We start from the raw sequence: 263,317 nt of genomic DNA on the forward strand, positions 1-263,317 counted from the left end.
CACACACACACACACACACACACACACACACGCACACACGCACGCACACACACACGCACACACACACACACACACACACACACACACACACACACACACACACACACACACACACACACACACACACACACACACACACACACACACACACACACACACACACACACACACACACACACACACACACACACACACATTTATTTAAATATATCTTCCCATCCAATGTATGGGTAAGTTTGAGTAGCCAGATTCCCCGCTACTTTAATTGCTTCCATGTTTATTTCAGTGGATGAGGTAATGCCATCTATTTAGTGAAGATTGAGTAGAAATTGCAGTCTGTGAAGCCATTATGTGTGATTATGAGTGTTTGCAGTAGTGATTTCTACTGAGGATCTTGTGAATTGTCAGATTAGAGACATGCACTGGGAATAGGTGGCAATTCCTATTTTTTTCCACACTAAAAATACAAATCTCTCAGTATAGATTTTTATGATTTGGTAACCAAATATGAACATCAATCATCTGATAATCCACTAAAGAAAATTGTAGTACACTGAACAAAAATATAAACAACATGTAAAGTGTTTGTCCCATGTTTCATGAGCTGAAATAAAAGGTCCCAGAAATTTTCCATACGCACAAAAAGGTTATTTCTATCAAATTTTGTGGACAAATTTGTTTACATGTCTGTTATTGAGCATTTCTCCTTTGCCAAGATAATCCATCCACCTGACAGGTGTGGCATATCAAAAAGCTGATTAAACAGCATGATCATTATACAGGTGCACCTTGTGCTGGGGACAATAAAAGGCCACTAAAAGGTACATTTTTGTCACACACACAATGCCACAGATGTCTCAAGTTTTGAGGGAGCATGCAATTGGCATTTCTGACTGCAGGAACGTCCACCAGAGCTGTTTCCAGAGTGAATGTTCATTTCTCTACCATAAGCCGCCTTCAACGTCGTTCTAGAGAATTTGGCTGTACGTCCAACCGGCCTCACAACCGCTGACCACATGTAACCACTTCAGCCCAGGACCTCCACATATGGCTTCTTCACCTGCAGGATTGTCTGAGGGGGGTACTGAGGAGTATTTCTATCTGTAATAAAGCCCTTTTGTGGGGAAAAACTTATTCTGATTGGCTGGACCTCACTCCCCAGTGGGTGGGCCTATGCCCTCCCAGACCCACCCATGGCTACACCCTTGCTCTGTCATGTGAAATCCATAGACTAGGGCCTAATGAATGATTTCCTTATATGAACTGTAACTCAGTAAAATCTTTGAAATGGTTGCATGTTGCGTTTATATTTTTAGTTAGTATATGTCTCGTGAAGGTGCTGAAATCATCAATTTTCTATGACTCTGAAGTTTGTGGTAGAATGAAGTGGCCCTTAGGCACAGATCTAGGATCCGTTTACTCAGCCTACATCCTAGTGGAAATTCACAGGCCACTATAACATACCTGTGTCTGATGTGACTCTGATTTACTGGGCCATATTGAAAGTGTTTGGAAATGAAACCCAAATAAAGTGGTGAAGCTAGATGCACACCAAGCAGCTAGCAGACACACTCTCATTACTTTGCTCGCTGCCCTCAAAATGGCCCAAGATTAAAATCTTGTTAGGGTCCAACCAAACACTGGCTCCTTGTCTACTGAAGGCAGATCCTTTAAGCTGCCCTAAAAGAGAGGTGCCTATGATCGCACAGCAACCCCCTCTGTTTTCTGAGTCTGAACACTGCAATGAATTGGCCAATGTAACAAAAATTCATTTTTTCCTCTGGTGAGAATGCCCTTAAAGAAAAACAACGAGTTCACATTTGGAAAACACATCAACTTCACATAAGATCACGTGTTCACTTGAAAACATTTGTTTTTGGAAGACTTCACACCGTGCAATTCATGTGTTTTTTCCTGTAAGGTTGGGTATGTATAATGTGCAACATGATATGTAATGCAGGAGTATTTGTCTTTATTTCGGAGGATAACAGGCCTAGATGACGAATGCGGTGCACCATCTTAATTTGGCCCTATATGTTATTCTAGAGAGGGTCTGTGTTTGCTGAGGCGGGGGAGGGGGGGGGGGGGGGGGGGTTACTGTGTAGTGCTGGGTGTGGAACAGAGGATACTGAAGAGAGACGGGGGAGGGGATGGTACAGGCCAGAGTGCTTAAGGGGAGATGGTGAGATGAAATCAGGGTCTTCCTTCTGAGTGTGTCTCTTTGTTTCCACCCCCAGTCCTTGGCTGATTAGACTTTACCAACCCTCTCTGTTCTATGCTCCTATAATACCCAGCTACTCAGTGCCCCCAGGGAGGCATGGAAGCCATTTTGGGCTCGACCTCTCATTAGAATAAGCAAATATTTCCCTCATTTTGGATCAACCTCTCATTACGACAAGCAAATATTTCCCCCCAAACGGTCATGCCCATAACCCACCATCAGTGTCTAATCATCCTGAGGCGCAAGAGGTCTGGATTCTGCTTGCCTTCCCTGACCCCCCCCCCATGCAGCCTCTTGTCTCCACCCTGCCCTGAACGTTATCTGCCCCGATCATGGCCTGAATGTTTCCTGCCCCTTCTAAATAGTACGTCCTAATATTTACTTCCCTTTTCCAGGCCAGGCAGAGTAGGAGCTGGCCTGGTGAAGTCAGTCTGTTGCGGGGAGCAATTGATGTTCTCATTAATTTTGCTGACGGAAACAAACATCTGTCTTTTCAAAGCCTGTGTGACTTTGATGAGGGGAAGGGAGGGAAGGGAGGAGGAGAAGGGAGAAGCTGTGGATTAACAGCGGCAGGCTTATTGGCCAGGTTTTTGTTGATGTTATGAAGCACAGTGCGTGATTGAGTACCCTCAGCTCTGTGTTTACAAAGAGATAGCTGTAACGCCAGTGGTGGGAGACCAACCTCAATATTATATATATATATATATATATTTTTTTTTATATATATATTTTTATTTAGCCTTGATTTAACTAGGCATGTCAGTTAAGAACAAATTATTATTTACAATGAAGACCTACCAAAAGGCAAAAGGGTTCCTGCGGGGACGGGGGCCTGGGACAATTTTTTTTCTCCAAAATACAATATAAGGACAAAACACATATCACAACAAGAGACACAACACAACACAACATAAAGAGAGACCTAAAGACAACAACATAGCAAGGCAGCAACACATGGAAACACAGCATGGTAGCAACACAACATAACAACAACATGGTAGATACACAACATGGTAGCAGCACAAAACATTGTAAAAACATTACTGGGCACAGAGAACAGCACAAAGGTCAAGAAGGTAGAGACAACAATACATCATACAAAGCAGCCACAACTGTCAGTAAGAGTGTCCATGATTGAGTCTTTGAATGAATAGATTGAGATCAAACTGTCCAGTTGGAGTGTTTGTTGCAGCTCGTTCCAGTCGCTAGCTGCAGAGAACTGAAAAGAGGAGCAACTTAGGGATGTGTGTGCTTTGGGGACCTTTAAAAGAATGTGACTGGTAGAACGGGTGTTGTATGTGCAGGATGACGGCTGCAGTAGAGGGTTTTATAAATAAGCATCAACCAATGGGTCTTGTGACGGGTATACAGAGATGACCAGTTTACATAGGAGTATAGAGTGCAGTGATGTGTCCTATAAGGAGCATTGGTGGCAAATCTGATGACCGAATGGTAAAGAACATCTAGCCGCTCGAGAGCACCCTTACCTGCCGATCTATAAATTATGCCTCCGTAATCCAGCATAGGTAGGATGGTCATCTGAATCAGGGTTAGTTTGGAAGCTGGGGTGATAAAGGAGCGATTATGATAGAGGAAACCAAGTCTAGATTTAACTTTAGCCTGCAGCTTTGATATGTACTGAGAGAAGGACAGTGCACCATCTAGCCATACTCCCAAGTACTTGTATGAGGTGACTACCTCAAGCTCTAAACCCTCAGAGGGAGTAAAAACACCTGTTGGAAGAGGGGCATTCTTCTTACCAAACCACATTACCTTTGTTTAGGAGGTGTCCAGAACAAGGTTAATGGCAGAGAAAGCTTGTTGGACACTAAGAAAGCTTTGTTGTAGAGCATTTAACACAAAATCCGGGGAGTGGCCAGCTGAGTATAAGACTGTATCATCTGCATACAAATGGATGAGAGAGCTTCCTACTGCCTGAGCTATACTGTTGACGTAAATTGAGAAGAGTGTGGGGCCTAGGATTGAGCCTTGGGGTACTCCCTTGGTGACAGGCAGTGGCTGAGACAGCAGATTGTATGACTTTATACACTGAACTCTTTGAGAGAGGTAGTTAGCAAACCAGACCAAAGACCCCTTAGAGACACCAATACTCCTTAGCTGGCCCACAAGAATGGCATCAAGAAAGCCAGTCAGTTGATTATTGACAAGTTTTTCCAACACTTTTGATAATCAGGGCAAAACAGAAATAGGCCTATAACAGTTAGGATCAGCTTGATCTCCCCTTTAAATAAAGAACGAACTATGGCTGCCTTCCAAGCAATGGGAACCTCCCAGAACGGAGATACAGGTTAAAAGGTTGGAGATAGGCTTGGCGATTATGGGGCAGAAAACTTAAAGAAGAAAGGGTCTAAACCATCTGACCCAGATTGTTTTTTGAGGTCAAGTTTAAGGAGCTCCTTTAGCACCTCGAACTCAGTGACTGCCTGCATGGAGAAACGTTGTAGCGGGGCAGAGGAAAAAGAGGGAGAAGCACCAGGGATAGTTGCATTAGAAGGGGTGGGAGATGGGAGGCATGGCTGAGTCAAATAGGAATCCTGACTTAACGAAGTGGTGATTAAAGAGCTGAGCCATGTGCTTCTTGTCAGTAACAACCACATCATCAACATTAAGGGACATGGGTAGCTGTGAGGAGGAGGGATTATTCTCCAGGTCTTTAATAATTTTCCAGAACTTCTTGGGGTTAGACCCAAAGAGAGAGAACTTCTCCTTAAAGTTACTAAATTTGGCCTACCAGATAGACTGAGTGCACTTATTTCTCATTTGCCTGAACGATAGCCAGTCAACCTGAATATGCGCGTGCCGAGCCTTTCGCCAAATGCAATTCTTGAGGTGGAGTAACTCTGCAAGATCACGGTCGAACCAGGGGCTGAACCTGTTTATAATTCAAATGTTCTTTATGGGGGCCTGTTTGTCTTCAACAGAGGGGATCAAGCAGATTCTATACCATTTTACAGAGGCCAGTTCATGAAGGTTTTTTAGCAATAGTCTATGACAAATCAGTACAGGTCGTTTCACTGAGCAGCCATTACGAACACAGGCTGGAAAACAGTGATCACTAAGGTCATTACAGAAAACACCAGACTGATACCTATCACAATTATTTGTGAGGATAACATCGAGGAGAGTAGCCTTTTCTGGGTGTTTGGAGTCATACCTTGTGGGATTGGTGATAATCTGAGAAAGATTTAGGGAGTCCCATTGCTTTAGAACTTGGTAAGGGGGTTTAAGCATGTCCCAGTTTAGATCACCTAGCAGGACAAATTCAGACTTAATGTAAGGGGCCAGGAGAGAGCTTAAGGCAGGTAGGATACAGGCCGGTGCTGATGGAGGATGATAGTACCCAGCAACAGTCAACAAAGAGCTATTTGAAAGTTTAATGCTTATTAACACCAGCAAATCAAATTGTTTGGGGACAGACATGGTGGAGACAACCAAGCACTGAAGGTGATCCTTGGTAAAGATTGCCACTCCCCCACCTTTGGAAGATCTGTCTTGCCGAAAAAGGTTATAACCAGAAAGGTTAACATCAGTATTCAAAACACTCTTCCTTAACCAGGTCTCAGTAATGACCAACACGTCTGGATAGGAGCTGTGAACCCACCCTTTCAATTGATCCATTTTAGGTAATAAGCTTCTAGCGTTAACGTGCAGAAAAAAACAGGCTTTTACGAGACCAGAAATCAGTGAAGCAGATATCCGAGCACAAGTCAGAATTGGGGCTAGCAACAGTAGGTGGGCCAGGGTGTACATACACATTTCCAGATGTCATCAACAGTAATACAATCAAGGCATGGCATAGGACAGGGAGAGCTCTGCAGTGCTGATTTATGACATCTGAATGTGCATCAGATGGCAACAAGATCATATTGTACTGCAATTACATCACGTAACATGAATACAAAGCAGGTGAGAGGTGGTTAGAATAGGATGGGAGGCCAAAAGTATGTTTAACCAATAGAGTCCCAATTGTGGGAACAAACATAGTCTGTCCCACGGTTGGGTAAAGAAAGTTTGTAGTCAACAAAGTATGCAGGAGTCATGAGGCAAATAGAAAAAAAAAATATATATATAACGACTTGGGGCTAGCCATTGTAAGTTCAGAGCCACTAGCCCCAACAGAGCGAAAGCTTGGGAGAGAGGGGTGAGTGTGGTGGAGGTACCTGTACCAGACATGTGGAGACAGGACAGGGCAGACAGTGAACAGATCACCAGGTGGAATCCAAGCAGCAGTGCAGCAGGCAACGGGAGTAGATGGCATACCCACTTGGGAGAAGCTTATATTTCTGGAGGCAGATTTCTTGTATAAAATGTCAGTGAATGGTCTTTGAACAGCAGTGGGGGGTTCAGAGGACGCTTCAAAGACTCCTGACACTTGTTGGGCCCAAAGGCCTTTTAGTGCTAATTGCATTTGTATCTGGTCTGTCCTTGTAAGCCTGGGAGCCTTAACTCAGCATTCAGACCCCATAAAGTAAAATATATCATTGTAATGTACTTTATTTATTTCATTTATTTTTTCTTCTTGGCTTTCAAAATAGCATCAGACCAAACACTACTCACTCAGTTTCAGGTTGGAACGGTGTCCTCAAATCTCTGCTGTTTGTTGGCTAGAGTATCCTCCGTATAGCTTGGAAACCCTCCGTATAGCTTGGCATGCATGCATAGAATACTTCTTAGCAGCACATGTACAGATATGTGCATGTTTGTGAATACTGATCACATACTTTACATGTATGTGTGAGTACTGCTGTTGATGGTATTGATATGTCTGAGTGGAAGCCCTCTAAATAATTTGGATCTGATCCTAACAGCAACAACCAAATCAAATCACATGTTATTTGTCACATACACATGGTTAGCAGATGTTAATGCGAGTGAAGTGAAATGCTCGTGCTTCTAGTTCCGACAATGCAGTAATAACCAACAAGTAACCTAACCTAACAATTCCACAACTACTACCTTACACACACAAGTGTAAAGGGTTAAAGAATATGTACATAAGGATATATGAATGAGTGATGGTCCAGAACGGCATAGGTAAGATGCAGTAGATGGTATGGAGTACAGTATATACATATGAGGTGAGTAATGTAGGGTATGTAAACATAAAAGTAGCATAGTTTAAAGTGACTAGTGATACATGGGGCGGCAGGGTAGCCTAGTGGTTAGAGCGTTGGACTAGTAACCAAAAGGTTGCAAGTTGAGTCCCTGGGCTGACAAGGTACAAATCTGTCGTTCTACCCCTGAACAGGCAGTTAACCTGTTCCTGGGCTGTCATTGAAAATAAGAATTTGTTCTTAACTGACTTTCCTAGTAAAATAAATACATGTATTACATAAAGATGGCAAGATGCAGTAGATGATATGGAGTACAGTATATGAGATGAGTAGGGTATGTAAACATTATATTAAGTGGCTAGTGATACATTTTTACATCAATTTCCATTATTAAAGTGGCTGGAGTTGAGTCAGTATGTTGGCAGCAGCCACTCGATGTTAGTGGTGGCTGTTTAAAGGTCTGATGGCCTTGAGATTGAAAAACAGCTTCAGTCTCTCGGTCCCTGCTTTGATGCACCTGTACTGACCTCGCCTCCTGGATGATAGCGGGGTGAACAGGCAGTGGCTCGGGTGGTTGTTGTCCTTGATGATCTTTATGGCCTTCCTGTGACATCGGGTGGTGTAGGTGTCCTGGAGGACAGGTGGTTTGCCCCCGGTGATGTGTTGTGCAGACCTCACTACCCTCTGGAGATCCTTACAGTTGTGGGCGGAGCAGTTGCCGTACCAGGCGGGGATACAGCCTGACAGGATTCTCTCGATTGTGCATCTGTAGAAGTTTGTGAGTGCTTTTGGTGACAAGCCGAATTTCTTCAGCCTCCTGAGGTTGAAGAGGCGCTGCTGCGCCTTCTTCACAACGCTATCTGTGTGGGTGGACCAATTCAGTTTGTCCGTGATGTGTACACCGAGGAACTTAAAACGTACTACCCTCTCCACCATTGTCCCGTCGATGTGGATAGGGGGGTGCTCCCTCTGCTGTTTCCTGAGGTCCACAATCATCTCCTTTGTTTTGTTGACCATTTACCCAGTTTGTGTGTGTGGCATTTGGTCACACACAAGCTTTGTTTAATTAAAGACAGTCAATGATTAAAGAAAGCTCTAGTCCCCTGTCAGCTGCAGCCAAGGCTGTTTGACTGTGTCCAATGGCTATTAAATAAACACAGGCAATACAAAATACATTTGCTTTGTTCCAAAGGTCAGAGTAGTCTGATCGATGGTAAAGCAGCAGAAGGCCACTCTCTACAGAGGCTGTTAGATTGGATTGGACTTCATATTGGGTAAAAAAGAATTCATACATCAAGAAGATATTTGATCTAAGATGATAACACATTAAACACTTCTTTCCAAAGTGGTCCTCAGTGGTAAAAGCTGCATGGAGGATCCAGGTACGGTCCTGACGGGGCAGGGTGAGGGAGTTGTGTTGTGTGTATTACCATGCTCTGAGACACTGCTCTTTTTTCCCTTGACTGCAGTTAAGTTAGACAGATGAAGATTTGAACAGATGATTAATCACTTTAGACCAAGGACTGCTTTTCGTTCCCTCTATTTTTCCTTCGCATCCCTCCGTCTTTTCTTTCCCACTTTCTCTTCCTTATCTTTCCTCTTCTGTGGTGGAACCAGATTTTTGCAAGCTGTTGTAGCCCATTGACAATGAGTTTTGATCCTGGTGCACAGCACATTCCAACATGAACTCCTTTCCCCTTTGGAATTTACATGGATACTCACAGAATCATTAGTGTCATGTTCGATATAAGATTCATAGCTTTGCTGCATGCAGAGAGACTCAAGAAATGAACTGCATTCCCACAGGCCAGAGAAGTGTCTTGACTTGTGTACGAAGATCTGAAACAACAGCTTTATGATATGATTCATGCTTACTAGAATATTATTTTTGGCATTGTTACTGATAAAGAAATAACTCAGTTTTAGTGTTTTGACTTCATCACTGCCAACCTCTAAAATTATATTCAAGCAAGGACTGGTATCAAGTGCATGGTTCTCCTCTTTGGAGGACAGCTTCCATTAAAACGAACACTTAGGGAAAAAATGGTGTCAGTTATCTGAGGAACGGGTCAGCAACATCAAAGGGGCAATAGTTGAGGTAGCATGCTCGGTTTGGAGGGAGGATGGGGGAGAGAGGGTTGGCGTGGTATCAGTGGTTTGGAGGGTGATAAACTAGCTCAACCATAAAGTGCTCGTTAAATATCCTTGAGACTGGAACCAAGGTTCCATGGCCCTTTGACATGAGTTTGACAGAGCAGACCCATACCACTTCAGCCTGTGATGGAAGGCCTCAGAACGTAGTCACTCACATCTCTTCAGCCTGCCAATTGGGGATTACCACTACAGCTTCGGCTTCTGCCCCCAACCCCCCCCCCCCCCCCCCCCCCCCAATCACCCTCCAAACCACTGATACCACGCCAACCCTCTCTCCCCCATCCTCCCTCCAAACCGAGCATGCTACCTCAGCCTACAACAATCCGCTCTGCATCCCATGCCTCCCAGCCCCTCTGATGGTTCTGTTCTGGGCAGAGGGATTCGGGGCCCCCGTGGCTGGTGCCTGTCGGACGTTTTGTTGGAGGGATTTCCTGAAGACTTTCATGCCAGCGTGGCACTTGTGATCCGCAATCACTGCTGCTCTGCCTCTGTAATCACTACCTATGACAGGTGGAAAAGACCAGGGGAATTACAGTAATGGACCCCGCAAACAATAGCTGTTCTAACCTGGCTTTCAGATACCACTCCACTTGTCCGCTACGTCTTCTTGGCAAACCTTTGGTTAAATTATTTATGTTGGATACATTTTGGCCCTATCAAGTAGTAAGGGATAGCAGTTAAAGATCTCAGTGATTTAGCTACAATGGTATTGAATATGTTTTATGTTTGATTGGTATTATTACACTGTTGGAGCTAGAAACACAACCATTTCTCAGCACCTGCAAATCTGTGTACGTGACCAATAAACTTTGATTTGAACATTCGGAGGGACAAGAACAGACTTAATTGACTAGACAGGATGCTTAGGATCAGGACTCCCGTTGGCCCAGTTCACTCTAGTCTATATAACAAATTGAGATCACGGCTATCAATCAATTACATTAAGCAACACTTGGAGATGTCTTTGTCCACCCTGTTAGGTACGTCGGGGCCAAAGCTTTGAGATAAGTATGATCGTCTGAAACAAGGGCCTCATTAGGAAATGAGTTAATGTTTAGAACAGTCTACATCAACTCCACAATGAAGTGTAGCTGCGTGTCCAGGCCTTTAACCTGGCTGGGAATCAGACTGGGTTATCTGAGAGGACAGGGAGACAGCTCTGGTAATGACCGGCTGCTGCTCAGGTCAGGATGATCTATGAGGGAGATGTAGTGCTGCTTCTACAAGGGACCTGTTTAAGGGAAGGCAACATAGACTGACAGAGAATATCCAGGGTAGGATTCTATCCAAATATTGAGGACAGATTCCTAAGAAAGACTTCAATGCCCCATCTATTTTTTTAGCGAAGTAATGTGTGATCAGAAATAATGAAACTACAGCAGAAATAGGTTTCAGATATGTTATTATCAGCCAAACAAAGATAAGAGCTCTCTGCCAGACATCTCAAATGGTTTGCTTGTGTTATTGACCTCTATGGCATTTTGGAGGAGGAGGGTGGAATGTGCTATGTACACTCACACACTTCTCTCTATCCCCTCTCTCTCTCTATTCTGTCACCTGGTTTGCATTGGATGGGTGTCAGAGCACAGATGCCAGTTAAATGGCCTTAAGAAAGCCTGATTAGCAGCGAACAAAAAAGGGGTCTGGAGATGATTTGGACCCTGTTGATAGAACGAGGGGGAGAATCCTGGGCTGCATTCATGCCTACATTTCCAAGCCTTTTCAATGGTACCGTCTTCCATATGAGATAGCTAATGGATTTGTAGTTGCTCTGTTGTTCTTGGAATATATCCACACTCGACTCTTAGCTCGTGCTGTGTCAATGTGCATTTTGTTTTACATTTTAAGAATCAGAGATTATTCAGATTTGGTAAATGTGTGACTACGGTTCATTTTGTTTAGCAATGCCAGAGAAATCAAGACCTTCAGCCTGGAGGCAAATAAAATCAAGCCAAACTAATGTCCTCCCTGTTAATAGTACTGTTAGCGTCACAGAATGTTTTCTCTCCCCAACCTCCCAGAGGAGTGCAAGCAGGTTATTGAGCGCACTGCGAGAGACTGATGGCACATGGCTACATCAATGGGGCCGCAGTGGAGAGGGTAAAAAGCTTCAAGTTCCTAGGTGCACACATCACCGAGGACATGAAATCTTCTCACCACACCACACCAACACCGTGGTGAAGAAGACGCACAAACTTCTACAGATACACCATTGAGAACATTCTGTCAGCCTGCATCCCTGCCTGGTACGGCAACTGCACCGCCCATCGACCGCTTGGCTCTCCAGAGGGTGGTACGGTCAGCCCAACGCATCACCGGGGGCACGCTGCCTGCCCTTCAGGACATTTGCAGCATCTGGTGTCGAAGGTAGGCCAAGAAGGTCATTAAGGGCCTAAGTCACCCAAGCCACGGTCTGTTCACTCTGCTACCATCTATCAGACAGAGGTGCATCAGAGCCAGGACCAAGAGAGTGAGAGGCCATCAGACTGTTGAACAGCCATCACTAGCCGGCTACCTGCCCGGTACTCTGCCCTGCACCTTGAGACTAATGCCCAATGTATATAAAGACATTGAACACTGGTCATTTCATATACTGTTAATATACTGTTGTTTACTCACTGCATATGTACAGTGGGGTCGGAAATGATTGACACCCTTGATAAAGATGAGCAAAAATTACTATATAAAATAAATCATTTAAATACTGAGCTATTTGTTCGATCAAATACATTCTGAATTTATATTATTTTATACTAATACAATTGCTCAGAGAAATATGTTTTTAACAAGTAATATATTTATTTCTCAAAAAGTAGGGGTCAAAATGATTGACACCCCTGTTTCAATACCTAACCTTGCAAGGATAGCGGCACTGAGCATTTTCCTGGAGAACACATTGGGAGGGATGAAGGACAATTCCTCCATACAGAATGCTTCCAGATCCTTAATATCCTTCATCTGCGCATATGGACTGCCCTCTTCAATTCAAACCATAGATTTTCAATGGGTTTCAAGTCGAAACTGAGATGGCCATTGCAAAATGTTGATTTTTGTGGCCAATTAACAATTAATTTAGATTTTTTTCTTGGGGTTATTGTCTTGCTGGAAGATCAAGTATCAGCCTCCTGGTAGAGGCAACCCGGTTCCTGGCTAAAATGTCCTAGGTACTGGGTAAAGTTCATTAAGCTGTTGACCTTAACAAGGGCCCCAGGACCAATGGAAGCAAAATAGCCACATAGCATCAATGATCCACCACTATATTTTACAGAAGGTATGGGATTCTTTTCTGCTTATGCATTCTAATTTTGACGCCAAACCCACCACTGGTGTGTGTGGCCAAAGATATCTATTTTCATGAAATCTGACCAAAGCACTATTTCTAATCCAAGTGCCAACGCCATTTAGCCAACGGTAGGCGTTTGAATTCGTTTGATGACATGAAAATAGAGCTCTTTGGCGACGCACACCAGTGGAAAGAAAGGGAAGAGCATTGGGCATTTGATCCTCTGCCATCAGAGAGAGAGAGAGAGAGAAAGCTGCAGAGGGCACATGATGGTCCTTGTCCCACATGAAAGGATCTAGTTGTTCTATCATCGTCAGCTCTTTCTGAATATCACTTTTGAAGCCCTTTTGATTTGCCGTGTTTGTTTGTTTGGCTTGAGTTTGCTTGTGGCTGTTATTTCTCATCTCTCCTCCGACATGCATGACGTGCTTGAATGGAGTGTTTAGATTGGAGTATATGAAGAAGAAAATACAGGAATACTGGAGTCTCTTACGATCTCTATTATTGGAGTGGCACTGATCCTTTTCATAACATTATCAGGTAAGTATTACTGATGGTCAGCAAGCACTGGCAGACTCCATTTGTTTTGGTTCAAAGCTTGGTCTAATTGTGAGGCAAATCTCTTCTGCCAGAACCAATTACCAGACTTATGATTGTTGTTGCTAATAGAAAGAGCAATGACTCAGAAAACACCTTTTTAAAACTGACTTCACAGGACGGGCCTCATCGCCAAACTGCCGCATTTCCTCCAACACATGCCTGAGCAATGTCTTTCCTCCACCAGCACATATTGCTAAGAACCATTCATGCGCAGCTCCCCTCCACCCACCAAATGCCCCCACCTCCTGCCTGCCAAACACAGCCAAGAGGAAATGTCTGACAGACATCAAATCCACAGGCATTCCAAGTCTCTCAATGAAAATACCCTAGAGGGAAGACAACTGAGCTTGGTCATTCAAAAGGTACAGTAGGGAACAAGGAAGCAATCCATTAATTATTTTCAAATATATATATTTTACCTAGAGCAGTTGTTTCCCTTCCTCTCCATGTGATGGCCTCTGCTAGATCTTTTTCTATTGTTCCTTTGTGCTCTCACTAACGCTCTACTGACCTTGCACTTTCCTTTTTTCCCCCAGTGCTGGGTTGGTATTGGAGCTGGACTCGCTGCACTGCCTCCTGCCTTTATGCACATAGATCATTTCCTGTGGACCTCTCGGCCCTTTGTCTGACAGTGCCTCTAATCCCCTTGGCTACATACTGCAGCTCACTGCAGCTCCAGTGCCGGCCCTATCACTCTGCCCCAGCCCCAACCCCCTTTGCCAGGTATCCACATTTATTTCCAGCTGGAAATAACCACTGCCTACACCCGGACCCAGCCAACCCAACTGTTATGTGGAGTGGAACAGGGAAACCCAAGAGCAGACTCAGACGAGGGGACTGGGATGAAGTAATCAAGACATTTATTGAAACACAGGGGGAAGATGGAGTGCAGGCCAGGGGAAGCTCGGGCGGGTTGCAGGAAACCAGGTGCGGAGGCTGAGGCTGGAGTGAGAGGGGTTGGGACAACAGGGTAAGCAGGTCCGGAGAGGAATCCAAGGGAGCAGTAGAGTGGGGAATCCAGGGCAGAGTAGCAGGATGAGAAGACGTGGGACTGGAGACAGGGACCAGAGTCAGAGCAGGCAGAACTGTAGCAGAGAGGAAAACCGTGTCAGGCAAGGAAAACAGGCACAATAGGATCTAATAGTAACAAACGGCTAGAAATGTAGACTGACTGAGCAGAGATTACGATCTGGCAGTGTGGAAGTGGCAGGACTGAGTATTTGTAGAGGTCTTGATTATGGACAGGTTGTAGCTGGTGGGGATCTGCTCTGACTGAGCACACCTGTCTCCGCCCACACAATCAGAGAGAGGGAGAGAGCACTGGGGGAGTGGCAGCAGGTCAAGGAGACACAGGATGAGCAGTTGAGGGCATGACAGGAGCAGATGTAACAGTAACCCCCTTCTACCGGTGCCACTTGACTTATCTGGGTGTGAGGTATAGAAATCACGTAAGAGGGAGGGGTCCAGAACGTGACGGTGGAGCACCCAGCAGCGCTCCTCCGGTCCGTATCCTTCCCAGTCCAACAGGTACTGCCAGCCACGACCCCGATGGCGCACATCCAAAATCCGCTGAATGGTATAGGCAGGATGGTCATCAATGAGCTGAGGGGGTGGAGGAGCTGCTGCAGGATGAGACAGGGGACTGGAGCAGACAGGTTTAATCAGGGATACATGAAAGGTAGGATGGATCCTGAGAGAGGCTGGGAGTTTCAGGCGCACAGCAGAGGGGTTAATGACACTTTCAAAGGGACCAATGAAATTGGAGGGAAGGTTTCTTCGATGCCACCTTCAATGGCAGGTCCTTTAATGAGGGCCATACCTTTTGACCTGGGGTGTAGACTGGGGCTGAGACCCGGCAACAGTTGGGACTGGGTCCTGCCGGAGGCGCAAAGGGCAGCCCGAGCCTTCCTCCAGGTACGATGACAACGGCGCAGATGGCCCTGGACAGAGGGAACCGCAACCTATTTGGCAGGGAACAAGAGGGGTAGGTAACTCAGAGCACACTCGAAGGGTGACATACCTGACGAGGCATTGGTGAGGGTGTTGTGGGCATATTCAACCCAGGGTAGCTGAGCGCTCCAGGAGGAAGGGTTAGCAGAAGTCACGCAGCGTAGGGCAGTCTCCATCTCTTGGTTGGCCCGTTTGGTCTGGCCGTTGGTCTGGGAGTGATATCCAGAAGAAAGACTGACATTGATACCAAGAGCTGAACAGAAGGATCTCCTTACCTGGGGTCCCCTGTCGGAAACGATATCAGTGGGAATGCCATGCCGACGAAACACATGGCATACTAGCAGGTCCGCAGTCTCCCTGGAGGACGGGAGCTTGGAGAGGGGAATGAAGTGAGACACTTTGGAAAACCTGTCAATAATGGTGAGGATTACAGAGTTACCGTTAGATGGGGAAGGCCTGTGACGAAGTCCAGAGCTATGTGTGGCCAGGGGCGACTGGTTATGGGAAGAGGGCACAGCAGTCCGGAAGTGGGTTTAGTAGAGGTTTTGTTCCGAGAACAAACCAAGCAGGCTGAGACAAACTCCAGGACATCCCTCTATGGTGGACCACCAGTGGCGCTGATGCAGGAAGGTGAGGGTCCGGTTCATACCAGTGTGACAGGTGAGGTGAGTAGAATGGCCCCACTGAAGAACCTCAGAGACAACACAATCTGGAACAAACAGAGCATTCCTAGGACAGTTACACAGGTCAGGCTGGTTCTGCTGAGCCTGGAGGATACAGGAATTGATCTCCCAGGCGATGGCGGCAATGATGCAGGTGGATGGCACAATGGTTTCTGGCTTGGTTCCCGTGTTGTCGGTGGTGAACTGGCAGGAGAGGGCATCAGGCTTGGGATTCTTAGAACCGGGGCGATAAGTGAGTGTTAAATTGAATCTACCGAAGAACAAGACCCACCTGGCTCGCTGGGAGTTCAGATGTTTGGTGGTCTGGATGTAGGACAGGTTTTTATGGTCAGTCAACACAATGAATGGAGGAGGGGGGGGGGCAGAGCCCTCCAGCCAGTGACGCCATTCCTCAAGAGCCAGCTTAACTGCCAGGAGTTCCCGGTTTCCGATGTCAAAATTCCTCTCTGCAGGTGAGCGCTTACGGGAAAAGAATGTACATGGGTGGACCTTCTGATCAGAGGGGGAATGTTGAGACAGAACAGCACCTACCCCGGTGTCAGAGGCATCCACCTCCACGGTGAACTGGAGTCCTGGGTTGGGCTGATTAAGGACCGGAGCGGAGGTGAAGCTTGACACTTGAGTTCCAGGAATGCTGCCTCTGCCTCAGGAGTCCAGTGGAACGGAGGTGGAGGTGACAGTGGTGAGAGGTGTAGCCAGACGGTTGTAGTTGTGGATGAAACGTCTGTAAAAATGTGCAAACCCCAGGAAACTCTGTAGCTGCTTGAGGTTGGAGGGCGCAGGCCACTCTGTGACTGCCATGACCTTGGCGGGGTCCATATGTAACTGTCCCTGTGCAATAATATAACCCAGGAAAGACAGTGGCAGCATGGAACTCACACTTTTCAGCTTTAAAAAAAGCTTTTTCTCCAACAGCAGTTAGAGAACTTGGTGAACGTGTTGCTGATGAGCCTCAGGGTCCTTGGAAAAAAATCTAAATAGACAAAGCAAGGGGTACTTGTTCTTTACTGTGATATTAGTCAGCGCACGGAAGTCTATGCACGGCCTCAGTGACCCATCCTTTTTCTTCACAAAGAAAAACCCAGCACCCACCGAGGAGGAAGATGGCTTGATAAGTCCTGCAGCCAGAGAATCCTGGATGTACCTCTCCATAGCCTCTTGCGCGGGGATAGAGAGGTTTAATAACCGGCTACTGGGAAAAGGAGCTCCAGGCTGGAGGTCAATGGTGCAGTCGTACGGCTGATGAGGTGGCAGCGATGGGGCGCGGTGCTTGCTGAACACAGGAGCTAGATCGTGATACTCAGGAGGAACTGATGACAGGTCCGGAGACTCTGGAATGAACTGGGGACCAAACAAGGCAGGGGCAGTCCAGTCAATCTGTGGGTTGTGTAGCTTTAACCAGGTCTTGATTATGCAACAGGTTACAGCTGGTGGGGGATCTGCTCTAACTCAGCACACCTGTCTCCGCCCACACAGTCACACACACACACACACACACACAGAGAGGGAGAGGGAGAGAGCACTGGGGGAGTGGCGGCAGGTCAAGGAGACACAGGATGAGCAGTAGAGGGCGTGGCAGAAGCAGATGTAACACCAACAGTGGGTGAGCAGGAAAAATGTACCCATTAGGGTGTGGTTCTGTCATCTGTGTATGTGTATGTATGTGTGGGTGAAAGAGAGAGAAAGAGAGAGAGGGTTAAACTAAAGAGAATCAGGGTCTGCACATTCCATTGTACTGTCGTCTCTGTACAGCCCTCTTTGCCTCTTCAGTCACTTAGGTTCAACTGAAAAAGTGTATGGATCTGCTAAAGAACATGGAATCCTCCTGTTTTCTAGGTGAGCAAGACATGACATCTCCCAGAGGGAGATCTCCTCTCTTAGCCCATGAACACCACCCCTAAAAGATTTGATCTGATTCACAGTTAACTAGTATACGCAAACAGTATAACCTGGTCCAGAAACACATGAACTCTGTATAGGCTAATCTACAGTGACATGTTAATGCTACAGCAGCTCCCTTCCCTCTCAGTGAGAGAGGGTTTCCCCAGCATGGGGCGGCAGGGTGCGGTACAATGCCTGATTTACTGCCACCCTAATGTGGAGCAGAGCTCAAAGAGAGACTCAAGGGGGGCCTGGGATGCACCCTAACCCCATTCTCCTTTCTTCTTCTTCTCCTCACTCTCTCTCTTCATCTGAGAGAACACTGACACTGGTCAGCAGTGGCAGAGTTCCCCTACTGTAATGCATTAGGCTGGTGTCAGGTGCCTAGAGCCAACACATGGCTATTCTAGATCAGCTTGTTTGTTTACTTTGGGTAGTTGATCAATGAAATAAGGACGTTGGACCTCTGAACGCTGACAGACGGCAAGGTCAAAGAAATGTGTTTGTTTGTGTTCGAAATACAACAATGAATTATTGAAGTACACACGCAGGATCTTAATTTGAGCCAGTTTGCTACAGCAGGAAAATAATCCTGCAGTAACAGGAAATGTTAATTATTATGTGGATTATAATTAATCAACATTTTTTGTAGGAGTTGATAGATTTTATGTTAGGGCAAATCACGACTGACATTTTAAAGTGGAAATTGCTAACTTTAGAGGCCTTTTTAAACCTTGAATAAACTACAAGTTTGCATTTCCTGCTGTGCTCAGCAACAAAAGAGTGATCAAATTAAGATCCTACATCTGTATCCATGTTTTAATGTAAACCTTGTCCTTTTTTCTAATAGCATCCACGTAATGTACACAGAGAGATTCGATAGAGGCCTTGATAAAGCCTATGCTGTAAACATTTAAACCGCCAATTAAAACCATACTTCACTTCACACACAATTTGTTTATGGTGGGTAATGCTGGAGTCACACACCAATCCATGCAATCTTCCCCGTCTCTTCATCCATCTGCTGTGACAGCTAAACTCAGCGCCGCAAAAAGATGGACCAAATATTTACTCTCCTTATTGTTCCTTGTGGTGGCCTCCTCCTCCTCTCCTCTGACTCTCTCTCAGCAGGAGGGAATCATAGGTTTATTTCGGGAATCATCAGCAAGAGTGCTTTGCTCGACTCCTTTCCTTGTGTTTTTATTCACTTTACATCATAACACCTCTTATAACTGTACTTCCAGTTCAATGGTGTTGATGTTAAAACTGTGTATTGCTGTTGTTATCCAGTTCAAAATATTAATACATTCATACATAGATACCACTATGTTTGAGATAGTTGGCATAATAGAAGAACAGCTTAACCGAGAGGAGAAATGTTATAGCATAATTTATCTTCACTAAACTAATTATTCTCCAGTTTCCAAGTATCAAATCTGTTTCCAAGTATTGCAGAAATGCTAATTGGAAGGGTTTTCCGAAAAGAGACATAGAATTGATAGAAAAACCCAGACTGTTGGTAAGGACGTATAAAACATGTCATCTCCATGGCAACATTTCAAGATGGCCATTCAGTAAGGAGAATTCATGATTACATGACCTGCCATGACCACATCTCCTCAAAGACCCTCATCCTGAAGAGTGCTCTGAAAGCTGGGCACATCAGAGGACATTACTGCCACCAAATATTGCAGCGAACACAGGAAATACACAGACTATTCTGGCATTTTCAGATGTGTCAATTGCTCGAGAAACATTTACATGAACCCTATTCTAAAATGCCTGCACTCAATTCTGGACTCAACTCAAGTCAAATCTAGAAGAATTTGGTTTCTATTTTTTCTTTGCGATTGCATCAATGATTGTAAAGAGTGCAATGGGATCATTAAATGCCAGGAAGAATTATACTGGTGGGACCATTCTGAACAAAACAAACAGAGATCTCATCTACTTCTGAACAAAACATAACACTTCGACTCCATAACACTTCTTCTTCTAAATAGTTTCCTTTCAAGTGTTTGTACACTTCACTGGAATAAAGGATAAGGCCTCATTTCATAGGGAGTTCACAAAATCATTTTAAATCGACTAAGTATTTCCCAATTTGTCTCGCCCATTTCCTCTTTTCTTTCCTAACAGCAATTGGAGGACAGCCAGCCACAGGGGGGATTGTTTCCCTGTGACCCAGAGTCATAGCCTTTAATGTTGGCCTGAGATGTAGCCTTAGCCTAGTGGTCAACTCCCCTCACAACAAAGAGGCTTTATTGGAGTCACCTCCCTGCAGGGAGTTTCTCCTTTTATATTGGGAGAGCTGAGATTAGCTGGTCTGGCCACTGTCCTTTTGTCCTGTTGTAGTTACAAGGTGAGGGCTGCTCTGCTAACCTAACCCTAACCCAACAGGCTCTGAGAGGTCAGCCCTACCCAGCAGGGTGGCACAGTGGTAGGCCAACACATTCCTCTTAGTTGGGTTCTATAGGCTGGGGTTGTGGCTGAGAGTAACCATCTCTGGTTACTGATCAAAGTCAGGTCTGGTCCCCAGTCAGGCCTGTCCATAGCACACAGCATGAGAGAGGCAGCAGAGTCACACTGAGACGCTCAGAAAAACCCAGGTGTGAGTTTGTCAGCTGACTACAGATTTACTTGAAACAAACACAGCATATGTGTATGTCAGGGTTTGAGTGTGTGTATATATGTACAGTTCCTTGCGAAAGTATTCGGCCCCCTTGAACTTTGCGACCTTTTGCCACATTTCAGGCTTCAAACATAAAGATATTAAACTGTATTTTTTTGTGAAGAATCAACAACAAGTGGGACACAATCATGAAGTGGAATGACATTTATTGGATATTTCTTACTTTTTTACCAAATCAAAAACTGAAAAATTGGGTGTGCAAAATGATTCAGCCCCCTTAAGTTAATACTTTGTAGCGCCACCTTTTGCTGCGATTACAGCTGTAAGTCGCTTGGGGTATGTCTCTATCAGTTTTGCACATCGAGAGACCGACATTTTTTCCCATTCCTCCTTGCAAAACAGCTCGAGCTCAGTGAGGTTGGATGGAGAGCATTTGTGAACAGCAGTTTTCAGTTCTTTCCACAGATTCTCGATTGGATTCAGGTCTGGACTTTGACTTGGCCATTCTAACACCTGGATATGTTTATTTTTTAACCATTCCATTGTAGATTTTGCTTTATGTTTTGGATCATTGTCTTGTTGGAAGACAAATCTCTGTCCCAGTCTCAGGTCTTTTGCAGACTCCATCAGGTTTTCTTCCAGAATGGTCCTGTATTTGGCTCCATCCATCTTCCCATCAATTTTACCCATCTTCCCTGTCCCTGCTGAAGAAAAGCAGGCCCAAACCATGATGCTGCCACCACCATGTTTGACAGTGGGGATGGTGTGTTCATGGTGATGGGCTGTGCTGCTTTTACGCCAAACATAACGTTTTGCATTGTTGCCAAAAAGTTCAATTTTGGTTTCATCTGACCAGAGCACCTTCTTCCACATGTTTGGTGTGTCTCCCAGGTGGCTTGTGGCAAACTTTAAACAACACTTTTTATGGATATCTTTAAGAAATGGCTTTCTTCTTGCCACTCTTCCATAAAGGCCAGATTTGTGCAATATACGACTGATTGTTGTCCTATGGACAGAGTCTCCCACCTCAGCTGTAGATCTCTGCAGTTCATCCAGAGTGATCATGGGCCTCTTGGCTGCATCTCTGATCAGTCTTCTCCTTGTATGAGCTGAAAGTTTAGAGGGACGGCCAGGTCTTGGTAGATTTGCAGTGGTCTGATACTCCTTCCATTTCAACATTATCGCTTGCACAGTGCTCCTTGGGATGTTTAAAGCTTGGGAAATCTTTTTGTATCCAAATCCGGCTTTAAACTTCTTCACAACAGTATCTCGGACCTGCCTGGTGTGTTCCTTGTTCTTCATGATGCTCTCTGCGCTTTTAACGGACCTCTGAGACTATCACAGTGCAGGTGCATTTATGCGGAGACTTGATTACACACAGGTGGATTGTATTTATCATCATTAGTCATTTAGGTCAACATTGGATCATTCAGAGATCCTCACTGAACTTCTGGAGAGAGTTTGCTGCACTGAAAGTAAAGGGGCTGAATAATTTTGCACGCCCAATTTTTCAGTTTTTCATTTGTTAAGAAAATTGAAATATCCAATAAATGTCGTTCCACTTCATGATTGTGTCCCACTTGTTGTTGATTCTTCACAAAAAAATACAGTTTTATATCTTTATGTTTGAAGCCTGAAATGTGGCAAAAGGTCGCAAAGTTCAAGGGGGCCGAATACTTTCGCAAGGCACTGTATGTGCGCGAGAGAGAGAGAGACTCTGCCACACAATGGAACAAGCAACATATCAGCAACTCCTCAACATTTTGGTCAATGGCATTAAGAAAATCATTCATTTAAGCCCCATTCCTACCTGGTTCTAACTTGCGTCCTTTGTCCTGATCTTGTACACATTCTGATTGTGTCCACGTTTTTAGACCGGTGTAAACAATCAAAAGATACATTGTGATCTGATTGTAATCAGATTATCCTGCCCACCTCTGGAGGTAGTCAGACACGCATTGTGTTTGGATATCTTACAAGTGTAAATCATAATTATTCCATTCTCTAAAATAATTGACAGGTGGCACCATTGACTGATTACATCAATATGTGTTTTACAATAATTAAATATTATTTTGAAAGAATTGCTGTGATATAACATACATAAGGGAGGTAAACAATGCAGACACAGTGGATGGTTAACAGACACATTTTAATACCATGTGTAGACACATTTCTGAAAATGTGGGCACATTCTGAATGTGCCCACAAGATCAGAACAAAGGACTTATGTTAGCACCAAGTATAAACGGGGCTAGAATTTCAGTCTCTCTGGCAGCACTTGACTGCACTGTTACATCATGCACGGTGAATTAGTGACTTATTTTTACTTACAAAGGGAGGTGACCCGGTGTCAGAGTCAGACAGACAGCCACATTCAGCCCTGAAATTTAGCTGTAGCCTCTGTGGTTAACTCTGATCACAGAAGGTCACATCAAGGCCATCCCACATACACAATACATTGAAACACGGAAGTACCCACATGTGGTATTCAGTAGTAAGAACAGGTGTTTTAACTATATCTCTTCTAGAATGAACAGCGGTCATCTGCTTGTGAAGGTGGTTACAAACACAAACATTTCAAGGATTTTTTTGTGGGTCTTTGAACAGAGCCCCAGCCCAAGGCCAGAGGCAGCCAGTCAGGATGGTTGCTGAAGGCCCATCCCCTCTGCAGCCCTGTTCTGTGGGGAGGATGCCCAAACCACACCAGAGTTCTGTTTTCTATCAGTCACTTTGAATTACCTCTCTCAACATCAACAGGCCAGGGGATGAGGGCTGTGTGTCCATCCACAGGGCCTGGGAAAACTCAGCAGACCCTTGGTGTCTGGGCACAGAGGCTAGGTTGCTAGGTTGACCTAATGATCAGATGGAGAGCCAGTGGGGCTGAATAGTTGCATTTCAATAGTTCTAGCCTCCTGTGGTAGCACACAGATACTGGCAAACCTATAATCAACATGAACAGCCAAAATACTATCAGATCATTTGTTATACTCAAATTTCCCTTTGGCTGTGCTAGCTAGGTTGGCTAAAACTGCACCAAGGGTAAATTCCCTGTAAACTCCCCTAGGTTGACCCTTCCCACCGCCCGCAACCGTAGGGCTGTTCAAAGGGTGGTGGGATCAGCCTAACGCCTCATTGGGGGCATACTGCCTACCTTCCAGGACATCTACAGATACCGTTGTCACAAGAAGGCCAAGAATATCATCATGGACCTCCGCCACTCAAGCCACGGCCTGTTCATCCTCCTACCGGGCGGAGACAGTGCAGGTGCATCAAAGCTGGGACTGGGAGACTGATAAACAGAGTCTATCTCCAGACCATCACACTGTTAAACAGTCATCACTAGCAGGCTTCCACTCAGTACTCTACCCTGCACCTTAGAGACTGCTGTCCAATGTACATAGAGCCATTAAAACACTGGTCACTTTAATAATGGTTACCCACTTAATATGTTTAAACTGTATTCTATTCATGGCTCATCCTATGTACAGTGCCTTAAGAAAGTATTCATGAACTAAGACTTATTCCATACTTCGTTGAGTACAGCCTAAATTCAAAATGGACTAAATATATATATTTTTTCTCACAAACAATTCCCTATAATGACAAGGTGAAAACATATTTTTAGAAATGTTTGCTAATCGATTGAAAATTCAATACAGAAAGTACGTAACTATTCACACCACTGAGTCAATACTTTGTAGAAGCACCTTTGGCTGTGATTATAACATCTTGGGTATGTCTGTATAAACTTTACACATCTGGATTTGGGGATTATGGGGAGTGGCAGGGAACAGCAATCTTCAAGTCTTTCCAAAGATTTTTTATGGGATTCAAGTCTGGGCTTTGGCTGGGCCACACAGGGACATTTTAGTTCTGAAGTCATTTCAGCGTTGGTTTGGCTGTAAATGTAAATCTTCGCCCCCAGTCCAAGGTCTTTTGCACTTTGAAGCATGTTCTTATCAAGTATGTGCCTATATTTGGCTCCACTCATTGTTCAATCTATCAAATCAAATGTTATTTGTCACATGCGCCGAATACAACAGGTGTAGACCTTAAAGTGAAAGGCTTACTTACAAGCCCTTAACCAGCAATGGAGTTTTAAGAAAAACCTAAAAAAGTAAGAAATGAAAGTAACAAATAATTAAAGACCAGCAGTAAAATAACAATAGTGAGGCTATATACAGAGGGTTACCGGTACAGAGTCAATGTGTGGGGGAACCGGTATGGATCCTTACCTGTCTCCCAGTCCCTGCCGCTGAAAAGCATCCCCATAGCATGATGTTGCTATAGGCAGAAACTCAAACAGGAAGCACCCATAGTAAGCACTATTCTACGTTGGTCTGACCAATCGGAATCCACACTTCAAGATTGTTTTGATCATGCGGACTGGGATATGTTCAGAGTAGCTTCAGAAAATAATATCTACACATATACCGATAGGGCGAATTAGTTTATCAGGAAGTGCATAGGGGTTGATGTACCCACTGTGACTATTAAAACCTACCCCAACCAGATAGATGGATAGATGGGAGCATTCAAGCGAAACTGAAAGTGTGAACCATCACATTTAACCAGGGCAAAAAGACTGGGAATATGGAAGAATACAAATACAAACACCTTTTTCACTCGCTTTGAGGATAATACAGTGCCACCGACGTGGCCTGCTATCAAGGTCTGTGGGCTCTCCTTCTCCGTGGCCGACGTGAGTAAGACATTTAAGTGTGTTAACCCTCGCAAGGCTGCCGGCCTAGATGGTATCCCTAGCCGCATCCTAGGGATACTATCTAGGCCAGCTGGCTGGTGTGTTTACAGATATATTTCAATCTCTCCCTATCTCAGTCTGTTGTCCCCACATGCTTCAAGATGGCCACCATTGTCCCTGTACCTAAGAAAGCAAAGGTAATTGAACTAAAATACTACCGCCCTGTAGCACTCACCTCTGTCATCATGAAGTGCTTTGAGAAACTAGTCAAAGGTCATATCACCTCCACCTTACCTGCCACCTTAGACCCACTTCAATTTTCTTACTGCCCCAATAGATCCACAGATGATGTAATCGCCACCACACTGCACACTGCCCTGTCCGATCTGGAGACATACCCATGTAAGAATGCTGTTCATTGACTATAGCTCAGCATTCAACACCATAGTATCCTCCAAGCTCATCATCAAGAACGAGGCCCTGAGTCTGACCCCCGCCCTGTGTAACTGGGTCCTGCACTTCCTGACGGGTCGCCCCCAGGTGGTGATGGTAGGAAACAACACGTCCTCTTTGCTGACCATCAACTCTGGGGCCCAACAAGGGTGCGTGTTCGGCCCCCTCCTGTACTCCCTGTTCACCCATGGCTGCGTGGCCAAGCACGCCACAAACTCAATTATCAAGTTTGCAGATGACACAACAGTAGTAGACTTGATTACCAACAACGATGAGACAACCTACAGGGAGGAAGTGAGGGCTCTGGGAGTGTGGTGTCAGGAAAATAACCTCTCACTCAACATCAACAAAACTAAGGAGATGATCGTGGACTTCAGGAAACAGCAGAGGGAGCACCCGCCTATCCACATCGATGGGACCGCAGTGGAAAAGGTGGAAAGCTTCAAGTTCCTCGGCATACACATCACTGACAAACTGAAATGGTCCACCCACACAGACAGTGTGGTGAAGAATGCGCAACAGCGCCTCTTCAACCTCAGAACGCTAAAGAAATTTCTAAAACCCTCACAAACTCAAACTTTTACAGATGCACAATTGAGAGCATCCTGTCGGGCTGTATCGCCGCCTGATAAAGCAACTGCACCGCTCACAACCAAAAAGCTCAGAAGATAGCCCTATTTGGTAAAAGACCAAGTCCATATTATGGCAAGAACAGCTCAAATAAGTAAAGAGAAACGACAGTCCATCATTACTTCAAGACAGTCAATTCGGAAAATGTCAAGAACTTTGAAAGTTTCTTCAAGTGCAGTTGCAAAAACCATCAAGCCAAAATAAATGCTTCACAGAGATCAAGTAACATACACATCTCAACATCAACTGTTCAGAGGAGACTGCGTGAATCAGGCCTTGATGGTCGAAATGCTGCAAAGACACCACTACTAAAGGATACCAATAAGAGGAAGAGACTTTCTTGGGCCATGAAACAAGAGCAATGGACATTAGACTGGTGGAAATTTGTGCTTTGGTCTGATGAGTCCAAAATTTGAGAGTAGGTGAATGGATGATCTCTGCATGTGTGGTTCCCACCATGAAGCATGGAGGAGGAGGTGTGATGGTGTGGAGGTGCTTTGCTGATGACCCTGTCAGTGATTTATTTACAATTCAAAGCCCACTTAAACAGCATGGCTACCACATCATTCTGCAGCAATATACAATCCCATCTGGTTTGCGCTTAGTGTGACTATCATTTGTTTTTCAACAACAATGATGCAACACACCTGCAGAATGTGTAAGGACTATTTGACCAAAAAGGAGAGTGATGGGTTGCTGCATCAGATGACCTGGCCTCCACAATCAACCAACCTCAACCCAATTGAGATGGTTTGGGATGAGTTGGACCGCAGAGTGAAGGTAAAGCAGCCAACAAGTGCTCAGCATATGCGGTAACTCCTTCAAGACTGTTGGAAAAGCATTCCAGGTGAAGCTGATTGAGAGAATGCCAAGAGTGTAGCTTGTAAATAAGAATTGGTTCTTAACTGACTTGCCTAGCTAAATAAAAACATTGCTATTTGAGTTGTGAACTGGATTCGTTCTGACATTCCTGGATAATTTTGTATTATTTGTGTACTTGTTTGACATTACATTGCATTGTTATGAGCTAGTAACATAAGCATTTCGCTGCACCCGCTATAACTGCTGCCTGGGGCCTGTTGTGTTGCTAAAGACACAGCTAATTGGTGTCATCAAACCAAATGTATGGGCCCTAATGGTCTGGTAGGAATTATGCCTTGTAAATCAGGCAGGGTGGGAGGAGAAGAATGTTATCCCTGCATGACATGGCAGGCGTTCAGAATATTCAGAAGGTTTTCGATTGAAACGTTGGAAACCGCAACCTGAATGACATAATTCTGCTGTAAAACTGGATCGACATTTGTTTGAGTTGAGTGTGCATGTACGATTCACAAGAAGCCCTTTTTGGGGATATGTGTTTCTTTTCTGAACACTGTCATGGAAAGAGTTTACTTCCTTGTGGCTAGAGTCAGTGTGATTGTGTCGCTGTGTGGTTCTAGCCAGATGGCTAAGTCAGTGTGTCTGTTTGAGGGGTGACTTCTCTGAGTCTATTGGTGGGTAAAAGGCGTATGTTAAGTACATTACAGTATATACAGTGCCTCCAGAAAGTATTCACACTCCTTGACATTTTCCACATTTTGTTTTACAGCCTGAATTTAAAATGGATTAAATTGAGATTGTGTCACTGATCTACACACAATACCCCATAATGTCGAAGTTGAAAGAATTCAATCGTTTTGTTATGGCAAGCCTAAATCAGCTCAGGAGTACAAATTTGCTTAAGTCACATAATAAGTTGCATGGGCTCACTCTCTGTACAATAATAGTGTTTTACAGGATTTGACTAACCCATCTCTGTACCCCACACATACAATTATCTGTAAGGTCCGTAAGTCGAATAGTGAATATCAAGCACAGATTCAACCACAAAGACCAGGGATGTTTTCCTATGGTATGCAAAGAAGAGCACCTATTGGTAGATGGGTAAAAAAAAGCAAACATTGAATATCCCTTTGAGCAATGTGCAATTAGTCATTTTACACTTTGGATGGTGTATCGATACACCCCGTCACTACAAAGATACAAGAGCACTTCCTAAATCAGTTGCTGGATGGATGGATCAACAACATTTAAGTTACTCCACAATACTAACATAAATGACAGAGTGAAAAGAAGGAAGCCTGTACAGAATAAAAATAAAACATGCATCTTGTTTACAATAAGGCAGTAAAGTAATACTATGATTCTTATGTTTGGGGCAAATCCAACACAACCAACACAAAATATGAAGAGTATCACTCTTCTTATTTTCAAGAATGGTGGTGGCTGCATCATGTTATGGGTATTTTTGTAATCGGCAAGGATTAAGGTGTTTTTTAGGATAAAAATAATTAAATAGAGCTAAGCACAGGCAAAATCCTAGAGGAAAACCTGTTTCAGTCTGCTTTCCTACAGACACTGGGAGAAAAATTTACCTTTCAGAAGGACAATAACCTTAAACACAAGGCCAAATATGCACTGGAGTTGCTTACCAAGTCGACATTGACTCAGGGAGTTGAATACTTACAGTGCATTTGGAAAGTATCCAGACCCCTGGGAAAGTTTATTTCTGGAGCTCACCGTAAGTTGTGTTTTGGGAGCTGCTTACCGCCTGCATTCGGGCTCTGTATATGTGGATCGTCCATCTGTTGGATCCGCATGGGTTGATTGACACATCCAGCAGAATTTTATTCTGACATATGCTATAGGCTAGGGCATCTCGAAGATATTCCCTAGTCCTATACTGGACTAATTGCAGATTTTTACAAAAAGGATATGGACACCAGAGTTTTCAAGGTGGTAATTCAGCCATTCTGTGGCTCTGGGTGAGTTTTCTATACGGCCTGCTGATTGCGAGCTAAACGGAAATGCGGCGCATTGGCCATGGAGCTGGCAGATATGTTTACATTTGGTTAGATTTACCAGTGTTATTTAGATGGAAGACGTGAGCTAAATGCGGTAGATCTATAGCTAGCTAGCGTTAGCATAGAGGTAGTAAGCTAGTATTTCAGTTACCCGGTTCACTGCCATGCCAGTGATAATGCTGGTACTGCTGGCTGTTTGAGATGCTTTAGAAGTCACGTTAACGGTAGGGACAGCATACACTTTGAGAAACAACTTCTTGCTGAAGTCCTCCTTTCATTGTTGTTAGCTGTGGAAGTTCTCACGGTTGAAATGTACCCCGCAGATTGAAGAGTAGACACCCAATTTGCCTGCCTCCATCTCACAAATGTATCCCGCTTTTTACAACGTTTTTCATTCACCATGTGACGCTGACGCCTGTGCGTTGTTAGAGCTGATTTTGAGAAAAACGATAGTTTGAAGACATGTTTATGACAGAAAGAGTATCTGGTTAACATGGAGACAGCGTGATTCACTTACTAAACGTCTCGTCAAAGAGATCACATTTATTTTGTGAGATAGCAATCAAGCCAGGATAACCAAATTGCGTCAGAAGATAATAAACCATGTTTCTTATTACTATTACTTTCTAGCATGTCAATCTAGTTTACAGAGTAGCTAGCTGGCTAACTAGCCAGCTAGCTTTGTAGCCATGGATTGTGCACCTTCCTGTTTAGCTAGATAAGTAGCTGGTGGATGTTTACGTTTTGAAACCAACTTTCACCTTCACAAATGATGTTTACATTGATATCTATACTGACTGAAGCAGTTAAGGGACCTCATAGGCACCCTTAACTCTTTCAGTTAATTTAAAGGAGGAAATTCATCATTAAATGTTTTGTGTGACTGACAAAGTTAAGGAAACTTTTTAAGCGAAAAGATAAGGGGGGAATTAACTTAAGGGGTTTTATGCAACCGGCCCAGACACTCAAGTATGCAGCTGGTTATATTGTTTTAACTACTCCTATAGAAATGGTAGTCTGTCAGGTACTCAGCCGGAAGGTCTGATTTCTCTATTATTAAAACAAGACCCAGATGGCAAATATAAAGACCCAGTCTTTCTAAAAAACTGGAGGCCTCTTACACTTCAATGTTGTTATGCAAAAATACTAGCAAAATGCATTGCACTCAGAATTAAAAGGGTTTTACCGGTTATTGTTCATCCTGATCAGACAGGTTTGTTACATAGACGATACATTAGAGATAATATACGACAACTACTAGAAATAATAGAACATCATGAAATGTATAAGAAGCCAGGAATGGTATTTATAGCAGATTTTTGAAAAGGCATTTGATAAAGTAAGACTGGATATTATTTATAAATGCCTGGATTCTTTTTCAATTTCGGGAATTCTCTTATAAAATGGGTAAAAAATAATGTATAGCAACCCCAGGTGTAAAATAGTAAATAACAGCTACTTCTCAGAGAGTTTTGAGTTGTCAAGAGGAGTTAAACTAGGGTGTCCGCTGTCACCATATGTATTCGTTATGGCCATCGAAATGCTAGCTATTAAAACGTGATCCAATAACAACATTAGAGGATTAGAAGTACAAGGCTTAAAAATAAAGGTTTCCAGGTATGCCGATGACTCATGTTTTATATTAAGTCCGCAAGCCAGATCCCTGCAATCTCTCATTAAAGATCTAGATAACTTTTCTGTACTCTCTGGACTCAAACCTAATTATGATAAGTGTACAATATTACGTATTGGATCCTTAAAAAATACAACTTGGTGAAGTGAAGTAGACATAGTCGGTATTCATATCACAAAAGATATAAATAAGCTCTCCACAATGAATTTCAATAGAAAAGACAAGATCCTTAACTCTACATTGGGTGCTGCCTACTCCTGATGATTCGTTTTTCAAATCATATGAGCAAAAAATGTTTCGCTTTATCTGGGAGGCTAAACCAGACAAAATAAAATGAGCCTATCTATATAATGAATATGAATTGGATGGGTTGAGATGATTAAATATAAAAGCATTAAACCTCTCTAAAAGTTTCACTCATTCAAAAGTTTAATTTGAACCCTAAATGGTTCTCAAGTAGATTAATAAGAAAAGCTCATCTATTGTTTAAAAATAGCCTTTTTGCCTTTATGCAGATTGCCATGTCTCATTTTCGATTAATTGAAAAGGATACTTTTTTCAAAGTATCTGTCTTTTTCAAACAAGCATTGCAGAACTGGCTACAATTTCAATTTCATCCCCCTGAAAAAATAAAACAAATATTATGGCTGAACTCAAATGTGCTGGTTGATAAAATACCTGTATTTATGGGAAAGATGTTTGAAAAGGGTATTTTGTTCTTAAATTATATTGTAATTTGTAATGGTAGAGTTATGTCCTTCATGGAGTTATCAGAATTGTACAGGAAGGTCTGCTCAATCCAAGAGTACAACGAATTGATTATTGCCTGAGCATTGCCCCAAAAATGGAGGAGACGGGTGGCAGCGGGAGGAGGTAGGGAACTGGTCTGTCTGCCCAATATAAAGGATCAAAACTGACAGAGGAATAAAAATAGCATAAATAGGAAAGTACCCAGTCTCATTTGAGGACCAGGATGTTGACAACTGTGCCATACAGATTGCAAAATAGTTGTGAAGAGATGTTTGATGTACCGATTCCATGGTACAGGATGTATGAGTTGATATATAAAACAACGCAAGATTCAAGACTTCGTGCTTTTCAGCTAAAATTATTATATAGAATTCTTGCCACCAACAAAATGTTGAATATTTGGGGCATAAAATCATCGAAGCTCTGCAGATTTTGTTGTGAGGATACAGAATCAATAGACCATTTATTTTGGTATTGCTCTCAGGTAGCCTGTTTCTGGTCTCAGGTTCAAGAATGCATAGCAGGCTGAAAATGCATAGCATTGATCTAAAATTGACCCTAGAAATAGTACTGTTAGGAGATCTGGAGAGACCAGGTCAGTCAATTACTAATATACTCGTAAAAGTATTTATCTTCAACACGCAATCTGTAGATTCTATTCGATTAGATAAATTTAAATTGTACATTAAACATCATAGCATAGCTGAAAGATATGTGTTGCGTAGAAATACGAAGTGGGTGGCCAGCAGAGATAGATGGATGGGCTGAGGGAAGCTGAGGGTTGGGATGGGCTGAGGGAAGCTGGTATGTGGAATTGGAGACAAGTGGGAGTGGAGTTGCTGTGCGTGAGAGAGAATGATGGTCAAAAGATAAAGGGGGAAAAAAGTCCAAATAAAACATAATAAAAAGTACATTTGAATGACACTAAGTGGCAGTGTTTTTACAACTAATGCCGGTTTGCCTGAGGCTGATGCTGTGCAGGTGTTTGTACACATGCATATACACACACTCTCATTCAAATAAACCCATACAAGAACACACACATACATGTAATAGTGCCAGACATGCACACAAACATATACAGTTGGCATTGCTGTTATGATTTCAGTTGACCTTGATGTCCTTTGTTTAAAAAAAAGAAGAATTTGCATTGTTGTTTGCTGTTTTCTTCTGTCTTTTCTCTTTAGTTCATTCTCTTGGTTGTTGGTGCATTGCGGGGTTCTTGGGGGTTCTTGGGAATGGGGAATGGAATTAATTAATTTTTTATTATTCCGTGAGGGGTCTCGAATGGTTGAGGGACAGCTATTGTGGTGGGATCTTAAGGGTTCTGGTTTCACAAGATTGTGATCATGAAAAAGGAAACTATGAGATGTATTTTATATCACTGTCATGCACACGCACCCTCACACATAAGGATGGCTCTGTTGCGGAAAGACTGATACATGTTTGATAGTGTCTTGTATTGTTTGTCCTTCATGTTCTAATACTTTAATGTTACCCCTTCCTTGTGTTTTTTTGTAATACTTAAAAAAAAAAGGATTATAAAGTAAGTAGCTGGTACCACTCAACCTAGGATCCGAGTTAGGGTTGTGTGTTGACATAAAATAAGCCTGGTATAATGCTGCTTGGACATTTCTCAAGAAATGTATGTCCTACAGTCAGTTGCAACAGTTGGGCATTAAGAAATTGGTCTTAAATGCTAGGTTGGGTGCAGCTACTGTACGTCTGACTTTGGGATAAGAATTTACACCTGTTGCACTAACCAAAGTTAGTGCAACAGGCGTAAGCAATGAGTCCGGCGTAAGCAATGAGCGTTCATGAGATTTGATGCTTCATAATGATGATTGCTAGGCAGCACCCATTGCTCGGCTGTTACCATCCTCGTGGCAGTTCTAAACTTTGAGGCATGTCCCATCACGTCGCAAAGCCTACCACTATGCATGCACGTTTGTTTTACCACAACTGGACAATCAGTATATCACTGAATTACCTAAATATTTAAAAAAAAGTAGGCTAATGCCATTGAAGGAAAATATTGTAACGACCCTGGGTTTATAAGCGCGGAAATCGACCTCCACACGAGCATGCTTTTGCGGCACAGTCGATAGCGCGCCGGACCTCGGGCTAGAAGGTCGAGGGTTCGAGACCTGCTCCTTGCCTGTTTTATTACAATATCATATTGTTGCTTACTGAAACTGCCAAAGTCATTCAACCGTTTTAATAACTTTAAAGCAATAGCCTTGTGTGGTCAGGTATAATTGCATGATGATAATCTTTAGTGTAGTTTGCTCGCCTAGCAGTGCTTTCAGAACCTATATAACAAGTGGATTCTTTTGCTCTTCACTCGTGTAGTAGCCTAGGCTATATACCGACTAAAACCCTTTGACTTGTCTGATAATCAATCAATGTGATTTCTTTTCACTGAATCTCCATCCTTATATTTGACTCTTGTCTGGACAAATGAGTGGAGGTGGCAGCTCATCTAATTCTTTTACTAATTAATGTCTGATCAGACACATTTAGTATGATATAATGTAGCATAAATTAAGTGGATTATTTTTGCTATTCTCGAAAAGCCTGCTTGTGAAATATGAAAAGGAGACATCATTTAAAAAATACAGATTGCTATTATTTTCTCAGCATGAAAGAAGATAGTCCCAATTTAACACCCTATGCTTGCTCCCTACTAGGCATAGCCCAGGCGTAGCTCATAGAAGGGCTTACACCCAGGTGGTGCAACAGGTATAATTCATAGGTCCGGCGTAGAGAAATTTAATGTTGAGCTAAATGTAAAAAAAAGAAATACAAATAATTTCAGACTTTTTAAAAGGAACAGAAAGGAACGACATAAACCAGTACTTTTTGGGGTTCGAACCAATTCAGATCTTTATTTTGCTGGTCTGAACAGTGGAACAGAACAAAAAAATACATCGAAAAATGGTTCTGTTCATAACTAAACGATTGGAAAATAATTTTGGTTCCAACCCCTGGACTGTATGCCATTACAGGTCTTTGGTTTCAGGCCCTGAATGGTCAACATGCTGCAGGGGGCTGAGTGGCTCCCCGCCCTCCTCCAGAGCCCAGAGGTCAATCAGATCAATGCTGTCATGTGACCTCCCCTCCTTGAACCACCTCACTTCACTAACCCATATCTCTGGCATCTAGGCCCAGTCACACCAAACAAGGAGCTCCGCCTGGTACAGTACTTGGACCCAGAGATACTAACATGCAGGGAATGGATGCAGTTTGGAACACTGAACTGTTTGGAACTGACATCTACTTAAAAAATCCATCAATCCTTCAAAACATATATGCAAAATATTGAAAACACACAAGCAATACTGCTCATTCAGTCCATAATTATGGGGTTTGTATGTTTACGGATGTACTGTACTTCTATCTGCAGACAGACTGCCAGGGGAGACAGGCTCCATGCTCTCAGTCAGCCTCTCAGTGGCTGTGACCCTCAGCTAGCAGGGGCCTGGTAGGGACTGGCAGGGGCTCCTTTGAAGCCCCTGGGCCACAGCCGTGGAAGTAGTTTGGGGGTGGGGGTGCTGCAGAAAAATATATATATTGGTCTGCTAATAAAGAACTAGGAAAGGCCCAGTGCACTACATTTGGGATTTCTTTTTAAACTAAATGTATTTGAGTGTTTACCAGCATTTGTAACTTGAGTCTGATAATAAATCTGTACAAAACAGTTAATCTGATAATAGTTGTGGAATATATAGATACTTGCTTGAACTGTGTTTCTTGAAATACTTTGCAAATGCAACTTCTTTCTACGTGAAAACCAAAATGGTCTATTCATTCCTTTTTAGTAGACACTTATCTAGAGCAACTTTTTGCATACTTTTCATTATTTTTCGTACTGGTCCCCCATGGGAATCAACCTCACCACCCTTGTCACGTTCTGACCATAGTTCTGTTATTTTATTCTTAGTTTTAGTATGGTCAGGGCGTGAGTTGGGGTGGGCAGTCTATGTTGGTTTTTCTATGTTGGTTTTTGAGTTCGGCCTAGTATGGTTCTCATTCAGAGGCAGCTGCCAATTGTTGTCCCTGATTGAGAATCATACTTGTTGTCCCTGATTGAGAATCAACTGTAAATTCAGTTTTAATTAAAAATCATCATGTACACTTACCACGCTGCGCTTTGGTCTGATCCTTACTCCTCCTCAGATGAAGAGGAGGAAATCCGTTACAGAAACACCCACCACAAGAGGACCAAGCAGCGTGGTAACGGGCAGCAGCAGCAGTGGCCGAAAACACAAGACTCCTGGACTTGGGAGGAGATTTTGGATGGCAAGGGACCCTGGTCACAAGCAGGGGAATATCGCCGCCCTAAAGCAGAGCTGGAGGCAACGAAAGCGGAGAGGCGCCGGTATGAGGAGGCAGCACGGTAGCGCGGCTGGAAGACCGAGAGGCAGCCCCAAAAATGTATTGGGGGTTGGCACACGGGAGTGTGGCTAAGTCAGGTAGGAGACCTGAGCCAACTCCTCGTGCTTACCGGAGAGCGAGAGGGACCGGGCAGGCACCGTGTTATGCGGTGGAGTGCACGGTGTCCCCGGTGTGTGTGCATAGCCCGGTGCGGTACATTCCAGCTCCTCGTATCGGCCGGGCTAGAGTGGGCATCGAGCCAGGTGCCATGAAGCCAGCTCTACACATCTGGTCTCCAGTGCGTCTCCTCGGGCCGGCATACATGGCACCAGCCTTACGCATGGTGTCCCCGGTTCGCCAGCACAACCCAGTGCGGGCTATTCCACCTCACCGCACTGGCCTGGCTACAGGGACCATTCAACCAGGTAAGGTTGGGCAGGCTCGGTGCTCAAGAGTCAGAGTCTCCCGTCTGCCCTGAGCCGCCAGAGTCTCCCGTCTGCCCTGAGCCGCCAGAGTCTCCCGTCTGCCCTGAGCCGCCAGAGTCTCCCGTCTGCCCTGAGCCGCCAGTCTCCCGTCTGCCCTGAGCCGCCAGAGCCTCCCGTCTGCCCTGAGCCGCCAGAGCCGCCCGTCTGCCCTGAGCCGCCAGAGCCGCCCGTCTGCCCTGAGCCGCCAGAGCCGCCCGTCTGCCCTGAGCCGCCAGAGCCGCCAGTCTGCCCAGAGCCGCCAGTCTGCCCAGAGCCGCCAGCCAGCCAGGAGCCGCCAGTCAGCCAGGAGCCGCCAGAGCCGTCAGCCAGCCAGGAGCCGCCAGCTCACTCCGGAGCTGCCGAAGTCTCCCGTCAGTCCGGCGCTGCCGGAGTCTCCCGCCTGTCCGGCGCTGCCGGAATCTCCCGTCCATTCGGGACCGGTGGCGAGGGTCCACAGTCCGAGGTCGGCTCATAAGAGGCCAAGGGGGCGGTTGAGGAGGCGGACAAAAACTATGGTGAAGTGGGGTCCACGTCCCGCGCCAGAGCCGCCACTGCGGAGAGACGCCCACCCAGACCCTCCCCTATAGGTTCAGGTTTTGCGGCCAGAGTCCGCACCTTTGGGAGGGGGGGGGGGGGGGGGGGGGGTACTGTCACGTTCTGACCATAGTTCTGTTATTTTATTCTTTGTTTTAGTATGGTCAGAGCGTGAGTTGGGGTGTCAATTGTTGTCCCTGATTGAGAATCATACTTAGGTATCCTGGGTTTCACTTTTTGTTTGTGGGTGTTTGTATCGTGTGAGTGTTTGGGCCACGGTACTGTTTTCGGTTTTGTAAATTCACGTTGTTATTTTGTGTTTAGTGTTCTGAGTTTGAATTAAAAATCATCATGAACACTTACCACGCTGTGCTTTGGTCCGATCCTTACTCCTCCTCAGACGAAGAGGAGGAAATCCGTTACAACTCTAGCATTGCAAGCACCATGCTCTACCACCTGAGCCACATCATCACATCATCACAAATCACTTGATGTCTCAATGTACTCAATTACTGTATCGTGCATTGTTTTTCTTCATCTATGATGGAAAGTCTACAGGTACAAATTTAGATGACCAGTCATGTACAATACAGTAATGTACATTTACATAAAGTGGTTTGTAAGAATGGTAAATAAATACTGCACAAAAAGTGGTTGTTTTCAATGTTATTTGATCAAGAAAAATAGTTAATTGGAATTTGGATGTTTTGTGTCTTTGCCCATAACGTTGCAAATATTTGATGTAAATATTTGAGGACAGGGTTACGTTCTTTCTGGATCCCATTAGAATGACAATTTCAGAGAAAGGGACAGGGCAACAACTCTTACAATTCAAACTATTGAATCCTGCAAAATACAGTTTTAATTATACAACTACCTTTTTTGCCTGCGCTACAGACGTCTATATAGGTCCGCCAATACTAGTACAGGCCCAGTGCGCTACTTTTGTGCAAGAATTATCACCCTCAGCACCCTTACATCCCATGGGTATGCCCAGGGCATCAAGATCTAAGTTGTATTTTATCTGCCTAGCTTTAATCTGGCCTCTACTACTGTGAACCATGACATCTCCAGCCAACCAATCCTGTCCTGTCTGCCTCTTGTCTTCACCCTGCAGCCCTGATGCCTTGCCTTTTCTCAGTCCACTGCTGGCTGAGAGGAGATCTTAGAAATATAATTACAGCAACTGCAATTCCCATTCAAGTCAGAAATCTGACAATGAAATAATGATAGAGAACCATGGAGCATATTTACATTGGTTTCTATTTAAATACGTGAATTGTCTGATCACATTAAAAGCTTGTCTGAAACTCCTCATAAAAAATCCTCAACTTTATCCCCTGTTCCCCAACACAATGTGAAACTGATCAACTGAAGCAATTGATCCTCACATTTGCATAAGTGAGAACTGACCTCTTAAATGTTTTTCACAAAAGCCTCTAAAGAAAACCTGTTTTGAAAAACTTGGAAATGTTCGGTCTCACACTAAGCCTGGAAAATAATACTTCTGTGACTGGAAGTCCTTGAGAAATGTCTTTTGGATTTGTCTTTTCAGACCAAAACTGATACGTGGCTCCAAGCTGTCTAATCTCTTTCTCTATGATTGTCAAAGTAAAGACTGTTTTATGAAACCCACTCATGTCACTTTTAAACTGTTGGTCATCCATCAAAATCAATCAACGGAAAGTATATAGTTGTGTAAAAATGCAATAAAATGTCCTGTGGAACCATTTCTGCCCTTAATGTCTGAGCATGTCATGTTTGTGGCTTGTCATTACTGTCCCCTAATAAGTAGGCATTCATCCCACCACTTGACCTCAAGGAGAACTGCTTTTTCTCACTCAACATCAACCCAGATCATACTGCAGCCCATTGAGCCAATTGGGGAAGAAGTAACTATGATGGAACATATATATATATATATATATATACAGTGGGGCAAAAAAGTATTTAGTCAGCCACCAATTGTGCAAGTTCTCCCACTTAAAAAGATAAGAGAGGCCTGGAATTTTCATCATAGGTACACTTAAACTATGACAGACAAAATGAGAAGAAAAAAATGATTTAAAAAGGATGTAGGATTTTTAATGAATTTATTTGCAAATTATGGTGGAAAATAAGTATTTGATCACCTACAAACAAGCAAGATTTCTGGCTCTCACAGACCTGTAACTTCTTCTTTAAGAGGCTCCTCTGTCCTCCACTCGTTACCTGTATTAATGGCACCTGTTCCAACAGGTTCAGTTAATACAGGTAATGAGTGGAGAACAGGAGGGCTTCTTAAAGACAAACTAACAGGTCTGTGAGAGCCGGAATTCTTACTGGTTGGTAGGTGATCAAATACTTATGTCATGCAATAAATGCAAACTAATTACTTAAAAATCATACAATGTGATTTTCTGGATTTTTGTTTTAGATTCCATCTCTCACAGTTGAAGTGTACCTATGATAAAAATTACAGACCTCTACATGCTTTGTAAGTAGGGAAAACCTGCAAAATCGGCAGTGTATCAAATACTTGTTCTCCCCACTGTACATATATATACAGTGTGTATGTATGTATGTATGTATGTATGTATGTATGTATGTATGTATACATATATATATAAATATAAATGTATAACTCCAAAAGCTTTCAATTAGGATTTTAGCTGCAGATTTGAATACAACATTCTAGGTATTGGGAGGCACAGTAACTGTACACTAGTGGAAAGGTATTAATTAATACAGTGTGTGTGTGTATATATATATATATATATATATATATATATATATACACACACTGTATATATACTGAATGTACAAAACATTCTCTCAAGGCTAAACATGTATTCTTTAACCTGTCTCCTCCCCTTCATCTACACTGATTGAATTAGATTTAACAAGTGACATCAAAAAGGGATCGTAGCTTTCACCTGGATTCACCTGGTCAGTCTATGTCATGGAAAGAGCAGGTCTTCCTAATGCTTTGTACACTCACTGTATATATTGAAAGAAATACATGTACAGTAAGAGTACATCCTTTTTAGAAAGTCAAACGATTATTTCTGTGTAAAATCCTTCTTGAAAATCTGTATAATCTTTTCTGGTCTTCTCCATATGGTGCAACTAGTCTGAGCAGCCATGTGGCTAACAGCAAAATCCTTATCATTCAGTCAACAGAACTGTCTCTCCATTACCTGTCTCAGTGACCAACAGCAGCACGCTCTCAGCTGATGGCCAGAAGAACCAGCTACTGTATTACCTGTCTCAGTGACCAGCAGCAGCACGCTCTCAGCTGATGGCCAGAAGAACCAGCTACTGTATTACCTGTCTCAGTGACCAACAGCAGCACGCTCTCAGCTGATGGCCAGCAGAACCAGCTACTGTATTACCTGTCTACACAACATGTCATCCACTCCTGAGAGCCATTTATCTGACCAGCTTTACCACTGATGCAGAACACAATATGGCCAGTAGAAGCATGGCTCGGTGGCACATTCAAACATATTCCTCATAGGAACTGTGGTGAATAACAAAGCAATACATTATATTATATCCCTTGTTTTTAATCATAAAACACAAACATGTTGTGTGCTGTGTTTCATATTTCCAGTGTGGTCCAACTCTTTTCATCATGTAGTATCTTCCATGTGTGGAGTGCATTACCATTATTGACAAAGACATTTTCCAAGGGCAACATTTATTTGATATTGTGCAAAACATGTTTTAACCGTGAACAAAATGTACAGTGAAGCCATTTCGTATTTGTTCATTAGCATTAGCACATTAGCCTTCCCTCAACTAATCTAAGGGACTCAAAGTAATGCCCCATATTGCCATTTTAATTACGATGAATGGATATTTAAAAGTGTTGACACGAAATGTCAAAATCAAGTGTAAACATTCACATACATTTAACATCACATTAAGATCCTATCACATCTGGCTGGCACCTACTTATGAAACTCTGTCTTCACTTATGTAATCTGTTCCACACAGGGTTACTGTAGCTTCGTCATTATTTTCCTTGTCTGTGAAAACCCAGGGAATGTGGAGTTTGTTCCTGTGTTGATTGTTTTACAATGATAAGATGATACACTCCAGGACTCTTGAGGTGACGCACAAGGATAGCATTGAAGAGCTACCACCCTCTGCCTCCCACCTCACATCAGCATCACCCATCCACACATTCCTGTCCTTTTAGTTGTGTGTATGAGTCAGTCAACCACATGGTCAGTCCAAATGGACTTCAGCTAAATGATTGTTCTATATGGCCTCTGCTTTGTACTAGGATGTGGAGGAGTTGTAGCAACAGGGTTGGCAGGCTGTGGACAAAAATAAAGCTATACTGTTTCCATTGACCTCTGGCAATAACCAGACCATTTTTTCTGAGCACAGTATAAATATTTTGACTAGGCAATTAACAAGCTTTCTCCTCTTATGGTTATATAAACTCTAATCGCCTTCAATAAATAATTTGGGTTTATATATGAATGAGGACTTGCTCAGGGTGAAACAGAAAGGATGGGGCTTGTTATTTTTCTTCTGCTGTCGATGCAGAATGAGGTGGGGTGAGCTCCAGTGGGATTGAAACGGAGGCTAATTAAAAAAAATAAACAGACCTCATATTTTACATGAGCTGGCCAAGTACGGAGCTTGAAATGATGGCCTCATGATGGCCTCCCTGGTTTATTTGCACCTACTGTACAGTCTATGAATCTACCATTTTCAGAGAAGATCCCAATATACAGGTGTTGATGAGCATGCAGAACAACAAGTCTAGGTCCAAAAGGCTCCTTAACAGCTTCTACCCCCAATACATATGACCCCCTCGCACATACCCCTACCTACATGTACAAATTACCTCGACTAACCTGTACCCCCGCACATGGACTCGGTACCGGTACCCCCTGTATATAGCCTCGTTATTGTTATGGAATTTTATTGTGTTACATTTTTTTACTTTAGTTTATTTTGTAAATATCTTCTTAACTCTATATTTCTTGAACTGCATTGTTGGTTAAGGGCTTGTAAGTAAGCATTTCACGGTAAGGTCTACACTCATGGTAAGGTCATGCATTCCATGCATGTGACAAATCAAATTTGATTGAGTAATGATAATGCTGATGTTGATTATTATTATGATGATCAGGACTGGGAGCGCTGAGAAAGTTTAATGAAAGTTAGTGGATCATTTTGACAAATATAACACAAAAACAACATAAACATGTTCAAATCAAATGTATTTATATAGCCCTTCTTACATCAGCTGATATCTCAAAGTGCTGTACAGAAACCCAGCCTAAAACCTCAAACAGCAAGCAATGCAGGTGTAGAAGCACGGTGGCTAGGAAAAACTCCCTAGAAAGGCCAAAACCTAAGAAGAAACCTAGAGAGGAACCAGGCTATGAGGGGTGGCCAGTCCTCTTCTGCCTGTGACGGGTGGAGATTATAACAGAACATGGCCAAGATGTTCAAATGTTCATAAATGACCAGCATGGTCAAATAATAATAACCACAGTAGTTGTCGAGGGTGCAAAAAGTCAGCACCTCAGGAGTAAATGTCAGTTGGCTTTTCATAGCCGATCATTAAGAGTATCTCTACCACTCCTGCTGTCTCTAGAGAGTTGAAAACAGCAGGTCTGGGACAGGTAGCACGTCCGGTGAACAGGTCATGGTTCCATAGCCGCAGGCAGAACAGTTGAAACTGGAGCAGCAGCACGGCCAGGTGGACTGGGGATAGCAAGGAGTCATCATGGCAGGTAGTCCTGAGGCATGGTCCTAGGGCTCAGGTCCTCCGAGAGAGAGAAAGAAAGAGAATTAGAGAGAGCATACTTAAATTCACACAGGACACCGGATAAGACAGGAGAAGTACTCCAGAAATAACAGACTGACCCTAGCCCCCCGACACATAAACTACTGCAGCATAAATACTGGAGACTGAGACAGGAGGGGTCAGGAGACACTGTGGCCCCATCCGATGATACCCCCAGACAGGGCCAAACAGGCAGGATATAACCCCACCCACTTTGCCAAAGCACAGCCCCCACACCACTAGAGGGATATCTTCAACCACCAACTTACCATCCTGAGACAAGGCCGAGTATAGCCCACAAAGATCTCCGCCACGGCACAACCTAAGGGGGGGGCGCCAACCCAGACAGGAAGATCACGTCAGTGACTCAACCCACTCAAGTGACGCACCCCTCCCAGGGATGGCATGGAAGAGCACCAGTAAGCCAGTGACTCAGCCGCTGTAATAGGGTTAGAGGCAGAGAATCCCAGTGGAGAGAGGGGAACCGTCCAGGCAGAGAGAGCAAGGGCGGTTCGTTGCTCCAGAGCCTTTCCGTTCACCTTCATACTCCTGGGCCAGACTACACTCAATCATATGACCTACTGAAGAGATGAGTCTTCAGTAAAGACTTAAAGGTTGAGACCGAGTCTGCGTCTCTCACATGGTTAGGCAGACTATTCCATAAAAATGGAGCTCTATAGGAGAAAGCCCTGACTCCAGCTGTTTGCTTAGAAATTCTAGGGACACATAGGAGGCCTGCGTCTTGTGACCATAGCGTACGTGTAGGTATGTACGGCAGGACCAAATCGGAAAGATAGGTAGGAGCAAGCCCATGTAATGCTTTGTAGGTTAGCAGTAAAACCATGAAATCAGCACTTACTTTAACAGGAAGCCAGTGTAGGGAGGCTAGCACTGGAGTAATATGATCACATTTTTTGGTTGTAGTCAGGATGTTCATAGTGATGTTCTTTGGCCCTTTGGTGCCTGAGGGTCTCTTGGCCTTTTGATTCACCACACACCTTCTGTGAGCCTGGTGGGTTGGTGGGAGAAACAAGAACAGGGAGGGGGGAAGAAAATAAATCAGTACAACAGCCCTCTTACACAAGACGATCCTTCACGATTTGTTCCAAATATGTGGTTTGATATGCTTGTTTAAATGTATTCCCAGCACTGGACTTAGAAATATGAAATTATAGGCCTAGCACTTTCTCGGTCAGCCCTTGAACAAAATTACATTTTGTGAACATCTTATTACTGTGCTGTTTGAGTAAGTTTTAAAATATCTTCATAGATGTCACATAGATTTGCAGAGGTAGCTGACCCACGCTTGACAGTTGTGGAGGTCTGGAAATTGTTGTTGTTTATTTAGATAAGCTATAAGCAGGTTCATGTTCATTACAACTGTAAAAAATAAATTACATTTACATTCAGAGTCTGAAGCGTCATTTTCCGCTACCAAGCCTCTATACTCACAGTCAAAGCGTATTCCCGTTAGGGGTCTAGCAGATCTACATGTCCCTTTTTTCATGGTGATTTATGGGGCTGCTGAACTGCATGTAGGGTAATTAATAATAGTTTCATTTATCCCAGGCCAAGTGTACACAGACTTCACTAAATGAGAGGACAGCTCGACTCAGCCCAGAAAATCCCACATGATTTAAACCTAAACCTGCTTAATCCCCCTGGACACACACAGCTGAGGCCTTCTACGGAACAGAGCCATTCACTGAATCAGTAATAAAACAAAAACACCTGGCTATAATTCTGACACATGAAACATTGTATCTATACTGTCCTTTTCATATGGAAACAGGACGCCGAGACACCCATTCTATCTTAGTAGAACAGTGGATGGGACATACGATGTCTATAAAACAAGCGTCATCTCTTCCAATCGTTTCCAGGGCCTGTCAGGAGTCTTGGAGGAAAGCCTGATCGCTTCAATAGAGCATGAGCAGTGGGCATAAACGTTGGCTAAAAGGTGATCTGGAGGAAAACAATGGCTTGGGGAGGAAAGCCCTCTATTATTTTCTTGCTCTCGCTCTCTCTCTCTTTTGCTCTGTCTTGCTCTCACTCTTGTTCTCTCTCTCGCTCTCTCTCTCTCTCTCTCTCTCTCTGGCAGGCAGCTCTGCTCTATATCAACTTCTCTAGAAGGTCAGCTCCAGACAGGAGTGTGACCCCTTCTCTTTCTTGTTGTTGCATGGCCTGCCTGCGAATGAACGGCATGTCAGGTGTTAGCTGATACCTCTTTCTGCTGAAGAGCAAAGGGATATGGTCAAAAAATCATACGGAAAACGGTCCCATATTAAAAGCAGGGATGCATTAGGCTGGAAAACGTCTTGTTCTGAGTGGGGCTAAAGGTGAACGTTTTACAGACTGCAAAAAGTGTTGCTCTTTTTTTTCTTTCTAAAGTGTGCTGCTCGAGTGGCTCAGGTAACTAATAACACCACCGTTTGTATATAAGTCGGAGGGGTGGGGGCTGCTCTGAGCTGGGAGACTGGAACCATGGGGGACATATAGCTCTCCTCACAGTCACTCCCTATAGGCTACCTGGGAGACACATCACGGAGACAGCACTTCCTCTCCTGGAGAGCCAAACAGCCCCGTGACCAGACAAGCATGCCTTTCATTTCATCTGACCTACTTTGGTCTGTCTGGCAGAGGCATGGCAGGAATGGTTGCTTATATTTGAGGATTCTGTGAATGGAATTATACATGAAATACTATTGTGATTAACTACTGATTAAGAAATTAGTTCTATGAAAACTTTTGTCTGTTTCTTTTCTCCAATATATCAGAAGAAAATAGTCTGCCTCAGATGAGAGGAATCCTGAGAGAATGTTATTTTACTCAGTTCTTCTGCTGACGAAGATGGAACTTTGCGTTATTCTGCTTGGGTGGCTCTTTGGCTGAGGCTCAGCCTCACTCAGCAGATATGATGATTTGTTAGCTGTGTGTGATGATTTTTACCACTTTGTCTCCCATTTCCATCAAATTCGAAAATTCTATATTCTTATTCAAAACACCATGTTCAGCTGCCCACCACTTCTAGATCTTTACAACATGACTTGGTGGTAGAATGGAATGACTGGAGAAGTCTCTTCTATCTGACCAATAAATTCAAACAATCCTCTTGAATACGACAGTTAATTCTATAGATGAAGATATTGAGGAATCGTTTTGCTGAAACATTGAATTAAAGAAAATAAGAAATATCACATTCCTGATATTTATCCAGAATTTAAAAGAACCGTTTAAAAGGTTAGGGATGATTTTCCACAAATAATAAAACATAGATAAGCAAACTACAAGCCAATGTGAAGGTATTCGCGGTGGCATTATTTTGTGTTTTGGTGGATGAAATCTATTTCCTTGTTTGATATTCTACATTATGCACACTAGATACTGTATGTTGTCTTTAATAAAGCAGTTAGTTAAGAAAAAAGCTTCTCAGCACGTACAGTACCTCCCTTCATTACAATGACAAATCATTGCTTTATCACTGACCATCGTTCCCTTCGCCACAGCCATACTGTGAACTGTGCCAGTTGACCCTATGATAAGCTCACAGAACTGTTGAGAGCCATGCAGTTGAGCTCCGGGCTTTAATCTCCTCATGTAAACATGATCTGTGTGTGTATGTGTCCAGGGTTGACTCTATACCTAACTTAGTAAATACCCTTGGGCACGTAGTAGGGTTTATATGCAGGTCACACCCTGGGTCGTACCTGTGTGCGTGTGTGTGGAGCTGTCCAACAGAACACCCTCAGCACATAAAGCCTCCAGGTCAGAGAGGCTGGTTTATTTGTATTTACTACAGGGCTGGCAGGTAGGAGAAAGGTGTGGCAACATTTCCCACCAACAGACAGCATGACCAAGAGTGTGCTGCTTTGATTAAAGGTCATTAGTTACTCTGCCATCCCACAGACTAGCCACACACACACACACACACACACACGCAGGGCTTTACAAGTGTCATACAGAGCTCTGATGAAAAAAAGACAACGTTTTTTCCACTTCGCTCATAATACCATAGGCCCGTCTCGTCTTTCCAGCATCCCCACTGGCTAAGCCCCTCGACAGGTCTCGTAAAGCTGCCCTGCGCTGTGGAGAGGACATCCAAATCAAATAGAATCAAATCAAATGACATGCGCCGAATGCTTACTTATACGCCCTTAACCAACAATGCAGTTCAAGAAATAGAGTTAAGAAAATATTTACAAAATAAATTAAAGTAAAAAATGTAATAAAAAGTAACACAATAAAATAACAATAATGAGGCTATATACAGGGGATACCGGTACCGAGCCAATGTGCGGGGGACAGGGGGAGTGGGGTGGTGTCAATGTATATAGTCTGTGTGGCCATTTGATGAATTGGGGGTAGAAGCTGTTAAGGAACCTTTTGGACTTACACTTGGCGCTCCGGTACCGCTTGCTGTGCGGTAGCAGAGAGAACAGTCTAAGACTAGGGTGACAGGAGTCTTTGACAACTTTTTGGGCCTTCCTCTGACACCGCCTAGTATATAGGTCCTGGATGGCAGGAAGTGATACGGCCCAGTGATGCACTGTCTCGTATGCATTACGTATGCACTACGTATGCACTGTAGCGCCTTACGGTCGGATGCCGAGCAGTTGCCATAACAGGCGGTGATGCAACCAGTGCTCTTGATCTGGGGACCCATGCCAAATCTTTTCCTGAGGGGGAAAATGCGTTGTCGTGCCTTCTTCACGACTGTCTTGGTGTGTTTGGACCATGATAGTTTGTTGGTGATGTGGACACCAAGGAACTTGAAACTCTCGACCCCCTCCTCTACAGCCCCGTCGATGTGAATGGGGGTGTGTTCGGGCCTGTAGTCCACAATTATCTCCTTTGTCTTGATCACGTTGAGGGAGAAGTTGTTGTCCTGGCACCACACTGTCAGGTCTCTGACCTCCTCCCTATAAGCTGTCTCAGTACAGAGTACAGAAGGGGACTAAGCACGCACCCCTGAGGGGCCTAGCATCCGCGTCATCTGACCACTTCCGTATTGAGCAAGTCACTGGTGCTTCCCGCTTTAGTTTTTTGCTTGTAAGCAGGAATCAGTAGGATATAATTCTGATCAGATTTGCCAAATGGAGGGCGATGGAGAGCTTTGTATGCGTCTCTCTGTGTGGAGTAAAGGTGGTCTAGAGTTTTTTCCCCTCTCGTTGCACATGTGACATGCTGGTAGAAATTAGGATTTAAGTTTGCCTGCATTAAAGTCCCTTGCCACTAGGAGCGCCGCTTCTGGATAAGCATTTTCTAGAGTGCTTATGGCCTTACACAGCTTGTTGAGTGCTTGTCTTAGTGCCAGCATCAGTTTGTTGTGGTAAATAGACGGCTACAAAAAAAAATTTGTGCATTCGGAAAGTGTTCAGACCCCTTCACTTTTCCCACATTTTAGTGCATTACAGCCTTATTCTAAAATGGATGAAATGCATGTTTTTCGTCATCAATCTACACACAATACCTCATAATGACAAAGCGAGAACAGGTTTTTAGACATGTTTGCTCATTTATCAAACTTAAAAAACAGAAAAGTACTTATTTACATAAGTATTCAGACACCTTTGCTATGAGACTCGAAATTGAGCTCAGGTGCATCCTGTTTCCATTGATCACCTTGAGATGTTTTTACAAGTTGACTGGAGTCCACCTGTGGTAAATGAAATTGATTGGACATGATTTGGAAAGGCACACACGTCTATATAAGGTCCCACAGTTGACAGTACATGTCAGAGAAAAAACCAAGCTATGAGGCCAAAGGAATTGTCCGTAGAGCTCAGAGACAGGATTGTGTCAAGGCACAGATCTAGGGAAGGGTACCAACACATTTCTGTAGCATTGAAGGTCCCCAAGAACACAGTGGCCTCCATCATTCTTCAAAGGAAGAAGTTTGGAACCACCAAAACTCTTCCTAGACCTGACCACCCGGCCAAACTGAGCAATTGAGGGAGAAGGGTCAAAGAGGTGACAAAGAACCCGATGGTCACTCTGACAGACCTCCAGAGGTCCTCTGTGAAGATGGGAGAACCTTCCAAAAGGACAACCATCTATGCAGCACTCCACCAATCAGGCATTTTTGGTAGAGTTGCCAGATGGAAGCCACTCATCAGTAAAAGCCTCATGACAGCCCGATTGGAGTTCGCCGAAAGCCACCTAAAGGTTTCTCAGATCATGACAAACAAGATTCCCTGGTCTGATGAAACCAAGATTGAACTCTTTGGCCTGAATGCCAAGCGTCACATCTGGAGGAAACCTGGCACCATCCCTACGGTGAAGCATGGTGGTGGCAGCACCATGCTGTTTTTCAGCGGCAGGGACTGAGAGATTAGTCAGGATAGAGGGAAAAATGAACAGAGCAAGGTACACAGAGGTCCTTGATGAAAACCTTCTCCAGAGTGCTGAGGACCTCAGACTGGGCTGAAGGTTCACCTTCCAATACGACAACGACCCTAATCACACAGCCAAGACAACGCAGGAGTGGCTTCGGGACAAGTTTCTGAATGTCCTTGAGTGGGCCAGCCAGAGCCCGGACATGAACCTGATCTGACATCTATGGAGAGACCTGTAAATAGCTGTGCAGCGACGCTACACCTCCAACTATACAGAGCTTGAGAGGATCTGCAGAGAAGAATGGGAGAAACTCCCCAAATACAGGTGTGCCAAGCTTGTAGTGTCATACCCAATAAGACTCAAGGCTAAAATTCTTGACAAAGTACTGAATAACGGGTCTGAATACTTAACTTAAATATCGTATTTAAATTTCTAAAAACCTGTTTTTGCTTTGTCATTATGGGGTATTGTGTGTAGATTGATGCGGAAAAACACTAATGTAATCAATTTTTTAATAAGACTGTACCGTAACAAAATGTGGAAAAATGAAGGGGTCTGAATACTTTCCGAATGCACTGTAGATGAACTCTTGGTAGATAGTGTGGTCTACAGCTTGTCATGAATTACTGTACCTCAGGTGAGCAATACCTTGAGACTTCCTTAATATTAGACATCGCGCACCAGCTGTTATAGACACACACCACCACCCGCTCGTCTTACCGGATGTAGCTGTTCTGTCCTGCCGATGCACGGAAAACTTAGTCAACTGTATATTATCCGTGTCATCGTTCAACCACGAATCGGTGAAACATAATATATTACAGTTTTTAATGTCCCGTTGGTAGGATAGTCTCAAACAGAGCTCATCCAGTTTATTCTCCAGTGATTGCACGTTGGCCAATAGAACGGATGGTAGAGGCGGGTTACCCATTTGTCAACTTATTCTAACAAGGCACCCCGATCTCCACCCCTTGTACCTCTGTCTTTCCTTCATGAGAATGACAGGGATTGGGCCTGGTCCTAATCGAATCCTAATCGGACTCAAATAAATAATCTTCGTCCAGTTAGAGGTGTGCAATCACTGTTCTGATGTCCAGAAGCTCTTTTCGGTCATAAGAGACAGTAGCAGGAACGTTATGTACAAAGTAAGTTACAAACAATGTGAGAAAAAAAAACACAAAATAGCACAGTTGGAGCCAGTAAAATGGCATCCATCCCCTCCGGCGTCATTCTCAAGCAGTCTCATTACACGCTATTAGCTTCTAAAGCCCACCAAGTGTTGCACCCACAGTGGAACAAGTCTGCTCTGTTTTCCCTTAGGAACAGACTGAAAACGTTAATCCCCCCTATGAGCTATGAGTTGAGGCCTGCCAGAGGATTAGGGGCTACATTGCTCAGCTCACTGAAGGTAGAAATAGCGGCGGCGGCCCCAACTCACAGCTCATAGGGGGGTCTGAGAAATGGTAGTCGTCATGTCCACACAGAAGTGAAAAAAGTGAGATATTCTAAGGACAAATATAACCTCCTGGGACTAAAGAACCATCCAGCAGCATAGCAGAGACGAGAGGTACTAAATCAAAAGTGTCAGGGGTTCATTAATGCATTTGTATTTTTCTCTTGGTGTCTACACTGTTATTTTATGAGCAAACAAAGTGTCTCACTTAACAGCTGTGACCCACCTGGGACATGGACATCATGGAGGAAAGTATGTAAGGGGTAAATGCAGTAATAAGCCCATGGTCACCTTCCCAGGGCCAGTAGAGCTGCATTGCAATGACAGTGGGCTGGGGTGTGAAGCAGAGACAGGCAGGACATACACTCCTCATATAAACTTGGCTCATCTTGGGCCCCCAGACTAGGTCATGTCTAGATGGGATTCACATCCACACACACACACACACACACACACACACACACACACACACACACACACACACACACACACACACACACACACACACACACACACACACACACACACACACACACACACACACACACACACACACGCGGCCTATGACACACTATACAGGCCCATGTGCTCAGACACACATACACATACGGTGACACACGTGCTGAATGTGGAAAAGTTCCAGTATGCTCAGAGAGAAGAGCTCAGAGTGATGTACTGTACCATGTGGGAGGGCTGTGGACTGCAGACACCCAATCCGCATCTTGTGTCTGATACCGTTTATGTGGCCTATTTATATTACATAAATGATTTCAGACTGGGATCAGTAAGCAAACATTTCATCTAATTCAGCACATGGAAAGTGGAACGGTAAGAAGTAGGGAGTTTAAAGCTATGCGTCTCTAAGAATAATAATAATAATAACACAGCTACCACAGTGTTGAAACCTCAGCTCGCCGCCATCACAGGAGGCAAAAATGAATTCCTGTCTCGAGATGCCAAAGGCTGTTAGAGTTAACGCCAGCGCTCCGGAGGTCTTCAATGAGAATGGAACGGGGAGCCAAAATGACAGTTATTTTATGGAAGGAGCAGCTTGCACACAAATAGTGCACAAAAGAAAGGGAGAGTAGAGGAGAAGAATGTCTGAATGTTTTCATTTAAGACTGAGGAGGTGATTAAATCAGGGAAGAGAAACATGTCCCTTAGAGACAGACGGGCCTTAGCAATGCAACAATGCGTCTCTACTGAGACATAAAGAGGCATTCAGTAGGAGGAAGACAGGGGGAGAGGAGGAAAGGAGAGTTGACTTTTCTCATTCCCATGACTGACCTGTCTGACTAAGAGTCAGGAGCACAGGCTAACACCATTCACATCTGCCGTCATACTTTTGATAAACAGTCAAGCAGGCCAAGGAGTTTTAGTTACGTCCGTCTACCCTGCGACTGGTTTTAAATGCTGCTTCTCTTCCACTGAAGGGTTGTTGAGAACTGTGGTTGATGGGGATACAGTTAAAGTTACAGCAGCAGATGGACAAACGTCACCAAAGTAGCACTTACCTAGCCCACGCCCCTAATGTAGCACAGTTTTTTTGTTCGACAGCTGTACAGTAACATAGAAGAAGAAAACAAAGCCCACACTATTTTAGCCATGAACACATTCTGGGACATGGAGCATCTCTCTCTCTCAGTGGTGCCTGGCCTGTAGGTAAGACTTTAGCACTGTGCTAACCACACAGCCCGGCCCCTACCCTACTTCACTCCTTATTGTCCATATTGTCACCTCGTAGCCCTGATGTAACTGTTGACATCCATACCCATATACTTTCCCATTCAAAATGGATGATCTGATTACCATCCTGAGACAGAAAACAGACTGAAGAGAAACAATCTGGTTCTGTGTGTCAAGTCTGTATAGGCTCCTGCTCCTGCTCCAGGCCAGGTAGTTTTTTAATGCCTGCTAGCCTGAGGGAGATCCCCAGTGAGCACAACGCATTCTGGGGTTAATGGGAAATCCTCCTCATTTCGCTCATACAGGGTGATTTATTCTGCCGACTTAAGTTGTAGCACATGTGTCTCGCATGGACATAACAGCATATCGGATATGACTGCTGCCACTATGCCATATGATTCATTTGTTAGGGAATGAAGCGGAATTGGGGGGCCCATCCAGTGGTCTGCCAACCCTTGTACTGTACACAGACGGGTACAGCACTGAAGCTTAAAATAATCTCCTACATGTCACACTGATGCCAAGAGTACCAGTAAAAAAAATATTTCTAGCCAATAACTGTCTGACCAGTGTATGTAAAAACAGCATCTGCCTTTGTAAAATCTCACTAGAATTCTTCAGAACTTGAAGGTAGAAGGACAAATCTGTGGGATGAATTAAGATCCATAGAAAGGGCAACAATCAGGATTTTACAACCGTAGACTCCAAAATAGTGATTGTTCCTATTGAAATGTATTTCTGCCCTCCTTTTCTATTGTTCATCCCCATATCCAGTATCCACTTAGTGTCTATTCTTAGTTCTATTGTTCATCCCCATATCCAGTATCCACTTAGTGTCTATTCTTAGTTCTATTGTGTGTGGGATTATGGTGACATGTTCTCTTTTATCGCTGCTACAGCACCTTGAGTGTACGTCACCTCCAGGCAACTGGAGGTCACCCAGTGCAACACGATCTACTGTATCCACTACTATCTATCTCCTCAGCTTTATGCTGGATGTGTACAGTACTTCCTGGCACAGTGTTCTGCTGTGACAATAAATGGTCATCCTGAAGTTGTCGGTCTCCTTAGAGAAAGTAAACACATCTTTTAAATCGAGCCATTGTGGATATTCAACCTTTCTTTCTTGTGTTGTCAATATTTTCAAGAGTTTATTTATTCGTCCTTGAACGTATCAGCACATATATTGCCATAGCAGGTCTTATCTGAAAAGTGTGAACCTTAAGCAACTTCCTGATAAGATGAAGGCTAGTTAGATAATAGAGAAAGTATTTCCACTAATGAAAATCATCTTGATCCACTATTCCAGTGGTCTCCAGTGTCACTGATTGGAGGATAAAGATAAAGAGGTAAAGACAGTATATACAATGTGACATGTGGTTGTTGTGGCTACAGTGGAACAGCTAAATAATCAGTGTATTTGAAGTCAATCTGAACAGAAGTCATGTCACGTGTGTCTTCATGCTCATCAGGTTAGGTTAGACCTGGTAGGAACACAACTGAAACAGCTGTTGTGTTTCCTATAAGGAAGGAGGGACTGATTTTGACAGCTCACACATACATATGCATCCAATAAAACCCAGAGGTAGAGGGGTCAAATTTGAGCTGCTTAAACCAACAAAACATCTGAGGGTGGAGATATAAATCTGACAAAGGCAATATTAGTCAGAGAAGGATAAATGAGACCTTTCAAGAAGGAGAAGTGAAGGCATCTCTCCACAGGCCGGTGCAGTACCCCTCTGGGGGTTGAGCTCAGCTCTGGACCCCCGTCCCACCGCCAGGACTGGATCACTCCTTTAGCTGATCTAGCTCTCATTTAGACCAATCGTGTTAGGTCTGTGCTCTGTGGTGCTGCTCTCTGATCCTCACCCAGCAGCTTCTACTGTAATCCACATAGCAGAGCTCCTTCCCTTTCTCCCTACCTCCCTCCCATCCAACCACCACAAATAACTCACCTCAGCTGACAGGTAACTCAGAGTGAAACATGAGGTGCTATGTCTCATCTTTCTCAAGGTGGTGTGAATGAGAATCAAATTCATTTTGATTGGCGACAAATAAATCATTTTATGAAACTTTCTGTGAATGTCAAACGAGATTAAACATATTGATATTTACTATCATTTTTATAATATTTCTTTGTAATAAGATAACGCTTAGGATTTAGTGTATGAGTTACCCTGGTACGCAGTGTTGGGGAGTAACGGATTTCATGTCATTTAAAAAAAACGGTAACTATAATCCATCACGTAACCAGCAAAAATATTGAAATCAAATTTCAGATACTTTTGAAAAACCATTGATTCTTGAAGAATATCTCATAAATGCCTCATGAGTTTAGTTCAACTGTCACACTCCAAAATATAAGCTTGTTTTTCTCCAATGTAAACAAACACAGTATAGCCTCATAACATGGTTAAAACATGAATTTTGATATCATGGATGGTCAGTCCTTGCATCCATAGCTCTGCATCCGTAATCTAAAAGTACCTGAATGTAATCAGATTATGTTACTGAGTTTGTGTAATCCAAAAGTTACGTTACTGATTACAATTCTGGACAGGTAACTAGTAACTGTAACGGATTACATTTAGAAAGTAACCTTCCCAACCCTGCTGGTATGTAAATAGTAGCTTGGTCTTGGCAGTCCTCAAAGAAGTATCATGTGCCACGTAACAGTACTGCATAAATAAACCAGCAGCACATCCAGAAGAAGTAGGCAGCTGTTGGCCGCCCTTACAAAGTCAGGGGCAATTCATGATCTCTACGTGACCCGCTGCAGTTAGTACAGGCCGATATTAAATCACACCACTCGTAATTGATTCATTTCAGACGGCTCCCTAATCGTGCCATAGACTGGGTCCTGGCAGACAGACCTTAAACTAGGCCGTAACCCCAAGAGGCCTCTCACATACCCCTCAGTGATAAAGGTCCCCAGTGGGAGCAGAGCTGGGATTAAGGAGGCTTTATGCTTCATGTTTGTCAGGCGTACAGCTCAGGCAGCTAATGACCGCTTCTTCATAAATCTCCCCCTGGCCTGCCTGGGACCTGCCTGGGACCTGCCTGGGACCTGGCTGGCTCAGAGTTCTGGACGGGAATTCCTCCTGTCTTGATCAGACACATCCTCTCTTCTCTAAACTCCAAACCAACCTGCCTCCTGTCCTATTTATAATAACAAAAAATCCATTCTCAGACCGGTAGTGTCTATGCTCTGATGTGGAGGGGAAAGCATTCTAAGGCACACATAGGCCAAGGGATCATTTGATTGGATGCAGCAATTACTATTAGGAGGCCATCTGCACATGGACACATACAGCCAATGAAATGGGTACGCCCCCTGGTACGATTTAAGACAACGTTGATCCCACTTATCATTGAACGAGACACTCCTGACATTGCGCAATAAAATACATTGAATCCAATAACGTCTGACTATGTCTGTAACAAGCAGTTTCAATTTAGCCCCCTGTTCCATACCGAAAGGAATTCCACAGTAGGGGAAGACTGGAAACACATGTGGTTACAGGAGCTTCAAGATATGCTGCTGCCTGCTGAGCAGATGGATGCTCTGATGCTCTGCTCTTAACGTGGGCCAGACCAGGGACCAACAGAGGCCTTGCTTTTATCACCCCTACCTGTCTGGCTTATCTTTAGGGCTTCTGGAAGAAATGACGGAGAGGTGGGGAGCAGAGGGGAGCCAAAATCAGAGGTAGTAGTGAAGACAAGGAAAGAAAAGAGACTGCTGTAGAGTCTGCGAGGGAGACTAGCTGTCAATCACAGGTGGGAAAAGCTTTGACTTTTACACTCACACGTCACCTGGATGTCAGGCTTTGATGCCGATCTCTCTGTGAGACCACCAATGTGGTCTGATTTGACATTTCATGCTGTCACTCAAGATTATATTACATGCCGTCTGTCTCTGGATGTACAGTAACAAGAATGAAATATGTCCAGGAACAGGTCAAGAAAGAAATGCCCTCACATTGTTAAGACACTTCACTGAGGCCTCAGTTGATCAACCTATATCCCACTAGCACTGATGGAGAGGCTTTGCAGGGACAGTGTTGGGTAAAGAAGTGGGGGCAGGTGTAAAGGCGTGCAGAACCATGAGTGAGAACAGAGGCTGTGGTGTCTGTTGTTTGGGGTTGCTGTAGTCCAGGGGTGGAGCCCTCTGCTCTGTAACTCAGTATCTGTGAAAATGTGGGTTCTGTTTTGGAGGCACTGTCTGTATAAACAGTTTCCTGACTGACTCTGTTGCCATATGTTCCGTTGTGATTTGTCAGTCAACAACAGGTCTGTTTAATTGTCTGCCCTCTGTTGACAGAATGTGTTGTTGGAAAACATGACTAATGTAAACAAGAGTTTTCCCTGTTAGTTAACACCATCAACATTTCCCTTTACTGTGGCAATTTTGATCGAAAACACAATATTAGCCACTTTAAATGCAACATACCAAAACAAAACAAACTATGCACAACGCATCAGAGTAGGATTCTATGGCATTGACATGCAAGACTCAGCCGTTACTCTACACAGACCTGTGCGGAATAACCAATCAGAGCTGCAGTAGGCCTATATGCAAATAGACCATACGGATCTGTGACATTTAAACTGGACTGTTTGAGATCAAAGCGAGAGCTGCACGTAGCCACGTCTGCACATTTTGTTAATATCCTTTGCTAGTTGGTGAGTTATTAGCCCACTTATAGATCATTTGTGGTCAGCAATACGGGAGTGATTGCTTCCTACAAGAGCACAAAACATGTACATTCCTAGACTTTGAAAAGAGTCAGGTAAAGAGCTTTTTTTTACTTAAAGGGGCAGTGTTGTATTTTGAGAATAATTAATAGTATCGAAATAATAATGCATTTTATTTTTTAAAGTGGTTTCTTTCATCAAACAACACAAGATGTTTGTCACCTCCTTGTCTGAAGGACAAGTGGATAAACAGGTTAATTTCAAGCCCTGCATGTTTTTTTCAAAAGTCTCATGAAATGTAGGCTGTGAGGACATTCTATGGAATACAGTAACACTATCAGACATCTTTATCAAAAACAACAATGACATAATAGCATTCTATCCTAACGAGAAATAATCCAATAAACAATATAATATGGAATGTCAATCCTCACTTTCTGCACGAGGCATTCATACTGTGTCCAATTGCAGTGTAAAACCAGTAATGACAATGAAGTTAATAGCGTAATAGTTCTATTATATTATTAAAGGAAGGGCGAATAATATCAATTTCGAGGGTTTCTAATGGACCACTAGCGTGACAAAGACAGCATTAAACCCTGGAATGTTCTAGGAATAATTTACAACCTTGACATGTTATACTTCTGCAAAAAAAAAAATCTTGTTGCATTCTTCATGGTGGATCAAAATCAAATCATTACAAAGGGAGCAAGGGGATACTCTGCTATACAGTAAGAGCAGGTACGTCTCTATACATTAGAAGGGTGGAAGCAGGAGGATGTGAGAATCTTGTCTGTGACTAACTGTTGTGGCCCATCGATCACCAGTGAGAGATAGGCCTATCTTTTAATAAGGAGCCACACAGTGACAGACAATAGCAAGTATTTCTCAGTACTCTTCAAAATGCCCAAAAATCCTTTCTCCCTTATTCTGTTTTATCACATATGGGGTGTCTTTCAATCTCTCTCTCTCACTCTTTTGTACCACAGAGGCTCTTAATGCCAGCTCACCCCCCTTATGCAATGCTACTGGATTTCAGTTCTTGAATAACAAAAATTTTTCAGAGTTCGTCTCTCTGAAAAGTTGGTCAGAGAAGTGAGTGTGAACATAGCGTGTGGAATGAGTGGTGTCTGCCGAATGAGTGACCGCAGAGGAGAGCAGAGCTGGAGCCAAGGAGCAAATCGCTGGAAGGGTCCAAAGTTGCAGAGCCATGGCATGTTCCTTCCCCTGATGGAAACTAGGCCATATGGAACTCCAGATGGATATGGAATGCCTGGACCACAGAGCCTTCTCCTCCATAGCACCCAACTGAGGGTGTGTAGAGTGTGTGTGTGTAGGAGTTTGAAAAATAATGAATATGTGTGAGGGAAAATTAAACAAGGCTTTGATACATACTACCATGAAAGTTGCAACTGAAGGGTAACACAATGTGGATTACACAATGTGGATTACACAATGTGGATTACACAACTTTGCTCTGCATGCTCAAATGCCTTGTAAAAATACTCTGTACATTAAACAAATCACAGGTTTCTCTTTGCTGGATGCTTAGTGAGTCTAAAATGTACTGTTCTGCACCATTACTCAAAGCTGAATCAATAAAATACTACATTATATGTTTCCTTCTATGTCTAATGTACTAGCTTTTCAATGGCAGGAAATTCTATATTTTTATTATTTATTATCAGTCTATGATTTGATCCAAGATGTTTATGTATTCTGCAGAGAGTGCCAACATTTTGCAGGAAGCAAGTGAACAGAAACAATCCACAGACAACATGACAACTAAGGAGGAATGGAGGGAAATGGGGAATAGGCTAAAGGACAAATGGCAGAGAACTGCTAATCCGGGCCTAGCTGAGACTGAAATTACTATGGTGGAAGAGGAGGACCAATGAATGAGCGGTGTGACTTGACCCGGAGGAACCTCACATAATTAAATAGAACACTATTTCATATCAGTGTATGTAAAATATTATGTTATAGTAATACATTATATTGCATATTTATGGTGAACCTTGGCTTCTACAGAGCACGCTTCCCCCCATCAGACCACAAGCCTGATCTGATTGGGTTCCTGACTACTATTAATGGAGCCCTATCAGATCCAACTGCACTCTGAGGCCCAGAGGATACTGGGCTGGCTGAACCACATGTGGCATAGCATGTGGATATAGCCTGTGGATACTTGGGGATGGATTTGTGTGTGCATTAAGAATGCTGATGAAGATGTTAGCAAAAACAATGTTTCCTCAGTTATTTACTTAAATCTCTGATTTGGAGGTTGAATATAGAGAGCATGTCCCAGGATGACTTGGTCACTGAATTGTACTTTCATAGACGTTTGACAAGTCTGCAAGAAGACCAGAGAGGTTTGTAATAAATTAAACTGACACATTGATGAATGGTTGCTGAAAATAATAATCCCAGATACATATCTAAAACCAATTGTTGGGTTTGGCCATCTAGGGCGGTCTGCCACTGCATATAGATGTGCATAGCAACCGGGAGGGATGGAGAAAAAAAAACATTCACAGCATATTTATCAGCCAAAGGAAATATTGTATTATTTCTGAAAAGATATCTATATATACAGTGACTTGCGAATGTATTCACCCCCCTTGGCATTTTTCCTATTTTGTTGCCTTACAACCTGGAATTAAAACAGATTTGAGGGGTTTGTATCATTTGATTCACACAACATGCCTACCACTTTGAAAATGCTAAATATTTTTTATTGCGAAACAAACAAGAAATAAGACCAAAAAAAAGAAAACTTGAGGGTGCATAACTATTCACCCCCCAAAAGTCAATACTTTGTAAAGCCACCTTTTGCATCAATTACAGATGCAAGTCTCTTGGGGTATGTTTCTATAAGCTTGGCACATCTAGCCACTGGGATTTTTTCCATTCTTTAAGGCAAAACTGCTCCAGCTCCTTCAAGTTAGATGGGTTCCACTGGTGTACAGCAATCTTTAAATCATACCACAGATTCTCAATTGTATTGAGGTCTGGGCTTTGACTAGGCCATTCCAAGACATTTAAATGTTTCCCCTTACACCACTCAAGTGTTGCTTTAGCATTATGCTTAGGCTCATTGTCCTGCTGGAAGGTGAACCTCCATCCCAGTCTCAAATCTCTGGAAGACTGAAACACGTTTCCCCCAAGAATTTCCCTATATTTAGCACCATCCATCATTCTTTCAATTCTGACTAGTTCCTAGTCCCTGCCGATGGAAAAACATCCCCACAGCATGATGCTGCCGCCACCACCATGCTTCACTGTGGGGATGGTGTTCTCGGGGTGATGTGAGGTGTTGGGTTTGCGCCAGACATAGCGTTTTCCTTGATGGCCAAAAAGCTACATTTTAGTCTCATCTGACCAGAGAACCTTCCATATTTTTGGGGAGTCTTCCACATGCCTTTTGGAGAACACCAAACGTGTTTGCTTATATTTTTCTTTAAGCAATGGCAGTTTTTCTGGCCACTCTTCCGTAAAAACCAGCTCTGTGGAGTGTACAGCTTAAAGTGGTCCTATGGACAGATACTCCAATCTCCGCTGTGGAACTTTACAGCTCCTTCAGGGTTATCTTTGGTCTCTTTGTTGCCTCTCTGATTAATGTTTATTCCATGTGTAACTCTGTTGTTGTTTGTGTCGCACTGCTTTGCTTTATCTTGGCCAGGTCGCAGTTGTAAACGAGAACTTGTTCTCAACTAGCCTACCTGGTTAAATAAAGGTGAAATTAAAATGTTTAAAAATTAAATAAAAATGCCCTCCTTGCCTGGTCCGTGAGTTTTGGTGGGCTGCCCTCTCTTGGCAGGTTTGTTGTTGTGCCATATTCTTTCCATTAAAATAATGGATTTAATGGTGCTCTGATCTGTACTTCTCCACAACTTTGTCCCTGACTTGTTTGGAGAGCTCCTTGGTCTTCATGGTGCCGCTTGCTTGGTGGTGCCCCTTGCTTAGTGGTGTTGCAGACTCTGAGACCTTTCAGAACATGTATATATATACTGAGATCATGTGACAGATCATATGATACATAGATTGCACACAGGTGGACTTTATTTAACTAATTATGTGACTTCTGAAGGTAATTGGTTGCACCAGATCTTATTTAGGGGCTTCATAGCAAAGGGGGTGAATACATATGCACACACCACTTTCCTGTTTTTTTATTTATTTAAATTTTTTAATCAAGTAATTTTTTTCATTTCACTATTTTGTCCATTACATGAAATCCAAATAAAAATCCATTTAAATTACAAGTTGTAATGCAACAAAATAGGAAAAACACCAAGGGGATGAATACTTTTGCAAGGCACTGTATTTTAGGATGTAGTGCATCCCTGGAAATAATCAGAATGAATGTAAACATAACAGTTTTGAAAACATAGCTTTCTCTTGGCACAACTTACCCTGAGTATGGTAAGTAGGTAATGGTGTCCTGGGACTGTGGCGAAATTCATGGCAAGGGGGTGTGGTTTACTGTAAATCTTACATTTATGCATACATTCATATACAGTATAGGTCTCTCTGTTCAATATCACTTACCCTTTCATTTCTTGACCAGTTGTCTGGGACAGGCATGTTGTTTTGATGTGCCAATTCGTAGGCAAGTTCTCGGCATTTGAGGCTTCTAAGCCCATAAAATTGGTCCATAAGATTCTTGATCTGTTAGCAAGCTCAGACTCCATGTCATCAAATAAGACCTTATTGTGCCTCTTTTACTCTATCACAGCGTATCCTTTGCACAGGTTCATGTTTGTTTTCTTTTTTTTGTCAAGGTTCCTCTTCAGTGTAATTCAGTAAATGTTTTCATCCCTTGCTGCTGCTTGAATGGACTTCTTCCCTTCTCTGACTTCCTTGGCTGCTCTCTCAAGAACCTCAAGTGAGGTTAGACCGCTGCTTGTTTCACATTTGTATACACGGGGATGATGATGTCTGCTCTGTAACAATAAAAATGCACCATTTTGAGTTCATATGCATGACACTGCAAAAATACTATGCATATTATGCATAAAACTGACTAAACGTAATAATTATTTGTATGAAGTATGGTGGCCATTACTCAACAAACACCATGGCCATTGGCTCATGTACAAAACAATCTTAACCCTTTGACGCGTACGATCACATATTTGTGATCCTTGTTGAATGGTCCCTGCAGTGTACGATCACATATTTGTGATCCTTGTTGAATGGTCCCTGCAGTGTACGATCACATATTTGTGATCCTTGTTGAGTAGTCCCTGCAGTGTACGATCACATATTTGTGATCCTTGTTGAGTAGTCCCTGCAGTGTACGATCACATATTTGTGATCCTTGTTGAATGGTCCCTGCAGTGTACGATCACATATTTGTGATCCTTGTTGAGTGGTCCCTGCAGTATACGATCACATATTTGTGATCCTTGTTGAGTAGTCCCTGCAGTGTACGATCACATATTTGTGATCCTTGTTGAATGGTCCCTGCAGTGTACGATCACATATTTGTGATCCTTGTTGAATGGTCCCTGCAGTGTACGATCACATATTTGTGATCCTTGTTGAGTGGTCCCTGCAGTGTACGATCACATATGTGTGATCCTTGTTGAGTGGTCCCTGCAGTGTACGATCACATATGTGTGATCCTTGTTGAGTGGTTCCTGCAGTGTACGATCACATATTTGTGATCCTTGTTGAGTGGTCCCTGCAGTGTACGATCACATATGTGTGATCCTTGTTGAGTGGTTCCTGCAGTGTACGATCACAAACATGTGATTGGAACAGGAGCAAAAGAACGTATGATACAACAAACGCGTTTAAACAGCATTGTTGTCTGAAAAGTATCGAAACAATGTTTTGTACTGATGGGAAATAAAGGTCTTCACAACTTTATTCTTCAATTTCACCTTTTATTTTAAAAGATAAATGTGAACTTCATCATCCAAACATCACACGGTACACATTCACAGCAAAACTCATTCCATAAACCAGTCTAAATAACAAAAACAAGTTATTGACCTAACAGCTAGACTTGTTTACAATGTACCACATCTCTGGTGAGCACAAGGGAGAAATGTAATATTGTTTAGAAAAGAGATGTGTGTCAGTTAAGCTAACAGAAGCTAAATTCTTTATGATGTCAGCAATGTTTATTTATGTTTGACCTTGCGAAAACTCCCTAATTCCAGAATGCCATTCACTATAAGATACAAATAAAGTCAAAAGATGGCTGCGCTCATTTCCTGAAAAATATTAACTTAGTTTAGTCACTTTTCAGCATATAACAAATCGTCAATGTACATGTTACAGTGTATACAAGACCAGGAGCACATGACTTGACAAGTTGTTTACCGTTTTTGACAAATAACAAAGCAAATCAAATGTTTTCACCTTACAGATCATCACACCAAATACAAGCCTACCGCCTAGCCCAACCGTAGCGTGAAAGCTACTGTAAACAGGGATGAAACCATTTTAGGGGGGTTTCATTTAATTTGTGGGGGGTTTTCAAGTCCATGGGGTGTAGAAATGGGTGAAGGTATCATGGGGGGATTTGATGCAGGAAATATTACTATGAGGGGGGATTTATCAATAAATGGGGGGCAAACTCAAGAGAAGTTTATACGATAAATAAAAATAAAACCCCTGGAAAGAGAGGTCTGAGCTGGCATCCCTGAAGTACTAAAGTTACAATCTGATGCCGCGTTCAAAACAACTAGGAACTTGGAAATCTCCAACTTCCGACTTCAGTGCGTTCAAGACAACTGGGAACTGGAAAAAAAACGAGCTCCGACTAGGAAAAATCTTTTTGAACGATCATCCAACTCAGAATTCTTCTTTCTAGAGGTCTGACTTCCCGACCTGAAGATCATTGATGTCATGATTTGACCTAGTATTTTTCAGAGTTCACAGTTGTCTTGAAAGCACCATAAGTCAGTCAAATGAACTATCCCTTGTTATGTCTTTGTTCTGACAGACACTTACGTGACAACCAGAATGCATTGTATGATGTCAACAAACATGGTGCCACACATAGCCGGAAAATAGCTTAGCATTAGCTCATCATAATCAGTACAACATTCAAAAAAGTATTTCACACACATCATATGTGTCCATTACAATCTATGCAAGAATCGGAATGCATGATTTGTTACCAGTACTTGAAAACATGTGAATAAATCCATACATACATACGGTGTGCTACTGCAGAAAATAAGCCACTTACTTTGATAGGAACTCACACATCCAAAGTCCAATTTGTAAGGAAAACAACCAATGCGGGCGCCAGCCAGAAAATGTGCTGGGGGAAAACGTTTGTGAAAGGCCTGTTCTGACTAGAGATCCGCAATGTCTTCATACTTGATCTGGGCAAACACGAGGGAAGTGCTTGGGCTCTCGTTGAAGAGAGAAGTTTGTCCGGCTCAGAGGAGCCTCAAACATAAATTGTCCGCAACAGTGAAATGGGCTACTTCTTATGTGAATTAACGAGGAGGCGGAACACACCTCAATTCAAACTGTGGTTAGAAAATAATTGAAACATAACTTATGGATAATTAGCAGGCAGTGTTCCTTGGTTTGAGGCCAGAGCGGGTAACTGTCCTGTTGCGTAACAATCACATTTTGGAACAGTGAGAGTTCAACTGACATCACGCAAATGAAAAAAACTAGTAGGGGTTAGAGATATTTGCGACGGTTAGAGATATTTGGAACTCACACGTTAAAACTATCTACTTTGGTTTAGATACACGCATCACGTGTTGACTTCGTGAAAATCTGTCTTTTGGACCTAACTTGCTTACCACTTTTTACATGTAGTTTCTTCGTTCACAACCTCCATGACCTCTTCCTAAATATTTAATATAGAAACAACAGGTGGCTCAACTAACTCGTTGGCTCCACTTATCCCACTCTCTCCTAATGTACTTCAGAGGGCCCTATTTTCAGTCAGTGAGCTATTGCCTCTGATATCAAAGCATCACCACAGGTTGGAAGCCATTCTTCCCTTCAGTGAACATATTTTATACTCTGACTGACATTCAGCACACAGAACAGAGTAAATCTTCTAGCAGGGTCTTCATACCTGCTGATAGGGTTTATATAACGAGATGCCAGGCCATGTTAGGCCAGGGCAGAACCTTTTCCTCCCTATAGCCCTCTAACTTCACCTCCTCTTTTTGTTCCTCATGTAGCAGCTCCCTCTCTCCTTTCTTTCTCTCTCTCTCTGTCTCTCCCCTACCTCTCTACTCACAGCTGCCTGGTTTCAGAGTGAAGAACAGCATCAGATGTACGTGAGTCCTGTGGTCAGGAATGGCTTCTGATCAAAGGCTTCAATACACCTCGGCATCATAACCAGATCATTAATAGGGAAAACTCCTTCTGGTTCTTCTCATATGAAAGGTATAATGGTCTTCTCTGGTAAAATAAATGATTGCCGTGTCATATAAAATATATGATTGGCTTCTTATGTACATCCTTGCTGACAGTGTACATGTGTGTCTCTTTAAAAGATGCGCTCTGATTAAGTCAGAGCACAGACAGCCAAACGTCTTCAGACATTTCGAGAGACAGTTTGGTCCAGGGGAGAAGCTGTCCAGAGAACAGTTCGAACTGCTCTGTCTAGGCAGTTGAGGAAGTCTGCAGTAATGCAGAAAAGAGGGGATTTAGAATGTCGATAGACACTTACAAATGACGTGTGGGTGGGTTATACACTGAGTGTACAAAACATTAGGAACACATCTTTCCACGACAGACTGACCATGTGAATCCAGGTGAATTATTATTGACGTCACTTGTTAAATCTACTTAAATCAGTGTAGATGGGGAGGAGAAAGGTTAAAGAAGGATTATGACATGGATTGGGTATGTGTGCCATTCAGAGGGTAAATATTTAAGTGCCATTGAACAGGGTATGGTAGTAGGTGCCAGACCCACTGGTTTGAGTGTGTCAAGAACTGCAACGCTGCTGGGTTTTTCACGCTCAACAGTTTTTATCAATAATTGTCCACCATCCAAAGGACATCCAGGCAACTTGACACAACTCTGAGAAGCATTGGAGTCAACATGGGCCAGCATCCCTGTGGAACACTTTCAACACCTTGTAGAGTCCATGCCCAGATTAATTGAGGCTCAAAATTAGGAAGGTGTTCCTAATGTTCTGTACATTCAGTGTACATGGCTGAAAGTGTCAACATAACTGCACTCTCCTCTTCCCATGCATATTTTAACAGAATTGGTACATTAGGTCTACTAATCCTCTCAATTAGGTCTGCTGCCTGCAAAATGTGTCTGGGCATACATGGTTGAAAGGGTCACTGTCAACCACAGGAGGTTGGTGGCATCTTAATTGGGGAGAACAGGTTTGAGTTATTGACTGGAGCGGAATAAGTGGAATGGTATCAAATACATCAAACACATGGTTTCTAGGTGTTTGATGCCATTCCATTTGCGCCGTTCCGACCATTATTATGAGCCGTCCTCCCCTCAGCAGCCTCCTGTGCTGTCAACATTATAAATACCCTCTCCTCGCCTCATGTATATTCATTCAGAACTGATGCAATCCTAATCCCCTAAGAAAGGTCTGCAGGCTGCCATTGTTGTGAAGAGTATGGTGAGAGGATGGTCATCCATCCTATCAGTCACAAGATACACATAATCTATTAATGCATGGCTGTCCCTCAAAGGGAAAAGAAAGAATGAAAAAAATAGAGAAATGAGGACAGAAAGAAAGAGAGAGCGATGCAGTGTCCAAGAGACCACATCTTACATCTCACAGAAAAACATGTAGCCATCTATAGCTGTACAACAAACTGATCATCTGGTAACAAAAATCTGATAATTCCTTTGGTGTAGTGAGAGATATTTAGGTGATATTGTTACCCATTGTTAGCCGAAAGGGACTGTTGCAAAAAATGTATTGTGTATTCCTCCCCCCCATATGTCAGTGTCAATTACGCCACTCATAGCTTGTAAAAGTACTTATAGAATGCCACAAAGTGTTAATTTAACACACAGTGTTCATATGAGCTTGTTAGCTAGCAAGCATTGCGTTGACGTCAGCCTAAGCAATTGTGTCCTATGGATTTAATCTCACAAAGGTCCACAAAGGAACCGTCACGGTCACTGCAATGTTATTTTTTGCCCAGTAAATTCCACTGTCATCTCTCCAATCCCAATATTGATATCTCTCCAATGAAATCAGTTCCACACAAATTCATTGCCTGTGGAGAGAAGTGATTCAGCCTCATAAAAAGGCAGGTTTGCGGAGAGGGTTTGGGTTTGGGTTTTTAAATGAAAACACTGGAGGGGTGACTGGACCGGGGGGCTGAGATGGGTGAAACAGCTGACTGGACTGCAATGTGGCGTTGCATGGCCTAGACATGCTCACACAGTCCAGACCCCAGGAGAGGAGTAGAGAGGAGAGGCTGGGATGCCTTCTTTTAGTATATTTTTGCAAACAATATTATCAAATGTTCCTTCATTGATCTTATATTTTCTCCTTATTTCCGTAATTACTTTGTTATTGTTGTTGCATTGTCGAGAGGTGAACCTGGAAGTCACCATTTTGTTGCACTGTGTACTTCACATATATCACGTGTATATGACGAATAATCAAACTTGAACTATTTCTCAGACATGGGGACCGGAGCAGAGCGTTTTCCCTAAATACTTGTAACCTATTCCCCTTATCCTTGTATTATGACTATAATCCAGCTATAAATAATTATGGTCCCAGTATGAGGTATCTGCTCACTAATGACTAAAACTCCACTCCACATTCCTCTCTCTGTCAACTTAAATCTATACTGTTGAACACCTGCCAGATGTGATTTTTGACTCAAGCTCTCATCTCATTCTCATCACCTCAGATTAGCCTTAAATGGACTGTTGATGGGGCGAGGCAAATAGCATTACTCATACAATCACTACACACAATGGTACAGTAGGCTACACTCTAGCTGCATTTCATTCAACTCTATGACATTGAAGTAATGTTGATGGAATGGAGCAATTGGAATGGAGTTTTCTATAGATGCTCCCACAAACTGCCGTTGTTTTAAACGAGGCTCTGTATGTGTGTTGGTAATGTACGTGTAGGAAACACCATGAGGGGAAGGGGTATTCCCATATTAATCCATATATAGACAAACACACAGCTATAAAGCGAGCTGTGCACTGATTTGGACAGTGTGTATTTTGCGAGCTGTGCACTGATTTGGACAGTGTGTATTTTGCGAGGTGGCACTGATTTGGACAGTGTGTATTTTGCGAGCTGTGCACTGATTTGGACAGTGTGTATTTTGCGAGCTGTGCACTGATTTGGACAGTGTGTATTTTGCGAGCTGTGCACTGATTTGGACAGTGTGTATTTTGCGAGGTGGCACTGATGGTGAACAGCCCAGCAGACTTAACACAATGGCCATTATGAACTCTCAAGCTGTGCTCCACGTTTCACACATACATAGACAGATGGGTTTACAGATGGGAGGATAGAATGAGGCCAGCTCACTCTCCCTGCTCTATCAAGCTTTCTATTCGCCCATACAGTACACATTACATAGAGCCTTTGCAGTACGGATACCAATTTCCCCTTGCTACAACAGAGCATACACCTGTACATGACCATATTAAGTCACAACTCCTTACCTGGGTTCCTAAGGCGACATCATCCCCCACTCTAGTGTCGCTGTGATTGGCTGAGTTGACATTCCCAGCTCTGTGTCTGAGGCACCTGTACAGGATTAGGTCGAAAGTAGACAGACACATTGTAACAGTGAGACAGAGAGTTTATAGAATTGCGGAAATAGGAAACAGCCTTATGAAGACCTGGACACAGAAAACACTGAGGGACATATATAAAAGTGCTTGCATTAGTGCAATAAACAATAAACCATAAAAAGGTACAACAAAAACTTACAAATAAAAGTAAGAAAACTGAGTTTAGAGTACAATGTAAAAAAGACAGATCCACATCATACTTTTTTGTTTGATGAAACAAAAATAGAACTGTTTGGCCATAATGACCATCGTTATGTTTGGAGGAAAAAGGGGGAGGCTTGCAAGCCAAAGAACACCATCCCAACCGTGAAGCACGGGGGTGGCAGCATCATGTTGTGGGGGTGCTTTGATGCAGGAGGGACTGGTGCAGTTCACAAAATAGTTGGCATCATGAGGGAGGAAAATTATGTGAATATATTGAAGCAACATCTCAAGACATCAGTCGCAAATGGGTCTTCCAAATGGACACTGACCCCAAGCATACTTCCAAAGTTGTGTCAAAATGGCTTAAAGACAAAAAGTCAAGGTATTGGAGTGGCCATCACAAAGCCCTGACCTCAGTCCTATAGAAAATTTGGCTATGCTACCAAATATTAATTGCGTGTATGTAAACTTCTGACCCACTGGGAATGTGATGAAAGAAATAAAAGCTGAAATAAATCATTCTCTCTACCATTATTGTGACATTTCACATTCTTAAAATAAAGTGGTGATCCTAACTGACCTAAAACAGGGATTTTTTTACTAGGTTTAAATGTCAGGAATTGTGAAAAACTGAGTTTAAATGTATTTGTCAAAGGTGTATGTAAACTTCCGACTTCATCTTATTAAAACATGTTTTTAAAAAGAATAGAAAACAAAGTGATAATTGGCTCAGGCCACAGTGTACTGTGCATTAGTTTGGTCCGCTATTACAGGGGCTGAGTCTGGCTGGCTTACTGGGGCTCTCTCATGCCGTCCCTGGAAGGGGTGCGTCACCTGAGTGGGTTGATTCACTGATGTGGTCATCCTGTCTGGGTTGGCGCCCCCTCTTGGGTTGTGCCATGGCGGAGATCTTTGTGGGCTATACTCGGTACGAAGGGCTATATAAATACATTTGATTTGATCTGCATCCCCTTTCCCTTATGCAGAACAAAATATAAATGCAACATGTAAAGTGTTGGTCCGATGTTTCATAAACTGTGTTACGCACGCCTCTATGAAGAGGGAACGCAACACCCTGCTACAACTAAACTCTCCGTGAAGCGAAAAAGGTATGGACTGTAGGTGCGAGTAAGGATGACAACAGGCAGAATGTGGTACCGTTTACAAGGACTTTATTCCTTTACACGGTAATATGGGGAAAAGGGGCTGGACGGAACCAAAGCAAAGAAAGTAAATCTCAAAGCCCACCCCTCTCCTATCTTACCTGCCTACCCACTACTTACCTAATTTAGCAACACCTGGTGCCCTAACCAAAATACAGGGGGTGGTCCGCCCAGGTCTTACCTAGTGTGCCTAGACAGTGAATATACTACGGGTATATGTATGCCCGTGGGCCTCTTGCCTAAACACTCCCAAGGTGCCTTCCCCTTTCCCCCTGGGAACAAATGAAACATAATATTAAACAATTTCACAAACAAACTAAGAAACAAAGGACATCAAATAAGCTCTATCTGAGCAACAAACTCACAAAACATACCAACTCTCTGCAATGAACTCCCAGCAAAATCAACCTCTAGCAAAATCTCTCTAGCAAAATCTCTCTAGCAAAATCTCTCTATATCAAGAAGCTGATTAAGCAGCATGATCATTACGTAGGTGCACCTTGTTTTGGGGAAAATAAATCGCCACTCCAAAATGTGCAGTTTTGTCACACAAACACAACGCCACATAAAGATTTGCGGGAGCATGTAATTGTCATGCTGACTGCAGGACTGTCCAACAGAGCTGTTGCCAGAGAATTGAATGTTCATTTCTCTACCATAAGTTAACTCCAACCTCGTCTTAGAGAATTTGGCAATACAGCCGACCGGCCTCACAACCGCAGACCATGTGTAACCACACCAAGAACCTCCACATACGGCTTCATCACCTGCAGGCCCACCCATGGCTGCGCCCCTGCCCAGTCATGTGAAATCCATAGATTAGAGCACAATTAATTCATTTCAATCGACTGATTTCCTTCTATGAACTGTAACTCAGTAAAATCTTTGAAATTGTTGCATGTTATATATTTTTGTCGTATAATTGTGCATAAACTTGTGCATAAACTTGTGCATACAGCGCATTCGGAAAGTATTCAGACCCCTTTCCTTTTTCCACATTTTGTTAAGTTACAGCCTTTTTCTAAAAATAATTTTAAAATATATATTTCTCATCAATCTACACACAATACCCCATAATGACAAAGCGAACAGGTTTTTAGAATTTTTGCAAATGCATGATACCCAAAAAACAATACCTTATTTACATAAGTATTCCGTTGCTATGAGACTCGAAATTGAGCTCAGGTGCATCCTGTTTCCACTGATAATTTTTTAGATGTTTCTACAACTTGATTGAAGTCCACCTGTGGTAAATTCAATTGACTGGATATGATTTGGAAAGGTACACACCTGTCTTTATAAGGTCCCACAGTTGACAGTGCATGTCAGAGCAAAAACCAAGCCATGAGGTCAAAGGAATCGTCCGTAGAGCTCAGAGACAGGATTGTGTCGAGGTACAGATCTGGGGAAGGGGACCAAAATAGTTCTGCAGCATTGAACGTCCCCAAGAACATAGTGGCCCCCCATCATTCTTTTAAAAAACTATTTTGTGATTACGATTTTGTCTTATCGCTGCAACTCCCCAACGAGCTCGGGAGAAACGAAGGTCGAGTCATGTGTCCTCCAAAACATGACCCGCCAAACCGCACTTAACACCTGCTCGCTTAACCCAGAAGCCAGATGCACCAATGTGTGGGAGGAAACACTGTTCAACTGACGACCGAGTGTATGTAAACTTCTGACCCACTGGAATTGTGATACAGTGAATGATGAAGTGAAAATCTGTTTGTAAACAATTGTTGGAGAAATTACTTGTCATGCACAAAGTAGATATCCTAATCGACTTGCCAAACCTATAGTTTAACAAGAAATTTGTGGAGTGGATGAAAAACTAGTTTTAATGACTCCAACCTAAGTGTATGTAAACTTCCCACTTCAACTGTATGTAAATGTAATAATTTCAGTTTAAAAAAAATACATTTGCAAACATTTCTAAACCTGCTTTTGCTTTGTCATTATGGGGTATTATGTGTAGATTGATGTGGAAAAAAACAATTTAATCCAAAGGCTGTAACGTGGAAAAAGTCAAGGGGTCTGACTACTTTCCAAATGCACTGTACAGTCGTGGCCAAAAGTTTTGAGAATGACACAAATATTAATTTTCATAAAGTCTGCTGCTTCAGTGTCTTTAGATATTTTGCCAGATGTTACTATGGAATACTGGAGTATAATTATAAGTATTTCATAAGTGTCAAAGGCCTTTGACAATTACATGAAGTTGATGCAAAGAGTCAATATTTGCAGTGTTGACCCTTCTTTTTCAAGACCTCTGCAATCCGCCCTGGCATGCTGTCAATGAACTTCTGGGCCACATCCTGATGGCAGCCCATTCTTGCATAATCAATGCTTGGAGTTTGTCAGAATTTGTGGGTTTTTGTTTGTCCACCCGCCTCTTGAGGATTGACCACAAGTTCTCAATGGAATTAAGGACCCAAAATATCGATGTTTTGTTCCCTGAGCCACTTAGCTATCACTTTTGCCTTATCGCAAGGTGCTCCATCATGCTGGAAAAGGCATTGTTCATCACCAAACTGTTCCTGGATGGTTGGGAGAAGTTTCTCTCGGAGGATGTGTTGGTACCATTCTTTATTCATGGCTGTGTTCTTAGGCAAAATTGTGAGTGAGCCCACCCCCTTGGCTGAGAACCAACCCCACACATGAATGGTCTCAGGATGCTTTACTGTTGGCATGACATAGGACTGATGGTAGCCCTCACATTGTCTACTCTTTCCAGCTGCCACAAACAATCGGAAAGGGGATTCATCAGAGAAAATGACTTTACCCCAGTCCTCAGCAGTCCAATCCCTGTACCTTTTGCAGAATATCAGTCTGTCCCTGATGTTTTTCCTGGAGAGAAGTGGCTTCTTTGCGGCCCTTCTTGACACCAGGCCAACCTCCAAAAGTCTTTGCCTCACTGTGCATTCAGATGCACTCACACCTGCCTGCTGCCATTCCTGAGCAAGCTCTGTACTGGTGGTGCCCCGATCCCGCAGCTAAATCAACTTTAGGATATGGTCTGGCGCTTGCTGGACTATCTTGGGTGCCCCGAAGCCTTCTTCACAACAATTGAACCGCTCTCCTTGAAGATCTTGATGATCCGATAAATGGTTGATTTAGGTGCAATCTTACTGCAGCAATATCCTTGCCTGTGAAGCCCTTTTTGTGCAAAGCAATGATGGTGGCACGTGTTTCTATACAGGTAACCATGATTGACAGAGGAAGAACAATGATTCCAAGCACCACCCTCCTTTTGAAGCTTCCAGTCTGTTATTCGAACTCAATCAGCATGACAGAGTGATCTCTTGCCTTGTCCTCGTCAACACTCACACCTGTGTTAACAAGAGAATCACTGACATGATGTCAGCTGGTCCTTTATTGGCAGGGCTGAAATGCAGTGGAAATGTTTTTTGGGGGATTCAGTTCATTTGCATGGCAAAGAGGGACTTTGCAATTAATTGTAATTCATCTGATTCTGGAGTATATGCAAATTGGAGTATATGCAAATTGCCATCATACAAACTGAGGCAGCAGACTTTGTGAAAATGTATATTTGTGTCATTCTCAAAACTTTTTGCTACGACTGTACATTCCAAACAGTTTAACATGTTCAACAGTTCACAGTGAGGTCATCCAGATAGGATAGTGTATTTGTAGTAGCTGAATACTCACATATCTATATGGTTCCCAGGATGTATGGAACAAGTGAATCCAGTTGTTTGTAACCCAATTTGAGCAAACCAATGCAGTTCTTTTGAGATGTGTTATTAGGTTACCCAGATTATTTGGGTTATTTCCTACAGTGGTAATGAAGGGCCTCAAACGGGCAGGATAGATTCATTGCAAGACGATATCAGTCATGTAACTCTTTAAAAGATGACCAGAGGACATATTAGTTTCCTGAGCCATGCGGTCTGTCAGGGTGGAGTAGACTAAAAGTGCATGACACAACTGGCTGGATAACCTCAGAATCGAACAGGGACATGACTTGGGTAGTACAAAATGGAGGGAACTATTTGTCGTCTCGTGTCTTAAAAGGAACAAAGAGGTTTAAGTAAGTTCCTAAAAGCTAAATATAGAATAAAGAGAAGGAAGGGGGGTAGAGGTACAGTATATTGTTTCAGTATGAAGTCATGTCTTGAATTGTTAATCGAATCATAGAGATATAGTAGAAAGATATGAGAAAAAAGAAAATAGATATGTAAAACATCAAGTCCTTTCCTTGTCTCCTCCTCTCTGGTCATTTAACTCAATTACAGATGAAAGGCTTTCTAAGGACAAGACCGCTGAACCTGAAAGCCCCTCCCTCCACACGACCATCGAATGGGGTGCAGGAATGTCGGTTGAGTTCTTACGTAACCATTGTATTTTCCTTTCCTTCTTAAAAATACTTTTGATGGCTCCATTATGAATGTATGTCAGCTATGGATAGGGCATACACTGATTTCCTTTATGCCGTGGGATGTTTGGCTGGAATGGTTGGAATTTAAGGTGCTCATTGGTCATCTCTTCACCTCACAGCTGCAACTAGCCAGCAGATCCAACACCTTATGCTTGCTTACAGCTGCACTACAAGGTAGGACAGGTTGTTTGCTTAAATTAAGACACCGTGGAGGCGGCGCGAGATATGGCTTGGAAAACGTACCTCAATCCAGAGATAAGAAATGGCGTTGTACTCTGAATTGTCCAATTATCCCAGCTGTTACACCGAGAAGATTAAACAACTGCTAGTTTTTTTCCAGAAACCTGTGTGCGTCAGTGTATTTGAGTATGTGCCATCGAACTCATGTTGCTACAGGGTCCAGTTATGTTTTTGGAGCTCCAACAAAGAAGTCAACTATTGAAAGACAACAACAATGTTCTAGTGTGTGGCTGTTTATTGCCTTAGTTACTGCACCCTTCACAACACTGACATGGATTACTGTACTTCTGACGAGCATCATAGTTTTGGGAGAGTTGAACATATTCTAAGCCATTTCCCGCACTGGGATTTTATTTGGATTATACTTTGTAGTTCAACGCACGTTCTAGTGCCATTCATAAATTGATGCTGTGGCTTCTGCTACCTAGCACGAGGACGAAAAGGTCAGTTTTTCATTCAATCTTCTCGCCTTAACAGTTGGGATAATGGGACAATTCAGAGTCAACACCATTTTTCATCTCTGGATTGAGGTGTTTTCCGAGCCATAGCTAGCACCGGCCCCGTGGTGTCTTCATTTAAACAAACCGCCTGTCCGACCCTGTTGTGCAGCTGTAAGCAAGCGTCAGGTGTCGGATCTGCTGGCTAAACTGCAACCAACCAACCACTATCTGGTACATTAGCTATGATGATACAGTTACCTAATAAAGACAAATCTAATCTACATGCCTTACAAGCTCTTACAAAATGCAACTTCATTGACTTCTTTATATCCCATTCTGAAGACATTTGGCTGCAGACATAACCATTGAACGACAGTTAATAAAGGGTTCCTATTTCTCTCCATGAAAGATAGAGGCTTGGATATCTGGCGATTTAAATAAAACTAACTGAAAAGCAGATGGAATAGTCTTTCGTTTAGAACAAGTGAGAGTGTTTGCAGCTTCAATTCTAGCTAATGAGGTGTGCGTGTGTGATCCAGAAGGGGGACTGAGGGGTAGCCAGAGGACAGGGCTGGACTGGACTGGATTGCCTGACTGACTGCATCATTATCCTGCTGACAGAACTACACCACACTCATTAATTTACACTCAAACATATATACACTCACAATCACACCATCCCTGACTCAATAATGCACTCACACGTGCATGCACACATGCATTGGTCTCTCATACAAAATAGGTTTGATTTCAACAGCTGCATTTAGACAGGCAGCCCAGTTCTGTTTTTTTCCTCACTAATTGGGACCAATCAGATCAGCCCTGAAAAATATCTGACGTGAAAAGATCTGATGTGATCGGTCAAAAGACCAATTAGTGGGGAAAAATATCAGATTTGGGCTACCTGTCTAAACACAGCCTAATCTCAGAAAGCCAGAACTAAAATCTTGAGAATTGCATCAGATGCTTGATTATGTTCTGGGGCAGAGCGGTAGCTTCAACTCCATCTCTTTGCAAGTTACAGGCAAGCCTATGGGCCAAATGTTCCTTCCCCTTCTGAAATTGAAAAGATGCGGACACCAGAGAAATTGGGATTTGTCCAAAGGATCAGTGACAAGAAATCAGCGCACCAGAACAAAGTTACTTGTAAGTTGTCCTATCTCACAGTCTGTTGACAGATGCTACAATACCAGTTATGTTACAAGAGATTACGAGCCTAACCTGGATAAATAAAGGTTAAATAAAAGGCATACGCACGCACACCTCTGAAACAAACACAGGTAGACCACAGTGTAAACGGGGCTACATACATCCATGCTATTGGACTGTAAGTCTTTATTAACAAAAAACTCTCCATACAAAAGTCTATGTACAAGGTCACATGCTGTATAGCATTTAAAGGAAATGACCTACAATGGTTTAATCTCTCATTTTAAATACAATACATTTCAACATCCACCACAGTACTTGATCATAATACACCCCCCCCCCCCCCCCCAAAAATGGGATGTTTTTAGGGGGCTTGTTGCGAGTCCATCTATGCTGTATACGGTGGGCAGTATGCAAATCAGTTGTCCATATCAGCTTCTGTCTACAGGGATCTCTGGTCCTTTCCAGAGGGGACACAGTTAGATCCAGATTATATGTACGTATTTGAAAGATTTGAACCCAGGGCTGATGACCATTAACACTTGACAATATGAATGAATGACTGACTGCCCATGAGAGGAAAAGAGAAACCATGATTTCCTTTAAAACAAGCAAACAAAGAGACATAAATAACACACATAGTGGCCAATGGACACCAACGCAAGAAAACAAAAAGTGGCTCAACAGGGAAAAGAAAAAGAAAGCGGACAAAATAGAGAAGCGGACTAAAATGTAAAAAGGTCATTATGTGTCATTAATATGTAGGGCCTGAGTGCAACATTTCAACAGCATACAGTACACATCATTCATGATTTGGTCTATTGAATAATATCAGTATAATTGGACTTCATATGAATACTTATATCAATGGTGCTTATTAAAATAGTCAAATAAGGAGAAAGCCAGAAAAATTGCACTGTATCCCTGCCATGTGCCATGAGCTCAAGCCTGCCTGCTTCGCTCCTCTCTTTTCTTTTCTCTTCTCGTACTCAACCAGAACAGAACAGTGATGGCCCCTGGAGATAGAGACAGGGCAGCCCTGTCCAATGGCTGGTGGGGTTGATGGACCTGGAGGTGCAAGGTGTAACAGTTATGGAGTATCTGATTGGGCCAACGGTCTAAGCTGCCCTGGCCTAGTGACTGGTCGGTTTCCTAATAGGTGACAGAGGTCAGAGGTCAGATAGGTCTTTGCTGTAAGTCATTTCCTCTGTCAGCCATGCTGAAGGCTTTGGCTCTGTTCTAATGAACCTTTCCTTCCTCATTCCCTTTAAGTCATTACTGATTTAGCAGGACTGCACAGGTACAAGTAGGGACTCCACTATAGCTTTCATGAACCCACTCATGTTAGATCACTGCTTACTTCAAGGAAGGATGCATTTTATGTGTGTAGTTATCACACACACACTCTCCATCTCACAACACTGCCATGCACCCTGAAAGAAGAAGGCCCAGGAAGCGTTTCAATCACAAACATTCGCTTTATTTCATTTAAAGGATTATAGAAATATTTTTTGAGAAGAAGTGCAAATTGGTCATCATTCCAGATAATGTAGCGCCTATGTTTGTTTTTCTATTGCTGCTTGGGGAGAGGGACAATCACACCAAAGCACACACACAGGACCCCCCCCCCTGCACTATGTTCATGTCCCTGACTCATGTGCCATGTGACTCCTGTCCTCACCCCTAAGGTCCCACAGGACCTCACTTCTCAGAGTTCTTGCGTGGCCTGCGGAAGCTGGACATGTTCTCGTTTAGTGCATAGATGCGGCGGGAGAACTCCTCGAAGCCGGCGGCATCCAGCTCGCCCAGAACCTGCTCGTCACACTCCACGGCCACGGCGTGCTCCACGGGGATGCAGGGGTAGTCCTCCAGCCTGGCCCCATCCACAAGGCCCATCCCTAAACCCAGGCCTGTGGCCTCTGTCCCCATAATCTCCTCTGCCTGCTCCACTGAGCAGCACATCTCTGGGTTTAATGCTATGGTCAACATTAGCCCTGTTGCGGGCCCCCCCAGCCCCTCGCCTGGCACTACGGAGCCGTTCATGGTATGGTCTGCATGCTGCTCACTGGTGGTGCTTCCAGCCGGAGTGGGGGAATCTGAGCCTCCTGTAGTAGTGCTGGAGGGCTGTTGCTCTTGCTCCTCCACAACCTCCTTTACCTCTCTTTCTACCTCTCGTTCTCCCTCACCCAGGGCTGGTCCCTGAACCTCCAGAGTCTTGGCCAGGTCAATGCTAGAGTCCAGGGAGGAGGACAAGTGCTTGGGGGAGGGTTTGGGGTCGGGCGGTGCACTCTGGGGCTGGTCCATGGACATGGTCGTGTCGTAGCTGGGAGGAGGGGAGGACTTGTACTTCTGCTCGTCTGCCTCGGAACTGGCCCTTTTCCTCAGTGAGCCCGGATCTGGAGAGCTGGTGTGGGTGGGGAAGCCCACTTCGGACGCAGCCGAGACACTGAGCTGAGACTTGGCTCCTGTCGGGACCGGGATGGAGCTGGAGACATGGTGCCGGTCACTGTGGGAGAGGAGAGAGAGGGAGGTAGGGAGAGAAAGAAAGAGTTGATGGATATGCTCATAAGTCTTTCACATTCAACGAGGGTCATGGAGAGAGGGAGGGAGGCCCCCCTCCCCTGCCCAACCCCCAGGCCTCTCTGATCGGACATGGTTCTGCATTGATCTCATCTCTCCCCCTCCTGATCCAGAGCCCAGACAGCTGGCCCACTGCAAATCACTCCCCATTATTACATAAAAAACATTTGCTCAGCTCATGTGACAGCAGGGCCCTGCAGAGTGGAAGCTCACAGCATGCCTCCTATAAAGAGTGGAAGCTCACAGCATGCCTCCTATAAAGAGTGGAAGCTCACAGCATGCCTCCTATAAAGAGTGGAAGCTCACAGCATGCCTCCTATAAAGAGTGGAAGCTCACAGCATGCCTCCTATAAAGAGTGGAAGCTCACAGCATGCCTCCTATAAAGAGTGGAAGCTCACAGCATGCCTCCTATAAAGAGTGGAAGCTCACAGCATGCCTCCTATAAAGAGTGGAAGCTCACAGCATGCCTCCTATAAAGAGTGGAAGCTCACAGCATGCCTCCTATAAAGAGTGGAAGCTCACAGCATGCCTCCTATAAAGAGTGGAAGCTCACAGCATGCCTCCTATAAAGAGTGGAAGCTCACAGCATGCCTCCTATAAAGAGTGGAAGCTCACAGCATGCCTCCTATAAAGAGTGGAAGCTCACAGCATGCCTCCGATAAAGAGTGGAAGCTCACAGCATGCCTCCGATAAAGAGTGGAAGCTCACAGCATGCCTCCGATAAAGAGTGGAAGCTCACAGCATGCCTCCTATAAAGAGTGGAAGCTCACAGCATGCCTCCTATAAAGAGTGGAAGCTCACAGCATGCCTCCTATAAAGAGTGGAAGCTCACAGCATGCCTCCTATAAAGAGTGGAAGCTCACAGCATGCCTCCTATAAAGAGTGGAAGCTCACAGCATGCCTCCTATAAAGAGTGGAAGCTCACAGCATGCCTCCTATAAAGAGTGGAAGCTCACAGCATGCCTCCTATAAAGAGTGGAAGCTCACAGCATGCCTCCTATAAAGAGTGGAAGCTCACAGCATGCCTCCTATAAAGAGTGGAAGCTCACAGCATGCCTCCTATAAAGAGTGGAAGCTCACAGCATGCCTCCTATAAAGAGTGGAAGCTCACAGCATGCCTCCTATAAAGAGTGGAAGCTCACAGCATGCCTCCTATAAAGAGTGGAAGCTCACAGCATGCCTCCTATAAAGAGTGGAAGCTCACAGCATGCCTCCTATAAAGTATTCAATACATTTTTGGGGAATAACAGATAACGGACGTGGCAGTGCAGATCTCATCTGTAAACCGCAACCCCCATTCGTCCCATGCTAACCCCAACTGTAAATTAACTTAACAAAGGGGCCATAGCCAGGCCAACGTCACCACCCTGTTTAGCCATACTTAACCTGTTCATTCAGGTATGAGGAGTCATTGGTGGCATATCTCATGGTCAAAGGTGAAATTGGGCCCCTGTGCTGTTAGAGGTCCACCTGTGGCTGGTTAGAGAACAGAGGAGCCTGGGTAAGTGATCCTGGCTAGTTAAATGGCTTAATGGGGTGGTGTCCCTGTATCAGATGCCTGGTTGTCTGTTAGATAGTCTAGTCTAGCATGTGACAGCAGGACACACACAGAGGACATAAAGGCCTTTGCCAGGGGATGTTTCAAACACGACTGACTGGTCATTGCCTAACTGTTTGATGGAATGCTTCAGGACTCAACACATGGTAGCTTGTAAAGAGGGTCCTGACTGTGGCCCCTACCCCCTGTGGAGACAGTAGAGCACAGGGCATTGATGCAGGGTTCACACACAGGGTTTAAAAACCCACACGTGCACGGCTCATTCCTGATGAGGGAGTCATGAGACAAGACAGCGGTTTTCACCCAGTCTACAGACCGCTCTATAAAGGAGGACCCGTAGAGTACACACACAATCACACAGTGGATGGCCAATGTCATACCTGATGATAATTACAGCTCATGGACAGCATTTAATAAGGCACTTACAGGAACACATAAGATGAGGTCAAACATTCATGCAAGGTAAAGCAAATAGATAAGGAGTAGATGCCAGTAATCTGGCATGAGTGCTCTTCTTTTGAGCCAAAACTGGGAATGTCCTGTGCTGTACTTACTCACCGTCTATCAGAAAACATCTAATGCAATTGCCTTCACATTGGCCATTAACGACGATATATCCCATAAACCGAGTCAAATAGAAACAACATGCTGTTCAAAACTCTTGATCAGTTTTCTCCAAGACAAATGGTTTGCCATTAGTGATTTGTATCTGTGAACTCTTAAACAAAATCATTCTGGAGTGTGTTGAGACGATTTGGAAGTCGGCAATAATAACAGATCTCCCAGGCCTACCGACCGCAGCGGTCTAAGCCTGGGTTTGAACCTAGGCTATGTCACAGCTGGCCATGACCAGGAGACCCATGGGGCGGTGCATAATTGGCCCAGCATTGTCCAGGTTAGGGGAAGGTTTGGCCGGACGGGATTTCCTTGTCTCATCGTGCTCTAGCAACTCCTTGTGGCGTGCCTGCAAGCTGACTGCGGTCGTCAGTTGGTGGTTCGGGGTGAGAAAAGCAGCCAACAAGTGCTCAGCATATGTGGGAACTCCTTCAAGACTGTTGGAAAAGCATTCCAGGTGAAGCTGGTTGAGAGAATGCCAAGAGTGTGAAACGCTGTCATCAAGGCAAAGGGTGGCTATTTTCAATAATCTCAAATATAAAATATATTTAGATTTGTAGACTTTTTGGTTACTACATGACTCCATATGTGTTATTTTATAGTTTTGATATCTTCACTATTATTCTACAATGTAAAAAATAGTAAAAATGAAGAAAAAACTTTGAATGAGTAGGGGTTCTAAAACCTTTTACCGGTAGTGTATATATTATTATTATTTTGAACTGATTTTGAACTGAATTATCATTCCAACGAGCGAAACCACGAGTTTCAAACGTTCCATCCGTAATTTATAACAAGCTAATGACTGCATTCAGTCCGTTATTCACTGAATGATGTCCTCGGGGCAAGAGCTCAGACTGATCCCATCTCTGATTTGAATTAATATCAGGCCTTCTAGTTTCTCCCTGGCTCTCTCCCAGTGCCCCTACCACACAGAAATCCTTGTCCGCTTTAGGAGAACCTAGGTTTGGACCCAGGAGATAGCTGGCCAACACAGATGCCTACATGTGTTTCGGCCTCGTCCCAGAAACACAGTAATATGATATACAACCAGACTGTGTAAAACATATGGCCACTTCTTCTTCTCTGGGAATGTTTAGATTTCACAATTTCCCTGGCCTGGATAAAAGAGAATTTCTTGTTTGGAGCACGTTTGTTTGTTACATTAAGTTCCCCTCCAAATTGGTTCCTTTCAACATCTGTCAAATTAAGCACCTTAATCAAGAGTGTAGTAGAGAGGATGAGGGGTTGCGGGGTTGGAAGGAGAGGTGATTGAGGCTAGCCCAGACAAATTTCCTGCAATGCACGGTCATAATATTTTTTTATGCAGCACATCTGATGGCAGAGCAGTTGTGACCGGCTGGTTGTGACCAGAGCCTGGACTCAAACCCAGAACCTCTAGTGGCACAGCTAGCACTGCAATGCAGTGCCTTAGACCACTGCGCCACTCGGGAGGCCCCACTTTGGACGTTTTAACTCATCATTAAGTTTGACTATTTCTCCAAGCACTGGTGGACTTCCTTGTCAATGATTTCACCACATAAACACTACCTGAGCCCTCTGCCTAAACCATTAGGCTCATACTTGGTGGGTTCAGCAGCAGATATGCCCACTTCTCCCCCAACATGTTTGTTTTAACGCGGGTCTCTCTTCCTCTCTGCAGTGTCAGTCTCAGCCCTGGATATTCCAGGTAGGCCAGGAATTTACTAAACCAAACATTTTCCGCTGTCTTATCCTCAGACAGGCCTCATTTCAACTTCAAGGCATAGCTCTTTTCATATCCAATTCCTGTTAAGGACCCGTGATCAGAGCCAAAACACACAATGTCAGATAAGATTCAGGCTTTCATGTCATTGAAACTGAAAATCCCACAGGAACTACTAAACCAAATGCTATAACAGAAATATTGTAATACTCACTACGGGGGGTGGAGGGGAATTTAAGTGAACATCTCCTGTCTCCAAGTCTGGCCCTTTGATGATGGAGAACTTAACATTCGTCTCCACATCACCATAGCACAGCATGTACAACATATTGTACAAGTTGATAGTATAAACACCAACACGGTTGTCAATAGTGACTACATTGTAGTTTACTTTATTCTCAGCAGTTTTGTATGGCACAGAGATAAAGCCATAGCCTAGCTATAGCAACCCATTCCAAACAGAGGTGAGAACTACAGTATCCCACACTGTCTCACAGTACAACAGATAGTGTGACTTCTTGTCTACATTCTGTTCAATACAAGGTAATAGCTGTCGGGAGTCAATGCAATATCACAACTATTAATGATATCGGCTGACGTGGTTAGTACAGTACCCTGCGTCTCAGCGACACAAAGGAGAGCAGGTCTGTTCTGGACTGGGGTGTCTGATTCATAGAGAGACCTGGTGGTGAGGAGCGTTCCTCCAGAGGTGATCTCATCCATAGGGACCACTGTACAGCTAACACGCACGCACAAAACACAGAAAACACACGCACAAAACACATGCACACCCACACCCTGCAACTCACAGCCAAGTGTGTGTGCGTGCGTCGATCTGTGTAGGAATGCTCATACTCATCCAAGCACATTCGTTTTATTTGATTCATTATACTGCATGAGTTCCTCCCCAACATTAGGCGTCTGCTATTACTATCTCAACAATTACCATCCCTTTCCTGGAACAATAATATCCGCATAAAGAAACACCTACTGTGCTGTATGATGACATTTAACAGCTTCACCACAATGCATGTTCAGTTATTTACTGATACTAATCAGTACCAGTACTCCTGACCATGTTATTGGTGATTTGGTCTGAACCTGTTTGGTTGTCAGTCACACACGGCTAAACATTTCCTTTCTTCCTTCAGTCCCTCCGTCTGTGTGTCTGTGTGTCTGTGTGTCTGTGTGTGTGAGAAACAACCAAGCAGGTTCAGACCAAATCACCAATAACATGGTCAGGAGTACTGGTACTGATTAGTATCAGTAAATAACTGAAGGCAGATGGGGGGGGGGGTCCAGCTTTACATCTGTTATCACTGTTCTCTCACCAGGGGTTTTGGGGGGGGGGTTCTTCAAAATCTCTGGGGGGCGGTTTCATTTACAAAGCAAGTAGAACTGCCTTTGGTAATGTCTAATGTTTAACACTGTCTTTTCAGTCCCTCGGTTTTAGTTTAGCATTCACTCTGGCTCCCTTATCCACATGCTTGGTTCTGTAACATTAGAGGACAAGGTTAACAAGCCCTTCACAAGCCCTTCCATTTCTATACACCTGTCTCTACAGTGGTACTGAGATCGACAGAAGTCTAGACTCTGTTTGCAACTGTTTTAGTAGGAAGGGATCCGTTTAGAAACATTAAAGAAGACACACAGTCTCCTGTAAAGTACAAACCCTAAACACACCCATATATTTCCCAATGAAGTACCCTGGATAAATCCCATGTACCCATGCATGAGAGAATCCCTCCTAGTCAGCTTATTGTGCATGTTGAATTAGCAATATACAGAGGGGGAAACATCTCTACAGTTCATGGATGGAAACGGTTCCCTTGGACATGTCCTCGCCCCGTATAGAGGGGAGGAGAGGGGAACGGATATCAAACCTCTCTCCCTCTCAGTCTACCGGTTAACTCCCTGCAGCTGCCACACAGCATTTTTATGCGTCCATATTTCATTCGCTTGGCCCCTCCGCTGGAAATAGTATCTAAATTGAGGCTTTTTAAGGCTGGGAGAACTGGAAGTGATACGGTTGTGAGGAGGGTCAATAAAATAAGTCCCATGCAAAAGGAGAGTAGAATTGAATGCATGTCCTCCCTGTTTCAGTGTTTCACTACTGAAAGTAGTCCCAGAGTCAGGCCACCTTCCGGTCCCCCAGTACCTACTGTCTGAGTCGGTTAGAGGGGAGAACTATGTGGGTCCTGTGACGAGGACCGAACTTATGGCCTGCTAAGACTAAAGGTTCTCACACAGACAGTCTGAGCTTAGTGTGAGCAGCCAGACACCAACCCCTGACGAATGTTCTAGCACTGTGTGTGTGTGTGTGTGTGTGTGTGGGTAAGGCAGGCTCTCAAGACGGAAACAAAACCATGTACACCATATATAAAAGTAGGTGGATAACCCTTCAAATTAGTGGATGCGGCTTTTTCAGTCACACCCCGTGCTGACAGGTACAGTGCGACCTTTTGCCACATTTCAGGCTTCAAACATAAAGATATAAAACTGTATTTTTTGGTGAAGAATCAACAACAAGTGGGACACAATCATGAAGTGGAACGACATTTATTGGATATTTCAAACTTTTTTAACAAATCAAAAACTGAAAAATTGGGTGTGCAAAATTATTCAGCCCCCTTAAATTAATACTTTGTAGCGCCACCTTTTGCTGCGATTACAGCTGTAAGTCGCTTGGGGTATGTCTCTATCAGTTTTGCACATCGAGAGACTGACATTTTTTCCCATTCCTCCTTGCAAAACAGCTCGAGCTCAGTGAGGTTGGATGGAGAGCATTTGTGAACAGCAGTTTTCAGTTCTTTCCACAGATTCTCGATTGGATTCAGGTCTGGACTTTGACTTGGCCATTCTAACACCTGGATATGTTTACTTTTGAACCATTCCATTGTAGATTTTGCTTTATGTTTTGGATCATTGCCTTGTTGGAAGACAAATCTCCGTCCCAGTCTCAGGTCTTTTGCAGACTCCATCAGGTTTTCTTCCAGAATGGTCCTGTATTTGGCTCCATCCATCTTCCCATCAATTTTAACCATCGTCCCTGTCCCTGCTGAAGAAAAGCAGGCCCAAACCATGATGCTGCCACCACCACAGTGGGGATGGTGTGTTCAGGGTGATGAGCTGTGTTGCTTTTACGCCAAACATAACGTTTTGCATTGTTGCCAAAAGGTTATATTTTGGTTTCATCTGACCAGAGCACCTTCTTCCACATGTTTGGTGTGTCTCCCAGGTGGCTTGTGGCAAACTTTAAACAACACTTTTTATGGATATCTTTAAGAAATGGCTTTCTTCTTGCCACTCTTCCATAAAGGCCAGATTTGTGCAATATACAACTGATTGTTGTCCTATGGACAGAGTCTCCCACCTCAGCTGTAGATCTCTGCAGTTCATCCAGAGTGATCATGGGCCTCTTGGCTGCATCTCTGATCAGTCATCTCCTTGAATGAGCTGAAAGTTTAGAGGGACGGCCAGGTCTTGGTAGATTTGCAGTGGTCTGATACTCCTTCCATTTCAATATGTGCTTCCAACTTTGTGGCAACAGTTTGGGGAAGGCCCACGCATAAAGCGAGGTCCATACAGAAATGGTTTGTCAAGATCGGTGTGGAAGAACTTGACCAGCCTGCAGAGCCCTGACCTCAACCCCATCGAACACCTTTGGGATGAATTGGAACGCCGACTGCGAGCCAGGCCTAATCGCCCGACCTCACTAATGCTTGTGAGTAAATGGAAGCAAGTACCCGCAGCAATGTTCCAACATCTAGTGGAAAACCTTCCCAGAAGAGGGGAGGCTGTTACAGCAGCAAAGGGGGGACCAACTCCATATTAACGCCCATGATTTTGGAATGAGATGTTCGACGAGCAGGTGTCCACATACTTTTGGTGATGTAGTGTGTGTGTGCACATGGGTGCATGTTGCGTAAGCGCCTGTGTGTATGTGCGCACATGGGTGCATGTTGCGTAAGCGCCTGTCTGTATGTGCGCCTGTGTGTGTGTGTACATGGCCAGCTCCGGAGACAGAAACAGAACTTTTACGGTCCTCAGAAAGGGACACCTGAGTCAACACAGTGGGACCCTAGTTCCCCTGTGTACAATTATTGTGTTACTTTTTGATTGATAAAAAAAAAAGACATACTTTAGTAAATATTTTATTAACTCTACTTCTACAACTGCATTGCTGGTTAAAGGGCTTGTAAGTTAACATTTCATGGTAAGGTAACACCTGTGTCGGTGCATGTTACAAATAAAATCTGATTTGATTTGCGGCCTCATTGTCTGGCAGTGGAGTGGGGCCCCAGAACCCAGAGGAAAGGAGTCATGGAATCCCCGAACTCCACTCCCAAGCCTCACGACACACCGCCAGGTCAGCCATTTTCATATATCTTCCTCTATCTTAACCCTTTATACTCGTACCAGTATACTGGTTGAAAATGGCAGATTTGGGCACTGATAAACACCTACATTTGTTTAGGGTGAACAGTAAAATGATGTACATGATATCAGAGCTCAGGGTCTGCGCTTCACAGCTCTGAATGGGTTTTGACAGACAGCCGGTCAGAGCTCAGGGTCTGCGCTTCACAGCTCTGAATGGGTTTTGACAGACAGCCGGTCAGAGCTCAGGGTCTGCGCTTCACAGCTCTGAATGGGTTTTGACAGACAGCCGGTCAGAGCTCAGGGTCTGCGCTTCACAGCTCTGAATAGGTTTTGACTGACAGCCGGTCAGAGCTCAGGGTCTGCACTTCACAGCTCTGAATGGGTTTTGACAGACAGCCGGTCAGAGCTCAGGGTCTGCGCTTCGCAGCTCTGAATGGGTTTCGATTAAGAGGACTCAATGTATTTTGAAAGACAAGACCTTGAGGATTATAATAAATACAACTTTGATGTCATACAAAATGTGCATTTCACATCCCAAATCATAAAACTCATGTAATATACACTGTCAATGTTTATGATCACTCTGTTTGATGTACAGTTATAAGAGGACATGGCGTTATACCCTGGGTTGTTCTGAACAGAATGAGCCTTTGTTTGTTTATTGTGAAGGAAATTTGCTGCAGCACAAGCACCTGAATGCAATCATGACTCCTTTCTATGCACACCAAAATGATGATCTGTTTCCCTGAACTGCATTGTGAAAGCCTAACACTGTAATATTGTATTTTATAACTTTCAAATGATGCCCACCTGACTCAGATTACGATTTATAATGGACTGTTTTAATTGCGGAAACAACATCATCTCTATAGTAGGTCATATGATTGAGTGATGTCTGACCCAGGGGTGTGAAGGTGAACAGAAAGGCACTGGAGCGACAAACCGCCCTTGCTGTCTCTGCCTGCCGGTTCCCCTCTCTCCACTGGGATTCTCTCCCTCTAACCCTATTACGGAGGCTGAGTCACTGGCTTACTGGTGCTCTTCCATGCCGTCCCTAGGAGGGGTGCGTCACAGACGTAAACTTCCTGTCTGGGTTGGAGCCCCCCTCGGGTTCGTGCCGTGGGGGAGATCTTTGTGGGCTATACTCAGCCTTGTCTCAGGGGAGTAAGTTGTTAGATATCCCTCTAGTGGTGTGGGGCCTGTGCTTTGGCAAAGTGGGTTGGGTTATATCCTGCCTGGTTGGCCCTGTCCGGGGGGGTATCGTCGGTCGGGGACACAGTGGCTCCCGACCTCCTGTCTCAGCTGCCGGACAGGGGGGCTAGGGTCTCACTCCCTCCCCTCCCTCCCTTTCTACCTCCCTCCCTGACCACGGATCATGCCTCAGGACTACCTGGCCTGATGACTCCTTGCTGTCCCCAGTCCACTGTTCTGCCTGCGGCTATGGAACTCTTACCTGTTCACCGGACGTGCTGTTTCGACTCTCTCTCTCTCTACCGCACCTGCTGACTCTGAATGATCGGCTATGAAAAGCCAACTGACATTTACTCCTGAGGTGCTGACCTGTTGCACCCTCTACAACCACTGTGATTATTATTATTTGACCCTGCTGGTCATCTATGAACGGGCTTTATAAATACATTTGATTGATCGAATAGTAAGGGCTGTATTTTCGGCTGTTATAAAGCACGTCAGTTTGCAATTTCAGGTACATCAAAGCTGAGCAGAGAGACTGAAAAACAACATCTCAAGGCCATCAGACTGTTAAATAGCCATCACTAGCCGGCTTCCACCCGGTTACATAACCCTGCACCTTAGAGGCTGCTGCCCAATATACATAGACTTGGAATCACTGGCCACTTTAATAATGGAATGCTAGTGACTTTAATAATGTTTACATAATGTTTACATACTGCTTTACTCATCTCATATGTTATACTGTATTCTATCCTACTGTAGTTTGGTCAAAGCCCCTCCGACATTGCTCAATCTAATATTTATACATACTTAATTCCATTCTTTTACTTTTAGATGTGTGTATTGTTAGATACTACTGTACTGTTGGAGCTAGAAACACAAGCATTTCACTACACCCACAATAACATCGGCTAAATATGTGTATGTGTCCAATATAATTTGATTTGATTTGGAATTTCAGGTAGGCCTAGGCCCAATATCAGTATGAATGCTATTGAAGCCATGACATTTACTTAGAACAAACGTGGACTGCACATGGATTCAAGTTAACGTATTTAGCAAAGATAGGCCTACATTCTGATTGACCAGTGAGGGGCCAAGCCTCGATATATCCACAACTTGAAGCAACATATTTTGCCATGGAGCACATTCTAATAAGGGGCCAAGCCTCGATTAATCCACAACTATTTGTTTCATCAAAACCCAGCCCTTTCGCACCAACGCCAGCAAGTGCACTGATAATTGTGATAATGAAAATAGTTATAATATTTCTGACACATGCCTGAACCTATAGCGCTACCGCCTGCGCTTAGATTTACCATTGTGTTAGGTTTGTTAAAATAGAGCCCTTAGATTTACCATTGTGTTAGGTTTGTTAAAATAGAGCCCTTAGATTTACCATTGTGTTAGGTTTGTTAAAATAGAGCCCTTAGATTTACCATTGTGTTAGGTTTGTTAAAATAGAGCCCTTAGATTTACCATTGCGTTAGGTTTGTTAAAATAGAGCCCTTAGATTTACCATTGCGTTAGGTTTGTTAAAATAGAAACCCCAATTGTGTGATGGCGAGGGTGCAGGGTTGTGTGTGCTTGCTCTAGCTCCTCAACGGCACAACTAGGAGAGCATAAAAAAGCCCCTTATAGTAGAAGACACTTTGTAGAGGTGTGTGGCCACTTGGAGACACCAGTTAGTCCTCTCACTCATACCCTTGTAAGAAATGTTTGTCTTATGTTTCACCTACCCACATTGTCACAGGAATATTCTAATCATGCTACTGAATGTATCCAGAGTATTGTCAGATTTCGTTATCAACAAATGTAGCAAAAAGTTCAGTAAATGTAAAATGCACATTAAATCAACAGTGTAATGTTTGGATTCAGTCTTGTGTCAGGTGAACTGTTGTGTCCTCACCTTTGGATTAATAACTTTCCCATAATCTCCAAACTGTTCCCTTTCAATTGCTACCATGGTTATGCATCTGCTTTTCATATTTCTTCTGTTACAAACAGTTCAATTTAGCCCTATCCATATAGGACAATTCCCATGAGTGTAAAGGGTTATTAAGGGCTTCCACTTCCCATTAGGAGGATATGGAGGATTCAATTGCTTTGCTTTAAAATGGCCTCTTTCCTTTCAAAACAAAAGGTTATTCAATTAAGGTTGTAAAACACATTTTCCCCTTTTGCTGACCCTGGGAGAGCAGAGCAGATCAAAGAAGATAATTTCCCCTTTTATAGGGCCGTGTGCTGGATGGTTGGAGTCATAGAATTAGAATTACTAGAACAGGTATTCCCATTCAAGTCAATGTTCTGTGATGGTTGAACTGGCGGCTGTAGTCTGAGAAAGCCTCTACTATGGACTGATTCTCAGGTTCTATGGTGGCGTCATTCAATGTCTGCGGCCTGAGGCTCGGCAGATCTGAATGAATGTCTGACATCCATCAGACCCCATGAAATAGCTGCACACAAACACAGTAAGTTCAAACGCATGTGGAGTTTAACTCTGAACTCCTTCGGCTGGTTTTGAAGAACCACTAAGAAACATACACTGCTGTATTCACCAATACTTTCAACTGAAACCATCTGAAGTGAAAAAATATGTAAAGTAAGAGATAGTGAGAGCAAAAGTGCTATGTGGGGTGGCCTAGTAAGACAGTGAGAGAATGAGAGTGCACTTATACAAGTACATACCATCGGACTAGAAGGCCGTGCTCCAGGAAGTTCTTGAGGTTGGGCAGGGTCTGACGGAGGTCTGGAGTGGACAGGCCATGCTGGTATCTCAGCTGGGAAGGAAAAACAAAGCATACCTTAGCAGCAAACAGAGCATTCTTTACCATATCATACTGAACCATACCATAACCAAGCATATCATACTGAACCATAACATAACCAAGCATATCATACTGAACCATATCATACTGAACCATAACATAACCAAGCATATCATACTGAACCATACCATAACCAAGCATATCATACTGAACCATATCATACTGAACCATACCATAACCAAGCATATCATACTGAACCATATCATACTGAACCATAACATAACCAAGCATATCATACTGAACCATATCATACTGAACCATAACATAACCAAGCATATCATACTGAACCATACCATAACCAAGCATATCATACTGAACCATATCATACTGAACCATACCATAACCAAGCATATCATACTGAACCATACCATAACCAAGCATATCATACTGAACCATACCATAACCAAGCATATCATACTGAACCATACAATAACCAAGCATATCATACTGAACCATACCATAACCAAGCATATCATACTGAACCATATCATACTGAACCATACAATAACCAAGCATATCATACTGAACCATACCATAACCAAGCATATCATACTGAACCATATCATACTGAACCATATCATACTGAACCATACCATAACCAAGCTTATCGCTTTTATTCATCCATTCCCATGTTTCTCTAGTTTTTGATGTCTCTGGACAAGGCAGATAATTATAACCCTACAGGGAGACTGAAGCATGCTAACTTCTCCCTTTGGACTATTCTTTACATAATGGTTATCATCCTTCCATGCTAACAGACGTCTGTGCTAATGTGGAAAGGCAGATGAAACATGGGCGGTGAGAAGGCAGAATGACGAACATCTGGAAGAGATGGGGTAAAACCACAGAGAGCAACCTCTCCCCCTCGTCAGTCCTCTAACCTCCCCCTCGTCAGTCCTCTAACCTCCCCCTCGTCAGTCCTCTAACCTCCCCCTCGTCAGTCCTCTAACCTCCCCCTCGTCAGTCCTCTAACCTCCCCCTCGTCAGTCCTCTAACCTCCCCCTCGTCAGTCCTCTAACCTCCCCCTCGTCAGTCCTCTAACCTCCCCCTCGTCAGTCCTCTAACCTCCCCCTCGTCAGTCCTCTAACCTCCCCCTCGTCAGTCCTCTAACCTCCCTCTCGCCAGTCCTCTAACCTCCCTCTCGCCAGTCCTCTAACCTCCCTCTCGCCAGTCCTCTAACCTCCCTCTCGCCAGTCCTCTAACCTCCCTCTCGCCAGTCCTCTAACCTCCCTCTCGCCAGTCCTCTAACCTCCCTCTCGCCAGTCCTCTAACCTCCCTCTCGTCAGTCCTCTAACCTCCCTCTCGTCAGTCCTCTAACCTCCCCCTCGTCAGTCCTCTAACCTCCCCCTCGTCAGTCCTCTAACCTCCCCCTCGTCAGTCCTCTAACCTCCCTCTCGCCAGTCCTCTATTCATCCGTCAAAATCAACGTGAGCCAAAGTCAGAGTGGACAGGTTGTTCAATTTGCAGGTGTAATGACATCACTATATACAGTATATGACACAAGACAGCACCACACCAAGACAGTTAGGGAGGGAGGGAGAGTAGTCCTAGCCACCCCTGCTGTCCTCAGGTTAAATAAACAATCTCGTATCTCTCCCCAACAGCAGAGCAGCAACATGCTCCATGTCAGTCATATAACTCACTAGGCCCTGTGTCACAGACACTCACCGGTCAGTCTACATCTGTTTTCTTTACATTATACTGCAACCCCCATTCTTCTCTACACACCGCCATAACCTGGATCCATCCCGCTCTCCCTCGCTCCACGCCTTACACTACAGTGATTGATGAAGCACATGTGATTCTAATCAGGCCAGACACAGTACCAGTGTATTGCTCCCACCAGTCCAACACTCACCCATTACATACCACTGCAAACCAACCATACACCATAGACTATATATACACACACACCATAGACCATAGATAGATAGATCTATCTATCTATCTATCTATCTATCTATGATAACACTGGGGAGAAGTACAACGATAACAGAGGATTTACAGAGAAGTAAATGTTGGAGCCCCGGGGGCCAAAGGTCACATTTCCCAGTTTGTGTTTATAGTTAGAGGAAAATAATGGTTTTCTGGGATCAGCAGTCATGTCAACACATTCATTGAAGTCTGTTTTTTGTGGCCTGGGCTGTAATATTCTGTCAGGACTGTAATGCTGTATGGTGGTTCTAGTAAAGCTTGACTAATGGCATGAGGAGTGGCATAAGCATTAACACATGGGTCCCTGCTGCCACTGCCAGAGCACACAGTACAGCAGGGTGTGTGTGTGTGTGTGTGTGTGTGAGAGAGTGTGTGTGTATGCATGTGTGTCAGCACGTATACAGTACATATTCACGAATGCTCATGCCCATGTGTATCTTTGGCTCGGTATACCCCTCTCTCCCCTCTGGGGGACCCATGGAACCAGCGTTATCTATGGTATCTGCACAGACCTCCCCATCTCTGTGGTAGGTTTTGTGTTTGACCAAGAGCAGCACAGATTGAACAAGGCAGGGAGAGGGGCGTACAGTATGTAGCTCCAAACCCCTGTTGGTGATACTACAACAACACTGGGATCCATTCATGGTTTTAAGTAAAACTTTGGGTCTGACCAAATGACGGTGTAGCGCTGTCCACAAGGCAGACCAAAAGGAATCAGTTTTGAAATGGTCGGCCAAGATCAATATTTCCTGTTTTAAAACCCAGAAAGAATCCAGCTACGTTTGGCAGGGGGCCTTGAATGTTCTCTCTCTCCCCCCGAAGAGGAAAATGAAATAAAACAACAACAGCTTACACTGAAGATACTGATGGGATATAAGCATAGAGTAAATGTTATGTTTCGAGCGTAGGTAAACTTATTTTGATCAGCCATATTACTGAGTCAAGGACAACAAACTCATGGCCAAGCTACAAGGCTCAGCAAAACACATTTTTAATCCTCACTCACTCCACGGCTCAGAGGTGCGCGTGATGTGAGCTTTCTGACATGCTATTGTGTGTGTGAGCATGAATGCATGTACGTGAGACTGCTATCATTTACCCCCAGGCTGTGTTTGAAACCCTGCCAAGGGTGCAGCACAGAAATGGGATAGGGGCAAAGACAGAGTGAGGGGTGACATCACTGGATTGTCCCGCACACACTATTGTTGGGGTAATTGTTAGGGGGATAAAGAGGAGAGGATCCTGAGTGTGTGAATGCTCAGAGGACTGAGAGATGACTCTCCTGGAACCTGGACAAAAGTATGTGTCTTACTGCTGAAGCCTCCAGGAAAGATACAAGATAGGGAGAAGCCATTCCAGCAGCACTTCTCTCTACAAGTTCCATCATGCTCACACAGGTCTGTGCCAACTCTCTGCCAATGGGTACTACACACAACACTTGACCAACAAGTGTTTTGTTGGACCAACAAGTGTCTGGTTGGCACCATCCCTGATATGGCCTGCCTCCGTGTCATGGCGTCTACCTAAACCATATAAATGTAATCTGTGCCACGTCCTTAAGACCATGTGTGGTAGGCTAGTTGCAATGTGCTTTGCTGACTCTGGAGTCTGGACTGAGGTGTGTAGGACTCAGGCTGTCTGTTGAGGAGGCGCGTGCTTGCCATGGACTGGTTTCCCTGCTGTTCATTTACATTAAGATATTCCTCAGAGCACCGAATCATATGTGTGTGCCTGTGTGTGTGTGCGTGGATGGCTCTTGGATCTGGACTTGGAGGGGGAAGGATTACATCCTGGCCCTTCACTGCTGTCAAAGCAAACAACTGCCCTTTCCCCCTCCTTCTTTTCACCCTCTACTGAGGGACAAATAGAAAAACATTCAATGTTCTGGCCACATAAAGAGAGTTGGGAAAACATAACAGGGAAGCTGTGAGTGTGAAAGAGAGAAATGTGAGACAGCTTTGCCTGACATGAAGCGGGATGTCGCTTTCAATTAAAAGCAACAACACAGGCTTGAACACAGAGAGAAACAAACTGCTCAGAGGGAGGGAGGGAGGGTCTGGCTTGTTAAATAGACCATTTGTTTAGGAAACTGACATGGCGAGAAATAAACTCAGATTTTGTTCTCTATGATACTCAAATCACATGGCGTGTTTCATTTTGGATTAAATGAGAGGGTTGACTGAATAAAAATGTAAATAAATATTATCGTAAACATGAACATTTCCAGCTCAACAACTAATTAGCACATTTCTAAGTCATACAAATAGCTGAGTACAACATACAGTACCAGTCAAAAGTTTGGACACACCTCCTCATTCAAGAGTTTTTCTTTATTTGTACTATTTTCTACAATTGAAGAATAATAGTGAAGACATCACAACTATGAAATAACACATGGAATCATGTAGTAACCAAAAAAGTGTTAAACAAATCAAAATAGATTTTAAATTTGAGATTCTTCAAAGTAGGCACCCTTTGTCTCGATGACAGATTTGCACTCTTGGCATTCTCTCAACCAGCTTCATGAGGAATGCTTTTCCAACTGTTTTGAAAGAGTTTCCAAATATGCTGAGCACTTTTTCCTTCACTCTGCTGTTCAACTCATCCCAAATCATCTCAGTTGGGTTGAGGTTGGGTGATTGTAGAGGCTGGGTCATCTGATGCAGCACTCCATCACTCTCCTTGGTCAAATAGTCCTTACACAGCCTGGAGGTGTGTTTTGGATCATTGTCCTGTTGAAAAACAAATGATAGTCCCACTAAGCGCAAACCAGATGGGATGGCAAATCGCTGCAGAATGCTGTGGTAGCCATGCTGGTTAATTGTGCCTTGAATTCTAAATAAATCACTGACAGTGCCACCAGTAAAGAACCCCCACACATCCTCCTTCATGCTTCACGGTGGGAACCACACATGCGGAAATCATCTGTTCACCTACTCTGCGTCTCACAAAGGCACATCGGTTGGAACCAAAAATCTCAAATTTAGACTTATCACGCCAAAGGACAGATTTCCACCGGTCAAATGTCCATTGCTCTTGGTTCTTCTCCCAAGCAAGTCGCTTCTTATTATTGGTGTCCTTTCGTAGTGGTTTCTTTGCAGCAATTCAACCATGAAGGCCTGATTCACACAGTCTCCTCTGAACAGTTGATGTTGAGATGTGTCTAGTTTTTTTAAACTCTGAAGCATTTACTTTTCTGAGGCTGGTAACTCGAACAAACTTATCCTCAGCAGCAGAGGAAACTCTGGGTCTTCCTTTCCTGTGGTGGTCCTCATGAGAACCAGTTTCATCATGGTTCTCTGTCTGTCCCCTCCCTGTCATCATAACGCTGACTGACCTTCATGTCTTAAAGTAATGATGGACTGTTGTTTCTCTTTGCTTATTTGAGCTGTTTTCGCCATAATATGGACTTGGTATTTTACCAAATAGGGCTATATTCTGTATACCACCCCTACCTTGTCACAACACAACTGATTGGCTCAAACGCATTAAGAATGAAAGAAATTCCACAAATTAATAAGGCACACCTGTTAATTGAAATGCATTCCAAGTGACTACCTCATGAAGCTGGTTGAGAGAATGCCAAGAGTGTGCAAATTTTTCATCAAGGCAAAGGGTGGCTACTTTGAAGAATCTCAACTATATTTTGATTTGTTTAACACTTTTTTGGTTACTAAATGAATCCATATGTGTTATTTCATAGTTTTGATGTCTTCACTATCATTCTACAATATATAACATAGAAAAAATAAAGAAAAACCCTAGAATGAGTAGGTGTGTCCAAAATTCTGACTCTAGGTCAGCCTGTCATTTCACATTTTCGGCTGGCCGCACCCATAGGGGGAGGGTTATTTCACATGACGTGATGCTAGCTGGGGGTCTGACAAACAGATCCAGTACAGCTCCTCACACAGACCTTTGAGTCTGTCCCCTCCCTGTCATTCAGACACCTGCATTTAGCCACTTCACAGACTCCTGTATAGAGCACTGGTACAACACAGGAAACTGTCTTAGTGTTTTGATACCGCCTGTGGGCTGGGCATGATGTGTTGCAGGATGTGTGAATGGACCTCTAACCACGACAAGAAGAGTCAAAGACACCTCCCAGTCCCATCCACCACAGTAGGGCCTAAGAGCCAGAGGAATGTAGTGTCTGTGTACAGCTCAGCTACTTCAATCCAACCGGGCCCAACAAATTGCACTTCGGCTGAATAAAGCATCCCAACCCGCTGGTTTACATGCTACCCATCACTTTGTGAGGCGCTGTTTGTTTTCAACTCAGGCTCTGCCGCAGCGATGTCAACATCCAGGCGTATGCCATGTCTTACTGTTTACGTTGATTTTGTCACAGCCAATCATCCTCAAATCTGAGAATGCCTTGGCGGGGGCCTCTTCCAGTTCTGAGGTTAATTGCTGGCGACCTTCCTTACCAGAGCCGTCGGGCCGGCCTTCATAATGGAGTGCTCCTTTTCACCATGAGATCATTTGACACGCCGTTTGTCCGCACAGCAGTCCCAACAGTTCAAGCGGTTATTAGAGTCACCTGACAAGTGGTGTGCCTAGACGTCCAACAGGGATGGGGAGCAGACTCACTACAGGAAACCTGGAATGTGGTTCATCAGGAGGGTTATTTTCACGTCACAAGGTTACAGAGACTCAACCATCTCATTAGCAACGGAAATTGTTGAAAGGTTATAAAAACGATTCTAATAAATGCAACAGCTTATTATTATAAAATAAATTTTTATAATTCATCAGATATTGACAGAATTATAGCACAAAATGTTTACTGGCACGGACAAATTATGATTGGAGTACAGGGATTTGTGTGAATTCAGGCATGTATTTATTGTCCTTTTTTTTATGTACTCATACATTTTCTTATTATAGGCTGTATTTAAAAAAAAGATTCTGTTAAAATAAAATCAAATGTGCCTCATTTACATAAATACAGAAGGTGTATCTGCATACACAATATTAATGAATTAACATAAATGGGTGGAACAGGGCTGCAACGACCAAACACCTGCTCTGTCTACTAGAGGTCGACCGATTATTCGGAATGGCCGATTAATTAGGGCCGATTTCAAGTTTTCATAACAATCGGAAATCGGTATTTTTGGGCGGCGATTTGCCGATAAATTTTTTCATATATTTTTTTTATACCTTTATTTAACTAGGCAAGTAAGTTAAGAACACATTCTTATTTTTTACGACGGCCTAGGAACGGTGGGTTAACTGCCTTGTACCATGTCAGCTCGGGGGATCCAATCTCGCAACCTTACAGTTAAATAGCAATAATAGCAATAACGGCCTGCCTCTCTCTAGTTGCCCTCCACAAGGAGACTCTTAGGCGAATGCAGTATGCCAAGGTAAGTTGCTTATAAAAAACAATCAATCATAATCACTAGTTAACAACACATGGTTGGTGATATTACTAGATATTATCTAGCGTGTCCTGCGTTGCATATAATCTGACTGAGCATACAAGCATACAAGTATCTAAGTATCTGAGTGAGCGGTGGTAGACGGAAGGAGGCGCGTAAACATTCATTCAAACAGCACTTTCGTGCGTTTTGCCAGCAGCTCTTCGTTGTGCCTCATGACTTCAAGCCTATCAACTCCCGAGATGAGGCTGGTGTAACCGAAGTGAAATGGCTAGCTAGTTAGCGCACGCTAATAGCGTTTCAAACGTCACTCACTCTGAGCCTTCTAGTAGTTGTTCCCCTTGCTCTGCATGGGTAACGCTGCTTCGATGGTGGCTGTTGTTGTGTTGATGGTTCGAACACAGGGAGGAGCGAGGAGAGGGACGGAAGCTATACTGTTACACTGGCAATACTAAAGTGCCTATAAGAACATCCAATAGTCAAAGGTTAATGAAATACAAATGGTATAGAGGGAAATAGTCCTATAATTCCTATAGTAACTACAACCTAAAACTTCTTACCTGGGAAAATGGAAGACTCATGTTAAAAGTAACCACCAGCTTTCATATGTTCTCATGTTCTGAGCAAGGAACTGAAATGTTAGCTTTCTTACATAGCACATATTGCACTTTTACTTTCTTCTCCAACACTTTGTTTTTTCATAATTTAAACCAAAATGAACATGTTTCATTATTTACTTGAGGCTAAATTGATTTTATTGATGCATTATATTAAGTTAAAATAAGTGTTCATTCAGTATTGTCGTAATTGTCATTATTACAAATAAATCGGCAGATTAATCGGTATCGGCTTTTTTGAGGTCCTCCAATAATCGGTATCGGCGTTGAAAAATCATAATCGGTCGACCTCTACTGTCTGCCCAACCTGTGCTGTCTAGACTGCCCCATGAATTACTGTTGTCATATTCTCTTGCATAATTCAACATGTGTGTCAATTGGAGGACACCTTCCGATTAAAAATATACAGTTGAAGTCGGAAGTTAACATACACCTTGGCCAAATACATTTAAACTCAGTTTTTCACAATTCCTGACATTTAATCCTAGTAAAACATTCCCTGTCTTAGGTCAGTTAGGATCACCACTTTATTTTAAGAATGTGAAATGTCAGAATAATATTAGAGAGAATTATTTATTTCATCACATTCCCAGTGGGTCAGAAGTTTACATACGCTCAATAAGTATTTGGTAGCATTGCCTTTAAATTGTTTAACTTGGGTCAAATGTTTCGGGTAGCCTTCCACAAGCTTCCCACAATAAGTTGGGTGAATTTTGGCCCATTCCTCCTGACAGAGCTGGTTTAACTGGGTCAGGTTTGTAGGCCTTCTTGCTCGCACACGCTTTTTCAGTTCTGCCCACAAATGTCCTATGGGATTGAGGTCAGGGCTTTGTGATGGCCACTCCAATACCTTGACTTTTTGTCCTTAAGCCATTTTGCCAGAATTTTGGAAGTATGCTTGGGGTCATTGTCCATTTGGAAGACCCATTTGCGATCAAGCTTTAACTTCCTGACTGATGTCTTGAGATGTTGCTTCAATAAATCCACATAATTTTCCTTACTCAAGATGTCGTCTATTTTGTGAAGTGCACCAGTCCCTCCTGCAGCAAAGCATCCCCCAGAACATGATGCTGCCACCCCGTGCTTCAAGGTTGGGATGGTGTTCTTCGGCTTGCAAGCATCCCCCTTTTTCCTCCAAACATAACGATGGTCATTATGGCCAAAGAGTTATATTTTTGTTTCATCAGACCAGAGGACATTTCTCCAAAAAGTATAATCTTTATCCCCATGTGCAGTTGCAAACCGTAGTCTGGCTTTTTTTTAATGGCAGTTTTGGAGCAGTGGCTTCTTCCTTGCTGAGTGGCCCTTCAGGTTATGTCGATATAGGACTCGTTTTACTGTGTATCTAGATACTTTTGTACTGGTTTCCTCCAGCATCTTCACAAGGTTCTTTGCTGTTGTTCTAGGCTTGATTTGTACAGTCAACTTAGTGTATGTAAACTTCTGACCCACTGGAATTGTGATACAGTGAATTATAAGTGAAATAATCTGTCTGTAAACAATTGTTGGAAAAAGTACTTGTGTCCTGCACAAAGTAGATGTCCTAACCGATTTGCCAAGAAATTTGTGGAGTGGTTGAAAAAGGAGTTTTAATGACTCCAACCTAAGTGTATGTAAACTTCAACTGTACATGCTTGGCTCTAGATTAAATTGATCTAAAAATACTTTACATTGTTTGCAAAATCAGAGATAATATCGATAATTTTTGTAACTTGCTTTAATTTCAGCGCCTCTAATTTGTAAACATTTCAATTGTATTAAATTATTTACTTCTTTCAATTCCACAAAAAATGTACACCCATCAAAATAAAGTTAACTTTCTTCTCTTTCTTGTGATGTTAAGTGTTGAGATGGTGTGTTAAATAAAAGATTTAAGTGACAAGTGGATTTTGTACCCCTCAAACACGGGAAATAGATGGCTGAAAAAGACAGATCCTCAGGTGGGCGGGGCATGCGTGTTGCTACTCTCATTACCCTCAGTTGACTCCACCATCGACAATTAGGCCTACTCATGAATTCCAATCAGAATAGTACTAAGTACTAATCCTGCTGGTCAAATCTGGGGTTCTGTCCCCTATGGTAAACATTAAAATAGTATTAGTGTTTCTCATAATACATGAGGGAGACTAGGCTTAGTTATTTTCGACTCCCTAAGGACAGCAATCAGGGGCCCTCTGTTGGCTCGACTTTAACCCACTTTAGAGGGGCCCTAGCAGGTGTGGCCTCCCAGGCCAGTCCCAGGTCAATAACAGGGCCTCCAGTAGAGGTCAGGATAATATGTAGTGGTGGTCCATATATCTCCATAGGGTCTCTAATGAGAGTCCCTGGCTGTTACAGGAACAGCACTATGGCTATGGGAGAAGGCTGTCATCAACAATACTTCAAGTGCTTTTTCTTTATAAAACTGTGGCATGTGTGTTAACCATTACTGGGTTTGGTTGGGTCACTCATATAAATCTGTATCATATAACAGTAGCTAGATAATGTAGTGAAAACACAAAAACAACTTTCCTTGATCTGAGACCATAGTAACAAAAAAAAGAGCAACATCTTCCATCTGCCACACAAATTATGACAACAAACAAGCCTTGAATGAGTAAGCAATTCATCCTTATGGACCAGTGCCTTCCTCTCTCTTTATGCTTCATAACTTCTCCTCCTCCACAACATCAGGTCCACATTGATAAGCAGGCCTGTGTCCACTGCTATCACTAGCCTGTTTCCTCTAGATTCTAGCTGACACAGCCCTAGCATATCTTAATGACCCGTGAGCGCAGACCAGACTGCTTGGAACACAGCTACGAGAATGGACTGCTTATGTGAAACTGAATAACCAAAAACAGCGTTTTTCGTCATGAATCTTGTTCTGGAAACAGCTTTGCAGAGTCGTCACTAGCTGGCACAGCCACAAAGTAATGAAATCAGATTTAAACCTAATGGCTAACACTAACCTTATATTAAGAACAAAAAGCACATTTTTGTTTTTATGAACTTTTACAATATAGTACATTTTTACTTTACAGCTGGCCTAAGGGGAAATCGCTCAGTTCTGCCTTCAGGACAAGACTCATGACAATAAATGTCAACCTGCAAAAGAACTATGGGTTATTACAGCAGAAACTATACATACTGTAGGCATCCGACTCATACATAGAGCCGTCCAGTATATAGGGAGGGCAACTCAATAATAGGAAGGTGTTCCTAATATGTTGTACACTCAGTGTAAAAGCTCTGTTAAATCTGACAAGAGGTCCTGTTGAAACTGCCATTATCATGGAACGTCCTGCACCAAAATGAGGACTGAAGTTTTACAGTACATAAACAACACAAGTGTTTCTGTTTATGAGATATCTCCCCACATTTACCAGAATTCCTGCAGTCTTCAGTAGCAGTTAGGGATGAGTCAGATTCCAGATTCAATGTTTCCCAGGGTTTATACTCCACTAGGCCCATCCACTGTATGGACACTTCTACACCTCTATTAGATTAGCTTGGTATATATGCTAAAGATGATCTAGTCCCTCGTGGCAGACTGTTGCATAGGGCAAGATTTGGTTCTGAGAGCCAAGATGAAAGATTATGAGCATTCAAATGTAATTATTGGTGTTGGCAGTGACCTTATCGCAGTAAGAAATTCATGAAATTAGCCAAACCTAAAGAAACATTGGCCATAGGCAGCTTTTATGCAAATCTTGAAACAGCTCCTGGACCAAGCAAAATATGATATATCCTGTACCTATTTTTCTTATGAAGTGCACTGTGTTTGTATTCCATAGGGTACATCTCACTAGTTTCTTTCCCATCCTAAATGTACACCATCTGTCCTCCTCCTTCTCTCAGTCTCCTTTTCCTCCACTCTTCCTTCTCTCCCTGTGGTAATTCATCCCAGGTGTGATGTGTTCACTGCAGTGCCATCTCTCTAATCCAAACCAGGTGTGATGTGTTCACTGCAGTGCCATCTCTCTAATTCATCCCAGGTGTGATGTGTTCACTGCAGTACCATCTCTCTAATCCAAACCAGGTGTGATGTGTTCACTGCAGTGCCATCTCTCTAATCCAAACCAGGTGTGATGTGTTCACTGCAGTTCCATCTCTCTAATCCAAACCAGGTGTGATGTGTTCACTGCAGTGCCATCTCTCTAATTCAAACCAGGTGTGATGTGTTCACTGCAGTGCCATCTCTCTAATCCAAACCAGGTGTGATGTGTTCACTGCAGTACCATCTCTCTAATCCAAACCAGGTGTGATGTGTTCACTGCAGTTCCATCTCTCTAATCCAAACCAGGTGTGATGTGTTCACTGCAGTACCATCTCTCTAATCCAAACCAGGTGTGATGTGTTCACTGCAGTGCCATCTCTCTAATCCAAACCAGGTGTGATGTGTTCACTGCAGTTCCATCTCTCTAATCCAAACCAGGTGTAATGTGTTCACTGCAGTTCCATCTCTCTAATCCAAACCAGGTGTGATGTGTTCACTGCAGTACCATCTCTCTAATCCAAACCAGGTGTAATGTGTTCACTGCAGTTCCATCTCTCTAATCCAAACCAGGTGTGATGTGTTCACTGCAGTACCATCTCTCTAATCCAAACCAGGTGTGATGTGTTCACTGCAGTACCATCTCTCTAATCCAAACCAGGTGTGATGTGTTCACTGCAGTACCATCTCTCTAATCCAAACCAGGTGTGATGTGTTCACTGCAGTACCATCTCTCTAATCCAAACCAGGTGTGATGTGTTCACTGCAGTTCCATCTCTCTAATCCAAACCAGGTGTAATGTGTTCACTGCAGTTCCATCTCTCTAATCCAAACCAGGTGTGATGTGTTCACTGCAGTACCATCTCTCTAATCCAAACCAGGTGTGATGTGTTCACTGCAGTGCCATCTCTCTAATCCAAACCAGGTGTGATGTGTTCACTGCAGTTCCATCTCTCTAATCCAAACCAGGTGTGATGTGTTCACTGCAGTTCCATCTCTCTAATCCAAACCAGGTGTGATGTGTTCACTGCAGTACCATCTCTCTAATCCAAACCAGGTGTGATGTGTTCACTGCAGTACCATCTCTCTAATTCAAACCAGCCCGGCACGCCCCTTACTGTTACACATTATTGAGAATTATAATGCCGCCAAATCCAGTCAACAGAGTCACATAATTATGGGATTGGCTGTGTAAAATGAATGGGAAAGGCTGTGTAAGATTAATGGGAAATTCAGTTAGGAAACCACCGGTGACAAGAGCCCAGTTATTCCCCATTGACCCCAACCACTGAAGGGTAGGATGGGGGCTAGACCTCATCTCTATCCATACACAGCCATACAGAGCCTCACAAACAACCTATAGGGGCTGTTTGTGTGTTTGGGATGACAAATAAGCAGACCAGTGGCAATAACATATGGTTATTATACAGTAACAACATGTTGTGCTATAGTGACACCTATTGAAAGAGCCACCCTCTGCCTGTCCATTGGGTTGGGGTCTGTCTGGTCTGGTCCTAAGGAGGCGTGGTGAACTCTCATCCACTGTAACACTAGATCCAGGTTACAGTAGAGCAGAGAAACCCAACACCCACACTGCCTCTTTTACTGTACACACAGGGGTCAAAACGTCCTGTTAGTAATGCAGGAAAACTAGCAGGACCATCATTTATCCTCTGTGTTAATTCTATGGCAGTTAGTTCTCATGGTGACTCTGTCCGGATCTCCTTAAACAGTTTGACGAGGCTGACCTCACAGTCACAGTACATTCCCATTTCAAATGATTCTGGTTCCATCCTTGAGGGCAGCTTCAAACCTTTGAAGGCAAAATGGTAAATGGAACCTAGCAGGGGTAGGGTTTGGAACGCACTCACTATGGCTGGTGAATGGAGTGAAAGGGTGGGTAATTTTGTCTTGAGCCGGCACGAGTCTAAAGTCTCCTGCTTAGCATGGAAATATGTATTAATGGAGGAAATTGTTCCTCAAGAAACAAAACAAACTTTGCCTCAGTTGTGGCGTACGCCTTTCATAAGGCACTGCCAAATATAACCATTAAAACATTAATGACATTTTAGCCAAAGTCTGGTCGGTCACATAAATTGTTTTATTTGGGAGAAAGTGTTGCAGTATTTTAATAGGAACCTATATTTCATCTTTATTTTTTAAGCATGCATGTTTCCACAAGGCCTCTAAAAACAGGCACTGTGTAGCTGGGGGAATATACAAATGGGTCTGTGGTCAGGTGCCCATCCTGGCCCTGCTGGCCAACCACAGCTCCTCTAACTTGTCCACTAACTCCCTCTCTCTGAAAGGGTACGTTTTCTCTTTTTATGGGAGGGCTTTACGACCAGGTTATTTTGTATTAGTCCTTACTACAGGTCACAGTCAAAACCTGACTCGTTACACTGACCACATTTCTTCAAAGTCTCCCATGGTAACGATGAACCTGGGATTTTTTTGCTGTTGCCGCTCTATGTTTTGGTGGGTGAGAGCTAAGAGCTATTTCCCAAAAAGCTGAATTTATAGTGATGGGGGGGGGGGGGGGGTTGGGTCGATACAGTTACATATTGGGATATTATTGATATATCGGGATATTATTATCGTATTGATTTGACATCGCAATATTATTTTTGCGCTAGCTGGCTGTACCTAACGCCAGTATAGCTTCTTGTCCATCTTCTTAAATAGTGAAAAAAAAAATCTGCACTTTTAATTCCATGATTGTATAAAACTTGTTTTCTCATGGCTCTCTTTTGTCCCTCTGCAGCAGACATATGGGGAAAGGAAAGGGAAAAGGGATACCTAGTCAGTTGCATGCAACCCAACCGAGGTGTGGGGGTTGGCCTTAATCGGGGTCTGCGTCATCAGCACCCAGGGAGCAGTTGTTAGGGGTTAACTCACTTGCTCAAGGGTAGAACGGCAGATTTTTCCACTTTGCAGACTCTGGGATTTGGACACACCTACTCATTCAAAGGTTTTTCTTGAATCTTACTATTTTCTACACTGTAGAATAATAGTGAAGACATCAACGCTATGCAATAACACGCATGGAATCATGTCATAACCAAAAAAGCTTTGCCTTGATGACAGCTTTGCACACTCTTGGCGTTCTCTCAACAAGCTTCATGAGGTAGTCACCTCTAATGCATTTCAATTAACAGGTGTGCCTTGTTAAAAGTGAATTTGTTCAATTTCTTTCCTTCTTAATGCGATTGAGCCATTCAGTTGTTGTGACAAGGCAGGGGTGTTATACAGAAGATAGCCCTATTTGGCAAAAGACCAAGTCCATATTATGGATAGAATAGCTCAAATAAGCACATAGAAACGACAGTCCATCGTTACTTTAATTTCAATAACTTTGAAAGTTTCTTCAAGTGCATTCGAAAAACCATCAAGTGCCATGATGAAACTGGCTCTCATGAGGACCACCACAGGAAAGGAAGACCCAGAGTTACCTCTGCTGCAGAGGATAAGTTCATTAGAGTTAACTGCACCTCAGATTGCAGCCCAAATAAATGCTTCACACAGTTCAAGTAACAGACACATCTCAACATCAACTGTTCAGAGGAGACTGCGTGAATCAGGCCTTCACAGTCAAATTGCTGCAAAGAAACCACTACTGAAGGACACTAATATGAAGAAGAGACTTGCTTGGGCCAAGAAACCCGAGCAATGGACATTGGACTGGTGGTAATCTGTCCTTTGGTCTGATGAATCCACATGAGATTTTTGGTTCCAACCGCCATGTCTTTGTGAGACGCAGAGTAGGTGAACGGATTATCTCTGCATGTGTGGTTCCCACCATGAAGCATGGAGGAAGAGGTGTGATGGTGCTTTGTTGGTGAATTCCAAGGCACACTTAACCAGCATGGCTACCACAGCATTCTGCAGCGATACGCCATCCCATCTGGTTTGCACTTAGTGGGATTATCATTTGTTTTTCAACAGGACCCAAAACACACCTCCAGGCTATGTAAGGGCTATTTTACCAAGAAGGAGAGTGATGAGTGCTGCATTAGATGACCTGGCCTCCACAAACACCTGACCTCAGCCCAATTGAGATGGTTTGGGATGAGTTGGACTACAGAGTGAAGGAAAAGCAGCCAACAAGTGCTCAGCATGTGGGAACTCCTTCAAGACTGTTTGAAAAGCATTACTCATGAAGCTGGTTGAGAGAATGCCAAGTGTGCAAAGCTGTCATAGAGGCCAAGGGTGGCTACTTGAAATAATCTCAAATCTCAAATATATTTTGTTTAACACTTTTTTGGTTACTACATAATTCAATATGTGTTATTTGATAGTTTCGATGTCTTCACTATTATTCTACAATGTAGAAAATAGTACAAATAAAGAAAAGCCCTGGAATGAGTAGGTGTGTCAACATTTTTTACTGGTACTGTATACTGACATAAAATAGGATTAAAGCAAATAGGTTCAAAACACTAACTACAGAGGAGGGCAGTCCTCCGTGGAGGAGTTTGGATCAGACGGGAAAAGGGTAATCGCTTCAGAAACAAGTGGTCTTTCTCTCACATATCTGACTACAAGTGTGTGTACATCTAACTGCTATATAAGTGAGTGCGAAAGTGTGTGTGTTTGTATGTGTGCACACTCATGTGTCTATGTGTGCACATTCATGTGTGTAAGAAAGGGAAGGAACCAAAAGGATAGGGTTGTGAACATAAAGTATTAGCAGACCTTCTAGCCATAACCTGTCTCTAAGATAAGCCACTCCTGAGCTCCAGTATCATAAAGCCTCAGATTGTGGTCAGCTTCTCAAGGGCCAGCCAGGCAGGCAGTGAAACAGACAATGTCCACATTATGCCTCAGAATCAATAACACCAGAGGTTTTTACATCATAAATTCAAAAAAGAAGAGCATGGTACAGTATAAAAAGGGAATATCATTCCAATGTTTTCATGGGCAAAATGGACCAACTCAGCAATATGCCTAATGCAATAGTAGAAATCAGAGAACTTATTTTGGTGGCCAAGCACAGTAAATACCTCCATTGATGTTAAACACTGGGACACACACATGCAGTGGTAGATAGAGAAACAAGCAGGCAGGCATGCCAGCTCACTGTCCCCAGTGGCAGGCCTTGGAGAAGCAGATCATTACAGAGAATGTTGAGTACTCGGGACAAGCTGGAAGTTAACTGAAATGACGGGCTCCATCTCCAACGCTTTCAAGTGAAAACCAGATTTACCCACACCTTAACTTACAAATGAATAAATGCCACTTGACACAGAGAAAATAGGAAGGATGGAGAGAGACAGTGGGGCAAAAGAGAGAGATTTAAAAAGAGAGTAGTGGATTACTGGATTGAGGGTAATAGAGAGTAATGAATAAACCTCATCTCCAATAGCCATAAGACTGGTTAAGAAATATCAGTTTGAAGAGAAAAAAAATCCAAAACCCAATTTATAATCAAGAAAAAAATTATTCAGCTTTCTTTTCCATTGGCTTTTGTCGAGTATCAAAATGAGACACAGCGGTGTTAGGTAAAGGGGTATGGCCCATGTCCGGTTTACTTTGGAGTGTCCTAAATATTCTCCCCCATCACCTGGGTTGGTTCAACAGTGACCCAGCCTCGTGTTAAAGACAGAATCCGCATTAGGGGGGAAAGCTGAACTGTCCACCCCAGCACCTTTGTTATTGTTTTTGTTTTGTGGACTAAACAGAGGTGAGATGCGTCGAGCAGTGTGACAAAAAAAGAAAGAACAGCAGAATTCCTACTGCTATCACAGTGCAATGATGCCCGAGGGAAACAAACAGTGTTGTCTGCACTAACGTCTTTTTTTGTTGTAATATCCCAAACGGATGTGGCAGTATCACCATTGAGGAATCCAGCTTTAAGGACATTTTTTTATTTTTTTATTTCACCTTTATTTAACTAGGCAGGCTAGTTGAGAACAAGTTCTCATTTACAACTGCGACCTGGCCTAGATAAAGCAAAGCAGTGCGACACAAACAACAACACACGGAATAAACAAGCGTACAGTCAATAACACAATAGAAAAAAATAAAGTCTGTATACAGTGTGTGCAAATGGCGTGAGGAGGTAAGGCAATAAATAGGCCATAGTAGAGAAATAATGACAATTTAGCAGATTAACAATGGAGTGATAGATGAGCAGATGATGATGTGCAAGTAGTGATACCAGCATGTCCAGAGATACAACCTCTCTCATCATCACCCAGTGCCTGGGCTTACCTCCGCTGTACCCGCACCCCACCATACCCCTGTCTGCGCATTATGCCCTGAATATATTCTACCATGCCCAGAAATCTGCTCCTTTTATTCTCTGTCCCCAACGCTCTAGGCGACCAGTTTTGATAGCCTTTAGCCGCACCCTCATTCTACTCCTTCTCTGTTCCGCGGGTGATGTGGAGGTAAACCCAGGCCCTGCATGTCCCCAGGCACCCTCATTTGTTGACTTCTGTGATCGAAAAAGCCTTGGTTTCATGCATGTCAACATCAGAAGCCTCCTCCCTAAGTTTGTTTTACTCATTGCTTTAGCACACTCTGCTAACCCTGATGTCCTTGCCGTGTCTGAATCCTGGCTCAGGAAGGCCACCAAAAATTCTGAGATTTCCATACCCAACTATAACATTTTCCGTCAAGATAGAACTGCCAAAGGGGGAGGAGTTGCAGTTTACTGCAGAGATAGCCTGCAAAGTAATGTCATACTTTCCAGGTCCATACCCAAACAGTTCGAACTACTAATTTTGAAAATTACTCTCTCCAGAAATAAGTCTCTCACTGTTGCCGCCTGCTACCGACCTCCCTCAGCTCCCAGCTGTGCCCTGGACACCATTTGTGAATTGCTCACCCCCCATCTAGCTTCAGAGTTTGTTCTGTTAGGTGACCTAAACTGGGATATGCTTAACACCTCGGCAGTCCTACAATCTAAGCTAGATGCCCTCAATCTCACACAAATCATCAAGGAACCCACCAAGTACAACCTTAAATCTGTAAACAAGGGCACCCTCATAGACATCATCCTGACCAACTGGCCCTCCAAATACACCTCTGCTGTCTTCAACCAGGATCTCAGCGATCACTGCCTCATTGCCTGTATGCGCTACGGAGCCGCAGTCAAACGACCACCCCTCATCACTGTCAAACGCTCCCTTTAACACTTCTGTGAGCAGGCCTTTCTAATCGACCTGGCCCGGGTATCCTGGAAGGACATTGACCTCATCCCGTCAGTTGAGGATGCCTGGTCATTCTTCAAAAGTAACTTCCTCACCATTTTAGATAAGCATGCTCCGTTCAAAAAATGCAGAACTAAGAACAGATACAGCCCTTGGTTCACTCCAGACCTGACTGCCCTCGACCAGCACAAAAATATCCTGTGGCGGACTGCAATAGCATCGAATAGTCCCCGCGATATGCAACTGTTCAGGGAAGTCAGGAACCAATACACGCAGTCAGTCAGGAAAGCTAAGGCCAGCTTCTTCAGGCAGAAGTTTGCATCCTGTAGCTCCAACTCCAAAAAGTTCTGGGACACTGTAAAGTCCATGGAGAACAAGAGCACCTCCTCCCAGCTGCCCACTGCACTGAGGCTAGGTAACACGGTCACCACCGATAAATCCATGATTATCGAAAACTTCAACAAGCATTTCTCAACAGCTGGCCATGCCTTCCGCCTGGCTACTCCAACCTCAGTCAACAGCTCCGCCCCCCCCGCAGCTACTCGCCCAAGCCTCTCCAGGTTCTCCTTTACCCAAATCCAGATAGCAGATGTTCTGAAAGAGCTGCAAAACCTGGACCCGTACAAATCAGCTGGGCTTGACAATCTGGACCCTCTATTTCTGAAACTATCCGCCGCCATTGTCGCAACCCCTATTACCAGCCTGTTCAACCTCTCTTTCATATCGTCTGAGATCCCCAAGGATTGGAAAGCTGCCGCAGTCATCCCCCTCTTCAAAGGGGGAGACACCCTGGACCCAAACTGTTACAGACCTATATCCATCCTGCCCTGCCTATCTAAGGTCTTCGAAAGCCAAGTCAACAAACAGGTCACTGACCATCTCGAATCCCACCGTACCTTCTCCGCTGTGCAATCTGGTTTCCAAGCCGGTCACGGGTGCACCTCAGCCACGCTCAAGGTACTAAACGATATCATAACCGCCATCGATAAAAGACAGTACTGTGCAGCAGTCTTCATCGACCTTGCCAAGGCTTTCGACTCCGTCAATCACCATATTCTTATCGGCAGACTCAGTAGCCTCGGTTTTTCGGATGACTGCCTTGCCTGGTTCACCAATTACTTTGCAGACAGAGTTCAGTGTGTCAAATCGGAGGGCATGCTGTCCGGTCCTCTGGCAGTCTCTATGGGGGTGCCACAGGGTTCAATCCTCGGGCCGACTCTTTTCTCTGTATATATCAATGAGTTGCTCTTGCGGCGGGCGATTCCCTGATCCACCTCTACGCAGACGACACCATTCTATATACTTCCGGCCCGTCCTTGGACACTGTGCTATCTAACCTCCAAACGAGCTTCAATGCCATACAACACTCCTTCCGTGGCCTCCAACTGCTCTTAAACGTTAGTAAAACCAAATGCATGCTTTTCAACCGTTCGCTGCCTGCACCCGCACGCCTGACCAGCATCACCACCCTGGATGGTTCCGACCTTGAATATGTGGACATCTATAAGTACCTAGGTGTCTGGCTAGACTGTAAACTCTCCTTCCAGACTCATATCAAACATCTCCAATCAAAAATCAAATCAAGAATCGGCTTTCTATTCCGCAACAAAGCCTCCTTCACTCACGCCGCCAAACTTACCCTAGTATAACTGACTATCCTACCAATCCTCGACTTCGGCGATGTCATCTACAAAATTGCTTCCAACACTCTACTCAGCAAACTGGATGCAGTTTATCACAGTGCCATCCGTTTTGTCACTAAAGCACCTTATACCACCCACCACTGCGACTTGTATGCTCTAGTCGGCTGGCCCTCGCTACATATTCGTCGCCAGACCCACTGGCTCCAGGTCATCTACAAGTCCATGCTAGGTAAAGCTCCGCCTTATCTCAGTTCACTGGTCACGATGGCAACACCCATCCGTAGCACGTGCTCCAGCAGGTGTATCTCACTGATCATCCCTAAAGCCAACACCTCATTTGGCCGCCTTTTGTTCCATTTCTCTGCTGCCTGTGACTGGAACGAATTGCAAAAATCGCTGAAGTTGGAGACTTTTATCTCCCTCACCAACTTCAAACATCTGCTATCTGAGCAGTTAACCGATCGCTGCAGCTGTACATAGTCTATCGGTAATTATCCCACCCATTTTTACCTACCTCATCCCCATACTGTTTTTATTTATTTACTTTTCTGCTCTTTTGCACACCAATATCTCTACCTGTACATGACCATCTGATCATTTATCACTCCAGTGTTATTAATCTGCAAAATTGTAATTATTCGCCTACCTCCTCATGCCTTTTGCACACAATGTATATAGACTCCCCTTTTTCCTACTGTGTTATTGACTTGTTAATTGTTTACTCCATGTGTAACTCTGTGTTGTCTGTTCACACTGCTATGCTTTATCTTGGCCAGGTCGCAGTTGCAAATGAGAACTTGTTCTCAACTAGCCTACCTGGTTAAATAAAGGTGAAAAAAAAATAGTGGTGTGCAAAAGAGCAGAAAAGTAGATAAAGTCAATATGGGGATGAGGTAGGTAGATAGGGTTGGCTATTTACAGATGGACCATGTACAGATGCAGCGATTGGTTAGCTGCTCAAATAGCTGATGTTTAAAATTAGTGAGGGAGATAAGTCTCCAACTTCAGCGATTTTTGCAATTTGTTCCAGTCACTGGCAGCAGAGAACTGGAAGGAAAGAAGGCCAAAGGAGGTGTTGACTTTGGGGATGGCCAGTGAGAAATACCTGCTGGAGCGCATGCTACGGGTGGGTGTTGTTATCGTGACCAGTGAGCTGAGAAGGCGGCGCTTTACCTAGCATAGACCTGGAGCCAGTGGGTCTGGTGACGAATATGTAGAGAGGGCCAGCCGACTTGAGCATACATGAAGCTCTCTCTCAACACTGTGACATGGCTAGGGGAAAGAGACAAGAAAACCAAATGTGTGAACAAAAAATTATTTCTCACAATTATTGATAAGAATTGGAGGGCTAAAGTAATCTCAATAGCATTCCATCAAACAATTCCAAACTGATCTGTTCTGCTGCAACAAACTCACAAAATATAACATTTTATTCCAAGAATCCTGCAGCCAATTATTGTTACCAAACTCACATATTTTGTTTCCCCCTTATTTGTTTTGTATCAGATAAAAGGCGGAGTAATCTTCGACTAGACGAGAAAATTAAAATAAGCTGATTATGATCTCTCTATATCAAAGGCTGTCCAGAATTCACCCTGTTCTAAACCTTTAGACTCCATTTGTAATAACTCATAACTAAGTTTGCCTAGAAATCTTACACCGATTGCATTCATTCTCTCTAATTTCTCACTCACTGCCAACCCTCATTTGAAACAGCCAAAAGCAGGTAAAAAACAAACATATTGTAATATCAGACGGGTAGTGGTATAATGTCTCCCCTCAAGATAACACCATTGATCCTGGGTATTAAATGCCTGCACAGGGAGATGAAAGAAAACTCTGATATTGCTTTATGCAACACTGCTGTGTGTGTGTGTGTGGGGGGGGGGGGGGCACATTATGTTATGAGAGAAGTCAGGGGGAAAATATTATAATACAAACTCCATCTCTTGCTGCTCTTGGAAAATGAGTGAAGAGTACAAATGTTGAATGTCTGGAGTCTGGGCCCTCCATGTCAGGTAACTGGCTGCCTCTCAAACGGTGCTAACCAATATCAGAGCTACCACAACTTCAAGAGGGAGAGAGAAAAACACACACACAAAAAAAACGTGTATTGTTTGGTCTTGTTTGGTCCAAAAATCAAAGGATGACCTAAACTTTAAATCTGCATGTTTTTTGGAGGCCAACCTCTCCAGTTTGTTCTGAGAGATGGAATAGAGAAAGAGGTGGTGTGTTCCTAACGAGGAAATAGAGAATGGGGTTATGTACCTAATGAGCTGGTACAAGAACTGGGTTGAGACAGTCTCTCATGCTCCTAACTGTATGTGACTTTTTATTTCAAACCCTTAATTAAGTGTGTACGCAGCCAATTATTCCATACAGAGTAAGTCATTAAGTACATGTAAATAAGTAATTGGGATAAACTTTAGTTCAAACAATATGGGATGGGACGCTATATCTTGTCCAGAGCACTGAGTTGGAGAGGAGACCCAACTCCGCTGTATGTCTGCAGGAATGGATAGATGAAGAGTCCGGGCTGGAATGTTGACAGGTGGCCCTTTCCTCTCCTCCTGCCAACCCTAGAGATGCAGCTCTTTCCACGCTCTACCTCTGAAAGGAAGGGTGTGCTCCAAACTACTTCACTGTGGCTGTTGTAGGGACAGTGGGGCAAAAAAGTATTTAGTCAGCCACCAATTGTGCAAGTTCTCCCACTTTTTAATTTTTTTATTTTACCTTTACTTAACCAGGCAAGTCAGTTAAGAACAAATTCTTATTTTCAATGACGGCCTAGGAACAGTGGGTTAACTGCCTGTTCATCTGTACAAACAATAGTACGCAAGTATAAACACCACGGGACCACACAGCCGTCATACGGCTCAGGAAGGATACACGTTGTCTCCTAGAGATGAACGTACTTTGGTGGGAAAAGTGCAAATCAATCCCAGAACAACAGCAAAGGACCTTGTGTGTTGTTCTGGGATTGATTTGCACTTTATATATATATATATATACACACACACACAGTAAAACAAGTCTTATATTGACAGAACCTGAAAGGCCACTCAGCAAAGAAGAAGCCACTGCTCCAAAACCGACATAAAAAAAGCCAGACTACGGTTTGCAACTGCACATGGGGACAAAGATGATACTTTTTGGAGAAATGTCCTCTGGTCTGATGAAACAAAAATAGAACTGTTTGGCCATCATGACCATCATTATGTTTGGAGGAAAAAGGGTGAGGCTTGCAAGCCGAAGAACATCATCCCAACTACTATTATTCTGACATTTCACATTCTTAAAATATAGTGGTGATCGTAACAGACCTAAAACAGGGACATTTTTACTGGGATTAAATGTCAGGAATTGTGAAAAACTGAGTTTAAATGTATTTGGCTAAGGTGTATGTAAACTTCCGACTTCAACTGTAAGTAGTTAGACCCTTTACTCAGTACTTTATTCAATCACCTTTGGCAGTAATTACAGCCTTCTTGGGTATGACGCTACAAGCTTGGCACACCTGTTTTTGGGGAGTTTCTCCCATTCTTCGCTGCAGATCCTCTCAAGCTCTGTCAGATTGGAAGGGGAGCGTCGCTGCACAGCCATTTACAGGTCTCCCCAGAGATGTTCGATCGGGTTCAAGTCCAGGGCCAATCAAGGAAATTCAGAGACTTGTCACGAAGTCAATCCTGTGTTGTCTTGGCTTTGTGCTTAGGGTCATTGTCCTGTTAGAAGGTGAACCTTCATCCCAGTCTGAGGTCTTGAGCGCTCTGGAGAAGGTTTTCATCAAGGGTCTCTGTACTTTGTGCCGTTTATCTTTCCCTCGATCCTGACTAGTCATCCCCACAGCATGATGCTGCCACCACCATGCTTCACCGTAGAAATGGTGCCAGGTTTCCTTCAGACATGACGCCAAAGAGTTCAACCCTGGTTTCTTCAGACCAGAGAATCACATTTCTCATGGTCTGAGAGTCCTTTAGGTACCCTTTGGCAAACTCCAAGTGGGCTGTCTTGTGCCTTTTACTGAGGGGCTTCCGTCTGGCCACACTACCATCAAGGCCTGATTGGTGGAGTGCTGCAGAGATGGTTGTTCTTCTGGAAGGTTATCCGATATCCATAGAGGAACTCTGGAGCTTTGTCAGAGTGACGATTGAGTTCTTGTCCACCTCCCTGACCAAGGCCCTTCTCCCCCGATTTCTCAGTTTAGCCCGGCTGACCAGCTCAAGGAAGAGTCTTGGTGGTTCCAAACTTGTTCCATTTAAGAATGATGGAGGCCACTGTGTTCTTAGGGAACATTTTTTTCTATCCTTCCCCGGTTCTGTGCCTAGACACAATTCCGTCACGGAGCTCTAAGGACAATTGCTTCAACCGTATGGCTTGGTTTTTTCTCTGACATGCACTGTCAACTGTGGGACCTTTCCAAATCATGTCCAATCACAGGTGGACTCCAATCACGTTGTAGAAACATCTCAAGGATGATCAATGGAAACAGGATGCACCTGAGCTCAATTTCAAGTCTCACAGCAAAGGGTCTGTTATTTAATTAGAATACATTAGCAAAAAAATCTAAAAACCGCTTTGTCATTATGGGGTAGTGTGTGTAGATTCATGAGGGAAAAAAGTATTTAATCCATTTTAGAATAAGGCTAATGTAACAAAATGTGGAAAAAGTCAAGGGGTCTGAATACTTTCCAAATGCACTGTACATGCATGTGCATGACTTAAGAATGTATGTCTGTAGTCAAACACTACCTTAACTACTTCGCCACATGTCTGTTTAAGTATTGGCACTGTGTGGTACCTTCGGGCACCATGTGGGCAGCTCGTGGGACAGGGGGGACAATTATTCTCCACACAGACAAGCTGTAGCCAGCCCAACAACCGAACGAACGGGTGTTAGACGTGTTTAACCCAAAGAGAGGCGTTTCCATGGGGACCTGAAGTCCCACGCCCTGAGTGGCAGCCTACACCAATTAGTGTAGTTTTGTGGGAAGGAGGGTGACGAAGATGGAGGCAATTTCAATTCAAGTCCAATCAAATGCACAAAAAGAACCCATCCACCCCGACACCCCCTTTAAAGCAAGGCAGTGTTTATTTAACTAGCTCTTTCATTAGCCACTTAACTCCTCTTTCTCAAACAACTGTGAAACGATTTTGTGGGCCCTGGGACAGTCAGAGGCCCTCCAGTCCTGCTACAGCTCAGCTCATCACAGACACTTCATTAATAAGATTTGGGAATGGCTTTGGCTCGATGGGGAGGGATTACATGACAGTAAGGGCTGACACCATCCATAACCCTCACTCTCCCAGTCAGAGTAATGCAGCCTGACATCAGGGGTGCTAGGAAGGGAGGGAGCCTCCCTAATGGGGTGAGATTTTATTTGATGGGAGGGGAGCGAGGGGAGTGTGGAGAGATTCTGACATCCTCACAATATCTGTGTTTGTGGGATACATGCTTAAGGGAGAGGGGGAGAGAGACAGATTGATTCTGCTGGGATTTTTCACAATGAGTAGAGTTTAAGGAGCAGATCTGTTAAGTCAGATGAAAAGGACTGCCGCTCTGAGGAGAGAGGAGTAAAAAAAAAGACCTGAATGAAATCCAAAGGAGAGTAGGGGGAAAAGGAAAGGAGGAGTGACTAGTAATGAAGAGAGAGAGAGCGAGAGAGAGAGAGAGGCTTGACACGGCCCAGACAGAATGGTTGATATTTTTTAAACATCGACCAGATGGGGCCAGCATTGTTTTATTCCAAAAGCTGTTTAATTTCATTGAGGTGGAATAGGCCTTGCAGATGATGAAAAGCCATTCAGCCAGAACGCACATGAGAAAGGCACACAGAGCATTTTGATGAATATACTACAAAAACAAGTTTTCTGAACTTGCTGACATAAAATATAATTCACACGACTTGAGGGAGAAAAGCGAGCTTCGTGCTTGGCCGGCCCAAAACACCCACAAGTACAGAATTTCATTTTTTTTTGTTTAAGACCTCAGTTTTACACGTTATGACACAGCTCTGATAAGAGGACCAATCTAATCCCAGCAGACGCAGGGAAACTTAATAACTTAATACAACTTAATAAAAACAAACCTGCCACTGACTATGTGAAGTCTTTACATCGTCTACTACTATCTTCTACTACTTATCATACAGTTGTATTATTATTTTCCCTCTGCCCCCCCCCCCCACCACCACCACACCGTCATTCCTCAGATATTATGAAAATGTATTTTGAAGTGGGACTGGCTGGGAGAGAGTTTTTTTGTTGAAATTATTGGTTTTGAAATGTCTAGAGACAGACCCAAACTGTAACCTAACGGCTGGGTTACAGAGGACAACAGACCACACCTGGGTTCAAATAGTATTTAAAATAGCTCAAATACATGAGCTGTGCTTGATTGAGCTTGCCTGGTGAAAGGGAACCAACTAGAGTAGTCCCAAAAGTGCAAACCCAGTGCATCTGGCACTGCAGGCAGGTAACTTCAAACGCTCAAAACATTTGAAAGAATTCAAACACTATTTGAACCCAGGTCTGTCTGGAGCCAGACTCCGGCAAACAAACAGCCTCGGCTACAAATCTCAAGCAGCTGGAAACTTCAGCCACACTATTAAGTTAAATGACGGAGCATTGGAGCCAACACTTTCCTAACACCCATAACCCTTGTTGTTGTGTTCTCCTCTCCCCCTGCAAACTGTGGACGAAACTTTAAAAGCACACAGATAAAAACTTTGATAATGATATAATTTTACTACAGCTTTTCACTGAGGACGCAACATGACAGGTCATAACGGTTTCATCGGATTAAAACACGTTTTCTAATGTGTTCAAGATTTAGGGTCCAATATTGGAAGACCAAATGTGAAGAGACTGCAATCCATCAATGCCTCTTGATGTAGGAATTACAATTGGCAAGAAAAGAAGAGCATGACTAGAAACCAACTCTTTCCACTGATCCCTTTGTCCTCATCAATCTCTTTAACTTCTAGTTTGCAACAATTGTGCTGTCGCCTCCCTTGCAAAGACAGCAGAAAACCCACACACAAGAAAGAGTGTGAGTATGGGGAAACAGTACGCATGATTAGGCCTTTTTCCACACATATATTAAGTGTAGTGGGCTGCTCTGGCACCTCTTTGCGGTGATAGGCAAACCCTGAGCTACTGACCTCAAACCATGGAAATTCAATTAGAGGAATTTAAGTGTTTCACAAAGCCGTAGGTGGCTGTCCAGAGGAATGCCTGTAAAAACCTGGCAACCCATGCAGCCCAGGCGTAATCGCCGCTCCCCGCTCAAGCCCTAAATTGGAAACCACAGGATGGTGACATACAGTGGGGCAAAAAAGTATTTAGTCAGCCACCAATTGTGCAAGTTCTCCCACTTAAAAAGATGAGGCCTGTAATTTTCATCATAGGTACACTTCAACTATGACAGACAAAATGAGAAAAAAAATCCTGAAAATCACATTGTAGGATTTTTTATGAATTTATTTGCAAATTATGGTGGAAAATAAGTATTTGGTCACCTACAAACAAGCAAGATTTCTGGCTCTCACAGACCTGTAACTTCTTCTTTAAGAGGTTCCTCTGGAAATGGAAGACATACAAGACCACTGATAATCTCCCTCGATCTGGGGCTCCACGCAAGATCTCACCCTGTGGGGTCAAAATGATCACAAGAACGGTGAGCAAAAATCCCAGAACTACACAGGGGAACCTAGTGAATGACCTGCAGAGAGCTGGGACCAAAGTAACAAAGCCTACCATCAGTAACACACTACGCTGCCAGGGACTCAAATCCTGCAGTGCCAGACGTGTCCCCCTGCTTAAGCCAGTACATGTCCAGGCCCGTCTGAAGTTTGCTAGAGAGCATTTGTATGATCCAGAAGAATATTGGGAGAATGTCATATGGTCAGATGAAACCAAAATATAACTTTTTGGTAAAGGACAAAGAATGCTGAGTTGCATCCAAAGAACACCATACCTACTGTGAAGCATGGGGGTGGAAACATCATGCTTTGGGGCTGTTGTTCTGCAAAGGGACCAGGACGACTGATCCGTGTAAAGGAAAGAATGAATGGGGCCATGTATCGTGAGATTTTGAGTGAAAACCTCCTTCCATCAGCAAGGGCATTGAAGATGAAACGTGGCTGGGTCTTTCAGCATGACAATGATCCCAAACACATCGCCCGGGCAAGGAAGGAGTGGCTTCGTAAGAAGCATTTCAAGGTCTAGCCAGTCTCCAGATCTCAACCCCATAAAAAATCTTTGGAGGGAGTTGAAAGTGATTTTCTGGATTTTTTTTTCTAATTTTGTCTGTTATAGTTGAAGTGCACCTATGATGAAAATTACAGGCCTCTCTCATCTTTTTAAGTGGGAGAACTTGCACAATTGGTGGCTGACTAAATATTTTTTTGCCCCACTGTATGTATGTACACTGAACAACAATATACATGTAAAATGGCTGTCATTTTAACAGAAGGGATTGACAGTGTTACTCTGCTTCAGCTGGACGGATATACCAAAAAGAACCAAGTAAAAGGTGGTATCGGCAACCTACGTTAGCTTTGGGTGTAAATGTTGGGCCGAGCTCCAAGATCCAGTGGTGCCACTATTCCCTCAAGTGTTAACTGCCTTCCCTGATATGGGTAGGCAGTTAACACTTAAGAGACGGTAACATTGGGCACACTACCACTTCTGCAGTTAAGGGGAACGGGAGCTCTTGGTTCCGGTCGTAAAAGGTTCCACCATAGACCGACCCAATCTACCCATTAAGTGGCTCTGGATAGGTACTGACCATAGCTTACAGCAACATCTGTGATGGAAAATGGAACAAGAACACACAATGACAGGAGCAGCAGTAGCCACACTTCCTCCCTCCAGTAGCAGTGGGCAGCCAGCAGTTCAGGTCTCCCCTCTCCTCCAGACTACCCACACATCTCCTGCTCTCAGACTTGGCCAGAGAACAGTAAACTAAACTCCGGGAGGGAGGGAGGCTGGGGGAGACCTTGGCTGTTCCTATTTGTCTCCCCCATATCCCTCCATGCCTGGAAACATTCATCACTACACTCACTGAGGGAAGAACATTTTATTAATTTATTTAAACAAAAAAATACTGAAGCTGTGTGATACGGAGAACCTGCTGATTTCTTCCAGCTCCAAGGGTGGCCGGTTCATATAGAGAAAACAGAACTGTGTGATATGCAGTGTGTTGCTGCTACTGTATAACAGAAGTTATGAATGTAACTATGGTTCTACGAATACCTGGAAGACCGTCAGTATGGTTGAAAGTATGGATTATATCACTCGCGCTAATTGCAGGTCGAGTAATAATAACAACAAAGTCAAGCTGGTGACGTGACAGCATGGGAGGACATGCCCTCGCGGTTCATATAAAACCGTAAGTCAGACCACGCACTGTCTGATAGTCGTCAGTTCATTTGAAAGTTGGATGACTCATACAAACAAGGTCACAAGGTCGCACTACTAACCTCTGATTAATGAACCAATGCCCCTGAAAGAATGACAGAGCCCATGGTGTGGCAGGATGCAACGTTGACCTTGTAAAATCTTGAGAACAGGGATGTTGACCATGTAGCAGCTGCACATTCAGGGGGATGCCTCTCAGGGCAGCCCAGGATGTGGCAACACTTCGGGTCAAGTGACATATCACACTTACAGGGAGCCCTACACCCTTGTAAGCCTGAGTGATGGCATCCACAACCCAGTGTGAAAGCATCTGCTTGGACAATGCAAGGCCTTTTTCACTTCCACCGAAGAACAAAAACAACTGGTCTGACTTCCTGTAGTGCTCCGTGGCTTGCATATAGTATTTGAGGGAACGGACTGGACACAGGAGATTTGCTCGCTCCTCCTCCACATTCTGGAAAGGAGGGGGGCAGTAGGCCGCCAGCTGGATGACTTGATTGATGTGAAGGGGTGATAAAACCTTAGGCAAAAAGTCTGGATTGGGTCATAAGGTCACGCCTAGGTCATCTGCCTTCCATCGTAGGCAGACCGGGCTCACAGAAAGAGTGTGGAGCTCATTCACAAGTTTCGCAAGTAGCTAAGAGGAAAGCTGTTCTCGGAGATAAAATGGTTATGTCCGGCTTCTTTGTGTGCTCTAAAGAAGGTTTCGTCACAACCTCCAATACTAGTGGCAGGTCCCAGGATGCAGCCGGCGGACACCTTATAAGAATTGGCAGATGAGGTAGTGGGCCACTGCCAATTTTCGATTGATACGTAAATGGTTAGCCAATAAGGCTGAGGCATACACCTTCATGGTATAGAGGCAGAGCGACAGGAGTCCAATAGTTTCTGAAGGAAGCTCAATATAACAGGTACAGAGCAGGACACTGGTTCCTCCGCCCTGGTAGACCACCATTCGGTAAACAGCTTCCAGCGACCAGCATACATCATCCTGGTCGATGGGGCTCTGGCATTCTGTAACGTCTCGATAATAGCAGGATCGCAGCTGATCTCCCTCCAGAAGACTGAGGAGGGTTGGAAACCAGGGTCTCGCTGGCCACAGAAGCCTGTGCTGAGCCTGAGAGACCCTATGCAGCGTTGCTAAGATCAGGGGGGAGTGGCAGTTCGGCGGGAGAGCATACAGTAGGCCCTCTGGCCATGTGTGAGAAAAGGTGTCCATGCCCAGGGGGCTCTTGAACTCTGCCAGAGAAAACCAGAGAGCAGAGAGAGCAGTTGGATGTTTGCTCTGGGGCGAACAAGTCCACGTGTGCTGTTCCAAACCACTGCCATATCATCTTCACTACCTGTGGGTGAAGTCCCCATTCCCCCGGGGGTGGTTTCTGTCACGACAAGAAATCTGCCACCTCATTCACCTTGCCTAGGAGATAAATGGCTTGTAGGGAGGCCAGATGTGGTAGAGCCCATATCAAGAGTTGTTGTGCCACCTGTAGAGATCGTACAGACCTTGTTCCCCCTTGATATGAGGACAGGATTGTGTTTGAGAACCGGCAGAAAGTGATTTAGGGTTAGGTAAACTGTCTGAAGTTCTAGCAGGTTGACGTGCCCTTTCCTCCAGCGGGGGCACCACGTTCCCTGTACAGACCTGTGTTGCTACACTACTCCCCAGCCTCTTAGTGAAGTGTCGGTCATCACTGCTTCCCACCTTGCCGGAATTGATCCGAGAGGGACACCTGTAGTTTGGTAGGCTCTCTTGCTCCACAGTCGCAAAGTAGAGTAGCACACCCTTGTCACCTGTATTTTGGTGTTTCTTTCCTTCTAGGGGTCCAAGCGGAGGTCGTTTAACCACACTTGTAGTGGCCTTAAAGAAAGCAGGCCTAACGGTGTCACTGCGGAGGCCGGCGCGAGCATGTCCATCAGTTGTTGGAATGTTTGTACTTTCACCAATGCATTCAACTGGAATTGTTGCAGAATAACAAGAATGCTGTCTACGCGCTGAAGTATTATACAGTGGGGAGAATAAATATTTGATAACCTGCAAAATCGTCAGTGTTTCCTACTTACAAAGCATGTAGAGGTCTGTAATTCTTATCATAGGTACACTTCAACTGTGAGAGACGGAATCTAAAACAAAAATCCAGAAAATCACATTGTATGATTTTGAAGTAATTCATTTGTGTTGGATGGCCAAGTGGACAGCAGGTCACCGTCCCGGCTATCTGAGTCCTCTGTTGCGGCTCCCATTCTGGATGGTATGCTAGATAGAGGACTGACTCAGAGGGCTTGAAGGAACACATTTTTAGCTTCTCTATCTCAGATGATAAGGAATCGGGGGGGGGGGCCATCAGTTTCGTGGGATTTCCCTCTTTTGGTGGCCCTGGGTGGGTCCTGGCGAACCACACCAGATGCTGGCAAAATTATCAGTGAAGACCAGGCCTTCAACTCTGGCTAGCCGTACTTCCCTCACCTTCACAGGCTGGATGGCGCAGTTAATGCAGGCCAGATAGGGCCTTACGCAGGTGGGCAGGGCACAGATCATGATCATATACTACTTGTAATTCAACTCAACAAAAAGAGCAGCCATGCATGCCCAGCATCACGGTGATGCGGTGTTCTCTCAGCTCAGAATGTGAAGAAAATAAATAATAAAATATCAATAGCAAATATTTCTTATCCTCTCTGGGATATGTGGGACGCTAGCCCACCTCGCCAATAGCCAGTGAAATTGCAGGACGCCAAATTCAAAACAACAGAAATCCCATAATTAAAACTCCTCAAACATACAAGTATTTTACACCATTTTAAAGATAAACTTCTTGTTAATCCAGCCACAGTGTCTGAATTCAAATAGGCTCTACCGCGAAATCACAAACGATTATGTTAGGTCAGCTCCTAGTCACAGAAAACCATAAAGCCATTTTCCAGCCAAGGAGAGCCCTCACAAAAGTCAGAAATAGCTATTAAATGAATCATTAACCTTTTATGATCTTCACCAGATGGCACTCACAGGACTTCATGTTACACAATGTGTGTTTTGTTCGATAAAATTTATCTTTATGTCCAAAAACCTCATTTTAAATTGGTGTGTTATGTTCAGAAATGCATAGTCTCAAACAAACATCAGGTGAAAGTGCAGAGAGCCACATCAAATGACAGAAACACTCATAATAAACATTGATAAAAGATACAAGTGTTATGCATGGAATTATAGATAAGCTTCTCCTTAATGCAACCGCTGTGTCAGATTTCAAAAAGACTATTGCGAAAGCATACCTTGCGATTATGTTTGGTCAGCACCAAGTCACAGAAAAACATACAGCCATTTTCCAAAGAAGGAGAGGTGTCACAAAAGTCAGAAATAGAGTTATAAATATTAACTTACCTTTGATGATCTTCATCAGAATGCACTCCCAGGAATCCCAGTTCCACAATAAATGTTTGTTTTGTTCGATAAAGTCCATCACTTATGTCCAAATACCTCCTTTTTGTTTGAGCGTTTAGTTCACAAATCCAAACTCACGAGGCACGGGCAAGTCCAGGCGAAAGTTCAGACGAAAAGTCCAAAAAGTTATATTACAGTTCGTAGAAACATGTCAAACAATGTATAGAATCAATCTTTAGGATGTTTTTATCATAAATCTTCAATAATGTTTCAACCAGACAATTCCTTTGTCTTAAGAAAGGAAAAGGAATGCAGCTAACTCACGGGCGCGCATGAGACTGCGCTCATGGCATTTTGCCAGACACCTGACTCAAACAGCTCTCATTTGCTCCCCCTTAACAGTAGAAGCCTGAAAAACAAGGTTCTAAAGACTGTTGACATCTAGTGGAAGCCTTAGGAAGTGCAATATAGACATAGACACTGTATATTCGATAGACAATGACTTGAAAAACTACAAACCTCAGATTTCCCACTTCCTGGTTCGATTCTTCCTCAGGTTTTTGCCTGCCATATGAATTATGTTCTACTCACAGACATCATTCAAGCAGGTTTTGGAAACTTCAGATCGTTTTCTATCCAAATCTACTAATTATATGCATATTCTAGCTTTTGGGCCTGAATAGCAGGCAGTTTACTCTGGGCACCTTATTATCCAAGCTACTCAATACTGCCCCCCCAGTCCCAAAGAAGTTAAGCAATATACTGACTCGTCATCTAACTAACATAATAGTAACAGGAAACTATATACAACAGCTACCACAATACACAGTAAGGGTAGAGAGCTACAATAATCTGGCGGGAGCTGTACAGCAACTGCAAAATAATTTTGGGAGAGCCTAGCTATGACCACAGGGCTGGAGCAGGGGGCTTATTTATGTGAAACACGCACGAATGGTTGTTGTTTAGTAAGCCAAGCTGACTACACAGTGGCAGCTAGGTTGAGTTTGTAAACTAGCTCACTAGCTAGCTTGTAGCATGCTAGTAATACAAGGGGAGAGGGAATACCAGGAGGCAATCCGAATCTCACGTTTTATAGCGGTCTAGGCTAACAACCTTCCTAAAAGTGGTTATCTAGGGAAGTAACCCGTTTGAGTTTTAAATAGTTGAAGGACGACTAGTGCCTGGTGGCCTTGATAACTTCTCTCAGCACATATCAAATCTGCAGGCTAAGGTTAAATCTAGACTTGGTTACTCTATCATAATCGCTCCTCTTTCACCCCAGCTGCCAAACAAACCTTGAATCAGATGACCATCCTAAACATGCTAGATTACAGAGAGGTAATTTATAGATCGTCAGGTAAGGTTGCTCTCAAGCGGCTAGATGTTCTATGGCCATCAGATTTGCCACTAATGCTCCTTATAGGACACATCACTGCACTCTATACTCCTCTGTAAACTGGTCATCTCTGTACAACCGTTGCAAGACTCACTGGTTGATGCTTATTTATAAAACCCTCTTAGGCCTCACTCCCCCCTATCTGAGATAACTACTGCAGCCCTCCTCCTCCACATACAACACCATTTCTGCCAGTCACATTCTGTTAAAGGTTCCCAAAGCACACACATCCCTGGATCGCACGTCTTTTCAGTTCGCTGCAGCTAGCGACTGGAACGAACTGCAACAAACATTCAAACTGGGAAGTTATATCTCAATCTCTTCATTTAAAGACTCAATCATGGACATTCTTACTGACAGTTGTGGCTGCTTTGCGTGATGTATTGTTGTCTCTACCTTCTTGCCCTTTGTGCTGTTGTCTGTGCCCAGTAATGTTTGTTCTATGCTTTGTGCTGCTACCACGTTGTGCTTCTGCCATGTTGTGTTGCTACCATGTGTTGTCATGTGTCTTAGGTCTCTCTTTATGTAGTGTTGTCTCTCTTGTCGTGATGCGTTTTGTCTACTTTTATTTACTTTTGGTAGGCCGTCATTGTAAATAAGAATGTGTTCTTAACTGACTTGCATAGTTAAATAAAGATTGAATAAAAATAACAAATAAATATGAGCACAGCAGTGGAGGATATCTTGACAAGGTTAGACGGGGAGTACGGAGGCTAACACACACTCTAGCTGGTGGGCTAAGTCAGCACAAGACAAGGTAGCCCAATATACTTAGATAGAAGGGATAGGAATGGGAGAGCGGTCACACCCACAGGCTGTTGGTGACAGACTGACAGTACACACAGCTCACACAGAGTATAGCTTAGCCTACCGGGACCTGAGAAGATTCAATCCGAAAAACAGGAGTAGCGGAGCAGACAACTTGTGTGAATACGCTAAGGCAACTGTGAGAAGAAATAAGAGATCTGGAAACCCTTCCTATCAAGGGACGCTCAAACACAGAAAGTGTTTGAAAGAAAACAAATCCTATTTGAACACAGGTGTGGGGAGTTCATAAATAATGTGAGAGAGGGTTGGGACTGCTGTCAGAGTTCTCCCTCTCTGGTGCTGTTATTGCTAGACAGTTAACAATCTCTCAATCCAGCGGGCATCAACCCTCTCTCTCCCTTACCCGTTTACTTAACCCACTTACACTGCCAAAAACAATTTCTTGCTTGAAATGTGACAAATAAAGTTGACTAATGAAGTGCTTTTAACTGTCTGAGAAGTTAGAGAGATCCCCTTTAAAGTGGCAGCTTAATGCCATTACAATGTAAACCACATTGTCAGAGGCAGGGGTGTGGAACGGGCTTCGTATTAGATGTAAAGGGCCTATTACCCAGGCAGTTATTCCTCCGCATGTGGCCATATGGGACTTTGCTTTGAGCATCGCAGCTATTCTTCACCACCAGGCTCAAACAAAAACAGACACATGTTTATGACCCTTCCTGCGGTCTCAAAGAGAACTTGACTTGCTCCCTCCCTCCTCAGAGGGACTTGCAGGGGGGCAATGTATAGTGTAGTACATTGAGAAGCTGCATCTCTGGGCGTGTCTGTCCCATCCATTACGCCACAGGTTTACCACATCAATCCCGGTGAAATTGAAAACCGATGTTGCCTTTGTGGAGGAAGAGTAGATCGGCGAGCGTGTGAGTTGCAGCAGGCAGTTTGGTTTGGGAAGCTGATCAACTCCAGGTCCTGCTGTACCTCTTGATGAGGTATGTAATGTGGGTGGGGATGGGATCAGGGTCAGGTAAACAAACAGGGTACAGTGTGTTGCTGCCCTAGTTTGGGGAGGACACAGAAACCTGTTTGTGACGTTTTGCGGAGGCAGATGAGCAGAGCAAAAGAAAGAGGCTGGTTGTTTAAGAGGGGATCGTGCAGAGTGCAGACTGACGCGATATCTTGGATTCTTCAGAACCCTGGATAGACCAGGCTGTGGGGTTGAGTCACGGATCACAAGTCTCTGCACTCCCCAGAAGAAGCAGTCCTCTCCCATAGGAATGAATGGAATTCAACAGTATTTCAATGAAATGTTTCAAGGACAAAGTTACATGTATTTAAGTATTTTTGTTGTTGCTGTAGTTGTAGTGTGGACAGTAACATTAAAAACTTCCTAAAAAGTATACTATAAGGAAAACATTTTAATATATTTTTTTCATTTAAATTGTTTATGTTTAGCTCACATAATATAATTTAAAAGTATGCATTAAGAGATCTGCACTAGAATAAATGTGGCAAAAAAAACAAACGTAGAAATGAATAAATGCATTTCTATAGCTTCCAAATATTGGTTTAAATGTGTGGGGAGTGCCTTCAAAACAGCGCCCCCTGTGAATATAAATAATTGGATACAGACAGTACATGACATACTGTTGTTATTCTGGAGCCTTGTAGGTTGAACGATGAATGACCAAGGGTAAACACACAAGTGTTTAGGGAAATGCCAACATGCGTCCATGGAAAACCTAAAGTAACGTCCACTTCTATCCTCTTCATTTCAGTAATAAATCATTGCCAGCTTATTCAGGTCACAAAGCCCCATTGTCGGCCTGGCTGAAATCCATCCAGAAAATAGAAAATAACAGACCAAGGAAATAAGGTAATAGCTGGAGATCATTTTGACGGGGCGTTGTGAACATTCAGTCAGAGTTACACATGCTATGCAGCTCTGACTGGGTTTGAAAGAGAGGGAAAGCAGCCAATACGGAGGAGGGGTCTGGGTAGAGTTCTAACTCTGTAGCACGATGCCCTGAGTAGTGCTAATATGGTTTCTATCCATCATCAAGTGAGACAAACACAGAAAGATATCCTGCCAAGCAGTTCTCACACCACTCCTGTTGGGGTTCAAAAGGAGCTTTGTCAGAACGGTGAGGAGCGGGTGTTATGTAAAGGAGAGAAAGACTCAAATACTAAGCATGGAGAATAGAAGAGATGGAAAAGAGGGAGTAGGTGATGGTGGAACAAGGAGGGTGGAGAGAGAGAGTGTGAGGGGAAGGGAAAGAGACAGAGTTGTAAAACTGATGCATTCTATACACGGATGGCTAGGATACGTAAACAAATAAACCACCAAAAATAGCTGACGGCATCTCCACCACTCCACATCATTATTATCATCGTCATAATCATTGGTTAAGATCACTCTCCAATCAGACATCCTGCCAGCCAAGCTAGAACACCTTCTGCCTTCTTTTCCAACCGCTGGGCTCCACCAATAACAATTATCTTTATTATTGTCATTCATTCGTTATGATCACTCTAAAATCAGGCTAGAACACCTGCCTTTTCCAACCGCTTGGCTCCAGCAATAAAAGCTAGCTACGTCCCAGCTCATGCTCCTGTTCCCAACGCAGCATCCTGGCAGCCCTGCCAGGCACCTCCACTAACCACAGTGGCTCCTTCATGAGTCAAAGCCTTGTTTTATGGAGCCACCACTCTCTCTCAATGGCTGGTGCATTCCTTCGATGTGCTTCAGACCACCAGTATGGCCAGAGGCACCGCCAAGGGTGCATTGTGGGTAATGAGGTTGTGCTCAGCCAGAGACCTGGAAGCTGGAGTTTGGAGGTTGACAGAGCCATGCAAGTGGAAGGTTTTCCCCATGGACCTTGTTGCTGGGCATGGTGGTGTGCCCATGACTTCTGCCCCCCCCCCCCCCCCCCTTCTGTCAGCTAGCTGAAGGTTGGTCTCGTTTTAATTCCCATGCAACACAGAGCATCCTGCTCCCAGACCAGGCAAATACAATACCCCTGGCTTAGTGACTCAGAGCTAATTGTTGTGCCCCCCAACCCCCTCACCAACCTACCCCTACTCTCGTTCCCCCACCCTTCAACCTTCATATAGCGCATTTTGGAGTCTAATCAGGCCCACATGCCTGTTTCACAAAAGAGCGTATGGATAACAGGGAGGAGAGAGCGAGATAGTTAGAGCGAGAACACAGCAGCATGGCAGAGATCCAGCTTTCCCAGTCTCACAAACTTGGCTAATTTGTCTGTGTGAAACCCAGCATCTGAGGGTTTAGTGATTATGCCCCCTGCAAAGAAACTTTCAACACCTGTGGCCTCCTACTTAAGATACAGTAACGTTATATAACACCTGTTACCATTTCAATATAAAGTATGCTCCAGCTTCTGGCACAGAGGGGGGTGCTCCCTCACTTCATAACGTAGTTCACTCATTCAAAGGGGCTAGAATAGGACAGGCCCCTCCGGGAGAAGCACAGGGCATTAGCAACGCTTAAATCATGTTACTGGGGTGCAAATAGGGACCAGAGTGCAAAGATGCATGTTAACAAACTTTCAAATGTCTCCACTTCAAATCCTAGTATCCATTTGGGAGTCGTTTGTGTTACAATGCCATTTGCAGACCGCACAAGGAAGGAAAAAGGAGGGCAAACGGGGTTCTGTCCAAGTAACAAGATGGCGTCAACAGACACGCTGGCCCTGTTTCAAGCTTCTAGTCAACTTTGCAATATTTCGTTTTTTTGTTATTATTTATATTTTATTCTCAGAACGTTTCTTGTATTATTACGTACTGACAGAAATAACTTTTGGATATTAGATCAGCGGTCACACCAGAAATTGACCAGAAATTCGACTTGAATTTCCCGATGCAGCTCTAAGAGGTAGAAGGACTGGGGCCCTAGTCAGACTCAGGGGGCGTGCATACCATCCACCACTGTTGAGTATATTACTCACTAACGCTCACTCCTTTGACAAAGTAGAGGAGCTCAAGGCGAGGATCTCTTTCCAGAGAGACATCAGGGACTGTAAAATACAGTCATGGCTCTCTCTGGATATATTGTCCCCATCCATCCAGCCAGCGGAGTTCAAATCAAATTTAATTGGATACATTCACATGGTTAGCAGACGTGTAGCGAAATGCTTGTGCTTCTAGTTCTGACAGATTACTTGTTAGAGCTTACTGCACTAACAATTCACCAACAACTACCTAATACACACAAATCTAAAGGGGTGAATAAGAATATGTACATATAAATATATGGATGAGCGATGGCCGAGCGGCATAGGCAAGGGGCAATAGATGGTATAAGGTACAGTATATACATATGAGATGAGTAGTGTATTAACATTATTAAAGTGGCACCGTTTCAAGTGACTACTGATCCATTAATTAAAAAGTGGCCAGTGATTTGAGTCTATGTAGGTAGCAGCATTTCTGAGTTAGTGATGGCCTGATGGCCTTGAGATAGAAGCTGTTTTTCAGTCTTTTTCAGTCTATCGGTCCCGGCTCAGGTGGTGGTTGTCCTTGATATTTTTGGCCTTCATGTGACATCAGGTGCTGTGGGTGTCTTGGAGGGCAGGTAGTTTGCGATGTTTTGTGCAGACCGCACCACCCTCTGGAGAGCCTTGTGGTTGAGGGCTGTGCAGTTCCAGCCTGTGATATAGCCCGACAGGATGCTCTCGTTTATGCATCTGTAGAAGTTTGTCAGGGTTTTTGGTGACAAGCCAAATTTCTTCAGCCTCCTGAGGTTGAAGAGGCGTTGTTGCACCTTCACCACACTGTCTGTGTGGGTGGACCATTTTAATTTGTCCGTGATGTGTACGCTGAGGAACTTAAAACTTTCCACCTTCTCCACTACTGTCCTATCGATGTGGATAGGGGGGTGCTCCCTCGGCTGTTTCCTGAAGCCCCCGATCATCTCCTTTGTTTTGTTAACGTTGAGTCAGAGGTCGTTTTCCTGACACCACACTCCGAGTGCCCTCACCTCCATGTAGGCAGTCTCGTCGTTGGTAATCAAGCCCACTACAGTTGTGTCTTCTGTAACCTTGATGATTGAGTTGGAGGCGTGCATGGCCACACAGTCGTGGGTGAACAGGGAGTACAGGAGGGGGCTGAGCCCACATCCTTGTGGGGCCTCAGTGTTGAGGGTCAGGGAAGTGGCAATGTTGTTTCCTACCTTCACCACCTGGTGGGCGGCCCGTCAAAGTCCAGGACCCAATTGCACAGGGTGGGGTTGAGACCCAGGGCCTCTAGTTTGATGATTAGCTTGGAGGGTACTATAGTGTTGAATGTTGAGCTGTAGTCAATAAACAGCATTCTTACATAGGTTTTCCTCTTGTCCAGATGGGATAGGGCAGTGTGCAGTGTGATGGCGATTGCATCGACTGTGGACCTGTTGGGGCGGTATGCAAACTGAAGTGGGTCTAGGGTGGCAGGTAAGGTGGAGGTAATATGATCCTTGACTAGTCTATCAAAGCACTTCATGATGACAAAAGTGAGTGCTACGGGACAGTAGTCATTTAGTTCAGTTATCTTTGCCTTCTTGGGTACAGGAACAATGTTGGCCATCTTGAAGCATGTGGCGACAGCAGACTGGGATAGGGAGCGATTGAATATGTCCATAAAAACACCAGCCAGAAAGCGGGCAAAGACGGTGTTTAGTTTGTCTGGAAGTGTGACGAAGGTGTCCGTGACGTGGCTGGTTTCTTTGGTTAAAGACCTCATTCCATGGTTAAATGATGTGGTTCGTACTTTCAGTTTTGTACGAATGCCGCCATCCATCTACGGTTTCTGGTTAGGGTAGGTTTTAATAGTCACAGTGGGTACAACATCTCCAATGCACATCATAATAAACTCACTCACAGAGTCAGCGTATAAATAGATGTTGTTCTCTGAGGCTGCACGGAACATTTCCCAGTCCGTGTGATCAAAACAATCTTGAAACGTGGATTCCGATAGGTCAGACCAGTGTTGAATAATTCTAGTCACGGGTATATCCTGTTTGAGTTTCTGCCTTTAAGACGGTAGGAGGAAGATGGAGTCGTGGTCGGATTTACAGATGGGAGGGCCTTGTATGCATTGCAGAAGTTAGATAAGCAGTGATCGAGGGTATTACCCACACAAGTACTGCAATCAATATGCTGATAGAATTTAGGTAGCCTTTCTCTCAAATTTGCTTTGTTAAAATCCCCATCTACAACAAATGCAGCCTCATGATATATGGTTTCCAGTTTACATAGAGTCCAGTGAAGATCCTTGAGGGCCGTTGTGGTGTCTGCTTGTGGGAGTATAAACACAGCTCTGACGATAACTGACGAGAACTCTCTTGGGAGATAATATGGCCGGCATTTGATTGTATGGAATTTTAGGTCAGGTGAGCAGAAGAACTTGAGTTCCTGTATGTTGTTATGATTACACCATGAGTTGTTAATCATGAAGCATACACCTCCACCCTTCTTCCCAGAGAGGTGTTTCTCTGCCGGCCTCGATGCATGAAGAAGCCCACTGGCTGAACCGACTCCGACAACAGATTCCGAGAGAGTCCTGTTTCTGTGAAACAGAGAATGTTACAATCTCTGTCTCTCTGGAAGGCAACACTCGAATTTCATCTACCTTGTTGTCAAGAGACTGGACATTGGCGAGTAGGTTGAGTTACTCTTATATCCAATAGTTCTTCCTGGCTGTATGTAATAAGAATAAAGATTTTCTGGGGTAACAATGTGGAGAGAGGGGAAATGGCCAGGCATGATCGGCTATGAAAAGCCAACTGACATTTACTCCTGAGGTGCTGACTTGCTGCACCCTCGACAACTACTGTGGTTATTATTATTTGACCATGCTGGTCATTTATGAACATTTGAACATCTTGGCCATGTTCTGTTATAATCTCCACCCGGCACAGCCAGAAGAGGACTGGCCACCCCTCATAGCCTGGTTCCTCTCTAGGTTTCTTCCTAGGCTTTGGCCTTTCTAGGGAGTTTTTCCTAGCCACTGTGCTTCTACACCTGCGTTGCTTGCTATTTGGGGTTTTAGGCTGGGTTTCTGTACAGCACTTTCAGATATCAGCTGATGTAAGAAGGGCTATATAAATAAATTTGATTTGATAATGTCGCACATCCACCACTGGCCCAGTGTGTGTGTGTCGCTGTGTAACCAGAGTTGTGCTTTGTGACAGCAGCCAGATGCTACACACCGTGGCAGCTCAACCCCGGCCGGGCGCAACGTAAGGAGCACATTAAATCCCTAGAGAGAAAAACGTAAAAAAAATATAAAAAAATAATAACAACCGGCCGGCCGGGGTTGAGCTGCCACGGTGTGTAGCATCTGGCTGCTGTCACAAAGCACAACTCTGGTTACACAGCGACACACACACACAGGGCAGTCTTACAACCAGTATTTTAACTCTAAACTTGGCAGAGAAGCAAAAGAGACAGAATATTTAGGGCAACTTACCACAGAAAAAGGTCACCAGGCTATAACTCTAAAAAAAACTGGAAATATATGGAATTTAAATCATAAAAATACAAACATACCGTGAAAAAACTGTTTCTAGATTTCAGTTTTGTTGCATAAAGCACATACTCTAGAATTTTTCAACATAAAACACTATTTACCCGGGATCCACACATATTGTCCAAAATAAAGAGTACTGCTGATGAAGGTCATAACGTGCACCCTTTACCACTCTCCTTGGGGATTTTCAGTCTAGGCTTATTTTAATTTGCTGTCTAAAGTGTTCCCCCACATCTCTTTCTCTTTTGTTGTTGGACAAAGGCGGATGGCAGCAGTTTGGATAGCAGCTAGCTAGCAGGTTGCGTCAAAGTCCAAACCTCCCAAAATGCAGTCATTTGAACCCAGCCACCTGTTGGAGTTAATTGCCCAGCCTAATAAATACACTGGAGAGATTCGAATTCCTTCATTCCACATTCTCACCGCTGGCTTGAGAAAGAGACAGCGACAGGGAATGGAATGCAAATGTATATATTTGGTGCTAAATGATTGAGGGAGGGGGGGGACTCACACAGGTCAACACATTAGATTCACTTTCATCAGCCCAGACAGGGCAAGAGTTTGGCCCCTTTTCCAGAGAAGAGAAGAGTGAGTGAGTGTCTGCATGCATCCCAGTTTTTCCATATTTTTATTGAGAGTTCCCAGGCCATTCAAAGGGATAGGAACACAGGAACAAGGCTCCAGTACAGATGGACATGATTGAGCCATCCAAAACATGTGTAACAACCTGTAGACCACTGCAAACTCTAAGGCTGTTTCCCACACAAGACCTTTTCAGTGCCATCAGACCACCTGACATGTTTGTCACATCTTACCCGGGAAATAGTTGGAATGCGTATGTCTCTGACAGATATGCGAGTGGTCCATGGTCTTACCTGGGCGATGTTCTTGTTGATCAGGTAGACTCCATATTCAAACTGAAAGCGTTCTCCTCGAGGGTACAGGGGGAATCTGTGAGAGCAGGGGAAGAGAGGAAGAGGTGATGAGTGTACAGTACTGGAGCAGGTGGTTCACATTAGATTGTATTCTGTTGGTTTAACTTTGTGAGATTCACCAACTAGACTTCTGAGCACTGTGAAGTGAATTCCTTCCCTGTTGACACTGCCATGTATCACTACAGTCCGGACCTGGCAGGGTACAGTTTGGATAGAACACTTCAGCAGAAGCCGAGTGAATCTAGATAAGCCTGTTCTGAGTCTATGATCACATTCACATCGGACCGCTCTCCTCCCACCCCAACCCTCATCTTGTTAAACTAAAATATCAAACAAGCTCCGAACCGTCCAGGCTGCATACTGTAGGCCCATCAAACAGCCTGCCCACCTGCTTCTACACTACAGGGAACAAAGACAGACCGACAGATGGAGAGGCTCAGTGCGATTCCATTGAGCTTTCAGGTGCCAGTCAGATGTCTAGGTAGCAGGGCAGGCAGAAACACAGTGCTGAAAACCCCTGGATTGTTTATGTGGAGATATTGGAGGGATGGCCTCAGGCCGAGCCTGCTGACACCATTAGTGACAACAACACTCTCCTCTCATTCCATTATGGCTAAAGTCAGCCTCATCCCCCATGAAGAACAGTTCCTGTCATTATGTGCTTGTCTGCTACCCAACTGAGAGGATGTACTGAGAGACACGCCCAGGGCAGTCTTACTCTGCTTGCTCGCTCACACACACACACACACACACACACACGTTAACCCTGTACAACAACTGACTTCTCTTCTGCTGTCAGGCTCAGCAGTCAGTCTGGGCAGGAGGTGTGAGCGAACATCCGGCCCTCTTCCCTCCCCTCATCCATATCTCGCCGAGGAGCGCAGGGCGAGAGTCGGGAAGCCCTCCTTATCACGCCACTGGTACATCACTGTTACAGGGCAAGGTGCATGAGGTACTGACTGTAGCCCTAACAGAGCTGCCGTAGCTAGACTATCTCTAATGCTTTAACGCTTTAGTACACACTGAAGTCCTAGTCCTTATCGTCTGTCCAACCATACACACAATAAATTATGTTTCTTGTGAGGTGCATTACATAGAAACTCTTCACCAAATAAAGTAGACACATATTAGACACTGTTCATTTGACAGATGGAGGGAAACACTGTAGTAGCCACACAGCCGGAGACACTTGTTCTACTCCTACATACTCTGACTAGTCAAACCCCAGAGGAAGCTACGTGCCAGTGGTAATATCTCATGACCAGGAAATAACTAACAGAGGGAGAAATAACATCACACACACGGTCATAGCAGGCATTCCAACAATCACATTCTCCTGACAACATATGATTAGTTTGCTGATGAGACGGACAGAGAGAGAGGCTGACATGCGCACACACACAGAAAAGCAAAAGGCACACATGAACACACACACAGTTTGCCATCACGGGGAGGTGATTAATGAGTGCAGTCCAGTGGGTCTGAAATCACATTGAAGGGACTCCAGTTCACCAAATACCAGGAATTCCTCCAATACATCCAGTAAAGTGAAATATATTATAACACACCAGCAGGGGGAGGGGAAGAGGAAGTCAGAGGTGCCAAAGAGTGGGGGGGGATATAGGGAAGTAGAGAGAGCAGTTAGAGAAGAGACAGCTAGCAGTTAGAGAAGAGACAGCTAGCAGTTAGAGAAGAGACAGCGAGCAGTTAGAGAAGAGACAGAGTTGGAGAATAGAGAGAGAAAGAAGAGCCAAGGGATGAAGAGAGAAGGAGAGGGAAGGGAAGAAAGAGAGAGTAAAGAGGGGAGTTGGAGTGGAAAGCAGTGATTTTTATCACTGGGCCGGTCTTGTCTTGGAATCTGTGATAAAACAATCTGTTACACAAGCGGGATGAAGTCACCATCAGCCTTGGAGCAGCTCTCCAGCTCTCCATCCATCCACAGGCCAGAACACACAGACACACCTCCCCTTTCTTGGTTCAATTATAATTCCTCTCTCATCAGACAAACGCACACAGACATGCACACACACACATGCATGCATACACAAATGTATGCGCACGCACGCACCCTGCCACCCACCACAGGTTTCCTTTCTTTCATGAAAACAGATCTATTACTAGCATGTCCCGACCCTCTAACACACCCCTCCTCTGGCAGCTCTGTTGAGTGCCATCTCTTTGCACATGGAAAACTAAATATGACACTAACAGGCACCATGACCAACACTGTCTAAAAAAATAAAAAAATATATACAGTGGGGCAAAAACGTATTTAGTCAGCCACCAATTGTGCAAGTTCTCCCACTTAAAAAGATGAGAGGCCTGTCATTTTCATCATAGGTACACTTCAACTATGACAGACAAAATGAGAAGAAAAAAATCCAGAAATTCACATTGTAAGATTTTTAATGAATTTATTTGCAAATTATGGTGGAAAATAAGGATTTGGTCACATACAAAAAGCAAGATTTCTGGTACTCACAGACCTGTAACTTCTTCTTTAAGAGGCTCCTCTGTCCTCCACTCATTACCTGTATTAATGGCGCCTGATTGAACTTCTTATCAGTATAAAAGACACCTTTCCACAACCTCAAACAGTCACACTCCAAACTCCACTATGGCCAAGACCAAAGAGCTGTCAAAGGACACCAGAAACAAAATTGTAGACCTGCACCAGGCTGGGAAGACTGAATCTGCAATAGGTAAGCAGCTTGGTTTGAAGAAATCAACTGTGGGAGCAATTATTAGGAAATGGAAGACATACAAGACCACTGATAATCTCCCTCGATCTGGGGCTCCACGCAAGATCTCACCCCGTGGGGTCAAAATGATCACAAAAACGGTGAGCAAAAATCCCAGAACCACACGGGGGGACCTAGTGAATGACCTGCAGAGAGCTGGGACCAAAGTAACAAAGCCTACCATCAGTAACACACAACGCCGCCAGGGACTCAAATCCTGCAGTGCCAGACGTGTCCCCCTGCTTAAGCCAGTACATGTCCAGGCCGTCTGAAGTTTGCTAGAGAGCATTTGGATGATCCAGAAGAATATTGGGAGAATGTCATATGGTCAGATCAAACCAAAATATAACTTTTTGGTAAAAACTCAAAGAATGCTGAGTTGCATCCAAAGAACACCATACCTATTGTGAAGCATGGGGGTGGAAACATCATGCTTTGGGGATGTTTTTCTGCAAAGGGAACAGGACGACTGATCCGTGTAAAGGAAAGAATGAATGGGGCCATGTATTGTGAGATTTTGAGTGAAAACCTCCTTCCATCAGGAAGGGCATTGAAGATGAAACGTGGCTGGGTCTTTCAGCATGACAATGATCCCAAACACACCTCCCGGGCAACGAAGGAGTGGCTTCGTAAGAAGCATTTCAAGGTCCTGGAGTGGCCTAGCCAGTCTCCAGATCTCAACCCCATAGAAAATCTTTTGGAGGGAGTTGAAAGTCCGTGTTGCCCAGCAACAGCCCCAAAACATCACTGCTCAAGAGGAGATCTACATGGAGGAATGGGCCAAATTACCAGCAACAGTGTGTGAAAACCTTGTGAAGACTTACAGAAAACGTTTGACCTCTGTTATATACCCTTTGTTGGCAATGACAAAGTATTGAGATAAACTTTTGTTATTGACCAAATACTTATTTTCCACCATTATTTGCAAATAAATAAATAAAAAATCCTACAATGTGATTTTCTGGATTTTTTTTCTCATTTTGTCTGTCATCTATGACGAAAATTACAGGCCTCTCATCTTTTTAAGTGTGAGAACTTGCACAATTGGTGGCTGACTAAATACTTTTTTGCCCTACTGTATATGTTTTGCTTAATGAGATAAACCTGAACTGTCAAGGAGCCTAAAACAGAGACAGCCAGTGGAGAACAGTAAAAGTAAAACCCCTCTCTCTCACACGCCAGTAGAGCCAGAGATGTCGGCATGCAGATGGACGGGTAGAGGAGATCTGTAATTAATAAGAAGAGAGGGGTGGGGAACTCCTCTCTTCCAACGGAAAGCTCCTTCTCTTTATGGGGTTAGAGTATTTACACAGCCCTCCGGCTAATCAACCCAGCCAGTCAGGCCTCTACTGCAGGCAGGTCCAGGCTCCCTCACACACAACCATAAAATGTGATAGCAGGAGAGCCCATGCCTCTTCCGTTCTTTTATGTGTGTGTACAGTCTCTCTTCCTCCCTCTTTCACTTCCCTTCAGTCTCTCGGTCTCGCTTCCTCCCTCCTGTTGATGTACAGTAGGTTGTTTATTCGAAGAGCCTATGTAATTGTTCTCTCTACACAGGAAGGACCAGCTGAAGACCACCAGTGTCTACGGAGTGTGGTCAATTTATGAGTGACAGTTAAGTGGCAGCATTCACATTTTACTGTAGGCTGGCTTTTTGAGAGGGGGATGCAGGAAAATGGAGGAAAAGCAGTCCAAAGACCAGGTTTTGTGTTGGACTTGGTAAGCTACACTGGCTGGCTGGGGATTTTATTAGTATGGCTATGTGGTGGTGAAGTCGATGATTGGACCAAGATGAGAGTTTAGATTAATTTTAAACCTTGACCCCTGACCTAATGTCATCTTCAGAATAGACTGACCTTTTAAGAGAACAAAACAGACTTTTACAGAACAGCATGTTAATGAGTGCACCTTGCACATACAGTGTGCATAATAGGGCACTTGTTTCTTTCCCCCCTAGGGACAATACATTGTACAAGCCTAAGTGCTGTAGGGTTGTAAAGGGTGATATTATAGCTGTGCTGCAGGTGGGTGGTCGGATAATTCAGACTTAATCTGGCCCTGAACAACGTTGAACTATTCCCAGTGACTCAGTGGCCTGCTGTAATGTACACACAGCCTGTGATCCTTCCGCCACAGCACATCTGTCCCACCGAGAGCCTGTTTACATATAACTAATTAATATGCCAAATGTACAAAACAACAGCTCTGGTTCACATAGTGGAGTTGGGAGTTAGCCACCCATAACCATTACTTACACTTAGCTATCCGTGGCTGGCAAAAAATCCCCAGAAGTTCCCTAGAATGTCTTTAATGTGCGATTTCAAACACACCAGAACCATAAATCATGTGAGGCCTGCTTTTTAAAAAACACCTGCCACCATGCAACTTTCACGGATAATGGGACCGGTTACTATATAAATCACAGGGAGTTGTAATTTCCAATATTGGAGAAATTATTACATTGAGCATCTGTCAGTGAATGCTATTTTAATGACTGCCACACTGCTCCGCTTACAACTGGGGTAACTCTAACCGCAACGGCATCTTGGAGTGAAAGCACTGCTGTAAAAGTGTCTCCTGAGTGATGTGCCATCCGGTTGCCCGCTCGGTCACTCTGTCGTTTGGTCTGTTTTCATCATCAGACAGAGACGCTTTTAGACGATGCAGCAGCCAGTCTGTCTGTTTTTTCTTCTTCCATTCTCCCTCTGCTTTCATCTCCCTCATTGTTTTAATTAGATCCAGAGAGCTGGACCCAGAGGACAGGGTCTGGCCAGCTCTCTATGGGGCTAGCTAGCTGCTCCCTCTCCCTCCCAAGGAGCGCCTCTTTATTTATCATGGGGTATCTAAACTTCCTCCCATGTGCAGCCTTTTAAAACGGTCCATTAAGTGCACACTGACCTGAAGTGAAACGGACAGAGAACAGGAATTTAGAATTTGTGTTCCCAATCTTGTGGCAGGACATCGCAGGCCGTATGGCTGACTGCTACCACAAGGTCTTAATGCGAGAGAGGAGAGAAAGAGATGGAGAGAGAGACCATGCCGCTATTGGCAGTAAGACGATACTAGTCAGGCCAACGGTTACCCAGCCATGAAAAAGCTGTGTAAAATATCATACCTGATGAACTGAGCCAGCTGAACCATTCCATTCAGTGAACGCTCATAGCTATAACTTATTATTTTTCGTTATTTTCCGTGTTTTAAAGAACTAATTGATGTCGGTTACATTATTTGACTTCCATTTTGTAAAGTTTTTTTCCTGTGAGCTCAATGCACACATCGCACAGTTTCTCTAGAAATAAATCCGATCCAGCCTAAACAGTGTAGTTTAGTGTAGTGATGTAGCCGGGAGTTGTAGTTTCCAACAGGCCAATATTCTTCATAGTTCAGCACATAAAATGTGGCAATTAACTACAATGACTACAATCCATTGCACATCTACTTGTCCAGTCTGTGTTTCCTTTACACCTGCTACAGAAGAGAGGTGATAGAGAGCAGCTGTTGCTTCTCGAGCTATCTCTACCTGAAAATACATTATCTAAGTGATTGATACTTTTATGACAGCAAAGCACCCCCACAACATGAGGCTGCCACCCCTGTGCTTCATGGTTGGGATGGTGTTCTTTGGCTTGCAAGCCTCCCACTTTTTCCTCCAAACATAACGATGGTCATTATGGCTAAACGGTTCTATTTTTTTTTAATCATCAGACCAGAGGACATTTTTTCAAAAAGTACGATCTTTGTCCCCATGTGCAGTTGCAAACCGTAGTCTGGCTTTTTTTACGGCGGTTTTGGAGCAGTGGCTTCTTCCTTGCTGAGCGGCCTATCAGGTTATGTCGATATAGGACTCGTTTACTATGGATATAGATACTTTTGTACTGGTTTCCTCCAGCATCTTCACAAGGTCCTTTACTGTTGTTCTGGGATTGAATTGCACTTTTTGCACCAATGTAGGTTAATCTCTAGGAGGCAGAATGCGTCTCCTTCCTGAGCGGTATGACGGCTGTGTGGTCCCATGGTGTTTATACTTGCATACTATTGTTTGTACAGATGAACGTGGTACCTTCAGGCATTTGGAAATTGCTCCCAAGGATGAACCAGACTTGTGGAGGTCTACAATTGTTTTCGGAGGTCTTGGCTGATTTCTTTTGATTTTCCTATGATGTCAAGCAAAGAGGCACTGAGTTTGAAGGTAGGCCTTGAAATACATCCACAGGTACACCTCCAATTGACTCAAATTATGTCAATTAGCCTATAGGAAGCTTCTAAAGCCATTATGACATTTTCTGGAATTTTCCAAGCTGTTTAAAAGGCACAGTCAACTTAGTGTATGTAAACTTCTGACCCACTGGAATTGTGATACTGTGAATAATAAGGGAAATAATCTGTCTGTAACCAATTGTTGGAAAAATGACTTGTGTCATGCACAAAGTAGATGTCCTAAACGACTTGCCAAAACTATAGTTTGTTAACATTTGGAGATTGGTTTGGAGAGTGGTTGAAAAATGTGTTTTAATGACTCCAGCATAAGTGTATAAAAACTTCCGACTTCAACTGTAGCTCCACTCATGTATTTTATTCTATTCCTCGTGTTAGTAACTATTTCATAAAAAATGTTTTACTTCGCATCGTTGGCAAAGGTTCATAAGCATGTATTTCACTGTAAAGTGAACACCAGTTGTATTCGGCACATGTGATAAATGAAATTTCTAAAAGCAACAGGGAATGAATGGATCCTAAGTAATAGAGTTGAGAATTGACAGAGTGATGGCAGAGTAGAGGAGAGATCTGGTGGATGCCTGAGGCATCAAGGCATTGGAGCACTGAATATGGGGAAGCAAGCCTGGAGCTCCCTGGGGATCAGCCTGGTCTCACTGGCCCACTCTCAACCCATCTTCACGGGATTACAGGGAGGTTTTACAGGGTAGCAGGGCCAGTCAACCATTTATACAACTGCCATCTGGCACACCAGAGAATCATTCCCTTTCCCGAAGGACATCCAACTGACTTGACCATTACAGTATTTCCCATTGTCCTCAATTGTTACTGTACGATAAAAAGAGAAGTGAAAGTATGTGCCTGACTCTAGTCTGTGTCCTGTCATTGAGCAACTATTCTACTCCCTCCCTCCTCTCCCCTCTCTCGTGGCTGCTATGTGACCCTGATAGGGGTGCAGGGGGGGGGGGGGGGGGGGGGGGGTTCGACGGCCCTTCCCCTGGTCCCACATGGTCCATGTTAAGGGACCTGAAACAAAACGCCACATAACAATAACCCCCTTCCTTTGAGTTTGCAGGTCCAGCCGAACCAAGGACCTCTCTTAGCCTCCTTCCCTCCATCCACTGGCAGTCGCATAGAACACTTCCTTCCCCAACCACACTACACTAGAGCCACGCATTGATGTGTCAATCCCTACTTAGGTGGTTATTTTCTTCAACCTTCCATTTCATGAAGAAAATTAGGCAACAAAATGGGTTTTTCCCTTATTATTCCTAGTAACGTGTATGTATGAAACAGCGCTTGGGTTTTTAACGGCCAAGCTCTGGTCTCAATCATACCGGTGACATCTGGATTGCATCTCCCCTATTCACCCCCATTCAATCAGACACACTGGAGCTATGGAGCTGGAGATGGGTTCTCTCTGCTGCTGCTCTGTAAAATGTGGGAGCAATGTATTGTTAGAGCTCATTGCATTCTGAGAATATTTTTAGAAGGGTGAAAGCTTCCGAGATTCCAAATAATGGTGCGTTCAAGGTAGGATTACTGCCCACAAACAAGCCAAGTGGAGTCATCGCCATTTACCACCTTTCTCCTAAATACACCCTCCAGTCCCCATGCTGCCCCATTCATTCACTCCACACTGACTGAGACTTCTCTACCCAAGTGTAGAGGGAGCACTAGTTCAAGCTGTACATCGGTCTGCCTGCTCTTACTGTGGCTAAATGGCAACCTACATAAAAGCCAAGGCGGTCATTATCTGAGACGGCAGGTCTGGAGTGGAATATAACAGTAATGCCCTCGCTCTACAGGTCAAACATTTCTATATGGCTGGCACAGTCAAGAGAACCTAAATGGTTGTTAGGCTCGTGTTAGCACAAAAAAAAAATATTACTAATATATATACGTATTACGCGAGGGATAGGAAAGTTGTCTTACTCGACTATATGATGAACTGTAGGTGGTGTTAAAAAAAAAAGTTAAACTGGCTCCTTGGGAATATGAACATGAGGAATTTTCACATTTTTAACTAGACTGGCAGGGTACGATGTAAGAGATGTTTGGCCTCCACAGAATCAGTCAGTCAAACAACAGCTCCACAGTGGGGACACTCAGCTCCATCTAGCAGCGACTAAGCTTTGCCAAGACGTCACTGGCATCTGGAACACACCACTCAGAGAAAGTAGTACACAGACAGAAGAACGCCCCACACCACCCCATATTACAAGTGCCAACTGGTGACCAGAGAAGCATAGTGAGTGGTGGATGAATTGAGCACCTTTGGGATGAATTGGAACGCTGACTGCGAGCCAGGCCTAACCGCCCAACACCAGTGCCCGACTTGTGGCTGAATGGAAGCAAGTCCCCACAGCAATGTTCCAACATCTAGTGGAAAGCCTTCCCAGAAGAGTGGAGGCTGACCAACTCCATATTAATGCCCATGATTTTGGAATGAAATGTTCCAAGAAGCAGGTGTCCACATACTTTTGGTCATGTAATATAATGGTGTATACAGTATGGACAGTAATTGACTAGCAAAGGTTTGTACAGCAGAAGTTTTATACAATGAACCATTACTAGAATACAGTATATACATAAAGTGGGTAAAACAGTGTAAACATTATTAAAGTCACTAGTGTTAAATGACTACGTACATAGGGCCTCAGTCTCTAAAGTGCAGGGTAGAGAACCGGGTGGTAGCCGGCTACTAACCGTGACTAAGTTCCAAGGCAGGGTAGTGGTGACTGTTTAACAGTCTGATGACCTGGGGATAGAAGCTGTTTCTCAGTCTCTCAGCTTTGATGCACCTGTACGGTTTCCGCCTGGTAACGGGGCGAACAGGACGTGGCTTGGGTGGCAAAGGTCCTTAATGATCTTCTTGGCCATCCTCTGACACCGGGTGCTGTAGATGTCCTGGAGAACAGGCTGTGTGACCCCGATAATGCGTTGGACTGAAGGCACCACCCTCTGGAGAGCCCTGCGGTTGCGGACGGTGCAATTGCCGTACCAGGCAGTGAAACAGCCCGACAGGATGCTCTCAATGGTGCATCTGTAGAAGTTCACAAGGGTCTTAGAGTAGTTTCATCAGCCTCCTGAAGCCTTCATACATCACATCTATATGAAGGGAACATTTGAAGTCATCAGTGATGTATGTGCACGCCGAGGAACTTGAAGCTTTTGACCCTGTCGATGTGGACATGCTCTCTCTACGGTCTCCTGTAGTCCACGATCAGCTCCTTTGTTTTGTTGACGTTGAGGGAAAGGTTAGTTCCCTCGCACCACTCTGCCAGGCCTCTCATCCCCTCCCTGTATGCGGTCTCATCATTGTTGGTAATCAGGGCTACCACTGTTGTGTCATCAGCAAACCTGAATGACTGAGTTGGAGAGGTGCGTGGCCATGCAGTCATGGATGAACAGGAAACACCAGAGGGGGCTGAGGACGCACCCTTGTGGGGCCCCTTTGTTGAGAATCAGAGCGGCAGATGGGTAGTTGCCTACCTTCACCACTTGGGGTCAGCCCGTCAGGAAGACCAGGACCCAGTTGCAGAGTGACAGGTTCACATTCAGGGCCTGAGCATAATGATTAATTTGTTTTATTTCACCTTTATTTAACCAGGTAGGCGAGTTGAGAACAAGTTCTCATTTACAACTGCGACCTGACCAAGATAAAGCAAAGCAGTGCGACAAAAAACAACACATAGTTACACATAGGATAAACAAAAGTACAGTCAATAACACACTAGAAAAATCTATACACAGTGTGTGCAAATGAAGTAAGGAGGTAAGGCAATAAATATGCCATAGTAGCGAAGTAATTACAATTTAGCAAATTAATACTGAAGTGATAGATATGCAGATGATGATGTGCAAGTAAAAATACTGGTGTGCAAAAGAGCAAAAAAGTAAAAAACAATATGGGGATGAGGTAGGTAGTGGGCTATTTACACATGGGCTATGTACAGCTGCAGCGATCGGTAAGCTGCTCAGATAGCTGATGCTTAAAGTTAGTGAGGGAGATAAGTCTCCAACTTCAGAGATTTTTGCAGTTCGTTGGCAGCAGAGAACTAGAAGGAATACCTGCTGGAACGAGTGCTACAGGTGGGTGCTGCTATGGTGACCAGTGAGCTGATATCAGGCGGTGCTTTACCTAGCAAAGACTTATAGATGACCAGGAGCCAGTGGGTGTGGCGACGAATATGTAGCGAGGGCCAGCTGACGAGAGCATACAGGTCGCAGTGGTGGGTGGTATATGGGGCTTTGGTTACAAAATGGGTGGCACTTTGATAGACTGCATCCAGTTTGCTGAGTAGAGTGTTGGAGGCTATTTTGTAAATAACATCGCCAAAGTTGAGGATCGTTAGGATAGTCAGTTTTACGAGGGTATGTTTGGCAGTGTCAGCGAAGGATGCTTTGTTGCGAAATAGGAAGCCGATTCTAGATTTAATTATGAAATGGAGATGCTTAATATGAGTCTGGAAGGAGAGTTTGCTGTCTAGCCAGACACCTAGGTATTTGTAGTTGTCCACATATTCTAAGTCAAAAGACTTTAGAAAGGCAGGGCAGGATGGATATAGGTATGTAACAGTTTTGGTCTATCGTGTCTCCCCTTTGAAGAGGGGGATGACCGCGGTAGCTTTCCAATCTTTAGGAATCCCGGACGATACGAAAGGGAGGTTGAACAGACTAGCAATAGGGGTTGCAACAATGGTGGCGGATAATTTTAGAAAGAAAGGGTCCAGATTGTCTAGACCAGCTGATTTGTACGGGTCCAGGTTTAGCAGCTCTTTCAGAACATCTACTATCTGGATTTGGGTGAAGGAGAACTGTGGGGGTGTGCGGAGCTGTTGGCCAGGGTTGGGGTAGCCAGGAGGAAAGCATGGCCAACCGTAGAGATATGCTTAGTAAAATTCTCGATTATCATGGATTTATCGGTGGTGACAGTGTTTCCTAGCCTCAGTGCAATGGGCAGCTGGGAGGAGGTGCTCTTATTTTCCATGGACTTTAGTGTCCCAAAACTTTTTGGAGTTAGAGAGACAGGATGCACATTTCTGTTTGAAAAAGCTAACCTTTGCTTTCCTAACTGACTGTGTATTGGTTCCTGACTTCTCTGAAAAGTTGCATATCCCGGGGACTATTCGATACTAGTGCAGTACGCCACAGGATGTTTTTGTGCTGGTTGAGGGCAGTCAGGCTTGGAGTGAACCAATAACTATATCTGTTCTCAGTTCTACATTTTTTGAAAGGGGCATGCTTATTTAAGACGGTGAGGAAATTACTTTAAAGAACAACCAGGCATCCTCAACTGACAAGATGAGGTCAATATCCTTCCAGGATACTCGGCCAAGTCGATTAGAAAGGCCTGCTTGCAGAAGTGTATTAGGGAGCGTTTGACAGTGATGAGGGGTGGTCGTTTGACCGCGGACCCATAACGGATGCAGGCAATGAGGCAGTGATCGCTGAGATCCTGATTGAAAACAGCAGAGGTTTATTTGGAGGGCAAGTTGGTGAGGATAATGTCTGAGGGTGCCCATGTTTATGGATTTAGGGTTGTACCTGGTGTGTTCCTTGATGATTTGTGTGAGATTGAGGGCATCTAGCTTAGATTGTAGGACGGCCGGGGTGTTAAGCATATCCCAGTTTAGGTCACCGAACGAACTCTGAAAGATGGATGGAGAGGCAATCAATTCACATATGGTGTCCAGGGAACAGCTGGGAGCTGAGGGGTTATAAAACAGGTGGCAACAGTGAGAGACTTATTTCTGGAGAGATTCATTTCAAAATTAGAGCAAGAATCGTTTGGGCAAAGACCTGGAAAGTATGACAGAACTTTTCAGGCTCTCTCTGCAGTAGATTGCAACACCTCCCCCTTTGGCACTTCTATCTTGACGGAAAATGTTGTAGTTGGGTATGGAAATCTCCAAATTTTTGGTGGCCTTCCTAAGCCAGGATTCAGACACGGCAAGGACATCAGCGTTGGCTGAGTTAAACTACCGGCGCCGACAGAGATGGCCGCCTCGCTTCGCGTTCCTAGGAAACTATGCAGTTTTTTTCTTTTTTTACGTGTTATTTCTTACACTAGTACCCCAGGTCATCTTAGGTTTCATTACATACAGCCGAGAAGAACTACTGAATATAAGATCAGCGTCAACTCACCATCAGTACGACCAAGAATATGTTTTTCGCGATGCGGATCCTGTGTTCTGCCTTACAACCAGTGCAACGGAGTGGATTACATGCAGCGACCCAAAAAAACGACTCGGTCTTCTGGTCAGACTCCGGAGACGGGCACACCGTGCACCACTCCCTAGCATTCTTCTTGCCAATGTCCAGTCTCTTGACAACAAGGTTGATGAAATCCGAGCAAGGGTAGCATTCCAGAGGGACATCAGAGACTGTAACGTTCTCTGCTTCACGGAAACATGGCTAACTGGAGAGACGCTATCCGAAGCGGTGCAGCCAGCGGGTTTCTCCACGCATCGCGCCGACAGAAACAATCATCTTTCTGGTAAGAAGAGGGGCGGGGGCGTATGTCTTATGACCAACGTGACATGGTGTGATGAAAGAAACATACAGGAACTCAAATCCTTCTGTTCACCTGATTTAGAATTCCTCACAATCAAATGTAGACCGCATTATCTACCAAGAGAATTCTCTTCGATTATAATCACAGCCGTATATATCCCCCCCCAAGCAGACACATCGATGGCTCTGAACGAACTTTATTTAACTCTCTGCAAACTGGAAACGATTTATCCGGAGGCTGCATTCATTGTAGCTGGGGATTTTAACAAGGCTAATCTGAAAACAAGACTCCCTAAATTTTATCAGCATATCGATTGCGCAACCAGGGGTGGAAAGACCCTGGATCATTGTTACTCTAACTTCCGCGACGCATATAAGGCCCTGCCCCGCCCCCCTTTCGGAAAAGCTGACCACGACTCCATTTTGTTGATCCCTGCCTACAGACAGAAACTAAAACAAGAAGCTCCCACGCTGAGGTCTGTCCAACGCTGGTCTGACCAAGCTGACTCCACACTCCAAGACTGCTTCCATCACGTGGACTGGGAGATGTTTCGTATTGCGTCAGACAACAACATTGACGAATACGCTGATTCGGTGTGCGAGTTCATTGGAACGTGCGTTGAAGATGTCGTTCCCATAGCAACGATTAAAACATTCCCTAACCAGAAACCGTGGATTGATGGCAGCATTCGTGTGAAACTGAAGGCGCGAACCACTGCTTTTAATCAGGGCAAGGTGTCTGGTAACATGACTGAATACAAACAGTGCAGCTATTCCCTCCGCAAGGCTATCAAACAAGCTAAGCGCCAGTACAGAGACAAAGTAGAATCTCAATTCAACGGCTCAGACACAAGAGGCATGTGGCAGGGTCTACAGTCAATCACGGACTACAGGATGTCTTGCTCCCAGGCAGACTAAATAACTTTTTTGCCCGCTTTGAGGACAATACATTGCCACTGACACGGCCTGCAACGAAAACATGCGGTCTCTCCTTCACTGCAGCCGAAGTGAGTAAGACATTTAAACGTGTTAACCCTCGCAAGGCTGCAGGCCCAGACGGCATCCCCAGCCGCGCCCTCAGAGCATGCACAGACCAGCTGGCCGGTGTGTTTACGGACATATTCAATCAATCCTTATACCAGTCTGCTGTTCCCAAATGCTTCAAGAGGGCCACCATTGTTCCTGTTCCCAAGAAAGCTAAGGTAACTGAGCTAAACGACTACCGCCCCGTAGCACTCACATCCGTCATCATGAAGTGCTTTGAGAGACTAGTCAAGGACCATATCACCTCCACCCTACCTGACACCCTAGACCCACTCCAATTTGCTTACCGCCCAAATAGATGCAATCTCAACCACACTGCACACTGCCCTAACCCATCTGGACAAGAGGAATACCTATGTGAGAATGCTGTTCATCGACTACAGCTCGGCATTCAACACCATAGTACCCTCCAAGCTCGTCATCAAGACCCTGGGTCTCGACCCCGCCCTGTGCAACTGGGTACTGGACTTCCTGACGGGCCGCCCCCAGGTGGTGAGGGTAGGCAACAACATCTCCTCCCCGCTGATCCTCAACACTGGGGCCCCACAATGGTGCGTTCTGAGCCCTCTCCTGTACTCCCTGTTCACCCACGACTGCGTGGCCACGCACGCCTCCAACTCAATCATCAAGTTTGCGGACGACACAACAGTGGTAGGCTTGATTACCAACAACGACGAGACGGCCTACAGGGAGGAGGTGAGGGCCCTCGGAGTGTGGTGTCAGGAAAATAACCTCACACTCAACGTCAACAAAACTAAGGAGATGATTGTGGACTTCAGGAAACAGCAGAGGGAACACCCCCCCATCCACATCGATGGAACAGTAGTGGAGAGGGTAGCAAGTTAAGTTCCTCGGCATACACATCACAGACAAACTGAATTGGTCCACTCACACAGACAGCATCGTGAGGAAGGCGCAGCAGCGCCTCTTCAACCTCAGGAGGCTGAAGAAATTCGGCTTGTCACCAAAAGCACTCACAAACTTCTACAGATGCACAATCGAGAGCATCCTGGCGGGCTGTATCACCACCTGGTATGGCAACTGCACCGCCCTCAACCGTAAGGCTCTCCAGAGGGTAGTGAGGTCTGCACAACGCATCACCGGGGGCAAACTACCTGCCCTCCAGGACACCTACACCACCCGATGCTACAGGAAGGCCATAAAGATCATCAAGGACATCAACCACCCGAGCCACTGCCTGTTCACCCCGCTGTCATCCAGAAGGCGAGGTCAGTACAGGTGCATCAAAGCTGGGACCGAGAGACTGAAAAACAGCTTCTATCTCAAGGCCATCAGACTGTTAAACAGCCACCACTAACATTGAGTGGCTACTGCCAACACACTGTCAATGACACTGACTCTACTCCAGCCACTTTAATAATGGGAATTGATGGGAAATGTAAAATATATCACTAGCCACTTTAAACAATGCTACCTTATATAATGTTACTTACCCTACATTATTCATCTCATATGCATACGTAGATACTGTACTCTATATCATCGACTGCATCCTTATGTAATACATGTATCACTAGCCACTTTAACTATGCCACTTGGTTTACATACTCATCTCATATGTATATACTGTACGCGATATCATCTACTGTATCTTGCCTATGCTGCTCTGTACCATCACTCATTCATATATCCTTATGTACATATTCTTTATCCCCTTACACTGTGTATAAGACAGTAGTTTTTGGAATTGTTAGTTAGATTACTTGTTCGTTATTACTGCATTGTCGGAACTAGAAGCACAAGCATTTCGCTACACTCGCATTAACATCTGCTAACCATGTGTATGTGACAAATAAAATTTGATTTGATTTGAGTGTGCTAAAGCAGTGAGTAAAACAAAATTAGGGAGGAGGCTTCTGATGTTAACATGCATGAAACCAAGGCTTTTACGGTTACAGAAGCCAACAAATGAGAGTGCCTGGGGACACACAGGGCCTGGGTTAACCTCTACATCACCTGAGGAACCAGAGGAGGAGTAGGATGTGGTTACGGCTAAAGTCTATCAAAACTGGTTGTCTAGTGCGTTGGGGACAGAGAATAAAAGGAGCAGATTTCGTGGTAGAATAGATTCAGGGCATAATGTACAGACAAGGGTATGGGTACAGTGGAGGTAAACCTAGGCATTGAGTGACGATAAGAGGTTGCATCTCTGGAGGTACTAGTTATGCTAGGTGAGGCCACCCCATGTGTGGGAGGTGGGACAAAGGAGGTATCTGAGGCATGTTGAGTGGGGCTAGGTGCTCCACAGTAAAATAAAACAATGATAACTACCCTAAACAACAGTATACAAGGCATATTGACAGAGAGAGACATAAAGCGATCACAGGTGTTGATTGGGAGAGCTAGCTAAGACAACGGGTAAGACAGCAACAGCTAATCAGCTAAGATAACAACAACAGGTAAAATGGCGATGAATGGGCAGAGGGTCAGTTTTTTTATTTTACCTTTATTTATACAGATTTTTTCTCATTGAGATAACTGGTCTCTCTTGGAAAAGAGATGTTAACTACACACAGGGCCTGAGTTTGATGCTGGGGGCGACAGATAAACAAAACAAACCAAATGGAGTACCGTGATTAATGAACAGTCCAGCAGGCATCAGCTATGTAGGGTCCAGTGAACACCAATAGATGAAACAGGGAAGTCGTTACACGCTAGCAAGCGGGAGACACGGCGTTCATAGAGTTAGCAGGCCGGGGCAAGCAGAAGCGTCTTCGTCGACGTCCGACAAAGGCCGGTTGAGGGCACATCAGATGGAATTACGTCGGCAGTTGTGATGGATCTGCGGGGCTCCATGTCGACAGAGGGTCTAGGCCAAACTGGAAAAGAGGTCATGTAGCTGGAGTAATATCGCTTGCTAGCCGGGAGATGCGCCTGGCTCAAGGCTAACTGGTGCTAGCTTCGGGACAAGGGAGTTAGCCACTATAGCCACTCGATAGCAGCTAGCTAGTTGCGATGATCCGATGCAATGGTCCAGAGCTTACGGCAGGAATTCGGCGATGTAGTGGCTTCTAGTCGTGTTAGTGAAGAGTCCGGGAGGCATCAGCTGTGTAGCTGAGTGATCATAGGGTCCGATGAGCAGGCCTGGTTCAAAGTCTAGCTTCGGGGCTGGGCTACTCGGTAGCAGCTAGCTAGCTGCGAGGATCTGGAATAATGGTCCAGTAATGGAGTAGTCTGGAGTAAAGATGGAGAAAAGCCATCCTGATATGCTCAGGGTTGATATCGCGCTGTGCAGACTGGCGTTGTACAGGCTGGCTGGTATTATCCGGGGTAAAAGCAGCTGGTGTCTGAGCTAGAGGTAAAAGCCGCTAGCAGTGGCTAACAGTAACTAGATAGTTAATTAGCTGGTTAGCATCTGATGGCTAGCTTCTGATGGAGGTTCTAACTATAAGGTCTAAAAATAGAGGATCCGTATCACATTAGGTGAGACGGGATGCCGGAAGGTATATTTAATTTTAAAATGGAAAAAGAGATTGAAATAAACACAAAAAAAGACTACATTTACATGGGACAACGACAAACACGTCTGCACTGCTACGCCATCTTGGATTGATGTATAATGATGTGCTTAGAGGGGAACTATGGTGTTGAAGGCTGAGCTGTAGTTAAAGAACAGCATTCTCATGTAGGTATTCATCTTGTCCAGGTGGGATAGGGCAGTGTGCAGTGCAATGGCGTTGCGTCGTCCGTGGATCTGTTGGGGAGATATGTGAATTGTAGTGGTTATAAGGTGGTTTGTTGGGTAAGGTGGAGGTGATATGGTCCTTAACTAGCCTCTCAAAGCACTTTATGAGGACAGAAGTGAGTGCTGCGGGGCGATAGTCATTTAGTACCTTCACTTTCTTCGGTACAGGAACAATGGTGGACATCTTGAAGCAAGTGGAGACAACAGACTGAGATTGAATATGTCTGCAAACACACCAGCCAGTTTGTCTGCACATGCTCTGAGGATGCGGTTTGGGATTCAGTCTGGGCCAGCAGCCTTGCAAGGGTTAACACTCTTAAATGTTTTACTCATGTTGGCCCCGGAGAATGAGAGCACAGCAAAATTGGTAAGCAAATGGGGGTCCGCATCGGCGGCTCGGTTGTTTTCTTCAAAGCGGGCAAAGAAGGTGTTTAGCATGTCCAGGAGGGAGGAGTCAGTTTCCATGAGGTGGCTGGCGCTGGAATAGTAGCTGGTTGGAGTGACAGGTGGTGGAGACCCCCTGTGAGCCCCTCCAGCTGCCATGATGACACTCAGAGGAGGAGAAGAAGAAATGGCCCGATACTGGCTGTAGTTGTCTCTGATTAGGACTTACACTCTCACCATGTGCATGTTTTCATTTAAGGGTTTGAATATATGACATATGGATGTGTGTGTGGAGGAATGCAAGAATTTATTTACATGCCTTCCCCTGTGTCTGACTAAAACAATGATGAGCAGCATCCATACGTGCATGTGAGAGAGTATGAGAGAAAAACAGAGATAAACACACTGGGAACATCTCATCCTTACATGGTTATTCAGTTCAAGCCCAGAACAGTCAAAAGAGTTAAATGAGGCATTGGTTAGGGGTTACTGTGGGACTTAATGGGGTCCAAGGGGTTTGCTGCCTGTCTACGGACCTGTTAGTTACTATGAGTTAATGAAGGGGTGTGGTATGGCCCTTCTCTCTCGCTTATTAATTCATTGGGCAAAATGAGGCTGTATGCATTAGCTTTTCAAATAACAGTCTGCCTGCTACCCCCTCAACCACCTAAACAGCACAGCGCAGAGCAGAAAACACACTGCCACTCTCTTCCTGTCCCACTATGGCCATTAGCCACCACTGACACGGGACTCACAGCTGCTCCTTTTACAGTAGGCCTGTGTTGGTGTAGACAAGAGGGGGGCAATAAGCCCCTATACCTAAACAGCCTCGTAAGGGGAACACGACACACCATATAATATTGTATTTCTACCGAATGCTGGTGATCTCCATCTGCTACAAGCAAAGAATAACAGTTTAATTTGAGCAAGCTGTGCAGAACCGGAGATGACAGGCTACGACTATGTAGCGTGGCAAGATGCAATACAGACTTTGTGTTGCTTTTTCATTTCTTGGCGGTTGGCACTTTACTTACATTTATAATTAATCAATCTAGCACCAAAGGGATACTTTACCCAACAGTACAGTGTCTGATAATACCTATTTTCAAAGCATCTTGTTATTTTTTATCCGATGTATTATTAATTTTGATGCCCATTGTTTGTTTCTGGTCGAGGGGGGTCTTGCCTGGCTGTGCACAGAATGTACAGGAATGTACAGTTGCATACCTGACAGCATATGTGTGCATTCCCAAACATGCAATTATCACAAGGCAACAGGAGTTTTGTTGGCAGCTTGATGCATAGTTACCGGATCCAAACAAATCCAAATAATCATTTCAATACAGTGTCCTTACTGTAATGTGGTGCCCGGTACAATTTAAACAGGATTTAAACAAGCAGGCTGGTACAGCCCAGAGGCAAGGCCCCAAGAGTGTTATCCTTTGCTTGTGTCCATGGCAACAATATTATCCAACATATCCGTACATCTTAAATACCTCTCTCCATTCAGGTAAATTTTGTCTAAATACAGTGTGGGTAGAACGGTGCCTAGCTTAGCCCCTGGGGTACAAAGATAAAGGCACAGGCCAAGGTGAGCAAAACAGGAATCTTCAACAATGTGCTTCATCATTATGAAAAATAGTACTGTCTACTGTCTGGGTTTTTATATGAAACGACAAAGGAACGTTTAAAACAGTGGTTACCCCATGATGAAGAGGAGTGTAAAAAAAGACCTGTGAGTGAACCTGACACCATTTGACATGCTGCATAACATAAGGCTTAGCTGTCCAAAGCAGTCAAAAGTTTACTACTTAGTAACTGAATGGTGACTGGAGTCATTTTATTTCTAAGTGAGTAGATAAGATGTTTAAGATTAAGAAAAAACACAAATGAATCATGAATAATATTGAGTGAGAAGGACTTCAACAATAGGCTAACCTCTCACCATTACCAATAACAGGGGAGGTTAGCATGTAGTATATTAGGTACTAAACCTTTAACTACTTTAATACAGTATAAGTGAATTTGTCAAAATGGGGGGACTAGATACATAAAGTGCTATCATTACTAAATGGTAAAACAGATATGTATGAAAATACCCTAAAATAAGAGCTGGCATCCTGTACTGTTGCCTAACATTCTCAAATATAAATATTTACGTTCACTCTCCAAATACATATTGAGAGGAGAGTACATGCTGTCCTCATTTAGCACCTACAGTACATGTCCCTTTACGTTCACTCTCCAAATATATATTGAGAGGAGAGTACATGCTGTCCTCATTTAGCACCTACAGTACATATGTCCCTTTACGTTCACTCTCCAAATACATATTGAGAGGAGAGTACATGCTGTCCTCATTTAGCACCTACAGTACATATGTCCCTTTACGTTCACTCTCCAAATACATATTGAGAGGAGAGTACATGCTGTCCTCATTTAGCACCTACAGTACATGTCCCTTTACGTTCACTCTCCAAATATATATTGAGAGGAGAGTACATGCTGTCCTCATTTAGCACCTACAGTACATATGTCCCTTTACGTTCACTCTCCAAATACATAGAGAGGAGAGTACATGCTGTCCTCATTTAGCACCTACAGTACATATGTCCCTTTACGTTCACTCTCCAAATACATATTGAGAGGAGAGTACATGCTGTCCTCATTTAGCACCTACAGTACATATGTCCCTTTACGTTCACTCTCCAAATACATATTGAGAGGAGCGTACATGCTGTCCTCATTTAGCACCTACAGTACATATGTCCCTTTACGTTCACTCTCCAAATACATATTGAGAGGAGAGTACATGCTGTCCTCATTTAGCACCTACAGTACATATGTCCCTTGTTATGACCAGGATCACAATGAGCTCTCCAGTCGTTTAGAGTTTATCTCTACTCAACTGCAAAATTGTTGGGTACTAGGAATCCTTGGCATCCATCAACTGGCTACAGTAGGATTAGCCATTGTCCAAATTTGGCCCCTTTCTGCCGTTGGCACTTTCTTATGAGCAGGATCAATACCCTCCATGCTCCTAGTTTGTCACTTTTGTCAACTATATAATAAATAAAAAAAAGTGTAACAGTATATGTGTGGAATTGTTAATGAATGGAAAATGCACTTTGAATACTCAATAATTCAAATGTTCAACATAAATAACGAAATATTGAAGGCTATATTGTAGGTTGCTTACTCTCTCTCCTTCTCGCTGAGCTTGTCTGTGATGGTGTCCTTGATGGAGGAGCGGGAACCCTTGTGGATGACAGGATACCTAAGAGGGATCTGCAAGAAGCAGCTGATCATCAGCACCAGGTGGGCCGTGTAACCCAGGGCAACCGCCACGCTCCCATCATCCTTCGCTGTAGGAAAAAACAAAACCGAGGTCATTCAATTTCTGTTTGAAAGGTTTACTGTGAAATGGTAGCAGAGGGTTTGAATGAAAAACTGTTTAATTGGATCTGATTTGAAACACCATGCCTGTTAATCACTTCAATGGCTGTGTTTTAATGGTTTATTACTCCAACACACTATAATGCTAAGACTAGAAACTGAAGCTGGTCAAAATGGCAACAACCATCTAAACAGTCTCAGTGTTTCATCTTTTCTTCAAAGCTTCCCTTCAAAGCCAGAGTTCAGGAATGATGTGACTGCAATACTAATGCATTTGATATACGTTTCATATAAATTAATCATATTGAAATGAAAGATCAAATCACGAAGGGCTAACATAATTTCAGTTTCTATCCTCAGAATGCAAACACAAAATAAAGGCATCACAAAATGGAAAACACTTTGGTAAGTAATCACACGGATAAAAAGCAGTCATTTATGTGGGCAAAGTGTTTTGAAAATGACAGTGTGTTTTTGGTGACGCAACACACATGAAAACTTCAACTGCTGTAGAATACTGTACCTAATTTACTTCAAAATACCTCATATACTTCAGAAATGTACATGAAAAGCACAAGTGTCACATAAAACTAGCCCCTCGTTGGTCAATTATATTTTAGGGGAAAATGTGATGTTTCATCAACATTTCTGACTAGAAAACAGGCCTGCCGTCTGGAGCTGCTTTCTTTGACACCACATTAAGTTGTTTCAAGTTCACAACAGCAGAGCAGAAGGACATTGCTCCAGGAGAAAAGCTGATGCTTTCCAAATTCCCAAATCATAGTGCTTTTGTCTTAAATGTTTAGAATAACACACTGCTGCCTTCGTGAATCTCAGACTAGTAGGGCTTAAATATGGTGTGTTGGTGCATATCTACAAGACCCTGTATTATGTCATTATTGAGTCTGCAGCACCTCTGACACCAGCGCCAAGGAGCTGACTATCTCTTAGACTGCCAATATTTTCACATATTTCCCCATAAACTAGTTATATCCAACATGAATGTCAGATAAAGGGAACATAAGTTTAACTGACATGTACTGGGGACATTGAAGAACTACAGCTAGGTAGCCTCAGATGACAGGGAAGATTTCGTCACCTCAGAGAGAGAGAAAGCACTGGGGTGGGGGCACTCGTTTCCACCCTATGACCCCCTTCTCCTTGGCAGCATCTCTCCTCTCCCCTCTTATATCTCCTCCAGCCTCTCCCCTGTCTCCTCTAACCAAAACCCTCTATTCTCTACCTTACCCTTATCCAGCCTCTCCCATCTCCACTCTCCCATTTCCTGTCCCCTGTCTCTTCCAGCATCACCCTTCTACCCTCTCCCCTCAGTCTCCACATGCTGTGCAGCCCTGACACCGGTGGGTCACTAATCTACCATAGCCGTCCCCTGTATGTCACCCAACAGCCACACAGTTCTGGACATGGTCGGCTTAACACTGGGCAGGCCCTCCTCCCAGGGAGGGCCACACAGAAATCAGAGGGTCAAAGGTCAGGCCTACATGATGAGGTAGGGTCAGGGAAGTGGGGTGCTGTATAGCTGTTATGGTTAAGGTGGTTAGACAGGATGTGTGGCCAGGCAGTCCCTCTTTCTCACCTCCTGTAGGCCTCTGTCCATCTCACTCGCTGTTCTACAACACAGTCACACCACATGCTCCACATGAGAGGGAAGGGAGGACAAGATAGGTTGGAGGGGGGTTGTGAGTGTGTTAGGACGCCTCTTGTAGCCCTCAGTCTCCTAGTACACTCTCACACCACATGCTACGTGGTTTACTCACTAGATTTACACCACCCCCGAAGCGCGAAGCAGCTGCACACCTCCACAGGGGATGGGAAGCCACTCAACGCTGCAGACACAAACCACGAGCCATCACGTCAGGACGGGGATAGAGGGGGTGCATGCTCACACCGGGTTTTGCGGTTGGAGTGGCGGTAGATCGGCTCGTATGAGCCATCCTGATCTCGATGGATCGGACGAGGCTAGGGGGGAGGGAGGAGGCTGCTGCATCCAAGGATGAGCAGGGAAATCTGACTTACACACATACAGTGCCTTGCGAAAGTATTCGGCCCCCTTGAACTTTGCGACCTTTTGCCACATTTCAGGCTTCAAACATAAAAATATAAAACTGTATTTTTTTGTGAAGAATCAACAACAAGTGGGACACAATCATGAAGTGGAACGACATTTATTGGATATTTCAAACTTTTTTAACAAATCAAAAACTGAAAAATTGGGAGTGCAAAATTATTCAGCCCCTTAAGTTAATACTTTGTAGCACCACTTTTTGCTGCGATTAGAGCTGTAAGTCGCTTGGGGTATGTCTCTATCAGTTTTGCACATCGAGAGACTGAATTTTTTTCCCATTCCTCCTTGCAAAACAGCTCGAGCTCAGTGAGGTTGGATGGATAGCATTTGTGAACAGCAGTTTTCAGTTCTTTCCACAGATTCTCGATTGGATTCAGGTCTGGACTTTGACTTGGCCATTCTAACACCTGGATATGTTTATTTTTGAACCATTCCATTGTAGATTTTGCTTTATGTTTTGGATCATTGTCTTGTTGGAAGACAAATGTCCGTCCCAGTCTCAGGTCTTTTGCAGACTCCATCAGGTTTTCTTCCAGAATGGTCCTGTATTTGGCTCCATCCATCTTCCCATCAATTTTAACCATCTTCCCTGTCCCTGCTGAAGAAAAGCAGGCCCAAACCATGATGCTGCCACCACCATGTTTGACAGTGGGGATGGTGTGTTCAGAGTGATGAGCTGTGTTGCTTTTACACCAAACATAACGTTTTGCATTGTTGCCAAAAAGTTCAATTTTGGTTTCATCTGACCAGAGCACCTTCTTCCACATGTTTGGTGTGTCTCCCAGGTGGCTTGTGGCAAACTTTAAACGACACTTTTTATGGATATCTTTAAGAAATGGCTTTCTTCTTGCCACTCTTCCATAAAGGCCAGATTTGTGCAATATACGACTGATTGTTGTCCTATGGACAGAGTCTCCCACCTCAGCTGTAGATCTCTGCAGTTCATCCAGAGTGATCATGGGCCTCTTGGCTGCATCTCTGATCAGTCTTCTCCTTGTATGAGCTGAAAGTTTAGAGGGACGGCCAGGTCTTGGTAGATTTGCAGTGGTCTGATACTCCTTCCATTTCAATATTATCGCATGCACAGTGCTCCTTGGGATGTTTAAAGCTTGGGAAATCGTTTTGTATCCAAATCCGGCTTTAAACTTCTTCACAACAGTATCTCGGACCTGCCTGGTGTGTTCCTTGTTCTTCATGATGCTCTCTGCGCTTTTAACGGACCTCTGAGACTATCACAGTGCAGGTGCATTTATACGGAGACTTGATTACACACAGGTGGATTGTATTTATCATCATTAGTCATTTAGGTCAACATTGGATCATTCAGAGATCCTCACTGAACTTCTGGAGAGAGTTTGCTGCACTGATAGTAAAGGGGCTGAATAATTTAGCACGCCCAATTTTTCAGTTTTTGATTTGTTAAAAAAGTTTGAAATATCCAATAAATGTCGTTCCACTTCATGATTGTGTCCCACTTGTTGTTGATTCTTCACAAAAAAATACAGTTTTATATTTTTATGTTTGAAGCCTGAAATGTGGCAAAAGGTCGCAAAGTTCAAGGGGGCCGAATACTTTCGCAAGGCACTGTAGCTGTGACATGGAGGAAATGTAAACCACTCTTGAATCTTCATCATCCAGACCTCTGCCGTGTAAAGACGCACAAACACACACACACAATCCTCATCTGCTGTCCACAGTAAATGAGGCAGATTTCCGACATATTTTGCAGATAATACTATGCTGTATAAATAAGTGGAGATATGAACTAACAGTCCAGTAGAGGAGTATGAGTCCAGCAGAGGAGTATGTAAAGAGAGAAACTGTGACTGAAACAGGAAGCAGTCTCATCCCTACACACTACCTCCAGTTACCCATGGATCTCACCACTCACTCCTTCGCCTTTTATCAATTAGATTTGCTACTGCGTCCTCTGTCCTTCATCCTATCGCCTCCTTTTGAAAAAGATGAAAGGTAATCGAGGACAGTGAATGTTGATGGAAATGTGCTCATTTGAAATGAGACGGTCCTTCTCCACTCGCGTGTCATTAGGCAAATGACATTTACAGGGGTAGATCCCAAAATAAATGTAAAGTGATCAAAAAAATATTGAGTAAGACATTTTATAACTAAGACTGTAAGTAGCATATTGTTTTTAAACGAGTGCATGTTTTTCTCCTCTGACACAAAGGCAGATTTCAAAACACTTCGGCGGTAGGATAAACTTGTCCTTCTGCGCCAAAGGGAGGAGTTCGAGGAGGGGAGCTTCTTCCGTTTGCCCACTAACTGACACCCTTCAAGAATTTATCGGTTTCTGGGTATCAGAGGAGAGAGGAGAGAGGACAGAGGACATACCATTCACTCTCTGGTCCTTATAGAGTATATTGGCAGCAGAAATCACAGACTCCAGAGGTCAAATAGACCAGAAGCAATTTCCACATTCTTGGATGATGGGGAGCACTTTGTTGGCCATGGACCAGCTTCCATTGACTAAAGGTTGATTCCACGAAGTATGTTGAAACCTTTCCTGTGTTAGTACCTGGACTTTCTATCAGAGTATTTCATCTAGCCCAGTGGTCACCAACCGGTCGATCGCTATCTCCAAGCGATTCCTTGTCGATCGCCAAATATTTCGGTAAAAAACCCAACAATAAAGCCTGGCTTTCCCATTTATTTTTTATTTGTCTCGCGCTGTTGGCACAGGTACACCAGATCCAGCTGCATTGCACGCCGGATAGGTGAAGTGTTCCCATTTTGAACCATTTCATATGTCTGAAGATACGAACTCCGCTGCCAAGATACTCTCCCAGCAGGCCCGAGAGCAAATCAAGTAGGGCTGGGCGATATTGGCAAAATATCATATCACAGTATTTTACACATTTTTCAAGGTATTTTACTGTATTTTATGTTATTGAATAATAAAAGTTGTACATGTGTTTTATGAGTAGTGCATGACACTAGGGTGCCAACAAATATATTCTAAGTGATTTCAATGGGTCTTTCTACATTCTGATTGTTTTATACAGTTTAATTCAAATTCAACCAAAACTCATTTTGAGCATTTATCAATTTCTGCATTTCCTGTATTCATTTGAGATCATTTCCACTCTGCCACGTAGGGCTGCACGATACAAACAACAAAAAATCTAGGCCTTATTTTTTAACAAATGTTCCAATTGTGATTTGACTTGCAATTTAGAGCAAAAAACTTGGGTGAACTGTTGGAATCATGGAAATATAATGAGTATTCTAATTCTATAGTAAGAAAATAATAGTGGGCCCATAAAATACAGTGTTTATTTAACTAGGCAAGTCAGTTAAGAACAAATTCTTATTTTCAATGACGGCCTAGGAACAGTGGGTTAACTGCCTGTTCAGGGGCAGAACGACAGATTTGTACCTTGTCAGCTCGGGGATTTGAACTTGCAACCTTCCGGTTACTAGTCCAACGCGTTATTGTGACAGAATAAGAGCAAGTGTTGATAAGAGTTTCCTATGAGACACAATAATCTTTGGCTGCATAAATGTTCTCTTAGCTACCATATGTAGCTAACATATTCATACTTCACCTATTCCTCTCTGATTTAGAAGATACTGTTGCACAAACAACATGCTGATTTAGGTCTACACCAGCACTAGTATTATCAGGCTGTATAGCTAGTTATGTTTGATCTAACTCAGTACAATAGCTAGATATCTAGCTAGCAATTAGCATTAGCGTCTAACACAATTTAGGCCCAACTTCCTAAGAAAAGACAAACATGCGGTTTTCAGATGTAAGAAACAAACTAATAGTGTAATTATAGAACACTAGTGGATTTATAGCAAAGTGAAAACAGCATCATTGTCATCAACATTGCTGCATGTGCTGCGTTGACCATGCAGGCTGAACGCAAGTGTCTTGTGGTCGAGGAAGAACAAATGCGCTCCTTGAATGACAGGGGGCAGGGCTAGGTATGTGTGGAAAACGGCATGGAGAAAGAAAGGACTCAAGTAGCGGACTAAACTGTAAAAATAGATAATACATATCATATTACATACATAGTGTGTCACATTTAACGAACCAAACATTCAAATACCGTTATAGAAGGTCAAGTAAAAACCCAAAACAGGTCCGTGCATCAATACCGGTAAATAGTAAAATACGGTACAAAGCACAGCCATAAAATCAAAGCAGCTATAGGCCTACCGATGGCCAATCAGATGGCTCAAATGACCATGTCTGCAGGCGATGAAAGAAAGCCTCATTGAGTGCACAGCTAAGTTGTTACTGTGAGATTTCAAAACGGTTAAAACCATGACTAGAGAGAGACTATCAATGAATACAGCAAAGAGCTGCTGTTTTTAAGAGCGTGTTCATGTTCACATTTTTACTCAGGACTGTCAACACTTTTTATTCAACACTTGTGCGTTCTCCCTACTTCCACTTGTGCAACAACCAGCACTGCAGCTAAAATAGATTAGTAGGAAATTGTATCGATAGGCTTGCTTTGTTATTATTAGTGGCTTGGCTCTTTTTTAATATTTCACTTTCTCTGGTCATAGGAGTAACAATGAACTTGCGCATGAGGTACAAGACGATGTCCCTTTTTTGTTCAGTGTCAGTGGCGGAAAGGGAGAATGGAGGGACGTTGAGAGGGAAACTGAGTCTGCTGCTCTCTCCCTCTGCTGAGACTGGCCATCAGATGCAAGCACCACCAGTCCAGTAAAAAGACTAAATTATTCAAATGTATCCTCACTCAGCTGTGCCTCACAAGTAATACAACAACTGCTCTATTACCAGTGTGATCATACAGCCTACCTAAAACAAATGGTCTGAGAAGAACAACAATGCTTTGGCAGGGCAATTCAAACAAATGCAATATGCAGTGATAATGTATTGGGCCTCCAGTCTCCTGAACAAACCCCATTGCTACGGTACTGTTTTTAATGTTGCATATGCTTACATTTTTTAAATCATGTTCCCCAAAAATGTGAGCGTTTAGATCTCGGCTTGCATTTTGACTCAGAAAGTGATCTTGACCACTGATCTAGCCCATACAAACACAGCTGCCTCAGCCACTAAAGTCACACAGTTTCCCCCATCAGCTGCAACTTCTGAAACACTTGTCATTGAACCTTAGAGCAGATATTGTACTGTTGTAGTGCACTATAGGGAATAGTGCCATTTGGGTCACAAAACGTAGTGTCCCTACTACAGGGTCAGAAGTTTGAACCTTCAATAAAAGGAAACAAATGAGCCCCGTGTTATGCACGTCTCTGTCACTCCAAAGCCCTCCATTTCCTGGTGAAATAGATAGGTTACCTTGGAAATCCTCCGAGTTGGGCAGCTTCACTCCACAGATGACATAATCGGACTGATTAGCCTGTAGGAAAATTAAACAAGAGTTTTATGAGGATGAGAATCCAAGAACCAAAAATACCATATTCAGAGCAAGAGAGAAATTGTAGCGTGAAGGGAAGGGAAAAGCTCAGAGAGCAAAGAAGGCACTCTCCTTAGAAATTGTAATGACCACTGATTATTTAAGCCATTCAGCTCTGTCACAGCTCTGCGTGCGTTACTCAGGAGGAGGTTACTCACAGCCGTGGTGACCAAGTCGATGGGGTAGATGTAGGACAGCTCAGAGAGGAGCTGACGACAGCGGAAGGTGAGCTGAGCATTGGACTTGAGGAACAGCTCCCTGGGGAGACAGGCACAGAGACAGTAACACACACAACCACTTCATGACTCACTGCCCTGACCGACACAAAAAGGACAATAACAGAGGAGGAAGAGAACAGAGGGAGGACCGGGGATGGAGAGGACAAGAGACTGGGTCAAATAGACAGGGACAAAGAGGCAGGAGGATAGAAAGGAGGAAAGGAAAATGGGTGGAATAGATAGATGAGGTGAGGAAGAGGAGAAAGACATGGGGAAGGTACGGTACATTAATATATACATATAATAGGTGAGGGAAAAATAACCAAAGTGGCGATGAGGAGAGATGTGAGGCGAGACCTGACATCTCAGCTGTAGAGAAAGGGAATAAGGGGTGTATGTAGGGGGATAGGGAGGTGGGCTGAGGGACGGATGGAGGGTAGCTATGGTGATCGTTAGTAATGAGGGGTGGCAGTGCGTTGATGGGAGCCTGAGGTTGAAGAGGAGAATAGCAGGGTTGTGTTTGACTTGGCCCAGGCCTGGATGAGAGAGACCTAATGGCTCTGCTCTGAATCATTTCCACAGTAATTGTAAGAGCAACTCAATTATCATAACTTCCAAACTACCCCCTTCCCCACCTCCACATTACCGGATTTGGCAGGGAGGGTAACTCACAAATCTGACTTGCCTAGGTGAGAAAGATAAAACATCTGGAATCATGTTTGTTTTCTCATGTCCACCACTTGACAGCTACTGGAGTCTGACTTCAGAGCAGTCTGAGAAGTCAGAAGTATGTGAGTGAGTGAGAGAGAGAGAGAATGTGCGTGCACAGTACTGTATAAGTGTGAGTCTGTACAGTACTGTATGTCCCAGCACTGGGGGAGTACAGTTTTGTGGGTAATGGGCCATCATTTCAGACACATGAAAAGGTGTTGGGGAGAAAATGATCATTGGATGTGAAATGGCCTTATCCTTATCTTTCACATGTACTCCTCCCCCCATCCTGCCTGCCGTGCATCCCTGCCCTGCCTCCCTCCCTCCCTGCTGTGCCTGCCTGCTTGCTTGCCGTGCCTGCCCGCCCACCTCCGTGCGTCCCTGCCCGCCCGCCCGCCCGCCCGCCTCCCTGCCTGCGTCTCTGGCCGCCTCCGTGCGTCCCTGCGTCTCTGGCTGCCTGCGTCTCTGGCTGCCTGCCTGCCTCCGTGCGTCTCTGGCTGCCTGCCTGCCTCCGTGCGTCTCTGGCTGCCTGCCTGCCTCCGTGCGTCTCTGGCTGCCTGCCTGCCTCCGTGCGTCTCTGGCTGCCTGCCTGCCTCCGTGCGTCTCTGGCTGCCTGCGTCTCTGGCTGCCTGCCTGCCTCCGTGCGTCTCTGGCTGCCTGCGTCTCTGGCTGCCTGAGTCTCTGGCTGCCTGCCTGCCTCCGTGCGTCTCTGGCTGCCTGCGTTTCTGGCTGCCTGCCTGCCGACTCAGAAGATACAGATGCTTCCTAGAAACCTCCCAGCTCAGTACAGCAGACTTTGTCTTAACTGTTCTGGTTAAGTCCATATGCAAGACCCTCCAATCCCCCATTTAAACCCCAAACCCCAGACAGACACACTTCCAGGAACCTGCTTATTACATGAACTCAGCAACTCTCTCTAACAAACACTTTTTTCCACCTACTGAACGATACATACACATTTTTCCAGTCAAAGTCAATTTCCTTGTTTACATGATGCATTGGTGGGTATCTTTTCATGCTGCCCAGCCAGCTAGTGTTTATACTGTAGCATTGTGCTTTTACTCCTGTTCTGGTCCCATCACTGCCAGGTAGCCAGACAACCAAACTGTGTATATACAGGGTCGACACAGTGTGCACCCCTGCAGGCAAAGGCATCAGACTGGTCTTTGACGCAATCTGCTTACTCTCGCTCAGGCTAAAAACACAAATAGGCAGCGCTAAGCCAACATCCCCTCTTGATAAGCAGGCTGTAATCTCCCCACAGCATTTAGAACCATTGACAGCATATTAGAACACGCCATTCTGTGGTGCTTGGGTAATTTCTAGCAGATGGCACGGTGAACGAACTGGGAGCGTGTATGTGTGTAAAAAGATATACTTTAATTACAGGTTGACACTTACCTTTTGGCAGTGCATTCTTTCTGCTGCTCTGTTAACGACTCCCTCTCAAGCTCCAGACTCCGGTGTTTGGTGGAGAATGCTTCCTCTAGGGAATGAGAAGGGAGGATGAGAGAGAGGGAGAGAGGAATATGAGAAGAGAGAAAGTGGGAAAGAAAGGAGCGATGAATTTGAGAGAGATAGAGAGTGATAGCAAAAGAGATGAAAGCAACAGGGAGAGAGAAAATGAGGTGGTAAATTACCAGGTGTGTTCTGTTCTGGTGAATTTGCACTAGTATCTAGATGTGATTGTTCAAATCAAAACTTTGTCACATCCGCCAAATACAACAGAATACCAAATACCTTACCATGAAATGCTTACTTATCAGCCCTTAACTAACAATGCAGTTAAGAAAATGTTTACCAAATTAACGAAAGTAAAAAAAAAAAATAAGAGCACAATAACGAGGCTGTATACAGGGGGTACTGGTACCGAGTCAATGTGCGGGGGCACAGGTTAGTCAAGGTAATTGAGCTAATATGTACAAGTAGGTAGGGGTAAAGTGACATAGATGCATAGATAATAGAGTAGCAGCAGCATAACGCAAATAGTCTGGGTAGCCATTTGATTAGCTGTTGAGCAGTCTTATGGCTTGGGGGTGGAAGCTCATAAGAAGCCTTTTGGACCTAGACTTGGCGCTCCGTTAGCACTTGCCGTGCGGTAGCAGAGAGAACAGTCTTCGACTACGGTGACTGGAGTCTTTGGCAATTTTTTAGGGCCTTCCTCTGACACCGCCTAATATAGAAGTCATGGATGGCAGGAAGCTTGACCCTAGTGATGTACTGGGCCATATGCACTACCCTCTGTAGAGCCTTGCGGTCAGAGGCCGAGCAGTTGACATACCAGGCGGTGATGGAACCAGTCAGGATGCTCTTGATGGTGGAGCTGTAGAACTTAAGGAGCTGAGGACCATTGACAAATCTTTTCAGTCTCCTGAGGGGGAATAGGCTTTGTCATGCCCTCTTCACAACTGTCTTGGAGTGATAGTTTGTTGGTGATGTGGACACCATGGAACTTAAAGCTCTCAACCTGTTCCACTGCAACCCCGTCTATGAGAATGGGGGTGTCCTCCTTTTCCTGTAGTCCACGATCATCTTCTTGATATGTTGTTGCCTACCCTTACTACCGGGAGGCGGCCCATCAGGAAGTATAGGATCCAGTTGCAGAGGGAGGTGTTTAGTCCCAAGGTCCATAGCTTAGTGATGAGCTTTGAGGGCACTATGGTGTTGAACACTGAGCTGTAGTCAATGAATAGCATTTTCACATAGGTGTTCCTTTTGTCCAGGCGGGAAAGGGCAGTGTGGAGTGCAATAGAGATTGCATCATCTGTGGATCTGTTGGGGCATTACACAAATTGGAGTTGGGTCTAGGGTTTCTGGGATGATGGTGTTGATGTGAGCCATAACAGTCCTTTCAAAGCACTTTATAGCTACAGACACGAGTGCTACGGGTCGGTAGTCATTTAGGCAGGTTACCTCTGTGTTCTTGGGAACAGGGACTATAGTGGTCTGCTTGAAACATTTAGGTATTACAGACCCTGTCAAGGAGAGGTTGAAAATGTCAGTGAAGACACTTGCCAGTTGGTCAGTGCATGCTTGGAGTACACATCCTGGTAATCCGTCTGGCCCTGCAGCCTTGTGAATGTTGACCTGTTTAAACGTCTTACATCGGCTACGGAAAGCATGATCACACAGTCATCCGGAATAGCTGGTGCTCTCATGCATGCTTCAGTGTTGCTTGCCTTGAAGTTTACGTAAATATCATTTAGCTCGGCTCGTTTCACTGGACAGCTCGCGGCTGGGCTTCCCTTTGTAGTCCGTAATAGTTTGCAAGCCCTACAACATCTGGCGAGTGTCAGAGCCGGTGTAGTAGAATTCAATCTTAATCCTGTATTGACGCTTTGCCTGTTTGATGGTTCATCTGAGGGCATAGTAGGATTTCTTATAAGCGCCCGGATTAGTTTCCCGCTCCTTGAAAGCGGCAGCACTAGCCTTTAGCTCGATGCAGATGTTGCCTGTAATCCATGGCTTCTGGTTGGGATATGTACATACCGTCACAGTGGGGATGACGTTGTCGATGTACTTATTGATGAAGCCGATGACTGAGGTGGTATACTCCTCAATGCCGTTGGATGAATCCCGGAACATATTCCAGTCTGTGCTAGCAAAACAGTCCTGTAGCGTAGCATCCTCCAGTTTTCTTTCTCTGGTTGCACGTGACTGGTAGAAATTTTCTTGTTGGCTTATGGCATAGAGTTACTTGGTGGTAAATAGACGACTATGAATAATATAGATGAGAACTCACTTGGTAGAAAGTGTGGTCTACATAAGGTACACACACCCACCCCTCTGCTTACCAGACATAGCTTCTCTGCTCTGGCGGTGCATGGAAAATCCTGCCAGCTCTATATTATCCGTGCCTTCATTCAGTCACGACTCTGTGAAACATAAGATATTACAGTTTTGAATGACCCGTTGGTAGGATAATCTTGATAGTAGGTTACTGATTTAATTTTCCAATGATTCCACATTGGCCAATAGAATGGATTGTAGTGAAGGTTTATTCGCTCGCCTACGAATTTGCAGACGGAAGCCCGACCTCCGCCCCCTTTTTCTCCGTCTTTTCTTCACGCAAATGACGGAGATTTGGGCCTGTTCCCGGGAAAGCAGTAAATCCTTCTCGTCGGACTCGTTAAAGGAAAAAGCTTCTTCCAGTTCGAGGTGAGTAATCGCAGTTCTGATGTCCAGAAGTTATTTTCAGTCATAAGAAATGGTAGCAGCAACATTATGTACAAAATACGTTTAAAAAAAAAAGTTACAAACAATGTAAAAAAAACTAACAACATAGCACAGTTGGTTAAGAGCATGTAAAAAGTCAGCCATCCTCTCTGGCGCCAGCCATCCTCCACCAAAAATTCCTTTGACCTCCTGGCTTGGTTTTTGCTCTGACATGCACTGTCAACTGTGGGACCTTATTTAGACAGGTGTGTTCCTTTTCAAATCATGTCCAATCAATTTAAATTTACCACAGGTGGACTCCAATCAAGTTGTAGAAACATCTCAAGGATGATCAATGGAAACAGGATGCACCAGAGCTCAATTTCGAGTCTCATCGCAAAGGGTCAGAATACCTTATTTACATACGGATCTGTTTTTTATTATTAATACATTTGTATTAATAAATAAATGTATTAAAAACTGTTTTCACTTGGTCATTATGGGGTATAGTGTGTAGATTGCTGAGGATGTATTTTTTATTTCATACATTTTAGAATAAGGCTGTAATGTAACAAAATGTGGAAAAAGTCAAGGGGTCTGAATACTTTCTGAAGGCACTGTATGTACGGTCACTGTGGGGACGATGTCATCAATGCACTTATTGATGAAGCCGGTGACTGAGATGGTATACTCCTTAATGCCATCAGATGAATCCCGGAACATATTTCAGTCTGTGCTAGCAAAACAGTCCAGTAGGTTAACATCTGCGTCATGAGACCACTTCCGTATTGAGCAAGTCACTGGTACTTCCTGCCTTAGGTTCTGCTTGTAAGCAAGAATCAGGAGGATAGAATTATTGTCAGATTTTCCAAATGGAGGGTGAGGGAGAGCTTTGTATGCGTTTCTGTGTGTAGAGTAAAGGTGGTCTAGAGTTTTTTCCTCTGGTTGCACATGAAACACATACTGGTAGAAATTGTTGGTCTGATGCCTTCTCCATTAAACACTGGTAACTTCACACTGCTACTTTGATCAGGAAAAAAAAAACATTTCCTCCCCACACACAGCACATAAAACAGCTACACATGAATAATGATGGCAGGATTTGTTTTACTTTTGTAAATAAACATTTAGTCAAATAAAGAGAAGCATAAATACAAACCCCAACTTCCTCCCAACCATCCCATGTACACCACTGTTGACAGGCTGAACGCAGCACAGATAGCGTGGCTCCAATACACACAACTTCAAACCCAGCTGGTTCAAATGACCCGCTCTTCCACTTCATGTCACATGTCAAAGTTGTTATGCCCAGACAGAAACACCAAAGTGGGGTGGCAGGGAGGATATGGGGGGGGGGGGGGGGGGGGGGGGGGGTACATGGAGGATGAGCAAAGGGGAGGTTCAGAGGCCAGGGCCAAATCTTCATCAGATTAAGAATGATAAGAATTACTGTCTGGAATGGAACAGAATAGCCAGCTCTTTTGGTTTAAGCAAAGAGTTGAAAACAGCTTTCTAAAGGCCTCCTTCACCTGCATAGGCCCTTAGCTTGCCCTGGCTTTTATGGAACCACCACTACTACCCCTCCACCCCAGTCTCCTAGGCGTCAAGCCTCTGCTGCCAAACTAAAACAAATGGAGACTGTGTAAAAACATGTGTGTGTGGAGGGCTACCCTGTGGTGCTGTTTGGCTACGTCACACAGCTTTAGAGATGTTGATCTTTCACCACTCTCCAATGTTGTTGTGTTCGCCCTTCAGAGACAAAATAATAATATCCGCCTTCACTACCTCTATGTCACGGGTGGAAAAACACCCACACACCCTACTATAAAGAGCTACCTTTTTCCATCTCAGTAAAGAGTAGAGGGGGAGAGAGAGGGGGGAGAGTGTAAGAGAGAGTTGGAGGGAGAGAGAGCAAAGGAAATGTGGAGGAAGAAGGGGATAAAATCATGAAGCAAGGACAGGGTGTGTTACTGTGTAACGATGGAGGACGTGACTGTTGTGGCCCATGTTGGTACAAGACAGGATGTCTGCCCTTCAATAAGCCCTCCTTTCCTTTTCCACAGCCCTGCTACACTCTCTCCATCCTCCTCTCCTCTGCCCTGATGAAAGGCCTGGAGAATATCTTGAGGTTGCTCACGCTCTCCATGCAAGGGGGGGGGGGGGGAGCGAGAGAGAGCGAGAGCGTGAGAGAGCGAGAGCGTGAGAGAGCGAGAGAGAGAGAGCGAGAGAATTAGAAGGCTGGAACACAGATCGTTTTCAACACAAATCGATCCAACAGACCGGCCTTGTCGTCATCAAACCCCTTCAAGTCTCTCACACACACAATGTGAAGTGTAGAGAGAGAAAAAGGCTGAAAGAGATTGAAAGAGAGGGCGAGAGAAAGAGATGTCTCTCAAGTTGCTCCTACTGGCTCTTATAGGCCCCCTCCAGTCCAGTAATACCACTCTATCACTCATTAGTAAAAATGTCAGTCACAGTCGCCCTCTCTCGCCCTCAATAATTCTGCATGGTCGCTGTGCAGCTGAGGGAGCTGGTGACTGTGGGTATACTGTTGATAGGTTTAGTGGGGGACCAGAGAGCTGAGCTAAGTCCAGTGATAGATACCCCCCCCACATCTCTCGCCACTTTATAAATCCTGACTTAACTCTGGGTAACTAACTCCGCCACTGACGTTTATTGGCCTACAGTCGCCTCTGTGCCGCGGCAGAGAGGGAAAGTAACTACTGTTAATAACCGCGATAAATACTTTTTACCACCCTAATTTATAACAGCTGCTCAAGGTGGTAGAGGGGAAAATTAGGTGAGAGGAAATTGTGACCCCTCTGAGCCCGTTCATTCTAAAGGACGAAAGAAAGATGTTGAAAAGCAGAGAAGGAGTTAAAATAATAATAATTGGGACAGCATGATTAAGCAGAGGACTGTGGGGGTTAAGGTTAAAATAATGCTCAGTTTTCTCTGGGCTTTGTCTCTGCAAAGAATTACAGCTCTTCTCAGTCTTGTGTAATATTGCCATTGTAATATTACACACGCAAAGAAACACACAGGGATGCATGCAGTCCACCATCATAGCAAATCAGCAGCCATTGGACAGCCTGTTAACTTAGCCTGGTGCTCTCCTGTATGCAGTATCTTCACACAGTCATAGTGGCCAAGCGCGGCGCACTCACTCACGCATGCACAGTGTCTATCAGCTTCATAGCATTCATCACATACCTGTGGCAATATTACACAAGACTCATGAAACCCCCAACCCATCACTACCCTCACACACACACACACACACCACCACAGTACTGTATATTTGTGTTTTACCCCCATTTGTTGACAGTAAAGGGGATCGTCAGAAAAACAGTCATTTCACAGAAAGGACTGAGGATTGGAAACAGACAGTGCAGATGTGATTCCGACATGGTTTCAGAAAAGCTCAATATAATGTAGCCTAGTGGGTAGCATGGGGTGGACAGAGACTGGAGCTAATGACAAGGCTCTCTGGTCCTAGTAGTTTACTGAGGTGAGTCAAATGATGGTGTTAGCATGGAAACCATACATACCTAACCTGCTCTTATCTACTACCAGGTACTTTTCCTTGTTCGTTTAAATAAGCACCTGTCCTCTCTTCACAAAGGACATTCTCTATTTGTGGCCAGGATTTCCCTCCAGCAGTGGTCTGAGTGGTGACAGAGGATTAAGGTCCATTCATCAGGACAGGGACACAAAGAGAACCTTTCCTTGACCCCTCCTTGTAGTGTCTGTGTGTGTGCGTTCGTCCATGCATGTTGGTTGGCTTACTGTGTGTGAGCCTGGATGTTAAGAACACAGTGTGTGCAGGGATGATGTGATGCAGTGCAGACAGACAGCGAATCATTAACAGAAGTCATCTTAGGGAGAATTAAGCTAGCCCCTTGGCCAAACACAGAGCTTGGATCCCTCAGAGCCTTAGTCCACCCAAGTCCTCTCAGAACCCACCCTACCCTGATGTTAAACAAATACAAAACAGACTGTTCAGAGAAAACAGAAGAGATAGGAGGAGGGAGCTGGAGAGAGGGGGTCAGAGAGTGAGAGAATGATACATATACTGTACACGTGCAAATGTATGTATGCGTGTCTGATTGTGTGAGTACATGAACCTGTCTGTTTATTTTTTATTTTATTTCACCTTTATTTAACCAGGTAGGCTAGTTGAGAACAAGTTCTCATTTGCAACTGCGACCTGGCCAAGATAAAGCATAGCAGTGTGAGCATACAACAAAGAGTTACACATGGAGTAAACAATTAACAAGTCAATAACACAGTAGAAAACGAAGGGGGGGTCTATATACAATGTGTGCAAAAGGCATGAGGAGGTAGGCAAATAATTACAATTTTGCAGATTAACACTGGAGTGATAAAAGATCAGATGGTCATGTACAGGTAGAGATATTGGTGTGCAGAAGAGCAGAAAAGTAAATAAATAGAAACAGTACGGGGATGAGGTAGGTGAAAAGGGTGGGCTATTTACCAATAGACTATGTACAGCTGCAGCGATCGGTTAGCTGCTCAGATAGCTGATGTTTGAAGTTGGTGAGGGAGATAAAAGTCTCCAACTTCAGCGATTTTTGCAATTCGTTCCAGTCACAGGCAGCAGAGTACTGGAACGAAAGGCGGCCAAATGAGGTGTTGGCTTTAGGGATGATCAGTGAGATACACCTGCTGGAGCGCGTGCTACGGATGGGTGTTGCCATCGTGACCAGTGAGCTGAGATAAGGCGGAGCTTTACCTAGCATAGACTTGTAGATGACCTGGAGCCAGTGGGTCTGGCGACGAATATGTAGCGAGGGCCAGCCGACTAGAGCATACAAGTCGCAGTGGTGGGTAGTATAAGGTGCTTTAGTGACAAAACGGATGGCACTGTGATAGACTGCATCCAGTTTGCTGAGTAGAGTGTTGGAAGTGCGTGTCTGTGCGTGTCCATCATGGTATGGTGGTGTGGATATGAACTCTGCTTGGTGTTTTATTTCCCTGTGGACATACCAGATATGCAGCAGTAAACTGGCCTATAAAACAAACCCACCCATCCCAGACATGATACAACCTGCAGTTATTCAACCCATATAATTGGCTGAATGACACCATAAAAGGCGAAGGATTTACTTTACCGGCCCTGGTAGGACAACTTGGCTGGCCGGCAAAGACATTTCTCTGTCTGAAAGTGTCACACGGCCATGGAAAACAGTCACCGTGAAGGAGTGACTCAGAGCCTCCAGACGTTCCCTGTATGTGAGGTGCTGTAGTGTACTCTACTGTAAATGTTTGGAGTGGAATATGCAGTAAAATACAGTAGAGCACACCAGGAACAGCTGTTGGCTGACCCAAAGTGTACCTGTCTGTGGGTTGCGTTCCAAATGGCCACATATTTCCTTTGTATTGAACTACTTTTGGCCAAAAGTAGTGTGAGCTATATAGGGAATAGGGTGCTGTTTAGAACGCACCCTTACACCCTGTGTAAAGCACATATTAGGAATACAATCCCATGTGAACCCCCAGTTCCACAATGTACGCAATTTCAAATTGTGGCCTTGTGGAAATGCCTGTCTATTGTGTCTTTAAGGTGGAACTCCAAATGCCATTTACCTTTCTTCTGAAGCACTGCTCTCTCCTTCTGCTGCAGGTCTGTCTCCCGGCCCAGCGCTTTCCTCTGTCTCTCCAGCTCACTGCGTAGCGTTCCCAGACGCAGCTGCATACACTCCCGCTCCTTCTTCTGCAAACAGAGGCGGGTATGGAGAGAGAGAGAAACATTTGAAAAGAAAGAGATAGAAAAGAGACGAAAGATCAAGGGAGAGAAAAAGGAAGGATAAACAGAAAGAGACAGAATACATAGTGATTCACCACAGCAAGTGCTTTTAATTGTCCCCGCCTACCACCATACACCCATTAGGTCCTTTAGAACAAACCATGTAATCTAGGGCCAATCACGTAACGAACTCATTCAATACGCCTCTACTAAGGTTAATCCTGGATGAGCGAAGACAAGTGGGGCCCACAGAGAATGACAGAGGACTCTAGTGGCCAAAACAATATATTTGCAGGGCAGCGCCAGTGAGGGCTTCCACCATTTTCATTTAGTCAACTGAGTGGGACTTGCAACTTCATTGGCTGATCCCTCCTGGTGACAGGATGGATCAGTCAATCGTGAAGAAGAAAATGAAGACTACTTCAAAATGGAGATTGCTTCAATGGTGCTGCCTACGCCATCACAGACGCCACAATGGCACAGATACAAAGATGAGTCCTCTATCCATCTATGGTGGGGCCTCAAAAAAATTATTTCAAAACAACCCCTAAAACAGCCTCCACGAGAGAAATCGGAGATCCTCATGAGAAATTCCACAGTAACAGAATTACACTTACACTACGATTTTTCATTTCAAAATGTATGCCAAACAAAAACCATTGATTTCAAACCATACAACTCTATGCACAATGACTACTTTTAACTATTTACACAGTAAATAAATATATTTTCTGAAAATTTTTTGGAAAAACTGTGCAGATACAGTTTGGTAATAGAATTACGGTAAAATCTCTCACATGCAGAGGGCAAAAGTGAGATAAGGTCACTGTCAAGCGAGAGAAACAATAACGCACTAACTGGTGTGAAGGACCAGGATGTTATGCAGCAAAATGGTATCTGATAGAAGTTGTGGACAAGAGCAGGATGCACTTGCGTTTTTGGAGGTAGGGATCTGTGCCGATGGGTTAGGCTGAGTGTGCTTTGTGAAGGGTTCATTCTGGGACGGACATTGTGGCTGAACCCTCACTAAGGCCTGTGCCGATGGGTTAGGCTGAGTGTGCTTTGTGAAGGGTTCATTCTGGGACGGACATTGTGGCTGAACCCTCACTAAGGCCTGTGCCGATGGGTTAGGCTGAGTGTGCTTTGTGAAGGGTTCATTCTGGGACGGACATTGTGGCTGAACCCTCACCTTAGTGAGGGTTCAGCCACAATGTCCGTGCCTGTGCCGATGGGTTAGGCTGAGTGTGCTTTGTGAAGGGTTCATTCTGGGACGGACATTGTGGCTGAACCCTCACTAAGGCCTGGAGCAAAGCTGACTGCAGTCAGGAGAGGAGAGGCTGGGCCCTTAGCTGCCACATCCTGACTAGAACTTCCTCACTTCTGCCCTTTTCTCTTACATTGAAGGCTGTATGTTAAGAAAGGCTTGGGCTTTATCAAAGCTGAGTCAAAGTCTAGGAGGAGAGGAAGATAAGAGACCACCAACATCACCTATTCACTCATGTCAGCTGCAGACTAACCAACAGACTGATGGGAGCTTCATTTCTAGTAAGGTTATCACAATACCAGTATCGCGATACTACGATAGCAGATTTTCCATGGCAAAAAAAATAAACACAAATTAGACTAAACTCTATGGTCTTATAAAAACCTACTTCATGTAAAATTATGGGTGCTATAGCTTGCCAAATAAACACGTGACAACATAATGCTGTTTGTTTCTAAACGATACATCCAAGTATAGAGATACTGGTATCGTGACGAACCTCATTTCTGGCGTTTTCTCTTACACTGCAGAGTGTGTTTGTAAAGACAGGCTTCGTCTTTAGCAGGGCTTTAGCAAGACTGGAGTCAGAAAGTCTGAAGAGGAAGAGGGAGCATCCTCTTAGCACTCCTTTCATTTGACAGCTTCAGACTATCCAACATCCTTGTCTTCCTAACTTCACCTTCTTGGTGAGGAGGGGAGCATTGAGTTACAGTTAGGCATCGTATGACAGTCCTAACCATCCAAGGCCATTCCAGGTAGAAGATAACCCCTTCTCTTCCCTGGTCGGTAGACAGCTGGCTGTAGATTGATCATGTCTGAGGGAGGAACTGCAGGGCACAGGGGTGACGGAGGGGGCAGGGCCAGTGAAACACAAGACAATGATTACATCTGAGTGGACAGACAGACTGAATCCTGCTGTGAATGAATGGGTAGCCCTATAGCCCCATGAGGGTAATAAACAATAAAGCCTGACGTTCCAGTCTATCACCATATCAAACACTGCAGACTGTCAGAGCAGTAAGAGTGAAGCTGAGCTGTGTGTTTGTGTGTGTTTCCAGATGGCTTCCAAATGGTCTCGATTGGAGGGAAGGGGCATATGAGAAATTATCATGAGACACAAACTATTGTGGAGGTGACGTGATAAATGTGGTACCATCTCAGAAATTGTACAGTACACCATAAGTATCCTAGCAGGCTTTTGGTGTTGGGAGGAGGTGGTTCAGGGTCACACACAGTGCTGGCATCAACACCAGATGACTCTCCCTCCTAACACCGAGTGTCAGGTGACATCTAGCTCACCACATGCTCCATGGCCTGGGTAGACCTGGATAGAGCTCTCAGTATGCAGGTCATTAGTCAACATGTCCAGCCACCACAGGGTGTCTCCCCATCAGCCCCTAACATCTCACTCTATCTGGGGTTCATTTAAGACCCTGTTGGGAGGACCCCTCCAGCCCTGGATGTACTACCCCAAATGAAGAACAGTGCTTGCTCTTTCGTTGGGCACATAGGTGGGGAAGATAAGAGAGAGAAAGAGATGGATGGATGGATAGAGGGATTTATTTATTTTTATTTAACTAGGCAAGTCAGTTAAAAACAAATTCTTATTTACGATGACGGCCTACCAAAAGGCCTCCTGTGGGGACGGAGGCTGGGATAAAAAATATGTTTAAAAAAAGGACAACAACAACATAAGGAGAGACCGAAGACAACCACATAGCATGGCAGCAACACATGACAACATGGTAGCAGCACAAAACATGGTACAAACATTACTGGGCACAGACAACAGCACAAAGGGCAAGAAGATAGAGACTACAATACATCACGCAAAGCAGCTACAACTGTCAGTAAATATGTCCATGATTGAGTCTTTGAATGAAGAGATTGAGATAACTGTCCAGTTGGAGTGTTTGTTGCAGCTCGTTCCAGTCGCTAGCTGCAGAGAACTGAAAAGACGAGCGACCCAGGGATGTGTGTGCTTTGGCGACCTTGAACAGAATGTGACTGGCAGAGCGGGTGTTGTATGTGGAGGATGAAGGCTGCAGTAGGTATATCAGATAGGGGGGAGTGAGGCCTAACAGTGTTTTATAAATAAACAACAAGCAGTGGGTCTTGCGACAGGTATACAGCGAATAGCGCTCATCCTCCTCCATCTCAAACCCCCTTCGATTCCTCTGATCGGTATCATAATCCACCACCAAGGAAAAGGTTCATGAAGGCCTGAGCAGCTCTCTCCTTTCCCAGTCTGGCTGCTTGATATGATGGTCCCAATCAGTCCTGCATTCTTCCATCCTCCGACCCACCAAAAATTAACCTTAGAGAGCACCTTTATTTTGCCAGTTGTCTAGAGCAGCATGTGGTATCAACACACACAAACACAAACAGACACAGAGATGGGGATCGCAGCCAGGATCAGAGTAAACGCTGATAGGCCTCTTATCGAGGTCTTATGAGGCTTTTGTAGGAAAAGAGCAGGTGTCAGTCACTCAGACAGGCCAGATAAAACCTCCATCTCCCTGAGTGTCACAGCCCATATGTAGTGCAGGAATGCTGCAGTTCGCGTGTTAACCACGAACCACCGCCCTCCTGTGGTCCAGAGTTGACAGGTAGGGTGAGGCCAATGTGTGTGTGTTGTTTGTAGTCTGTGTGTGCATGCAAATATGTGCCAGTGTGTGCGCTGTATGTCTGTGTGCATGCGAATACGTGACTGTGGGTGTGTGTGTGTGCATTCACACGTGAGTGTGTGCGTAAATGCGCACCTACCTGTGTGTGTGTGTGTGTGTGTGTGTGTGTGTGTGTGTGTGCATGGTGTGTGTGCGCGTGCTTTCATTCGTGCACGCATGTCCTACAGCCTGTTTGAAGGGCCCCAGGACATCAAAGACTCTGTCGGTCAGCTGAGTCAACAGCGACAGAGGAATAACCTGGCCGTAACCCTGGAGATCAATGGCAGAGTGTGGGTGAGAGGGTGAAAGGGCCACGGTGGGCCGTGGTGGTGGCCTCACCTCTGCACTCTTTGATCCCACACAGACAAGAGAAGGCGTGGGCAGACTGAGGGCGAGAGGGATACTAACAGAGAGAATTCACACACAGAGAGGGAGACCCAGTGTAAGACACACACAATGCTCCCCTCTTTTGAAACCACTAACTCAATAAAATGATATTTAAAGGAGCGGTCTAAGCTACAGTACACAGAGAGAGCAGCGGGGGCTGAGCTGATCTGAAGGAGGTATAACATGATTTATTAGCTGAGGTGAACTCTGAAAAGCCTTGGAATGTTTCATTGAGGTGAAGTACCAGCCACAAGCCCGTTTCAATAGGAGAGTTGTGCTCTGTGTGTGGGCCTTCATCATCGTCGGACTAGTAGTCAGACTAATTCAGCGGTGAAGAACACAACATTTAGATATCAAAAGGCTGAGAGACAGATAGAGGGTGACAGATGTCTGAGGTGTTGAGGTGAACAACAAGAAGAGACTGTTGGAGCAGTCTCCTCAGACTGCCGCCACACTCCTACAGATATGGTGTCCTTGTTTTGGCAGTCACTCAATGAGCTCTGTCAGATAAGAATTTTTAGATCGGTAAGTTAGTCCAGCCAGTTCCCTAAAATTGAAGTAATACTGACTGGGCACGCAGGGAATGTGCCCAGGGGCCCTGACCTCCAGGTGCCCCCCATTGATTTTGTTAGTCACCCTCACTCAGATATCATATTAACATGGCATAAGTCATGGACAAATATGTGAAATTCCAGGAAATAAGCTATATAAACGGCACATTTTTTCTCTGTGCCCATGGCAAAATGAGTAAAATTGCATGAAAAGTATTGTAAAATTGCAACATGTTCTCTTCGCCCAATAGCAAAATTGCAGGAAATGTACTTTCAAACGTAACATTTTCTCTCCATTGCCAAGACTGGGGCCCAGTAAAAGGTTTTGCCACGACGTGGAGTGGCCTAGCCTGACGACTCACTCTCAATTCTTCCGCTGCTCTGTCGTTCACAACATACTTCAGTCTGAAACCGCCATCATTGAAGTCGTTTGTGGGGCATGAGGGGCGTTGTACAAAACAAAGTCATTAGCGAATGGATTGTCTCTAACCAAAACTGAGTGTGTACTGGGTCTGGTACAACCCATCGGTTTCTGGAACAAATCAGACGGCCCTGAATGTGTTCGCATTCGGTGAAGGGTCGGGGAGGTACTCAGATCCAGACTCATAGTGGATAGGAAACTAACCGCTGTGGGCGTGACGTAACATTTGGTGGTAGCAAGGAGTCTGGGTAGCCAGGCAAGGGGAGGCCCAATAAACAAATCTCTTTTAGGGCCCCCAAAAGGCTGGGGCCAGCTCTGGCTACTGGTTGAATGCATTTAGTTAAGAGAGTTATGTGGTTTAACTGCACAAATAGATTGATTGCAAAAATCAGTTGACTGCATGTATGGGTATGGATGTGGGTACGCAGACACATGAGCCACTACGGCCCCCCATGAAGAGTTCAGATTTCTTGTGGCCTCCACCCAACTCAAAGTTGCCCATCCCTGCTTTAAAAGAAAGCTGTGGAGGAGGGGGGCAGGGGGGTTAAATCCTATCTTCACAAATCTGCTTTTAACGTAATAGTGTAGCATATACCTTGAGCACCAAAACATGGAGGTGTCAAGAGCCCCAGGGCTTTTATAACAGGAGCTTGTGAAGTGTGCACTTACAATAAACACAACATTCAAAACCTAGGATTACCGCTCCATTTTCACAGCAGTGTGGCTGCAAATTCCAAAAATGTTAAATATGCTTGCTTTCTATTAGTTTTGATTTGACTCGAGGATAAAGACAAGGTTGGAGACAAATCGTGGGTGTCTTGTAAAAAAAAAAAGCTGCTGATCTGGTTCAGCACAATTATCTTTAATACAATTTAAATAAGTATATTTCAGTTCTCATAGCCAGAGGTCTCATCTAACTAACTGACTATTGTAGTTAGCACAAACACGTGATACTGGCACGACGTAGATAATGGGTTTGCAAGAGAATGAGTTGCAGATGAGAAGAGATCAGTGGAGGATCTGTATTTTGCTGGCTGACTCACACGCTTGGTGCAGGCCGTTGTCGTCCTCAGTTTCTCCTCAATATCCTTGCCGATCTTCTGCACAGTCACCTGGGTCTGCTTGATGGCTCTCTGGGCCGTGTGGAGCCTGGAAAGTACAGGGAGGAACAACATCAGGATAGGAGCTTAGGCTCTTCACCTCAGGAACTCAATAGACATGTACTGTATAATAGAGGATGCTTGAATGTGATGCAGATTTATATCAGTAGGCTAAATAAATAAACACACAAGAACAGAGGGCGGACACTCCGGACAGTGTAATGTCAGCCATCTTGTTAGCGTGTTGATTTGCTGTGCTATTTGTTAATGTTAGTTAGGTTTGTTTGGAGGGCAGAGGGAGGAGGTATGAGTTATGATGGACCACATGGGGTTCTTAACTCTGTGGCAACGATTTCTTTCCCTCATTGTTTCACTTCCTGATTTACCGGGGTTTAATCTACATTGTTGTGCCGTGTTGTCTCCAAATGTCTCAAAGTTAATGAAGGTTCCAAAGGAACAAAAGGACAAAGGGGTTATTGAGAACATTGAAAGAACAAAGTTCATTAAAATGAGTCTTCAGATGTATTCCTACAGACTCAGGGGACGTATCAAGTTCGTAAATACCCATTAACCACAAATAACCCACCAGTATTTTAGTCACTATTATTTTCTAATATATCTAACCACGATTTAAGGATCAAAATGTTGCCCTATGGACCTGAGAGTATTAAAGTCAGACCACTGAGAGAAACCTCAACGGACCATTTAATAAAACACTCACCACAAGCACGGAAGACTTTCCCAAAACCTTTGGGTACTAACGCCATTCATTCATTGTCCTCTCTGGAAAGATAGGGAGGGAACAATAACAACAATACCAAAAGACAAGCCAGAACTTTATTGCAGCTATCAATCACAGACTCGATCAACTCTCCAAGTATGGTTTCAACAGCTCCAGGCCTCATGGGGAGTGAGGGAGACCAAGCTGCTCCCCACAACACAGCAGCCCCAGCGACATGGTTTAAGAGGAACAGACTGCCATCACACCAGGCTAAGATCTGAGGGTCCTTCTCACACACACACACAAGAGGAAGGCAGCCATTAGCAATAATATTGTCAGAGACTCGAGACCATCCTCGTTTTGTCTAATTTACAGACACGCTCAATAGGAGATAAGTGTTAGATGTGGCAGTGTGGCCGGCAGTTCCCGATTCAGTCCCTCTCATCTACAGTATGAATGGCTCTACCGTCTGGTCTGGGGTCTGGTCTCCTGATGGAGATGTGCTTTTCATTTCTCGTTAGTAAAATTCTCCTTCACCATGTTCCCTCAATGGGACAACTTCAGCCCCCATTCCCTCCATGCCCCAACCCACCATTTTTCCAGCCACATCATTCCACCTCTGTCAGGAGTGGGCTGTTCCATACTCCTCATATCTCCATCCCCCCAATCGCTGCTAGTCAATCCCTAGGAGAAACCTTAGTACACGCTGCCTGACCCGGCCTGTGTTTGCAGCACTTCTTAACCCAGATAATGTTAAGGCAGATTCCTGCCCCAAACCACTACGTGTAGTCTTCTGTCAATCAAGGCGCCAAAACCCCTGCCAAGACATACAGTGCATTTTCACAGCTTGTAGCCTCAGATTGCAGAGTTCTCCTGGCTTTGGGCTGAATCAGTGGACTTGGTGGAAGCCACAAAGAGTCTTAAGGGGCCAGGACTGTGAATAATCCCATAGTGGTGCCAAAATGCTCCGTGATCTTTCATACTCCACTTCTGGGGACTTTTAAATTGTCATTAGGGAACAAGTAAACTGAGGGTTGGTGGTATCCCCTTCCTCTTGTATGTATAACTTAAATGGGAATAATCAGCCACATCTTCGGTCTAAAATGTATCTATAGCCTACTATGTTTCTTTCTTAGAATTCCGCAATCATCCTCTCATTCATTAACACCTCACTTCGGAGCACAAATCTGAGAAGAAGACTTTGTCTTCCCGGTTTACCACAATTTCAAAATTGTGACGACAGACTTCTTCTGTACGTGACTGTAACCACATACAGTTGGGCAAAAAATGATTTAGTCAGCCACCAATTGTGCAAGTTCTCCCACTTAAAAAGATGAGAGAGGCCTGTAATTTTCATCATAGGTACACTTCAACTATGACAGACAAAATGAGAAAAAAAAATCCAGAAAATCACATTGTAGGATTTTTTATGAATTTATTTGCTAATTATGGTGGAAAATAAGTATTTGGTCACCTACAAACAAGCAAGACTTCTGGCTCTCACAGACCTGTAACTTCTTCTTTAAGAGGCTCCTCTGTCCTCCACTCGTTACCTGTATTAATGGCACCTGTTTGAACTTCTTATCAGTATAAAAGACACCGGTCCACAACCTCAAACAGTCACACTCCAAACTCCACTATGGCCAAGACCAAAGAGCTGTCAAAAGACACAAGAAACAAAAATGTAGACCTGCACCAGGCTGGGAAGACTGAATCTGCAATAGGTAAGCAGCTTGGTTTGAAGAAATCAACTGTGGAAGCAATTATTAGGAAATGGAAGACATACAAGACCACTGATAATCTCCCTCGATCTGGGGCTCCATGCATGATCTCACCCTGTGGGGTCAAAATGATCAGAACCACACGGGGGAACCTAGTGAATGACCTGCAGAGAGCTGGCACCAAAGTAACAAAGCCTACCATCAGTAACACACTACGCCGCCAGGGACTCAAATCCTGCAGTGCCAGACGTGTCCCCCTGCTTAAGCCAGTACATGTCCAGGCCCGTCTGAAGTTTGCTAGAGAGCATTTAGATGATCCAGAAGAAGATTGGGAGAATGTCATATGGTCAGATCAAACCAAAATATAACTTTCTGGTAAAAACTCAACTTGTTGTGTTTGGAGGGCAAAGAATGCTGAGTTGCATCCAAAGAATACCATACCTACTGTGAAGCATGGGGGTGGAAACATCATACTTGGGGCTGTTTTTCTGCAAAGGGACCAGGACGACTGATCCGTGTAAAGGAAAGAATGAATGGGGCCATGTATCGTGAGATTGAGTGAAAACCTCCTTCCATCAGCAAGGGCATTGAAGATGAAACGTCGCTAGGTCTTTCAGCATAACAATGATCCCAAACACACCGCCCGGGCAACGAAGGAGTGTCTTCGTAAGAAGCATTTCAAGGTCCTGGAGTGGCCTAGCCAGTCTCCAGGTCTCAACCCCATAGAAAATCTTTGGAGGGACTTGAAAGTACGTGTTGCCCAGCAACAGCCCCAAAACATCACTGCTCTAGAGGAGATCTGTATGGAGGAATGGGCCAAAATACCAGCAACAGTGTGTGAAAACCTTGTGAAGACTTACAGAAAACGTTTGACCTCTGTCATTGCCAACAAAGGGTAAATAACAAAGTATTGAGATAAACTTTTGTTATTGACCAAATACTTATTTTCCACCATAATTTGCAAATAAATTCATTAAAAATCCTACAATGTGATTTTCTGGATTTTGTTTCTCATTTTGTCTGTCATAGTTGAAGTGTACCTATGATGAAAATTACAGGCCTCTCATCTTTTTAAGTGTGAGAACTTGCACAATTGGTGGCTGACTAAATACTTTTTTGCCCCACTGTAGGTCCAAACATGTCTCTCTCTCAGTAAAGGTTACATTAAGTAGGGTGGCGTGGAGCTACAGCCCTTTCAGATACACATCCCTCTTTACTCATGTTTCCCATATCTGTTGCTTTCTTTAGTCCATTTTCTCAAATTAGGTAATTGGCTAAATCAGTGAGGCTAAAAACTCCATTCCTCCATCCATACTGAACAAGGCAGCTAGTTGTCTGCCAATAAGTCACCTAGGCTACATACATCATCGGACTTTTGGGGGTGGAGGGGGTGTTACACAGGTGCAGCTCATACCCACTGCTTGTGCTTGAATGTGGTCCATGTGAGAGCAGCAGCTCTGGGTATTAATCCATGGACTACATATGGATGAGTGAAAACGCATCTTCGGCTCTCCTCTTATGATGCAACAACCACTTGTGGTTGGAGTTCGTAGTGGTTGCAGTGGGGAAACTGGCTATGGTTGCAGATGGAGAACGGGGCCTGTGGTCATGAAAGTGGGAGATTTTAGTAACTTTATGGGACAGTCAATAAAACGCTTAGGTATGCAGTCCCTCAGAGCCTTCCTGGAACTGCCTCCTTTAGTGGGTTTAGTGCCTGACCCTCCATAGGCTCGGTTTAAAACTAATCCAGCTCGCAGAGATATTTCCACAAATCTATGGTGCCTCCAGCTACTTCCATGTTTTTTCTCTTTTTATTAAAGTCAAATCAAATGTATTTATATAGCCCTTCGTACATCAGCTGATATCTCAAAGTGCTGTAGAGAAACCCAGCCTAAAACCCCAAACAGCAAGCAATGCAGGTGTAGAAGCACCTGCATTAAAGCTATTCCTCAGACACCTCAGGATATTACTGTGTGTGGTAGGAGGATGGAGTCCAGACCAACATTCATCACTCCTGTATCTTCAGTAAGTGGGGTCAGACATAACTCCTAATGATGTCACACTTTAAGGAGGAAAGGGGAAACTCTACAACCATTCACTTTCCTTTCCTTTTTTCTTTCTTCATTTCAACCTGCTTGGGAAGATAGCGATAGCCGTTGGTGATTGTCCTTGGAAACGTCAGGGCAAAGACGTTTTGACAGCTTTATCGGTCTGAGGTGATTGTGATGGAAGAATCTTATATAGCACTTCCCTAGGTGAGTGCTGTTATCTTCCCAGCCCTGAACGCATGTCTGCACCCTTATCAGCTCAACCAGTCTGGGGATAGGAGGGCCCATCATATCACATCAGGCCCAAAATGGGCCCCTGGATCACAAGGTGTGAGGGGGTGGACCAGTTCCAGGCCCCTATGCCCTCACTGGGGCAGTGCAACCACCAGGCTGGCACCCACCCCTCCGGAAAGCACACTGAACCATAACAACTTTACCTTTTCTACAACATGAGGACGACGAGTGAAAATGACAACTAGGGATTACTGGGAGTTACGATTCAAATAAGTACGCACTTTAGATCCTTAAGGACATTCAGTCCTTGATTTAAGATATAAAGGCATCTGAAAAGCATAACATCTTAAACCCTAAATCCATTTGTGGATGAATGCCTGTAAAAGCATGTGGATTCCAACGAGACTATTCTTGAACATTCATATGGAACATTTTCCCTAAAGAAAGCTGCTTGGAAGCAATCTTTACAGAATTCTTATTTGCAATGCTGCCTCTCGCAGCTGAAGGGAGGAGAGAAGGAAGCTTTGATGGATTTGAGACTAAATCAATGAGCATTGTCATAAACACAAATGGCATTGACTTTCTGACCTTAAAACACATCCACTATGTAGTAACTCCTTCCAGAGCGGCCTCCACAAAGCACTGGCTCTGATGGCCCGTACTGTTCATGGATTCATTTACCCAACTGATGATCTCAAAATAAATATTTACCATGGTTTATACGTAGCGCAACAGGCCAGCAATCGCAATCAGTGCCGAGCAACAGCAGAGGCAGATGTATCATCTGGCTTATAGAGATTTTTTTTTTTAAGTCGCAAAGAAAAAACGGGTGTTTCAAAAAGAGAGAGAAAGAAAGCGAGCGAGGAAGAGAGCGAGCGTGAGAGCGAGAGCATCCCCGTCCCCCTGGAGAGTAGGGGCACATCGAAACAAAACACATTTCATTGCCTTATATAGCGTTGGCGGTTGGGGGTGCTTGTCTCATTCACAAAGCGGTTGGTGAGATAGCTTAAAGCCCGGGTCCATTCCATTCTTCCACAATGGTATGCAGTGGTTTTCGGTTTTTGTTCGTTTGCATGCATTTTTCATCGCCCCCTCATATCGTTCCAGCCGTGTACTTTTTGTTTTGAGAGACCACTTGATGTTGCAGGCATGGAAACTTTTTGTGAATCTTTTGTGTTGCAGAGAGAAAGCGAGGAAGTGAGGTGCAGTCTGGATCTAAGAAAACATACGAGGGAGGTAGAAGAGGTTGACAAAACACTTATTTTACTGTGTGATAAGATGGGTTTCATTTATAAAATGCTCTAATATCAGATGACAAGAGATTGGGGCCCTTGTTAATGTTTTTGGCCCCTCTCCCCCTCCGCTTCTACTTCCTCTGTCTACAGATACTGTATAGGTCAGATACACAGACCGACACAAACACCTCACAGCCAGGCTTGGGACATACAGTTGGCAGGAAGAGAGACAACTTGATCAGACATATACTTTTACTGAATGATTTGATAGTTCTAAGTAACAGTTTAAAACTACTCTACTGAACTTTATCGAATCAATCATCAATTCAATTGTGACTGTGAAACCAATAGAATACATTCACACCATGAGTAATCTATACCCTTGAAATATATATAAAAGCAATAGATTGTATGTTTTACAGATAACGCAATGATTGTTCAGGTACACAACAAGAACCACACAACAGCTAAGAGGAAGGGAAAAAGAGGCTAAGGTGAGAAAACCAAATAAACATCTTCTGTTCGCAGCATACCTGTACCTCACCGGCGGGGTGGACAATGTCGCTATTCATATTTACCCTGTCGCTATTCATATTTACCCTGTCGCCATTCATATTTACCCTGTCGCCATTCATATTTACCCTGTCGCCATTCATATTTACCCTGTCGCCATTCATATTTACCCTGTCGCCATTCATATTTACCCTGTCGCCATTCATATTTAAATATAGTCACCTCTGTACATAGAGGAGTTAAGATTGTGGGGGGGTGACAGAAAATATTTTGGTGCACCTTCATGTGCATTTTCTCTCTGCGGATGGTTAGATGCCTTTTGAAGGGGTTCTTCCAATATTCTGTAAGTTAAAAAATCTGTTTACAATACATGGCAACTTTAGAGAGAAAGCCATGGTGGGAAACCCTGTGAGCCACCCTAATACCCATTTCCGAATAAAACAAACATGTTACCTGTAATAAATCTGGCCCGCTTTCAAACAGTCCCTTATTTACCACGGGTATACCCCCTTTAATTAAATACATCCAAGCACGTAGGCGGCACCGGTGAGGAGTGGGAGTGTGCTGATCTGGCCACATTTGTATTCGTAATCCTATCCGTAATTGACAGATGCTAATTGGATGGGATGACACTCATAAATCAGCTCAATTTAAAGTACTTTAAAATGCTTAGGCCTACATTGGTCTCAAGGCATGTTTTACTGTACCGCATCTTCTAACCCCTCAGATATAAACAAAAGACTGTATAAAGAAGATGTTACGGTAAAAGCACATGGGGTTTTGTCTTGGTATGAAAGGGATATAAGAAAGGACATGTTAGTCTTCTAGGGTCAGAGGGGCCAGGCCCTCTGCAGAAGATTACTGACGAGAGGTTCCAATCTCCTCCCCTCAAAATGTCCCTCTAGGTCACTAAAGCTGCAAGAGGTAATGAACCAAACAATGAACAACTAAAATCCTAACCACACAAAGACTCTCCTTTTACCACCGCGATCGGTTACATAAGTTAGGATTGAAGTTACCGCCCTGCTTTCTCTCTGTAATGGGTAACACACAACACGAGTGGCCAATCTGGCGATGCTACTCTAATGCACAACATGCCACGAGTAATCGAGGGAAGAATGCAGCCCTAGATCAACGGTTTGAGATTAGGGCTGACAGCAAGCAATGTTAGGGAACTGCTGGGCTGGGACGGAACGAAAGAGAGGGAGCAGGAAAAGGCTCTGTGTCAGGACTCAGGAGTCAACATGGGCACCAAACCGAAGCAAACAGGCCGAACCAGGGAGGGACTTACCTGAAAAAGACATAAGAAACCCTTGGTTTTCATTTAATGTTGCAAAATGTTTTGCTATGGTGTGCATTAAATGAATTACAACCCAGGAGTCCATGGGCCTAGTGGCTAGAAAGAAAGAGTTCAGGCTACTGGCTTGGCATGTGAGAAAAGTACATTTGTTTAAAGATCTGTTAAAGGTTTTGTTCAATTTCAGCCAGTAGTTTTGAAAGTAGCGATCACGAGCCAAAACGGGTCCCCGAAAATTGTGCACAATTGTTTGAGCCTCTGGAGCGAATGCCCAAAAAAATATAAATATAAGTTTAAAAAAACTAACTTTGGGGTTGTTCATGTGGTATGCATGTTGGGCTCACCCCGGAAACTCATTGGGCAATACTGTGCTGACCTGATCCCTCCTCAACCTTGCAACCTCATTAAACATCATTCCACCTGCCAATCAACATTTTCCATCAAGTCCGGTTGTTGCAGGATAGTTCCCGTTATAGCACGTGGTCTCATCAGAACAGTATTTCAAATGAGCAAGCAAATGTGATAATGTAATTTTATACAACGGAAAATGTATACTTATATGTTTCCATCAAATGTCCTACTCCTAGAAAGTGTGTTGATTATATCATATGCCAATGTGATAAATGATGATCGCTGGCAATCAACAGCTGCAGTGTTCCCAGCATTGGATTACCTAACTTCATGGAATACGTGTCAAAGTCTATAAAGACAAAAAGTGGATGCGTGGAATTATTTGATTTGGATGGATGGTTGATACAAAGGTAGGCCTATATTTTCCTCTATAAAAAGTGGATGAAAGTTTGCAGTATACATTTCTCAAGCACATCAAAGTTGTGTGTCGTTTCACGATTCGCAAATGGGATAGATGGACGCATGCCTTGTGAAAAACCTTAAAGCCTATTGCACAATTAATTCCAAAAATCAAACAAACAAGATACACTATTTAGGAGATACAGGTTGTGACCATAGTGTTTCTGATCAGGTTGACAATGATCTTCTAATATATTTGTGTGGGTACAATGCTATCTTTTGAGAACAACATTTTGTGGTTTGCAGAGAAAAGCATTAATGAAAAGAAACTACTATCGAGGTCTAACAGATCTAACTTCTAATGTTTTCTAACTTCTGATGCATGGATTTGATCGATTTATTCTATGTATTATCACTTTTAACATGAAAAGAATTATAATATCTAATGGTTAGCCATGCAGTCATTTGAACCATTGACTCAGAGCGCATGTTCACTACATGACTGGAATGAGCACGTTTGAACCCAGAGTCTCTGAGCTCCCGGTCCCGCGGGGGAGTGCACGCTGACCAGGTAGCCAGGTGCACGGTGTTTCCTCCGACACATTGGAGCGTCTGGCTTCCGGGTTGGATGTGCGTTGTGTTAAGAAGCAGTGCGGCTTGGTTGGGTTGTGTTTCGGAGGACGCATGGCTCTCGACCTTCGTCTCTCCCGAGTCCGTGCGGGAGTTGTAGCGATGAGACAAGACAGTAACTACCAGCAAAAAAATGGGTTGTTATTTTTTTAATTTATTTTTGAAGAATGTAAGGATTCTGTGGCTTTTTCCACTGAGAGAGGATTGTAGATTGTTAATTATGCATGTATGAGCCACACAAATGGCACGTTGAGCCCAAAACAGGAGGTTTAAAAAATAAAAAAAATAGGTATTTTTCTATCTTCCCGGAAGATCTCTTTGAAGGGATATTTCGGGATTTTGGCAATGAGGCCCTTTATCAGTCAGATGAACTGGTAAATAACATTGGTATGTTTCTGTGTCCAACATGAAGGAAGTTAAAAGTTTGCGAGCCAAGGCTAACTAGCATTAGCGCAACAACATGCTAGCAGATAGCACAATGACTGGAAGTCTATGGGTAACACTAGTTAGCAATTGGAGCTGGTTAGCAACTTCCTTAAAACTGCACGCAGACATAAAAATGGTATCCACAAGTTCATCTGACTCTGAGGAAGTAGATAAAGGGTCTCGTTGCCAAAATATCCCTTTAAGTACACTCCTGAGGTGTGAAAGAAAAACAGCATAGGCACGTCCATATTCTGCAAAGTGATTTGGGGCTTAGTAGCCAGTTTGTGGTCTGACTCATGGTGTTGGGACCCTGGGGGTCAGCTCTCTGGGCTTGGAGACGGAGCGGGCCATCTGTTTAAACGGGTCCCTTTAATCCGGCCCAGAATAATATCCTGTGGCTGAGAGCTGAAGGTTGGAGAGGGGCACCCAACCGGCAGGCGACCCACAGGACTGCTCTAAGGCCAGACGTTACCTAGAGGAAAGGCTTATCGCCTCCGTTAGACACTGCGTCAGGGGAGACCCACTTAAGACTTCACAATTGAACACTGCCTCTGTTTTCACACACTGAATACACACATACAGTGCCTTCAGATAATATTCATTCCCCTTGACTTAAAGCCTGAATTCAAAATGGATTAAATTATTTTTCCCCCCTCACCTATCAACACACAATACCCCATAATGTCAAAGTGAAAACATGTTTGGAGAATTGTTTTGCAAATTTGTTGAAAATGAAATCTCTCATTTACGTAAGTATTCACACCCCTAAGTCAACACTTTGTAGAATCACCTTTGGAAGTGATTACAAAAGGTGTCTTTCTGGGTAAGTCTCCGCACCTGGATTGTGCACCATTCGCCCATTATTCATTTAAAAAAATATTCAAGCTGTCAGATTGGTTGTTGATCATTGCTAGACAATTATGTTCAGTCATGCCATAGATTTTCAAGTAGATTTAAGTCCAAACTAAAACTCAGCCACTAAGGAACATTCACTGTCTTCTTGGTAAACAACTCCAGTGTAGATTTGGCCTTGTGTTTTAGGTTATTGTCGTCCTGAAAGGTGAATTCATCTCCCAGTGTCTGGTGGAAAGCAGACAAACAAGTTGTCCTCTATGATTTTGCCTGTGCTTAGCTCCATTCCATTTATTTTTTTATCCTGAAAAACTCCCCAGTCCTTAACGATTACAGGCATATCCATAACATGATGCAGCCACCACTATGATTGAAAATATGGAGAGTGTTATTCAGCAATGTGTCATATTAGATTTGCCCCAAACATAACACTTTGTATTCAGGACAAAAAGTGCATTTCTTTGCAGTATTACTTTAGTGCCTTGTTGCAACAAGATGCATGTTTAGGAATATTTGTATTCTGTACAGGCTTCCTTCTTTTCACTCAATTAGGTTAGTATTGTGGAGTACTGTAACTAAAATGGTGATCCATCCTCTGTTTTCTCCTATCACAGCAATTAAACTGTTTTAAAGTCACCATTGGCCATACAATGAAATCCCGGTGCGGTTTCCTTCCTTTACAGCAACTCAATTAGGAAGGACGCCTGACCTTTTCTAGTGACTGCGTGTTTATACACCATCCAAAGTGTAATTAATAACTTGCTAAAATATTCAATGTCTTTTTTTTATTTTTTACCATCTACCAATACGTGGTCTTTGTGGTTGAATGTGTGTTTGAAATTCACTGCTTGACGAGGGACCTTACATGTATTTGTGGGGTACAGAGATGAAATAGTCATTCAAAACTCATGTTCAACAATATTATTGCGCACAGAGTTAGTGCATGCATCTTATTATATGACTTCTTAAGCACATTTTTACTCCTTAACTTACTTAGGCTTGCCATAACAAAGAGGTTGAATACTTATTGACTCAAGACATTTCAGCTTTTCAGTTTTGTATTCATTTGTAAACATTGAAATATAATTCTACTTTGACATTATGGAGTATTGTGTGCAGACATTTAATTAATTGAATACATTTCAAATTCAGGTTGCAACACAACAAAATGTGGAAAAAGTCAACGGGTGTGAATACTTTCTGAAGGCGCTGTATGGGGAGGCCAGTGAGAGAAATAATCTGAGAATACAGGGAAAGAACAACATGTGGCATTGATAGAGTGGAAAAATATTCCTCTGACATAAATCTGTGTTAAGAGCCTTGAATTCTGTGGCTCATCTGTTCAATGAAAGATATGTAGGGCCTAAATTTCCACCCAGGGCACTTGTGCCTAATGTTGAAAAACACATTACCAGGACAAAAGGGAAAAATAGGCGTCAAACCATGATAAACTGAAGGCAACCTGATAGTCTGCTGACAGACAGCGCTCCAAACAGACTGCTGGATACATATAGCCCCTCTCATCTCCTCGTTTCGCTTCCACAGCCTGTCAACATCCCAACGCTACTCAGTCATCTGAACACCTTCCAAACCTACTTCTGATCCAATCAGATCACCCTATACCCCAAGGCCCTATACCCCTGTGTACTCTACACCAAGAGGGAGAAGTAAGTAGAAGTTACCCCTAATATAACCATAGAGTAAGAGCGAGGGGAGAGTGAAGGAGGGAAGGGAAGCTGGCAGAGTGAAGATGTAGGAGCCAAATGCCTCTTGAGAAAGTTTCAGACATTGATTGTTAAGTTAACTAAATAGTACCGCAGAAGGCAGGGGGAGTGATAGATATTTTTTTTGCCATGCTGGTGAGAGAACATGTTGCAGTTTTAAAGCACATTTCCTGCAATTCTATGCATTTTGCCATGGCTAATGTTGTGTTATTTTACACAAACATAATAGTAAAAGCTGTACTGCTAAATGCATTATTAGGGGAATTTTCAATTCTCACTGACTGTCTTAGCGAGCTTTTATTTGGGTGATTGTTAGCTCTCAAAGATACATTTTCTAATAATATGTCATTATCTTTTCTATATACATTCTGTATTTTGTTACTTAAGTTTACACTGAAAATGTTTTTCCATTATGAATAAATAAATCAAACATTTTATTTATTTTTTAAAACACTGTTTGGAGATAAGCATTGCTTCGGGACACCTAGGCAGCCCGCCCAAGGTTTTCAATGGCAGAACAATCCCTGCCCTGTATCAGCGGTTCCAGGAGCATCTTGGCCGTTCTACCTGGTTCTTCCCTCCTTATGCCCCACAGGTCCTTGTGAATATTTTGGCTGTTCTTCCTGGCTCCCCCCTCCTCAGTCTGCCGGCCCATCCAAACATGCAGTGTTGCCACACAAAAACATGACGTGGAAAAGGAGACTTAGGGGTGCCGTCAAACCAGGGTCTAGTCGACAGTGGCAAATTTACATTGTCAATCAAGTGTTCTTGTAGAGGAGAATCACAGCAATTACTGTGATAGCCAGGCAGTGAGCAGCACTCACACTGAGGCAAAATGGAGGAGGCTGTTGAAGCTACAAAATATTATGACCTCATCAAAGAAAGATAAGACTCTCAAGCCTCATTAGAAGTGTAGACAAGATCAGGCACTAAATCCAACTGGGGAAAAAGAACAATGTTCTTTTTTTACACAAAAGATCATACAAATTATTGCCTGATGATCTTCTGAACTTCCCAATACCTTTCTGATGCATTTCAGCCACTTCAAACCATACGTCCCTTGGCTTGAAATACTGTCAAAAGTAATGTCAGGCTCATTTGGAACAGGCTGTCATAGCCCCAATTTTAAAAAAGGAAACAATGACCATGGATTACATCATATTTCTTACATGGTGGGGTCACGAAAACATTTTTGATATCAATATGGGGTCGCAGGACAAAAAATGTTTGGGAACCCCTGACCTTGGTCATGTTGGAGTCAATGAGCCCCATCACATCAGCCTCTATAAGCCCGGCCCCAGGCCTGCAGAGGATCCTCAGCCTCAGGCCCAGGAAGGAGAGGGAGGGAGTCAATGGAGCTGCTTTAAATTCCTCAGAACCCCACCGGGATAGAGAGATGGAGAGAGCAGGACTCGACAGCACTGAGCAGAGCCCATAGGAAATAGATCACTCACGCAACTTGGGGATTTTCTCTTCCAAAGTAAGGCAAAGACACAGAACAGTCATCAGCCAGAGGAAGCCCTTAGGGCTGGAGGAATCTCCACCCCAAAACTGTACAGCTCACCTCAAGCTGGGGTGAGGAGTGATGCATAACACTAGGAATGTTTATATTTTATTATTGAATCTTCTGATTCAACAGAAAGAGTAAAGACTTGAGGAAGATAATTATGATGAATGCTGCCTAACTATACAACATTGTGATTAATGAACAATTCAAAACATTGTGCCCCCCTGTACATTGCAGTCTAAAAGGGTCATAAAATGTAGCTTGAGCCAACTTCTAATTAACTGTGGTGTTCCCCAAGGCAAGCTCTGCGCAAACCCTGTAGGTAGTGTTAACATTACGCCACATTCAAATATAGGACAACAGAGCTGTGGTTTGTCAACATGGAGCAAACCGCACTTGGAAACATGCCTCCCTCCTGAATTGCCAATGGTTTTAGAAAATGATCATTTGCTGCCCTCTTGTGGAATAAAGAGCTATGAAAGACCATTAATCACTCATATGTAAGGGTGTCCACCCAAAAACGTACAGCATCTTTGGTCCATTGGGTAAAATACTATATAATTGTGTAGATAATCATCTAATAAAACCTATGGTCCAAACGTAATGTCTCTATCATAATCTGTTCAAAAGCTAATGGAGTTTCTAACCTGGTAAAATGGCCAAAATAAGGGTGAATAATTAAATGGAGGCCAGAGGGGAAAAAAGTGGTCAGTAATCAGAAAAATAATAATATTGTGTCAGCTAGGCTGGCTGCTGTGCAAGAACTGTGGCTAACTGACAGGCTCACCGTTGAACTAATCATCATTACTCTCGAATCCGGATGACATTGAACAATATAGGTGGTAGGATACATGTCGATTTTGAGACAACATGTAGTATTTTCATATACGCTTTTCTTATTAACACGAAATTCCTGTTACTTTTCGTTTTCTCACCCCCCAAAAATAAACGGGCAATGAGCGTGACACAAGCTTTTGTTGCTTATTATTGGTTACAAATCCACATTTTGTGATATAATGTTAATGATGTTAGAGAAAGACCCCACTATACAATTCAGAACATGAATAATAATTAACATGAACATCAATAATAATAAAAAGTGAAATTGCATCACCAAAGCGCGTTTTCACCCATCCTGATAATTCGAATGGAATTCTCCATCTGTTACATTGTTAGACATTGCCAACGATGACAGAGTGCCTTTATTTGACTAACTTGATTAAAGCCTTCCATATGCATTGCCTGTTATGTCCAAGAAAACACACTACAGACTGGATTTTTGGCAGCTCTCAGTGACTTGGGAGGGGAAAAAAGCTGCCTCCATGATTACAAAGGCATTTGAGGCAGTTTCCTGGCGCCATCTTATGGACAACGTGGGGAATGTATACAGTGACAAAAAAGTATGTGACGTATACAGTAGTAGAGAATGTTCCCCACAAGTATATTTAGCATTTCCAATCTTCTCTGGCAGCTAAAGGAAGGTGCTCCTGGTAATGAGAAGGGCAGCCAAAGAAAGTACTAGCCAAGAGGCTAACGGGACATATTGTCATTTGGGAGATACTAACTGTCCAGTGTCTTATGTGTTGGGAATGTTTGGCGGGTGCAGTCCGTCTCACCTCAGCAGAGAGAAGACACTGTAGGAGTTCCTCACTGAACTCTGGTCCACCTGCAGTAAACTGTTCTTCTTCCTCTCAGAGTGGTCCTGAAATATGCACATTACAACAACAAACCAAATACGGAAAAAATAATTATACAACAGAATGTCTATAGTCTATGTTAGGGACAGAATTCCTGGAACAAAGTCAGTAGTACCTTATGATCAAAGTCAGCTGCATAGTAGCCATCATTCAATCCAAATATGATCTCATTTGGATTCCTGGAGCGGATCTGTGAAGGAACAAAGCAGTGGTATTTAGTCTGTATTAAAACAAGAGAGGCTGTTATTGTCTATATGACTGCAGACTGTACTGTATTCTGATCAGAGGAAAGCATACATGTATGCTAGTCAGCATACATCCCAAAGCAGCCAACATTATATGAGCGTATGTTGTTTCCACTGACCTGTTGCCCTGTGTATCTAAGCCCGTCCAGGTTGACCTTCCACTCTATGAGAAGTATGAAGTGTTCCTCTCGGCCGCCCCAGATCTTCACCACAAAGCAGGACACAGACGTGTCCAGGAGGTCCGGCAGCATGCCAAAATCCAGGCTCCGCCATGTTGGATTCTGTAAAAAAAAAAAAAAAGGACAAGAGAATTGATGAGACAGCTGAATGAATGATCCCACTGGGTTGCAAAGTTTTGATAAGTTCAACTAATATTGCGTCTTATAACAACCAGGTGTTTAATTTGTTCCCGATTTTGTGACAGGTTGAGAGGCACATTTGAACGATTCAAATGACAAATCATGTGTGTCAGTAGGGTGTGTGAAAGTGACTCGAGCACACAAAATGGTGCGGAACCAGGATGTTAATTTAACTGTAATGTAACTGTTGTCCCACTTACAAAAGTCTGACCAAATATTTACAAATCCAACTTCAATATCCCGAGGCGATTTGTCGTCACAAAGGCTTGGCTTGTCCAACAAAACACTATAGGTAACTAGATTTCAGACTGATTTCTGAGCTACTCAAACCCAGCGGGCAAAACTGGTTGCAATGTTATTATGACGTCACATGCCACATTTTGCCTGCTGGGAAGACAAGGTCCCTGGACTCCCTGACGTTTGTCGGTCTATCCTGTGTCATACACTACTGTACAAAGAAGCCCACTCCCACCATTCAAAGAGCCCACCCATCTGCCTTCCTGCAGAACGATATATAACTGATCATCTTAAACTGTTTGTAAAAATGGAGGCTTGACAAAGCCAGAAGTGCAGAGGGGGAGGAAAACGACAGAAATAAAGGGGGGAAAGGCCTTTATTAAAGGGGGGGGGGGGGGTAGTGTGCCGTGCGCAATGTTCCTCTACATAATAACAGGAAGAGCAGGCGGAAAGGAGCAGCCTCCTTTGACAGACGAGAGACCACAAAGGGGAAACAGACCAGAACACTAGAAAGCAAAGGTCACAAAGAGGAATGCTGATGTTTTTAAACACAAAAGCAGATTTCTGATCTCTGCCAGACATGATCATGAGCTTCATCTGCAGTGCATTATAGACTAGAGAGAGTAAAGGAAAGGTAGGCTTGGAAAATAGCTTAGGCCAGCTCATGACTCTGCATTTATCCGGTTAGTAATGGTCTGCTATACTTGGCTGCATTCATCATAGACTGAATAGACTCCATGCAGAGATGGGAGCGAGTAGCAGCTGTTGTTGCACATAGGGTGTATGACCAAATCTAACAGTCGGTGAGGACAATCGTTTCCCCGCTAATGAGGAAACTAAAAATATGGAAACTACCAACTGAAGTTGCGTTAATAGCACTATAGTTGAGAACACCATCAGCAGTATCTGATTTTACTGAATGACATCTTTCAGAACACAATGACAGCCCTGCTATGAACACATTTACAGGGAGAAAGAGAACAATGGAAGCTTGTGGTCATATTTCATTGATGTTGATGTAAGCCTATTTGTTTCACCTTCTCTCATAGTGTGTTGCTACAAGGCTGCTTCCCACCTTCCTGTTTGTTTATATGACTGGGGGACAACACAAAGAGATTAGTGCAGTGACATTGACCGTTTCCTGTTGTCTTGGTCTTGTTACACACACACATCCTATTACAGCTGTCAATGAGAGACCGAACAGTAAACCCCATGTGCTGTGCCCTCTGTGAAGCTGAGGAGATAGGAAGAGAGCTCCACAATCCTGGTGTGGCTGATTTTTGCAACATCAATCCATCCAACCAAACAAACAAGTATTATGGACACTCGTCTATGACTGCTCAAAACGGATCAATAAAAACCTCCCTTTCTGTCAGGTTACTTTAAGTAACATCAGCAGTTGATGTTTTGACGGAGAGAAAGTGAAAGGTAGGCTACTTGACATGATTCTGTTAGAAACAAACACCAAGGCAGCTGGCCTGAGTCCATGTGTTGACTGTCAGGCACTACTCCTCCACAATTCGGCAGTGGAGGAAGTATGCCCTCTTTCCACACAGCAGCACTGGAGAAAGTGACCACTGTATACACTTCCGCATGCACCACACACACGTTGTGAGCGCGCAGAAGCTAGGACAGGGGCCCAGCGCTTAAAATTGAGCCGGACACCGTCGGAACAGAACCCGGCACCTCTCCGTTTTGAACTGTTTCATTCAGGAACCTACTTGGCCGGATCCGGTACCTCTACATAAAAAAATTAAAAAATAAAGTCATTGGAACAAATAAATTCCTGCAAAGCTATACAAATCTGACTGTAGTTTTGACACAGCCAGATCAACAGTCTGTGCAATAGCGTCATCCGCATATAGTGGAAGTTGACCAATGATATTTATATAAATAGTGAAGAGAACAGGTCCCAAAATCGACCCGTGGTACACCTTTATGTACTTCAAGAAATTGGACTTCATGATGGCCTGAGTTCTGTCACTAAGATACCATGAACAGGCATCCGAGATCAGGCCTTCAATAAAATAGCATGATCAACAGTGTCAAAAGCTTTTGACAGGTCCACAAACAAAACATTTCATTTTAGTGTCTAAAGCATTGACAAGAACATTGTTAACTAAAGTGGTAGCTAAAGTGGTTGCTGTAATAGTGCTGTGCCCAGGCCTAAACCCTGACTTGTTGGCCCTGACTTGTTTACATTCAAAATACATCAATTTTACATTTACCAAAGATTGAACAACCTTTGCTAGACAAGGAAGCTTTGAAATGGGTGCGGTAATTATTACTCTCTGTAGGCTGTCTAAATAGGCCTATTGAGTGAACATTGTTTTACAAAGTAAAACAAGAGAGACAGGCTTTGGCACAAGAGTATCGGCCATTGCTGGCTAGTGAGCTGCGCATCATTGGGTGAGTCAGTGAAAGTGGAAAGCTTTTCTAGGACTATAATTTACTGATCGTTTTTTTTATTGATCTCAGATTCTCAGTTCGGCAATGTCAAAGTAGCCTGTCATTTCAATCATTTGTGTGTTATTAAAAACGATTATGCTGAAGCCTCCAGTCATAAAATGACATAGAATTGCATGAAATGTGTTTATAAAAAGGCCAAATTAAAAGACCCAAGTACAAAAAAAATGCTACTTCTGTAAGCGCCTCTACTCTAATACTCTACGCCACTACATAAATGCGATGATAGGCATGCCCTGCTTAATTATAAAGGTGACTTCTATTTTTTGGTCCATTCCAGTACCTCAGAGCACCCCAGGTCACTCCCCTCTCGCAGTCACTTTTTGTTATGGCACCTCCCAAATTACAAGCACTGGGTAGGCCTGGGACTTGTTTCAATTCATGAGTCTTCGGGATATAACTAGGCCTATAACCGGTAGTGTGCCTCCACAGATGTGAGCAGACAAAGCATACGACATAATTGATTATGACATTCCATAGCTGGTGCTACGGTAAATTTTTGTGAGGCCAGGAGGCCCTGGCCAACACGTGTTTGTTCTTTTTTCAAACAACGACACTCACCAATGAATCTTGGATGACCTCACTCTTGTAAAAGTCTGCAAGGGAAGGAGAAAAGCCAGGTTAGATTTACTTGAAAGCTTTCTCAAGCAGAGAATGAATAAACACACAAAAGCTCAAACACTTGTGACGATGCAACTCCTCTCAGGACTACAATGATGGGAGGAGTCCTATTAAAGGGTTTGCACAGCAAACGTTTCTAGGATTACCTGACAACAGTAAGCCGTGAGGTTTAGCCTTGATCTGGGTCATTGTTGGTCATTGACTTATAATGAAATTATTTGTCCTTAAAAACAAAGTGAAAGACCACATTTACTGTAGCATCAGCGTCCCCTAACAAACCAAACCCTTGTGCATTTAACCACACAGCGTAATGGGACTCTGACCTTTCTCCCACTTATGAGAGTAATGCAGTCCACCTTAAGGCTGAACATTTAGACCTAAAGGGGGCTCTAGCAACAAGGGCCGAAGTCTAACGTGAGATGTCCGCATGGTAACATGGCTTTTCGTTAAATCATGCAATCATGTCAATGGAAGAGTTGATAAAAAACTTTAGTTATGTGCACAGAACTAGTTTGGATTCAGGCCCAAAGACATGTTAAGTCTATTTGTACTGTGGACTGGGCTCAGTAGTATGAAAGGGGTATTAGTGCAGTAGCCTAGTACACTGTCTTAAAGAGACAGCGTACTGTATAGTAGTGCTGTACAGTAGTACCTCTGGATATCCGGTCCTCTAAGCAGAGATGAAGGGTAAAATATGTGTCCAGTAGTGGAGAGCCATTCTTGTTGACAATGTTGCGGGCTGCAATGCTTCTGAGATGACGTAACCGCCTCTGTCAGGGAGAGAGAGGCAGACGGTGAGATAGTCAGGAAAAAAAGAGATGAGAAATAGAATAGATATAGAGGCAGAGCTGGAGAGTCAGGGATAGCGAGCAGGAGAGAGAACATTTTAAATGGTCTGCCCAAAACAATGGGGAACTGTCAGGCAGTTTGAAAGCCTAATGTGTCCGTTTCAAAGCCTTTACAATTGTATTAACACCTTCAACAGTCTCATCGTGTTACACAATCCAAATTGATGCATATCAATTTACGAAATCAAATGAACTGGCATAATTCACACAGGATAAACATACAGTAGCAGCCAACCAGAATACACAATGTCATATAGCAAAGTCATTACTGTTCATCAGGGGTCCCCAATAACACTCAGCCGTGGGCTTATTTTTCCTTGAGCGGATGGTCAGTAGTTATAAATCATTTGTACTTGACACATTGACCACAAGAATCCCAAAGAGATATAGTATTTGACCAAAACAGAATAATTTCAAACCTTGATTACATTGGGATACGATCGTATATACTGTATCCCTCTAATTATGCATGGGAATACTTGGGAACAGACTTACTAAATTAGAATCAATTTGAGCTGATTTCCTCATGATTTTACAGTCTTATGCCTCATGAAGATGGTTGAGAGAATGCCAAGAGCGTGCAAAGCTGTCATCAAGGCAAAGGGTGGCTACTTCAAAGATTCTCAAATATATTTAGATTTTAACACTGTTGGTTACTACATGATTCCATGTGTTATTTCATAGTTTTGATGTCTTTGCTATTATTCTACAAAGTAGAAAATAGTAAAAATAAAGAAGTCCCCTGGAATGAGTAGGTGTGTCCAAACTTTTGACCGGTACTGTATGTATGTATGTATGTATGTATGTATGTATGTATATTACACTACCGTTCAAAAGTTTGGGGTCACTTAGAAGTGTCCTTGTTTTTGAAAGAAAAAAACATTTTTTGTCCATTAAAATAACAGCAAATTGATCAGAAATACAATATCTACAGTGGGGCAAAAAAGTATTTAGTCAGCCACCAATTGTGCAAGTTCTCCCAATTAAAAAGACGGGGCCTGTAATTTTCATCATAGGTACATTTCAACTATGACAGACAAAATGAGAAGAAAAAAAATCCAGAAAATCACATTGTAGGATTTTTAATTGATTTATTTGCAAATTATGGTGGAAAATAATTATTTGGTCAGCTACAAACAAGCAAGATTTCTGGCTCTCACACAGACCTGTAACAACTTCTTTAAGAGGCTCCTCTATCCTCCACTCGTTACCTGTATTAATGGCACCTGTTTTAACTTCTTATCAGTATAAAAGACACCCGTCCACAACCTCAAACAGTCACACTCCAAACTCCACTATGGCCAAGACCAAAGAGCTGTCAAAAGACACCAGAAACAAAAATGTAGACCTGCACCAGGCTGCGAAGACTGAATCTGCAATAGGTAAGCAGCTTGGTTTGAAGAAATCAACTGTGGAAGCAATTATTAGGAAGTGGAAGACATACAAACAGGCAGTTGACCCACTGTTCCTAGGCCGTCATTGAAAATAAGAATTTGTTCTTAACTGACTTGCCTAGTAAAATAAAGGTAAAATTACAAATTTTAAAAATTAAAAACAAGACCACTGGTAATCTCCCTCGATCTGGGGCTCCACGCAAGAGCTCACCACGTGGGGTCAAAATGATCACAAGAAGGGTGAGCAAAAATCCCAGAACCACACGGGGGGACCTAGTGACTGACCTGCAGAGAGCTGGGACCAAAGTAACAAAGCCTACCATCAGCAAGGGCATTGAAGATGAAACGTGGCTGGGTCTTTCAGCATGACAATGATCCCAAACACACCGCCCAGGCAACGAAGGAGTGGCTTCGTAAGAAGCATTTCAAGGTCCTGGAGTGGCCTAGCCAGTCTCCAGATCTCAACCCCATAGAAAATCTTTGGAGGGAGTTGAAAGTCCGTGTTGCCCAGCAACAGCCCCAAAACATCACTGCTCTAGAGGAGATCTGCATGGATGAATGGGCCAAAATACCAGCAACAGTGTGTGAAAACCTTCACAGAACAATGCAAACTGGCTCTAACCAGAATAGTAAGAGGAGTGTGAGGCCCCGGTACACAACTGAGCAAGAGGACAAGTACATTAGAGTGTTTTAGTTTGATAAAGACGCCTCAAAAGTCCTCAACTGGCAGCTTCATTAAATAGTACCCACAAAACACCAGTCTCAACGTCAACAGTGAAGAGGCAACTCCAGAATGCTGGCCTTGTTGCAAAGAAAAAGCCAAATCTCAGACTGGACAATAAAAAGAAAAGATTAAGATGGGCAAAAGAACACAGGCCCTGGACAGAGGAACTCTTTAAAAAAACAAGGACATTTTTAAGTGACCCCAAACTTTTTTTTGCTCTGAAAACTTGGGGGTGGGGGGGGGGGGGGTGAATGTGTCCTGGCTATTGGGGAACCCTGCTGTACATCCTCAAGTTAAAAAATAAACTGTAATTTTAGAATATGGTGGGTCAGTTTGAGATAACTTAAAGTATCTGGTTAAACATTTACCCCCAAAAAATACATTTTATGGAATGATTCACGTCTGGGAATAACTGACCACAGATGCAGACGAGAGTTCCATTTGAAACCAGAGTTCATGTTTTGACTTCACTGTGCGTTTCCATTACAAAAGCCTTGCATACACAAGAGAGTCACAGTTTCATCAACTAAAGCTCAAGCCAGCGTACCATTGATGCACAAAAACTCTTTGTACAGAACATCACCATGGTTGGATATCAGTAAAAAAAAATCCATCCTTCAAAAACTAAGCATAAAATAAAAGGAACCCGCTTGAAGAATAAGGCTCAGTTATGTCCAATCAAAAAAATATAGGCTAACTGAACACTTTTTTCCCACAGATGACAAACTATAAAAATAAAAAAAATGGCTCCAAAGAAAAGACCTCATAATTGAGAGTTGGTTAAGTCAAGAGAACGACCATGGGACATAACACGATACTCATAAAAAGAGGGGCCCCTCCGGGCAGCAGCATCAGAGAAGCAGCAGGACTTTATGTCAACGGCCGGCCTTCACCTGATCTGCATTCTTCAATCTCCAGCAACCCACACTGAGCTTCCACCACCACAGGCATTAGGGATAAATCGAAGTCATGGGATTCCCTAAAAGATTAAGGCCCTCGAAACAAAAACACAGCTTGTTCAGCAAAGGCTTTTTCCCTCCACAAAAAATGTCAGAAGACGTTTCTCCGAATGAGCTAATTTGTAGCTATGAGAGCAAATAGGGTCTCCAGCAGAACATATCATCTACCTACTAGGCCAACTGGTGATCTTTAGCGCTGGGACAATGCCAGTACCAGAATATTTTTCCCATGGAAAAAATGAAAACACCAAGCAGACCAAACTCGGTTGTCCTTAAAAAACCTGGATGACAACGTAAGTTAGATCTTCTTTGTGTTTTGTTTCCTTGCCACGATACTAACGAGTGTTGAGATAGTGCTATTGTCCCGGCAATAGTCATCGTGCTGTGAAGGTAAATGGTTGAGTCCATCCAGGTGTATTTTTTTGTACCTTTACTTAACTAGGCAAGTCTGTTTAGAACAAATTCTTATTTACAATATACGCCTACACCAGCCAAAGCCGGACGACACTGGGCCAATTGTGCACCGCCCTATGGGCCTCCCAATCACGGCCGGTTGTGATACAGCCTGGATTCGAACCAGGGTGTCTGTAGTGACGCCTTTAGCACTGATATGCAGTTCCTTAGACCTCTGTGCCACTCGGGGGCCAAAACTTAACAGTATTACTTCTGTCCCTCTCCTTGCACCAACCTGGGATCGAACCAGGGACCCTCTGAACACAATGACAACAGTCGCCCCACGAAGCATTGTTACAAAACAGGCTGTTTGACAGAGAACTGTAAATGTTCACAAATGTTGGTGTTACAGTTTGTGGCCTTTACTTTCAATGGTCCCATTTCATAGCTGTCAAAACAGACAATGTTTTTCTTCATGGATCATAAGTTCTTACTCCAAGGGACAGAACTTAACACGCAGGTCACGATCTAGCTCTGAACCTTTGCACAATGACCACATAATAAAGTAGTAGGCCTAGGTGTAACCTACTGTACTCCAAATTAAATAAAAACATGTTAGAATAGGGGCAGTTCCATGGTAACAGAGTGACACAGACTCAGATGTTTCACTTTAAAATGCATGTCAAACAAAAACCAATGATTGCTTAACTTTGCAAACCATATATGCACATTGGCAACTTAATTTCCACAGAAGATTCTACAAAAACATATTTAGTTTAACAGTGCAGATGCAAAGTTTGGTAACAGAATGACGGTTTGTGCTGTTTGCGCAGTTATTCTGTTACCAAACTTTGCATCTGCAATGTTTTTACACTCCTCAAATTGTCCAGTGTGGGTGACAGAGTCGCCACTTGAGCCACTTCTTCTTGTACTGAGCCGTTATTTGTGGCCCGCCATGTTAGCTTGCACGATTCTTGACATTCTCCTTCGACCTCTCATCAACGAGACATTTTTGCCCACAAAACTACCGCTGGCTGGATATTTTTTGTTTGTCACACCATTCTTGGTAAACCCTAGACAGCGTCGTGCGTTGAAATGCCCAGGAGGCCAGCTGTTTCTGAGATACTAGAACTGGCACGTCTGGTACCGATGATCATACCACGTTCAAAGCTGCTTATGTCACTCGTTTTGCCCATCCTAACATTCAATGAACAGTAATTGAATGCCTCGATGCCTGCTTTATGCCACATGACTCACGGTCTGTAGGAGCAAACCATTTTCATGAACGGGGTGGTGTACCTAATAAACTGGTCACTGAAAGACCACTTTTTGGTCATATCAAGTGCAAGGGCTTGCAGGTAAAGGTGCATTTTGAGAGCTGTAGACGTATAGCTATGTCTGATGTGGTTTCAGTCCTATTAGGGCCAAGCTGGTTGCTGAGGACTTATTCATAATAACTTGTGCAAAGACCTTGGGCATCAGACTGAAGGGTCTGTCCTGTAACTAGTGCATAAGTCAGGTGACCAAATTACTGTAGTGGTGCCTCGGTATCAGGCCAGGTCTTACTAAACTGGCTAATTATCATCGTCTCTGTAGCTTGCAAACTAGATAGCTAACAATATCTTACGTTTGCACATGTATATTGTTAATAAATACAACTTTTTATGTAACGGACTATAAGGCTTAGAAGTTAGAGCTGTCTGGATACTCAAGAGAGCTGTAAAAGTCAGCTGAGCTAACGTTAGTTTGCTAGTTAGCTTAGCTCACTCTGCAGGCCTGTTGTATTCATCTTGCAGCTGACACACAGCAACGTAACAATACAGGACAATACGCATATAATCTACATAAACTCCGAATTACGGGTGTTTGTCCTTACCTGCTGAGATGTGAGCTCAACGTGCAAGGCTCGAGAAGATGAAGCTCCAGAGTTGACAGGGTGATCCCGACCGGTGATGGAGTTCATTCTCCTAACGGCACCAGGGCGTTCGCTCCTTCATTCAACAAAACATCTCAGCCCTGCCACCGATCAAACCCAGATCCTGTACATCTAGATTTAACTTCTACGGCAGAAATGTATGCATCGGTGTAGCGAACGTTCGTAAGAAAACAGCACTCTTGAAGCTGTCAGTTAGCAAGCTATGTAGCTAGCTAGCTATGTGACATAAACAAAGTAGGACTTGCTCAGGTAGCTTTCGGTCTGTTAGAGGGCAGCACCAGTAGATCACTGATTGGTCCACGGCTGTGCCTGTCGTTCGATTTATGCATTGCCATTTGTCAAATATGTCTATCACAAAGAAAGGGGCGGAGAGACAAACCTCTAGAGCTGCAATATGAGGAAGTGGGTGTTTATGTATGGCGACCAATGATGTATCATTCGCTGATGGTGACAACAAATATTTTTGTAACTAAACCAAGATTGACCACAGTCCACATTTCCAACGGGAACAACTGAGTCAGTGGGCAGACATCTAGCGAGATCCTATTGGCGCGATCTAGCATCATCTGCATATTTCCGTTAGGGGACGCCTACTCTGAAGTGTGCGTTTGCAATAACTAAATTCGCCTCTGCACTCCTAAAATTGCGATTTTCTAAAACTTTTTCAAAGGGCAAAGTCTACAAAACGTAGTCTACTCTTTTCATAACAGTTGTTAGTTTTGGGAACAAAAAACTGTATTGAAATTAAATGTTTCATCGATGAGAAAATTTGCAGAATGTAGGCCAAATTCCATCTTGTTCCATCTTCTCCCACTGCCGGTCAGTGGCCTTCCTCCATGGTAGTGAGTGGAAATGCCAAGCGGATGCTTCACATTTATGCATCCGGTGAAATATCTGTCTCATTGTTCTGTCTGTGGCGACAACGCACTCAACCAGAGATACTCTATATAATGACGAGATGGTCTTATCTAACAATCAAATCAAATTTTATTAGTCACATGCTCCAAATACAACAGGTGTAGGTAGACCTTACTGTGAAATGCTTACTTTCAAACCCCTAACCGACAGTGCAGTTTCAAGAAATACAGATAAGAATAAGAGATAAAAGTAACAAGTAATTAAAGAGGAGCAGTAAAAAATAACAATATATACAGGGGGGTGCAGGTACAAAGTCAATGTGCGGAGGCATCGGTTAGTTGAGGTAGTATGTACATGTAGGTGGAGTTAATTAAAGTGACTATGCATAGATGACAACAGAGAGTGGCAGTGGTTTGGAGAGGGGGGGGGGGCAATGTGACTATTTAACTAGATGTTCAGGAGTCGTATGGCTTGTGGGTAAAAGCTGTTTAGAAGCCTCTACAATGGTAGTAGTTGGTCTTGTTCAAGAGCATAAAATCCATGATGCATTGTGGGTAAATGTTGACTGACTGACTGATCTACAAATAATGAGTCTTTTTTATGGTGCAAAATGATTTGTAGATCAGTTAGTCGGCAGTTGCCTGCAATGTTGAACAAGCTGGTTGTCACAAAGGTGGAGAGGCAAGCACGGACAGGCGAGATCAGGTGGGAACATTCTAGCCAATGAGAGGGCAGATCAAATCAAATTTTATTTGTCACATACACATGGTTAGCAGATGTTAATGCGAGTGTAGCGGAATGCTTGTAATAAGCATGTAAACAACAGAAATAACTGATATTAAAAAAAAATCTCAAAGTTGCCTAGATGCCATATGCGTCCACTTATATCAGTACATTCGTACCAAACTAAACATTACTTAACTTCTATTCAATCAAATAAGCCTCACTTAGCAATCACATTTTTTGCTGACCAAATCCAACACTCTCACACCATACAAAAGAGTGGAGTGGCCTCTATTTACGCTCAGATTCGAAGATGCTTATTAACATCAAAGTAGATACAAGACTACAAATCTCTGCAACCTCCTGCACGTAACCTCTAGCTGGCACCTTTGCTAACAGGTACATTTAAAGTAATGTTGCCAATTTATTAATTACTATGTTTAGCTAGCATTAGATAGGTTAATCCGGAGATTCTTACCTTTGCCTCGATTTGGCAGTCTTGTCCAGATCAACATGGGATTTGTAGTTCTTTATGATAGCCACATTAGCAGTTCATTAGCATTTAATCTGTTGGGGGTAAATACTGGTGAATACATTGATAAAAGTCTCCTTGTCCGGAGAGATATATACACGGTTATCAGTCACGCAAGGGTAAGCCTACACAAAACACAGCCTTTATTTTAAGTGTTTCTAAAATCTCCTCTGGGAAAAATGTATGGTAAAAAAACAATTGGAACCATTTCTGACTGCTAGGTTTTATGGGAATTATGACTCATACTGTGGTACTCTATTGTATGACCTTCAGCAATCACAAAATAAAGCACCAATCAACCTAGCCTTCAAACTTGCACAAGGTGGCAAGAAACAGTATCAATTCAACCGTTAATAACCGTTTATCGATTAGATTTTCTTGCCTCCTGTGTCCTCTCTACTCAGTCGAGGAGAAGTTGGCGAGGAGAGTGAACGTGGATGGAAATGCGCTTGCTTGAAATGAGATGGTACTTCTCCCCTCGTGCGCCTTTAGGCAAATTACGTTTACAGGGGTGGATCCCAAAATAAATGTGTAAAGTGATCAAAACAAATTAAGTCAGTTTTCCAAGATATTTTATAAATAAAACTATAACATTTTGTTTTCTCAAGCAATATTTTTCTCGGACAAAACAAAATGTATTCAAAGGTGTGGTAGGCTGCCTAAGCGAATGAGAAGGTCAGTGATGAGAGGCTCCGTACAAAAAGAAACAAAGAAAAGGCCTAGGACGGCCTAGGAACAAAGAGTCGGGAGTGAGTATTTTGCCCTTTCATAGACACTAACTGGGGTTTCTTTGGAGAAGTTGCACAGGGAGAAATGTTTGGAGAATGGGAGTGATTGGAGAAGATGGCAGAAAAGGAAATAAGCAAGAAAGTGGAGCATATTATGAATAAACATGGAGTGTGGGATTACACAGGCCTTCTGAAAGATCTGGTGACAGAGAAGATAATGGACAAGGAAAAAAAGGAGAAAAGTGGAAATGGTTATGAGGGAATATGAAATGAGGGATTTCACAGAACATTTGGAAGAACTGGAGGAAATAGAGAGAGATGAGAGTGAGGATGAATTAGATGTGGTGGCAGGTGCAGTGATGACTGTTGAGAATAAGTTGAATGTAGAGGGAAGCAGTGTGGAGAGGAAGGTTAGCATCAAGTGCAAAAAGAGGGATACGTGTTCCAGTAGCTCGGAGATGGAACCTGATGAGAGTGTGGATGAAGTTCCTGCAATGGGGACCGCCAAGGTCAGTCCTCGGTCCGAGGATATAAAGGATAATTCTGGCCCAGTGTGAGTAAGATTTGTGGAGAGAATGGATACTTGCATTTTGGCTGATCTATATGTGGTGGTATATTGACTGGAGAAGAGGTTGGGGACTGTTAAGTTGGTGAAATTAACTAGGAGTGGACTAGTGATGACTTATTGTGTTTCTTCAACCCAGAGGGAGCGAGAGCTCCGGATCTCACGATTAGGGAAAATAAATGTGGCTTGCTTTGCTCTCCGGAGCAGGGCGCCATTGAAAGGAGAGAATGGGGGTGGCATTCAAGATCAGTTGATTGATCAGATTCCCAGTGTCTGTGATGTTTGCCGCAACGCAGATCCGGTGGGGAAACAGAAAAGATATTGTCTGTCCTGCTGAGTTTTGATGTAGTTTTTGCTAGATAAGTTATAGGTAGGAAGTGTAAGTTGTCCCCTGAGAGCGTTTGTTCCTAAAATACTTCAGTGTTTCAGGTGTCAAGTTTCTTGGCATGTTGCAGCAGTATGTAGGAGGGGGAGTACTAGATGTGCAAAGTCTGCAGGAGAGCATGAGATGAAGGAATGTGTAGTTTCAGTGGAGAAACTTGTGGGGGTGCCCTTTCTCTCACTGTGTCCGGTGAGAGAAAGGCAGGTTGAGGTTGTGCTGAAGCAGTGAAGAGAGTAGGAGAGGAAGATGGGTCCAGGTTGAGGGATCCTGAGAGCATTCCTGTGAGTGGGCAGAGACTAATAGAGGGTGATGGGAAGAATATGTGCTTCAGTAAGGTAGGTTTCTATGGTTGTCAATTGTACTGCAGAAATGGATTGAAAGTCATAGAAAATAGAGGTTGTGGTGGCAGCGGCAGAGAAATACTGTTGGTCTGGAGTAGGATTAGATGGGGTACATAGTGGAATGAGGTGGTGTGTTCATTTTTAGTTTTTTTTTAGAGAGGGCTAATAGTTGTCAGGGTCCTTTTTCCTTTTCCCCAATTGAATAGTACTGTATTACAAAGAATTTCATGTAGGTAGGCCATGAATGGCCTCACACACCAGTACAGTAGGTAACGGTGTATGCATCTTATATTGAATGCGATCCGCCAACACAATCCAGAAGAAGAAGGGGGAGTGTGGTAGATTTCAAAACTCTTCTGTGGTAGTATACATGAGTATCCTCGATGAAAGGTGGCTATCGAGGAGGGGAGGACACTTCCGTTTGCCTAATAACAAATTGACACACTCCTTGACTACTCAACCACTTAACGGTTTCCGGGTCACGGAGGAAAGTGGATAGAGGACAGTCTTTTGTCCAAACAAGAAACCCCCCTTAGTCTTTGAACAGCATGGCATCTCTTTCGCAATACATTTAGCAAAGGCCTACTTTTCCTTTTCAAGTAATTAGAGGTAGAAAACTAAATGACACATGACAAAATGACAGTTGAGCAGTAGCCTATTTGTCATTAATTAAATCACTCATTGTTTGTGCATCTATTTAGATTTTTGATCTCACAAAATATTCAAAGACGTTTTCATGAACATCCCTCACATACAAGAAATGGACCTACTCAACTCTTATGTTGTGATATAGAGTGACAGTAGGGGATTATCAGACAGTAAATCAAGTATTATTGGATGATCTTAATCTGGAATTAGGGGTCTTTGTAGTAACTGGAGTGTCACACCCTGACCATAGTTTGCTTTGTATGTTTCTATGTTTTGGTTGGTCAGGGTGTGAGCTGAGTGGGCATTCTATGTTACATGTCTAGTTTGTCTAGTTCTATGTATGGCCTGCTATGGTTCTCAATCAGAGGCAGGTGTTCGTCATTGTCTCTGATTGGGAACCATATTTAGGTAGCCTGTTTGGTGTTGGGTTTTGTGGGTGATTGTCCTTGTTCTGTCTCTGTGTTACTTTGCACCAGTATTAGTGTTACGGTTTTCGTGTTACGTTTTTTGTATTTGATTCGATTCGTGTTTACTTTGTCTCATTAAACATGGATCGCAATAACCACGCTGCATTTTGGTCTGACTCTCTTTCACAAGGAAAACCGTTACATGGAGTCTGTAAAAAAAAGCCAAGAGAACATTTCAACGTTTTCTATCACTTGAGGAGTTGTGTGCATGCATCAATGTATAGTTCCCCCAACCCTAGGACATTTGGTGCGCTTGTGATTATGTCTACAAATGCCTTATTTTATCGCTTGAGCAAAATTACATTCTGGCATTGTGATGTTGCGGTGGGACTGAAAAATAGTTAACAAGTTTTATTCTGGAAACAAAGTTTAATTTAAGTAGACTGTGATGAAGCCATTCATTCACAAAATAAACATGCATAGGCTGCTATTTATTGCTGTATTTATTGCACATGAATTAGGAGAGGATGTTCACTGCTCTTTGCAAAAAGTCCACGATGAATCTAGAAGAAATTAAGTTTTGAATGACACACTATCACTAATCTCAATTATTTTGCCATGAAGTGAAATCTTGTAGTCTTTTTATCTTGCATAATATACAACATACATACATTTCTTCACCTAGGATCATTGGCTGGATAATGGACTTGATATGCCCCATATGAAAAAATGATTTATCTCAAACACTTCTTGGTAATTACTGGGGGAGTTTGTGACTTTTATACTCTAATTCAAATCTGTGATAGCAACCCCTTTGCCATTTTACTCAATTGAGTGGAAGCCCCCTAAGAAGTTTGAGTTGTAGTTTGTTTTTTAAATAAGGCATATGCTTTGTAATCTCTTAATTTCATTAATCAGTAATCTGCCCTCTGGGTAGAGGAAGAAATGTTCTTCACCCTGAAATTGTTCTTACATCACCATCACTACAGTATGGGGCGGCAGGGTAGCCTAGTGGTTAGAGCGTTGGACTAGTAACCGAAAGGTTGCAAGTTCAAATCCCCGAGCTGACAAGGTACTAATCTGTCGTTCTGCCCCTGAACAGGCAGTTAACCCACTGTTCCTAGGCTGTCATTGAAAATAAGAATTTGTTCTTAACTGACTTGCCTAGTAAAATAAAGGTAAATAAAACATGGGGCCTCAATGCACTAGGTAACACTCTGCAACCCAGTCAACACACTCATGTGGAGAAATGTACAACAAAACTAAAACACAGGTCAAGGTTAAATGACAAAAGCACCATAGTGATTCTCTTAGAAATTGGCAAATTTGACATAGGACTCTTTCAAAGGCATGTTTTAGAGAAATACCTCAGAGGGTTGTCACAAATACAAAAAGTGCATCAATATATTAATTTTCATTGAAAATGTTCTTATTTACAAAATACAATTAATACTTAGTTCCATCACACAATCAGATTGTATTACCAATATGCACAATCTAAATCCATTCAATAGAATTCCTTCACTTTCAAGTTTCAATGAAGTGTGCATGTGTGGGGAGGGGACACCCATCAGCTCTTTGGCTCAATAAACCACACTATCAACATCTCACTAAGGCAACATCCTTACAATTGCATTGTTTGTGCATTTAGCAACAACAACAAAAAGTAAGGTCTCAAAACATCATCCTATATTTACCTTTCGGGGCACTTAACACATTCGTTGTACAGGCCTATTCTAAGTGAAAATGACATGGATGCATGGAGGAAACAAAGATGGTGCTTGTGTGTGTCTTGTGTAACCTTCTAGTGCCACCTAGTGGGAGGTTAAAGCAAGGGATCATACCTTAACTATACTCCCTCATCTTTTCTGTCATGGAACACATCTATAGATGTGTCATACACTCAATAAAATATTCAATAAATGGAAGTTAGTCAACTTTGCCATTGACAGTGACTAGGTCAGAGAGAATAGTAAGGTGACCTAAGACCTGCCATTTTCATCCTGAGTGGAGGACCAACGTGAGTGTTGCTGAGAGCGCGGTAGGTTTATATACACACAGCTTAATGTATATAGATTGAATTCCATAGACAATCAATCAGAGCCAGGCAAGTGAATGGAGGGGCAGGGCTGAACAGACAGCTGCCACAGCTGACCCTTTCTCAATGGATGTGCAGGATGTCACTCTCCTTCAGGCCGAAGCGGGTCTTATACTTGTCAAAGAGGCTGGTGAGGGAATTGATGTACATGGCATGGTACAGATCCACCATATCCCGAGGAGGCTGCTCAATCTTTGGCACTGTGATCGGTTCACCCACTAAGAGAAATAAACATGTACAAATCTATATCCCAAAAATCAACTTTAAAAAACATTCAACATATTGGAAATACGTAGTTTGATGAGCTGTAGTGTTAAACATTAATATAGCCTTGATGCAGGGGAGAGTAAATATTGACTGGGTGGATGGTTCTGTTAACACAGAGGAACTAGAGTAGCTCAACTGCTTGGTAGTAACCATAACAGTCCGATCATTGAAATTATAATTATAGACCATCCGAAGACTGAATCCCTAACAGAAGCTAAGTCAACAAGCACTAAATGCCTGTAACAGATGGGATTGAAAAGGGAGGGTAAACAACTGGAAACCAAAGTTTACCAGTAAACTACCAGAATTTTGGTATCTTTCAAGGATTTTATGTTAATCTATCACAAGACATCAAGAGGCTCTTTTGGGTACTTCCGATTATCACAGCCGTCTGTAATAATCTCTGGCCCTCTGTGTGGACTAATCACATGTCAAATATATGAAATAATGAAGTAAGATGATAGAAAAATAGAATGACAAAGCTGTAAAACATTATCCTAAATATAAACCATCAACTAAGAGAACACCATTGTTTTTAATTTGAGGATTATAGCATGAAATATCTTATATATATATATATATATCCTTTACACACTTTTTTACTATGTCAACATGTATTTGTTAATGTTTCGGTGTCAAACTGGTGTCAGTTGTGAATACAGTCAATAGTTGGAATAGTTTCTGAATTAATTGAAAATAATGTTGATTAAATTCTTTTTTCATGAATGAGGCTATTGAACCATATGGTCTATCTACTAGAAAGTCATGGACAATATGGAGACAGATGTAATATATTAATACAATCAAATGAATACATTTTTCAAAAGTTATTCAAGTATAAATTACCAAAGTTACGATAGATTCCAGTAAATGTGTTAAATTACCGGTGGCTTGCAACCCTAGTGAGACAGTCAGTGGGGTCTTGGAGAGGGTTTTACTTACCGATGGTGGTGATGGGTTTGTTGTAAGGCACCATTCCCCAGGAATCGGAGGAGAAGAAGCCACAGCCATGGAACAGACAGGGTGCAAAACCAATAATCTTCTGCAGTCGCTTTTGAGCCAGCCGCCACCAGGTTCTCTCCTCGAAGATCACCTGTTTGTATACATCGTTCTCCCCAAAGGAGTAGACTGGTACCAGGTCAGACCTGACAGAGAGAGGGGGTTTACAATAGTTTCCTGAAGTTACTCATAAGGCATAACAGATATCTGATCACCGAATGATGGGCTACTAAACCATGTGGTTTATAACAGCTCACCTACACCAGTTTACCCAGACTTTGTTTTCAGTAGCTCAGTTGGTAAAGCATGGCGCTTGCAACACCAGAATAGTGGGTTCGATTCATGACTAAGTCACTTGGGATAAATGAAACATGGTGAAGCCCGAAAATTGCCCTCGCTAGAAGCCTGTGTTACAGACATAAGGAAGTGGATGGCTGCAAACTTTCTACTTTTAAACTCGGACAAAACAGAGATGCTTGTTCTAGGTCCCAAGAAACAAAGAGATCTTCTGTTGAATCTGACAATTAATCTTAATGGTTGTACAGTCGTCTCAAATAAAACTGTGAAGGACCTCGGCGTTACTCTGGACCCTGATCTCTCTTTTGAAGAACATATAAAGACCATTTCAAGGACAGCTTTTTTCCATCTACGTAACATTGCAAAAATCAGAAACTCTGTCCAAAAATGATGCAGAAAACTTAATCCATGCTTTTGTTATTTCTAGGTTAGACTACTGCAATGCACTACTTTCCGGCTACCCGGATAAAGCACTAAATAAACTTCAGTTAGTGCTAAATATGGCTGCTAGAATCCTGATTAGAACCCAAAAAAATTATCATATTACTCCAGTGCTAGCCTCCCTACACTGGCTTCCTGTCAAGGCCAGGGCTGATTTCAAGGTCTTACTGCTAACCTACAAAGCATTACATGGGCTTGCTCCTACCTATCTCTCTGATTTGGTCCTGCCGTACATACCTACACGTACGCTACGGTCACAAGACGCAGACCTCCTAATTGTCGCTAGATTTCTAAGCAAACAGTGGAGGCAGGGCTTTCTCCTACAGAGCTCAATTTTTATGGAATGGTCTGCCTACCCATGTGAGAGACGCAGACTCGGTCTCAACCTTTAAGTCTTTATTGAAGACTAATCTCTTCAGTGGGTCATATGATTGAGTGTAGTCTGGCCCAGGAGTGTGAAGGTGAATGGAAAGGCTCTGGAGCAACGAACTGCCCTTGCTGTCTCTGCCTGGCTGGTTCCCCTCTTTCCACTGGGATTCTCTACCTCTAACCCTATTACAGGGGCTGAGTCACTGGCTTACTGGTGCTCTTTCATGCCGTCCCTAGAAGGGGTGCGTCACTTAAGTGGGTTTAGTCACTGATGTGATCTTCCTGTCTGGGTTGACGCCCCCCCCTTTGGGTTGTGCCGTGGCGGAGATCTTTGTGGGCTATACTCGGCCTTGTCTCAGGATGGTAAGTAGGTGGTTGAAGATATCCCTCTAGTGGTGTGGGGGCTATGCTTTGGCAAAGTGGGTGGGGTTATATCCTTCCTGTTTGGCCCTGTCCGGGGGTATCATCGGATGGGGCCACAGTGTCTCCTGACCCCTCCTGTCTCAGCCTCCAGTATTTATGCTGCAGTAGTTTATGTGTCGGGGGGCTAGGGTCAGTTTGTTATATCTGGAGTACTTCTCCTGTCCTATCCGGTGTCCTCTGTGAATTTAAGTATGCTCTCTCTAATTCTCTCTTTCTCTCTCTCTCTCTCTCTCTCTCTCTCTCTCTCGGAGGACCTGAGCCCTAGGCCCTTGCCTCAGGACTAACTGACATGATGACTCCTTGCTGTCCCCAGTCCACCTGGCCGTGCTGCTGCTCCAGTTTCAACTGTTCTACCTGTGATTATTATTATTTGACCATGATGGTCATTTATGAACATTTGAACATCTTGGCCATGTTCTGTTATAATCTCCACCCGGCACAGCCAGAAGAGGACTGGCCACCCCTCATAGCCTGGTTCCTCTCTAGGTTTCTTCCTAGGTTTTGGCCTTTCTAGGGAGTTTTTCCTAGCCACCGTGCTTCTACACCTGCATTGCTTGCTGTTTGGGGTTTTAGGCTGGGTTTCTGTACAGCACTTTGAGATATCAGCTGATGTACGAAGGGCTATATAAATAAATTTGATTTGATAAAGCGTCTGATAAATGGCATACAATACACTGAACAAAAATATAAATGCAACAATTTCAAAGACTTTACTGAGTTACATTTCATATAAGGAAATCAGTCATTAGACCCAATAAATTCATTAGACCCTAATCTATGGATTTCACATGACTGGGAATAAAGATATGCATCTGTTGGTCACAGATACCTAAAAATAAAATAAAACAGTCAGTATCTGGTGTGACCCCACCATTTGCCTCATGCAGCAATGTGGCACATCTCCCTTGCATAGCGGAGGGTGAATGGCACGACAATGGGCCTCAGGATCTCTGTGCGTTCATATTACCATAGATAAAATGCAATTGTATTCATTGTCCATAGTTTATGCCTGCCCATACCATAACCCTAACGCCACCATGGTGCACTCGGTTCACAACGTTGACATCAACAATCTGCTCGCCCACACGATGCCATACACGTGGTCTGCGGCTGTGAGGCAGTTAAATGTACTGCCATATTCTCTAAAATTATGTTAGAGGTGGTTTATGGGGGGAAAATGAACATTCAATTCTCTGGCAACAGCTCTGTTGGACATTCCTGCAGTCAGTATGCCAATTGCACACGCCCTCAAAACTTGAGACATCTGTGGTATCGTGTTGTCTGATAAAACGTAACTTTAAAAATAAAAAAATGATTTAACCTTTATTTAACTAGGAAAGTCAGTTAAGAACAAATTATAATTTTACAATGACGGCCTACCCCGGCCAAACTCTCCTCTAACCCGGACGATGCTGGGTCAATTGTGCCCGCCCTATGGGAGTGGATTTGTATTGTCCCCACCACAAGGTGCACCTGTGTATTGATTATGCTGTTTAATCAGCTTATTGATATGCCACACCTGTCAGGTGGATGGATTATCTTGGCAAAGGAGAAATGCTCACTAGCAGGGATGTAAACAAATTTGTCCAACAAATTTGAGAGAAATAAGTTAATTGTTTGTATGGAACATTTCTGGGATCTTTTATTTCAGCTCATGAAACATGGGACCAAAATTTTACATGTTGCGTTTATATATTTTTGTTCAGCGTATATTATATGTTCTGAGTCACAAGCTGATGGAGCCTGTCCTTTGGCCTTGACCCAGTGTCTGTGTACAATACTGCATGTCAGGAGGAGCTCTGCGCACTTGAGGACAAATTACCACATGTGAAAGTATGTTTTATGTGCCAATCAAACCTATTGTTGAGCCAACTCTCTCTATTCCATCAAATTGGTCATAATGACACCAGTGTCTGTGCTGACCCAGTAAGGTCTCTCACCAAACATGTAGTCTGATCAGTTGATGCGTGTAACTGAGAGGTGTGTGTGTGACCGGAAGGTGCGCCTGTCAGGATGGTGTATGTGTGGCCGGGAAGTTTGTGCTCTAAACTCACCCTTGCTGGAGGGCCAACCTCACAAAGCCCTTGCGGTTATTCAGGGTGACAGAATTCTTTCCTGGAGCACAGTTCAAAGATTCAGCTGCTCCCCCGACAACAATGACCACTGCATTGCCAGTTCCATTCTGAGAGAGGAGGTAGTCAATGGAGTTACGGTTCACTGGGCAGATACCTGACACATGGAAGAGGATGGGGTTAGGCTCAGTTATCACACATGGGCCCAAAGACCAAACAAGTCAGTGTGTTTGCAGTGGAGAACACATTTGAAGAGAAATCAATACTGTTTGAGCACAAAAACATTCTTAGTGGATGTTGAGCAAAAGAAACCTTTGAAATGAAGATAATTAAGCTAACAGCGCAGGTTAACTGAAGCAGCTCTTTACAATAGTGACATCAGCAATTACAGTTTGGCAGGCACAGGGATTGTTTAGTCTACATTGGGCAATAGGACAAAGCTCAGAGTTCTACCTGATTAGAGTCGGTAGATACAGGGCTGGTATCAGCAGTTTACTGAGTACAGAGGGACAAAACTCAGAGAAACCATCTCACCTCCAGACATGAGATAGTCTCTAAAGACTGGCATCCGGAAGTTTCCAGCCAGGGTGGCCAGGGAAGGCTTGATGCCCGGGAACTTCTTAGAGAAGCCGGTGGCCTCTGTTCCGAAGTTACAGAAGGCTCCAAAAGAGAAGATCCCATGGGGGTGGTAGCCAAAGATATAGTTTCGGCTTGGCAGCAGGTTGTGTGTCTTGATGAGCTGGTAAACAGGATGACAAAGAGACATGGTGGTTACTATCACACTAAGGAAAATATAACTACAGAGTGTTTGTTAAGCAATTTAACAGGTCAGAGAATCTGCACAAAATTAAGCCAATTCAGTTGTGCAGTTATGATAACATTAAGTTATTTTTATTACTTGTCTCAAGAAGTTAAAGGCCATTTACCTGTGTATTGTACTATATGTATTAGCATATTTCCCTGAAATTGGGACAGCTTATCAGTTTAGCCCTGATATGACATATTTGCACTCAAGTAATAAAATAATTACAGGTAACAAACAGTGTTCTGTGTCTGGGATGATTATCTGCACGTTTCCCCTATTATGAACAGCAGTCCCATTACAGAGCTTCAATATTCTTAAAAGTTGTTTTGAGTATGAGAAGGAGAGCATAGGCTCCATAACGGTGGGAGACGAATTGTGTCTTCAGTGAAGCGGGTGCCCCAATGCCACGCTTATGGAAGAAATTGAAAGGGCACAGAGGATATACACACAGATCCAAAGAGATGTGTACACAGGACTCTAATCAAACAAGGCCCATTGCATAACCACATTATCAGATTATCTAAGACCATCTGTGAGGTTTCCACAGTGATAGCATGGTAGATGTAAAGAGATTACCATTTGGTGATATGAAAACAGGTGGCATTTAAGTAGAAGAAATGGAAGAGAGGAGAACTTGCTGACCCTCAAGATGTAATAGTCACGGTCCCTGAATGTACCAACACACTCACGCTGCTCCCAGACATGTCTACCAACTGGCGTTCAACTCCATTAGCTGCAAAACCTAGACAAGATAAGCAACCCTTCATCTGAAACAGGATGCTGCCAGGTGAATTACATAATGGGTATAGATCTCTGCGAATACCTGGCATACAACACATCCTTGTGTCAGAAAACCACAGCCCCTTAATCCCACCACCAGCAACTCAAGGAATTACTGTACTGTAAATCAAATCAAAGTTTATGGTTGAGTTATCGCAGGTGTTTCTAGAGTGTGCAAAGCTGTCATCAAGGCAAAGGGCGGCTACTTTGAAGAATCTCAAATATATTTTGATTTGTTTAAAACATTTTTGGTTACTACATGATTCCATGTGTTCCTTCATAGTTTTTATGTCTTCATTATCATTCTACAATGTAGAAAATAGTCAAATAAAGAAAAACCTTTGAATGAGTAGGTGTCCAAACTTTTGACTGGTACTGTGTATATGAGTCATGACTAGAATACAGTATATACACATGAAGAGAGTAAACATTAGTGACAAGTATTCAATGACTATATACATAGGGCAGCAGTCTCTAGAGTGCAAAGTAGAGTACCGGGTGGTAGCCGGCTAGAACAGTGATTAAGGTTCAGGGCAGGGTACTGGGCGTAGGCCGACTAGTGGTGACTGTTTAACAGTCTAATGGCCTGTAGATAGAAGATGTTGCTCAGTCTCTTGGTCCCAGCTTTGATGCAACTGTACTGTCTCCTCCCTGTAGATGGTGGGGGGTGAACAGGCTGTGGGGGCCCGTCGATGTGGATAGGGGCGTGCTCATAGGGGCGTGCTCTCTCTGCTGTCTCCTGTAGTCCACGATCAGCTCCTTCGCTTTGTTGATGTTGAGGAAGAGGTTATTTTCAGGCACCACTCCGCCAGGGCCCTCACCTCCTCCCTGTAGGCTGTCTCATCATTGTTGGTAATCAGGCCTACCACTGCTGTGTCATCAGCAAACTTGATGATTGAGTTGGAGACGTGTGGCCACGCAGTCATGGGTGAACAGGGATTACAGGAGGGGGCTGAACACAGGTTCCCAAGCAAGAAGTTGTTACGTTCCCAAGCAAGAAAACCAAAAACAACACTCAAACAAAACAGGGAACTAACAAAGAGTCACTGACAACAACCAAAACAAAACAGGTGGGGTTTTAGGAGGGGTTCTAAAAGGGCACTCATGGTGGTGTCCACTGAAAGTTGCATAGCAACAACAACTGGGACCTAAGACACCCATCATAAGCATCCTCTAAATGCACCCACTAAGAGGCAAACAAAATAAAGACCCACACCAAACTGGATGACAGGAAGTAAACCATAAAGGTGGAACAAAATGAAAACAGGGAAATCAGACAAAATAATGTTTTTCTAAAAATCTAATCGGGAGTGCCAACTACAGGCCTTGACCCTCCACATCACTAAAGACAACTGGAGCCTGTCACTCTTTAAAAAATAGCACCTGGGCCAGCACAGCTGAAACACCTTCCTACTAACAAGACTAACAAAAAAAACTACTACTAACAAAAAAAACACCTTCCTACTGGACAAGGCAGCATAGCATAGCATAGCATTCTGACTAATGAAGTAACACCAATCGGTGCGCCCTACGTGCTAACAAGCTATACGTGCTCAAGTCCATTCTCAAAACATAAATGGAAAAACCAAAGTCTTTAACTGAATTTAAAGAAACTGTCGGAGTTCAACGTATGGATCACGAGCAGGGTCAAAGTTCAAGAGACAATACACACACTCTTGATTTCCCCTGGCTGTTAGTCATCATCAGGACTCAATTATTATTAATTAAGATAACCTTTCACCTTGATTCTTAACAGGTAACACTAACAGTATCAAAGCTCTGGTTTTACTTAAGAGCCTTTGATTATACTTTATATTTATAAGTAAAAAGGGTTGTATGGTAAAAATGATTGTCAGGTTAATGTTTCAAGAATGCTCCATTTTAAAAACAGTCATGCTCATTCACCATTAAATCAATCAGCTGAACGGATTGAACTGAAGGAGGATTAAACATAGCGAATGTAATGTGAATGTCGTTAGTTCAATGATATTACTGAGAAGCGTAAAGGCATACAAACAACTCAGTTGATTCAATCCTTGGTCAGGAGGGCAGCGAGAGAAAACACAAGAGGAACTTGCCAAAAATATGAATGGTAAAAATATCTTGCTCAGTACCAAGAGACCAAGAGTTTAGCATAGGTTTAGCATGTGTTTACATATTATATTGGAAAGGGGGACACCTAGTCAGTTGTACAAATGAATACCTTTAACTGAAATGTGTCTTCTGCATTTAACCCGACCTCCCTGAATCAGAGAGGTGCAGGGGAGCTGCCTTAAAAACCTCTTAAGGATTGGACTCTTGTTTTAAATTTTCATCTAAAAGACATATCCAAATCTATCTGCCTGTAGCTCAGGACCTGAAGCAAGGATATGCATATTCTTCATACCATTTGAAAGGAAACACTTTGAAGATTGTGGAAATGTTAAATTAATGTAGGAGAATATAACACATTAGATCTGGTAAAAGATAAAACAAAGAAAAAAATCACACGGTTTTTGAAATCACATCTTTGAAATGCAAGAGAATGGCCATAATGTATTATTACAGCCCAGGTGCAATTTAGATTTGGCCACTAGATGGCAGCAATGTATGTGCAAAGTTTTAGACTGATCCAATGAACCATTGTATTTCTGTTCTAAATGTTGTATCAAGACTGCCCAAATGTGCATAATTGTTTCATTAATACATTTCCAAGTTAATAACTGTGCACTCAAACAATAGAATGGTATTCTTTCCCTGTAATAGCTATGGCAAATTGGACAATGCAGTTAGATTAACAAGAATTTAAGCTTTCTGCCAATATTATATATGTCTACAGTGGGGCAAAAAAGTATTTAGTCAGCCACCAATTGTGCAAGTTCTCCCACTTAAAAAGATGAGGCCTGTAATTTTCATCATAGGTACACTTCAACTATGACAGACAAAATGAGAAGAAAAAAAATCCAGAAAATCACATTATAGGATTTTTAATGAATTTATTTGCAAATTATGGTGGAAAATAAGTATTTGGTCAATAACAAAAGTTTATCTCAATACTTTGTTATATACCCTTTGTTGGCAATGACAGAGGTCAAACATTTTCTGTAAGTCTCCACAAGGTTTTCACACACTGTTGCTGGTATTTTGGCCCATTCATCCATGCAGATCTCCTCTAGAGCAGTGATGTTTTGGGGCTGTTGCTGGGCAACACGGACTTTCAACTCCCTCCAAAGATTTTCTATGGGGTTGAGATCTGGAGACTGGCTAGGCCACTCCAGGACCTTGAAATGCTTCTTACGAAGCCACTCCTTCGTTGCCCGGGCGGTGTGTTTGGGATCATTGTCATGCTGAAAGACCCAGCCACGTTTCATCTTCAATGCCCTTGCTGACGGAAGGAGGTTTTCACTCAAAATGTCACGATACATGGCCCCATTCTTTCCTTTACACGGATCAGTCGTCCTGGTCCCTTTGCAGAAAAACATCCCCAAAGCATGATGTTTCCACCCCCATGCTTCACAGTAGGTATGGTGTTCTTTGGATGCAACTCAGCATTCTTTGTCCTCCAAACACGACAAGTTGAGTTTTTACCAAAAAGGTCTATTTTGGTTTCATCTGACCATATCACATTCTCCCAATATTCTTCTGGATCATCCAAATGCTCTCTAGCAAACTTCAGACGGGCCTGGACATGTACTGGCTTAAGCAGGGGGACACGGGCAACGGTGGGACAGAGCAGGATCTCCTAGTCTGGCACTGCAGGATTTGAGTCCCTGGCGGCGTAGTGTGTTACTGATGGTAGGCTTTGTTACTTTGGTCCCAGCTCTCTGCAGGTCATTCACTAGGTCCCCCCGTGTGGTTCTGGGATTTTTGCTCACCGTTCTTGTGATCATTTTGACCCCACGGGGTGAGATCTTGCGTGGAGCCCCAGATCGAGGGAGATTATCAGTGGTCTTGTATGTCTTCCGTTTCCTAATAATTGCTCCCACAGTTGATTTCTTCAAACCAAGCTGCTTACCTATTGCAGATTCAGTCTTCCCAGCCTGGTGCAGGTCTACAATTTTGTTTCTGGTGTCCTTTGACAGCTCTTTGGTCTTGGCCATAGTGGAGTTTGGAGTGTGACTGTTTGAGGTTGTAGACAGGTGTCTTTTATACTGATAACAAGTTCAAACAGGTGCCATTAATACAGGTAACGAGTGGAGGACAGAGGAGCCTCTTAAAGAAGGTCTGTGAGAGCCAGGTCTGTGAGAGCCAGAAATCTTGCTTGTTTGTAGGTGACCAAATACTTATTTTCCACTATAATTTGCAAATAAATTCATAAAAAATCTTACAATGTGATCTTCTGGATTTTTTTCTTCTCATTTTGTCTGTCATAGTTGAAGTGTACCTATGATGAAAATGACAGGCCTCTCATCTTTTTAAGTGGGAGAACTTGCACAATTGGTGGCTGACTAAATTATTTTTTGCCCCACTGTATGTCCTGGGAAATGTTCTTGTTACTTACAACTTCATGCTAATCACATTAGCCTACGTTAGTTCAACCGTCCCGCGGGGGACTCACCAATCCTGTAGAGGTTTTAACCACATCTTCGGCGCCTGGGGAACAGTGGGTGAATTGCCTTGCTCAGGGGTAGAACAACAGATTTTTACCTTGTCAGCTCGGGGATTCAATCCAGCAACCTTTCGGTGACTGGCCCAACGCTCTTACCACTAGTCTACCTGCCGCCCCTATTTGTGATCTAAAAGAGACGATATGGGGTATGTTAAATACCAATAATTATTGTCACCATTGGGGGGTATTATGATTCTCATGAAATCAGTTTTAATTATGGCAGTAGCATATTGAGTTAGAATACCATGATGCTTCTGCAACAATCATTCTGCCTAGTTTATGGCATAATGTATTATTTTAAATACATTTTCCGTCAGAATTTTATACATTTTCACCCCAATTGTTATTACCAAAATTAATCTGGATATCTCAGGTCATTGTATAACATTTTTATAGAAAAACCTAACTTATTTGAATAAAACAAAATGTTGATGTAGTTATACTAGTTGAAGTTTCCATTAAACTATAATATTTAATACCTAAAAACATAATGTCTGTGGACATTTACCATTACGTAACACTATTTCCAGTTACTGTAAGAACTCCATTCATTTAATGTTTTCACTTATATGCCTTCAGAATGAGGATCTTATTCTCAAACATCCTCTTTAAGACACTTGACCTTCTCATTACCGAAATGACTAAAAAGGTCAAATTGGGAAAAACAAATAAAATCAGTGGCGGCTGGTGGGAGGAGCAATAGGAGGACAGGCTCATTGTAATGGCTGGAATGGAATCAAAAATATGGAAACCAAGTTTGACTCCATTCCAATTATTCCATTCCAGCCATTACAATGAGCCCGTCCTCCTATAGCTCCTCCCACCAGCCTTCACTGCATTACATGTAACATGTTACAATATTACTTTGCGTGGAAAGTAACGCGTTTATTACTTTTCATTACATTCATAAAAAAAATCTCAACTGTCGGAGGGAGAGAGCCACGCGCTCTCTACCAAAGATAGGCTACTAATATGTAATCTAACTAATTCAATTATTAATTCAATATTTTAACCGGAACATAAAGACCTTGGTCACAAGCTCATCTTTTATTTCCTAATGTAAGGCTGATGTATTCATTGATGTATTTATGTCTGAATTTTGGAGCATGCCTACATTTGCGCAAAAGACTATTCGAGAGTCCACCGGGGCCATGCCCCTCCACGACACAAGACAACATTTATGTGAAATGTTGGCTGTACAAGAACTGTTTGTCACGACTTCTACCCGAAGTCGTTGCCTCTCCTTGTTCGGGCGGTGCTCGGCGTTCGACGTCACCGGTCTTCTAGCCATCATTGATCCATTTTTCATTTTCCATTGGTTTTGTCTTGTCTTCCAAACCTGTCTTCAATCCCATTCATTACCTGTTGTGTATTTAACCCTCTGTTTCCCCTCATGTCTTTGTCAGAGATTGTTTATTGTCAGTGTAGTGTTTTTGTTGTATAGGTGCGTGACGGGTCTTCGTACTCATATTTGTTTATGTTCTTTTCCTGTTTAGTGTTATGGAGCATGTTTTTATGACATTATTAAAAGACTCCATTTTACACTCCGTTTGACTCTCCTGCGCCTGACTTCCCTGCCACCTATACACATATGCCTGACAGAATCTCTGACCAAACAATATGAAGTCAGCAGGAGAGGACACTATGCTCATGGAGCTGGAGGAACGCGTTCAGGAACAAGCGAGGGAGCTTGACTGTATAAGCTCCGTCATGGATCGCATTGTCCAGAATATGATTCGCTGGGAGAGACAGGGAGTTTCTCCAGCGCCACCACCACAACCGGAATCTCCCTTGAACGTTTTTTCCTCTCCGGAATCGAAGATCCATTTATCCCTACCCATGGGATACAACGGAGATACTGCCGGCTGCCAGGGTTTCCTCCTTAAGCTGAACTTATATCTAGCCACGGCCTCCCCAGTACCATCTGACCGTGAGAAGAGTTACGCCCTCGTCTCATGCCTCACCGGGAAAGCCCTGGAGTGGGCCAGCGCTGTGTGTAGAAGGGAGGATGCGGCGTTGGCCCATTTTGAGGAGTTCACCCGCCAATTCCGGATAGTATTCGATCATCCACCTGAAGGCAAAGCAGCGGGGGAGCTCCTCTATCATCTGAGGCAGGAGACGAGGAGTGCACAGGAGTTTGCTTTGGAATTTAGGACCTTGGCTGCCGGCGCTGGATGGAGCGACAGGGCCCTGATCGACCATTACCGTTGTAGTCTACGTGAGGACGTCCGTCGGGAGCTGGCCTGTAGAGACACCAGCCTCACCTTCGACCAGCTGGTGGACATGTCCATCAAGCTGGATGACATGCTGGCTACTCGTGGACGTCTAGATCGGGGTCTGGTTGTTCCATCCTCTCGCACCCTCTCTCCCGAGCCTATGGAATTGGGAGGGATGGTGCGCAGGGAGACCGGAGGGGGTTCCCACTCGAGCACCATTCATGGTCGCAGAGGGCACACTGCTGGTCGGTGCCGGGTTGGTTCCTCTGGGAATAGAGAAGGCAGGCAGGGCATTCTGGCATCACCCCAGGTGAGTAGGCACCATTCTCATCCAGAGCCCTCTGCTGCACTAATGTTTGTCTCTGTCTCTTTTCCTGATTTTTCACTGCATTCCCAGTATAAGGCGCTAGTAGATTCAGGTGCGGCTGGGAATTTCATTAATAAAAGTCTAGCTCATAGTTTAGGGATCCCTATTGTTCCTGTGGATATGCCTTTCCCTATTCATGCCTTAGATAGTCGACCATTAGGGTCAGGGTTTAGTCGCCAGACCCACTGGCTCCAGGTCATCTACAAGTCCATGCTAGGTAAAGCTCTGCCTTATCTCAGTTCACTGGTCACGATGGCAACACCCATCCGTAGCACGCGCTCCAGCAGGTGTATCTCACTGATCATCCCTAAAGCCAACACCTCATTTGGCCGCCTTTCGTTCCAGTTCTCTGCTGCCTGTGACTGGAACGAATTGCAAAAATCGCTGAAGTTGGAGACTTTTATCTCCCTCACCAACTTCAAACATCTGCTATCTGAGCAGTTAACTGATCGCTGCAGCTGTACATAGTCTATCGGTAAATAGCCCACCCATTTTTACCTACCTCATCCCCATACTGTTTTTATTTATTTACTTTTCTGCTCTTTTGCACACCAATATCTCTACCTGTACATGACCATCTGATCATTTATCACTCCAGTGTTATTAATCTGCAAAATTGTAATTATTCGCCTACCTCCTCATGCCTTTTGCACACAATGTATATAGACTCCCCCTTTTTTTTCTCTACTGTGTTATTGACTTGTTAATTGTTTACTCCATGTGTAACTCTGTGTTGTCTGTTCACACTGCTATGCTTTATCTTGGCCAGGTCGCAGTTGCAAATGAGAACTTGTTCTCAACTAGCCTACCTGGTTAAATAAAGGTGAAATAAAAAAAATAAAAAAATAAAAATCAGGGAGGTAACCGCACCTTTGTGTATGATAACGCAGGAGGGTCACAAGGAGAAGATTAGTCTTTTCCTTATTGATTATCCTGCGTATTCTGTGGTGCTAGGCCTACCCTGGTTAGCTTGCCATAACCCCACTGTTTCTTGGCCACAGAGGGCTCTCACGGGGTGGTCGCGAGAATGATCATGGTAGGTGTTTAGGGGTTTCCGTTGGTGCTACTACGGTGGAAAGTCCAGACCAGGTCTCCACCGTGCGCATTCCCCCCGAATATGCCGATTTGGCTCTCGCCTTCTGTAAAAAGAAGGCGACTCAATTACCACCCCATCGACAGGGGGATTGTGTGATAGATCTCCTGGTAGACGCTGCATATCCCAAGAGTCACGTGTATCCCCTGTCGCAAGCGGAGACGGAGGCTATGGAGACATATGTCTCTGAATCTCTGCATCAGGGGTTCATTCAGCCATCCATTTCACCCGTCTCTTCGAGTTTCTTTTTTGTGAAAAAAAAGGATGGTGGTTTACACCCGTGCATTGATTATCGAGATCTGAATAAAATCACAGTGAAATATAGTTACCCGCTACCTCTGATCAATACGGTTATTGAGTTAATGCACGGGGCACGTTTTTTCACAAAATTGGATCTCAGGAGTGCGTACAATCTGGTGCGTATTCGGAAGGGTGATGAGTGGAAGACGGCATTTAGCACCACCTCAGGTCATTATGAGTACCTTGTCATGCCATATGGGTTAATGAATGCTCCATCAGTTTTCCAATCATTTGTAGATGAGATCTTCAGGGACCTGCACGGGCAGGGTGTAGTGGTGTATATCAATGATATTCTGATATACTCTGCTACACGCGCCGAGCATGTGTCCCTGGTGCGCAGGGTGCTTGGTCACCTGTTGGAGCATGATCTATATGTCAAGGCTGAGAAATGCTTGTTCTTCCAACAATCCATCTCCTTCCTAGGGAATCGGATTTCCACTTCAGGAGTGGAGATGGAGAGCGACCGCATTACAGCCATGCGTAATTGGCCGACTCCAACCACGGTAAAGGAGTTGCAGCGTTTTTTGGGGTTTGCCAATTACTACCGGAGGTTTATCCGGGGTTTTGGTCAGGTGGCAGCTCCCATTACCTCACTGCTAAAGGGGGGCCCGGTGCGCTTGCAGTGGTCGGCTGAGGCGAACAGGGCTTTTGAGCACCTGAAGACTCTGTTTACCTCGGTGCCTGTGCTGGCTCATCCGGATCCCTCTTTGCCATTCATAGTAGAGGTGGACGCATCCGAAGCTGGGATAGGAGCAGTGCTCTCTCAGCGTTCGGGTACGCCACTGAAGCTTCGCCCCTGTGCTTTCTTTTCGAAAAAGCTCAGCCCGGCGGAGCGAAACTATGATGTGGGGAACCAAGAGCTAAACACCCTTTTCTCATCTGGACTGACCACCGCAATCTGGAGTACATCCGACAGGCGAAGAGATTGAATCCTCGCCAGGCAAGGTGGGCCATGTTTTTCACTCGTTTTGTGCTTACTCTTTCTTACAGACCAGGCTCCCAGAACGTTAAGGCAGACGCATTGTCTCGGCTGTATGACACAGAGGAGCGATCCATGGATCCCACTCCCATACTCCCAGCTTCGTGTCTGGTGGCGCCTGTAGTGTGGGAGCTGGACGCGGACATTGAGCGGGCGTTACGTGCAGAGCCCTCTCCCCCTGAGTGTCCAGCTGGTCGTCTGTACGTTCCGTCTGCTGTCCGCGACCGATTGATCTATTGGGCTCACACGTCACCCTCCTCTGGTCATCCTGGGATAGGTCGGACGATGCGCTGTCTTGAAGGGAGGTACTGGTGGCCCACTTTAGCTAAGGACGTGAGGATTTATGTTTCTTCCTGCTCGGTGTGCGCCCAGTGCAAGGCTCCTAGACACCTGCCCAGAGGTAAGCTACAACCTCTACCCGTTCCTCAACGGCCATGGTCGCACCTGTCGGTGGATTTTTTGACTGATCTTCCACCTTCACAGGGTTACACCACGATCCTGGTCGTTGTGGATCGGTTTTCAAAGTCCTGTCGTCTCCTCCCTTTGCCCGGTCTCCCTACGGCCTTACAAACTGCAGAGGCCCTATTTACACATGTTTTCCGGCACTATGGGGTGCCTGAGGTTATAGTGTCTGATCGGGGTCCCCAGTTCACATTAAGGGTCTGGAAGGCGTTCATGGGGCATCTGGGGATCTCGGTTAGTCTTACCTCAGGTTTTCACCCCGAGAGTAATGGGCAGGTGGAGAGAGTTAACCAGGATGTGGGTAGGTTTCTGCGGTCTTATTGCCAGGATCGGCCGGGGGAGTGGGCGAAGTTCGTGCCCTGGGCAGAGATGGCTCAGAACTCGCTACGTCACTCCTCCACTAACCTTACTCCTTTTCAATGTGTATTAGGGTATCAGCCGGTTCTGGCTCCTTGGCATCAGAGCCAGACCGAGGCCCCTGCGGTGGACAATTGGTTTCGGCACGCTGAGGAAACCTGGTAGGCAGCCCACGTCCACCTTCAGCGTGCCATAAGGCGCCAGAAAATTGGCGCAGACCGTCGCCGCAGTGAGGCCCAAGTGTTTGCACCAGGGGACAGGGTCTGGCTCTCGACCCGAAACCTGCCCCTCCGCCTGCTCTGCCGGAAGCTGGGTCCGCGGTTTGTGGGGCCGTTTAAAGTCCTGAGGAGAGTGAACGAGGTATGTTATAGGTTACAACTGCCCACTAATTACCATATTAACCCCTCGTTCCATGTGTCTCTCCTCAGGCCGATGGTGGCTGGCCCGCTCCAGGAGGCTGAAGTGCGTGATGTTCCTCCGCCTCCTCTAGACATCGAGGGGGTTCCGGTGTACTCTGTTCGATCCATTTTGGTTTCGAGACGTCGGGCGAGGGGCCTTCAGTACCTCGTGGACTGGGAGGGGTACGGGCCGGAGGAGAGATGCTGGGTTCCGGTGGAGGACGTGTTAGATCCTTCCATGTTATCAGAATTCCACCGTCTCCATCCGGATCGCCCTGCAACTCGCCCTCCGGGTCGTTCCCGAGGCCGGTGTCGACGCGCGGCTCCTTGTTCGGGCGGTGCTCGGCGTTCGACGTCACCGGTCTTCTAGCCATCATTGATCCATTTTTCATTTTCCATTGGTTTTGTCTTGTCTTCCCACACCTGTTTTCAATCCCATTCATTACCTGTTGTGTATTTAACTCTCTGTTTCCCCTCATGTCTTTGTCAGAGATTGTTTATTGTCAGTGTAGTGTTTTTGTTGTATAGGTGCGCGACGGGTCTTCGTACTCATATTTGTTTATGTTCTATTCCTGTTTAGTGTTATGGAGCATGTTTTTATGACATTATTAAAAGACTCCATTTTACACTCCGTTTGACTCTCCTGCGCCTGACTTCCCTGCCACCTATACACATATGCCTGACACTGTTGTTTGAATCCCTTAACAAGACAAGAAAATATCGACCTACCTTTCTGTAATGTCAGCCATCGAAATCAATATTTCCATTTCTCCTCCTTTGGCCTGTCCAAATTGATAATCCACAACACGGCAGCTATATGTGCCAGGGCACTGATCATGCAATTGAATGCTGTCTCTATACAATGCGTTATGATAATGTATAATCTATATGAATAATCATACAAAATTAGGATTCGACAAAGCTTTTTGATGCAAAAAGATGCATGGATAATTTGGATCGGGGGAATTATTTTCTGAGGGTCCGATAGCTGTTAGAAGGTCCCTGGGAAAGTTAGACGAATTAAAAATATGAATAGAAAATCCCTTTAACCTATAACCAGTACGTGTCATCCTATGAAATGTACATCATGTTGCACAGCCTAATATAAACTCAACCTCTGTACAGATGTCCTTTCTTTTCATTCAAAATATTTTTCTCCAGCCGCTAGTGCTGATGGCACAGAAATGAATATCTAAAGGGCACACTTTCCACTAGATGGTGAAGCCCTCTACGGGCTTTACTATCACAGAAGCGATCAATGGCAAAGATCAGAGGTGTTCTCCATAAACGTAAACGTGCTACCCACAACACTGGTCCAAATACACTAATATTACCTGGAATTACCTTGGATAAATAACTTTTTCAAAAAATGGCACTTTATGCTTAAGTCCACTTTTGAAAATACATGCACGTAATTACAGTACTTATGCTAAAAGAAGAAGGGGTATTTCAGTCTATTGCATTAAGATCAATGATTTGTATTATGCAAATCATCTGGGATTAACAATTGACACAGTTTGATGATGTGTTAGGTTACTAAATCTCAGTACAGTTTTTCAATGGCAAAACTCAAACTCATCTACGAAACCTGATTATCATTACTGTAATGCACTAATATTTAGGAAATATTAGGAAAAATACAATTTAGACTTTAGTAATTTTGGCTTAATCTGATCGTGTGCCTTTTGTTCTTAATACAAATATGTGTACATAAAAACAACATGTATATCCAAGTAATTATGACAATAAATTGATTCTGAAAAGGTTTTTTAGAATAAAATGTAAATATATTTGTTTTCCGTGTTATTGAACTCCTTTTCTTCAGGTGAGCAATGTCAAAACATATTAGCAATGTATTTGTTCAGTACTTTTTTTTTCGAAAGCTGTTGTGGTAATGAGAATTTTTGTGTTGGTAGTTGTGGAAATTGTGGTAAAATGCATAATATCTCATCAATAAACATAACAATAATTATGAAATAGATAAATACAGATTCTAATCCAAGAGGAATTATGGTGGAAAATGTTTATTTTGTACTAATTTTTTTGTCAAGTGCCAGTTTCGTGAGAATCCCATTTCATTTCCACTTGAACAAACTAATCGTCAAATCAACTGCATTTCTCATTGCTTAACCTTAACTTCTCCCACTGGGATTTCTGTCAAGGCTGATGTCCTATAAAGCAGCTTATGCCCATCCTCTCTCTCCTCAGTGTGTGTGTCTCCCAACAACAATAATGGAAAACAAAAAAATCAAAGAGCTTTCTCCTATCATGTGGAGCAAAGTCTATCCTTCCAACCGAAGTAAACTCCTTTAAAGCATTATCACAAGGGACAAAGAACAACGTGGAACCTCCAGCTGATACTGGATACAGTCACAGATAACACCATCTTCATGCCTGTGCTTATAGGATACTTCTACACCTGCATTGCTTGCTGTTTGGGGTTTTAGGCTGGGTTTCTGTACAGCACTTTGAGATATCAGCTGATGTACGAAGGGCTATATAAATAAATTTGATTTTGATTTGATTTGATTTGATACTGTTACTGGGATACACCATAATCAATAACAATATTAATGATCTTTAACTTTATATCTGACCAGAAAAAGCTAATTGTATCATCTGTACCCGGCAGTGCTGCTGAAAACAACATTTCCATGTATTCTATCATTATCTGGCTTCACACCCCAACACACATTGCACGCACACACGCAGACCCAGAGAGACCTTTTAAATGTTAAGCCTATTCCTTTCCACTCACCCTGATGGGGAAGTAGTCTCTGAAGTAAGTCCACATGGTCCAGTTCCTCACCCAAGAGGACCTCCTGCCACCTGAGAAGGTAAAGATCTCCAGTCAGACTATAACCCACATTCTGAATAATATAACACACATACTGAATCATTTACATCAACACTACCTGGGTGACAATTACCCAATTTCCCAGCACAGCTCCCTATGGTCACAGACACAAAACACTGCGTCTGAAATAACAGCCATTTCCTATTTAGGGCACTACGTTTAATTACAATAGGGCAACGATAGCCTTGAGGTTAAGCCAGTAACCAAAATGTTGCAAGTTCAAATCCCAGGGCTGCGGTACTTGCCTTGTTTGGGGGTGTTCCAGTCGAAGATAAGCCAGGCAGTGTACATGGCAGCGATCACCCAGAGGTCTGTGCAGAACATGTAGATTAAGAGCACAGTGCCGGCGGCACCTATGGGGTAGGAAATGATAGGGGAGAGAGCAGAGGAACAGGCATTCAGCACCTGCACTGTACCACACTTCATTAAAGATCCAATTGAACTGTTTTTATCTCAATATCAAATCATTTCTGAGTAACATTTAAGTACCGTCGTTAATATTCTAAACTCTGCAAAAAGAAAATATGCGCATTTTCCTTCCACCGGTGTTTCAAACTGACTTGTTGCAGATACAATTCAGTGGGTGATGACGTAGTGCACACAAAATGTACTTTTTCTCTTTGGATTTCATGTACCAAATACAAATGTGATATTCAATGTGTTTCCATTGCATTTTCTACTCTACGGATAAGTTAGGTAGTTAATTAGGCCTAGAAAGGTCTTGGTACATGCTCTCTAGCCAACAGCTCACAGATAAAGTGTGGGAAGGTTCTGCGGGTAGGTTAGTCTACATGATGAGATTATTATGGATAAGAGCGAGAATATTTGTATTTGTCGAACGTCAGTCAAGCATCGACCATCATGTCACCAGAATAAGAATATTTATTGGAAAGGAGCATCAAGCTCATACCATGCACTTTCACCACCACCCTGTGAAGTTCATCATAACTTATTTCATCTGTAGCCGGTTATGGCTAGAAGGGATGCAGCTTTTGTCAAATTAACATCAGATTTTATTTTTGTAGCAGGCTAGGATCATTTACGCACCTGGTTAGGATAATTAACGTAGCAGTTTAGAAGAATTAGGTTAAGGTTAGGAAAAGGGCTACGGTTGGCTAAAATGCACAAAACAAATCTAGTTTCACCGTTAATTTGACAAAAGCTGGACTTCTAGCTTTGACCTTTGTAGCCTAATAAACTAAATGGTTTCCCGAGTCGTAGTGGGAGGAGCACACACCATGTCATCGTGTGACTCCAAAATTACTTCAATATGATGGTTATTCCAAATCAAATCAAATTTGATTTGTCACATGCACCGAATACAACAGGTGAAGACCTTACAGTGAAATGCTTACTTACAGTGCCTTGCGGAAGTATTCGGCCCCCTTGAACTTTGCGACCTTTTGCCACATTTCAGGCTTCAAACATAAAGATATAAAACTGTATTTTTTTGTGATGAATCAACAACAAGTGGGACAAAATCATGAAGTGGAACGACATTTATTGGATATTTCAAACCTTTTTAACAAAACAAAAACTGAAAAATTGGGCGTGCAAAATTATTCGGCCCCTTTACTTTCAGTGCAGCAAACTCTCTCCAGAAGTTCAGTGAGGATCTCTGAATGATCCAATGTTGACCTAAATGACTAATGATGATAAATACAATCCACCTGTGTGTAATCAAGTCTCCGTATAAATGCACCTGCACTGTGATAGTCTCAGAGGTCCTTAAAAGCGCAGAGAGCATCATGAAGAACAAGGAACACACCAGGCAGGTCCGAGATACTGTTGTGAAGAAGTTTAAAGCCGGATTTGGATACAAAAAGATTTCCCAAGCTTTAAACATCCCAAGGAGCACTGTGCAAGCGATAATATTGAAATGGAAGGAGTATCAGACCACTGTAAATCTACCAAGACCTGGCCGTCCCTCTAAACTTTCAGCTCATACAAGGAGAAGACTGATCGGAGATGCAGCCAAGAGGCCCATGATCACTCTGGATGAACTGCAGAGATCTACAGCTGAGGTGGGAGACTCTGTCCATAGGACAACAATCAGTCGTATATTGCACAAATCTGGCCTTTATGGAAGAGTGGCAAGAAGAAAGCCATTTCTTAAAGATATCCATAAAAAGTGTTGTTTAAAGTTTGCCACAAGCCACCTAGGAGACACACCAAACCACCACACCATGTGGAAGAAGGTGCTCTGGTCAGATGAAACCAAAATTGAACTTTTTGGCAACAATGCAAAATGTTATGTTTGGCGTAAAAGCAACACAGCTCATCACCCTGAACACACCATCCCTACTGTCAAACATGGTGGTGGCAGCATCATGGTTTGGGCCTGCTTTTCTTCAGCAGGGACAGGGAAGATGGTTAAAATTGATGGGAAGATGGATGGAGCCAAATACAGGACCATTCTGGAAGAAAACCTGATGGAGTCTGCAAAAGACCTGAGACTGGGACGGAGATTTGTCTTCCAACAAGACAATGATCCAAAACATAAAGCAAAATCTACAATGGAATGGTTCAAAAATAAACATATCCAGGTGTTAGAATGGCCAAGTCAAAGTCCAGACCTGAATCCAATCGAGAATCTGTGGAAAGAACTGAAAACTGCTGTTCACAAATGCTCTCCATCCAACCTCACTGAGCTCGAGCTGTTTTGCAAGGAGGAATGGGAAAAAAATTCAGTCTCTCGATGTGCAAAACTGATAGAGACATACCCCAAGCGACTTACAGCTGTAATCGCAGCAAAAGGTGGCGCTACAAAGTATTAACTTAAGGGGGCTGAATAATTCTGCACGCCCAATTCTTCAGTTTTTGATTTGTTAAAAAAGTTTGAAATATCCAATAAATGTCGTTCCACTTCATGATTGTGTCCCACTTGTTGTTGATTCTTCACAAAAAAATACAGTTTTATATCTTTATGTTTGAAGCCTGAAATGTGGCAAAAGGTCGCAAAGTTCAAGGGGGCCGAATACTTTCGCAAGGCCCTTAACCAACAATGCATTTCTAAGAAAAATAAGTGTTAAGTAAAAAAATATAAAAGTAAATTATTAAAGAGCAGCAGTAAAATAACATTAGCGAGGATATATAAAGGGGGTACTGGTACAGTTTCAATGTGCAGGGGCACTGATTAGTCGAGGTAATATGTACATGAAGGTAGAGTTATTACTATGCATAGATAATAAACAGAGTAGCAACAGTGTAAAAAGGGGGGGGGCAATGCAAATAGTCTGGGTCGCCATTTGATTAGATGTTCAGGAGTCTTATGGCTTTGGGGGTAGAAGCTGTTAATAAGAAGCATTTTGGACCTAGACTTGGCGCTCTAGTACCGCTTGCCGTGCGGTAGCACAGAGAACATTCTATGACTAAAGTGGCTGGAGTCTGACAATTCTCTGACACCCCCTGGTATAGAGGTCCTGGATGGAAGGAAGCTTAGCTCCAGTGATGTACTGGGCCTTACGCACTACCCTCTGTAGTGTCTTGCGGTCGGAAGCCAAGCAGTTGCCATACCAGGCAGTGATGCAACCAGTGCTCTTGATGGTGCAGCTATAGAACCTTTTGAGGATCTGAGGACCCATGCCAAATCTTTTCAGTCTCCTGAGGGGGAATAGGCTTTGTTGTACCCTCTTCACGACTGTCTTAGGGTGTTTGGAGCGTTGGCAAGTAACCAAAATGTTACTGGAACGAATCCCTGAGCTGACAAAGTAACAATATGTCGTTCTGCCTCTTCCCTGGTCGACAAAAACTCCTTTGTCTTGATCACGTTGAGGGAGAGGTTGTTATCCAGGGCACCACATGGACAGGTTTCTTAACTCCTCCCTATATGCTGTCTCATCGTTGTCAGTGATCAGGCATACCACTTTATTATATCAATATTTGCACATAAAGGTCTTTCCACCGTCATTTCTCACAGAATTAATTTTCCTGACAAAAAAGTTCCCACCTTGTCTAGTATATTTTGTTTTGTCAACATTTGGAAAGTTTACTGACAAAGTTGCAGTTTCCATGAGGCCTGACATTACATTTACAGTGGGGCAAAAAATTATTTAGTCAGCCACCAATTGTGCAAGTTCTCCACTTAAAAAGATGAGAGAGGCCTGTAATTTTCATCATAGGTACACTTCAACTATGACAGACAAAATGAGAAAAGAAATCCAGAAAATCACATTGTAGGATTTTTTATTAATTAATTTGCAAATTATGGTGGAAAATAAGTATTTGGTCAATAACCAAAGTTTATCTCAATACTTTGTTATATACCCTTTGTTGGCAATGACAGAGGTCAAACGTTTTCTGTAAGTCTTCACAAGGTTTTCACACACTGTTGCTGGTATTTTGGCCCATTCATCCATGCAGATCTCCTCTAGAGCAGTGATGTTTTGGGGCTGTTGCTGGGCAATACGGACTTTCAACTCCCTCCAAAGATTTTCTATGGGGTTGAGATCTGGAGACTGAATAGGCCACTCCAGGACCTTGAAATGCTTCTTTTTACGAAGCCACTCCTTCGTTGCCCGGGCGGTGTGTTTGGGATCATTGTCATGCTGAAAGACCCAGCCACGTTTCATCTTCAATGCCCTTGCTGATGGAAGGAGGTTTTCACTCAAAATCTCACGATACATGGCCCCATTCATTCTTTCCTTTACACGGATCAGTCGTCCTGGTCCCTTTGCAGAAAAACATCCCCAAAGCATGATGTTTCCACCCCCATGCTTCACAGTAGGTATGGTGTTCTTTGGATGCAACTCAGCATTCTTTGTCCTCCAATCACGACGAGTTTAGTTTTGACCAAAAAGTTATATTTTGGTTTCATCTGACCATATGACATTCTCCCAATATTCTTCTGGATCATCCAAATGCTCTCTAGCAAACTTCAGACGGGCCTGGACATGTACTGGCTTAAGCAGGGGGACACGTCTGGCACTGCAGGATTTGAGTCCCTGGCGGCGTAGTGTGTTACTGATGGTAGGCTTTGTTACTTTGGTCCCAGCTCTCTGCAGTCACTAGGTCCCCCCGTGTGGTTCTGGGATTTTTGCTCAACGTTCTTGTGATCATTTTGATCCCACGGGGTGAGATCTTGCGTGGAGCCCCAGATCGAGGGAGATTATCAGTGGTCTTGTATGTCTTCCATTTCCTAATAATTGCTCCCACAGTTGATTTCTTCAAACCAAGCTGCTTACCTATTGCAGATTCAGTCTTCCCAGCCTGGTGCAGGTCTACAATTTTGTTTCTGGTGTCCTTTGACAGCTCTTTGGTCTTGGCCATAGTGGAGTTTGACTGTTTGAGGTTGTGGACAGGTGTCTTTTATACTGATAACAAGTTCAAACAGGTGCCATTAATACAGGTAACGAGTGGAGGACAGAGGAGCCTCTTAAAGAAGGTCTGTGAGAGCCAGGTCTGTGAGAGCCAGAAATCTTGCTTGTTTGTAGGTGACCAAATACTTATTTTCCACCATAATTTGCAAATAAATTCATTAAAAATCCTACAATGTGATTTTCTGGATTTTTTTTCTCAATTTGTCTGTTATAGTTGAAGTGTACCTATGATGAAAATTACAGGCCTCTCTCATCTTTTTAAGTGGGAGAACTTGCACAATTGGTGGCTGACTAAGTACCTTTTTGCCCGCCCCACTGTAAGTGCCTTCAGAAAGTATTCATAACCATTAACTTTTTTCACATTTTGTGGTATTACAGCCTGAATTTGAAATGGATACATTTAGATTTTTTGTCACAATACCCCGTATGTTTTTAGTAATGTTAACAAATGAATTACAAATAAAATGCTGAAATGTCTTCAGTCAATAAGTATTAAACCCCTTTGTTATGGCAAGCCTAAATAAATTCAGCAGTAAAGAATATTCTTAACAAGTCACATAATAAGTTGCATGGACACACTCTATGTGCAATTATAGTGTTTACATTTTTTTTTTTGTACTATCTCATCTCTTTACCCCACACATACAATTATCTGTAAGGTCCCTCAGTCAAGCAATGAATTTCAAACACAGATTCAAAAACAAAGACCAGGGAGGTTTTCCAAAGCCTCGCAAAGAGGGGCACATATTGGTAGATTGGTAGAAATAAAAAAGCAGACATTGAACATCCCGTTGAGAAAGTTAGTAATTACACTTTAGATGGTGTATCAATACACAGTCACTACAAAGATACAGGCGTCCTTCCTAACTCAGTTGCCGGAGAGGAAGGAAACCGCTCAGGGATTTCACCATGAGGCCAATGGTGACTTTAAAACAGTTACAGACTTTAATGGCTGTGATAGGAGAAAACTGAGGATGGATTAACAATATTTTAGTTACTCCACAATACTAACCTAATTGACAAAGTGGAAAGAAGGAAGCCTGTACAGAATACAAATATTCCAAAACATGCATCCTGTTTGCAACAAGGTACTAAAGTAATACTGCAAAGAATGTGGCAAAGCAATGACCTTTTTGTCCTGAACACAAAGTGTTATGTTTGGGGCAAATCCATTGCAAAACATTACTGAGTACCACTCTCCATATTTTCAATCATAGTGGTGGCTGCATCATGTTATGGATATGCTTGTAATCGTTAAGGACTGGGGAGTTTTTCAGGATAAAACATAAATGGAATGAAGCTAAGCACAGGCAAAACCTGGTTCAGTCTGCTTTCCACCAGACACTGGAAGATGAATTAATCTTTCAGCAGGAACCTAAATAACCTAAAACACAAGGGCAAATCTACACTGGAGTTGCTTACCAAGAAAACATTGAAGGTTCCTGAGAGACCGAGTTAGATTTCATTTAAATCTACTTGACAATCCATGGCAAGAATCTTATTTGACAGAGCTTGAAGAATTTTGAAATAAATAATAGGCAAATGTTGCACAATCCAGGTGTGAAAAGCTCTTAAGTCGTGTTCACATTGGCAGTTTGAAGTGACTCAAATCCTATTTATTTGCATAATTTATATTTATTTGTTATTACTCCTGTATTCTGAACAGCCAAAAAGCACATGGAATCAGATATTTCAAGCTCTATTTCAAACCACCTTCGTAGGTGGTTTGAAGTCAGATACAAATCTGATTCTTGGCCATGTGACTTGTCTGAACGGTCAAATCTGATTTACTTGCCCTCAATTGGTTTTTAGACTGTTATTTGGCATATCTTGTTGCTTGCTAATTACCATTGACAGTTTGACAAAAACATGTGGTAGCTAACTAGCTTGTTAATTGTTTACAAACAAATTAGTGAATGTGCTAGAAAGCTAGACAGCTACCTAGCTAGGACTCGTTTTGAAAGTTGGATCTTATCCTTTGAGGCTTTAAAAGTGTTCTTACCCTGTGATTTTGAACAATCAAAGCAACTGAGAAACATCCATGGCAGGCTTGCTACATAACGTCTGAGTGATAGGAAGCATGACCACAACCACCAATCAGAAAATGTCAGAAACATTAACTTGCTTAACTATGCTGTAGGTCATGTAACTGTGTTACATGCAATATGCGTCATCTACTTCACCTCCTATATCTCCTCCCACAAGCAGCCGATTTACCACAAGTTGCACAGAAAACTAGATTTTACCCACACACCACTACTGCATAAATTCAAGCAAAAAAAACAGTTGAGGTTAAACTATACATAGTGCCTTCAGAAAATAAATCACCCCTTTTTCCAAATTGTGTTCCAGCCCAAATTGAAAATTGATTAAACTTTTTTATTTTTGTATTATTAATTTGACCTACACACACAATACCCAATAATGTCAAAATGGAATTCTGTTTCTTGAATTGACATATTAATTCAAAATGAAAATCTGAAATGTCTTGACTCAATAAGTATTCAACCCCTTTGTAATGGCAAGCCTAAATCAATTCAGGAGTAAAAATTTGCTTAACATGTCACATAATAAGTTGCATGGACTGTGTGTAACAATAGTGTTCAACATGATTTTTGAATGACTACCTCATCTCAGTTCCCCACATATAGATAACTGTAAAGGTCCCTCAGTCGATGAGTGAATTTCAAACAGATTCAACCAAAGACCAGGGAGGTTTCCCAATGGCTCGATAAGAAGGGTACCTATTGGTAGATGGGTAAAAATAAAACAGAGATTGAATATCCCGTTGAGCATGGTGAAGTTTTTAATTACACTGGATGGTGTATCAATACACCCAGTCACAACAAAGATACCTGCATCCTTCCTAAATCAGTTGCTGTAGAGGAAGGAAAGCCCTCAGCGATTTCACCATGAAGCCAATGGTGACTGTAATAAAGTTAAGAGTTTATTGGTTGTGATAGGAGAAAATTGAAGATGGATCAACATTGTAGTTCTTCCACAATACTAACCCAATTGACGAGTGAAAAGTTAGACTGTACAGAATAGAATTATTCCAAAACAAGCATCCTGCTTGCAACAAGGCACCAAGTAATTCTGAAATAAAATGCAGCAAAGCAATTAACACTTTTCAGGACAAAAAGTTGTTTGGGACAAATCCAATACAAAAATGTACTGAGTACTGTAACGGCGTTCTTCGTTTGTCAAAAGAGAGTCGGACCGAAATGCAGCGTGGTGGTTACTCATGTCTTTAATGGAAAAAGTGACGATACATGAAATAACTTAAAAAATACAGAAACAACAAACGGAACGTGAAACCTAATACAGCCTATCTGGTGAACACTACACAGAGACAGGAACAATCACCCACGAAAGACAAAGCGAAACTCAGGCTACCTAAATACGGTTCCCAATCAGAGGCAACGAGAATCACCTGACTGCTGATTGAGAACCGCCTCAGGCAGCCAAGCCTATACAACACCCCTAATCAGCCGCGATCCCAAATACTACAAACCCCAATACGAAATACAATAACATAAACCCCTGTCACACCCTGGCCTGACCAAATATATAACGAAAACACAAAATACAATGAACAAGGCGTGACAAGTACCACTCAGTTAAGGACTGGGGAGTTTTTCAGGATAAAGAAAATATCCGGAATGGAGCTTAGCACAGGCAAAATCCTAGAGCAAAAACAGAATTGACCATATATATATATTTTTACATCTGTATTTAACTAGGCAAGTCAGTTAAGAACAAATTCTTATTTTCAATGACGGCCTAGGATCAGTGTTTTAGATGCCTTGTTCAGCGGCAGAACGACAGATTTTTACTTTGTCAGCTTGAGGATTCGATCTTGCGACCTTTCAGTTACTAGTCCAATGCTCTAACCAATAGGCTCCCGCAGCGGTCTAAGGCACTGCATCTCAGTGCAAGAGGCGTCACTAAGGTACCTGGTTCGAATCCAGGCTGTATCACATCCTGCCGTGATTGGGAGTCCCATAGGGCGGCACACAATTCACCCAGCGTCATCCGGGTTTGGCAGTCATTGTAAATAAGAATGTGTTCTTTACGGACTTGCCTAGTTAAATAAATCTACACTGGAGTTGCTTACCAAGAAGACAGAGTTACAGTTGGTTGTCTAGCAATGATCAACAACCAATTTGAAGGTGCTTGAAGATGTTGCCAAAGAATCAAATGGGGAAATGTTGCACAGTTCAGGTGTGGAAAGCTCAAGTCATGTTCACATTGGCAGTTTGAAGTGACTGAAATCCTATTTATTTGCATATCCGATTCTGTTATTTGTCCTGCAGTCTGAACAGTCAAACAGCACATGGAATCTGATATTTCAAGCTACATTTCAAACCACCTATGAAGGTCAGATACAAATCTGATTCCTGGCCATGTGACTTTTGTCTGAACGCTCAAATCTGATTTACCCTTAAGCGATTGACTGTTATTCGGCATATTTTCTTGCTTGATAGCTAGCTACTCTGTTGACAGTTTGATAAGGACTTGTGGTTGCCAACTAGCTTGTTAATTGTTTACAAACTAAATTATTTAATTAGAAACCAAAACAGCTACCTAGCTAGGACTCATTTTTACAACTAGCATAGCTGTGTCAGCAAATGACTACTGTCTGAACACACACAAATAAATCTGATTTGGTCACATGTAACTTGCTGTTTGGACAGTTGGTAGTCCAAATCGGATTTGAAAAACAAAACTGATTTGAGCATTAAGGCCTGCAGTGTGAACAAGGCTTTAGAAACTTAGCCAGAAACACTCATAGCTGTAATCGCTGCCAAAGGTGCTTCTACAAAGTATTGACTCAGGGGTGTGAATACTTACTAATGTAAATTAGATATTTCTGTATTTTATTTTCAATGAATTTGCCAAAATTTCAAAAACATGTTTGCACTTTGTCCTTATGGGGTATTGTGTGTAGATGGGTGAGCATTTTTATATCTAATACATTTTGAATTCAGGCTGTAACACAACAAAATGTGGAATAAATCAAAGGGCAATCCTACATTATGAAGGCACTGTATACGGCCCACCAGTGAAAAAGCTATTCTCAAATAATATCTCTAGTAGTAAAAAAGCGTGAGGGGGAGACATCTTACGGGCTTGATCTCCTTGTAAGGTCACAGGTCACTATATCCTTCAGCCACTACTAGTTAGAGCCACACGGAGAGACAATCGCACACTCACCCATGGCGAGGAAGCTGATTACCCACTGCAGAACTGAGATGACCTGAAGGTGTTTCTCCATCTTGGATCGGAGTACAGGCCAAGGAGCGGAGGGTAGGTCCTGCAGGGCGGAGAGGATGCTGCAGCCGGTGCCTAAAGGAGTTTGACAGGGTCATAAATGAGTCATACTGTACAGTACATAAGAACCACATCAATGGATTAAGTCACAGATGGGCTCGAGGGAGTCAGCAAGAAGACTAAAGAGATAAAATAATTAAACTGTCATCAACCTTTTCCCAGGCTTTCAGTCTGTCAACCACAGAAACACACATGAACAAGGGAAATTAGATTATAGACTTGAGACACTGAACAAAGGCTCATGCCTTACAAAGCTCTGTGTTGAAACAGACCACAAGCAATAAGCACTGCATGTCACGTCAAACCCCCCCCCCCGCCACTGCAGTCGCTATAGAGATAGAGCAGAGCCACAGTCCAGACAGCTACATGTAGAAGTGACCGTGACAGACCAGTCCACAGCATAAGAGAGAGCCACTGAGGGGACTGTGCTAAATCTACCTGAGCTCATAGAGCCTGATCAACAGATCCTCCCCATGCCACAGGACAACACAACCACATAATCCCATTTTGAAAGACTAAATAACACTGTCATGCTGTAAAACAAACATTGTCCATTCTGCACTCTGGCCCACACTCTCACATTAAGTCAATGATGCTTTCAGTCAGGGCTACTGGGTAGGATCAGCCTCAGAGGGTCAGGGACATGATGTGAACTAGGAGTACTACACAGTGAGTAAGTCACCGACCTCACATCTGCCCACTATCGGGCAGCAGAAGGGCACAACGTTGTGGAACGTTGCAAATAGAAATAGATCATGTTGAACATTCTTGCCTCTCTGGCATGTAGAATAAGGGATCTTGTCAGGTCTATTCATTATATTTCTATCTTCAATGTTCATGTTTTCCTACTGAAAACTTCCCTGCCTTCACAGATTTTTATTTTCACTTCTCTGCCTTCACAGATCAGACCCACACAAAAATATACAAGCAACATGTATGAAAACCACTGTGCCCAGATACACTCTTCGTCACACACTCACACATACAGTACACACACTTATCTGTTGACTATCTGTGTATTTCAGAACAAATGGCTCACATGACAATGATGTGTGGTAATTTCTAGACAAGAGCCTATCGTTACTTAATCGCAAAAGGTTTCCCTACACACAGTGTATCAATAGAAAGCACATAGATACAGACTACATGACCATTTGATCATACAGAGTTGTCTAACAAACAAGGGGGTCAGTCACTATTTAGAAAATGGAAGTTATGAAATACGAAATATGAAAACTATTGCTAACACGAAACTATAGCATCCACAACAAACTTCTGATTATGTTTGGCCTGCCATAGTCCTCCGTCATTTCAGAACATATTGCAAACTGCTTCTACAAAACGGATTAAACGTCAACACAATAGGATTTGGAATATCATGAAGGGGATGCATTTCTAAAAGACGCTCGGGGGATATGATATTTGAAGTCTGCATGCAAACAGTGCATTTTTCATTAGGGCGCATCTCTTACCTTTTAGGACACCGGGGTAGGCAGCAAGTATTGTCTTCATAACTGTGGCTCCGGGAATGAACAGATTACAATTCTTGGAAATATTTACTACAATAAAGTTGATCAACTCTACAGTTCCTCTATAATGACTGAATTAAATTGAATAAATGAGCGGCATTTAACCCGTATGGGAGGAGCCAGTTCAAAGTCAGTACGTGAGAGAGGGTGGTAGGTGTATTGGGTCCAAACCGAAGCGCTCCTGTAGAAGAACCGAAGAGGATGCAAATTGCGCTACTCGAAAACATTATTTTTCTCATGTCAGCCTGCGGGGGTCTGAAAGCACTCTCAACCACGTATTTATCAGGTACTGCAGTGACGTGATGTCGGCGTCGATCAACGGTCGTGTTTTGACCATTTCCATCTTATCTGACAGTCTGCACTGCTATGCAATTCTTATGGAATTCTAACTTTTAGCGCCATGAAGCTGAACAGGTCAAAGTCAAACATGCGTAACAGGTCACTATGGTATAGCCCAGGCATAGTTGTTTACTAGAGCAGGGCTTTGGAAGGATGGCCACGTGAGACTAGTTGCTTACCTGTAAAGGTAGAATAATTGACAGAGCAGAGGTGTCAAACAATTGGCCTGGGGAAACAAGAGGCCTGATGGCAACTGTTTCCAATCTCTTGAAAATATTTGTTAGGCAAGTTATGATTCACACATATAGGCCTAATCAGCATAGCCGTGGGAAGTTGGGGTGCTGCAGCAAACCCCTGAGAAATCAGAATCAAATATATAAACAGTATATATATTTTATTTTAAGTCACAAAAGTAGTGCACTGGTTCTTTACTAGAATTAGCTGACTGATATAGATGCCTGTAGCATGGGCAACAACAAAAAAATCAGCATCTCTACTGTAGCAAAAAAGGTAGTTGTATAATTGAGAACAGTATCTTGCAGCATACAATCGTTTTAATAGTAAGAGTTGTTGCCCTGCCCCTTTCGGTGTCAAGCAATTATTTTTTATATTCCACAAGTAATATCAGATGAACTGCTATTGTGACAAATGCTGGTAAACACTCAAATATATTTTGTTAAAAACATTTCACAAAAGTTGTGCACTCAGCCGTTACTGGGTCCTGTATTAGCAATATAGAGGTCGTCAGCACGGGCACCCAAACAAATTCTGCATCCCCCCATCGGCAAAAGAATCACAGCACCTCACCCCCAAAATACTTCCCGTGGCTACGCTAAGCAGCAATCTTATTGTGGGTCCTTCAGTAGGCCTAAAGAACAGAGAAAATGACATGAGATGATACATGGTGGTAAGAGACAACCTTTCACTGTTCCTACTGTATTGAAAAGGTCATGTCAACATATTCAGAAAAAAATTGAGGGATTCCATCAAGCTGTTGCTCAATTTGATTTAGCCCTTCCCTTATGTTCGAAAATGCTAGACATGTTATGGGTACATTTTTGTGAATCATAATTTGTAAAAACTAATCTTTAGCTTAACTTCGGAAAAGTGTTGCTCAACCTCTGAGCCTCAAAGGCAAATAATACATACAGTGCCTTGCGAAAGTATTCGGCCCCCTTGAACTTTGCGACCTTTTGCCCCATTTCAGGCTTCAAACATAAAGATATAAAACTGTATTTTTTTGTGAAGAATCAACAACAAGTGGGACACAATCATGAAGTGGAATGACATTTATTGGATATTTCAAACTTTTTTAACAAATCAAAAACTGAAAAATTGGGCGTGCAAAATTATTCAGCCCCCTTAAGTTAATACTTTGTAGCGCCACCTTTTGCTGCGATTACAGCTGTAAGTCGCTTGGGGTATGTCTCTATCAGTTTTGCACATCGAGAGACTGACATTTTTTCCCATTCCTCCTTCCAAAACAGCTCGAGCTCAGTGAGATTGGATGGAGAGCATTTGTGAACAGCAGTTTTCAGTTCTTCCACAGATTCTCGATTGGATTCAGGTCTGGACTTTGACTTGGCCATTCTAACACCTGGATATGTTTATTTTTGAACCATTCCATTGTAGATTTTGCTTTATGTTTTGGATCATTGTCTTGTTGGAAGACAAATCTCCGTCCCAGTCTCAGGTCTTTTGCAGACTCCATCAGGTTTTCTTCCAGAATGGTCCTGTATTTGGCTCCATCCATCTTCCCATCAATTTTAACCATCTTCCCTGTCCCTGCTGAAGAAAAGCAGGCCCAAACCATGATGCTGCCACCACCATGTTTGACAGTGGGGATGATGTGTTCAGGGTGATGGGCTGTGTTGCTTTTACGCCAAACATAATGTGTTGCATTGTTGCCAAAAAGTTCAATTTTGGTTTCATCTGACCAGAGCACCTTCTTCCACATGTTTGGTGTGTCTCCCAGGTGGCTTGTGGCAAACTTTAAACAACACTTTTTATGGATATCTTTAAGAAATGGCTTTCTTCTTGCCACTCTTCCATAAAGGCCAGATTTGTGCAATATACGACTGATTGTTGTCCTATGGACAGAGTCTCCCACCTCAGCTGTAGATCTCTGCAGTTCATCCAGAGTGATCATGGGCCTCTTGGCTGCATCTCTGATCAGTCTTCTCCTTGTATGAGCTGAAAGTTTAGAGGGACGGCCAGGTCTTGGTAGATTTGCAGTGGTCTGATACTCCTTCCATTTCAATATTATCGCTTGCACAGTGCTCCTTGGGATGTTTAAAGCTTGGGAAATCTTTTTGTATCCAAATCCGGCTTTAAACATCTTCACAACAGTATCTCGGACCTGCCTGGTGTGTTCCTTGTTCTTCATGATGCTCTCTGCACTTTTAACGGGCCTCTGAGACTATCACAGTGCAGGTGCATTTATACGGAGACTTGATTACACACAGGTGGATTGTATTTATCATCATTAGTCATTTAGGTCAACATTGGATCATTCAGAGATCCTCACTGAACTTCTGGAGAGAGTTTGCTGCACTGAAAGTAAAGGGGCTGAATAATTTTGCACGCCCAATTTTTCAGTTTTTGATTTGTTAAAAAAGTTTGAAATTTCCAATAAATGTCGTTCCACTTCATGATTGTGTCCCACTTGTTGTTGATTCTTCACAAAAAAATACAGTTTTATATCTTTATGTTTGAAGCCTGAAATGGGGTAAAAGGTCGCAAAGTTCAAGGGGGCCGAATACTTTCGCAAGGCACTGTATATGTCTGTGTTCAGCATGGTGGCACCATTTGGGTGCAGGAGCTTGATTCTAGGGGAGAATCTCAATTGGTTTCGGTTGCCTCCTCTTCTCTGTCCTCTCCTCGCTAGTTTAAAAAGGTGAAAGGTAATTGAGCGTAGGAAAGGAAACGTGTAAACAAATGGCTTGTACGAAATTAGACTCTCCTTCTCGACTCTTATGTCATCAGGCAAATTACGTTTACAGAGGTGAAATCCCCACATAAATGTGTAAAGTGATAAAAAAATATATATATATATTTTATAGATAAAAAGATAATAGCATGTCATTTATAAATGTGTGCATGCATTTCTCCAAAGAAAAAACAACAGCTGATTCAAAGGGGGTGTGGTGAATTTTAAAACACTTCTGTGCTAGCCACCGAAAGGATACTCTCGAGCAATGTTCCCTCTAAGCTGCTCGCATGCTCAGGCAAGCAGCTCCCAGGACTGCCACGCAGAATAAATATCAGCCTGCGCAGAGAAGCACGAGATTGAACTTCACTCAACTTTCTAGTTTTCCCCTTTAGTGAACACTATAAAAGTTTCCCTCTACAGTGGGAATTGTGATCGAATCAACAGAATATTAGACACTTTCAATGCAACATACCGAAACAAAACAAACTATGCAAGAAATGTTCTTGTATGTAGAGCGCATTGGAGTAGGATTCTATTCCATTGACAGGCATGACTCAGACCCGTACTCGACACAGACCGGTGCGCCATAACCAATTATAGCTTCGGTATCCCTATATGCAAATAGACTATTGCCATATATGGATCTGTGCCATTCACTTTGAACTGGACGGTGTTTACAGCATGAGTGGTCGCAAAGTAGATGCACTTGTTTTGCTGCATGTAGCCACGTTTACACATTTGTTCATATTCTTGCTTAGTAATTTAGTTATTAGCCAGTTATAGCTCATTTCTAGTCAGCAATAGGGTAGTGGTTGTTTCCTACAAAAGCACAAAAAGTGTGCATTTCTAGCCATCTTTGAAAAGCAAGTCAGAGAAAAAGCTTTTTTTCTGTCTTAAAGGAGCAGTGTTGTATTTTGAGACAGGCTTGAATAAGCCAAGTAGCCAATAGGCAGAGGGTTGCATAATTTGTCTGATTCTCCGTAATAATGATATGGGAATAATAATGCTTTTAATTTTGTAAAGTGGTTTCTTGCATCAAGCAACACAACATTTTCAGTCACCTCCTTGTCTGAAAGACAAGTGGATGAACAGATTAATGTCAATCCCTACATGTTTTTTCCAAAATTCTCATGAAATGTAGGCCTACATTGAATATCACACATTGGCTGCCACTGTAGGCTGAATAATAGAACAGCTATTTCCATGTTGAAATGTTATGGGATGCATTTTCTCCATAGTTTGTATGGTATGCCACTCTGATAGGCCTACATTATGATGAAATAGCCACAGTAGCCTACTTGGCCACAGTTATAATTGTATCTTAAAGCAAATACAGCCTCTGTGTTCAGAGTTTACTCGCACCAGTAGTTATAAAGCATTTTCACAACATTCAACTGTGCACTCAGCAGACCTGAAATTTGCACATTGTTAGAGGGAACATTGCTCGCAAGTATTCTCGGCGAGAGGCTACTGAGTAGTGGAGGACACTTCTCTTTTCGCCTACTAAAGAGTTGACACTCTCCTTTGACCAAGTGACCACTTATTGGTTTTCCGGGTCATAGAGGAGACGTGGATGGAGGAGTCAAGGAGAGGACAGACCTTGAGAATCCCCATAGGACACACCATTCAAGAGGTCATAAGAGGTCAAGGTCAAGTGGCAGGTCAAACTGACTTCAGATCAGTGTTTCTCAGCTTCTGATCATAGTTATAAACCGAACAAAAATGTAAAAACGCAACATGTAAAGTGTTGGTCCCATGTTTTATAAGCTGAAATAAAAGAAACCACAAATTTTCCAAATTTCTCTCAAATTATGTGCACAAATTTGTTTGCATCCCTGTTAGAGAGCATTTCTCCTTTGCCAAGATAATTAATCCACCTGACAGGTGTGGCATATCAAGAAGCTGATTAAACAGCATGATCATTCCACAGGTGCACCTTGTGCTGGGGACAATAAAGGGCCACTCTAAAATGTGTAGTTTTGTCACACAATGCAACAGTCAGAAACCATTTCAGGGAAGCTCATCAGCCTGCTCGTCATCCTCACCAGGGTCTTGATCTGACTGTAGTTTGGCATCGTAACCGACTTCAGTGTGCAAATGCTCACCTTTGATGGTCATTGGCATGCTGAAGATGTGTGCTTTTCACGGATGAATCCCGGTTTCAACTGTACCGGGCAGATGGTAGACAGAGTGTATGGCGTCGTGTGGACAAGCGGTTTGCTGATGTCAACGCGTGCCCCATGGTGGCGGTAGGGATTATGTCATGGGCAGGCATAAGCTACGGACACTGAACACAATTGCATTTTTTCAATGGCAATTTAAATGCACACAGATACTTTGACAAGATCCTGAGGCCCACTGTCGTGCCATTCATCCGCCGCCATGACCTCATGTTTCAGCATGATAATGCACGGCCCCATGTCCCACAGATCTGTACACAATTCCTGGAAGCTGAAAAAGTCCCAGTTCTTCCATGGCCTGCATACTCACCAGACATGTCACCCATTGAGGATGTTAGGATGCTCTGAATCGACGTGTACAACAGCATGTTCCAGTTCCTGTCAATATCCAGCAACTTTGCACAGCCATTGAAGAGTGGGACAACATGCCACAATCAACAGTCTGATCAACTCTATGTGTGGAAATGTGTCACGCTGCATGAGGCAAATGGTGGTCACACCAGATACTGATGGGTTTTCTGATCTACGTACCTAACTTTTTTTTAAAGGTATCTGTGACCAACAGATGCATATATGTATTCCCAGTTGTGAAATCCACAGATTAGGGTCTAATTTATTCATTTCAATTGACTGATTTCCTTACATGAACTGTAACTCAGTAAAATCTTTGAAATTATTGCATGTTGCATTTATATTAATGTTCAGTGTACAGCCCTGTAATCGGCATGGTTGCATCATTCTTGTGCAGAAAGCAGCTTGGTTCTAGGACACAGTTCAAGAGTTATCAAGGTCAAGGTCAAATTGTGGGTCAAGTTGCCCCAGAACATCATGGATGTCACTTATTTTGTTCCGGGTTGTGTTCATTTATTTTCTGTTTTTACAAGTTTGAAACCCGTACAAATTAATGCAGATGCAGTTTCATGGCAATTTTTTTTGTTAAAAAGTATTTTATTGATTTCAAACAAAATTGTGGGTCAAATTGACCCACAACATAAAAGCCCTGGCTTTTCGGTTGGTCAGTGTGCATATGGGCAACTGTTGACAGTATTGTGCAAGACTCTATTCAGTTTTTGGCCCAGACTCCAGCAGCACTGTCCTTCAACCACTACCCTGATGCCTAGCCTGGCAAACACACATAACACATAGAACAGGAACCAATCAATAACCTTTTGACACAGCCCACAGTCAACACATACTAAGCCATCCACAACGCTTCCTCTACATTACCCATATGAAAAAATACTACAGTTTACAATAGAATACTACAGTACTTTTTATAAAAATTCTGTAGTAAACTGTAGTAAATATTACATTAATGTCTGCAAAAACACAACAATCCTCAAAAACACCACTTATTTATTACAATATTTAATATTTATATCCCAATTTGTGGCACCCATAAGTGAGAAACCTACATGCCAAGTATAGACCATATTGTATTGCATAGAAAACAGCAGACGCAGTCCTACTGACCTGTAGGATATGGAACAATTGCTCTTTTAGTATTTCTCCAGTAGGTTTCCTCAAGGAGAAAGCCTCCACTTCTATGTCAAAGATAATAAAACAAAAACACTACAGTAAATACTACAGTATATTACAGTCTGCAAAAACACTACAGTAAATACTACAGTATATTACAGTCTGCAAAAACACTACAGTAAATACTACAGTATATTACAGTCTGCAAAAACACTACAGTAAATACTACAGTATATTACAGTCTGCAAAAACACTACAGTAAATACTACAGTATATTACAGTCTGCAAAAACACTTCAATAAATACTACAGGAGACTACAGACTTTACTGCAATCCACAAAACACTAAATTAATTACTATAGTATATACAACAGTTTTCCTTTACTATAGTATTTTTAGTATAGTTAACTGTAAATACTACAGCATACTACAGTAAATACTATTCACTGTGGGGTTTTTGCAGACTTAGTGAATACCACAGTAAAATCCGCAAAAACACGACAGTGAATACTATAGTACAGTATGGTATTTCATGTGGGTAGGCCTACAGTATGTGAAATCTAAAATGCTGTTCTCAGATATTGCAAGTAAATGTAACGTTATCATGCCCATGATTCATGAAGGTCCAAAGAGCTGATCACACTATGACAACAGAGATATGGTGATGGCCACAGTCTAGACACACAGTAATAACTAATATCTACTGTACTGTAATTGACCCTCGAGTTTCTATTAAAAAAGTAACGTTTTTATTTTGGCATCAACTCATTACAGTCTGAGCGGCCGTCCAGTTTATTTCAAAGTGTTATAAGCTTTTATGACACCCTCACCCTACCCTCATGTTTATTTATTTATATACTGGATTCTTGACATATCTCACTCTAATATATCTACTGCTGTGCATATCATTCTGAGTGTATCTTGTGTAAATGATTCCAGTGCACATACGTATAGAGTTTTTATCACTCTTACAGTGCTATTTGTTTAGTTAATTGGATACGTCCCAACGCTCTTGATTCCTTGTTTTTTGAATTACTTGTTTTACATTTTTTGTTTGACATTTTACTGCATTTTTAGGAGCTTTTAAGATAAGCATTTCACTGCACACGCTAAAACATCTGCTATACTGTGTACACAACCAACAAACTTTGATTTGATTTGATAGTTACTTTATAGCATCTGACATAAGTACTAAGATCTGTTATGATGCACTTGTAGTGTTACAGTGCATCATGTTCCATTACATAATTACTAACAATGATAATGATTCAATTTACAGTAAGTGTCACAATCTTACCTACAGTATATTGCCTTATTATCATATAGGCCTACCCCTCCCTTATGTTCTTATTTGTTCGTTTCTGTTGCCCGGTGAGTGAAATTGTGACGCCACCATGATCGCTGTAAACTTCTAACCATGTGGCCCAATAGAGCTGGTACGATAAACCGGAAATTATCGATACCGACCATTTATTGATAATAACTATAAGTAGCCTTTACTCGAAGAATGTGAAGTTTTAAATTAAACGGGACAATGGAAGCCACAACATTCAAAGTAGTAGTAGTCATTTTAAGGGTAATATTAAAAAGTAACTGGTGCACATTCATGTTTTCAACTTATCATTACATTTATCGTTATTGTCATAATCCAGTACATTTATTGTCATATGGATTTTGTTCCATATCACCCAGCTCTATGTCTGAATTGTTACATCGGGTAGTTTGGATACTGGCTACCAATTGACTAAAACAACATTAGGCCTTGTGTATGTGAGACTATGACTATGACTATGAAGTTTAGCCTTTTCACCTTTAAATCATTGTGCCTTTTCACCTCGATAAAATGACTACATCAACAATAGTTTGATATGCCAATGTACAAAATAAGCATTTAGATTAACTTGAGAGAAACCAAAACGAAAATAACATAATGAAACAAACAAAGTGGGCACTTACCTGCTTCACTGACTGGTGGGCAGAAAAAGGGATACATTGTGAGTTAAGGGAATACAACAAAAACGGAGCTGAACGTCATTCTACGGGACTTGTATGGTTCAATCAGAAACATAAATGGCGAAGAATATGGGATTAGCAGCTATGCTGGACAGTTTGGCAGGGAGTATACAGAAGGACACCGAATTCACAAAAAGCAACAATGTGTCTGTCAGCGTAATTAAGTCGTTGAGGGAAGAGGGGCGCGATAGAGCTTCCCACCAGTGAACGACTACATATGGTATGTAACTGTTAGCTAGCTAAATCATTCTAATGTACCCTGACAATATAACCAATAGTTATGTACAGTCGTGGCCAAAAGTTTTGAGAATGACACAAATATATATTTTCATCAAATCTACTGCCTCAGTTTGTATGGTGGCAATTTTTCATATACTCCAGAATGTTATGAAGAGTGATCAGATGAATTGCAATTAATTGCAAAGTCCCTCTTTGCCATGCAAATGAACTGAATCCCCCAAAAACATTTCCACTGCATTTCAGCCCTGCCACAAAAGGACCAGCTGACATCATGTCAGTAATTCTCTCGTTAACACAGGTGTGAGTGTTGACGAGGACAAGGCTGGAGATCACTCTGTCATGCTGATTGAGTTCGAATAACAGATTGGAAGCTTCAAAAGGAGGGTGGTGCTTGGAATCATTGTGAGGCGAAGACTTTTGGAGGATGGCCTGGTGTCAAGAAGGACAGCAAAGAAGCCACTTCTCTCCAGGAAAAACATCAGGGACAGACTGATATTCTGCAAAAGGTACAGGGATTGGACTGCTGAGGACTGGGGTAAAGTCATTTTCTCTGATGAATCCCCTTTCCGATTGTTTGGGGCATCCGGAAAAAAGCTTGTCCGGAGGAGACAAGGTGAGCGCTACCATCAGTCCTGTGTCATGCCAACAGTAAAGCATCCTGAGACCATTCATGTGTGGGGTTGGTTCTCAGCCAAGGGAGTGGGCTCACTCACAATTTTGCCTAAGAACACAGCCATGAATAAAGAATGGTACCAACACATCCTCCGAGAGCAACTTCTCCCAACCATCCAGGAACAGTTTGGTGACGAACAATGCCTTTTCCAGCATGATGGAGCGCCTTGCCATAAGACAAAAGTGATAACTAAGTGGCTCGGGGAACAAAACATTTATATTTTGGGTCCATGGCTAGGAAACTCCCCAGACCTTAATCCCATTGAGAACTTGTGGTCAATCCTCAAGAGGCGGGTGGACAAACAAAACCCCACAAATTCTGACAAACTCCAAGCATTGATTATGCAAGAATGGGCTGCCATCAGTCAGGATGTGGCCCAGAAGTTAATTGACAGCATGCCAGGGCGGATTGCAGAGGTCTTAAAAAAGAAGGGTAAATTCTGCAAATATTGACACTTTGCATCAACTTCATGTCAATAAAAGCCTTTGACACTTATGAAGTGCTTGTCATTGTACTTCAGTGTTCCATAGTAACATCTGTCATGTCTTTGGCTATGCCGGATTAAGTGATATGACATGCTATTCTATAAAATCCTTTCTCCATAATTAATATTATTTGATTGAGCTAATCATGTAAATGTAATTAACTAGAGAGTCGGGCACCACAAAATAATATTTATAGAGCTGTTATCTTCCGAATAAACTCTTAAAGACCTAGTAATATTTTACATAAATAGCAGTCAATATTAATCGTCATCTTAATTCATTCAGTCTGCACGAACCCTGGCTAACAATTTGAATCAGCAATGCAAAATTGGGTTTAATCATTTATTTACTAAATACCTAACTAATCACACAGAATTACACATACACATAATTAAATCATAACTTGATTACAAATTACGTCATAAAGGACATAACGAACATAACAATGGTCATTATGGCCAAACAGTTCTATTTTTGTTTAATCAAATCAGAGGACTTCTCCAAAAAGTACGATCTTTGTCCCCATGTGCAGTTGCAACCTGTAGTCTGGCTTTTTTTATGGCGGTTTTGGAGCAGTGGCTTCTTCCTTGCAAAGCAGCCTTTCAGGTTATGTCGATATAGGACTCGTTTTACTGTTGGATATATACTATACTTTTGTGCCTGTTTCCTCCAGCATCTTCACATGGTCCTTTGCTGTTGTTCTGGGATTGATTTGCACTTTTCGCACCAAGTACGTTCATCTCTAGGAGACAGAACACGTCTCCTTCCTGAGCGGTATGATGGCTGCGTGGTCCCATGGTGTTTATACTTGCGTACTATTGTTTGTACAGATGAACGTGGTGTCTTCATGCATTTGAACATTTCTCCCAGGGATGAACCTGGGAGGTCTAAGACATGTGGAGGTCTAAAAAAAAAAATCTGAGGTTTTGGCTGATTTCTTTTGATTTTCCCATGATGTCAAGCAAAGTGGAACTGAGTTTGAAGGTAGGCCTTGAATTACATCCACAGGTACACCTCCAATTGATTCAAATTATGTCAATTAGCCTATCAGAAGCTTCTAAAGCCATGACATAATTTTCTGGAATTTTCCAAGCTGTTAAAAGGCACAGTCAACTTTGTGTATGTAAACTTCTGACCCACTGGAATTGTGATACAGTGAATTATAAGTGAAATAATCTGTCTGTAAACAATTGTTGGAAGAATTACTTGTGTCATGCACAAAGTAGATATCCTAACTGACTTGCCAAAACTATAGTTTGTTAACAAGAAGTTTGTGGGGTGGTTGAAAAACGAGTTTTAATGACTTCAACCTAAGTGTATGTAAACTTAAGTAAAAGAATGATGAATTAAGAGTAAATAAATATATGGATGAGCAATCTCAGAGCAGCATAGTCTAAGATAGAGTAGAATAGAATAGAATACAGTATATACTGTACATATGAGATGAGTAATGCAAGATGTGCTCTGAGCTTGTCAACTTTATTATCCAGAGACTGAACATTAACAACGAATATACTCGGAAGCGGTGGGTGTTGTGCGCGCCTCCTACTTCAGACTAGAAGACCACTCTGGTGTACCTCTCCTTCACAGGCATTGTTTTGGATCAGCCCAAGTTCAATTGCCCTGGTGGGTGCGAACAAAGGATCTGCTTTGGGAAAGTCATTTTCCTGGTCGTAATGCTGGTAGTGCTGGTGAGTTACCACCGCTTTGATATCTAATAGTTCTTCCCGGCTGTATGTAATAACACAAAACATTTTCTGGGCTAATAATGTAAGAAATAATACATTAAAAAGTAAAGTACTGGAAAGTTTCCTAAGAGCTAGAAGCAAGGCAGCCCTCCCTGTCTGCACCATTTTTAAAAGTGGCGCTAGTGCTCAGTTTTTTAATACATTTACTGTAAGCTTGCTACCTAACCTGTGGCTTTTGCATACGTAGCAACCAGTCTAGCAACAAGACTTTTGTCCGGACTACTTTTTCTGGCAGAATGTATTCATTATTTATTTATTTATTAAAGCAACGTTTTCAATTTAGATGTGTTGTTCCTTGCCTTAATGTTTTGGCAACCAGTTTATAAAATAAATAAGGCACATCTGGGTTTGGTGGTATACGGCCAATATACTACGGCTAAGGGCTGTATCCAGGCATTTCGCGTTGCGTCGTGCATAAGAAAAACCCTTAGCCGTGGTATATTGGCCATATACCACACCCCCTCGGGACTTATTGCTCTCCTATATAAATAACCCCTTGTCCCAATTAGTCAGAAATAACAAAAAAACTGTGTTTAAAGAATTGGAACAGGAAATCTTTTCATCGAGTTCTGTTCTCTGTTGATAAGTTAGATGAATATTTGATGAAAAGATATGCCCCTTTTTCTCCCCAATTGGTAGTTACAATCTTGTCCCATCGCTGCAATTCCCGTACGGATTTGGGAGAGGCAAAGGTCAGAGCCATGCGTCCTCCGAAAAACGACCCTGCCAAACCACACTGCTTCTGGACACACTGCTCGCTTAACCCGGAAGCCAGCCTCACCAATGTGTCGGAGGAAACACCGTACAACTGGCGAACATGTCAGCGTACATGCGCCCGGCCCACCACAGGAGTCGTTAGAGCGCGATAGAACAAGGAAAACCCTGGCCGGCCAAACCCTCCCCTAACCCGGACGACTCTGGGCCAATTGTGTGCCGCCCCATGGGTCTCCTGGGATCAAATCCGGATCTGTAGGGATGCTTCAAGCACTGCGATGCAGTGCCTTAGACCGCTGTGCCACTCGGAAGGCCTGACCTGAAAGATACGGGGTGTATAGTAAGACCCACGGGTCTTCATTCCCTCTGTACTTTTCCCATTTAGCCGAAAAAATAATTGGACAGTATAATTACTCTGACCCTATACTCACCCAGACCAGAGAAATCAGAGACAAGGCAGTTACCATCTTTATCATAACACTATCGTCTCCTATTTTGACAAGCTTGTATTGCATCTCACTCTGGTAAGATTTAAATGGTCTACTGCAGGGGTGGCCAAACTCCAGCCCGCGGAAGTTTTTAGTAAATAATAAGTGGGGGTGGGTGGGCAGGGACTTATTTCTCAAAAAACATTATATTAAGGTATGGAACATTCATTGTGTGACAATAAATAACTAGCAGGTCTATTACGCTCCAGCGGCTAGAATTTGTCCATCCACAATTCAACTGTGGGAACATGGCGTCTTTCAACGCCAGACAACAGAAAGACTATATGAAAGATTGTTTGTGAGGAGATTACCTCTGCCCTCGACTTACAATTACAACCGGTAAATTAATAATTGGTGGATACCTATTCAACCAAATTGGAAAGTCTGGAGAAGACAGCCAATGCGACAGAGTTGCAACTCCATGACCTGTAAATAGCGTGAGCTAAGTTGGAAGAGATAATCAAACTCCTAAAAGAGTAAACGGAATCACTCTAAAATGATTCCTGTAAAATCAATGTGTGGTTCACAGGACATGAAACTAGTGCTTAAGTGGGCATCCCAACTTCTTTCATGAGCAATCTTTTCTCTGAACTGTTTGAGCAGGAGAAGCTGGGTCCCATGCAGCTGATTAACACTGTGCACCACACAGGTCCTCTCCGGAACGGCTCACGCTGTATGATTATACGCATCCACAGCTTTGAAGTCAAGCGGCAAATTCTTGCAGTGGAATCCGGGGGTCTGACTTATGCAGGAAAGGGATCAGCATCTACCCAGACCTGATTGCTGAATTGCTAAAACAGAGGAAGACCTAAATGAGGTGAGATCCCAGCTATGCAACTAAACCTGAGATACGGCTTCATCCACCCGGCAAAACTCATCTTGACCTTCCAGAACACACATTTTCCACTGCCAAGGAAGCTCAAGATTTCTTAGAGAAGCACATCAAATCCAGCACACATGGGGACAAGCCGACAGATGGAACCTCATGACTGGCTCACAATTGAGGTGTGCTATCCATGCACAGTCATGTAGCCTAGCCTATGGCTATGATTCTGCCCTCATCATAAGACAATGATGAGGACACCCCTCATGTTTGGGTACAAGGAACAATATTATTACTATTGCTGAGCATTGAACTTGTTATAATTATATTAGCTATGGTCCAGGACATTTACATAGTGATGACACAATGCCAATTGATGCACAATGGACAATACAGTTGAAGTCGGAAGTTTACACACACTTAGGTTGGAGTCATTAAAACTTGTTTTTCAACCACTCCACAGATTTCTTGTTAACAAACTAAAGTTTTGTCAAGTCGGTTACGACATCTACTTTGTGCATGACACAAGTAATTTTTCCAACAATTGTTTACAGACAGATTATTTCACTTACAATTCACTGTATCACAATTCCAGTGGGTCAGAAGTTTAGATACACTAAGCCTTTAAACAGCTTGGAAAATTCCAGAAAATAATGGCATGGCTTTAGAAGTTTCTGATAGGCTAGTTGACATCACTTGTGTACCTGTGGATGTATTTCATGGCCTACCTTCAAACTCAGTGCCACTTTGCTTGACATCATGGTAAAGTCAAAAGAAATCAGCCAAGACCTCAGAATTTTTTTTAGACCTCCACAAGTCTGGTTCATCCTTGGGAGACATTTCCAAACGCCTGAAGGAACCACTATCATCTGTACAAACAATAGTACACAAGTATAAACACCATGGGACCACACAGCCATCATACGGCTCAGGAAGGAGACGCATTCTGTCTCCTAGAGATGAACGTACTTTGGTGTGAAAAGTGCAAATCAATCCCAGAACAACAGCAAAGGACCTTGTGAAGATGCTGGAGGAAACAGGTACAAAAGTATCTATATCCACAGTAAAACGAGTCCTATATCGACATAACCTGAAAGGCCGCTCAGCAAGGAAGAAGCCACTGCTCCAAAACCGCCATAAAAAGCAACTGCAAATAGGGAAAAAGATTGTACTATTTGGAGAAGTCCTCTGGTCTGATGAAACAAAAATAGAACTGTTTGGCCATAATGACCATCGTTATGTTTGGAGGAAAAAGGGGGAGGCTTGCAGGCCAAAGAACACCATCCCAACCATGAAGCACGGGGTGGCAGCATAATGTTGTGGGGGTGCTTTGCTGCAGGAGGGACTGGTGCACTTCACAAAATAGATGGCATCATGAGGGAGAAAAATTAATCAGTCAAGTTAAAGCTTGGTCGCAAATGAGTCTTCCAAATGAACAATGACCCCAATTACACTTCCAAAGCTGTGGCAAAATGGCTTGAAGACAACAAAGTCAAGTTATTGGAGTGGCCATCACAAATCCCTGGAAAATTTTACACAAATCCCTAGAAAATTTGTGGGCAGAACTGACAAAGCTTGTGCGAGCAAGGAGGTCTACAAACCTGACTCAGTTACACCAACTCTGTCAGGAGGAATGGGCTACCTTATGGAAGGCTACCCAAAACGTTTGACCCAAGTTAAACAATTTAAATGCAATTCTACCAAGTACTAATTGAGTGTATGTAAACTTCTGACCCACTGGGAATGTGATGTAAAAAATAAAGCTGAAATAAATTGTTCTCTCTACTATTATTCTGACATTTCACATTCTTAAAATAAAGTTGTGATCGTAACTGACCTAAGACAGGGAATTTTTACTAGGATTACATGTCCGGAATTGTGAAAAACTGAGTTTAAATGTATTTGGCTAAGGTGTATGTAAACTTCCGACTTAAACTGTATATGGACCCTACAGCTATTCTATTTCTGACTGTTTAGGCATTAAGGTTTGCCTATCAGTCATATCTTCTTATGGTTTTCATTCTCGTGCTGTTTTCTTCATTACCCGTGTACCGTATTCGTCTGCTGACTTAATTGTCAAGTTCTCAATTAGTTATTTAAACGTTTTTTCATGTCTTTTTTTAATAATACCATAAGACCAAAAATATGCTGCTTAAGAGATTTCAAATATAAGGCTACCTACCACTCAGCGTTATTCTACAACCCTGTAATTAAAGTGCAGGGCAGGAGGAACCGGGGAAGGAGGGATGGGGGC

General features: G+C 43.4%; 3 protein-coding genes and 1 non-coding gene across 4 annotated transcripts; 1 reads left to right on the plus strand and 3 right to left on the minus strand.

Moving 5' to 3' along the window:
• Positions 1 to 14,429: 14,429 nt before the first annotated feature.
• LOC116358088 (uncharacterized) lies at positions 14,430 to 15,485 on the minus strand. The gene is made up of 3 exons (XM_031807491.1): positions 15,354 to 15,485; positions 15,153 to 15,273; positions 14,430 to 14,975 (listed from the first exon to the last, which is right to left on the minus strand). The coding sequence occupies exons 1-3, from the start codon at positions 15,457 to 15,459 to the stop codon at positions 14,516 to 14,518; spliced, it is 687 nt and encodes a 228-aa protein (XP_031663351.1). The 5' UTR covers positions 15,460 to 15,485; the 3' UTR covers positions 14,430 to 14,515.
• Positions 15,486 to 76,276: 60,791 nt separating this feature from the next.
• LOC109872862 (UV radiation resistance-associated gene protein) lies at positions 76,277 to 207,805 on the minus strand. The gene is made up of 15 exons (XM_020464242.2): positions 207,357 to 207,805; positions 201,815 to 201,932; positions 201,103 to 201,137; positions 197,599 to 197,760; positions 197,350 to 197,424; positions 197,154 to 197,239; positions 181,823 to 181,928; positions 175,331 to 175,457; positions 166,967 to 167,051; positions 164,795 to 164,894; positions 164,519 to 164,579; positions 156,934 to 157,099; positions 135,066 to 135,141; positions 90,852 to 90,943; positions 76,277 to 78,636 (listed from the first exon to the last, which is right to left on the minus strand). Exons 1-15 carry the CDS (start codon positions 207,441 to 207,443, stop codon positions 77,832 to 77,834), a joined length of 2,181 nt encoding a protein of 726 aa, XP_020319831.1. The 5' UTR covers positions 207,444 to 207,805; the 3' UTR covers positions 76,277 to 77,831.
• A 5,267-nt stretch (positions 207,806 to 213,072) lies between these two features.
• LOC109873176 (diacylglycerol O-acyltransferase 2-like) lies at positions 213,073 to 247,201 on the minus strand. Its single transcript, XM_020464758.2, has 8 exons — positions 246,893 to 247,201; positions 245,304 to 245,435; positions 235,014 to 235,121; positions 234,670 to 234,740; positions 220,101 to 220,305; positions 219,549 to 219,723; positions 215,908 to 216,110; positions 213,073 to 214,916 (listed from the first exon to the last, which is right to left on the minus strand). Exons 1-8 carry the CDS (start codon positions 246,930 to 246,932, stop codon positions 214,762 to 214,764), a joined length of 1,089 nt encoding a protein of 362 aa, XP_020320347.2. The 5' UTR covers positions 246,933 to 247,201; the 3' UTR covers positions 213,073 to 214,761.
• Positions 247,202 to 253,886: 6,685 nt separating this feature from the next.
• On the plus strand, positions 253,887 to 253,940 carry LOC116358195 (U7 small nuclear RNA). The gene has a single exon (XR_004206077.1). It is a non-coding gene; the product is annotated as a U7 small nuclear RNA (small nuclear RNA).
• The last annotated feature ends 9,377 nt before the right edge of the window (positions 253,941 to 263,317 follow it).

The sequence above is a fragment of the Oncorhynchus kisutch genome, linkage group LG28 (assembly GCF_002021735.2).
Source record: "Oncorhynchus kisutch isolate 150728-3 linkage group LG28, Okis_V2, whole genome shotgun sequence".
NCBI lineage: Eukaryota > Metazoa > Chordata > Actinopteri > Salmoniformes > Salmonidae > Oncorhynchus > Oncorhynchus kisutch.

Excerpts from the sequence above, each read along its gene's own strand:
- LOC109873176 (XM_020464758.2), bottom strand. The coding sequence starts at position 246,932 with ATGAAGACAATACTTGCTGCCTACCCCGGTGTCCTAAAAG. Across the intron at positions 245,436-246,892 it reads CTACCCCGGTGTCCTAAAAG|GCACCGGCTGCAGCATCCTC; the intron begins GTAAGAGATGCG and ends AAACTCCTTTAG. Across the intron at positions 216,111-219,548 it reads AGGTTGGCCCTCCAGCAAGG|GTCTGACCTGGTACCAGTCT; the intron begins GTGAGTTTAGAG and ends TCTCTCTGTCAG.
- LOC109872862 (XM_020464242.2), bottom strand. The coding sequence starts at position 207,443 with ATGAACTCCATCACCGGTCGGGATCACCCTGTCAACTCTGGAGCTTCA. Across the intron at positions 197,761-201,102 it reads AGGTCATCCAAGATTCATTG|AATCCAACATGGCGGAGCCT; the intron begins GTGAGTGTCGTT and ends TTTTTTTTACAG. Across the intron at positions 164,895-166,966 it reads AAAGAATGCACTGCCAAAAG|GGAGCTGTTCCTCAAGTCCA; the intron begins GTAAGTGTCAAC and ends CTGTCTCCCCAG.
- LOC116358088 (XM_031807491.1), bottom strand. The coding sequence starts at position 15,459 with ATGGAGACTGCCCTACGCTGCGTGACTTCTGCTAACCCTTCCTCCTGG. Across the intron at positions 15,274-15,353 it reads CCTCACCAATGCCTCGTCAG|GGCCATCTGCGCCGTTGTCA; the intron begins GTATGTCACCCT and ends CCCTCTGTCCAG. Across the intron at positions 14,976-15,152 it reads TCTACACCCCAGGTCAAAAG|TCCCCTGTCTCATCCTGCAG; the intron begins GTATGGCCCTCA and ends TGTCTGCTCCAG.